The sequence below is a fragment of the Tamandua tetradactyla genome, chromosome 12, assembly GCF_023851605.1.
Source record: "Tamandua tetradactyla isolate mTamTet1 chromosome 12, mTamTet1.pri, whole genome shotgun sequence".
NCBI classification, from domain to species: domain Eukaryota; kingdom Metazoa; phylum Chordata; class Mammalia; order Pilosa; family Myrmecophagidae; genus Tamandua; species Tamandua tetradactyla.
Window position 1 is genome coordinate 13,955,837 of NC_135338.1, and position 288,358 is coordinate 14,244,194.

At 36.8% G+C, this 288,358-nt stretch overlaps 2 protein-coding genes, 1 long non-coding RNA gene and 1 pseudogene across 4 annotated transcripts; 2 read left to right on the forward strand and 2 right to left on the reverse strand.

Moving 5' to 3' along the window:
- Positions 1-2,748: 2,748 nt before the first annotated feature.
- On the reverse strand, positions 2,749-80,075 carry GPR137C (G protein-coupled receptor 137C). Its single transcript, XM_077122630.1, has 7 exons — positions 79,638-80,075; positions 28,184-28,227; positions 26,443-26,671; positions 7,771-7,920; positions 6,891-7,013; positions 6,592-6,710; positions 2,749-5,574 (listed from the first exon to the last, which is right to left on the reverse strand). The coding sequence occupies exons 1-7, from the start codon at positions 80,073-80,075 to the stop codon at positions 5,397-5,399; spliced, it is 1,281 nt and encodes a 426-aa protein (XP_076978745.1). The 3' UTR covers positions 2,749-5,396.
- Positions 80,076-80,732: 657 nt separating this feature from the next.
- TXNDC16 (thioredoxin domain containing 16) lies at positions 80,733-212,152 on the forward strand. Of its 2 annotated transcripts, none has more exons than XM_077122632.1 (21): positions 80,733-80,961; positions 88,914-89,020; positions 92,343-92,641; positions 93,611-93,693; positions 95,739-95,812; positions 96,619-96,693; positions 109,790-109,911; positions 114,586-114,676; positions 117,933-118,083; positions 154,033-154,199; positions 154,581-154,638; positions 159,214-159,313; positions 168,708-168,851; positions 169,392-169,451; positions 173,138-173,306; positions 173,654-173,790; positions 196,679-196,763; positions 198,874-199,012; positions 203,082-203,242; positions 204,446-204,636; positions 211,043-212,152. In XM_077122632.1, the coding sequence occupies exons 3-21, from the start codon at positions 92,464-92,466 to the stop codon at positions 211,306-211,308; spliced, it is 2,451 nt and encodes an 816-aa protein (XP_076978747.1). In that variant the 5' UTR covers positions 80,733-80,961; positions 88,914-89,020; positions 92,343-92,463; the 3' UTR covers positions 211,309-212,152. The 2 variants fall into 2 exon arrangements, with proteins under 2 accessions (XP_076978747.1, XP_076978746.1); XM_077122631.1 differs by having other exon boundaries at positions 80,735-80,961; positions 159,214-159,346.
- LOC143652634 (ralBP1-associated Eps domain-containing protein 2 pseudogene) lies at positions 163,264-166,729 on the reverse strand (annotated as a pseudogene).
- A 19,757-nt stretch (positions 212,153-231,909) lies between the features above and the next one.
- Positions 231,910-242,361, forward strand: LOC143651819 (uncharacterized). Its single transcript, XR_013160233.1, has 3 exons — positions 231,910-232,557; positions 234,317-234,375; positions 235,572-242,361. It is a non-coding gene; the product is annotated as an uncharacterized LOC143651819 (long non-coding RNA).
- The last annotated feature ends 45,997 nt before the right edge of the window (positions 242,362-288,358 follow it).

A 288,358-nucleotide genomic window follows, 5' to 3' on the forward strand; every position in this document is an offset into this window, starting at 1 on the left:
TGCTTTATCTTTTGTATTCTCTTTGTATAGAATGCACTCAGATACTATTTTATCCCCAATTATTTGAAAGTTATTTACAGGCATCATGCTCCTTTAGCCCTAAATTGCTTCAGCCCGTAATACTGAATAGTTTTAAAAAAATTATTTTCTCAAAAGAACAAAAAACCAAAAAAAGAAAACCCAAACAAAAAGAAAAACAGATGTGGGTACTATACTACTATATGCCTTAGAAGAAGGGATCATTTTGAATTCCAATCAAAAGTTCTTTTTGAGTTTTGTTGCTCTTTTTTGTGTTTGATCTGTATAGTCATAGGAATTTTTTGTTTTTTATACATGAACTTTGTTTCCTTTGTCTCCCTAAAACCGAAGGTAAGGTTTTCTTTAATGGAAGCTCTTCAGTGATAAAAATATTTGAAGAGGATTAGAAATGTATATTGTTTGGTAATTGTAGGGAAAAGAAACTGTATACCTCAAAATCCATGTACCCTTTTTAAATGTGTTTTAGCAGGTATAGCATGTTGAGGTGTTCACTCATTATTAATAAAGCCAGGTTCATTTATATGAAGGTTTAGAAAATATCACTTTACACTGCTGTAAATTTTTTCTTTTCTGTGTCCCTAATGACTCATACAGTGCCAAGCACACAGTGGGTATCCAGTATTTGTTGAATATATATCCAATATATTTCAAATGAATAATCACAGAGTTAAATTTAATAATGCATGTTCTATTTTCCTTTCCCCCCTCATTTTCTTGAATAGGGCAGAAGACAGATAGTAGGTCAGTAGTTAAGTCAATTCTCTTGGATACTCAAAGCACCATGAAGTGACCACCTTGTGTAAAAGTTTAAGGATGTTTGTCATACTCTGAGAATATGGTAGCTGGTTTCAGATGCTAATCATTTGTACACTTCTCTCTCTTCTTACGCCATTTTTTTTTCTAACAGCCAAACTTTTTGAAAGAATATTCCTGCCGTCTTCCTACCCTCCTTAATTAAAACCTGGCTTCTGTTCTTGTAGTTCTTAAGAATCTCTTCCTGTGAAGTTTAAAACCCTAATTCTAAATCCACAGATTAGTTCACAAGCCATTTCTTATTTGGCTTTTTGCTCCAATTGACACTGTTGACAGCTCCCACTTTAAAATTCTTTATTCCCTTAGTTCCTTATGTTTGATTGCCTCTTAGATCCCTCCTTTACAGAACTTTATTCCTTAAATATTATACCTCAGACTTTTATTCTCGCTGCTGTCAATTACTATACCAATTCTCACTCTTGGGTAACCCAATGATTCCTAAATCTTTGTATTAAACCCAGACCCCTTAATCCAGTTGCCTATTGTATATCTTCACTTGGCTGTCCCACAGACACCTGTGCATGTCTAAAACAATCATTCCTCCCCCAAATCTACTCTCATGCCTATTTTCCTTATTTAGGTTAATTACAGGACCATTATCTTCTAAGTTTCCTAGACTCACTCTTGTCTTCCATCTTTCTCCTATTCAATTAATGTCTAAGCTCCACTGCTTTCATCTCCGTATCTCTGATAAATCACTTTCTTTGCATTTTCATTGCTCTTATCTAAAGAACTCTATAACTTGACTTTTTGTACCCAAACTGTTTCTTCTCTGTTGCTCCACAATGCTAACAGAGTGGGCTTTTCAGAAGCACTCTGACAGTGTTACTCCCTGTTCAATACCTTTCAGTGACTTCATGAACCTTCACGAGAAAGCCAAGCTCCTTAATCTAGTGCTCTGATAAAACAGACTTGCTCACAGTTCGTCAAGGGCACCACAGGGTTGGGCCCCCACACCTTGGTTGTTCTCATTGCATCAAGAAGGCCCTCCTTCCTTAGCTGGAAAATTCCCCTGCATCCCTGCCAGACCCCTGTAAGCACCTCCTCTGTGAAGTCTCCTTTGCTGCATTCAAGGAGAGCCATCTAACATGCTTTTTTGTGCCACCATTGTAATTAGAACCTACCTCTTCTGCAACACTTACTGTACTGTATTGTTTTTGTTTTTTAAAGCCTCTATTACTAGAATGTGAGCCCCTTAAGGGCAGGAAAGAACTTGATTCATTTACGTATCTCCATAGTATAGTTTTTGGCATATGAACATTTAATAAATGTTTGTTGAATAAATTGTTTTTAAAGTGACATCTTTATTCTACTAGAGGCCATGTTTTCACTCTAAGTATTTTTTACAGCAAGGGACAGTAGACTTTCAGAGACTTGTGGATTTTAAGGGGTCAGCAAAACTCCTGAAATCATATTCCAAATTTGGTGTGGTTTTGGCGTGGCCTGAAAGGAGTTTATTCTGAAAAAAAAAACAGAACTCTTCTTTCAGGGGAAAAGGCAGCATCATTAAAGCATTTCTTGAATAATCCAGGAGTAGTTGCCCAGGACTATGGGCTAGTTAAAGAGATTTCTGTTTGAGACTTTAAGGGGAAGCGGTGAGATATTATAAATTACTACATACAAGGATTTTTCTTAGTTTTCTATCTATTCAAACATATCTAATGTTTTATTGGTATTTTAAAGTAAAGTATGTGGCACTTCATATGAAATTGTTGTAACATACTAAACGACATGATGTCCAGATGTAAGTAATTATGAGATAAGCAAAAGCAAGCTATCATTTCTTACTTCTGACATTTTCTTCTTTTTCTATAGTAGCACTAGTGTTTTTATCCTTATATGATAGAGAAACTCAACTGTAGTCCATTAAGAGATTGAGAAAATGGGACCTCCAAATAAAAGCACAAACACTTTTATTTTTAACAGTAGTGTCTTGTTACAATTTAGTGAAACAACAAATAAGTACATTCATTGGCCACAGCTATAGTTTTACAACCAGTGTGAAACTGATTATATAGCTGAGAAACACTGTTAAACAATAAAAAAGGCAGCTATGCATAAAAAAGCCACTTTAGCTATAAATTACATCTTCCATAAAACTACAACCAACCACAAATGAGTGGTAATAAGAGTTTCAAAATTAATGGCCACCCAAACGAAATAAAAAAAAAACAAATACTACTAATCACTGTAATGATTAAGCAATGAAATTTGCTTTTCTATTTAACGAACCAAAAAGGAAGATTTGAAATTGTCATCATGTGCTTCAGTGCAGTATGAACAGGGAATCAGTAGCCCTTTGATTATATCAACAACTCCTTCCTTGGAGACCAAACCTAAAGTGCTCCTAGTGCTTTAGAATTTTTTAGCAAAAACTGGGCCAGAAGCTTATTTTGTTTGTCTTTGGTGATGTATTGTGGGAGACATGTTTTAGGAGACAAATCCAAGAATTTAGGTACCTTAGTCGGTGATAAGAATAAACTCACAAAATCTCAGATTTGGAAGAGTCATTGCAGCTAAAAGAACCAAGTTATTTTATTTGAAATTTTTTTTTAAGAAACTTTTTTTTTGGTCAAATAAGAACATTATCTAGAGAAGCCTTATGAGAACAAATTCACTTTGATTACCTTGAGCCAGAAAGGATTATCAAAGACAACACAGACCTTTACAGATAAGCTCTGAATAATTAGATACTTAACATTATTAGCAAAAGAAATAGTTGGCATTCTGAAAAGAAATCTAATAATTGAAGTTATGATCAAAATATACTCAGTTAAACACATGTTATGTGTCATGTTAATAAGAAGTTAACTTCTGTACTATAAATTTTAAAATAATTTGGCTAAAATGAAAGTACTTGCTATAAACAAACCCCAAACCACATTTATAAGTTTATAGTCTGATTGAATTAAAAATCACTCGTACCATAAAAAGAAGACATTTCTTTGGCTGTGTACCAGCCTCACAAGATTGAAAGCATTAAAAATTTCATTTGCTTCTTAGGTTTTCACTGACGGCTAGACTTTTGTGAATTTACTGCATCAGTTATTAAAAAGTAGAAAGATTTTAATTAAAAGTAGAAATAAAACATAACTTTCTCATCAAAGTAGAAGACAGAAATAAGACAGGTGTATTAGTTCCAGTTCTGAAGAAACAGATCAGCAGACAATTGTATAGTTTGTCGTCTTTTAGTGGGTTATGACAACTTCCCAGTATTACCTGTTCCCATGGCATCTTGAGGTATTCAGTATCTATTTTTCTCTAGACACTGATAGAAAGTGCATTTTAAAATTCTTGATTAACTTAGCCTATCATATATTTCATAGATTTGGGATAGGACATTCAAGACAGTTTTGACATAATTCTAAAAGTATTCCAATATTGTCAACCACTTTTTTTAATGCATATCTAATTAGTACCTTTACTTAAATTTGCTCAGTCCAGTGCCTGAATAATTTGAATTCAGTTTAATTTGGCTTTGCCAATAGACAACATATAAATGTAAAAACTAAAGGAGGAATTATATGTCTTACTAAGTATTGCACTTGAGTTCACTGCAATAATACCATCATGATTTAATTTACCTGAGGCCTACCTAATCAATAGGTAAAATCAGCTATATCTTGCTTCAGCTAAATTGAATGCCTTTGAGAATGTATCCAAGTTTTAACTTAGAGCTGTACATTTTATGAATAATTCTTAAATGAATCTGCAAACTCATTTAGTCCCAAGAAATTTCTACCAAAATATCCCTATCCAGAAATCACTATTGCTTTCTTGAAGAATCATGCTTTAACTACTACAATATCTTAATCATACAAAATAATCACTTGACCAGTTCTACTCAAAGCAGCCACATAAATTTCACTAGTACGCTTTCCTTTTTCTAGAAATGACTGTGGCTTTTAAAGAACACTGCTGGTCATCATAAAGAATTACTAATAGTATTTGTTTAAAATAAAATTTTAAATAATTTCAGTTGGTATTTTAAAGTCATGCTTAAAGGAACTATCATCAATGATCAAATATTTTTAGATTTTTAAAATGAATGATACATTTTAATGCTTTAATTCTGTGCGCTTTTCACACTGTAAAATTTTATTGGGTAAGAATTCCACAGAGTACACCACTGAAAATACAGGCTTTGATTTTTGCCGGAATATTGCCTCCCAATATGGCGTACAATATAATACACCAGCATGAACACTGGAGTATGACTTTGGGGACTGCAGTTTACTCTTTCTGAACAAAGATAAAAGTGCAAATATGCAAACATACATTTTGATGTTCCAAAGTTAGGGTTTTTGAAGGCCAACAAGTGCCTTAATATCTAATCCCTTTTTTCTCCCACTTGAAATTTTTCCATCTTCTAGTTACCAGAAAGAGGTCTCAAGTAACTGTGTTCTCCCCTGAACACAGCCAACATTTCCAGGCTTTGTTTTCAATTGCAACAGATAATGGAATGTTTATGTAGATGGAACTTAAACACACTGAATATACACATTCATGAAAAACAATTCAAGAATCATAACTTGGTGATGCTGTCAATTTTGTGGTGTTGCATATAAGTTATGGTGACTGTTCATGTCTAAATTACTACAAGTAAAGAGCAAAGGTGCAGTATCTGTCATAGGTCCATTCAGATGGGGAGGGACGGTATAACTGTTGCTGCCACATCCAGTCATGGTGCCATACCAGCCCAAACCTTGCGAATTTGATAAACTGCAACAAAAAGGCACAGAAAGCCACAGGTTGGCAATTAGGATATTATAAATTGCATTGGTGTTTTAAAAGTTTTCATTAAATTGTATAATACAGTATCAAATATATGGAAATATGGTTTTTGCTGAATAACAATGACTTTCTACAAAGTTTAATGATTTTAATGTAATATCCTTCGATCTATACAACATTGTCTTACAAAAGAATGAATGAATACCATCCCGAACTGGTGGAACTTGATTATCAGATGATAGTAATCCACATGATGACCATTGTCATCAATAGTGTGTATTATGCGAGGCACTGCTCTAAGACGTGTTTGTATATGTGTGTATACACCTGTGTTTGTGGATACACACAATATACTTATTTAATTCTTACAACAACACTATGAGAGAGGTTCCATTCTAACTATTTTACAGGTGAGAAACTTAGGCTAAAAAATCTGAGGTTAAATAACTTGCAGTTGAAGGTGGAATTAAAGGAAATGCTGTATCAGGCTGAAAGCCTTAGGCAGGTGTACATAAGGCCTTCTCTTTGTTCTGATACTCAGCCGATGGTATGCTGGTTTAGGACTTGCGATGGTTTCGGACAAAAAGGACATGGGTAGATTTCCTATGGCACTTAAGCTTCCCAAGATTTTTAGCTAGCATTCCTCTGTAGATTTTGAATAGCACTAGAGATATGAAAAAAGATACATAATTACTGTCACTGTATTCCTTCCCTACCTATCCCCTAGCTCTGAACCAACAAGGGATGCTGAAATGAAATGGTACCATTTTACCACAAAGGCATTTCTTCAATGAAAATGATACATAGGCTTGGAGTCAGAAGGTCGTTCTTTATAATGCAGGTCCCACTATGGATTTACCCATGCATGGCTCTAGGCTCCAAATTCACATGATCTTATTTATTGACATTTACCACCAAACCATCATTTTCATATTGGGGCTAAAGCCTCGATTGTGCATTTCAATCTATTTCAGGACTAATTCAGGCTACATTTGTTACATCTACCTTCCTTCTCTTGAACTTCCCAGTCTTGGCAAGTCATCATCACTATCGTACCGTCTTGGATTGTCAAAAAAGTATGCTCTGGAGCTATAGCTGTGACTGTTTATCATGCCAGCAGGTGCCTGTGAACAAAGTATCAGATAGCACGTGAGGATTTACTTCTCAACTGAGAAAGGAAGCTGGGATCTACACTGACTTTTAGTCTTAAACTTTGCCAAAAATAGAGTATCAATAAGAAATGTTATATTGTTATTATTTTTAAATAAGGAGAACATGTATTACGGAATATGATGACACCGTACCAAATTCTGGTTCAATCTCTGTGCCCGGAAAAACAGAACCACCGACCATGCTGGCACATGTTCCCACAGAAAGAGGACCATTCCAAACACTATATAATCTCCACTTATGTCTTCTATATGAGCCTGTAAATAGAATATGGCAGAGCAATATTTAAATCTGCTTTATTTATAAAGAACCTCCCTCCACAATTAACTTGCTTTAGGGAGGGTAAGTTAAAACGTATCAACTGAAAGCACACGTAACTCTGGAACTTTCTATATTTTGTGCTTTCTCATATGGTGATACTTATCCCTTAAAGAGCATAAAATGCTTTGATGTTAAGTAGAATAAAAAGCTATTAACACTTTAAATGCATTAGTTTCTGAAAATTTTTTTAAATATATGGATACTATGGAGTGATCACATTTTAGATCCCATAGTCTGAAGAGGGTAGTTATAAAGAGACTACTGGCTCTAGCTTTGCCATAGGCAAACCTATAAAATAGTTAAAACCCTAAAACTGAGCCAAGTATTTAGGTTATTAGGATAGGGGAGAGTTAATTTTATCCTAACGAAGTCACAACCATATTCACTGGCTAATGACAGGCAATCAATTTATCTAGAAATATTACAACACCATCTTTAAAAAATAAGATTTATGATCAATATCCACCCATTAGTACTATTTACATAAAATAAATTCTGCTCTGGGAGAAGTCCTCTGAAGAATGATTTCAAGTGCACATGTAAAGGAGTATTTTTAAACATAGAGCTTTACTATGATTACTGATAGTAGAGATTCCATGAGAGTGTTTAAAAGTCAAGTACTTAAAATATTCTCCTTGTTAAGGCTAATTCATTATCCCATTATTATGTTGGCAGTATGTAGTAGGCACTTACCTTATCCGAAAGATTATCCCAGCCATAATTAAATGGACTTTCTAAGGTGTCCTGAGATAGGGTGATTACCACCAAATTATAACAAGCTCTTGAAGAGTACAGAAGAATGACCACAGAGCCCACAACGACAAGCTGGCATAGAGACATACCCTAAAAGAGACAAAAATCACCACGATGATATTCTGTGCATTTATCATGACAAGCTATTCATCCACATACAGCATAATCAACTGCAGTGTACCTCCAGAAAACACTGCGTGAACACCTTTTGAAATAAACTTGATTATCTTGCTTCGTAATTTCTATTCTTAGAATCACTTGTGTTTAAACTATCCTCTTATTATGTATAAGTTCTTTGCCAATCTTCCCAGTGGCAGCTGGAGGAAGATTCTGTTCTAACAAGGTTACCTTACTCCTGTAAGTAAATATGAATGGATAAGTTGGCAAAAGATCTGAATTTTAGTATTAATCAGAGAGATAGTTTAGTCATAATGAGAAAAAGATTGAAAATAGAAACATTAGTACGTATGATAAATTGAATTTCCAATAAGATGCAAAATTAGAATAGAAATACAGCTCTTATGCTGTTTGTTTTTTGTTAGGTTCTATTAGAGAGTTGATGTTAGTACTCTATTCATGCCATTACGCTGATGATAAAGTAATCTAGGCACCCAAATGCACTTTCAAATCCATAATATTTTAAATATTTTAATACTATGGTTTTTACCATTTAGAAAACTCTTGTAACAGTGGTTCTCAAGTGCAGTGTGTATGTTGGGTGGGGACGTGGTATCATCACTCCTTATTGGGATTATAATTTAGGGTCTCTATTGGATTTCTTTTTAATCCTGTATTTTATCTTAAGTATTAATAACATTATTCTGAGAAATGGCACCATTTCTAAAGAGATCCATTGCATAAAACACCCAGTAAGGTAGGTGTTTTGAAAGTTTGCATTTTGATTGTCACAATGATTACGAGGCAATGATGGCATTAAGTGCACAGGTCCCAAGGATGCTGGAGAGCTGTTCACAGAGAATGATCCTGTGACCTCCATAACTTCCAGATGGCCTCCTGCACACCCAAGTAGGTGAAAAACCTGCTTATGATGATCTGAGCAGAACCTAATTCTCTTTTTACATATAAACAAAGTATCTATTTGCATAGTTTAAATATGCCCCAATTTCCAGCAACATATGAACTGTAAATTGAAGAATTCTGTACTTGGTTTTGTTCAGAATTTTATCAAGAATTAGTCAAGTGTTTCAGAAAATTATGATACTAATAGCAATACTATTTGTGGTAGTTAAGTTACCAGCACAACATGCCTGTAACAGTTTGTGTCTGTAGCTGTGCCGTACATGGTTTGTATGTATATGTACAAGCATCTGACTATTGCCTCATGTCCAACATTTACATACTGAAATACTTATTTTATTTAGAAAGTACTTTCCTTTCATTTCCCCTTTATATTACAATTAGGGCAATACATTTAATTTTTGGAGTTATATGTATAGTTAGGACAAACGATCTATTATTTTCAGGATAGAAACAAGGTTATTAAAAAGTAGCTGTTACAAAAAGAGTGCCTTAGGTCTGGCAGGGTTAGGTACCATTACTATAACTGATTTCCTTATAAGAACAAAATATTTTAGAGGTATGAGAGAAAAAGGACTAAAAAGTGAAAGATACTTTAAAATATTTTGAAATAGCAATAGAGTATCTCCTCTGAGCTAGTCCACTACTGTAACAAAAAAAGTATGTGTGAAAATAAAGAAAAATCTAACAAAATTAAAACCTTTTTAAAAACAAGGCTAAAATTTTCTACAATAAACATTTTATTTTTGTGAATCCAAAAAACAAATGTTGATATAAAAAAGATAATCTAAAACGAATCCAGATCCAAATTTAAAAGTACAAAATTATCAGGTAAAGGTAAGGCAACAGGGACAAGAAAACAGTGAGAATACTGTAAGCATTCTCAAATAATCATAGTTGAGTTTATATTCACTGCTTTGAGAAATAAAACTGCTAAAAAGAAATATGTTAGAATACTGAAAGATTCTGCTTAAAATTATAATTTTATGAAAACAAAAAATTTGAGAGAAGATCAAAGAATAATACAAAATATTAATAAAAACTGAAATAAAATTAAATATATATATATAAAACAATGAAAGAAATTCACAGATTTAGAAAAATAAGATTCATCCTACAAAACAAGACTATGCAAGGAAAAATAAGGACCCAAAAACACTGGAAAGTTACCCCAAAGTTAAAGAAAACCTTCCTAATATAAATAGAATAAGAATGAACAATTCCAACAGTAGCAAGACTTAATGAATGATTCCCCTTCTCACATCACTGATGCCCACATACCACTTTTTTTTAAAGTCCACATCTGAGAGTAAAGAAGAGTTATGTCTCACTCTCAAACAATTTGTTTACAGGCATTTTTAGGATGCACATATGCAGAAACATTAAGTTACTACTCTATGAGTTTTGACAAACATGTACACCCGTGTAACCCAAATCCTTATTAAAATATAGAACAACATTCCCCCAGAAAATTTCCTCATACCCCTTCCCTGTGAATGCTCTCTAAGCCCTAAAGGCAAATACTGTCCTGATTTGTTTCTTTTATCACAACTTAATTGTCTACACTAGAACTTCATATAAATGGAATTAAAGAATATGAATTCCTGGATGTTACATTCCGTCAGCATGTTTTTGAGTACCATGCATGTTGTTGGATGTATCAGAACATTGGGCTTTCTATTGCTGACTTGGGTGACCCCCTCTTCCTGGTTTTCTGGATAGGAAATTCCTCAGTCTCAGGCAAACTAACTCCACTGTATGGTTACATGACAGTTTGTTTATCCATTTTTCTGTTGATGGACAGCCATGCTGTTTCCAGATTTGGGGTATCATGATCATTCTTGTAGAAACCTTTTTGTGGACATATGCTTTTATTTCTTTTGACTAAATACTGTAGAGTAGAATTGCTAGCTTATATGGAAGGCATAAATTTAGTTCTTGTTTTTAAAATTTTCAAACCAAGACAACATTCAAAAATGAAATTCTTAACATGCAAACATTCCCGGTATGGTGTTCAATCAATGGCTTACAATGTAAATTTAGTTTTGTAACAACTTGCCAGATCTCTTTCCAAAATGGATGTGAAATTTTATAACAGAGCATGAGTTCCAGTTACTCTACATCCTAATCCACATTGAGGGTTGTAAATTTTTTTAAATTTTAGCCATTTTGGTGGCTGTGTGTCTTATTTTTATTTTAATAAGCATTTCCCTGATGATTAATAATATTAGGTACTTTCTCATGGGCTTATTGGGCATATCTATATCTTTGTGAAGTCTATTCAAATACCTCGACCTCTTTTAAGTTGGGTTATTATTATTTATATGACCATTTCCATGCTCAAGTGAAAAGAAAATGTATTCTGCATTTGTTGGATGTCAATTATCTCAAGAGGTTGATGGTAAGGTTCAGCTTTTCTATGTCTAATGACTTGTTTTATTGTATGTCAACCGCCATGGTTGGGATATTAAAATCTCCAACCATGACAGTAGAATTGTCTGTTTTTCCTTTTATTTCTTATAATTTTCTTCATGCAAACATTATGTTTTCCTGAAATACCTCTCTTTATATCTAGTAATACTGTCCTGAACTCTGCTTTATCTACTATTAATATAACCATACCAGACTTCTTATGCTTACTGAGAGCATAGTATATTTATTTCCATCTTTTTTTTTCAGCCTCAATGTGTCTTATAAAGTACATTTCTTGAAGCCAGAATATGGGTCTTGCTTTATTTTATTCATTTTAACAGAATGTTTAGTTCACTCACATTTAATAGAATTAATAAGTGTAGATTTAGGTCTTATATTTTATTATTTGTTTTCTACTTGCTTGTCTTATGTTTTGGTGTTTTTGTTGTTCCTCTATCCATCATTTCTGGCCTTCTTTTGGGTTAATTTAGTATTTTTTAGAATTCCATTCTAATTCTATCTGCTGGGTTTTCAGCTATGCTATTCTGCATTTTTTTTAGTGGTTGCTGTAGGGCAGCAGTCTTTAAACTGTGGATTGGGGACTCTAAATGTCTCACAAACCTTTCAAAATCTAAATTATTTTTTAAAAATGCCAAGATCTTATTTGCCTTTTTTACTCTCGTTTTTTTTAATGAGTTATAGGAGAGTTTTCTAAAGGCTACAGGTTTTTGTGATGCTGTCATCGCTCTGCATATGTATGATTGTTCTTTTGAATTTCTGAGGTAAAAGAATTAGGGTATAAATATGTGCATTTTCAGATACAACCTCTGTTCTCTATACTTTTACTGGACTCTTTTCTTTGGCTATATCTGCTATACTCACTGAAACCTCATTATCATCCAATAAATCATTATGTGAAATTCTGAAAATTTCCTTGTACTTATGGGAAAACACAAGAATAACTACATCTTGTTGATTTATTTTGCAAGATTTAAGAATTTTTTCCAAAAACTTCTCTAAATTTTAAAATTTGATACAAAACTTATTTTAAATCTAACAATCTTTTGCTCTAAAATGAAATTATATTTTTTATATTTAAGAATGGATCATTGGCATAAAAAAGGGAAATTAAAAAGCTCTTCCTTTACACAAAGCTTCCCTGTTTACCTCTAAAGATGTTAAAGAGGAAAATGTCAGTTAACTCTCTGACTCAACAGAGAGAAAAATCTACTTCAAAGAAATTAGATGAAACTGTAAATAAGAAACAAAGATACAGTGAAAGCTATCTTTGATACGTTTTATTTATGTTGATAATTTACCTTATTATGTCTCTGCAACAGAACATTTTTGAGTAGCATTTGGTGTCAGTTAAGTTGCAGCATCATATTGAGAGCAATCATTCAGAGATTAAAGCAAAAGGAAATGAAAATTTTAATTTAGGTGTGGTGAACGTTTAAATACCAAAAATTGTTTGTTATAATTTTCCAAACTGGAAATGAAAAAGCCACTGAAGGACCTTACAGGCTAAGTTATGATGTTGCATTGGCAGGAAAAGCACATACAAAATTAGTAAAGTCTAAATAGTTGACATTGCTGAATGTCTGCTGGATGGAAAGTCAGTAAAAGAAATCCTGGCATTGCTATATTCCAATAATACAGAAATTCAGTGATTTAAAGATTTAACTGAAAAAAAAATGAAGGCTGATTTAATATCTTGCCTATAGTCTTGCATTTTTGCCTCACATATTAACGTATATATATGTATCAGGACTTGCTAGTTTGCTTGTATTTGTTTGGTGTCAATATCAACCAATCAACAAAGAAAATTATTTTTTTATTTCAATGCCTGACAAGAAACCACAAGTGGTACAGATATTCAAAGTGTTGAGTAAATTTTTTGAGTCTTAATGTTTATTATGGACAAACTGTGTTGACATTTTCATTAATAGTATGAAATTAATGGTGGGTAAAACTGCAGGGCCTTAGCACAAATCAGTGCAGTTGGCACCAAACTGTACTAGGAGTGATTATATTATTCACTGCCATGCTCCCAGTTAAAAAAGAAAGTCTGTTTACTGAAAAATACTCTTGATGAGGCATATAGACCTTAGAGTACATCTATTTGATATTCTGTGTGCTGCAATGAGAATTACACTTAAAGCAATTATACTACATACCGAAGAACAACGCTTATTCCGAAGAAAAGCACTTGTGTGATTGTTGGACTTGTGAGCTGAATTAGTCACTCTTTTCAAGGACACCATTTTCTAATTGAGAGAATAACCAACAGACAAACTATGGTTATTCAGTCTTTGTTATTGAGCAAACATTAAAAAAATAAAATCAAGAAAGTGTTGCTTTGAAGAAAATATAACTATTTATTGCCAATGATGAAATTTGGTCTTTCAAGTGAAAATTAGAATTTTTGAAAACTTGTACCATCATTGTCATTTGGCATATTCCCAAAACTTAAAGACTTGCACGATGAGATTGGTGGTGATGCTACAAAAGTGATTTTTGGATATTGTCTAATTAAATGTGTCAACATTTTGAAGATATAATAAGCCTGTGAACTACTATTTTCCAAATGACTGATGCATAATGTTACAAAATCATTCAAAGTTTGCAATAGACCAATGGAGAGTAAAAACTGTTCACTGATACGGTTTTAGATTCCACATGGTAACTAGTCTTAAAGAACCTCTGAATTTGGTATAGTATTGAAGAAGAATATTCACAACTATCTGAAAAGGTTATTAAAACTCTTCTCCATTTTCCAACTACATGTATGTATGAGGATGGGATTTCTTCAAATGCTTCAAGCTAAACAACATATTGCAACTGGCGAAATGCAGAAGTAGAAATGAGAATACAGCTTTCTAATAAGTCAGACATTAAAGAGATTTGCAAAATGCAAAACAATGCCAGACTTCTCACTAATTTTTTTTGACAATGATTATTTTATATAAAAACATTGTGTTAGTATATAATAGGCTCATTATTGTCATTTAAAGTGAATACATGAATATTATAATAATTTCTCAATTTTAATCCCTAATATAGCATATGTCAATAGATATAATCCATGTAAATTAAAACCTTTGAGGTTTCTCAGTACTTTTAGAAGTATAATGGGGCTTTAAGATCCAAAAGTTTGAGAACCACACTCTAGGGATAACAATATATAACCTTCACTTTTCATGGTCTAAGTAACTATATCATACCATTTAATGTAAAATTGAAAAGCTTCATAATTCTATACACCTATTTACATTCTGTCCTTTATGCTACATATTATTAAACAGAGAATTATAGATTATATTTACATATGTAAACCTCATATTATGTTAAAATTTTTGCTTTGCACAGTCATGTATTTTTAAAAAGTTAAGAAATTATATTTACATACAGATTTACTATTTCTGGTGTTCTTCATTCTTTCTTCAAGAGCTTAAAAAGTCAAGGTGGCTTGATTTTCGTTCAGCCTCAAGAATTTTCTTAGCATTTCTTGTAGCACAGACTTGTATGTTTCACAATTAACTCTCTTAGTTTTCTTTTATCTGAAAATGTTTTTATTTTAATGTTATTCTATAAGAATATTTTCACTAGATATAAACAGCTTTTTTATTTCAGCATTTCAAATGTTCCCATGTCTTCCGGCCTCAGCTGTTTCTGATGAGAAGTGAGAGATAACTTGAATAGTCCTGTCTGCTTTCAAGACTTTATCTTCAGTTTCAAGCACTTTGACTACGATGAACCTAGATGAGGTTTTATGTTAAATCTGATTGGGTTTGCTGAGTCTCTTGAAACTGTAGATTTATGTCTTTCACCAAATGTGGAAAATTTAGGTCTTTATTTGTTCAAATCTTTTTTCCAACCATATTTTCTTCCTCTTTTCCTTTGGGGATACCAATTACATAAAATTAGACCCTGAGTTTCTGTTTATTATAATACTTTTTCCACTCTCTGTTCTTCAGATTGGACAGTTTCTATTGATTTATCTTTAAGTTCACTGACTCCTTCTCTCATTTCCTACCTGCCATTAAGCCCAACTATTGATTTTTTAATTTTAGATACAGTATTTTTTGATTCTAGAATTTCAATCTGGTTTCTTTTTATAGTTTCTATTTCTCTTGAGATTTCCTATTTATTAATTCATCCAAGTATATTTTCCTTTATATCCTTGAGCATATTATAAAATCTTTGATAAACCTAACATGTAGGTCATCTAGGGAGATTTATCTTTGTTGGCTGTGTTTTGAGTTTTGTTTTTCCTGTTTCTTCATGTATCTAGTAACTTTGGATTGTGCTCTGGACTTTGTGAATGATATATTTTAAGGATTCTGGATTCTGTTATATTCCTCTGAAAAGTATTGACTTTTTGGTTTAGCAAACAATTAACTTGGCTGGACTCAAATCCCAAACTGTCTCCCTTGCATGGAGGGCAATTTTTTATTCCATTATCTTTAACGATGTTGCTTGGGAGCCTTTCCTGCATGTACGTAGTTCAGGTGTTAGGTAAAAATTTGGCAGAGTTTATAAATAGAATTTGAGACTTCCCCTATCTGGATCTTTCCTTCATGAGCCTTCCTACTCTTTTTCCATCTGTGGCAGTCACTCCGAATTTTATCTTCTGATTCTTCAAGACAGTAAGCAGTAGGTTTCTCGCCAAGTTTTTGGCTGCCTCAAGGATATGATCTTCCCTCAGTTTATAAGCTGTGAAGAACAGGGAACTGACTCAGTTTTAGTTCCTTCTTCTAAGTGGTTGCTCTCCAGTGCCGTCAGTGTTTTTAAATTTTGTCCAGAATTTATCATTGCTATCTATGGAAGGACTGTCCATTAGGAACTACTCAGTCATTACCAGAAGCAGAACCTAGCACGTATTTTTCAAACCATCTAAAAAACGCTATTTCCATTTTCAAATTAAAATACCAAAGTAAGCATTAAAATAAGAAAATAAAATAGTCCCAATTAGTAGACTTAACAATATATTTTGATAATCATAAGGCCAAATAAACAGTTTCCAAAACAATCTCATGCTGCTAATATAAAATAAGATTAAATTTCTGGCTCCTGTGACTCTAGCATTATGAGTAGATGGCTTTTACTGAGTAGAACTTTTGGCCATGGAAAAATAAAAAAATTCTGAAAATGCTGGCTGGTACACATAACAGTTTAGAATTATAGGAAAAAACCTACTTTAATTTAGGAATAGGTAATATATAAATCCAAGGTTGTAAGCAGGGATTACTTGCTGAAGGTTAGCTCAGCAACAGCATAAGAAATAGTACTTGGAGTATAAGAGCTGGAGTATCTAAGGCAGCAAACTAAAGAAACTTCACAAATTAAGATGGAGAAAGTAAACTCAGTTACTCAAGAGAGAGCTTAGATTATTAGGAAGGGGATGATCACACCTATGAAAGGTGATGTTGTGTCTATCTCTCAACCATCATCCTCTCCAAATTTTGGTTATGTCATATTTCAGGGTGGTGGAAGAGAAACACTAGTATTTTAACCTGTTTCTTTAATCGTGGCCTATATTACTATAAACACCCTTTTGTAGGATTAGCTGGGCTCCAGAGAAGACCAGAAATACAGTTTGGGTGAATGTTGCTATAAGCTATACAGAGTTAAGATGCAGATGCTGCCTTCCATCCCAATACATTAAATAATAAGGATCAAGGGTGAATAAACTTGGGATAGAAAGGCATATATAGATAGCAATTAAAACTGTTAGGAATTAAGGGGGGAGAGTTAAAATTCATTATTTATAAATGGATGACTAGTTTGGGAGACATAAATTTAAAACCATGCATACATAAAATTATGCCTGTTCCTGCCAGAAATGTATAGCTAAAGGCTTAATAGAAATGTATAGCTAAAGACTTAATTTTAATTTGCCCTGTCTTTGAGAGATCGTTCATCAAAGGACCCCAACTTTCCCTCACAGGGTCTATATATCTATCATTAGGTTTGAACTTTTTATGCTGATGAATTATTTTGTCCTTTAAAAATGATATGCCTCTATATCTTATAAATCCCTTATTTTTCTGAAGTAGAAAGGATTGTAGAATAAAAAGTTCTATTAGCATGCATTTTAGTATTGAAAGTTATAATTTGATAAAAATTTGAATTGAAAGTTTCCACAGAAATCATACAATGGAAGACAAAGCAAACAACAATTTAAAAAACCTTAGTGGGAGAAAAAGACTAATATTAACAACCAATCATGTCAATTTGAGCTGTTCTATAAAAAGGGGTGCTTACTAACAATTCAGAAAACAAACTCCATAATATTTGCCTAAGTTAATGAGACACCCAAAATGTTAGCAAGGTACAAAAAAAATTGTCTATTGTGCAAATAAAAGAAAACTAAGATTGTACTGAAACCTATAATATATTTTATAACCAAAAGCCCAAATTAGAAAGACCATTACAAAATTGTAACAGTATTTGCTCCTGAATTTTCTAGGAAAAACTAGTTAAATACTTGAAAAATATAATCTATTGGAGATTTCAACCCTCCTCAATAGAGTAAAGATTTAACCAACAAAATCAGAGTAGAATGGTACATAAATAAGCTAGAGACAAGTAAAATTAAAATAAAATTAAATATTCAAAAGAGAAATCCTATTCTTCAGTATTCTTCTTTTTGGGGATTCATTGATCCTTTTGAGAATTTGATTAAATATATAGGGCCTCTCCCCAGATATATGTGCGCCAACATTTTGCCAAAAACTTCAAGTATTCAATAATTCACTGAAGCTAGGTTACCATCCCCTTTGGGCCATAATAGCTAATATTTATAACCACTTTCCTAGTACTTATTATACAAAGTACTTTACATGCATTTTCATTTAATCCTTATAACCACCTTATAAACTAGGTACTACTAACAACCCAAGTCCTCATAACAACCCAAGACATCAAAACTGTCATTATCTCCACTTTATAGATCAGAGGAGGGAAGTTTAGGGATGCTAAGGTACTTGTCCAAAATCACACAGCCAATAAGCAGCAGAACTGGGATTTATATCCACTTCTCTCTAACCCCAGGTTTCCAGCTTTTAATCACTATGACACACTGCCTGTCACTAAGAATTTTTCCATATTCATTAAAAAAATCTATACAACTGAAAAAAAGAGATGTAAACATATTTAATTCTTTTTTCATTTGTACTGCTCTTACTGCAAAAGAGAATCTGAAGCAGTTACAGAGATATGCACAAAGAGGAATGTGTGGAGGGAAAAACGTAAGGAAATGAGACAGGGCCAGAAACTAAAGGTAGAGCCAGAACCAAAAATGCATTTCATAAGGTTATCAATGATGGACAGAGGCGAGTCACAGTGCCAGAGGAAAGGGTTTAATCAGCACTGTTTTTCCTGGAATGGAATCTGGAAAAAAGATCCTTTTATGGGGACATCGTATGGACAATATCCTCAAGAATGTTACAAAGTAGGGACGTTAAAGATAAATTTTTCTTAAATCATTTCTTGATGTGGGCCAAAGCATGATGTCAAAGTATACGGTGGAGAAGACAATTCTCCCCAGGGTATCATGCAGCCGCAAGGATTTGGGATTAATCTGAGGATTAGATGTAGAGTAGACAGGGAAACGGACAGATGGCATATCCTTCAGGCAATCTATCAATTAAGCTTTGAATTTGACAGTTTTGAATTTATTTTCTCTGACAAGAACATGTTAGATATCCTAAATTGTCTAGTAGGTCAGATAAATATGCATGGACAATCAATCAGGGGTAAAGGTGATGGCTTCTTACGGAAGCTGGGAGCTAAACAGGAAGGACTTCTGAATTTTAGACTGTCTTCCAAGGAGAGCTGAAGGAAGACCTGTGGATAGAGTTAATATCTAATTCACACCAGTATGTACGTACACAATACTTGAGACATAGCTGATAGTCAAAACAGAAAATATGTTTGTTGTTGTTAAATCAGGAATAGTGTCACAACATATGAAAGATTATGGAAAGTTGCCAAAGCAGTATTTAAGAAAACATATTGCTCTAAATACCTATATTAGTTTACAGAATAATGAATCAATGTTCTATGAGAACACACATGAAACAAAATAATAATGTTAAATATGTAAGAAAGTAAAAAAATGAAAGAGCAGAAATAAACTAAGTAAACTGGCAATAACTAGCATTTAAAAAGCAAGTAAATGTTGCTATTTTTGAAAAAGAGAACCAGATTACAGCACTATTCCAACTGCTAAACGAATAAATGGAAAAAAAGTAATGAAAAAATAATGTGAAAGTTATTTCTCTGTAAATAGAGACTGGGGTGGAGAGATCTAGATGTAATTACTAGATTCCTAACTCTTATTTTTTAAAACAGCAACACAAAACTGATTTTGAAGAAAATGAACAATATGATGGCTGGCATTCTTTTTAAAAACTATTCAAAGTTTTAAGTAACACAAGAGTTAAATATGGCATATATTCATAGATGGAATGTTATTCAGCCTTAAAAGAGTTTTTAATAGCATGAGAAAATGCTTTACTAGTCTAAGGGGAAAAGCAGGATATAAAACTAAGTTTGCATTGCATCCAAAATACAGTGTCAGAGGTGACATTATGGTTGATTTTTCATTTTTAAATCATATTCTTTCATGTTACAAAGTTCTTTTTAACAATCAGAAAGAGTATTTTTAATAATAAGGTTCATATGGATAACTGCCTATAAAACTATAGGACAGCAAATTTGATGGACATAAAACTAGCATATGAATAGAAATACAGCAGGAAAACAAGATAAAAACAAGAACATTTACCAAAGTACAGCATTCTGCTAAATGGACAATGGAAAAATTTGTTCGATTTTTTTAAGTGAGAACAAGCCTATTATATAAAATGGGTCAAAATATGATGATAAAGATAACTGCAGCAACATTCTGGTTTTCAGTGCCAGGCAATATACTACTGTTTCCCACATATTATTATTTTATTTGTGAAGCACTGCTGTGGAGATAGTTGCTATACTTATCTCCAGTTTAAAGATGGACAGAGAGGTTGAAATACCAAAGTCATATATTAATAAATAGTAGAGCTCTATGTCAATCCTAAGTAATCTAACTACTTTTCTGTATTGCACCGTGGAGGCTATTCATCTCAGTGTATGAGATAAATATGTTTACCAAAACCGAAAGAAAAAAAGATTGGTCAAGTCTAGTCTAACAATCTTAAATAATATCATCAGGAATATAAAACATTAAAAGAAATGATAAAATAGGGCTTATTCCAGGAACTCAAGGAACATAAGGAAATTTAGTCAAATAATTTACTATATGTGTACAATACATAGTAAAAACAAAATTGCAGCAATATCAATTAGTTGCTAAGAAGGATTTAATAAGATTAAACACCTTTTAATTAAACATACCCAAGACTATTAGTTATAAAGGCTATAATCCTTAATAAAGGTAATATATATATATATTTTTTGTTTTGTTTTTAAATTTTCAGAGTACTTTTCAAAAATTAGTTACAGGACAGATCCCAGAGTTTGTCATGGGCTACCATACCATCCTCTCAGATTTTTCCTTCTAGTTGCTCCAGAATATAGGAGGCTAGAAGGGATAAATTTTTTTTTTTATCATCACAACTGACATTTTTTTTTTTGTAAAAAATAACATATACACAAAAAAAGCAATAAATTTCAAAGCATGGCACAATAATTAGTTGTAGAACAGATTTCAGAGTATGGTATGGGTTACTATTCTACAATTTTAGGTTTTTACTTCTAGCTGCTCTAAGATACTGGAGACTAAAGGAAATATCAATTTAATGATTCAGCAGTCATATTCATTTGTTAAACCCGACCTTTTCTGTATAACTCTACCATAACCTTTGATCTTTCTACCTCACTTTTTAGGGGTAGTTGGGCTATGGCCATTCTAAATTTCTTATGTTGGAAGAGGCTGTCAATAATATGGGGTAGGGAGATGGAACCTAGACTGGACCCTCTAGGTTTCAGGACTTATCTGGTTCAAGGACCCACCTGGAGGTTGTAGGTTTCTTGAAGGTTACCCTAGTGCATGCAACTTTTGTAGGCTCTTATATATTGCCCTAGGTGTTCTTTAGGATTGGCTGGAATGGTACTGGTTGGGGTTTGGCCAGTTAGGATAGATAGCAATGTCAAACTGAAGCTTGCATAAGAGTGACCTCCAGAGTAGCCTTTCGACTCTATTTGAACTCTCTCAGTTACTGATACTTTATTAGTTACATTTCTTTTCTCCCTTTTGGTCAGGGTGGAATTGTTGCTCCCATGGTGCCAGGGCTGAACTCATCCCTGGGAGTCATCTCCCATGCCGCCAGGCAGACTTTCATACCTGGATGTCATGTCCCATGTAGAGGGGAGGGCAATGATTTCACTTACAGAGTTGGGCTTAGAGAGAGTAAGGCCACATCACAGCAACAAAAGAGGTCCTTGAGAAGTAACTCTTAGGCATATGTTAGGTTAAGCTTCTCTGCTAACTACATAAACTTCACAAGAGTAAGCCTCAAGATCAAGGGCCTGGCCTATTGGTTTGGGTGTCCCTAATGTTTGACACAGTATCAGGGGATTCCCTGGTGGTAAAGTTTATTAGTTCCATAATTTTTCTCCCATCCCTCAAGGGACCTTGCCAATACTTTTTGATTATCTGCTTAATATACTCTAGGATGTATCCAGGCATTACATTAAACTATATACGATTAAAAGCCTTCACTCTTATTGTGGGTTCCCTGTGTTTTAATCATTCAAATGAGCTATCCAGACAGGTTGAGTTAGATTATGTGCTATAGAAAATTTAGGTTCCAAATAGCCAAATAGAATAAACATTTCTTCAACAAAGGCAATATATTTTTATACAAACAAAACATACATGGCAAGTATATAAAGAAAAAATATCCAGATTCTGCTCTATAAATTGTTGAGAAGTAATCTATACACACAGAAGTTTGAATAGTAAATCTTTACATGGAAACATATATGCATATTGGTTAAATAAATTTAAATTAAAACTTTTGAGACACATTAATTAAAATAATCAAAACAAATTTGGTTCCAAATTCAGATGAAGCATTATAAAACAGTTTGTTCTTTTGGAGATTAAGCAATATGGCAAAATCTAGTAGGAATATATGTGGTATAATGCCATTAATAAGCAAAGAAATATATTCATCCAGATTACTATTTGAACATGCTATTCTTCCTCTTCCCTTAAAGAGGAAGAAGCATAATTTCAGCTACTGACAAATGTTATGAAGGTAACTAGAGAGTGATGGATAGAATAATCACATTAAGGGGATAATTTTAGTTGGTGGTTAGGGAAAACAGCTTTGAAAAAGTGACAACTGAGCTGAGACTTGAATGCAAAGATATCATCACATGTCTATCTGTAGGTAGTTCCATTTAGGCAAAGGGAATGATATATACAAAGGCTAGATGATTTGGTGTGCAGTTCATGGCATGGAACTTGGGAGAAAAAGGCCCATGTGAACAAAGGGTAAAATAAATTGGGTAGATGGAAATACCAGTGGTCAATTAGAGGGATAGATGAGGCGTATGGTATGTATAAGTTTTTTCTTTTTTTTTTTCTGGAGTGATGCAAATGTTCAAAAAAAATGACCATGGTGATGAATACATAGCTATGTGACGATACTGTGAATCCTAAAAGATTATGAGTAAATATAGAGTAAATGGAGTCAATGCATGTTTATAAAAAACATCAGAATGTTTATTCAATATTTATTGAACACCTACTATATGGCAGGCATTATATTAGACAAAAAGGACAGAATAATGAACAGAACAGACAAAGGAACTATTTCAAAGTTCACACTTAAAGAGGAAGAAGCATAATTTCAGCTACTGACAAATGTTATGAAGGTAACTAGAGAGTGATGGATAGAATAATCACATTAAGGGGATAATTTTAGTTGGTGGTTAGGGAAAACAGCTTTGAAAAAGTGACAACTGAGCTGAGACTTGAATGCAAAGATATCATCACATGTCTATCTGTAGGTAGTTCCATTTAGGCAAAGGGAATGATATATACAAAGGCTAGATGATTTGGTGTGCAGTTCATGGCATGGAACTTGGGAGAAAAAGGCCCATGTGAACAAAGGGTAAAATAAATTGGGTAGATGGAAATACCAGTGGTCAATTAGAGGGATAGATGAGGCGTATGGTATGTATAAGTTTTTTCTTTTTTTTTTTCTGGAGTGATGCAAATGTTCAAAAAAAATGACCATGGTGATGAATACATAGCTATGTGACGATACTGTGAGCCACTGCTTCTACACCATGTATGGCATGTTTATATATTAAGAATTTTTGTATGCTTGTATGTTGTTTTATCAATAAAAATATTTTAAAAAAAGAGGTAAACTACCCACTTGAAAGAAAAAAAAGCCCTCCCAAAAAAAGCCTATGTGGCTGGAACAGGGAAGAGGAGAGTGGTAAGAGGTGAGGTCTGAAATACATTGGGAGGAGCCAGGTAATATTAAGGCTACACTGCCTCTGCCTCTTAAGCTTCCTTTTTTTTTTTTCAAAGTAGGAATAAGACCCCATAGAATTGGTGCGCGATACTATGAAAATCAACTAGAATAGTGTCTGGTGTATAGTAGATACTGATAGTTATGCTCATTAGATTTCTCCTCCTGTGAAGTTGTTCAAATGTACAAAAATGGATAGAAGAAAAGTTTTGAATGAAAAGGATGAGGGGAGTTTGGTCGGGAAACAAGGAATGAAGAAAGACTCAGAGTACTTACATTTGAGTCAAAACCTACGGCACAATAATGACGATGACAAAACCAGAGCAGTAAAGTGAGGTGCAGGTGGGAACAGTATGAGGTATTTGGGCTGGTGAAAATGTACAACAGATAGTTTGGGCTACAGAACTAGATATAAATAAATATTTCTAGGTCATAATTTCTTGTCCCCCAAGTACGAGGCAGCAAGGGAGGTATAAATAATAAGTAGATATGTCTTCTAAGAGCTCAGAGAGAAACATTGTGTACACACAAATGCTACACAGTAAAACTGTTAGTACCCCAAGAGAGGACTAGGTAACATTTTAAGAGAACTCAGTTGCAGAACTATTTCCAGATTTTGGCTTGGAGATGGGTGAAAAGGGAGAAAATAAAGTAAAAAAAATGGGGAAATAGTTGAGTTAGGTCTTTAAAATTGAGTAATATATGGACAAATAGGTATAGAGCTCTGGGAAGGTAAAAGGCATTCCAGAAATCTGAAATAGCCTAGGGACATAGAGGCAGGAGGAGCATACTGTGCTGACAATTGGAAATAAGCAAAATTTAGTTTAGACAAATTATGGAGTAACACATTAGCAAAGAGTATGTGAAGGAAGGAAGAACAAAAAGGAAAAAGGAGAACCAAAGTTTGAGACTTAGGGAAATACTCTTAGGGATAGCAAGAAACAAGATCAGTTTGAAGGTAGAAGAGGTAGATGCTCAATAGACATTTGTTGATTGAATAAAAGAAACAGCCACTAATATATATATACCTTACAGAATTAAAAAAAAAGAGTCTAATTATTAGGAAGACTAAAAGCTACATAACAGTGTAACACAAATAACATATTATCTCATATTATATTTTACTTATCTTTATAGGAATGTATGTGAACATGTCTCTCTGTAGTGTTCCTAGAGAATTCTGAATCCATGTAGCTTTTAAATGTAAGCCTTTTAAAATAACAATAATAATAAGCAAATATTTTTCATATGATAGTTGGGGGAAGCTATTTGAAATAATTCTGGATAACTTATCAGATGAACTTTTCTTCTTAGATTGCCAACTTTACTATATTCAGAGAATTATCTATTTCAAAGCAAGTAAAACCAAACCTGCAAAGGTACTAAGTATCCAGAGAAGTGTTTTAACTTCAGTCACATCTATTTATGCTGTAAGACAGACAAGCAAAAGTATAAATTCTGTGGGTGAGTTGTTACACTTAGTAAAGATGCTCTCGCTACCAACTAAAAATTATGGGCCATAGCAGTGACTTTATTATTTTTTAACAATCCAGTATTTAAGTCAGATAGCTAAAATATTTAAATTTTAGGAATTAACTCTTTAGAAGAGAAGTTCAATAAAATAGTTTTCCAGGTAAGATGAATAGTTTTGAAAGTCTGATTCTTTATATAGTAATCTCTCTTCATATATATATATATGTAAAATCTATCTATAGACAGATCTATAGATAGATATTGCTGCATTCTACTGAATTTAGTTAAAAAGTAAAATTAAGTCCTCTACCTAAATTTAAGTACAAGTGATTACCATATGTTTGATTATAGTAGCTTACTTTACTAGGACTATTTTAAGGATAAGGACAATATAGAAATTTAAAAATGTTCTGGAGATCTGTTCTGTTTAAGATACTATTTTGCTTATTTTCAGGCAATAGGCAGTGATGCCAAGTTAAAGCAAGCTCTCCTTGGCAAGTGATTGTGAAAATGTGTGTATGTATACACCAGCATCCCAGTATCTGCATATCTACATCCCACACCCTATTATTACACATACACTGTAATAGCAAATTCATTACTCAGCCACACTGTCAGTCAACAACAGTAGAAACTTCTGTGGGTCATTGTTAATAGGTTGGTATCTGGCTTCTGTTTGCTGATCCAAAGTACAAGGAAAAGCAGAGCAAGGCATTTATGAACTTAGCTATATGACTAGCCATTTCAAGTATCATAGAGATGTCATAATACAGAGTGGTCATATTTTCTAAAACTGTGTACAAATGAACTCTGCTTTACCAATATGACATCTTAACATTGTTAACCCACTGTGTCCAGTAAATTTGTTTAATGGCAAAACAGTCACCATTACTGGGACAAAAGTCTTAAGCTGTTAGTGCAGCTTTACAAATTAGACTATTTTTGAGTCATTCATACAAATTCTGATTTATTTCATTTAATTAGCCTCCAATGTGGAGGATATAAGCATATACAGAAGACACAAGAAAATACAATTTGCCTAGAAGAATTTTTCTTTTAAAAACATTGTTTAATAAGAGCCAAGTTTCAAAAACTTAATTTTAATTGAAAGTAACATAAACGTTCAATTAAAATATGGTTCATTGGATTTGAAGTTAGATTCAAGTACAAATTTAGGAAAAATACTTACCTTTGATTCGAGGTAGACATTTGCTGATGACATTTTTGTAATTTTGCATATGTAACTAACTAAAGAGATGGCACAAAGAATAAACAGGCTATCATTAATTAGTGCTCGAACAAACACAGTCCATTTCAACTGATTTTCTGGGACATCTCCATGGACTAGCATTGCACAAGTCAAGTTCACCACTAAAAAGAGAAGGCTTGCCAATATAAAGCCTAAATGCAGTAGAATTCTGAAAGGGAAAAAATACAAATTTATTAGATGTTTATAAAACTAATGAGAAACTAAATTTAATTTTAAATTAGTGTGCTATTTTAGACACAATAATCCCTTCAGTCTAAAATGGTTATGTTTTCATTTAATGCAAGTTTCGAAATCATTCAGAGTTACTTGGGCTATTTTTACAGTTAGGAAATTAGTATCCAAACCATTTTAAATGGCATTAGATTATTAAGTATTAATTTAAAAAATAATCTCATGTGGGCTTGAATTCAGTTGCCTTTGCCAGGAGGAATAATATAGGGCTATTTTAACATATTTCACATAACTCTGAATCTTTTAGTTTTATAACTATTATAAGCATATTTTCATTGACCTTTCCATTCCAAGCATTACCAGGCTTCTATAATTTGTCTAGAAAAGTAATTTACTGTATCTACATTTAAACTGATCATATAATATTAATTTTAATAGGTAAGAGAAAATGTGTTGAAACAGTGTTCAATCTTAAGATTATCTATAGCAAACATTGCTTTCAACTTGACTAAAGAAGAACATAGAAACAGTGTATGTAGAGTTTCAGGTACTCATCAGTACCTCATATTGTTATAAATTTGCATTTTACTATGCATACAGCACAACTATGAAAATGAAATGCTTAACTGCTTCCCCTGAGGAAAATTAGACCACCTTATAAAAATTCTTCAGGTACGATGTGGCTATGTGTATCAAATAGGGGTAATAGCTATCTGTATGACGGTAGTCCCGGTTCAACTTTTTCGTACCAAATTAAATACATACAATTCAGAAATTTATTTATCATTGGAATATCTTCTATTTGGGTCAATTTCAATACTGTGAATCATAAAGAATTGTCTGCCTTTGGAAATAGTTTACATAGATAAATTGAAGGTAATATATAAAGTAAACTGTCACAAACTTGTGTACATACAAAGTAGAAAGACTTTAGTTTGAAAAGTTTAGATCTTAACATTCTCTAAGATTAAATAATCAAAACAATAATTACAAATTTTGAAATCCAAAAACGATCTTGAAATTATCTGCAAATCCAAACTATTAGAGTAGTTTAGGAAACCTAAGTCTAGAGAGCCTAAGTTAGTGGGAAACTTATGTCTGATACCTAGGTTTCTTTACTCCCCAGCTCAGCACTCTTATTTTGAGGTTAATCAGCACTGAAACATTACTTATTTCATGGAACTACCATATACATTCTCACACCAAATAGCCTAATCTAATTTTAGCATTTGGGGATCCTATGAAGCTATATCTGAAGTAGGGGAGAAGCAGAGCACCAAAAAATAAAAAATTAAAAAAAAATTTATAGAAGTATTAGGCAGCAGAATAGCTGAAGGGGAGAACTATGGGCTAGCTACTCAATGCCTTTCTTTGAACCAATCTAACTATTTGAGTTTTTATAAAACAGTTATGTACTCTCAACTACCACTCCCCTCTACCTCGAGAAGACTATTGTGAAAAACATTTGTCTTCCTACTTGTGAACTTACTTGTGTTTGTCAAGTTCATTGGCACATCTGACTTTACATATAACCTATAAAGAGAGTATAAAAGAAAGTTTTGAAAACATGTACAATATAGTATTCTTAAATTTATTTTGACTTTGTGTTTCAAAGTAGACATCATACAACCACAAATAATAATAGATAGCAAGAAAAGTTCAGTTTAACAGTTGAAGTTCCATAAAGCAAAAACAGGCAGGTTTCCAAAGGTTAGAACAATAAATTAACTTTCTTTGTTATAGTCTTTAACTTATATTTCTTAAACTTTAAACAGTATTAATTCAATTTAAACACTTATTGAACTTTTGCTATGAGCAGACATTGTGCTGGGTGGTTTGCCTTATATTCTAAACTTCATTAAATTAATCATGTTTTGTCTTAAAATGGGACTACTTAAATATGAATGAGGCTGAATGAATGTTCCTAGAGATTATTTTCCCCTTTGATGAGATGAAGTAGTAAAAGAAAATAGAGGACCAAAAACTGACCATAAAGATAAAGAGAATTTAGTACACATCCTTCCTTCACAAAGCCTTGCATAAGCCAGGGGCTCAAAAGCTTGCTGAAAAGTTTGGCAGGTAGGTAAGTAGGAACTGAAATAAACATGATATACAGTGCAGAAGTTTTCAAGTGCTACTGGTGAATTTGGACTTTATTCTTTAGACAATGAGAAGATATTGAAGGTTTTTATGCTGGCATGCCACAAAATGGAATTGCATTCATCTGGCATCATTGTATGGGCTACTTGTAGAGTAGCTACACACTAGAAGCAGGACAACTGGTTGCCAGACTACTGAAATAGGGTATGAAACTTTGGGGATCTGGTAAAAAAAAAAAGAGGCTAACACAAAACATGAAAAAATAATGTAAGTAGTTAGTAGCTTATTAGTATTGTTCCAAAATTTACTTGCAATTACTATAAGCCATACACCCTGAAAGATGCCACGGATTTGTAAACATGACTACCGCACCGCTTCTGCTCTGAGAAGCTCAGTGTCTGGGAGATGTAGGCAGACCATTTATTTTGACACATTGTGCTATAGATACCCAAGCTGCTATCACAAATTCTAGGAAGGAAGCTAGACCAGTTCAGTCCAGACAGAACGGGGAAGAGTATGTGCCAAAAAGGAGGATTTTTCAAAGGAGGCTGTTCTAGTTTGCTAGCTGCCGGAATGCAACACACCAGAGACAGATTGGCTTTTAATAAAAGGGGATTTATTTTGTTGGTTCTTCAGAGGAAAGGCAGCTGACTTTCCACTGAGGTTCTTTCTTACGTGGAAGGCACAGGATGGTCTCTGCTGGTCTTCTCTCCAGGCCCCTGGGTTCCAACAACTTTCCCTGGGGTGACTTCTTTCTGCATCTCCAAAGGCCTGAGCTGAGTTACGAGTGCTGAGATGAGGAATGCTGAGCTGCTTAGCTGTGCTACATTGCGTTCTCTCATTTAAGCACCAGCCAATTAAGTCAAATGTCACTCATGCAGCAGACACGCCTCCTAGCCGACTGCAGATGTAATTAGCAACAGATGAGGTTCATGTACCGTTGGCTTGTGTCCGCAGCAACAGAACTAGGTATGCTCACCTGGCCAAATTGACAACTGAATCTAACTAACACAGAGGCCATATTTGATTCAAGCCATGGAGGGAAAATGGGAGCTAGCTGGGTGGATGCTCAGGCAGATAGAGGCACATGTCAAATCTACCGTAACTTGGTTAACAGTACCATTATCTACCAGACGCTGGATGTGGTGGAGGAGGCTAAGATAGGTTATCCCGTTAGTCCCTAAATTCTACCACATATCATTTTCAGTTGCCTCCTTTTCTCTTTCTCCACTACGGCTGTGGATCACTACAACCATTTTCTTTTCTTTTAGTTAGAGAAGTTGTACATTTATAGAACAATTATGCTAAAATACAGGATTATCATACACTGCTCCATCACCAATACCTTGCATTGGTGTGGACCATGTGTTACAACTGATGACACCACATTGTTATAACTGTACCATTAATTAAAGTCCATGGTTGAACTTAGGTTTCCATGTTTCTGTAGTGTAGTTCACTGGATTTTTAAAACTTTTATTGTTTTACCATCTATACAACACAACATTTCCCCCTTTAATCTTATTTAGAGACAAAGTTCAGTCCTGTTATCGCATTCCCAATTTGAATGAGTCTCTCTGCCTCCATTCTTCACTCTTTCTAAATCTTTAAAAGGTAATTTTTTTTTCTTTTAGCTTTCATGTTGACTTACAGAAAAGATGCAAGATAATAACATGAATTCCCAATGTTAACCAATTACCACTTTTGCTTTATTCTTGTCTTTCTATATATGAATTTTTCATTAAAAACCTTTTTATTTTTAAATACTTTCAAACATACATGACAGTTACATAAATAATCACACACAGTGAACTCTAATATACTCCTACCCCCTCACCCCCTGGGTACTCAGATCCACTAATTTTAACATTTTGCCACATTTGCCATATCATTCTATCTGTCTGCATGCCTATCAATCCACTTTCTGAACACTTGAGCACAGGTTGTATACATCATGAACACTTAATACTTGAACACATAATATTGCCATGAACATCTCCAAAGAACATTTATTTACTGAGAAGATTTATCAAATGCACTATCAAGTTCAAGAAATTTAACAGTGATATAAAGCTTAGTCTATAGTCCAACTTTTTTTTTATATGTCCCAATAATATCTCTTTGAGCCTTTTCTCTTCTTCCCTTCCAAGATCCCACCCAGGATCATTTATTGGATCTATTGTCATTGCCTCTTTAGTTGCTCTTTCTTCTAATATTTCTTGATTGTGGGAACATACATCAACAAAAATTTTCCCATCTCACCCACTCTCAAGCATATGATTCAATGGGATTAATCACATTCACAATATTGTGGTACCCTCACCACTTTCCATCAATAAAACTTTCACATCTTTGCAAACAGAAACCCTACACCTTATGCATTAATTCTCCATTCTCCCTGTCCCCCACCCCTGGCAACATGTTTTCTAATTTCTGTGACTGTGCATAGTCTCCATTATTTTCTTTGTAGTTACTGTGGACCTAAATTAATTTAATAACCTAAATCTATAACAATCTCATTTAAATTTGATACCATCTTAACTTCAATAGTATATACAGGATGAGTCATGGTGGCTCAGCAGGCAGAGTTCTTGCCAGCCATGCTGGAGACCTGGGTTCAATTCCCAGTGCCTGCCCATGCAAAAAAAAACAAAAAAAAGTATATACAAACTATGTTCCTATACCCTCTGACCCCTCACCTTAATGTAGTTTCTTGTCACAAATTACATGTTTATACATTATGAGTCTAAAACCACGGATTTATTATTACATTTCATATATTTGTCTTTTAGATCCTATATGAGTAAAAAGTGGAGTTACAAATAAAAAATACAATAGATCTGGCATTTATGTTCATCCATATCATTACCCTCTCTAGAGATCTTTATTTCTTCATGTGGCTTTGATCTGATGTCTCTTGTCCTTTCAACTTGCAGAAGTCATCTTTAGCATCTCTTTTAGGGCTAGTATGGTGGTGATGAACTCCTTCAGCTTTTGTTTACTGGGAAGTGTCTCCATCACTCCATCATTAAAAAAAAATAGTTTTATTCACATACCACACAATTCATCCAAAGTGTAAACCCAGTGGCTCTGAGTATAATCACAAAGTTGTGCCTTCATCACCACAATCAATTTGAGAACATTTTCATTGCTCCAAAAAGAAAAATCCTATACCCCTGTCTAATACAGAATATTGTAGGATTAAAACTTAGCATTGGTATGGTACTTTTATTATAACTGATGAAAGGGTATTACAATATTACTTTTAACTACAGTCTAACATTTGCATTAGTTGTATTTTTTTCCAATATCATCCTATTACTAACAATTGTAATAGGGATGTACATTTGCTCTAGTTCATGAAAGAACATTCTTGTACTTACGCTATTAACCTGTCAGCATCCTGACAATTTATACTCTAACTTTCTTTCTTGTGATATATACAACCCTAAACTTACCCTTTCAGCCACAGTCACCCCCATAATTCAGCGCTGTCAATTACACTTACAATAATGTGTTACCATCATCTCTATTCATTTTTAAACATTGACAATCAACCTTTATTAAAAATTCTGCACAAATTAAGCATCAGCAATCTTTCTTTAACCTTACTTTATCTTCTGGTAACCTACATACTAGATTTTAACTCCATGAGTTTGTTCACTATAACTAATTCATATTAGTGAGATCATACAATTGTCCTTTTGTATCTGGCTTATTTCACTCAACATAATATCCTCCAGGTTTATCCATGTTGTTGCATACATCAGGACTTCATTCCTTCTTACAGCTGAATAATATTCCATTGTATACATATACCATGTTTTGTTTATCCATTCATCAGTTAATGGACATTTAGGTTGTTTCCATCTTTTGGCTATTATGAACAACATCGCTATGAACATCGGTGTGCAAATGTCTGAGTCCCTGTTCTCAGTTCCTCTGAGTATATATCTAATAGCGGGATTGCCGGAACATATGGCAATTCTATATTTAGCTTCCTGAGGACCAGCAAATTATCTTCCACAGTGGCTGCACCTTTCTATATTCCCACCAGCAGTGAATGAGTATTCCTATTTAGCCACATCCTCTCTAACACTTGTATTTTCTGTTTATTAATAGTGGCCATTCTAGTAGGTGTGAAATGATATTGTGGTTTTGACTTGAATTTCCCTAACAAATGTCTTTTCATGTGCTTTTTAGCCATTTTTATTTCTTTTTTTGGAAAAGCATCTATTCAAGTCTTTTGTCCATTTTTTTTTCTATAGAATTTCCTTCAAACTCTTTCTTTTGTGAAAAATAACCACAAATTTTTTCAAAAATTTCAAAGCACGTCACAACAATTAGTTGTAGAACAGATTTCAGAGTTTGGTATGGGTTACAGTTCCACAATTTTAGGTTTTTATATCTAGCTGCTCTAAGATACTGGAGACTAAAAGAAATATCAATTTAATGATTCAGCAATCATACTCATTTGTTAAATTCTACCTTCTCTGTATAACCCCACCATCACCTTTGATCTTTCTAACCCACTCTTTAGGGGTATTTGGGCTATAGTCTTTCTATCTTTTTCACATTGGAAGGGGCTGTAAGATAATATGGGATGGGGGATGGAACTGGTTGATGTTCTGGAGGGGCTGGCCACCCTCTGCATTTCAGGACTTATCTGGTCCAGGGATCCATCTGGAGTTTGTAAGTTTCTGGAAAGTTACCCTAGTGCACAAAACCTTTGTAGAACCATATATAACGCCTTAGGTGATCTTTAGAACTGGCAGGAGTGGCTTTGGTTGGGGTTTGGCAAGCTATGATAGGTAGCAATGTCTAACTGTAGCTTGCATTTAAGAGTGACCTGCAGAATAGCCTCTCAACTCTATTTGAACTCTCTCAGCCACTGATACTTTATATGTTACACTTCTTTTCCCTCTTTTGGTCAGGATGGCATTGCTGATTTCACTGATACCTTATTTGTTACATTTCTTTTCCCTCTTTTGGTCAGGATGGCATTGTTGATTGCACAGCTGATTTCACAGGGAGGGCCAGCTCATCCCTTCGAATCATCTCCCATGCTGCCAGGGAGACTTTCACCTCTGGATGTCATGTCCCATGTAGTGGGGAGGGCAGTGATTTCACTTACAGAGTTGGGCTTACAGAGAGAGTGGACAGATCTGAGGAACAAAAGAGGTCCTATGGAAGTAACTCTTAGGTATACCTATAGGTAGGCTAAACTTCTCAGCTATATACATTAAGCATCAAAGAGCAAGCCTCAAAATCAAGGATTTGGCCTATTGATTTGGGTGTCCCTAATGCTTGACACAGAATCTGGGGTTTCTCTGGTGGTAAAGTTTAAGAGTTCCATAAGTTTTCTCCCATCCCTCAAGGGACCTTGCCAATACATTTTGATTGTCTTCTTAATATACTCTGGGATGTATCCAGGCATTACATTAAACTATGTGGGATTAAAGGCCCTCATTCTTATTCTGGGCCCTATGTTTGGATTGTTTAAATGATCTGTCCCACAGGTTAAGTTAGAGTATGCGCTACAGAAAATTTAGGTTCTGGACAAAATAAATCTTTCTTGCTTTGGTCTCAAAGAGTAGATGAGGGTCTAAACCACAGACAATGTCTTCGTTATCCCTGTATTCTGAATTATCTTAATCCCGACCTGACCAGCTTCATTCTTATCTCTAAATACCAAGTTATACACACACAGCTTCTCAAAATCCAAAAATAACAATTACTGCTGTGTTCTAAATGAGACTGGTATAAGAGCTAGCAATCTAGGCTCCTATTTTCTTATAAGCATTTTCTAGATGAGACCATACACTATTTGCTCTTTTGTTTCTGGCTTATTGTGTCTCACCATATGTCCCACAGATTCATTCACAATGTTGCATGTCTCACAACTTCATTTCTTCTTGTAGCAGCACAATATTCAATCATATGTATACACCATCATTTCCCAATTTCCTTCTCAGTCAGTATTTTTGCCCATTTTTAAATTCAGTTATTTGTTTTTTAATTATTGAGATGTAGGACTTTATGTATTTGGATATCTAACCCTTATCAGATATATGGTTTCCAAGTATTTTCTCCCATTGAGTAAGCTACCTTTTCACATTATTGACAAAGTCTTACCAAACTCAAACATATTTAATTCTGAAGAGGACCCATTTATCTATTTTTTTTCTCTCATTGCATATGTTTAGGTTATAAAATCTAAGAAACCACCATGTACACAAGATCTTGAAGATGCTCCTCTACATTTTCTTCTAGGAGTTTTATGGACTTGGCTTTTATATTTAGGTACTGGATCCATTTTAAGTTAATTGTTGTACAAAATGTGAGCTATGGTTCCTCTTTCATTTTTTTTGCCAATACTTTTGGATATGGGTATCTAGTACTCCTAGCACCATTTGCTAAAGAGGCTCTTCTGTCCCAATTGAATTCTGTATATGTCTGTTAGGTCTGGTTCATTTATTATGTTATTCAAGTTCTCTGTTCTGATTGATCCTCTATCTAGATGTTCTATCTATAAATGACAGTGGTGTATTGAAGTCTCCAATTGCTGTAGAGACGCCAATTTCTTCCTTCAGATTTGCCAGTGTTTTTCTCATGTATTTTGAGTTACCCTGGTTAGGTATATAAATATTTATGACTGTTGTTTCTTCTTGGTGGATTACCCCTTTTCTTAATATATAATGTCCTTCTTTGTCTCTTTAACCAGTTTTTCATTTAAAGTCTGTTTTGTCTGATTTAATATAACTATCTCAGCTCATTTCTGGTTACTGTTTTTGTGAAGTATGTTTTCCCAACCTTTCAATTTCAACCAGTTTGTGTCCTGGGGTCTAAGGTGTACCTTTTGTAGATGGCATATACTGATTTTTAAAAAAAATCCATTCTGCCAATCTATTTCTTTTTTGTTTGTTTCTGTTTTCCCAAATGGGCAGCTCTTTATTGGCTTTTATATTCAAAATATAAAATAAGCGTTGAAAACCTCTCCTTCTTTCCAAATCCCTCTAATAAACATTTTTGTATGTTTTTGTTTCTATTTATTTATTTATTTACTTTTTTATTGTATAATATAACATACATACAAAGCAAAGAAAGAAAAAAGCAATACTTTTCAAAGCAGTCTTCAACAAGTAGTTACAGGACAGATCCCAGAGTTTGTCATGGGCTACCATACCATCACCAATCTTTGTCTTTTGATTGCGGAGTATGATGGTTGGGTTTATGTGTCAACTTGGCAAGGTAATCAGTTAGCCTGATTAAGTAAGCACTGGCCTACCAGTTACTGTGAGGATATTTCATGGACTTAAATCATCAGCAAGTTGATTGTATCTATGACTGATTACACCTACAATCAATTAAGGAGCATGTCTTCAGCAGTAAGAGACATTTAATTCAATCAGTTGAAGGCTTTAAGAGAAGTCAGAAGAGAGAATCTCTCTCTCCACATCAGTCAGCCAGCCTCTCCTGGAGAATTCACCAAAGAATTCATCAGAATTGCCAGCTTGCAGTCCCTGTGGAATTTGGACTTGTGCAACCCCACAGTTGTGCGAGACACTTTAATAAAATCTCATATTTACAGATATCTCCTGTTGGTTCTGTTTCCCTAGAGACCCCTAAATCAGGGAGTTTAATGGATTAACAGTCAATGTTGTTACTGTAAAGGCAGTGCTTACTGCAAGCATTTTATCCTTTGGCTTTTTTATGCCATATCTTATTTTTGTTGTTTTTATCTTTTCAGTTACCCTTACTGATAACCTTCATTTCTATACTCCTCTCCAAGCCACTCTCTCCCATCTTTTCCTTTCAGCCTGTAGAACTCCCTTGAATCATTCTTGTAGGACTCGTCTTTTGTTGAAGAACTCTGTTCCTGTTTTTCTGAGAATATTTTCAACTCTCCATCATTTTTGAAGGTAAGTGTTGCTGGATAAAGAATCTTGACTGGCAGTTTTCCTCTTTCAGTGACTTAAATATATCACATTACTGCTTTATAGCCTTCATAATTTCTGATGAGAAATTAGAACTTACTCTTACTGAGCATCCCTTGTTATGTGATGAATTGCTTTTCTCTTGCTGCTTTCAGAATAGTCTCTTTGTCTATGGCATTTGACATTCACATTAGTATGTGTCTTGGAGTAGGTTCTATTAGGAACTATTCTGTTTGGAGTCCATTGTGCTTCTCAGATACCAACATTTATGCCATTCATAAGAGTTGGGAAATTTTCAGATATTATTTCCTCAAATAGTCTTCCTTCCCTCTTTCCCTTTTCTTCTCACTCTGGACACCCCAGATGTATGTATTTGTGCATCTCACATTGACATTCAATTCCCTGAGATCCTGCTCATTTTTTCCTATTCTTTTCTCCATTTGTTTTTTTGTTTGTACGATTTTAGATACCTTGTTCACAGATACTTTCTTCTGCCTGTTTAAATATGCTCATGTATGCCTCCAGTGTATTTTAAATCTCTTCTATTATGCCTTTAATTTCTATAAATTCTGTTATTTTTTTCAGCTTTCAAACTCTTTATGCTTACCCAGTGTCTACTTAATATCCTTTATCTCTTTTGTCATATTTTCCTTCACCTCCCTGAATTGATTTAAAAGATTTGTTTGAATGTCATTGATTAGTTGTTTCAAATCAGCGTCTCATCAGAAGATTTAATTTGTTCTGACTAGGCCATATCTTTTTGTTTCCTAAAATGGCTTGTAATTTTTTGCTCATATCTAGGAATCTGATTTTCTTGGTAAATTCACTCTGGAGGTCAGTTTTTTCTCTTGCGTAGGGCTTTCTTGTTGTTTGGCTTTGTGCTAATGCTCTTCTTTGGCATTTGGCTCAAGTTTATCTAGACCTTTAGAATAGCTCAATTTAAATGATCAGATTTTTTTCAGCTCTATTTCATCTGATTTTTGCCCTGGGATAAACAGTACAATTTTTGAGATTGCACTGTTTGTGCAATTGTTTCATGCTCAGGAGAAAGCTTTCTTTTCTTTATTCCTCTATTCCTCCTCTGCTAGTTTTTTTTTTCTTCTTCTTCTCTACATTTTTAACACTCATATTACTTCTAGCTCCTTTTACCTGGAGGGCTAATTCTGGGATGAAGTTCCCTACTCCCCCACCGGACAGGACTTTCTAAGTCCATTCTTCCTGGGCACATGAAGGGGGTGTACATTGGTTCCGAATGGGGAGGAGACCTGGAAGGACACTGATCTTGTCTATGACAGCTCCCTGAATCTGTGCTTTCTATACCTCAGCAGATGGTGCTCCTCAGCGAACTGTTCCCTGCACTCTTAAGGTGACACTGTACCTCTGAATTCTCAACCAATCCCACCTGGGTCGGGGGCATGGTTGAGACAGAGGTTTTCAGCCCCTTTGACTATTGTGGGTTGAAATTTTTGCTCAGATCCCAGATCCTGTGATCTGAATTGTCTAATCAAAAGCCACAAACTGCACTAGACCATAACCCCTTCCATTTTCTTGGGCAAAAGCTGCCCTTTAGCAAACTGTTTCCCACTACCCTGAGAAGTTACTGTGTCTCAAAATTATCCGTTTCCTCCCATGCCAGGAACAGGGTTGAAATAGACTATTGGCTGCTTCCGTCCTGGGTGGGTTGAAACTTTAGCTGTCCTTGGAGCTGGAATTTAGCTATCTGAATTCACTAATCAAAAACTACTATTGGCAGCTGGCCATGGATCCTCCTTCCTCCATTCTTGGGAAAGGACTTCTATCTACATCCTGGGAGCAGCTTCTGAGGTGGCCTACCACACCAGTGGGGGAATGGGCACCAGCCTCCGCAGTGTGGAGAGATCTATTCACAGATCTTCACATTTTATCAGTCACTTATTTCTGCTCTTCTCTGGATGGTATACAGTGTTCTTTTGGTCTCTGCATCCCCAAAATAGTTCTTTCAGACAGTTCCTGGAGTCTTGGAGGATAAACTGAATCCTAGAGCTCCCTCTCAACCACCTTGCCTGGAAACCCCATCTCTCCATCACTTTTTAAAGACAGTTTTGCCAGATATAGAATTTTTGGTTCAGAGCTTTTTGCTTTCAGCACTTTAAATGTGGCATCCCACTGTTTTTTTTTTTTTTTTTTTTTTTTTGCCTCCATGGTTTCTAATGAGAAATTGGTACTTACTCAGGCTCCCTTGTATGTGCCATGTTGCTTCTCTCTTGTGACTTTCAGAATCATCTCTTTATCTTTGGCATTCAACAATTTGATTACAATATGCTGTCGTATGATCTATTTGGGTTTATCCTGTTTGGAATTTGTTGGGCATCTTGGATGTGTATATTCATTTCTTTTGAAATTTGGCAAGTTTTCAGCCACTATTTCTTTGAATATTCTTTCTGCCCATTTCTCTTCTCCTTCTAGGACTCCCACAATGCATATATTTTTCCATTTCATGGTGTTCCACAGCTTCCTCAGGCTCTGTTCACTTTTCTTCATTCTTTCTTCCTTCTGCTCCTCAGACTAGATTATTTCAATTGTCTTATCTTCAAGTTCACTGATTCTTTCTTCTGCCAGCTCCATCTGCTGTTGAACCCCTTTAAAGAATTTTTAATTTGTTGATGTGCTTTTCAGCTATGTTTGATTCCTTTTTGTAATTTCCATTTCTCTACTGATATTCTGTGTTCATGTACCATTTTCCTGATTTCCTTTAGTTTTTTTAATCCAATTTTTCCTTTAGCTCTCTTTCAGCATTTTTAAAGACCATTAAAAAAAAAACCCTTTCTCTGTTAATGTCCAAGTCTTTTCCTCCTCATTGATCATTTCTAATGCTTTAATCTTCTTTGCCTGAACCACTGCTTCCCGTTTTCTTTTTCTTTCTTTCTTTTTTATGTTTTGTACTTTTGTTGAAACCTGAGTGTTTTTAATATTTTAATTCATTCTGATTGGAATTTAAACTCTGAGGCACTGGTTCCTTAAGCTTGTATCTATCTAGCTAGTATCATGACAGGGCTCTTCTTGAATGCTCTGAGTTAATGGAAAAAAAGGAAAAAAAGGAAAACAACCCTTTTAGTCCTTGCAGATTGACCAGTGGTAGTGCTCTCCTTCAGTACTTATCCATACAATAAGCCCGGAGCATAGCTCCAGACCAAATCATAGGGGTCTCCCTGATACTTTCTGTACATGCAGGTGTGGTCCTGAGGACTCCCATTTATACAGTTCAAAATGCTCTGTCTTCCCTAGGAAACAGTTTCCTTATGTTCCCAAACACTGCACTGTGTGTCCTTCAACCAGCAATCCCTTGCCCAAGGCAGCAGGACAGCTGCCTTCTATAGGAGAGCTCTGTGAACTGTCTTCCCTACACAGGGCACATTTTGGGACAGCCAGTCCCTCAGACCACCACCAGATTAGGCCAGACATACATGGTCCTGGTATGTACATACTTTGCTCCTTCCAGAACTGGGAATAGGGATCCATATTGGAAGTATGTGCCAGTTCTGCTGAGCTGGTGAGGGGTGGGGGAGGGCCAATAAGGGCACAGGAGATCCTACCACTTCTAAGTAGCCTTTTTCTTGATTCAGCACACCCTGTTACTGCAGCTCCTTAACAGTTTCCTGGAGGTTTGAGAAAGATGTTTCTGCCAGTTCTTGCTTGTTACTCAAAGCTTCTGTGGGGGGAAAAAGCCCTAAAGCATCTCACGCCACCATCTTGATTGAGTATATAAGTATATAGGATTTAAAACAATTATTTGAGAGGAAGTTGAAGACGTTATGCCCCTACCTCCAAATACTTCAGTGTATACCTTCTTTAAACAGGAAATTCTCTTATCTAACCAGTATAGTTACCAAAATCAGAAAACTGGATTTTGATAAAATACTGTTATCTACTCTGAAGATATTATTCTGATTTTGCCAATTGCCTCAATAATGTATTTCATGGCAGCAAAAAAAAAAAAAAGGGAAAAAGAGAGTAGGATTTATTTATTGCATAAGGGGGCATGTATATTTAATCTCTTTTAATCTTCATTGTTTTTCTCCTTTGACTTGCACGATATTGACATTTGAATAGTACAGACTAGTGATTTTTTTTTTCTTTTGCATGGGCAGGCACCAGGAATCGAACGTGGATCTCCGGCCTGGCAGGCAAGAACTCTGCCACTGAGCCACCGTGGCCCACCCCAGATGAGTAATTTTATATAGCTTAGTCTGCTGAATGCTCCTTAACTGATGCTTCCCCATCATTAAATTCAGGTTATGCATTTTAGTAGGAATACCACAGGAGTAACACTGCTATGTTCTCAGAGCACATCAGAAAGCTGACCAAGTTCATGTGCCTTGTTACTGTGATGCTGACTTCAATCACTTGGTGAAGGTGGTGTCCACCAGATTTCTCCACTGCTCAAGTCCCACTTTCCCACTGTAACTAATCATTATTATGTGGACAGATACTTAAAGACAACGTAAATATCTCTTATTCCTCAAACTTTTATCAACTGGTTTTAACATTTACTGATGATTCTTACCTGAATAAGTTATTATGATGGAGAAACTGCTTTTCAAAAAGCAAAATCATACTATTCCAGGAAAATGTCCATATTTCTCTGATATGTAAAAGGTCTTTTATCATCTGACCCCATCTTTCCATCCTTGTATCCCTTTATCTCCATTTTCAATCTTATGGTGTGATCATTCTGAATTATTTACAGGGATTGGACTGCACATCTCTGTGAGTTAATACATTTTTTTTAACTTTACCTTGAATATGCTCTCATAGTTATAAAATAAATTCTAACTCATCCTTCAAGACTGCTTTCAAGTGTCGTCCTTTTTGTTGTCACCTTAATCGCCTTAGGGAGGGAGAAACTACTTTTGTATCCTTGCAATACTTATCACAGTCTATAGCATTTATTTACACATTTATTTCCTTCTTACAAGAGATCATACCCTATAGCCTCAGTACTTAGTATAGTGTTTGGTACATAGTAGTTTTTCAGAAAGTGTATGAATAAATGACTAAAGCAGGAAGAAATTACTTTAGTATAATTGTGTGGTTGAAACAGGAGGAGCAAGCAACTGTCAAGTCATGAAGACCTTATTAAAGTGTCCAGAGTTAGGATTTAACCCCTATAATCTCTGTATGTGATTTTATGTTTGAGTGATACTTTAGGCAATGAATTAGAAAATAAGTTAGAAGCGAGGCAAAGAATCCTAGGTAAAAGAATGCAGAATTTGAGTGAATTCTGTCAAACACATTCTCATGTTTTGAATCTAAAGAACTGATAGAATAAGGGCCCAAATGACAAAAATTTAAAAGTCAGGAAGTGAAATAAATTCTTAGTTTTAAACTTTATTACAGGAGGTGAAGAACAGGTAATACAGGCAGAAACGCTGAAAAAGCAGGCAAGGTTCAGAACGTAAGAAGGAAATTATAGTCATGTAGAGAGATGACAAATAAAACTCAGAGTATAAGACATCTCAGGAAATAAATGTAGAGTGAGAAATTAACCCAATGATATGTTCACATTTAAGAGTCAGAATGAAAACGCGTAAGAGTGAAGAAAAGAGAGATGGGCAGGGGAGAGAGACATATGAATTTACTAGTTATAGATAACAGTGGAGTAGTATAGAATTACAAGGAAGAACATCGAAACCTTGTTAAATTCTGCAAGAAGTCAAGAAGGACTACCATGTAATTAGTAATTAGGAGAGGATAGTTTTCAGCAGAATGGTAGACAGAAGTGCAAGGAGTTGCTATGAAGTTAAGAAAACAGAGGCAGCTGAGTACAGAATACAAGAAAGATTTGAAAAGAAGAGAAACCTGAGCAAGTCTGTGTTGGGAGATAATTCTCCATGAATATCTTACATTTCTTCATGGCCTCGGTCTTCTGAACAAAGGCGCTTGCATAGGGAACGTCCTTGGAAGCAAGAGATACCATGTCCCTCATGGTAAGAGGGCAGATTTGTTTCCCGCCCAGTACAATAAAGATAGGACAGTAAAGATAAGGGCAGTCTTTCTCTCTCTGGAGGGGAACAGGGACAGGTCACCAGCAGTCCTACATAAGATTAGTGTTCTAATTTCAAGATTCCTCTATTGTAACACATTCTACTGTATGTCTATTTTGTCTAGTCCTCATTATTTTGTCTTATGGGGATGGGCTCAGGGAACAGATGCAAGACACTGACGTGACTGCTCCTTCATCATGAGTAGTATGGGTCTTTTTTCTCTGAACATGACATGTGTTTGTCAGTATACATATATAAAACTGTAGCAGGCTAACTTGTTAGTCTCAAGTAGGGTAAAATCTCAGGTATTTTAGTTTTTGACTTAGCAATCTGTTAATAGGATCAATATATAGAGAGTGACCTGAAAAGTGGGGAAGAGAGGCTTAATTCTTAAGGAGATGCAGGTTAGTCCTGAAAAGACATACACTAAGAGTCAAGAGGGAAGAAAAGACAGTTGAAGAAAAACCTGGAGGTCTGTCTAGAAAATTTAAAATAATCTACGAATTTACTTTCTTAAAATAAGAAATATAGATGTAGTGTGGATACAGACATTTTAATATGGAGAAGAAGGGTGATAGACTGGCAGAGGGATTCTATTTTTCTCTAGTAAAGTAAGGGGCAATGTCATCTCCTGGGAAGAACTGAGATCTAAGCTTTTAGAATTTGGAAGAGAGTTGGAACACATGAATAGTAGAGTTATAAAAGAATATATCGAGACGCTGAGAAGGTCCAGTTAACATTAGGCAGCTGACAGTAAATATAGTCAGCAAAGTTTCCTGATTTTAAAATGGAACCAATCTAATAGGAAATGACAGGAAAAGTTCAAATAACTAGGTTAAATTTTTCATGTAACAATTTAAAACTCTAAAATGTGGGAACTACTGTAGAGAAAGAAAAACAAGGCAAACCAAATTGGCACAACAAAAAGTCAAGGGATGAGGAATACTGTACTGATCATCATTTGTAAGTGCAGCATAAGCAGAATGGGATAATGGAGTGGAGGAAACAGAAGCGATAAAGTAAGTCAAAGATAAGATGAGGGGAAAAGCTCATAAAAGGATGAATTCAAGACATAAAGAAAAACAGGCAGAAGACACAGGTCAGAAAGAATGGCTCCTACTTTAGTCTTCAATGACTGCCAGAATAAAGTACTCAAATTGGGGTGGCTTGATTCACAATCAAATGAAGTTCCAGGTCAATACTAAACATACATATCTAATTTTGTCCCCACCTGGAAACTTCACAAAAACAATATTAAAGAGTTTTTCTTAAGAGGTCCAACCAGTAAGTTGGCTGAGAATGGGAAATTAAACAATAAAATGTTGCAATCTAGAAAGCAGATGGATGTGTGTGCTGAAGGGAGTTAACACAGTAAGGTTGAGTTACTATTTTAGAAGAGTCTGCTTCTGAGGTTGGTCCTTTGGCTAGCGCTGGAAACTTAGTGTTCAGGAGGATTACCACCAGCTCTGAAATCGTAAGGGTGATTCACTGTGCCTAAACTTTCTTATAAACAACATGGTTCATGCTGAACACCTGCTTTCCTTCTGGGAGTCTGGAATTTTAGTACATGTGAGACTGAGGGGGCGGACCAGCATACCCCCAAAACAATGGACATTAACCTTCTAACAAATTTTGGTGGTAGACAACATTTCACATATGTTGTCACAATTTATTGCTGGAGGAATTAAACACATCCTGTGTGACCCCAATGGAAGAGGACTCTTGAAAGTTGCTCCTGGTTTTCTCTGAATTTGCTCCACCTGTCTTTGTGCTTTGGTGATTTTACTCTTTCTCCTTCACTGTAACAAACAGTAACCATGAGTATAACAACTTCTAGGCCCTGTGAATCTTCCTAGCAAGTCATCAAGCTTGAGAGTGGTTGAGGGGATTCCTAACACAATGTGTGATTACCCAAGAAAGATGAATCCATCCAGGAGGGTTGAGAGCTGAACTGATAATACAATTTCAGAATCTTCAACAAGTACAGGAATTGGTAGTACCAGGTACCACTGGAACTGAGAGGTGGGTTTAGCTAAAACAAGGAGTAGATGAAAGCTTTCTGAGAGCAGTTAAATTTCTAAATCTCCTTCCCTAGTCCATGTCCTGGGTAAATACCCATTCTTCATCCTGATAGATATCTGGGTGTGTAGTCCCTGGAGAGCCTATAAAAAGCATCTGTCCTGGAGTATGCCAATTAGATATCACACACAGTTAATGGCTTGGCATCATAAGAAAACAGGAAGATTAATGAAGTATACCACATATGGAGATTCCTCTCTGCCCCAGCCTCCTCCCCCGCTTACTAGGATGCTGGAAACAAGAACTTTATTCTCTAAAATATTAGAATGTTTTCCCCCCGAAAAATGTGATGATCCCAAGAGAAAAGACCCAAATATACCATCAACATGAGTAATTAACAGATGGTCCAGTCAGATCCCCTTACAGTGAAACTCAAAGCACACATGCCCAAGCCACATGCTCAGAGCTTCCGCTCTTAATTATGAGCAGATAGCCAAGGATTACCAGATATCTCAAAAGTCTTTAATGAAAGATAGAGATCAAAACAAGAAAACAGAAAAAATTACACAGGAAAAATTAAATAAACAAAAATTATTATTGGTAGACTCAAAGATAAGTGAGATACCGCATTCATGAAAAAAAAAAATTAGGGAAGTAAAAAGACTTCATGGGAATTAAACATGCAAATAGGAGTGAAAAAAACTCAAGAGAAGGACTGGGAGTTAAGGAAGTCTCCCCAAAAATTGCATCAAAAAACCAGATGTAAAATAGAAGAGATAAGAAAAGGATCTGTCTAGGAGATGCAACATCCAAATGTCAAAAGTTCTGGGAAAACAGAATAGAATCAAAGGAGGAGAGAAAATCAAATAATTCAAGAACGTTTTCCCAAACTAAAGGATACAAATTACCAAATGGAAAGGACCTGTTGAATATTATGAATGAAATGAAATGAATGAATGAATGGATGGATGAATGAAAAACAAAACAGATCCACATAAGGATACAACATTGTGAAGAACACTGGGGTCAAAGAAAATTAAAACAGTTCTGAGAAAAGAGAAAAACAAGTCACATATAAAGGATCAAGAATCATATCGGCTTTCCAACTTCATTAACAATACCTTGTTAAAGGAAGTGAAGCAATACCTTCAAAATTGTCAAGGAAAATGATCTCCAACCTAGAGTTTTACTTGCCCAACTGTAAGTTAAATAGGACAGAGGAGTAAAAGCATTAAAAAACATTAAAAGCCTGAAATACATGCCTGCCAAGCACACTTTCTCAAAAGCTACTAGAGAATGGATTTTATTGAAGCAAGGTGTGCAGTAAAGGATTTATGTAGCAGGCCTGAATTGTGCAAAACCTGCACATTCAGAAGAATGGTTTGGCCCTTTCCTGGCTCCTGGGAGAGAACCTTTAAGCCCCTGGAATATCCTACCTGGTAAGTGTCTTCGTTTACCTGAAGCTTTTGAGCTATCCAGATAGTTTATTCTAACAATGTAATTTATGGTGATCTTGGGCCATGTAGTGCCAGTTTGATTTCTGGAGAGGCTGGAGACTGAATAACTAAAGTCAGCCACATGGGCCTCTCTCTCTCAGCCAACATGAAAAGCAAACTCACTGTCCTCCCCCTCTCTACATGGGACATGACTCCCAGGGGTGTGGACCTTCCTGGTAACGTGGGACATAAATCCTAGAATGAGATGGAACTCAGAATCAAGGGATTGAGAAAACCTTCTCGACCAAAAGGGGTAAGAGCAAAATGAGACAAAATAAAGTGTCAGTGGCTGAGAGATTGCAAACAGAGTCGAGAGGTTATCCTGGGGGTTATTCTTACACATTAAATAGATATCACCTTTTTAGTTAAGGTATAATGGAGAGGCTGGAGGGAATTCCCTGAAAGTGTAGAGCTGTGTGCCAGTAGCCATGTCTCTTGAAGATGATTGTATAATGATATAGCTTTCTCAATGTGACTATGTGACTGAAAATCTTGTGTCTGATGCTCCTTTTATCTATGGTATGGACAGATGGGTAAAACATAGGGATTAAAAATAAATAAAAGGGGGAACAAATGTTAAAATTAAAAAATATATATATTGGGTAGATGAAAATACTAGTAGTCAAAGAGGGAGGAGTAAGGAGTATGGTATGTATGAGTTTTTTCTTTTATTTCTTTTTTCTGGAGTGGTACAAATGTTCTAAAAAATGATCATAGTGATAAACATACAGCTATGTGATGACATTGTGATTGTATATCATGTATGGATTGTTTGTATTTTAAGAATGTATGTGCTTGTACACTGTTTTATCAATAAAAATTTAAGAGCAAACAAACACTGGGGTTAAACCTAGAGGGCCCAACCTCTCCAGAACATCAGGTAGATCCATCTCCCTATCCCATATTAGCGACAGACCCCTCCAACATGAAAAAGTTAGAATGACCATAGTCCAAACACCCCAAAAGAGAGGGATAGAAAGATCAGAGGTGACGGTGGAGATATATGGAGATGGTATATAAATATGAATGCTGAATCATTAAACTGATATCTTTTTTTAGTCTCCAGTATCTTAGAGTGGCAAGCAGTAAAAACCTAAAATTGTGGGATTGTACCCCATGTCAAACTCTGAAATATGTTTTACAACTTAACTATGGTGCTGTGCTTTGAAATTTATTGCTTTTTTGTATGTATGTTGTTTTTCACCAAAAAGGAAAAAAAAAAGTCGATTGTGATGATAAAACAATATCGATTCCTTCTAGCCTCCTATATTCTAGAGCAGCTAGAAGGAAAAATCTGAGAGGATCATATGGTAGCTAGCCCATGACAAACTCTGGGATCTGCCCTGTAACTACGTGTTGAAGAGTGCTTTGAAAACTATTGCTTGTTTATTTCTTTTGCTTTGTATATATATTATATTACACAATAAAAAAGTTAAAAAAAATAAAGTCAGCCACATGGATGATTTATGTTTATATGACTGACCCTCAATAAAACCCTGGACACCACGGCTCAGGTGAGTGTCCCTAGTTGGCGATATTCCACGCCTGTTTCCACATACAGTTGTGGGAGAATTAAGCACTGTCCATAGGACTCCACTGGGAGAGGAAAACTTGAAGTTTGTTCCAGGTATCTCCTACGCTCTGCCCTATGACTTTGACTTTTGCTAATACTTTTTTTTATTAGAGAAGTTATGGGTTTACAGAAAACTTATGAAAATACAGAGAACCCACAGACCCTCCAGTCATACGTGCAGTTTTCCCTATAATATAACAATTTGCACTGATGAAGTGTATGTGACAATTGATGAACAGTATTAGAATAATTATACTATTAGCTATAGTCCATAGTTTATGCTAAGCGCTTACCATTTGCGTTGTAGAGTCCTATTTTAAAAAAGTTTTTAATTCTAGTAACACATATACAACATAAAATTTTCCCTTTTAAGCAAATATATAATTCAGTGGTGCTAATTACATTCACAGTGCTGTGCTTCTGTTATCACTATCCATCATGAAACTTTTCCATTACCTCAAATCCAAAGCCTGTACCAATGAAGCATTAATGCCCATTCCCACCCCCCCCGGCCCACCCCTGATAACCTATATTCTAGCTCCTGACTCTATGTATTTGTTTACTCTAAATATTTCATAACAGTGAGGTCATACAATATTTTTAGTGTCTGGCTTATTTCACGCAGGATGATGTCTACAAGGCTCGTCCATGTTGCAGCCTGCATCAGAACTTCATTCCTTCTTTCTTTTTAACTTTTAAAATTCTGCAACATATATACAAAGCAAAGAAAGGAAAAAGCAATAGTTTTCAAAGCACTCTTCAATCAGTAGTTACAGGGCAGATCCTAGAGTTTGTCATGGGTTACCATACCATCCTCTCAGATTCTTCCTTCTAGCTGCTCCAGGACATAGGAGGCTAGAAGGAATAAATATATAATTTTTATCATCACAATTGACTTTATTTTATTTTTTGTGAAAAATAACACATATGCAAAAAAAGCAATACATTTCAAAGCACAGCACAACAATGTGTTGTAATAGATTTCAGAGTTTGACATGGGTTACAATTCCACAATTTTAGATTTTTACTTCTAGCTACTCTAAGATACTGGAGACTAAAAGAAATATCAATATAATGATTCAGCAATTATATTCATTTGTTAAGCCCTACCTTCTCTGAATAACTCCACCATCACCTTTTGTTCTAGTCTGCTAACTGCCAGAATGCAATATACCAGAAATGGAATGGCTTTTTAAAAAGAGGAATTTTAATAAGCTACAAGTTTACAGTTCTAAGGCCATGAAAATGCCTCAATTAAGGCAAGTCTATAGAAATGTCGAATCTAAGGCATCCAGGGAAAGAAACCTTGATTAAAGAAGGCCGAGGAAGTTCATGGTTTCTCTCTCAAGTGGAAAACATGGCATTGTCTGCTAGCTTCTTCTCGAGACCTCATGAAGCTCCCCCAGGGGCATTCTCCTCATCTCCAAAGGTCACTGACTGGTGGACTCTGCTGCATGGCTCTCATTATTCTGTTGTCCTTCTCTGCTCTCTCAGAATCTCCAAAAGTCACTGGCTGATGGACTCTGTGGTTCTCTCAGCCTCGTGGCTTTGCGTGGCTTTCTTGTCGTTCTCAAAAGGCATTCTCTCCAAAAAATGTCTCCTCTTTTATAGGACTCAGTAAACTAATCAAGACCCACCTGGAAGTTTAATGAAATTTAATACCCACACTTAATTAATCATACCTCCATGCACATAATCTAATTAAAATTTTCAACATAGTGTACTGAATAGGGATTAGAAGAAACAATTGTTTTTACAAAATGAGAATAGGATTAAAACATGGCTTTTCTAGGGTACATAAATCATTTAAAACTAGCACACCTTTCATCTTTCTATACCACTCTTTAGGGATACTTGGGCTATGGGTATTCTAACTTTTTCACAGTGGAAGGGACTGCCAATAATATATGGGGTAGGGAGATGGAACAAGCTGATGTTCTGGAGAGGCTGGGCCGGCTGGACTCTTTAGGTTCCAGGACTTATCTGACCCAGGGACCCATTTGGAAATTACAGATTTCTGGAAAGTTCCCCTGGTGCATGGAACCTTTGTAGAACCTTATATATTGTCCTAGGTGTTCTTCAGGATTGGCTGGAATGGTTTTGGTTGGGGTTTGGCAAGTTATGACAGGTAGCAATGTCTAACTGAAGCTTGCATAAGAGTGACCTCCAGAGTAGCCTCTCGACTCCATTTGAACTCTCTCATCCACTGATACTTTATTAGTTATACATCTTTTCCTCCTTTTGGTCAGTATAGAATTGTTGATCCCATGGTGCCAGGGCGACTTTCACCCCTGGATGTCATGTCCCACGTAAAGGGGAGGGCAATGATTTCACTTACAGAGCAGGTGTTCCTTTAAGGTCTGTAAGGAATATAAGCTACAAGTTTACAGATGTAACTTGTAGTTGTAAGATGTGGCCTCACTCTGAGCCACAAAAGAGGTCCTCCAGAAGTAACGTAGGCATGCCTATAGGCAGGCTAAGCTTCTCCACTACTAAGCTTCGCAAGAGTAAGTTTCAAAATCAAGGGCTTGGCCTATACTTCATTCCTTTTTATGGCTGAAAAATATCCCATTATATGTATATACCACATTTTGTTTAACCATTTATCTGTGGGTAAACTCCTGTGTTGATTCCTTGTATCGGCAATTATGAATAATGGCACAATCAATGAACATTAGTATGAAAATATCTGTTTGAGTTCCTGCTTTCAATACATTTGGATATATACTTAGAAGTAGAATTGTTGGGTCACACTGTAATTGTATACTTCTTTCTGAAGAAACACCAAACTGTTTTCCAGAACCGCTACACCATTTTACATTTTCACGAACAATGAAAGGGCATTTCACTTTCTCCACATCCTCTCCAACACTGGTTATTTACCATTTTACCCAATAGCAGCCATCATAGTGGGTGTGAAATGGCATCTCATGGTGGTTTTAATTTGCGTTTCCCTAATGGTTAATGATGTTGAGCATCTTTTCATGTGCTCTCTAGCCATTTGTATATCATCTTTGGAGAAATACCTATTCAAGTCTTTTGTCTATGTTTAATTGGACTGTTTGTCTTTTTGTTGAGTTATAATAATCTGGATATTAAACCCTTACCATATATGTATGATTTTCATATATTTTCTCCTATTCTGTAGGTTGTGTTTTCATATTCTTGGTATGTTCCTTTGATACACAAAAGTTTTAAATTTTGCTGAAGTCCCATTTGTATATTTTTTCTTTTCTTGTTCATACTTAGTACAATCTAAGAAACCATTGACTAACACAAAGTCCTGAAGATGCATCTCTGTTTTCTTCCAGGGGTTTTATAGTTTTGGTTTTTATATTTAGGTCTTTGATCCATATTGAATTATTTTTTGTATGTGATGTGAGATAGGGGTCCTTCAGCTTTCCATATGTGGACATCTGGTTTTCGCAACACAAGTTGGGAAAGACCATTCTTTCCCAGTTGAGTAATCTTTGCCCGTTGTCAAAAATCAGTTAACCATAAATGTGAGGGTGGTTTCCTGAACTGTCAACTCATGTACATCAGTCTATATGTCTGTTTCTGTGCTGGAACCATGCTGTTTCGATTACTGTGGCTTTGCCATGAGTTCTAAGATCAGGAAGTGTGAGGTCTCCAACTTCCTTCTTTTTCCTGATGGCTTTGGCTAATTATGGTCCTTAACCTTCCATATAAATTTGATGACTGACTTTTCCATATCTGCAAAGAAGGGTGTTGGAATTTGGGTTGGGATTGTGTTGAATCTATAAATCACTTTGGATAGGACTGACATCTTAATGTTATTTAGCTTTCCAATCCATGAACAGGGAATGTCCATCCACTTATTTAAGTCTTCTGTGATGTCTTTTAGCAATGTTTTGTAGTTTTCCATGTACAAGTCCATTGCATCCCTGATTACGTTTATTCCTAGATATTTGATTCTTTTAGTTGCTATTGTGAATTTCCTCTTCAGATTGTTCATTACTAGCATATAGACACACTATTTTTTGCATGTGTTGCTCTTGTACCCTGCCACATTTCTGATTTGTTTTTTAGTTCCAGTATGTTTTTTGTGGATTTCTCAGGGATTTTCTATATATAGGATTAGGCCATCTGAAAATTGGGAAAGTTTTACTCCTTTCTTTCCAGTTTGGATGTCTTTTATTTCTCTCTCTAGCCTAAGTGCTCTCTATACAGAACTCCTTGTATAATGTTGCATAACAGTGGTGATGGTAAGTATTCTTGTGTTGTTCCTGACTTTAAAGGAAAAACTTTCTGTCTTTTACCATTGAGTATGATATTAGCTGTGGGTTTTTCATATATGCCCTTAACCACATTGAGGAACTTTCTTTCTGTTCCTAGTTCTCTAATTGTTTTATTAAGACGGGGTGCTGGATTTTGTCAAATGCCTTTTCTGCATCAATTGAGATGTTCACATGTGTTTTTTCCTTTGTTCTGCAAATGTGGTGTATTACATTTATTGATTTTCTTATATTGAACCACTCTTGCAAACCTGGGATAAATCACACTTGATCACGGTGTATGTGTGTGTATTCCTTTTTATGGCTGAAATATATATATGCTAGTTGATGTCCCACAGGTCTCAGGCTCTGTTCACTTTTGTCCATTTTTTGTTCTGCTTCTCAGTCTGAATCAGTTAAATTGTCCTATCACTGAAAAAAAACAGTGTTTTTTTTCCTTCTTCCAGCTCCAATCTGCTATTGAAACTATTTAGGGATTTTTTTTTTTCCGGAAGTGCATGGGCTGGCAATCGAACCTAGGTCTCTTGCATGGCAGGCGAGAATTCCCTCTTTGGGGAATTTTTCATTTCATTTCTTGTGGTCTTCAACTCCAGTGTTTCTGTTTTTTGTTCTTTTTTAAAATTTCTGTCTCTTCATTGAGATCCTCATATTGTTCATTCATTGTTCTCTTGACATCCTTTAGGTTTTTTCCCTGTATTTTCCTTTACGCCCTGAAGCATACTAAAGATCATTTTTTTAAAGTCTTTGTTTGGCATGCCCAAAGTCAGGTCTTTTTCACTGATGACTTTTGGATTTTTATATTATACCTTTGGATAAGACTTCATTGCCTGTTTATTTATCTTGTTATATTCTGTTGTACACTGTATATTTTAGTGTTTTACAGTCTTAACTCCGGGATTTAGTTCCTGAGATGTCTGTTCGTTAAGTTTGTATCTAACTACTGTTATGACAGAGATTTCTTGGAGTGTCACGAGTTAGCAAACACAAAAAAATCCAACACAAAACAATACCTTTTACAAATTGGCTCTGTGTCTGCTGGTGCTCTTCTTCACAGTCTGGCTCTCCTGTGGAGAAAATCAGCCTGAGGTGAATGTGAAGTACAGGATCCTCTCTGCCTTTTCTGAGCCTGCATCTTGTCCTGAGCTTGTGCTTTCTTGTGGCCTTGGGGGTTCTCCTGTTTACAGGTATTACAATGTTATCTCTCCTCCGTAGGAAATAGACTTTCTCCGCCAGGTTGCCCTAAATATGACCTAAAGCAGGTAATCCTTTGCCCAGAGTACTTGGACTTAATTGCTTCTTAAACTGCTTTAGCTGTCTACAAGCTACTTCTGTCTGCAAGGCAAGTTTTGGGAAGATGAGTCAGTCTTTTGGAACTACTGACACTGACATAAAAGCACACAGTATGTACACAGAGGTTTCTCTTTTACCTCAAGAACAGGGTCGGGGCCTCCAGTGGGAGCCAGGCTGGCTCTACACTATACTGGGGAAGGAAGAAAGGGAGAGGCCAACAGGGCATCATGAGCTTCTACTACAATTTTTTAAAGGTGCATCTTCTTCATTTGAAATTCACTCAGTTACTGCAACCCTTTTACTCTGCCAGCTTTTGCTAGCTGTTCAACGATTCTGGGGTGTATGGCACCCTGGAGTGTCTTATGCTGCCATCTTGGGCCGCCAGAATCCTACCTTTGCTGATTTTAATCTCTTTTTGGTGCAGTAAATCAAAACTATGAGTAAAACAGCTTTTCTGAATTCTGTCTTTCCAGAAAACTATTGAATCTGAGTATGGTCTTCAGGACTCATGAACAAAGAAGGGAATAAAAAAAGGAGGAGGAAGATATGGAATAAGAAACAAGAACAGGAAATGGAAGACATGGAATAATGAAACAAGATCAGGAAAAAGACTTGTCAAAGAAAGACAAGGGGGATCCCAGGGCAACTAGTCCAGATAAGTGCAATGAAACTCAAGAAACAGAATTATCGAGTGTACATATCACAAAGATTTTCACTGCCATTGCATCATCTTTTTGACCTGAGGAAAGAATGACTATATGAGTATGATGCATTCTCATCTGTAACTGGTTTGTCTTGACAATTGTAGGTACTGCTCTCTCCATGCCTTGCGGCTTGGACTCACTGAAGACATGCATCTCATCCTCCAGAAGACTAACTCCTGAGCCATGGTCATCTAGCTGAGAAACAGAGAATGCAGAGAAAACTACAGTCTCAGTCCATGTTCCTGTTATACCGAGGTCATGTTTTCTAGTTCTCACTTATGGTCTTGCCCACTGACTACCTCAGAAGGACTTCTATAGAAGTCCTTATAGAGGCTGAAGACATACCATGAGACTGTGTTTGGCACATCTTTATCTGGTAGCCTTCAACTAGTAGTGATACCATTACCCTTTCCTCACACAGACAGATTTGTGGTTGCTATTCTGTTTTCAAAACCAAACATACACATACCCTCCCTCCTCCACCTTTATCTATATTATATCTATCTATCTATATATATATTATGGCTTTATAAACAGTTAGTAAAGCTGTAAGAAAAATAATAGGATAACAAATACAAAAATCAGGATGATGGTTACATACAGGTTGGGAGGTGAGATTAAGGATTAAGGACGGGTGAAAGACATAATAGGTGCTTCTAAGGTACAAGTAACATTAAAATTTTACATCTTTAACCTCGGTGTTAAGGGATCTTTGTGTTTATTTTAATGTTTAAACTGCATGTGTATATGTTTTATACACATGTAGCTAGTAATAAAAATTTTGAAGTCTCATAACTATGGTTTAGTGGGGTCTTGGGAGGAGTGAAATTAGATGAGTATATTTTACTTGCCATCTTATTCACAAATCCTAGATGACATAATTTTCCTATAGTTATAATTTATAGACAGAGGAACCTTGGAGATTTAATTCAATAACTTAATTTTACAGATGACAAAGCTGAGTGTCAGAGATTAAGTGGATTATCCAGGAACACACAGGAAATTGATTCAGTATTAAAACCTGGGTGTCTTGACTCCTAATTTCTTAGACATTTTTTGTACCTAAATCTTTAGATAGCTTAGTTCAAGTTAATTCTATAATTCATAAATCCAAGGCAACAAACACCGCTTTATTAGAGTATCTTCTAATGTCATAGTAACTAGTTATTTGTTGCTCAAGATGTATGAATGAGCATGCCCAAGAAAAATATATTCAGAAACTGAATCACTTGTTTACTAAAATGTACTGATCCACAAGCAGTTTAACATGTGTGTGGTAGTTAGATTCAGTTGTCAACTTGGTCAGGTGAAAGCACCTAGTTCTGTTGCTGTGGACATGAGCCAATGGTAGGTGAATCTCATCTGTTGCTAATTACATCCGTAGTCGGCTAGGAGGCGTGTCTGCTGCAATGAGTGACGTTTAACTTAATTGGCTTGTGCTTAAATGAGAAAACGCAATGTAGCACAGTCTAGCAGCTTGGCATTCCTCATCTCAGCACTTGCAGCTCAGCCCGGGCCCTTGGAGATGGAGAAAGAAATCACCCCGGGGAAAGTTGTTGGAACCCAGGGGCCTGGAGAGAAGACCAGCAGAGACCATCCTGTGCCTTCCACGTAAGAAAGAACCTCAGTGGAAAGTTAGCTGCCTTTCCTCTGAAGAACCAACAAAATAAATCCCCTTTTATTAAAAGCCAATCCGTCTCTGGTGTGTTGCATTCCGGCAGCTAGCAAACTAGAACAATGTGCAATTTGTGTTGTTTTGTAGATTGTCAAATACCTTTACCATACCCTTAACTAGAAGTATAACAAAAGTGTAAATAAATTATTCAGGAATGAGATATTAATTTTATGACTGAGAAGGAGAATATGTGAGCTTTTATTGAGGATAATTACCCTGAAATATAACTGATTACTATGGACAGTTCATTAGTCTACTATGGATAGTTTCTTGAAAAATAATTTAACATATGTTATGGAATATACAGAACTTATTTCTGAATTGAGAATCTCATATATTAGAGATTTAGACTCTTCAAGAAACTGCCCTGGATTTAATTTGTGCTGAAACCATGATATCCTTAAATTTTCTTCAACTCTAAATTCCCCATTGTTTATTATTGATTTTTTTTTCATAAAACCCTTCATGTTTTTTGAACTATGACGACAGCAGAATTGTTATTTATAAAGACAGGGAAAAGGAGCCAGATTTGTTGGAGATTAAGTCTGATAATGGTAGAGAATAAAGGGCAGAATGTGTCAAAGGAGGTAAGAGAATACCCTAGCAGATAAAAAGGCAGAAGAAACACTGCTTACTTTGCCTTCACCTTGATTTTTAAATGAAAATAACAGCTTGACTGCAATCAGTGATGTGCATCACTCACATTTTCTTAAAACCTGCTAATTTCATGGTATGACAGAAAAAGACCAGATATCCTAATTCCTGGAGTGGTTAAGAAGTCCATGGCCTTAGTTCATCATCAGAAAACTTGGGAAAATACCTACCCACCTATCTTAATCATATTATACAGAAAACCTGCATCACAAATATTACCTTAGATTGGAAAAAGTGAACATTCTATATTGCCTAAAGTTCACATGTCAGAAAGAAGACAGAGGAAAATCTTAATTTTAGAGTTGTTCTCATTTTCCTTTTTTTTTTCTGACTAAAATAATAATAATGGCTAACATTTGAATCTTATTATATTCCAGGAACTGTTCTCAGTACTGTTAAAGTACAGTTTCATTTAACCTTCACAATCCTTTGAGGCAGGCACGATTATTTCCATTTTACAGGGGGGAAATTATGATACAGACAAGTTAACTTGCTCAAGGCCATACAATTAGCAATAGTCCAAGGAATGGGACTCTAGTATCCATGTTTTAAACATCACTTCTGCCTATTCAATATTCTACTACATCGTCAGTTTACAAAATGTGGAAAGTCCAGAATCCACTGAGAAATGTAAGTGCCATTCACTGTGACTAGCCTAGCCTGTTAACTCAAGAAATATGACTATGTGTAATACAGTCCTAGCAAGTAATAGTATCAACTTTGGGCAAAAGGATTTCCTGCTATTAAGCATATATGCTCTTTCTAAGTTACTGGTGTGTCAGTTTTACTGCTAAATGCTCTTCTAAGTCCCATCCATTCCAGAAGAGATTGTTTTTTTTAATGGGCCAGTTAGGTGTTCAATAGGCTCAACACTCACATTACATGTATGTTCCATGGAAGCCCTGGAAAGTGAGAGAAAGAATAAGAAATGTTCCTTGACCAATGAGAGAACCTGAAATTAAACCTGAAGTTTGTATCTTCCCCAGAGTAGTATACTATAGAACCTTATAACAACTCTAATGATTGATTGGATCAACAATTAGGCACTCCTACACAGTAGCTGAGAAAAAAGCAGAAACATTTAGGAAAAAATTACTTAAGTATGTTTATTCTCTGAGAGACTGAAGGCAGAGAAAACAATTTAAACACTATGATCAATATGCTAAAAAAAATGACAACTATGATTGAATTTTTGTAAAAATGTAGAAAATATAGGGTTGAAATATCTAGCTATATTTTATTTTATTTTAGGAAAGATGATGCCTACGTAATAAACAGCTAAATTTTTTTGAACTTTTTAATTGTATAACATATATATAAAGCAAAGAAATAAAAAAGCAATAGTTTTCAATCACTCTTCAACAAGTAGTTACAGGACAGATCCCAGAGTTTGTCATGGGCTATCATACCATCCCCTCAGATTTTTCCTTCTAGCTGCCACAGAATATAGGAGGCTAGAAGGCATAAATATTTTTTTTATCATCACAATTGGCTTTTTTTCCTTTTTTTTTCTTTTTGTGAAAAATAACATATATACAAAAAAAGCAATAAATTTCAAAAGACAGCACCACAATTAGTTGTAGAACAAATTTCAGAGTTTGACATGGGTTAAAGTTCTATAATTTTAGGTTTTTACTTCTAGCTGCTCTAAGATACTGGAGACGAAAGAGATATCAATTTAATGACTCAGTATTCATATTCATTTGTTAACTCCTATCTTCTCTGTATAACTCCACCATTGCTTTGATTTTTCCATCCCTCTCATTAGGGATGTTTGGGGTACAGCCATTCTAAATTTTTCATATTAGAAGGGTCTGTTACTAATATGGGGTAGGGAGATGGAACTATCTGATGTTCTGAGAGTCTGGGCCCTCTAGGTTTCAGGATTTATCTGACCAGGGACCCATCTGGAGGTTGTAGGTTTGTGGATAGTTATCCTAGTGCATGGAACCCTTGTGGAATCTTATATATTGCCCTAGATGTTCTTTAGGATCGGCTGGAATGGTCCTGGTTGGGGTTTGGCAGGTTATGATAGGTAGCAAGGTCTAACCGAAACTTTCAACTAAATTTTGATTAGTGCTAACATGCTATATATAGCTGTTTGATTGGCAGTCTCATTTCAGGGTTAGAATTCACAGTCACCATGTACTGGATCTTAAACTGGTTAATAAAGTAAGAAGAGTTAAAAAAAATTCCTTGAAATCTAGATTGTTTTATTAGTGTCAGGTTTGAGAATTCATGGGGTCTTTGATATCATTGAGACTAACCACTTCACAAATTAAACAACTAGCCCAAAAGTAATGATTTGGCCAATATAAATTAGCCAGGTAGAGTATAACTTGGACTAGAACTTAGGTTCCCGGACTCCTACCTCAGGGTTATTGATGAAATTATAGTACCTGAAACAGACCCTTCCATGAATTAAAAATGATAAGATTACGACACTTTTTTTTTGTTGTTTGTCTTTCTTTAAAATAAACTAGATGAAAAGTTCCACTTTGCTAAATTCTGATTTTGTTTGTGGAGAAGGAAACAATAAATAAATTCCCTTAATTTTACCACTAATTTGCTCAACCATCCAAATCATTGAGCATTGACTACATATATAACATTCTAGGCGTTGAAGGGCAGATAAAACTTCCTTCAAAACAAATGTAAAATAGTGGCTGACTAAAGCAATCGACAGGGTAGTAGGAGAAGGCAGGCACTGACAATATATCGATAGATGGTATTTTAGAAAGTACCATGGTCAGAGTTAGAACACTATAGTGTTCTCATAGTTGAGGTATAAATTACTCAGAGTTCATCCTAATTAACTTTGATGGGTACTAAATGTAAGTGAACTTTCTTATATGGAAATTATAAATACAAAATTATGTTCACTTGTGTTATTCCGTTAACGGAGATAATATAGAAGAAGCAGGAGAGGAGGAGAAGGAAGAGGAATAAAAGAAAATACAAATCCATAGTTGATGGGTTAGGTTTGGCTCATGCAAAGGTTTTGTTTGGTTTATCCAGTATTAGTCCGCGTGTTTTTAAAAAGCAGTAGATTTAAAATTTTAAATATCCAAATTTCTGACTTATCTTCAAAAATCATATGATCTGACAAGCCCTTCTCATAGCTGGAACTGAATTAAAATAGCTGTCCTCTTTAGACAGGACACACTCTCCATCCAGTTCACTACAATCACCACATTTCCTTATTACTCTCAGATGGTTGTATCCAGTCCCCTTTAGGCTTTTGAGTTCGTTTTAAAGCACTTTTTGCACTTTTTTTTTTTGAGGGTAGGTAGTAGATAAGTGGGAAAAAAGAAAGGAAGAAGAGTAGAGAAAGATATTGAGGATTCCTTCACGCCAGGATATGTGGAACGTGGTAGACAAGGAGTTCGTTCATTTAATAAATATTTACTTAACACCTAAAACATATCAGTATTAAATTAGGCACTACGAATACAGAAAGAACAAATTTATTCCCTATACATATAGCGCTTACAGTCTAGTAAGCACACAGAAACAAATCACACAAATAAATATAAAATTGCAAGTGTGCAAATGATGTGAAGAGGAACAAAATGCTCTGGGAGTCTATAATTTTGGAATCTGATTTGATTGGAAGAGATGGGTGAAGGCTTCTCTGAAGAACTACCACCCAGAATCTAAGAGTTAACTAAGCAAAGGATGAAAGAAGTAGGCAGATGGAAAACCTTATGAGAAAGCTCTGAGACAAATGGGAAAAGGTAAGTATTGAGGATGAAAGACCATTAAGTGTGGCTGGAGTGATAAGGAACAAGGAGGAGCACAGTATGAGATGAGGCTGGAAGAGGAAATATCTCGTAGTATGTGTGAAAAAGTTTGTCTTTATCCTAAGAGCAATTAGAGCCTTCAGACGAATCTCAAGGCTGGGGCTTTTACAATTAGACAACTGTATTTTTGTTTAAAAAGGATAAATGTGGAGTATGGACCTGTGAGGCCCAGTGAATTAAGGCACACCAATCAGCAAGCCACTGTAATGGACTAGGCAACAGGTGATAGTAATTGGACCAGGATGAGGAGAGGAAAGAGATGGACTGAAGGGATGCTAGATGGTAATACAGCAGCATTTAGTGATGGAGTGAATGTAAAGAATGAGGGAGAAAAAGAAGGCAGTATCAAAACAACTGACAGTTTTCTGAATTGTATAAATGGATGATTAGCATGCCATTCATTGAAAGGGGCAACAAAAAAGGAGGACTACATTTTGGGAAAGGAAAGATCATGAGCTCAGTTTGAGATATGCTGAAATCTGAGTGCTGCAGGTACTATGGAGGAGATATCAAATAAGGGTAGGAGATAGAAATCTAAAGCGTGGAGGAACAGTCTGTGTTAAGATCATAGATATGTGTCATTTGCTTTTAAATCATGAAACGAAGGATGTGGATGAGGTTACTTGGGAAGAAGAGAAGGCTAAAACCTGGGAAACTTCAACCCTAATAGCAAGCCAAAGGCAAATAAGCCTGGAAAGGTAGTAAAAAAACCCCAGGAGAACGGGCTATCATAGAGGCAACGGAAGAGTGTTAGGAGAAAAAATGGAGTCAAATGCTGCTAAAACATCAATCTGGGTGAGGATTGAAAAGTGTCTAATAAATCTGTTTTTATGAAGGTCACAGTAAGTCTTAGGCAACACTCTAAGATTAGAGTGGATGGCACAATGACAGACTGGTGAACATCTCCATTTCTGAAGTTTCATTACCAAGAAAGGTATAGGGTACCTTTTGGCTTTGTCAAGCTTCCATGTTTACTATTTTATCAATTTCTACATTAATCGTCATGTTTATTTCCTGTGTGTTTATCTTGTTCTTTTCCTAACAAAATTAAATGCTTAGCTTAATGAATTTCAGACTCTTCCTTTTCTAATCTAAGCATTTAAGTTTCTAATTTTGCTTTTGCATGCCAACTGAGCCACACCAATCAAGTTCTGATATGTAGTATTTTTATTATAAATATTCTAGCTATTTTCTAAATTCCTTTATGACTTCTTCCTTGGCCCATGTGTTTGAAAGTATTAAAAATTTCCAAATATATTTTCAGAAGTTATTTTTGTTACCGAAATGTAACTTAACACTTTGAAGAGAGAAAGTAGTTTATGAAATTCCTGTTCTTTGAAATTTTATAATAGCTAAACACTACATGCCATGCACCACACAGAAGAATTTACATGAATAAAAAATTTAATCCTCACAATAATTCTGAAGTAGGCGCTATTATTATGCTCATTTTTCTTTCTTTCTTTTTTTTTTTTTTTTGCATGGGCAGGCACCGGGAAATGAACCTGTGTCTCCGGCATGGCAGGCGAGAACTCTGCCTGCTGAGCCACGTGGCCCACCCTATTATGTTCATTTTTATACATAGGAAATTGGCATAGAGAGACTCAGTAATTACTTAAGGTTGCACAACTGGTAAGTGTAGCTTTGCATTTTTTACAATTTCTTCCCCAGATTGGGCTTTATTCTCGGAATAAATTAGAGCCCTGTACTTTTTTCCCAGCTCAATTTAATTTAGGTATAATTTATGTACAACAAACTGCATCCATTTTAATGAGGTTTGACAGATGTGTGCACTAGTGCATTCATCACTACAATCAATTACAGACTATTTCCACACCCCCTAATTTCCTCCTGCCCCTTTGTAGTATATACCCCAGTTTGCTCCAGGTCTCAGGCAACTGGTAATCTGCATTATGTCACTGCGGATTAGTATGCATTTTCTAAATTTTAATATAAATAGAATTATACAGTGCATGTCCATTTTTGGCTGACTTTTTTGACTCAATATACTGATTTTAGATAGTATGTTGATCAACAGTTTGCTCCATTTCTTTATTGTTGAGTAGTATTCTATTTTATGGATATACCTTTTTTTTTGCATGGGCAGGCACCCGGAATTGAACCCAGGTCTCTGGCATGGCAGGCAAGAAGTCTGCCTGCTGAGCCACCCTGGTCCACTGGATATACCATTTTTTTTTATTAATTAAAAAAAAATTAACAGCAAATGAACAAAACAATAAGATATCATTCCATTCTACATATATAATCAGTAATTCTTAATATCATCACATAGTTGCATATTCATCATTTCTTAGAACATTTGCATCAATTCAGAAAAAGAAATAAAAAGACAACAGAAAAAGAAATAAAACGATAATAGAGAAAAAAAGTTATACATACCATATCCCTTACCCCTCGCTTTCATTTACCACTAGCATTTCAAACTAAATTTATTTTAATGTTTGTTTCCCCTATTATTTATTTTTATTCCATATGTTCTACTCTTCTGTTGATATGGTAGATAAAAGGAGCATCAGACACAAGGTTTTCACATTCACAGAGTCTCATTGTGAAAGTTATATCATTGTTCAATCATCATCAAGAAACATGGCTACTGGAACACAGCTCTACATTTTCAGGCAGTTCCCTCCAGCCTCGCCACTACATCTTCAACAACAAGGTGATATCTACTTAATGTGTAAGAATAACCTCCAGGATAACCTCTCGACTCTGTTTGGAATCTCTCAGCCATTGACACTTAGTCTCATTTCACTCTTCCCCCTTTTGGTCGAGAAGGTTCTCTCAATCCCTTGATGTTAATTCTCAGCTCATTCTAGGGTTTTTCTCAGTCCCTTGATGCTGAGTCTCAGCTCATTCCAGGATCTCTGTCCCATGTTGCCAGGAAGGTCCACACCCCTGGGAGTCATGTCCCACGCAGAGAGGGGGAGGGTGGTGAGACTGCTCGTCGTGTTGGCTGGAGAGAGGGGCCACATCTGAGCAACGAAAGAGGCTCTCTTGGGAGTGACTCTTAGGCCTAAATTTTAAGTAGACTTGACCTATCCTTTGTGGGGTTAAGTTTCATATGACCAGACCCCAAGATTGGGGGCTCAGCCTATAGCTTTGGTTGTCCACACTGCTTGTGAGAATATCAAGAATTCGACTTGGGGAGGTTGAATTTCTCCCCACTCTGACCATTCCACGAAGGGGGCTTGCAAATACTTTTCCACTCACTGATTAAATCATTCTGGGATTCATCGGGGCATCACCTGGACAAACCAACAAAATCTCATGTCCTACCTGAGATTCTAAGTACTTATGACGTTCAGTCAAACTATCTACATAAGTTATATTAGGAAATGCTCTAGTCAAAATATAAATTTTGTAACAAATAAACATTTTTTTGCTTTAGTCTCACACATAAGGTGACATTTTAAAGTATTAATTACCATCTATTTTCAGCACCCTGCGATAATGACATTCCTTTATTCTTCCTCATGCAAAAACATTTTTAAAATTTGTACACTGTACATTTCACTATTGTTATACACTCTAGGTATTCCTAGATTATACCATCTCAATCTTTAACATCTATCTTTCTTTCTGATTTCATTTATGTCCCCAGCCCTTCTCCCTCTATCATTCTCACATGCAGCTTCATTCAGTGTTTTAACATAATTATATTACAGTTAGGTAGTATTGTTCTGTCCATTTCTGAGTTTTTGTATCCAGTCCTGTTGCACAGTCTGTATCCCTTCAGCTCCAATTACCCAATATCTTACCCTATTTCTATCTCCGGATGATCTCTGTTACCAATGACATATTCCAAGTTTATTCACTAATGTCAGTTCATATCAGTGAGACCATACAGTATTTGTCCTTTGTTTTTGGTTAGTCTCACTGAGCATAATGTTCTCAAGGTCCATCCATGCTGTTACATACTTCATAAGTTTATTCTGTCTTAAAGCTGCATAATATTCCATTGTATGTATATACCACAGTTTGTTTAGCCACTCGTCTGTTGATGGACATTTTGGCTGTTTCCATCTCTTTGCAATTGTAAATAATGCTGCTATAAACATTGGTGTGCAAGTGTCCGTTTGTGTCTTTGCCCTTAAGTCCTCTGAGTAGATACCTAGCAGTGGTATTGCTGGGTTATATGGCAAGTCTATATTCAGCTTTTTGAGGAACCGCCAAACTGCCTTCCACAGCGATTTCACCATTTGACATTCCCACCAACAGTGAATAAGTGTGCCTCTTTCTCCACATCCTCTCCAGCACTTGTCATTTTCTGTTTTGTTGATAATGGCCATTCTGGTGGATGTGAGATGACGGATATACCATTTTTAATTCATTCACTTTCGATGGACATTTGGGTTAACATCAATTATGGGATTGTCTGTCAAAAAACAGAAGCTTTTAATTTTGGTAACGTCTCATTTGTCAGTTCTTGTGTTTTTTTTTTTTTTTTATGATACACGCTTTTTGTTTCCACCCAAGAAGAAATCTTTGCCTTCTCCAAAGTTGCAAAGCTTTATTCTATTTGCTTCCAGAAATTTTAGCTTTTACATTTACATATATGACCCAAATCAAGCTAATTTTTAAGTATGGTGCGAGGTAAGAATCAATGTTCATTTTTTTCCCTCCTCTAGATACCCAATCATTCCAGCATATGTGGAAAAACGCTCCTTTGCCCACTAAATTACCTTAGCTCCATCGATCTATGTGCCTTTCTTTTCCCCATTAGTACACTGTCTTGATCATTATAACTTTACAGTAACTCCTCCAAATTTGTTCTTCTTCAAAATTGTTTCAGATGTTCTAAGTAATTTGCATTTCTACGCACGTTTTAATCATGTTGGCAACTGCTACCAAAAAATCCTGCTGAGACTTTTATAGGGATTGCATAGAATCTGCATGTCAGACTGGGGAGAAATGACACCTTAAAAATAACAAGTCGTCCAATCCTTGAACAAATGTATTTTTCTACTTATTTAGGTCTTCATTAATTTTTCACAGTAATGTATTGTAGTTTTCAGTGTAGAGCTCTTGCATGTCTTTTATTACAATTATTCCTAAGTATTTAAATATTTTGGCACTATGGGAAATGGAATTGTTTTAAACCTTTTTTATTGTACAGTATAACATGTATACAAAGCAAAGAAAGAAAAAAGCAAGTTTTCAAAGTACTCTTCAACAAGTAGTTACAGGGCAGATCCCAGAGTTTGTCATGGGCTGCCATATCAATATCTGAGATTTTTCCTTCTAGCTGCTCTACAATACAGGAGGCTAGAAGAAATAAATATTTTTTTATCATCACAACGACTTTTTTCCTCTTTTGTGAACAATAACATACATACAAATAAGCAATAAATTTCAAAGCACAGCACAACAAATAGTTGGAGAACAGATTTCAGAGTTTGGTATGGGTTACTGTTCCACTATTTTAGGTTTTTACTTCTAACTGCTCTAAGATACTGGAGACTAAAAGAAATATCAATTTAATGATTCAGCAATCATATTCGTTTGTTAAACCCTACATTCTCTGTACAAGTCCACCATCACCTGTGATCTTTCTATCTCACCCTTTAGGGGTAATTGGGCTATGGCTATTGTAAGTTTTTCAGGTTGGAAGAGGCTATCGATAATATGGGGTAGGGAGATGGAACTATCTGATGTTCTGGAGAGGCTGGGCCCTCTAGGTTTCAGGATTTGTCTGGTCCAGGGACCCATCTGGAGGTTGTAGGTTTCTGGAAAGTTACTCCAGTGCATGGAACTCTTGTGGAATGTTATATATTGCCCTAGGTGTTCTTTAGGATTGGCTGGAATGGTTTTGGTTCGGGTTTGGCAAGTTATGATAGTGTAATGTCTAACTGAAGCTTGCGTAAGAGTGACCTCTAGAGTAGCCTCTTGACTTTATTTGAACTCTCTCAGCCACTGATACTTCACTAGCTATACATATCTTTTCCCTCTTTTGGTCAGGATGGAATTGTTGATCCCACGGTGCCAGGGCCAGATTCATCCCTGGGAGTCATCTTCCACACCGCCAGGGAGACCTTCACCCCTGGATGTCATGTCCCACGTAGTGGGGAGGGCAACGATTTTCACTTACAGAGTTGGGATTAGAGAGTGAGGCCACATCTGAGCAACAAAAGAAGTCTTCCAGAAGCAACTCTTAGGCATACCTGTAGGTAAGTTAAGTTTCTCTGCTACCTACATAAGCTTCATATGAGCAAGCCTCAAGATCAAGGGCCTGTCCTATTAATTTGGGTGTCCCTAATGTTTGACACAGTATCAGGGGATTCCCTGATGGTAAGGTTTAGTAGTTCCATATTTTTTCTCCCATCCCTACAGGGACTTTGCCAATACTTTTTATTATTTGCTTAATATACTCTGGGATGTATCCAGACATTATATTAAGCTATATAGGATTAAAGGCCCTCATTCTTATTCTGAGTTCCCGGTGTTTGGATTGTTTAAATGATCTATCCAGACAGGTTGAGTTAGATTATGTGCTACAGAAAATTTAGGCTCAGTGAAAATAAGCCTTTCTTCCTTTGGTCTCAGAGAGTAGATGAGGTTCTAAAATATAGACAATGTCTTCCTTACCCCTGTGTTCTGAATTACCTTAATCCTGACCTAATTGGCTCTGTTCTTATCTCTAAATACAGGTTATACATATATAAAACAGCCTCTCAAAATCCAGAAATAATAATTACCATTCTGGACCAAAAGTGTCCGCTATAAGAGCTTACCTTCTATGCCCATGTTTATTACAAGCATTTTCTAAAGGAGAGCATACAATAATTGTTCTTTCATTACTGGCTTATTTTGCCTCACCAAATGACCCACAAGTTCATTCACATCATTGCATGCCTCATAACTTCGTATCTTTTTGTAGCAGCACAATACTCAATCATATGTATACACCATGGTTCACCAATCTACTTCTTAATCAGTGCATTCTTCAGCCACTTGTATTCATTAAGCAGCATGTATATGGCCCAAAGTCCAGAGTCCATCAACACTCTGAATTTTAGAGCATTTCATTGTTTCCAAGAGGAAGATAACCAATAAACACACCCTTACCAAATAGGAAATCTAAACCTTCCCTTAACTCTTATCTCTCCCCCCATTATTTGTCCCTGTTGTTTCTGCGGTACTGCTGTTTTCCTGCTAAACATAACCAATTGCAGCTTTCCCTCCGTACCCTGGACTAAAACATTCTTCGTACATGAGTCATACCTTTGAAGTAGTTTTGTAAGAACCTGAATTATATTTCTAGTGTTAATCAGTGCGACATGTAGGTCTATACAACCCCTTTCAATCACGTTCACCTTCAATGTGGTAATATTATTTATAGACCCGCTAGAGAACCACCTTCATGTCTATCTATTCCCTTACATTGGAGTTCAACCTCATTTGCTGATGGTTCACCCATCTATAGCTTCTATGTATCACTACGTCCCCTATATTCTGTATTATAAGCCTCTGATTATACCTTTATGCTGGTCGTAAAAGTGTAATCATACAGTATCCATCCTTTTGTGTGTGGCTTATTTCATTCAGCATCATGTCCTCAAGGCTCTGCCATCTTGTCATGTGTTTCAGGATGTTATTTCATCTTACTGCTGTATATTTCATTGTATGTATATACCACATTGTCAATCCACGTCTGTTGATGGGCATTTGGATTGTTTCCATCTTTTGGCGATTGTGAATAATGCTGCTATGAATATCAGTATGCAAATGTCTATTTGTGTCATTGCTTTCAGCTCTTCTGGGTATATACCAAGTAGTGCTATTGCTGGCTCATAGGACACCTCGTTATTTAGTTTCTTAAGGAACCGCCAAACTATCTTCCATAGTGGTTGCATCATCATACATTCCCACCAGTAGTGCATAAGTGTCCCAATTTCTTCATATTCTCTCCAACATTTATAGTTTCCTATTTGTTGAATAGCAGCCATTCTTATAGGTGTGAGGTGGTATCTCATTGTAGTCTTGAGCTATATTCCGTTATAGCCAATGAATATGAGATCTCTTCACGTACTTTTTAAAAAAAAAACTTCTTTATTGTATAGTATAACATTTATACAAAGCAAAGAAATAAAAAAGCAATAGTTTTCATAGCACTCTTCAAAAACTGATTACAGGATAGATCCCAGAGTTTGTCATGAGCTACTACCATACAATCCTCTCATATTTTTCCTTCTAGTTGCTCCAGAATATAGAAGGCTAGAGGGCTTAAGTACTTTTTTATTATCACAATCGACTTTTTTTTGTGAGCAATAACATATATACAAAAAAGCTATGAATTTCCAAGCACACCACCACAATTAGTTGCAGAAGATATTTCAGATTTTGACATGGGTTACAATTTCACAATCTTGGGTTTTTACTTCTAGCTGCTCTAAAATACTGGAGACTAAAAGAGATATCAATTTAATGATTCAGCATTCATATTCATTTGTAAAGTCCTAAATTTTTTATGTATAATTCCACCATCACCTTTGATCTTCCCATACCTCTCATTGGTGTTGTTTGGGCTATGGTAATTCTAAATTTTTGATATTGGAAGGGTCTGTCACTAATATGGGGTAGGGAGCTGGAATTATCTGATGTTCTGGAGAGGCTGAGGGACCCATCTGGAGGTTGTAGGTTTCTGGCAAGTCACTCTAGTGCCTGGAACCCTTGTGGAATCTTATAAATTGCCCTAGGTGTTCTTTAGGATTGGCTGGAATGGTCCTGGTTGGGGGTTGGCAGATTATGATAGGTAGAAAGGTTTACCTGAAGCTTGTGTAAGGGTAACCTCCAGAGCAGCCTCTCGGCTCCATTTGAACTCTCTCTGCCACTGATACTTTCTTATTTACACTTCTTTTCCCCCTTTCCCCCTGGATGTCATGTCCCATGTAGAGGAAGAGCAATGAATTCACTTGCAGAATTAGGCTTAGAGAGACTGAGGCCACATCTGAGCAACAACAGAGGTCCTCCAGAAGTAACTCTTGGCATGCCTCTAGGTAGTCTAAGTTTCTATGCTACCTACATAAGCTTCACAAGAGTAAGCTTCATATCGAGGGCATGGCCTATTGATTTGGGTGTCCCTAAAGTCTGACACAGTATCAGGAGATTCCCTGGTGGTAAGGTTTAATAGTTCCATAGTCTTTCTCCCCTACCTCAGGAGCCTTTGCCAATACTTTTTATTTGCTTAATATAGTCAAGGATGTTTCCAGGCATTACAATAATCTATACAGGATTAAAGGACCTCTTTCTCATTCTGTGCTCTCTGTTTCAGTTGTTCAAAGGAGCTACACAGATAGGTTAAATTAGATTATGTACTACAGAAAATTTCAGTTCCAGATCAAATAAATGGTTCTTCCACTGGTCTCAAAGAGTATGTGTGGTTCTAAAATATAGACCACTGTCTTCCTAACCTCTATGTTCTGAATTACTTTAACCCTAACCTGTTTGGTTTTATTCTTATCTCTAAATATCAGGTTATATATATAAAACAGCCTCTCAAAATCCAGAAATAATCACCACCACTCTGGACTTAACATGTCTGCTCTAAAAGCTTACAAATTTAGGCCCCTGTTTTCTTATAAGCATTTTTCTAAAGGTGACCATGCATTTGTTCTTTTTTTGTTTCTGGCTTATTTTGTCCCACCAAATGTCCCACATGTTCAATCATATTGTTGCATGACTCATGACATTGTTCCTTTTTGTGGTAGCACAGCCTTCATCCATAATTATACACCACCATTCGCCATTCTACTTTTCCGTCAGTGCATCCTTCAGCCACCTACATTCACTGGGCATTATGTAGAGGGCCCAAAGTTCACTCACAGTCCATCAACATTCTCAAGGTTAGATAATTTCATTGTTCCCAAGAGACAGAAAACCAATAAAGACACCCTCACCAAATAGGACATCTAAACCTCCTCTTAACTCGTGTCCCTCACCCCATTATTTACCTCTGCTGTTGCTGTGGTAGTTCTGATGGTTACCTTCTGAACTCATAGCATACAATAGCAGTTTCCCCCATACCCTGGACTTAAACACTCTTTATACAAGAATCATATCTTTGAAGTAATTCTTACAAGAACGCATTCATATTTCTAGTGTGAGTCAGTGGGACATATAGGGGTCTATAGAACTCCTTTTAATGTTGCTCATCTTCAATATGGTAATATTACTTCTAGACCCCTAGGGAATCACCTTCGCTCCTATCTATTCTCTTACATTGGAGTTCAACCTCACTAGCTAACGATTCACCCATCTCTAGCTTCTATGTCTTTCTATGTATTCCGTATTATTATAAGTCTCTGATTATACCTTTATGCTGGTCATAAAAGTGGAATCATACAGTGTCTGTCCTTTTGTGTCTGGCTAATTTTGCTCAGCATTATGTGCTCAAGGCTCATCCATCTTGTCATGTGCTTCAGGATGTCATTTTGTCCTACTGCTGCATAATATTCCATCGTTATGTATATACTTCATTTTGTTGATCCACTTGTCTGTTGATGGGCATTTGTTTTATTTCCATCTTTCAGTGACTGTGAATAATGCTGCTATGAACACTGGTGTGCAAATGTCTGTGTCGTGGCTTTCAGCTCTTCTGGGTATATACCAAATAGTGCCATTGCTGGGTCATAGGGCAGCTCAATATTTAGTTTCCTAAGGAAGTGCAAAACAGTCCTCCATGGTGGCTGCACCATTGTACATTCTCACCAGCAGTGTATAAGTGTCCCAGCTTCTCCACATCCTCTCCAACATTTATTGTTTCCTGATTGTTTAATAGCAGCCATTCTTATAGGTGTGAAATGGTATCTCATTGTAGTTTTTTTTTTACATGGCAGGCACCAGGAATCGAACCCGGGTCCTCTGGCATCGCAGGCAAGCATTCCTGCCTGCTGAGCCACCATGGCCTGCCCTCACTGTAGTCTTTTTTTTTTTTTTTTTTTTTTTAAAGGAAAGGCAGAGAGAAGGAAGGAAGGATAGAAGGAAGGAAGGAAGGAAGAAAGGGAAACATCTCCAAACATTTTCTTGCTTTATTGTATTTTGTTTTTCCGTTTTTTGTTACATGGGCTGGGGCCGGGAATCGAACCAAGGTCCTCCGGTATAGCAGGCAAGCACTTTGCCCGCTGAGCCACCTCGGCCCGCCCCATCACTGTAGTCTTGATCTGCATTTCCCTTATAGCCAGTGAAAATGAGCATCTCTTGATGTGCTTTTGAGTCATCTGTATTTGCTGTTCAGAAAAATGCCTATTCATATCTTTAGCCCATTTTATAATTAGATTGTTCTTTTGTTGTTGAGTTGTATAATTTCTATATGTATACAGGATATCAAACCTTTGTCCAAGGTGTGATTTCCAAATGTTTTCTCCCATTGCGTTGGCTGTATCATTGACTGATTTTTGAATGTTTAACCAATGTTGCATTCTTGGGATAAATCCTACTTGGTCATGTTTATCCTATATATTTTTTATTCGATTTGCCAAGAATTTTTGTCTCTATATTTGCAATTATTTTTCATTAATTTCTTTGTCCAATTTTGGTATTACTGAATACAATCCTGAGGTAGGTATTATTTTATCCACAGTTCTAGAAATGTGAAAAATTTAGTTATGTGCTCGTCCACACAGTTGGTATGTTTGGAATGCACTCTCAATCTTATTAATTTATTGAGTATTGCTTTATGTTCTATTATGTGAGTTTTTTTTTTTTTTACATGGGCAGGCACCAGCAAACGAATGTGGTTAATTTTTAAAAATGCTCCAAGCATTCATAAAAAGAAAGCATATCCTGTTGTTGGGTACAGTGTTCTAGAAATGACCATTAGATTTTAAAAATTTTCTTTTTGATCAACATCCTTTATGATTTTGTCTGCTTTATCTGTCAGTGCTTGTTTTAGTTTGCTAGCTGCCAGAATGCAACACCCTGGAGATGAATTGGCTTTTAATAAAAGGGGATTTATTTAGTTAATGTCTAGTTCTTCAGAGGAAAGGTAGCTAACTTTCAGCTGAGGTTCTTTCTTATATGGGAAGGCACAGGGTGATCTCTGCTGGCCTTCTCTCCAGGCCTCTGTGTTCCAACAGTTTTCCCCGGGGTGATGCCATTCTCCATCTCTGAAGGCCTAGGCTGAGCTGCAAGTGCTGAGATGAGGTATGCTGAGTTGCTTGGGCTGTGCTACGTTGACCTCTCTCATTTAATTTTCCAGCCAATTAAACTAAACATCATTCATTGCAGCAGACACACCTCCTAGCTGACTGCGGATGTAATCAGCAACAGAGGAGGTTCACATGCCATTGGCTCATGTCCAGAGCAATAGAACTAGGTACCTTCACCTGGCCAAGTTGATACCTGAAACTAACTACCACAGTGCTGTATGTTAAATATGTTCCCCAAAAACCCCATTAGATCTCCACATTTCTCTTTGAAATTCAGTTAATTTTTGCTTTCTTTTCTTTAGCATGGTATGGATATATCAATATCCCATGCTTTTACACTCATCCTTTGTCTTTGTTTTGAGAGTATCTCTTGTAAATAGCACCTAGTTGATTTTTTTTAAAATGCAGCATGACAAATTTTCTTTATGCTGGAGTATTACGTGATGACACTGGTTAAAACAGTTTTTTAATAGCTTGTTTTTACCTTTTGAATTTCAATTCCACTTTTCTCATGTTTTTCCTCCCTTTTTTGTTACCTTGTCCTAAAGAAGTTCTACCCTCATCTTACCACACTATTTTCATTCTCCTCCTCCAAACTAGTTTGAAAAGTTAAATACTTTGTTTTCTTGTTTGATTTTCTTTTGAAAGGCATATATTCAACCTAAAGTATAAAAGTAATATGTTTAACCTCCTCCAAACATAGACCCTTACAATGCTTTAATCCAATTATTCCCTACCCTCATTTATACACTATTGTCCAGGATTTTGTCAATCTTTTAGTCCTATAAATTAGAAATTGTTCCATACATTTGTTTAGATTTACCCACATATTACCATTTTTCTTTGTTCACCATTCCCTCCTGTATTTTAGACCTTATCCTGAGATAATGTTCCTTCTTTCTCATGTATATCTTTGAGAATTTCTTTTAGTGAGTCAGTAATACACCCCATTTTTTGTCTCAACATGCTTTTATTTCAGTGTTATTGCTGACTTTATCATCATAGGTAGCATTTTAGATTGCTGGCTATTTTCTCTCAGCATTTTGAAAATATTTCCCCAGTTTTTGAATTTTTTTGTTACTATTGAAACACCAACCCTCAAACTAATTTTCATCCCTTTGTTGGTAGTATCTTCTTTGTCTAGCTACTTTGAAAATATTCTTTTACCATTGGTATTTTGAAGCTTCACTATGAGGTGCTCATTTTCATTTAGCCTGCTTGGATTTATCAGGCTTTTAGAATCTGAGACTTGGTGTCCTTCATAAGTTTGGGCAAACTTTCAGTCATTATCCCTTTGAATAACGGCCTGTGAAATTTTAGTTAGATGTTGAGCCTGATCATTAATTAGCTCCTCATTCTCTATTATTCCTCATTCATATTTTCCATCCTTTATTTCTCTAGGCTATATTCTGGGTAATTTTTTTTTTCAGATCTTCTAGTTTACTGGTTTTTCTTTTTGACTGTTTCATCTGTTGTATAACCATCAAATTCAGTTTCCAATATTCTTTCTTTCTAGTAATTATTTGTTCTTTCTAAACCTCTGTAGTTAATTGAGTCATTTCTTTATCATGTTCTTAATAATCTTTAATTTCTTAATTCATATATTTTATACCATGTATTTGATAACTCACATAGCTATCATATTTATAGGTCATATTCCCTAGTGTGATTTTTTATTTTAAGCTTGTGTTTCGTGGACTCTTACCTGTCAGAATTCTGGGTTTAAAGTATATTCTATCAAAGAGGATTTGTATCTGTTTCTTCCAAGTGCTTGAGGTCACTACCAAGCCAAGATAACTTTAAACTACATTTTACAGGTTGGGTTTTTCTTTTCTCCTCAAGTTATACAATTGAGTCATACAACAATTAGCGTGGATTCAGGCTTCAAACTTGTGGGAGATCAGGCTTGCTATGTGTTCTCAGGGAAAAGTTTTCTTTTCTTTTTCCTCTCTAAACCCATTACCCACAGCCAGGACAGGGAAAAGCACAAATTCCACCATCAACTTCTGGGCATTTGCTTCTTTTTCCTCTAAGCTGTACACGTCAGTGATTCTGGAATTATGCTGTGGGGAATGAGGTCTCAGATCAGATCACTCTGCAAAATAGTCTCCAAGTCATAAAATTGGCTTTAGGCTGACAGGAAGCCACTGATAACAACCTCTCATTGCTATCTGTGGTATTTTATCATTCTGCATGCACTTTGTATGTGTGTGTGCTTTCTAGCCTCAGAGAAATTTCTTTGCTTACCAGCCCAATTGAAGAAGATGAATCTCTGTCTCTCTCTCTCTACTTTTCTAAACTAGGAGGTGCAGATCATATGCTAAGGATGAAGCTAGAAGAAAGGTTTTGCTGGAGAGTAGAAAAGGTTTGAAATAGTAGATAATGGGAAATAAATAGAAAAGTGATGGTATCCAGGAAAGTTCGAAGTATAGGGAGAGATTACTTTATCTCTCAAAGTATAGGGAGAGAAGACTTTATAGCAGCTGGGCTACACAGCTGTCTTACATTCTGATAAATATTGTCCATGTATTCGTGGGCAATTCACAATTCTATTTTTCACAGGGGTTGTGAAGATATGTGTTATAAAGTGCTCTGATATATTCAATCACATAAAATGCATGGCATATAATTATGTCATATGCCATAGATACATATCTGAAACACTGGCCCTAGAGATGGTCTCAGAGAAACAAAGAAACAAGTTAATGGAAAAAGTAGTTTAACACATTCAGATACAACTTATAGTCACAGCTCTAGGCTAAAAATCAAACACTGAACTAAACCACTATTTCGAGTGTAGTAACTGATTCATGATGTGAGACTTGTTTCATAGACTTTTCTATTAAACAGAATTTGTTGAAAGCAAATTAGCAAAGTCTTAATTACTATGGGCCGTCTGCCATGATATCAAAATAGTTTTGCTATGCAAAACTCTGTATTAAAGTAGTCTAATTAGTAAGCTTTTACCTGTAGTAATCAAAAGTAAATTCTTCTGATTAAACCAAAAGAAGAACATTTGGACATTCTTACTATTAGGGACTGAATGATGCCCCTACAAAAGGCATACTCCAGCTCCACCCCTGGTCCTCTGGATGTGGACCCACTATAAATAAGATCTCTCCAAAGTGTTACTTCAGTTAAGGTGAAGCCTAACTAAGGTGTGGGGTTTTAATTTGGATTACTAGAGTCATTCATAAGCAGAGGGAAAGATGGAGAGAGAAAACCAGAGGGAGCAGCCAGAAGCTGGAAGTCAACAGAACCAGGAAGAGGAAGAAGACGATGCCACCATGCGCACTGACGTGAAGAAAAGCTAAGGAACCCCAAAGATTGCTGGCCAGCCAGAAGATACCAACCCCTGGAGGAAGTAAGCCTTCTAGCTTCTGAAACTGTGATCCAGTAAATTCTTATAATGCCAACTCATTGTATGGCATTTGTTTTAGCCACTGGGATCCTAAAACATACCACAAGGAATTTTCTAGGCAGAAAATATAAAGGTATTACAATCTACATAAATGATTTACCTCAAATATTCAGAAAAATAAAGTGAATCCCAAAATATGAGAAGGGTCAATATTTTCTAGATTTTGGCCTTTATAGATCGCCATTCAATAACACTTTCACCATTGTTCCAGCTGTAATGAGATAAAAATATGATAAAATAACTTCTTATCCTCAAAGAGTTTCCATTTTTATTGGTAAGAATGCTTTTGTGAAAAATCACAGAATATTATATAACAAAACTAATGTATCTGTAGATTGAATCGCGTGTTACTTGACGTGCCATTAATATTCGGAAGAATGTATTCATTGGCACAGACAGTGACAGCTTCCATGTACATAAGAGTTAAGATCTTGAATTTAATTTTCCTAGCTATACTGGCATGGTGATTAGGTCACTGTACTTTGTTCTGATTAAGCAGTCATGTTACAGAATTGCAAGGAAAAATGTCAATATGAGCCTTGAAGATGAACTCATTGATTTTGGCATACATCACCATGCTCCAAAGATAGCATATTCTCAATTTGTCATTTTAAGACTTTTACATGTCCTAATGGTAGATAGCATCCATTTCATCAAATACTCTGCTTTAAAAACTCTGAAGTCTTTTCTGGTAAAGGTACATGTTTTACTGATCCTGCCAGGAAAAGTTCAATGGGTGTTTTTAGACTTGTGCAGAGTCTTTTTTTTTTTCCCCCAACTATCAGCTTCCAGGAAGTTAAGGATAATTGAAAAGCATAATTGTTTCAGAAAGGGCCACTAACACTTATCTTATTTCCATTCAAGTTAATCACCAAGAGAAAGAGAGGTTTAGGCAGTTTTAATTTTTTGAAGCCTATCAGCTTTAGAAGACTTACCTTTATGTGTTCAAATTTCAAATTAGTGATGGTTGCTTTACTAACTTTATTTTTATATAGATCCATGGTTGTCTATAACTAAGTCCTTAAAGTTAGAATGTTTCAATTAGATGTGGATAAAAAAATGGAATTGGTATTTTACACAGCAGATAGTAAAGACAGTAATTAGGTAATCAATAAACAGAACTTTTGAAAACAGGCATAGGAAGTTTTGTATTTGTTACCACGTAAACATTCCCTCCCACTTTTGTATACTATGTACTTAGGAAGCTTCATTAATTCAGAATGATTAATGGGAAGTTACCTAAGATTGAAAGAAAAATTTGAATTCAAATATTCTTTTAAATACAAGTTCTTCTGGATTTTCTCTAATGAACAGGAAAATGATTTCTGATTCTGATTTATTTTTAAACAGGTCCTCCATAAAGTTGAAAAATTTTCTCTGAAATGTAGTCATGTGTCTTAAAACTGTTAGCTTGATTATAAAAAGAAAGGCATAGATAAACAACCCATACCCTTTATAAGAGACACTGGTTAGTGTAATTATAAAAAGAAAAGCATAGATAAACAACCCACACCCTTTTTAAGAGACACTGGGGTAAAAATATTTTTCCAGGTTAATAATTTATTGCTGTTTTTTAAGTACACAATACAAAGGATTCATTTAATAGGAAGACTTTGAGATATTTAAATTTCTCATTAGTTTAGAATATCTTCAATCAAAAGTCTGAAAACCCAATCTATATATTCTATGGATTTTAAGTTGAAGAAGCATACATACTTTTAGGAATTCAAGATAGTATTTAAGCTTAAATACTATCCTATTGTGACAGTATTTAGCCACTTTGTCTTTCTTTACCTAGAGGTGAGAGGTACTGACTGGGTGAGGGCTCAAGGGAACCTTTTGGAGGCACCAGAAATGTTTTATATCTTAATCTGAGTGGTGGTAACATGGGTTAATACATATGTAAAACTTCATCTAACTGCACACTTGAAATCTGTGCACTTTATTGCATGTGTTTTATCCCAAGAAAAGAAATTAAAAGTGTTCAGCCACTTTATGAAATGTCCAACCATTTTACAGTGAACCATCAATATAATTTTATAAGTCACAATGCATAGAGGGAAAACAAGTTATCTGATACTCATGGCATAAGGACTGCTAGTCCCACTTTCAGGTAAACTAACTGCATTTGAAGCCAGAGTAAAGCTTCACTGATGAAAGGTCACTGGTATTCTTCTAACAGAAATGGTGACAAGAAGACAAGGTATCAGTGTAACTATAAGAGATGGGTGTCAAAACAGTATAAAGAGCAACGAGAAGATCAGAATACAGTCAAATCAGTGACAAGACTATGGCATGACCATCTTATTTATGAGTACCCATGTCTTTTATTTCTGCTACTTATTGTTTGTGTTTTTGTCATTGTACTGCCTGGACTTTCAAAGGATATGGAAGGGAAAAAAATTAAATAAGTTTCGTTACTTGTTTTTTATGTAGTTATTACTGCATGATTTTAAAATTATGTTTTCTACTTCGTATCTATTAAGGGAGAAAAGAGCTGGTTTATACGAGAGATATAAACACAATCAATAAAATGATTTTTATTTTTGTTGAAACTATGTTAATTCTTATCACCTCCAAAAGCCTTTGAGAGGATTAGCTGCATAGGCCAATATTGTTCTATATTAGTCAGTACTAAGCATATGATGTCACCTTGTTTTCTCCCCTCCTCAAGCTTTGTTTTGGGGGAGGGGACATTATTTGGGCAATTCGCAAAATACTGTAGCTTAAATACCCTTAGCTGACACACGACTGACAACCTTACACTCCCAAACCTGACTGAAATGGGTCAAATACGTAAAGCTGCAGAACAATGCAATCCAAGCAGCAATACCCCATAAAAGAGAAAGGGGGTGTGATTAGGTTCCAGCTATTAAGCAAGTTATTGCAAAAACAGTTTCTACTTTGTTTCTGCCAAGGCATAGGTTAGGCTAGTATTTTCTTTCCTAATTTGCTTCAAAAAAGAGAGACTTGGTTGTAAGAGGTTGGATAAATTGCCAGAGCATGAAGCAACTGGGACAAAAATTAGGGGCTTTACAGAGGTCCTCAAACTGACCCCCTCAGCCTTGGTTATTGATCATTCACCCCGCTGAAGAACTATCGAACGGAATTTGTGTGAGGCTTATGGAGCCACAGGAAAGGAGATGCAGGAGGGAACAGAAGCTTCTAATAAAAGAAACGCAGCAACAATAGCAGAGGAGCAGCTCTGCTGGTGACGTAATGGCTGGCAGCAGTCCAGCTTCAGCAGAGCCGCTGCTACCTCAGCACCCAGCCTCCCTTAGCACGGCGCAGCTTCGCAGAGCCGCTGCTCCTCGGCACCCAGCCTCCCTTCACTCAGTCCCAGCCTCGCAGAGCCGCTGCTCCTCGGCCCCCGGCCCCCCATTCACTCCGTCCAGCTTCAGCAGATCCGCTGCTCCTCGGCACCCAGCCTCCCTTCACTCAGTCCCAGCCTCGCAGAGCCGCGGCGCCTCGGCACCCAGCCCCCCCTTCGCACGCGCAGCTTCGCAGAGCTGCCGGGGCCACCACTTCTGGCCGCGCTACTTTGTCGAAGCCGCCGTAAGCGGGCCAGCACACGGAACAAAGGGCTGTTTTCGGGTGTCAGAACACACACTCTCGCTCCCTCGTCTCCCTCCACCCCGCCTTCGACAACAGCGTCTATCCGGGGCTCAAGTTTAGGGCGAAAACACCGACGGGCGCTTCAGGCATGCCTCAGTTTCCCCAGGATGGTCTCGAGGCCGCCTCCCCCACCCCCCACCCGCAGTCCGCGAGGATCGAGGCGCCCCTGCTCGCCCGCCCGGGCCCCGGAGGCCGGTCCTCCCGCCTTACCTCCGCCAGGTAGAGGTTGAGGAGACAGAGCGTGGAGAACTGGAGACAGGAGGGGAAGCAGTAGAGGAGCCAGTGGGGGAAGAAGTGCAGGCGAGCGGGCGGCCGCAGCAGGGGCAGGGAGCCGCTGAGCGAGAAGGCGGCGGAGAAGAGGGTGGTCCTGAGCGCTGCCCACAGGAGGCAGAGAAAGAGGCAGAGGCTCTGGTAACTCAGCCGCCGCTCGCGGAACAGGAGCAGCCGCCACAGCTGCAGGTAGGCGAAGGCGAAGAGCGCGGCGTAGAGCAGGGCGTGCAGGACGCTCAGCGCCAACTGCACCGAGCCGGGCACCGCGGCGCCCGCCACCGCGCCTCCGCCTCCTCCGCCCTCGCCGGGCGCCGACGACTCGCGGCCGGCCGCGGGGGAAGCGACGGCGGCCGCGGGACCCGGCACGGGCGCCCTCATGAGGGGGCTGGGAGTCGGGCGAGCGAGCGCGGGAAGGAAGGGGCCGGGCTCGGAGCCGCCGTCGAGGGGAGAAGGATCGTCCCCTTACCCCCCACCCACTCCACTCCCCAGTCCCGGGAAGCGCCGTGACAGGACCCGGGTCCCGCGCAGAACAGCCACGGCTCCCCCCGGCCCTGCTCCTCCCCCCGCCCCCCCGGGGGTCTCGGCTCCTCCTGCTGCGGCTCGGCTCGGCAGCGGCAAAAAACAACTCTCGGCTGGAGACAATCAGCTGAGAAACCCGAGCATTTGAGGCGCTCGCTCCGCACCGTGGGCTCGCGCGGATTGGCCCAAGCGGGCACGCCCCCTGCGCGCCGCGCTCGGAAGACCACGGGTCCCAGGGCCCGTCGCTCGAGAGCCCGAAGATCTAATTGGGAGGCCGGTTTCCATGCTTTCCCCGCCCCTTCACGCCCCACCCAAACTCCTGATTGGCCCAGCAACTGCACTCCCGGCTCGCGCCGCCGGGAGAACTCCGTAGACGTCTGTCCCTGGGGCGGCTCTTGCTCCGCCCCCTCCTCGTCCTTCGCCCCTCCCCCTCCCCGCCCATTGGCTGGAGAGCCCCTCCCGTAGGGAGCACGAGGAGCGGGAGGAGCTTGGAGGGTTGTTTTTGCCCAGGAGGCCGGTTCCGCCCGCCTGTTGGTTGTCGCGGGAGCTGAGGCCAGGGATTGGCGCCTTCTAGGGGAGGCGCACCTTCTCGCCGCTTGGGGCGACTGGGCCTAGCCCAACCTCGCCTATCCCGGGCGCGGCGGGAACTGGCTGTGGGCCGCGCGCCCTCGGGGACCGCCCGGGTCCTTGCGCGCGGGTCTCGGGCAGATGTTGCACGCGGGTCTTGCACGCAGGTCTTGGGCAGGTAGGTAGCAGCTTGGGTCCTTCGGGCGCGGGACTGTGGTTTCGGCCTGCCGGGTCCGGGGTCAGACCCGCAGTGATCGCACCAGCTGGGCTCAGGAATCTGCCTTAGCATGCCCGCCTACGGGGCACCCGAATTGCCGCACCTGGAAGCTCCTGAGGGGCACTTTGCTCCCTAGTACCCCCGATCGTGGACGGTGGGAAGAAGCTGCTGAGGTTGAAATGATGCAGCGCTTCGGCCACGGTGCTGCGGCGCGGACGTGAGCTCTCCGTGGGGAGGCGGAATGCGACGAGGGGCGAGCTGGGCGCTAAGTCAGAGTCCCTTTTGTCCTCGGGAAGTGCCGGTGTTTGGATGAAATGGAAATCGAAGCGTTCTATGGGCAGGGGGAAGGCGGTGGTTTGCAATTGAGAGTGGAGAAAACGCTGTCAGTATAGGATTAGGCAAAAAAAAAAAAAAAAAAAAAAAGCAGGAACGGAACTGGAATGATAAAGAGAAGAATCGTCTTCGCTCCTTAAATTCCACGTTTCCTTGACGCCTTAGTTTTATAGGGGCTGGATGGTGGTCCTGTTCCTGGGACTGAGAGAGACAAAATAAATACTGTTATGTTACTGTTGTAAATATAGGAAAAATAAAATAAGGTATATTGAGCTGACACATAGCATCTGTTGACTTTTTTGTATTTGGCAATAAAATGATGAAAGTAGTATAGAGTGAGGAGAAAATGGTCCCTCAGAATGAGGGACACATTACAAATTCGGTGTCCCTGTGAAAAAACACTACCACGTTTACTGCAGACACGAAGATGCACCGTCTCCTAACTCACTGTCTTTTGTCCTAATGCTTTTGTCCAGGACTGGTGTTGCTTCCCTCTTTCCCAGCTCAGTGTTCCACAGGGGACTTGGAAGCCTGTTTTTATACTCCATATTTTGGGGTGGTAGTTCACCCTGGCACGACACGTTGGTGTGGTTTGGATTTTTTTATCGGTTTGCTGACAAGCAGTGAAAAGTATAGGCCTGGCGCTGTTATGGGGACATCTATCAGATGAAATATCCAGCAGAGCCCGTTGTGTAGTGCAGCATAGAGGAGGGTACATTGTGCTGTTAAAAAATTACGGCTTAGTCCAGCGTCAAGGTATTAGAGACGAAGTTCACATTTATTGTAACTTGAGAACTTCACCTTATGGACTCAGAGAATGTGGTTAGGGTGGGACACAGTTTATCAATTAGGGGGCAGATAGCTCATGGCAGCAGTTGAGTTAATTGCAGTTATATGCTTAAGCACATCAATTAAACATAAAATTAGTTAAGTTACATGATTTTAGCACTTTTCTAAATCAGAGGAGGCTTCCATTTTCAAGCATGCCCTATTTTTTTAGGTGGGAGTTTTGAATCACAAATAGACTTTCACCATGAAGGGGTTTTTCTTTTTTCCCCTATAGTCTCTACTCAAAGTGATACTAAACAACATCTGCTTAGTACCCACATTAGTTTTTTGCTTGTGAGATTTTTTTCCCCCAAGTGTCAGAAGAAATCTGGATCACTTCCTCCTTGCTCCATGAAGTGTTTTTTATTTTTCTCCTATATTCTCTACTCAAAGTGATACTAAACAACATCTGCTTAGTACCCACACTAGTTTTTTGCTTGTGAGATTTTTTTTTTCCTAAGTGTCAGAGCAAGTCTGGATCACTACCTCCTTGCTCCTTTTTTTTCTTTTTTTTTCTTTTTTGGTGTTTGTGTGTGTTTGTGTGTGAGTGCAAGCACGATTTTGCTCCAGCTGCTTTAAAGGGGGAGAGATGACGCCTTTTATTGCTTCCCTTGGGTCTTAAATGATAAACTGTGTTGGTATCTAATCAACATTTTATTTGAGCCTGGTTCAATGAGCAGGTTTCTCATTGTTCTTCAGGGGCAGCATTAACCTGTAACTTTTGACAGAATGTTCTTGCAGGAATTTTGTAAGCATTATATGCCCCATTTGTTGCAAAATACAAAATGTGTCATTTCCTACTAGGGGTACCCACACATCTTGGTATAGCTTGTATAATGGTTACAGTTGTTAATTCCTCTTTTTCCTGAGAGAAAAAACCATTAATTATATGATTAATCATAAGGGAACTTTTGGTCTATAAGGGGGTAACCAACCAAGGGCCTCCTAGAACAGTTGCTGTAAAAAATTCTAAAATTTGGAATGTGTCCAAATGCACAATGACTAAATATTATTGTTCTGGAAGGCAGATACTCTAGCCTAGTGGTATTTCACACATTTTAAAGTAGAGGAATTTTTTGCTTAGACTTACTGTATTCAGGACCCAATTCCGAAATGGGATTGCTCTACCTGCTTGACACACCTAACAAACATATAGGGGCAGGATCCACCCTCATTCCCCTTGTCAGCAGAGATACCAGGGTTTTTTAATTTAAGTACTCCCTACTCTGCCCTACTCTCGATATTTTGGCCCTGAATAAAACAAAGTTTTGTTGCCCTTAGCATATTATTTGCAAACGTAAGCTGTTTTTGTACTGTAGCTTCACTTACAGTGTATGCGAGTATTCATTCTTTCTATCTTGGAAATTACGCGTGTACACATACTTGGTTAGAATTTAGGGATCAGACAGAAGTTTCATCTTATGTACCAGTTTTCATCAGTGCTGACAAGGAGCATTATACTGAAGAATCAAGGCCCAAGGGGAAAGAGTCTGCACATAGTGGAAGGTAGGATTTTCTGTAGTATTGGTAGACATGCTATGGCGAACATTTGCCTGAACTTCCTCCTGCTTGGCACCTGCTGTGGTATCGTCATTTCCGTTTTTTTGAATCTTCTTCCCTTTTAGAATCATACTACAATGGATTTGGTTTTATTTCCTGCAAATCTTTGAAATATCGAGCTTTCAGATCTACAATATGTGTTTATGTTCAAGCCGCTCTCCTTAGCTATTGCTAAGACCAGGTGTACTGATAGTACTATGGTGGGTTATGCTGCAGTAACAGCCCCAAAACTTCAAATGTTAAAAGCAACAAGGTTTATTTTATGTTCATGCTGCCAGTGCACTACAGATCAGCTAGGAGTTTTTCCCTGTGTTTTCTCTTTCTGGAACTTATGCTGATAGAGAAGGCCATGGTGCACGTTGTCAGTCATCATGGCAGAGGGAAAGGGTGTCATGTTTCATGATATGCCTATTCTGGCTCTTAAAATCTTCTAGAACTTACGTATATCACTTGGTGTATTTCATTGGCCAACTCAAGTCATGAATATAATAACTCAGGAAAGTGGAAAAGTATAATTTTAATATGTTCAGAGGACAACTAGAAGCATTTGGGCAGGTTCATCTTTCTTGTCAACAAATACTCTCCCATCTACATGTAGTTCATACTTGCCCCTTCCTGGTAGAGATAATCCTCAAATTCCATCCCGTTACCAAGTTAAACTCAAAGTCCAGGAACCCTGAGAAATGCCCAGTAGTGGGAATCTTATTGTTTGGATGTAAGTTGTGTGTCTCCCATTGTTGAACATACAGGGTGGGATAGGGAGAGATCACTGTAATACACTTTCCTGTTCGGAGAGGGAAAGAATGGAAGACATATATCAGACTTTAGTGTGTAGCAATTTTTGGTTTTTTTGGGGGGGGGGGGAGTGCATGGTCCGGGAGTTGAACTCGGGTCTCCCGCATGGAAGGCGAGCATTCTACTACTGAACCACCCGTGCACCCTTTAGCAATTTTTAAATGTTGCCAGGACTCCATTTCTGTTCCCTGGATTCTCTAGGTCAGTGCTTCTCAGGCTGTCTGCGGTGTCTATGGTAAAGAATTTGTTTTTTTTCCCCTCTTAAATTTTTAAACTATCTCCGGGGAAGGACCAATTTAAAAAATTCCAGTCTACTTTGAAATTTTTGTAAAACAAAATGAATTATGAGAAAAATGGAATGAAAAGACATCAAATTACAAGCCCAATTTAAAAATTATTATACAGATGTGAATTTACTCTGTCAAAATGCTATAAAAACTTTTAAACATTTCATTCAATTACTGTGTCTACCTCATTGTGGACCTGTAACGAGTAGTTTGGATTGTACCCTGTGGCATTGCTCTCCACCGTCCTTGGCTTTGCCTTGTGAGAGTTCCTTCCTTCTCGGTTATCAGTGGACACATCTGGAGTTGGTTCTGGAGAATATGGCCTCTTTCCACAGCTGAGCAGTTTTGTCAGCTTGCTCTCTGGCCATAGAAGGGTGGGAGCCAAATGGTTATTTTGCGTTTAGAACAGCTGGTCTCCTGGATGGTCATTGCTCTCTTGAGTCTGTTTTAATGCCTTACTAAACACAACCAGTAGCAACCATCACAATACTAGCTGTCTGTCTTAGAACTATAAGTTAATTGGCTATGGGAACATAATATTCATTATAAGCTTATTAAGTATATATTGGCTCCAAATTATTTTAGTGACTATTTTATCAAATATTTTGCTACTCCTTAACATGGACCATTTGCTGAGCTCCAGTCTCTGATGAAAGTTTCCTTGATACTCCACCGCTCAGTCAATATCTAGGGGTTTTTGTTAAGGCAGCACCTCACTTCCAGTTTGTAATACCAGTGAACATGTAATACCAAATCACAATGACTTAAAGCAACAAGGTTTGTTTCTTCCTTATGTTACATATTCATTTTACATCAGCTGGGGCTCCCTAGGTTGTGTTCCTTTTGGGATCTCTGCTGGCAGAACCACCACCATTTGCACATTTCTAGTAACCGTGATGGAAGAAAATAAAGCCTGGCGTATCAACACTAGCTTTTAAAACTGTTGCCTGGAAAGGAGACATATCCCACTTTTGCTCATGTTTTATTGGCTGGAGCAAGTCACTTCATTAATAACTTCACTGAAACTATTTGCGCCACACTAATAAACTAATAACATCAAGGTAACAAGGTCATATTTTTCCCAAGTTACCCATCACTTTGTTTTTTTTATTGGTATCTAGATTTTTGAAGCATTAGGTATTGTTTTTTATTCCCTTTTGAAATTGCTGGAGAAGGAAAGCATCAGTACCTAATGTATCTTTGTTTTTACTCTGTTCTTGCTGATATTCTCTTTCTCTAGCCTGCCCCCCACACACTTCCCTTCTGTTTAGTTTAAAGGTATTTTTTGTGAGGAAAGCATGTTCTCTGGGCAAACGCTTAATTTTTTTTTTTTTTTTTTTTTAGTTTTTTTGAGGTATAATTTGATGTACAATAAACCACACATATTTAAATGTACAATTTGAGTTTTGACATATGTGTACACCTATAAAAGCATCACCTCAATCAAGAAAATGAATATATCCTCATGCCTTTTTGTAATTTAACCTTCCCTCCATCCCATTCCCAGGCAACCATTTATCTTTATATCACTATAGATTAGTTTGCATTTCCTACAGTTTTTTAACGATGGAATCATATAGTATCTAGTTTTTTCTTGCATGACTTTCATTCAGCATCAGTATATTATTGTTGTATATATCAGCAGTTATATCTTTTTGTTGTTGGGTAGTATTTCATTGTTTGGATATACCACAATTTGTTTATCCATTCACCTGTTCATGGATATTTGGGATGTTTTCAACCTCTGTATATTATAGGTAAAGCTTCTGTTACCATTTGGTTATAAGTCTTTTTGTAGACGTATGCTTTTAATTCTCTTGGGTAAAATTACCTAGGAGTCGAAAGACTGGGTCACATAGTAGGTGTATGCTTAACTTTTTAAGAAACTGTGAAATGGTTTTTCAAAGTGATTGTACTGTTTTATATTCCCACTAGTATTATGTGAAAGTTCCAGTTATCTAGCACAATATATATATATTTTTATTGTGAAAAATAACATATATACAAAAAAGCAATAAATTTCAAAGCACACTACAACTATTAGTTATAGAATAGATTTCAGAGTTTGGTATGCATTACGTTTGCACCATTTTAGGTTTTTCCTTCTGGCTGCTCCAAGACGCTGGAGACTGAAAGAAATATCAATATAATGATTGAGGAGTTGTACTTATTTGTTAAATCCTATCTTTTCTATTTAACTCCACCTTCTCCTTAGATATTTTTTAATTATTTATTTTTTATTGCTATATATTATATATTCACATACCATGTAATCAAATATTATCATATAGCTGTAGCACAATATTTTGATGTAAAATATGTAGTCATTTAATTTACAAGAATTCATGTATATTGTGGAATATTTATGGGAAATAAGAAAGCAGCTTTGTGTGACGGGTCAAATGAATTTTATTTTCCATGCACATGTATAACCTAAGGGAGTATATTGGATAAATATGAGTAGAAGCTATGGAAGATTTGATTTCATACAAGTAATAACTTTTTTTTTTTTTTTATGTGGGTCAGCTCTGGGAATTGAACCCAGGTCTCTGGCATGGCAGGTGAGAACTCTGTCTGTTGAGCCACCATGGCCTGCCCACAAGTCATAACTTTTTAAAAAGCCAAAATGAAATGGTATATTATTTAAAGAGTCAGATGACTCTATAGGCTTCAAAAGCCCCTTTCTTATCTCTTTAGCTAACCTCCCCCCCCATTTCTATTTCTTTAGAGGCGCAATTACTTTCAATTGCTCAATGTTTCTTTGAACATTTACCATCATATTTTCAATAAACTTGATTTTTGATCTTGTGAAAGAAAACATTTTACTCTTTTTCATCCCTTTTCCCACTGTAATCACATGCTCCTTACTTTCTATCTCTCTATCTTCCTACCTGTGGTTATTCAGTGTTTTTTTTATTATGACCATGGAAAAACTCTTTTCCTAGTTGGCCCATGCAGTATTCTTTTTTAAGTAATTTTTTAAACAGTCAAATCTTATCAAAGACAGAACAAACTGCAGAGATCACTACTGAGTTCCTAACTTTAAAAGTAATAAAGAATAATTGTCAATATTCCTAATCGAACAAATGCATAGTTCTTCCACATATATAACCTCATCTGTCTAATAAGACAGAAGATGTGGAAAAATATTCAGACATTAGGTGGGTAGTTTGACCTTTTGGCACTATAAAACACTTACTAGAGGAGAGAATAGTGTGTTAAATTTAATGTTCGGTTTAGTATTAAAATAATTGAATTGTAACCACAAGTATTTTTCACTTGAATCTTTCAGCTGTGCTTTTAAATGTTGTTGAGTTTAATTAGGTTACAATTATTTCATACAGTAATGAATGTTAATGTAGTTATTCCCTTAGACCTCAGGAATGCATACATTTTCCCCCTAGAAAATAAAGAAAATAGTGAATGAACTATTCTAATCATACATTAGTGTATAATAATATACCACGTAATATAAAACACATAAAGTGGTTTTAATGTAGGCTGTTTTAAAATGCCTATAAGGTATAATCAATTTTAATGACAAAAATATCCCTTAATAATGTAATTAAAATTACATTTTTATATACTTTTCATAATCCTCACTCAACAGTCTACACTGAGATTTTGAACTCTTGACTCGTTATTAAAAATTGATGGAAAATTTTTTTCACTGTTTGATATAAACTAGCTTGATTGAGCAGAATTAAGAAGAAGTAATCAATGAGTTATTAGCTCCTCTTTTAGGAGCTTGCTAGAAAGAAGTAATATGTGCTTATTGATGGTATTAGATGAGCAGAGTAGATATCTGTTTTAATATGATTTTTTTCTCAAATTTCTCTTGTTTCTAATCTTATTCTTTACTCAGAGATTCTACTCGTATCCTTATAAGTATGTAAATAATTTTAAATAGTTTTTACCTGTTGCCTGTTTTGAGGTAGTGAGGTTGGGTTTGAAAGATAGGGACCTGTTTGAAAAAAAAAAAAAAACACCACCACCACCAAATTCTCTCCTATGCACGTGGGTATATCTTTACCTTTTAGAAGTATGATGAGATTTTTATATTATACTAATTTTTCCTAAAATATCTTCTTTTAAACCTTGATTATATAGATCATCAGTATAAATACTTCCCTAAAGAAGAAATTGTTCAAGAGAAATTTGAAAGTTGCAAAATAAAAATTAAGGAGAATTGACAGCATACAGAAGACTGCATTAAAGTAAGTATATAATGGAAAAAGATGAGAGGAGGATATATAGAACAAATTTGAGTCCAGAAAATATAATTGAATTAAAATAGTTGGAAAAAAAAGACCATGCAAATCAAAACCACAATGAGATATCATCTCACACCCACCAGAATGGCCATTATCAACAAAACAAAAAATGACAAGTGCTGGAGAGGATGCGGAGAAAGAGGTACACTCATCCACTGTTGGTGGGAACGTCAAATGGTGCAACCACTGTGGAAGGCAGTTTGGCGGTTCCTCAAAAAACTGAATATAGAATTGCCATACGACCCAGGAATACCATTGCTAGGTATCTACTCAGAGGACTTAAGGGCAAAGACACAAACGGACATTTGCACACCAATGTTTATAGCAGCATTATTTACAATTGCAAAGAGATGGAAACAGCCAAAATGTCCATCAACAGACGAGTGGCTAAACAAACTGTGGTATATACATATGATGGAATATTATGCAGCTTTAAGACAGAATAAACTTATGAAGCATGTAATAACATGGATGGACCTAGAGAACATTATGCTGAGTGAGACTAGCCAAAAACTAAAGGACAAATACTGGATGGTCCCAATGATGTGAACCTACATTAGAGAATAAACTTGGAATATGTCATTGGTAACAGAGACCATCAGGAGTTAGAAACAGGGTAAGACAATGGGTAATTGGAGCTGAAGGGATACAGACTGTGCAACAGGACTAGATACAAAAACTCAAACATGGACAGCACAATACTACCTAATTGTAATGTAATTATGTTAAAACACTGAATGAAGCTGCACCTGAGCTATGGTTTTGTTTGTTTGTTTGTTTTTTTATATATACTTTTTGTATTTTTTATTTTTATTTTTTTCTCTATATTATCATTTTATTCTTTTTCTGTTGTCTTACTATTTCTTTTTCTAAATCGATGCAAATGTACTAAGAAATGATGATCATACATCTATGTGATAATATTAAGAATTACTGATTGCATATGTAGAATGGAATGATTTCTAAAAAAAAAAATATATAGAGTCACAGAAATACATTTCACCTGGTTGTATTTTGGCCATTAGTATAATTATAAAATCTTAATTCATCTCAGCACTGGATTTTAGTTTCTTCTCTCATGTTTCTTTTATTAGAATAAAAGCCAATACAGTAAAATAATAAAAAAAAAAAAAGAGAGAATACTATTCCTATAATGAGGAGAGTTCAGCATCAGTCAATGCTATTTTTAAGGCAAGCACTGAGAAAATTTGTTCACATAAATACACAGATATGGATGGAAGAGTTTTGTTATAGGGAGAGGACTCAATTCTTTGATTTCTTTCCAAGGCATTTGACAAAAATCAATAATAATTTATCATGGAATACTGAATTTTGTTAAAATCAACCATTCTGAGTTGTGAAGGATTTGTTACCAAATGTTTGGCATCCTTCACTTCCTCAAGCTAACAATATGTCTCTAAAGAGACATATTTAAATTTGTCTATCATTTTCTTTTTTTACATTGGAGTAATTATCACAATAATAACAATGATAGGTGAGAGATAGACCTTTCTTTTGAAAAGCAGAAGGATGTCAGTGAGAGGGATGGGGAAAAGACAATCTGATTCAGAGGTGCCTTCTCAAGGAGATCCATTGTAGGAGGGGGTGTATATAAATGGAGCATTCTGGGCATTGATTTTCTGGAAACTATCCATGTGCCCATGAACCCCTTGGAGAGTCTTCATGAATCCTCAAGGACACAGGACACCCAGCTTGAGGGTCACAGCTTTAGACAGAGGCAGGCATCTGCCACATGTCAGAAGGTGAGGCAGGAGATGAATTGCTACTGGGCATTCTGGACTCTATAAATAAATCTCCTGTATGTTTTAATGGAATATAATTTAGAATAAAAATCAATCAGAAAATTTAAAATAGAAGGAAAAAGCCCAACAATAAACGAAGCCTAAGTATACATTAAAAACCTAACTACTGATAAATTCTTCCATTTAATGCACATATGGCATGTGAATATAATTCCAAGTCATACGTGTAGCTATCACTAACTTCGCAAAGCTGACATTATGTGCCATTTTATATGCACCTCTTTGTTCACACTTATGAGGCCGGACGACTCCAGGAGTTCTTGGAGAAATCAAGATCTCAATCAAGAGCTGGTGCTGTGAGGGTTGTTGACTCAGTTTCAGGAAAGAACTCAAGGACTAGTCAGTGTGTCCAGTCAAATAGGTTAATAAGCTTGATGCTGGAGAGCCTCAGGCATTTTTGGCTGGATGCCAGAAAGCCTCAGGAATTCTCAGAGAAGTCAAGTTCCTGACCAGGAGCTGGTGCCATGAAAGATCTTGACTCAGCTGTGGGAAAGAACTCAAGGACTAATGAGTGTGCACAGCCAAAGAATCCAAGAGTTAGTCAGTATGTACAGCCCCAAATTTTAATGTTTGACAAAACTACATGCTCGAAGGGAGTGAGTACAGGAAGAGAGGCCTTCTGAGGTTTGGATTCTTGAATTATGAGGATTTGGAGTGGCCTTTCCCCATCTGGCTAATAAGGAATTGATTAGCTGCATCTTTCATTGGTTCTTTTTGGGTGCTAAACTAAGTGAGGAGCTTTAAAAAAAAAAAAAAGACCATGGATTGTATAGGTTTTTAAAGATATTTGAATTTCTAAGCTGTATAATGAAATTTACATTATAATGTTAAGAAGGAATTTCTTACAGAGTTTTAATAGATGTGTTGTTGGGGATTTAAAGTAAAAAGAATGTAAATGTAATAAGCATATAAATCAGGTAACTAATAACATAGTGTTGCTCATATTAAATAACAATTTGAGTACTTATTATAAATCAACTCTAAAAAGAGAAAGATAAAATGCCAAATTTCGAAGGAATGTTCTTACAGAGTTTTAATAGATATGTTCTCAGGGATTTAAAGTAAGAAGAATGTAAATGTAGTAGGCATATATATATTGGATAACTAATAACACTCCATGTTATTGGTATTAAATAACTATTTGAGTACTTACAAATCAACTGAAAAAAAAAAGAAAGATAAAATGCCAAGTTTAAAAAATGGATTGGGTAATGTTTGAGAATTTAGAACCTTTAAGAATGATTGTTAGTGTAATATATTCTAGTAAATAGCTAAAAACGTAAGATTCTTAACATTGCATTTTCTAGATACCATTACAAGGATCAAAACTCAATAGTATTATCATATTAATGTCAGTATAGATCACTCCCTCAAATATTTAATAGAAAGAAATAGTAAAATACAAATAATATAACTAATGCCATAACTTTTTCTTTTTGCAGATTTTACTTCATTCATTCATTTAACTAATTCATCCACCAAAACTTTACTGAAAACCTCCTCTGTGGCAAGTATTGTCCTAGGCACTACAACACAGCAGTGAACAAAGCAGTCTCCTTCTAAATGCACCTTGAGCTCATGATGTCTTCCAGCTTCAGTATATTTAGAGTTGGGATCTCTCTTGTCATGTTGTGCATTTTTTATAAGTCAGCAGGAGACGTGCTACCAGAACTGAGTCCTCACAAATATTTCAGTACTTTGCAACCAGGAAAAGCCTCTTTAGCTTATTTTTGTCAAGCTGGTAAGCATTTTAACAATTCTAATGTGATTCTTGTGATGTTTGTTCAGCTGCTTAATCAGTATGCTCAGCGACAGCTTATTGACAGGATTAATAAAGTGTGCCATAAAGCTGCTGCTAGAATATGACTTCGGATCCTGACTTTTCCATTTCACCTGCTGTGTGATCTTGGTCAAGTTACTTAACTTCTCTATGTCTCTGTTTTGTCTATTATGAGGAAATGGTACTTGCTTTATAAGGTTGTTATGAGGACTCAATGAGGTTTACTCATATGCTTGGTAGAAAATACTTGGTAAGAATTAGTTACTACTAATAACATCTAAATTTCATATACTTGTTCCTCAGAGTGTGCTTCCTTATACTTTTAGCATATAAATATTAAAAAATAATTTTTTAACTTTAAATGTAATGTTAATTATGCATTAGTTTGATACTGCTTTAGCTGTACCGTTAATTACATTGAATTAACTGATATAACTATTGAATATAACTAATGATTGTAATGGTCTCATATCCTCATGCCATAAAAATTCTGTCCTTGGAATTAATAAGTGAAGTAAATCCACATTTCTGTTGGCTACCTTATTATAAATATAATTTGAAAGTGTAATTAAATAATTTTGAAAGCTCTGTGTGTGTGTGCACATGTGTTTGTATATTTAGTATTAAACTCAGAAAAGTAATGCCAAATGTTAAGTTTAAATTAAATATTTATACTGCTCATTTTAGAAGGCTGTTAAGGTAGCTTACAAAGTTAAAAGTCATGATAAAATCACTAAAAATAAGGGCGATGAGGCAATAGAAAATAAGGGTATGAAAATATTTAGCTAGTTGTGTTTAATTACTTGATTATTTTTTGTCATTGCCAACTAATTGGCAAGCAAATGTATTTCTTCTTCAGTTTTGGACTTTAATTAAAAAAAAAATTCTTCCTAAGGAGCAAGAAAATTCAATAATATTTTCTTATTTTAGATTCTCCAAGTACCTCTGTTTTACTTGAAGAACTGAATGAGGCTGTTAAACCTCTCCTGGACTATGGAATTTCAGTTGCAAAGGTAGAAAGATATTTATGCTAGTAAAATATTAGTGACAGTTTTACAATTCTATTACTTAAGACTGAGTACCTAAAATATTTAATAATTGTATGCAACATTTTTTTCCAAATTGGAAAGATATTATTTTGCACTATTTTCTCGTTAAGATAAAAAAGAAACACAGAAGATAAACCAGAAGAGATTCTTGTCTAAATTAGTGCAAATAGGGTAAAAAACTGTTAAAAAAACTCTTTGGTTTAGAATTTAATTTTGTTTCGTAGACTCTAGGATTATGGTGTCATTTTTCATGCCTATAGTTAATTGTTTTGTTTTGTGTAACATATATAAAATAGTTATCCACAATTCAACCGTTTAAGAAGTTTCTGTTAGCATAAACTGAGGTAACAGAGTTGAGATAATTAAAGTATTTTTCTTTCCTATTCTAAGTGTTTATAATTGCTTATGTTGCAGTTTCTCTCATGTATTTTTAGAACAAAGTTAAAACAATTCAACTTGAAGTTACGTAGTTATTTTTTCCTCAAAATAAGTTAAAATTCACTTTGGAGTATTAAGGAAAATTTCTATACATATTATGGGTTGGATAGCTACATGAGCCTTTCATTTAGTTTAAACTTAGAATTTGCACTTTAGAAAATTGAATGAGATATAACCCAGTGATATATTTTTTTAAATTTATGAAACATATCCACATAAAAACACAACATTCTTACCGTATGATCATTCCATTCTTGTTGTATAATCAATAACTCACAATATCATCACGTAGTTGTATATTCATCATCATGATCATTTCTTAGAACATTTGCATCAAATCAGAAAGAAAAAAATTCTTACATTATAGACCCTTTACCCTTCCCTTTCATTGACCAGTAGCATTTCAATCTACCAAATTTATTTTAACATTTGTTCCCTCTATTATTTATTTATTTTTAATCCATATGCTTTTCTTGTCTGTCAGTAGATAAAAGGAGCATCAGACTCAAGGTTTTCACAATCACACAGTCACATTGTGAAAGCTATATCATTATACAATCATCTTCAAGAAACATGGCTGCTGGAGCACAGCTCTACATTTTCAGGCAGTTCCCTCCAGCTTCTTCGTTATACCTTAACTAAAAAGGTGATATCTATGTAATGCGTAAAAATAACCTCCAGGATAACCTCTCAACTCTGTTTGGAATCTCTGAGCCATTGACACTTTATTTTGTCTCATTTCGCTCTTCCCCGTTTCGGTTGAGAAGGTTTTCTCAATCCCTTGATGCTGAGTCCCAGCTCATTCTAGGATTTCTGTCCCACATTGCCAGGAAGGTCCACACCCCTGGAAGTCATGTCCCATGTAGAGAGGGGGAGGGTGGTGAGTTTGCTTGTCGTGTTGGCTGAGAGAGAGAGGCCACATCTGAGCAACAAAAGAGGTTCTCTTGGGGGTGACTCTTAGGCCTGATTTTAAGTAGGCTTAGCCTATCATTTGTGGGGTTAAGTTTCATATGAACAAACCCCAGGATTGGGGGCTGAGCCTATTACTTTGGTTGTCCCCACTGCTTGTGAGAATATCAAGAATTCTCCACTTGGGGAAGTTGAATTTTCCCCCTTTCTCACCATTTCCCCAAGGGGACTTTGCAAATACTTTTTTATTCACTGTTCAGATCACTCTGGGATTTATTGAGGCATCACTGTGGACAAACCTACAAAATCTCATGCTCTACTCAAGGTTTCAAGTACTATGGTGTTAGATTAAGCTGTCCACATAAGTTATATTAGGAAATGCACTAGTTAAAATACAAATTTTGTACCAAATAAACATTTTTTGTTTTAGTCTCACAAAAGTTAAAGCTGTAAAATATTAATTACCATCTATTTTCGACACCCTGCATTATTGACATTCCTTTGTTCTTCTTCATGCAGAAACATTTTTAAAATTTATACATTTAGTCAGTGTCATTCTACATGCTATCAGAAGGAAAGATAGACAATAAAGACTGAGATGGTAAATCTAGGAACTTCACTTTTTAATATATGCTCTAAATCGTAAATGTGATCTTTTAAAGGTTAATTGTGTCAAAGAGGAAACATCAAAATACTGTGGAAAAGAAAAGGATGTGATGAAAGCCTATTTATTCAGGTAAATGGTTTTTTTTAGTGTGATGGAAAAATGTAAAACTACACTTCTAGAATATTTAAGTTTATAAAACATCCCTAATCCAGACTGAAATTGATTGTAGTGAGGATCATATGAATTTCAGCAAAAAGTTTGACTCATAGATGTGATATTTGTTACCCTCTCTCTCTGCATTTTAACTTCCTTGTCTATAAAAAAAAAAGAAATATAATACTTACCTCACAAGGTTGTTTTGAATATTAAGTGATACTCTTATATAAGCTCCTATTGCCAATGCATGGTAAGTGCTTAATGGATTTGGTATTAGGAGTAGTTACGTTAGGTGTGAAATAAGTGTGCTTTATTTTAGAGGGACCTATCAATGTCCAGATTACAGATTCCTGTGTACGTGGATCTGCTAATCTATCTGTAGTTTCTCAAATCCTTCCCTACCCTTGGGATTTGGCCTAGGAAGTGGAGAGAGGTCCTAATTCCTTAGGGACCTACTTCCAAAGAAACTTCTTTCTCTTTCCTCCTCCTCTCCATTCCAGTCCAATTTGGGGAAACTGTGCTGGTAGGAAGCCTTGAGAAGACTTAAGTTTTCCTTGTCTTTTTGCCAGGTCCACTTTTAAAGTGAATGTATTTATTGAGTGTGCATTCAATAAATATGGGAGTGTGTATTATGTGGCAGCTTTCTGGCAGGCACATGGGATATATATGGATAAGACACAGACTTTCACATGAAGGAACTTACAGGCAAGTATATTAGGTAGACAAATGCATGAAATTCTAAGGCGATATTTCTGAAATGTGTTTTGAATTTTTTATAGGGGCCACATATTACTCAGAGAATTCCCTACTGATGCCTTGTTTGATGTAAATGCCGTCGTTGCTCATGTGCTCTTGTAAGTACAGGGCTTCCTCCTTCCCTTATTTCCTTGTTATTTATCTATTGAGTTCACTTAGACCACCACAAACATTGAAATATTTTAGAATTTTAACATTATATTTGTAAGCATCAATTTCACACAAATTGCTGGTCTGTAAATTTCTTTAATGGATTTAACATAGAAAATGACACGACATGACCACAGAGTCACAGAGTTGCTTGTGATTTCTAGCTGTGGAGTGAGGATTTCACCAGATAAAAAGCTAATCTTTTCTGCTCTCACTGGGGCTTTTTAGGGACTTGGTGTTCTTCTCACCCCAGCCAGACCTTTTCTGGAGTCTTTAGCTCTGTGCTGCTTAGTAAGTGCAGAAATAGTTTAAATAGTCCCAGCACATGCCTAAGTGTTTACTGAGAGACAGAGTGAATCAGAGTTTGATTTCCCTTGCTTGGCATCTTTAGGGTCAAGCCTGCATGGGTCCATTTCCACAACCTACCTTGTGTGAGATGTGACAGCTAGAAAATATATGACTTCTTAAGGTCAAATGTTTGTATGGACTTTTCCAATTTAACACTATTATAGATTTCTTGCCCATGAAGACCTTTACTGGCATTGATTATCTTTTTTTTCTGCCTGGCTTCCTCTTTTTCCTTCTCCTTTCCCACTCAATTCCCTCAAAAGTTGGATGGAAATTAAATTACAGAAAAACTTAAAACTTACAGGTAAAGTTATTATCACTTTACAAATGAACACTTTAAAATGTTCCTGTCCTGATGCTATATTAAAGAAAGATCTTCAGAAGTTCTTGATTGCCATCGGCCCATTATAAGGAGTAGGGGTTGGCTTTTTTTTTAAAAAATTGATCATTAGGGTTGGCTTTTTAAAGAGGGAATTCCATAGAGCAATTGGGGACAGCCATGGAAGCCCTTTTCAAGGATGGAATAGGGGTGTCTGTTGAGGATGGGAGTCATATGAAGCTTAGCAAAAAGTCCAAGTGATAGATAACAATATTTGTTATCAGGAACATATTTGTTGTTAGGAAGCTTACTGATTTCTGCTGTTTTTCCTGTGGATAACTGGACTGTGTTCGACCCAGAAATGAGGACAAAGAAACAGAAAAAGAATCTTTAAGAAATAGGGGTTAAGGGGTATGGGATATATGAGATTTTCCTTTTATTTATTTTTCTGAAATTATGTAAATGTTCTAAAAATGATCATGGTGATGAATTTTAAAAGTATGTGATGATATAGTGAGCCATTGATTGTACATCATGTATAGACTGTATCTCAGGGAAGATTTGTCAATAAAAATATTTTTTTTAAAAAAGAAAAAAAGAAAGAAATAGGGGTATGATAAGACTGTCTTTTCATATAAAATGTGAATCTAAGTCCTCAAGCATCAGTTCTACGTTGGACTGACCAATGACAAGTTGGTTTTGAAACAGTTGGACCCTAGATGGGGAGAAGCTGTCAGTACTGCCACCCTGTTGTCCGAACTGGTTGGCTCATGGGGCTTGCGTCTTTCAGTCCTGCTGTGGTAGTGTCCTGTTCCTACCTGTTGTATTAATGCTGATTTATAGAGTATCAGTTCCACAAAGGCTATTCCCCACGTTCCAGCTATCTGCCAGGTACTTTAATTAGACACTGGATGTACAAAACAGAGCAGGGTGTTGCCTCTGTTCTCTTAGAGTTTAGTGTTTTGTTGGGGAGATTGTATATGAACAGAAAGTGTGTTGTAAGTAAAATAATAAAAGTATGCATGCATAGGGCCTATGGAACTACAGAGTAGGGAATAGTTATTTGTGTCTAGAATGAAAGAGGATATTTATCACGATGGCTTCCTGAAGGAGGTGATGCTTTGGATATGCCTTTAAGGATAAGCAGAAGTTTGCTTGGTGAAGAAGAGGAAGGTGAGGGAACCAGGGGGTACCATGGGAGCAAAAGTATGAAAGTTAGAAACAGCTTGGAGAGGTTGATTTTGCTGGAACATAAAATGTGAAGACGGAGTTGAGAACAGAGATGGAGGGTGGTGGTCAGATGAAGGGGTATGTTTGTTTACTGTGTAAACTGAGCTTTTGGGTTTGTCACTGAAGGGTCATAGGCAGACATTTGCATTTGAGAGATCTTTCTGGTGGAGGTGAGAAAGATTTGCAGGATCTAAGCTCTTGTAGAAGCCATTGTGTGGTTATTATATAATCCAGGGAGGTGTAGAGTAGAGATAGCAAGGAGGAAGTTTTTTTTTTTTTTTAATGTTTTGGAGGCGAAATTAACTGAACTTGGTAACAAGATGCTTTGCCAAATCAGCAAAACTACAGATTTGAGTTCATCCTTGATCCCTTTTTTGCCTTCTTTCCTGCTTTGCTCTTCCCCCAAACCAATCTAACCACCCTCTGATATGGGCAATCAAGAACATCAGATTTACAGAAAAAGATGAGTCTCCTTTATTTTACTATCCACCCTGCCTCTGTCAAGGAAGCAGCTGTAGGGATTTGAGCCCTACAAATTTAGGTATTGTTGACATTTAGGCCATACCCAGAGAGCACCCCAGGTCAACACTAAATCTGAGAATTCCAAAGAGGCAGTGACCAGTTTTATTTAAAATGTAAGGAAAATGTCTTATGGAATATGGTATTTTATAAAAATTTCCAATGATGATATTTGGAATGTTGAAGAAACTGTGCTAAATAATGTGCTGTATCTTAGCTTGTACCTTACAAATTGCCACAAGGAAAAAAAATGCCTTTCCATCTGTCATCCTTTTTTTCCCTGATAAAGCCATCAATTTGAAATATCCAATGCCTGATGAGCAGTTTCTTTCTCTTGTATTCTTTTACACTTGCATACTATTTGTAGAGTAGGAAATTAACTGTTGCTTGATAGCTTTTTGCCTATTTTTCTATTGAATTTTGAACTTTATTCTTACTAACTTCTAGTCTTTCTCTCTCACATAAAGGAGATTAACCTTTTATGACAGGACCTACAGAAATTTTTTTCAAGTTTGTTATTTAGCTTTTGAATTTCTGTATTATATCCTTTAAAAAAATTTTATGTGGTCACATTTGTCCTTCCTATTTCGACTTCTGGATTTTAAGTTGTAGTAAAGTCCTTTTGCATTGTTATAGAGGAATTCAGCAGGTTTCCTCCTTGTAGAATTATGGTTTCACTCTTACTTTTAAATTTTCAATCCATTTGGAGTTTAGCTTGGTGAATTGTATGAGGAATGGATTTAGCTGTATATTATGGAGGTGGCGCCTCAGATGTCCCAACATAACTGATACTGCATTTGAGATTCTATTTTTTATGTTCCATATATATTTGCTCTATTTCTGGACTTTTAAATTCTGCTTCATTGATCGACCTATTTGTATATCAGTCACACTGCTTAAAAAGATTGCTATGTTATATATGATAGGTTAGCTCCCTTTCTATTCTCTTTTCAAAGTTGCTTGTTTATTATGTTTATTTGTAATACATAAAATTAGTTTGTCCAGTTTCTTTCCCTCCTTACCTAAATCCTACTGGTATTAAATTTATAAATTATTTTGGACAGAATTGACATGTTTATGATAAATCTTCCTGTCCCAGAGCGACATCTTTCTATTTCTTCAAGTTTATTTTGTACCTTCTAGTTATGTTTTAAAGTTTTCTTCATCTATAACACAGACAATTTAAATTTATTACTAGGTATTTTATTTCTTTTGTTCCTACTGTAAATGGGATCTTTTTTGCATTATCTTCTAACATATGCAGACAAATATGTCTATATTTTATGTAACATATGTAGTTATGAATTATATATATACATACATATGTGAAAACTATTGATTTCTGTGTATTCGTTTTGTATCCTTCTGCCTTACTGATTTTTTTATTATTAAATAAAGATGGAATGGGTCATTTGGTGAGGCAAAATAAGCCAGAAACGAAAGAGCAATTATTGTATGGTTTCCTTTAGAAAATGCTGTTAAGAAAGCAGGGGCCTAGATTATAAGCTCTTATAGCAGACACATTTAGTCTAGAGTGGTGATTATTATTTCTGGATTTTGAGAGGATGTTTTATATATCTATAACCTGGTATTTGGAGATGAGAATGAAGCCGATCAGGTTGGGATTGAGGTAATTCAGAACATAGGGATGGGAAAGACATTTTCTGTATTTTAAAATTGCACCTATTCTTTGAGACCAAAGTAAGAAAAGTTTATTTTGTCCAGAACCTAAATTTTCAATAGCACATAATCTAGTTCAACCCATCTGGATAGCTCATTTGAACATCTGAAGCACAGAGAGCCCAGAATAAGAATGAGGGCCTTTAAACCTGTACAGTCTAATGTTTTGCCTGGATACATCCTATAATATACTGGGCAGATAACCAAAAAGTATTGGCAAAGTCCCTTGAGGGATGGGAGAAAAAAAATGAAACTATTAAACTTTATCACCAGGGAAACACCTGATACTGTGTCAAACTTAGGGACACCCAAATCAATAGGCCAAGCCCTTCATCTTGAGGCTTACTCTAGTGAAGCTTATGTATGTAGCAGAGAAGCTTAGGCTACCTGTCAGTATGCCTGAGTTACTTCTGGAGGACCTCTTTTGTTGCTCAGATGTGGCCTCTCTCTCTAAGCCCAACCCTGTAAGTGAAATCACTACCCTCCCCCCTATTCGGTACATGACATCCAAGGGATAAAATCTCCCTAGTGGTGTGGGAGAGGACTCCTGGAGATAAGTCTGGCCCTGGCACTGTGGAACCAACAATTCCATTCTGACCAGAAGGGGAAGGAAGTGTAACTAATAAAGTATCAGTGGCAGAGAAGGTTCAAATAGAGTCGAGAGGCTACTCTGGAGGTCACTCGTATGCAAGCTTCAGTTAGACATTGCGACCTACCATAACTTGCCAAATCCCATCCAGGACCATTCCAGCCAATCCTAAAGAACACCTAGGGCACTATATAAAGTTCTACAAAGGTTCCATGCACTAGGGTAACTTTCCAGAAACCTACAACCTCCGGATGGGTCCCCGGACGAGATAAGTCCTGAAACCTAGCCCAGCCTCTCCAGAACATCAACTAGTTCCATCTCCCTACCCCATATCATTGACAGCCTCTTCCAACATGAGAAACTTAGAATGGCCATAGCCTAAATACCCCTAAAGATTGGGATAGAAAGATCAAAGATGAAGATGGAGTTATACAGAGAAGATAGGATTTAACAAATGAATATGAATGCAGAATTATTGAATTGATATCTCTTTTAGTCTCCAGTATCTTAGAGCAGCTAGAAATATAAACCTAGAATTATGGTATTTTAACCCATACCAAACCCTGAAATCTGTTCTACAACTTATTGTTGTGCTGTGCTTTGAGATGTATTGCTTTTTTGTATATATGTTGTTTTTCACAAAAAAGGAAAACAAAGACGATTGTGATGATAAAAAATATTTCTTCCTTCTAGCCTCTTATATTTTGGAGCAGCTAGAAGGAGAAATTGGAGAGAATGGTATGGTAGCCCATGACAAACTCTGGGATCTGTCCTGTAACTACTTGTTGAAGAGTGCTTTGAAAACTATTGCTTTTTTCTTTCTTTGCTTTGTATGTATGTTATATTATACAGTAAAAAAAGTCAAAAAAAGTTTTAAAGAAATACTGGAAAAATGAACATTTTAGATTGCAGAAATAATATCCTTATTGTTATAAATATGAAAAGAATATACAAAGCCATGAATGAAACTTGAAAATGTTGTAATTCTGTTACTCAGCTAAGCAGTTATATTTTTTGGCTTTTATCCTTAAGTCTTTCTTCTAAGACTGTGTTACCTGAAAAATTATACCTATATGAGCTATATGTATATAAAAATTATACAATATGTGTATAGCCATGCATTAATAATTTTTGTTTGAATTTTTTAATTTACTAGTTAGTGGCATTTTTTCCATACAAAATTTATTAGCACACAAATTAAAATATGTCAGTTTCAACTAGCTTGTTGGTTATTTTTTAAACAAATCCATCATGTAGCCTTATAATCAAGGAGAAATATTTTAGATAATGTTGAATTGTTTTTATATTTCTCCAAGCACTTATGTATGAAGTGGAAGCTTGCATTTGAGAATATTTAAATTGTTTTGTTTTGTTTGCATTTTAAAAAAATAGGTAAGCCTTTCTCATTATTCTTTTTCCCAAACCATTTTAATCAATTGATTAATTTATTATTATTATTTTTAAATTTATTTTTCATGTATAGTGTGTTAATTGAGACCAGTGATCCACAAGTATACTTGAACTTTGCTTCCTTGTTAACAGGAATGATCAGGGTTTTAGATAATTCCTTATTTTCAGAATGTGGAAAAAAGCAATTGGTGAAAAAATTAAGTTAGTAGCCTCTGGACACAGAATAAGAAGTGTAAACTTAGGAAAACCTTTACAAATTAAAAAAAAATTGGTCTTTTCTGGGCTATTATGGCCTACCATGTAGCTTTTTTGGGTAGGCTATTTATAATATTGTTACATCATCCTTGATTCAAAATATACAGACCTCTTGTTCTATTAAAATTTTCTCACATTGATTTTCCAGGAACATTGATTTCTCAGTGCTTAGGAGACAGAACAGTACCATGTATATAAGAAAGGGGGCATTAGTTCAAAACTGTGAAGGGTCTGAGATGTTTTATATGTATATATATATATACCCAGTTCTTCATAGGACGATGAGATAAGAGCCAAATGGTTACACCTGTATGTACACCACAGAACTCTGAAATTATTAATCACTGAGTTTATATAGGAGCTGGCACATCTCCCTCCAGACAGAGAGTACTTATCATTTTCTCTGTAACATAAACAAATCCTTCCTTGAGAAATGAGGTTTCTACCCCTTATCCATTACCGTTTTGCTCTGGGGTGGGAAGCCCTGGGACATTTTCTGTCCTTATATCATGCCAATTTCCATGTTCTGGAGGCTCAGACTTTACAGGAGCACTGAGAAATCCAGAGAGGATTGTCTTCTTACAGAGGCATATAAAAATAAATGCGTAAGGCATAAATATCTCAGAGTTTTATGAGAAACTGAGAGTATTAGTTGACAGGAAAGGAATAGGGTGGCTAGGGAGTAGGAAATTGTAGGTAACTCTTTATTCTTCAACTTGTTTGGTACCTTTTGAGTTTTGAACCACATAAAAGTACTACTAATTAAAAAATAAATGAAATTTATATTAAAAATAAGAATTTGGTTTTGTAGTCTAAAAATTTTTAACACTATTTTCTAAAGTATATGTAGTCAAAACTGGTGGAATTGAGTGGTTAGTTAACTATGTGAAGAAAACTTTACTTGAAATCCAAATGGTATTAAGAGGGGTAATATTTTAGAAAAAAGAGGTGAGTAATAACCAGTCTGAGGCTAAATCACTTGGAGATATGGGAGATTGAGGTAGAGGTACTATAATCTTAGAATGCAGATTGGAAGGCTGTATGATACTTGAAGAAGCCAAGATTTACTGAGAATTTGAGTCCCCATTCAAGTGCATGTAAAATTACATTGTGGCTTATACTCCACGAATGCTAGGTTTTAATTTTATGGATATATCTCTGTGTCTGTAACATTATTATGTGTTAATTTTTAAATGGAAGGATAAACCAGAAATATGTTAAATTATTCTGTATAGGGGAAGGGAGGAATCAAGACTGAGTGAAAAGGAATAGGTTAGACTTTTCTGAATGTATTTTGGTTTGTAGATTTGATTTTGAAACCATGTAAATATTTTTCCATAATTATACAACAAAATGAAATAAAAAGTTACTAAAAGTCAGAAGCAAAATTTAAGAAATAAACCTGCTGTATATTGAGTTGCAGCGTAACCAGAAAGAAACTATTTGAAGTGTCTTTAGAACATTAATTTGACCATATGTTCTTAATAGGATGCACCCTGAGGAAAAAAAATACATACAAAAGAAAAAATCGCAACTTAACAGTTAACCACCATATTATTGGCTGTAAAGTTGGTATTGTTCCGAGATTTAAAAAATTTATTTATATATTTTTAGGAGAGGAATAAGAGAAGAAAAAGAGAAATAGATACAGAAAGTGAGAAAGAAAAAGAGAGGAAAGGAGAAGGGAGAGAGGAGAGAGAGAAGAAGGGGGGAGAAGGGAGGGTAATGTGAGCAGGGGAGCAACACATTCCCCACCTGTCCCCCAGGTCTTCATCCAGACCCTCAGAGCAAATATAAGAGAAAGTGGCATTGACTTTCCATCTGGGAGCTGATGACTTGGCCTGTTACTGAGAGCAGCTTGCTCGTCTGAGCCTTGACATTGTTGGTCACCAAATGAAGCAAAAGGGGAAGATTGTCCAGTGCTGTAAAAATAGTGCACTCTTATTAAGGTTGCAGTTAGATGTGGTACTTGATGTTCTTCTAAATTAACACTTTGTCAGAAAATGAAAGGTTTCTTTCCTTTTAAATTAACATGCTACTCATAATACATTCTTCAAATATTATAGGAATTGTTTTCAACTGTTATATTCTCTCCTAATATTTTATGGTTTAACACATTGTTGGAAGCATCTTCCTTTAAAACTGAACTGTACCTGTGCTGGCCTCTTCTTAATAGGTGTTATGCTGTGAATCATTCTTTTATCTAAACCAAAATTGTTCCTATACAGTATTAATCAGATGGGTTCTTGTTTGGAGTGACATACATTTTACTGGGAAATTAAAATTGAAAAAACTACTTGGTTTGGATTTGGATTCATCAGAGCTCTTTTCCAATTGGTAATAATGGTTATAGTCCCCAAACTGTGACCTTTGAGTGTTTCTGCCAGTGCATTGCAGCATGTTTGTCTTATATGAGATAATGAATACTGGATTTATGGATGAATGAATGTGGAAGCTTTGTTTTTTATGTATTAAAAATGGGAAGAGCAAAATATTTCTCTTATGTCATGAGCCTAAGAGATTTTTTCTGGCGGTAGGAATGCTATAAAAAGTAAGCTAGTAGGAGAATATGCAAGGTATGATGACAAAAGTAAGACTGATGTTTGTGGATTTAGTTAATATTCCTACTATCAATTCACATTTCAGAGGTAACTTCTCCTTTGTGTGATTTAGAAAACAATGAATTAAGAACACACTTGATGAAACTCTTGGATATCTTATACATGAACCTGCCCAGTAACAATGTAATTCATTTAGAGAGAAGCACTTTCTCTCTTTCTTATTCTCCCTCCTGCCCCCACCAGGGGTTTTGGTATGACAAAATAGAAAGTAACGTTTCCTTTTTGTTGGGTTTTATTTAGAATTTAAATAATGACAAATATTTATTATGAAAATGGCTTCTTTTCTGAATAAAGACTGAGGGCCCTACTATTCTCAGAGTAGGGGTCAGGTAGACCATTTGGTTCCTTTTCTTTCTGATGCCTGCTCAGTTCCTGACCATGCATCTTATCTACCTAATGGCTATGATAGGAGAGTCTCAGGAAAAGCCTCCTAGGAACAGGAAGGCTTTCTGGGGTAGAAGTTGCTCCCAAGGCCATCATTTTATCCCATGAATAGAGAAAAAAAATCCCAAGAGAGACTTTTCCTTTAACCCATTTCTGTCAATTTTTCTCCTCTTTGGGACTTCAGGGAAGGAGTTCAGGCTTGTGGAATAGATTCTAGAGATTCCCAGTTAAATATGGAAATGAACATATTTTTAAAATATATTAAAGTTAGGATGCCATTGGGAAAATCACAGAGATCATTAGATTGTTTGCCTCGTGGACAACGGTTACTTAACGAGCTTTGTGATGTTCGGCAAGGTGACCTCTCTGGGCCCATGTAAAATGGGGTTAATGATGGTACCGATCTTAGATGGTTTTCATGAAAACAAAACAAAGCAGAAGGCATTGCTGAGCATTCTTAGTTATAAGCCCCAGAACCTGGATCTGACTGGCTTTAGCGAAAAATATTTTGGTGAGGGTATAGAGTATCTCGGGCTCACTTAGAAGGGCTGGAGCATTGGATTCACAGGTAATACAGCCCTGAATTATAGTCAAAATCTTGATGCAGAACTAGTTTGGGGAGGACTGCTGCATTCCTTTTGAGCACTGGATGCCACATTCTGCATCCCCTACCCTGGGGACTGTCCTTAGCAGCACCATTGGTGCTGCTGCCTATGAAGCTGACAGATGCTATGACTGCGTCTCAAACTAATTCCCTACTGTCCTTGATTCTTTACATCACTAGCTCCTGGTTCAGAGTCTTAGGCAAGTGATTCTGGGTCATGCATCCACGCCTTGCCCCAGGGAGCCTGGGAAGGCAAGTTTATATTATCAGCTCCTGTAATGGTATTTGGGCTGTTTACCATCAAGACTTAGAAAACCTTCTTCATGTAGAAGAAGGATGGAGTTCAGAGCTGAGCAGCCCCCAACGTGACAACTGACCTCAACAGATGAACACTCAGTGCTGTGCCTGTCATGGGCTAAGAGCCTAATAAATTTTGGCTTTTTAAAATGTATTTTTACCAGTCTTTATTGAGGAAGGAGTTTAGGGAAATTTCCACTCTCAGATTTGACGTTTGTGGCAGATAAATGGAGTTACTAGAGAAAATAAAGTAAATGGGTAAATATAATTCCCATGCCTGGAATTTACATGGTAGTTCAATCGAGTTCACCAGGTGGTGCCTTCCCAATTGTTTTGAAAGAGTTCAGGGTAATTTTGAATTTGTTAGCTAAAATGTATAAGCAATTAAGAACCCAGATAGCCCCTATGACTTACTTGTCATTCTTAGTTACCTTCCTTTTCACTTGGTTTCCCATTTATAAGAGAGGTCAGTAGTAATGTAGTTTCAAAAGTCCTGGCCTAAGTGTTAGAAGACTGGATTAACATTTCAGCTCTACCAGTGACTAGCAGCATTATCTGAGGCAGATTTCTTTTTTATTTATTTATTTTTATGATCATTTCTTTCTACATATATAATCAGTAATTTATAATATCATCACATAGTTGCACATTCATCATCATGATCATTTCTTAGAACATTTACATCAATTCAGAAAAAGAAATAAAAAGACAACAGAAAAAAATTCACACATGCCATACCATTTACCCTTCCCCCCCACTGATCACCAGCACTTCAATCTAAATTTATTTTAACATTTGTTCCCCCTATTATTTATTTTTATCCCATTCATTTTACTTACCTGTTGATAAGGTAGATAAAAGGAGCATCAGACACAAGGTTTTCACAATCACACAGTTACATTGTGAAAGCTATATCATTATAGAATCATCTTCAAGAGACATGTCTACTGGAACACAGCTCTACATTTTCAGGTAGTTCCCTCCAGCCTCTCCATTACATCTTGACTAACATGGTGATAACTATTTAATCCAGGATAACCTCCAGGATAACCTCTTGACTCTGTTTGGAATCTCTCAGCCATTGACACTTTATTTTGTTTTATTTCACTCTTCCCCCTTTTGGTCAAGGAGGTTTTCTCAGTCCCTTGATGCTGAGTCTCAGCTCATTCCAGGATTTCTGTCCCATGTTGCCAGGAAGGTTCACACCCCTGGAAGTCATGTTCCATGTAGACAGGGGAGGGCAGTGAGTTTGCTTGTCGTGTTGGCTGGAGAGAGAGGTCACATGTGAGCAACAAAAGAGGTTCTCTTGGGGGTTACTCTTAGGCCTGATTTTAAGTAGGCTTGACCTATCCTTTGTGGGGTTAAGTTTCATATGAACAAACTTCAAGATTGGGAGCTCAGTGTATTGCTTTGGTTGTCCACAGTGCCTGTGAGAATATTAAGAACTCAACTTGGGGAAGTTGGATTTTCCCCCTTTCTCACCATTCCCCCAAGGGGACTTTGTAAATACTTTTTTATTTACTGTCCAGATCACTCTGGGATCTATCAGGGCATCGTTCTGGACAAACCAACAGAATCTCATTCTTAATAAGAAACTGTGCTTACGAATATATTGGAGATACTTGATTATACCTTTGCTTATTTAAGTATGTGGTAGTGTGTGGACTTGTAGGAACTTTCAAAAATCCTTGAAGTTTATCTTAATATATACATATGGGTTATGTTGTTAGGAATAGAGAATTTAAATAGAAGCAGAAAAGAAAAAAGGGAATCCCTTTTGGATGGATAAATATGATCAGTTAGTCTGGAGTATACGTTGAAAAGACGATGGCGAAGAATTACAGTGAAATATGAAAATCACTTCAACTGAAGAACAGGAATGAATAATTCCTGCCCTACCTTTTCGTTCATTCTTTCAATAAATATTTATTGATTTGCCTACAGTATGCTAGGCTCTATTTTAAGTTATTACAGATATAGTGATAAAATATACAAGGTCCCTGCCCCAAAGAGGTTATAGTTTAATGGGGGTGAGCAGGGATAAAGAGGTAGATGAATATATATAAAAAATTTAGATTGTGGTAGGTGCCGTGAGGGAATCAAATAGTAGAAATGAAAGAGGGATCTTCTGAATGTCTACTTAGGACTGATAGGGAAGGATTCTTTGAGGCAATGATGTTTAAGCTGAGACTAGACATGTGGAAAAGAGTAAGGAGAACAGCTGTCAGCAAAGAGAGCTGTGTGTACACAGGCCCTGAGGTCTGAAAGAGCTCTGCTTGTTCAGTTCTTACCTTTAGAAAGCTCACGTGCCTAGAGTGTGTTTGACACAAGGAATGGTGGAACAAATGAGGTTGGAGAGATAGCAAGGTCTGGGTCATCCAAAGTCTTATAGGCTATGGGGAGAAGTCTGCAGTTTAGATGTATGAGGAGCTCTAATGTGCTGAAGGCTAAGAGATCTCTATGTGATTATTAGGATATTAGTAGAAATCTGTGTTGTGTGTGATCAGATTAGTATATTAGTAGAAACAGCCTAAATCTCTCAAAGTTGTGGTGGAGAAAACACGCCATTTCTCACAACAGTTTCTGGCTTATACTCTCAGAGACAGACTGAAGATTTGGAGAGTGATTTTAATTCAATATAAAATGCTTAGGTTTTTACTACTGATCATTTGCTTCAAGGAATTATGTATCTTTTTTTGATTGCTTTTTTTAAAAACTTTCTCAGCAAATATGTATTAAATAACTAAATGCATATCATATTTTTATGGTAATTAAATCTCTATTTCAGTGCTCTTCTTTTTAATGAAGTAAAATATATTAGCACCTGGGAAGATGTTCAGAATGTAGAAAATGCTCTAAAAGGAAAAGCAAATATTGTATTCTCATATGTAAGAGCCATTGGAACATCAGGTATTTATTAACTTTTACTTTAATCTTTGTCATGCCTCTGTACTGGAGTGAGAATGTACTTTAAAAAGTAGTGTATTTGGATCACAATCTTTTATTTTAAAATAAAATAAATTTAAAGCGTTTTTACCATTATGTTATTTTTCTTTGAAAAGGCAGCATAGTAGAGTAGTTGAACAAGAGCTCTAGAACCAGACGTTACTCCTCTAATTACTGAACAGCGTGACCTTGGGCACCTTCCTTAACCTCAGTTCCCTCATCACTAAGGTGCTGCAAGTAATTGTACTGCCCTATTAGTGGGATTGTGCAGATTAAATGAGTTGAAGCTTGAAACAGCGCTTCCAAATTCTGTACTCAGCCAACTACGAATCAGTTATGAAAGTAGAAAAAGATAACTTTCAGAAATGCAAATTTACAAAAACTGTTTATAGGCATGCTGTGTTTTGTTGTGTTTTATAGATAGTGCATTCTTTACAAATTGAAGGTTTGTGAGAACCCTGTGTTGAGCAAATCTGTTGGCATCATTTCCCCCTACAGCATGTGGTCACTTCAAGTCTCTGGGTCACATTATGGCAATTCTCACAGTATTTCAAAGGTTTCCTTTATTATTATATCTGTTATGGTGATTTATGATCAGTGATCTTTGATGATACTATTGTAATTGTTTGGGGTCGTCATGAACCTTGCCCATATAAGACGGCAACCTTAATCAATGGCTGGTGTATATATTCTGACTGCTTTACCTACCAGCCTTTCTCCTGCCTCTCTCCCTCTCCTCAGGCCTCCCTTTTCCCTGAGACACAGTAGTACTGAAATTAGGCCAATTGATTGCCTTACAATGGCCTTTATGTTTTCAAATAAAAGAAGAGTTGTACGCCTCTCCCTTGAAATCAAAAGCTAGAAATGATTAAGCTTAGCAAGGAGGGCATGTCAAAAGCCAAGGAAGGCATGTTAAAAGCTAAGATAGGCTGAAAGACCTCTTGTGCCAAACAGCTAGCCAAGTTGTGAAGGCAAAGAAAAAAGTTTTTGAAGGAAATTAAAAGTGCTACTCCAGTGAATACGCCATTGTTCATCTCAGTCTGATATGCTGATATGGAGAAAGTTTCAGTGATAGATCAAACTAGCCACAACATTCTCTTAATCCAAAGCCTAATTCACAATAAGGCCCTAACTGTCTTCAGTTCTCTGAAGGCTGAGAGAGTTGAGGAATATTGCAGAAGAAAAGTTTTGAGATAGCAGAGGTTGGTTCATGAGGTTTAAGGAAAGAAACCATCTATATAACATCACAGTACAAGGTGAAACAACAGGTGTTGATGTAGAAGCTGCAGCAAATTATCCAGAAGATCTAGCTAAGATAACAGATGAAAGTAGCTATTCTAGACAACAGATTTTCAGTGTAGCCGTAACAGCCTTCTATTAGAAGAAGATGCTATCTAGAGATAGCTAGAGAGGAGAGTGCAAAGCCTGTCTTTAAAGCTTCAGAGGACAGGTTGACTCTCTTATTAGGGGCTAATGTAGCTAGTGACTTGAAGTTGAAGCCATTGCTCATTTACCTTTCTGAAAATCCTAAGTGTCTTAAGGATGATCCTAAATCTTTTCTACCTGTGCACTATAAGTGGAAAAATAAAGCCTAGATGACGGCATATCTGTTTACAACATGGTTTACTGCATATTTTAAGCCCACCGTTGAGCTCTACTGCTCAGAAAAAAAGATTTCTTTTAAAACATGACTGCTCATTTGACAATGCACCTGGTCACCCAAGACCTCTGGTGGAGATGTTCAGTGAAATGACTGTTGTTTTCATGGCTGCTAACACAACATCCATTCTGCAGCCTGTAGATCAAGGAGTAATTTAGACTTTCAAGTCTTATTATTTAAGAAATATGATTTGCAGGGCTGTGGCTGTCATAGATAGTGATTTCTCTGATGGATCCAGGCAAAGTAAGCTGAAAACCTTCTGGAAAGAATTCACCATTCTAGATGCCATTAAGAACATTTGTGAATCGTGGGAGGAGAATTAAGATATCAATATTAATAGGAGTTTAGAATACACTGATTCTAACCCTTGTTGATGTGTTTGAAGGTTCGACTACAATGGAGGAAGTAACTAGATGTAGTGGAAATAGCAAGAATACTAGCGTTAGAAGTGGAGCCTGAAGATATGACTGAATTGCTGCAATCTCAGGATAAAACTTTAACAGATGAGGAGTTGCTTCTTATGAATGAGCAAAAAAAGTGGCTTCTTGATATGGAATCCACTCCTGATGAAGATGCTGTGAACGTTGTTGAAATGATAACAAAGGATTTAGAATATTACATCAGCTTAGTTGATAAAGCAGTGGCAGGCTTTGAGAGAATTGACTCCAGTTTTGAAATAAGTTCTCCTGTGGGTAAAATGTTATCAAACAGCATCGCATACTATAGAGAAATCTTTCATGAAAGGAAGTCAATTGATGTAGCAAACTTCATTGTTATCTTATTTTAAGAAAGTGCCACAGCCACCCCAAGCTCCAGCCACACACTCGTGATCAGCCAGCAAGCAACAACCACGAGGTAGGACCCACCACTCACAAAAAGATGACAACTCACTGAAGGTTCAGATAATAGTTAGCATTTTTTTTTTTAGCAATAAGGTATTTTTAAATTAAGGTATGTACATTTTTAAGAAAAGACATAATGCTATTGCACAACTTAATAGACCACGGTATAAGTGGGAAACCAAAAAATTTGTATGACTTCCTTTATTGCAATATTTGCATTATTGTGTTGGTCTGGAACCAAACCTGCAGTATCTCTGAGGTATGCTTGTATTCCATATGTCCTCTTATAGGAAGGTGCTAGAGACTCAGAGCAAGGGAGCAAGTCATTAAAGAATTGTGGGTAACAGGCAAAAGAAGGATCCAAAGCAAGAGTGAGACTTAAGACCCTCCCCAGCTTGATGACGTGAGTTCCCAGGATCACAGCTGTGCAGCAGATCAAGTGGAGCTGTTCATAAGGAGCAAATCAGAAAGCTGTGTAAAAATGTCTCCAAGAAAATGGAATCAATCGAATACCTGAAAAATTTGAAGTATTTACAGTTTTAGATAATTGTGGAAGAGTTTAGGAATAAATTTAGAAGACATCTGAACAAAAATTGAAGAAATAGTTATTATAACTGCGATGTAAACAAAATCGTGCAAAAAAGGAAAGTGTTGATTCTGTCCTGGAAGTCTCATCTGTGAATGTGTTAGTTTGCTAAGTCATAGCAATGCAAATACTGAATATTGGTAGAAGAAACATGATAACTATATTGGGAATGTTGAGAGGATGGGCAATTTACATGTTTGTGGGGTCACAGTTCAGGAAAGAGCTGATTTAGCATCTTCCATTGTGAAATGTCAATAGATAATAGTAGAACCTAAAAAAAAAAAAAGGGCGTTAAGATGTAAGGATATAAGTATGTCATTTAGAGAGTTGGAGATAAATACCAAAAGAAGCATTAAAAGAGCTGAAAGCGGTAGTGTCCTTTGGGACCTGGAATTAGGATGAGGATAGGGGAACCACTGTTTTTCTTATTAGGTCTTATAGAATTTTTCTCTTTAAGCTATATATACGAACACGTTTGAAACTATATACACACATATACGCATGTGTAAAATATAAAGTTGTGTGGTGGACTCAGATGTTCTTCTTTAATATTAGAGAGAAGCTGTTATAGTTTGCTAGCTGCCAGAATGCAATATACCAGAAACAGAATGGCTTTAAAAAGGGAAATTTAATCAGATGCTAGTTTACAGTTCTAAGGCTAAGAAAATGTCCCAATTACAACAAGTCTATAGAAATGTCCAATCTAAGGCATCCAGGGAAAAGATACCTTGGTTCAAGAAGGCCGATGAAGTTCAGGGTTTCTCTCTTAAGTGAGAAGGCACATGGCGAACACAGTCACAATTTCTCTCTCATCTGGAAAGGCACATGGTGAACAGGGTCAGGGTTCCTCTCTCATCTGGAACGGCACATGGTGAACATGGCATCATCTGCTAGCTTCTCTTGGCTTCCTGTTTCATGAACTTCCCGGGAAACATTTTCCTTCTTCATCTCCAAAAGTTGCTGGCTCATGGACTCTCTGCTTTGTGGTGCTGCAGCATTCTCTGCTCTCTCCAAATCTCCCATTCTCCAAAATATTTCTTCTTTTATAGGACTCCAGAAATTTATCAAGACCCACCCAAAGGGGTGGAGACATGTCATCACCTAATCCAGTTTAACAACCGCTCTTGATTTAATTACATCTCCAGGGAGATGATCTGATTACAATTTCAAACATACAGTATTGAATAGGAATTATTCTGCCTTTACGAAAGGGGATTTTGATTAAAACGTGGCTTTTCTGGGGGGACATACATCCTTTCAAACCAGCACAGAAGCTATCAGAAATTTGTCATATTGTATTCTCAAATGTAACTCAATTTCTACTCGCTCTTAATTCTTCCCTTACTTTGAATAGAATAGATTTTTCTTACCTGCCCACATTTTCCTAAGTAGAATCACCACAAAAGTTTTTTTTTTAAGGGTTTACCTTTTTTCTCTTTGTAGCAGTTTAAATACAATACAGCATAAAAAGGTGTAAGGAAATAGTAAGAATAGATATTGTCAAAACACAAAATAACTTCTCTCTCCCAACTCCCGTATCTTTTTTTTAGAACACCGAGCAGTCATGGAAGCTGCTTTTGTGTATGGGACCACATACCAGTTTGTCTTAACCACAGAAATTGCCGTTTTGGAAAGAATTGGGTATGTATGAAAGGAATATATCCAGAATTAAAAGCATTTTATTGTTCATTTATTTCACATCTCCTTAATACTCTTACAGTATGGGCTTATATGAAAATCACAAATGGATATAAATAATCAATGAAATCTGAAGTCCCCTTCGTTTCTGTAATCTTCTATATAGTTTGAAAATGAGCTTAACTATATAGAAGTGGTGTTAGACCAAGATAAAGAAGGCAATGTGGGTAAGCCACAAGACGAGTTGTCAAGTGAGACATTTTAGGAATAGTCTCTGCAGTCATCAAGTAAGGGATAAGAAATGGCTTTCATAACTGAGCTCCAGAAGTATTCTGTCACAATTCTATAAAACTTTTATGAAATTTTTCTCATAATAATTTTAAATAGATTTAAGTAGAATTTTTGAACGGAGTGCTTACATTTTTTTTTCCTTGTCTAGTTTCTAGCTAGATAATTCTAGCTAGAAGCCTGCTTTATTCCTTAACTGCTTTTGACTAAGCAACTTAGGGTTAAAGTTTTTCTTTTTTTTAATATTCAAGGACACAAAGAATGACCAGGGCATTTTAAAGATCTTAAATTTGGCTTCAAATTGCTATTCAGGAAAATTAATCCAAAGAAAGGTAAAAGGTGATTGTATGATCTTTTAATGTCATGCAAAAGCTTTTTAAAAATCAGTCCTCTTTTTGACCTCTCAGAGAGTATTAATTCTATTTGATTTACCATATCTAATTGGGTAAAGCCCAGACATCTTACAGTGCTGTCAACTTAAAGGTTAATGAATATGAAACTGATAGGGGGAAGTGATTGTTTTGGAAGGGTAGGTAAAGAAGAAAATCCTTATAAAGAGAAGTCATGTTTTTTATTGCCTTTAGGAGATTAATCAGCATTCCTTTTTCCATTAGTCTCTCTATACTAAACTAGTCATCATTTTGCTGGTTTCCTCATTAGTAGGCTAAATAAACCTTTGATGACAGTTACTACTTATATGAGAATTACACATTTTTTTTATTACCAATTTGAGCGTTATGCTGCCAATATCATAAATGCTGGCAATATTCACTGTGAGTAATCTCTCAGTCCTTACAAATAATAAACAGGCCTAGTACTATTCAGCATTTTTTTTTGTTTTTAATCCCATTTTCTAAATTGGAATTTTAAAATGTACAGCTATCCTGTTTTTCATGTGCTCTTGAATATTCAGTGTATTGTGGGATGCTTGGATTATTTATCCGCAGGTAACAAAGTGGTGAAGAGTCACACCTAGACAGAAGAACTGTAGATTCTGAATGCAGTAGTCCTATGACAACACTTCTGGTTGGAGCAGCTGACTGTGATTTTGCTTTATCTCCCCATTAGGGACAGGCAAAAGAATTCTTCTCTTTCATGTGGTTGTTATTCATTCAAGAGAATTAAATGCCTTCTATCTGCTAGGCAGTCTTCCATGTGTTGGGGCTATAACATTGGGTAAAGCTAGTGTGTTCATTTTTGTGTCATGTTGGGTCTGAGTATATTTGAAATTAAATATTTGTTAGAAAGAATGTATACAATGGGCAATAAAAGAGATAACATACGTTAGAAATACCTGTACTTTCTGCTACGTCTCCATATTCCCTTCTTAAAGAATCTGTTTGCAGGCTAGGCAGGGTGATTTCCCTACCTTATACATATCACAGTTAGTTAAATCAGAGGTGGGCACTTGGAACCAGCCAGTCCATTGGCTTGCCTGAGCAAATGAGAATGTCTCTTCAGGAACTTGGAATTGGGCATGGAGAAGCAGGATCAGACAGTGTAGTGACTGTATGGCACTTGGGAATTGTTTTGGCCGTGCAGTAGTGAAGCAGAGATGAGGTGTCTTCACAGAAGATTTGGAAGCTAAAGTGTGTTAATGACAGTAAGAAGGCCTCTGAACTCTTGCTGTTCCTGTCTTTACGTTTATTCAAGGGTCTGCCCTTTTTCTGATCCAGTTATTTGTATTTTCCTTGTATTCTATGAGCTGCCACTCAAAATTTCCAGTAAAATAAGGTGGCACCCCTTTTTGTTTTGCTTTAGTTAGTTGGACAGCAATATGTGACTAGTCAGCGTTTTCCTCAAAAGGTGTAATTTTGTTGCATCTTGGCTGCATTGTTCCTTTTGTCTGAAATGCCCATTTGTCATATATTCTTGGGGAAATCATTTTCTCTTTCTATTTTTTTTTTAAACTCTATAATGATCTTCCTTTCCCATTCCTTCCTTCTCCCCCCCAACTTGAAACAGAATAAAATATTTCTAAGTTCTTCATAGATTTTGTATATGTTTCTATTATAGTATTTATAACAATTTTAATTATTTGTTTACTGAATATATTCCCTTTAGTCTGAGTTCCTCAAGGGTTTGAATTGTCTTATTCATTATTGTCTCTTGTATTCAACACCACCTTAACACATACTAGGCATTAAGTAAATTTTTGAATGAGTATTTTTTTAACCATTCAATCTATTACAGATTACTCTGTAATTAAACTTGAAAGCAACCAATCTCAGGCCCTCAGTTTAAGCATGTATCAAGAATGAAAATGACATTTAAAAAATAAAATTTTTGAGTACTTTGTCAAAGCCTTACTAATGCCATATGGAGATTTTTAAAATGCTATTTTAATTTTCACAAACCTTATACTCCCACTATACATTTTATCTTTGAATTCTCATATCAAAGGAAATGCCAAAACTCAAATTATAAGCCATATTTGCTGAGTTTTGTTATATTTCAGATACAAACTCACAAACTCCCACAAATTGTCACATGGTTTCTATCTTAAGGCATGTTTTGGCTGAAGTTTATTCAAAACAGCTTTGGGTTTAAATTAAACCAAGAATATTTATGTTACAAAGCTTTATTTAGCATAGCTCTAGAAAAGCAACTATATTTGAAGATAGTCATTGTCCATAAGGTGACAGCCTTTTATTAAAAAGAAAAGAAGCAGCCTGCCTATTACTTAATTTGGAAGCTATCATGAGAAAGAGTTCAGGAAAAAAAAATTGCTTATACAACTCAAGTAGTTTGTTCAAAATATTAAGGCTTATTTTCTTTAGTATAATATATTCTCTTTTTTGCATAAGTCCATCTTATTTGAATATTATACTCATGTGCTTTTTACCAAAACAGTAATTTGAAAAGCATGAGAATTAAGACCAAGAGATTTGTTGTTATACCTTTTTGGGTGGTAGTAGGATCACGCGTTGAACTTCATTAAGTGGATCTACCCCTTATTTTTAATTTTCAGCCCTGAGGACATAGAATATGCACATCTTTACTTTTTTCACTGTAAACCACTCTTGGACTTGACGCAGCAATGCCAAAGAACTCTAATGCAACAGCCACTGACTACGCTGAACATTCATCGATTTATAAAGATAATGGAAGCTCCTTTGCTGGTATGTGTCTTTTTTTTTTTTTTTCATTTCTTTTTCTTTTTTTTTTGTGAAAAATAACATGTATATATAAAAGCAATAAATCTCAAAGCACCACATTAGTTGTAGAACCTATTTCAGAGTTTGACATGGGTTACAATTCCACAATGTTAGGTTTTTACTTCTAAGAGATATCAATTTAATGATTCAGCAATCATATTCATTTGTTAAATCCTATCTTCTCTGTATAAGTCCACCATCACCTTTGATCATTCCCTCCTTCTCTTTAGGTATGTTTGGGCTATGGCAATTGCAAATTTTTCATATTGGAAGGGGCTGTCACTAATATGGGGTAGGGAGTTGGAACTATCTGATGTTCTGGAGAGGCTGGGCCCCCTAGGTTTCAGGACTTATCTGGTCCAGGGACCCATCTGGAAGTTGCAGGTTTCTGGAAAGTTACACTAGTTCATGCAGCCCTTGTGGAAACTTGTATATTACTCTAGGTGTTCTTTAGGATTGGCTGTAATTGTTTTGGTTGGAGTTTGGCAGGTTATGATAACTAGCAATGCCTAACTGAAGCTTGAGAAAGAGTAACCTCCACAGTAGCCTCTCAACTCTATTTGAGCTTTCTCAGCTGCTGATACTTTGTTATACATCTTTTCCCCCTTTTGGTCAGGATGGAATTGTTGATTCCATGGTGCCAGTGCCAGATTCATCCCTGGGAGGTATCTCCCATGCTGCCAAGGAGACTTTCGCCCCTGGGTGTCATGTCCCATGTTGTCTTATTTTAATATGTTAGATAATTTGTATATAAGATTTGTTAAGTTTTTGATTTTCAGATATGACTTTTACTTAGATGAGCTATACCTTTTCCCCTTCCCTTAGGCATATTTCTTTCATTTGATAGGGGTTTAAGAATAATTCCTTATTACAGATATATTAGAAATAGACTATTCATAAGATGATAGTTTAACACCTTGAGACATTATTGCACTGAAACCCAAATATAGCGTTGTGTAAGTGGAAATATGTTCTGTGGTAGTTATAATGAACTTGGGAACTGCTGTCAGACCATGTCATGAATAGTTGAGAAAGAGTACTTTTGTGAATGCTCTGGTCACTTTTTGAAAAGTTGGTACAGTTTGGAAACACAGGATTTCTGGTACTCCACTTTCCTCAGACTCAGCCTGAAAAAGATTTATGGAGACTTAATGAGTGATAGTGACCAGCAGACCTTCTTCTCTGAAACTTTGAAGGCTTGACTTGAAATTGTATGAAGTCTTTAATGACCTTCTCACCCAGTACAGTTTTTTCTTTTTAAATAAAAATGGTGCATATATATTACAAATAATCCAAACAGTGCAGCAAGATAAAAAAGAAAAAAGTAAAAAAACATAAGTCACTCTAATCCTGTAATTCAGAAATTAACTGTTAGATGGGCATCGCAGCAGTCATCTCTGTACATGTATAGATATATGCAGATAGAGGAATGAATGGATTAATAAAGAAAGCAACTCTGTGTGCTACTTTATAGTTGGGAACATGATATTTATTCTTATTCAATTTTTATAGAAGAAAAAGAAAGTGGGTGAAACTAGAGAGATTGCTGAGCTTTTGATAAATGTTACTTCATCAGAGGGCTCTTTAGGAAATATTTTCTATATATTGAAAGTGATTATGAAAAGGAGAAGAAATTAAAATCACTATGGTTTTTAAAAACTTCTTTCCATTTTAGTTAGTATTGACTTTACTTGTTGTGAAAGATGAGAACGTTGAACATCATTCATGTATTTCCATCTCAGATACTCTTATCCTCTTCATTTTTTGTTAGTTTGTGCTTTTTGTTTTTATTCTCCTCTGTAACCAGAATCCCCACTTTGTAAGAGCCTTAGATTCAGAACTTGTCAGCCATTATTCTGCTGCCTGCATTCTTTTTTTAAAAATATTTTTATTGAGAAATAGCCACACACATACAGTTCAACCATATTATTCAATCGGTGACTCGCAGTATCATCAAATAGTTGTGTATTCTTCACCATGATCAGTTTTAGAACATTTGCATCACTCCAGAAAAAGAAATAAAAATAATAAAGAAAAAGAACTCATACCTTCCATACCCCTACTCCTTCCTCTCATTGACCCATCCTATTTTAATCCACTTAGTTTTTACTCTTTATCTCTCCCTATTATTTATTAATATCTTATCCTTCTTGTTTTATTTTACTCATCTGTCTATACCTTGAATGAAAGGAGCATCAGACACGAGATTTTCACAATCACACAGTCACATGGTAAAAGCTATATAGTTATACAGTCTTCTTCAAGAACCAAGGCTAATGAAACACAGGTACTTCCCTCTAGCTAAGGTTCAGATACACTTCCCTCTAGCCACTCCAATACGTCGTAAACTAAAAAGGGATATCTATATAATGCGTAAGAATAACCTCCACAATAACATCCCGACTCTATTTGAAATCTCTCAGCCACTGAGGCTTTATTTTGTCTCATTTCTCTCCTCCCCCTTTTGTTCAAGGAGGCTTTCTCATTCCCCTGGTGCCAGGTCCTGGCTCATTCCTGGAAGTCAGGTCTTATGCTGCTAGGAAGGTTTACACCCCTGAGAGTCATGTCCAATGTAGGGGGCGGGGGCAGTGAGTTCACCTGCCAAGTTGGCTTAGAGAGGGAGAGGCTACATCTGAGCAACAAAAAAGCTTTCTGGGTGACTCTTAGGCATAATTATAAGTAAGCTTAGCCTCTCCTTTGCAGGAATAAGCTTCACAGGGGCAAGCCCCAAGATTGAGGGCTCAACCTATTGAATTGTTTGTCCCCACTACTTGTGAGAATATCAGGAATTTCCCAGTTGGGAAGTTTAACACTTCTTCCTTTATCTCCAGGGGACCTTTGCAAAAACTTTTTATTCTCTGCCCAAATTACTCTGGTATATATTAGGGTATCACACTAATTTGGACAAACCAACAAGATCTCACGCCCTAGTCAAGATTCCATGTAATTGGGGTATTCAAGTAAACTGACTATACAAGTTAAATTAGGTAATGTGCCACCCAAAATGTAAATTTAAAAATTTATATTTAAAAATAAACATCTCTCCCTTTGGTCTAGTACAGCAGTTGAAGTTTGAAAATATGGACCATATCATCCTTTGCCCAATATTCTGATTTACCTTAGTTCTATCTAGATCAGCTTCATTCATATCTCTAGATGAAGGCTGATCACTTTTTCAGCTTTTTAAAAAAGTTGCTGAACAGAAAAATGCTGACTTTCATAGCTTCAGGGCTGTAACTCTGAGTCTCAGGTGTCACATAAGTATCCAGAGTTTCAGTGAATGACCAGGTATTTACAAATAACTCAGGATTTCAGAATTTAGAAATATCAGTACAACTCCTAAACGTATGTGACTGCTGTAGGAGCTTACAATCTAGGACCCTTTACAATAGGACCTAGCCTGATACCCCATGCTCTCAACCTCAGTTTTCCGAGTTTGTATATTAAAGTTAGTTCATATGAGTGAGAGGCATGATAATATTTCTCTTTTTGTTTCTGACATTTTATTTAACATACTGTCCTCAAGGTTCATTCACATAGTTTCATGCCTCACAACTTCATTCCTTCTTGCAGCTGCTCAGTAGTCTGTTACATGCATACACCACCATCCCCCCTTCCATTCCTCAGGCATTTTATCCTTAGGCCATCTCTACCTATTGCAAATGGGGAACAGTGCTGCCATAAACAGCAGTGTGCAAATGTCCATTTGTGTCTCCACTCTCAGTCCTCCAAGTATACACCTAGCAACAGAGTTGCAAGATCCTCTGACAAACCCACGCAGCCTCCTGTTGAACCACCACACTGCGCTCCAGAGGGGCTGCACCTCTCAGCTTCCCTACTGACAGTGAATAGCTACATCTCTTTTCTCCACATTTTCTCTAGCACTTGTTTCTCTCTGTTCAGTGTTAAACAGTTTTATTCGTACATCATACAATCCAACCTAAGTAAATAGACATGCTTTTGCCACAATAATCTATATAAGAACATTTCCTTACCTTCTGCGTAGAATCCATACCCCTCCCCCATATCCCCCCTTGTTGATATTTAGTTTTGGCATAATGCCTTTGTTACATTTAGTAGAAGCTTGTTACAGTGTTACTGTTGACTATAGACCTAGTTTGCATTGATTGTGCCTTTTCCTGCATACCATCCATTTTCAACCCCTTGCAGTATTGACGTTCATTTATTCTCCCTCGTGCAAAAACATTTGTATATTTGTACATTTAAACATCATCATTGTCCACTCTAGGCATTCCTAAGTTATACTGTCTCAGTCTTACCCTCTCTCTTTCCTTCTGGTTCATGCATGCCCCCAGCCGTTCTCCCTCAGCCGTATTCACATTTAGCTTCATTCAGTGTACTTGTATTATTGTGCCACCATCCAGTAGTATTGTGCTATCCATTTCTGATTTTTACAGTCAGTCCTGTTGCTCAGTCTGTATTCCTTCAGCACCAAGTGCCAATCTCAACCCTCTTTCTGTCCCCTGATAACCTGAGTTCTTAACTTTACTTTTCACAGTTCACTCATTATTGTTAGTTTGTATTAGTGAGACCATACAGTATTTGTCCTTTTGTTTCTGGCTAATTTCACCCAGCATGATATCCTCAAAGTTCATCCCCGTTATCATGTGCTTCATGAGTTTATTCTGTCTTATAGCTGTATAACATTCCATCGTGTGTATATACTATAGCTTGATAAGTCACTCATCCATTGAAGGACATTGAAGCTGTTTCCATCTCTTGGCAATCGTAAATAATACTGCTATAGACATCGGTGTGCAAATGTCCATTTGTGTCCTTACCTTCAGTTCCTCTGAATATATACCTAGTCATGGGATTGCTGGATCATATGGCATTTTTATACTTAGCTTCCTAAGGAACCACCAAACTGCCTTCCAGAGCAGTTGTACCATATTACATTCTCACCAACAGTGAATAAGTGTGCCTCTTTCTCCACATCCTCTCCAGTACTTGTCATTTTCTGTATTTTTTTGATAATGGCCATTCCAGTGGATGTGAGATGATATCTCATTGTGGTTTTTTAACTTTTTTTATTGTATGATATAACATATATACAAAGCAAAGAAAGAAAAAAGCAATAGTTTTCAAAGCACTCTTCAAAAAGTAGTTACAGGAGTTTGTCATGAGCTTGTCATGACAGAGTTTGTCATGAACTACCATACTATCATCTCTGATTTTTCTTTCTAGTTGTTCCAGGATATAGGAGGCTAGAAGGAATAAATATTTTCTTATCATCGCAATTGACTTTTCTTTTTTGTGAAAAATAACATATATACAGAAAAAGCAACACAAAGCACAGCACAGCAATTAATTGTAGAATAAATTTCAGAGTTTGGTATGAGTTACAATTCCACGATTTTAGGTGTTTACTTCTAGCTGCTCTAAGATACTGGAGACTAAAGGAAATATCAGTTTAATGATTCAGCAATCATATTCATTTGTTAAACCCTACATTCTCTGTATAATTCCACCATCACCTTTGATCTTTCTGTTCCACTCTTTAGAGATATTTGGGCTATGGCCATTCTAAGTTTCTTATGTTGGAATGGGCTGTCATTAATATGGGGTAGGGAGATGGAACTGTCTGATGTTCTGGAGAGGTTGGGGCCACTAGGTTTCAGGACTTACCTGGTTCAGGGACCCATCTGGAAGTTGTAGGTTTCTGTAAGGTTACCCTAGTGCATGAAACCTTTGTAGAATCTTATATATTGCCCTAGGTGTTGGATTGGCTGGAATGGTTTTGTTGGGGTTTGACAAGTTATGATAGGCAGCAATGTCTAACTGAAGCTTGTGTAAAAGTGACCTCCAGAGTAGCCTCTTGACTGTATGTGAACTCTCTCTGCCACTGATACTTTATTAGTTACAATTCTTATCCCTGTTTTGGTCAGGATGGAATTGCTGATCCCACAGTGCCAGGGCCAGACTCATCCCTGGGAGTTACCTCCCACGCTGCCAGGGAAACTTTCATCCCTAGAAGTCATGTCCCATGTAGAAGGGCAGGCAATGATTTCACTTGCAGAGTTGGGGTTAGAGAGAGAGAGAGGCCACATCTGGGCAACAAAAGAAATCCTACAGAAGTAACTGTTAGGCATACCTATAGGTAGGCTATGCTTCTCCACTACCTACGTAAGTGTCATAAGAGTAAGCCTCAAGATTAGTGCTTGGCCTATTGATTTGTGTCCCTAAAGTTTGACACAGTATCAGGAGAGTCCCTGATGGTAAGGTTTAATAGTTCTATATTTTTTCTCCCATCCTTCAAGGGACTTTGCCAATACTTTTTTTTTTGCATGGACAGACACCGGAATCAAACCCGGGTCTCTGGCATGGCAGGTGAGAATTCTGCCACTGAGCCACTGTTGTTGCAGCACCCTGTCAATACTTTTTTTTTTTTACATGGGCAGGCACCGGGAATCGAACCCGGGTCCTCTGGCATGGCAGGCAATCATCCTTGCCTGCTGAGCCACCATGGCCCCCTGTCAATACTTTTTTATTATCTGCTTAATATACTTGAGGATGTATCCAGGCATTACATTAATCTATACAGGATTAAAGGACATCTTTCTTATTATGGGCTCCCTGTGTTTCAGTTGTTCAAGTGAGCTATATAGATAGATTGAGTCAGATTATGCACTACAGAAAATTTCAGTTCCAGACCAAATGAAACTTTCTTCCTATGGTCTCAAGGAGAATGTGAGGTTCTAAATATAGACTATGTCTTCCTAACCCCTGTGTTCTGAATTACTTTAATCCCAACCTAATCGGTTTCATTCTTATTTCCAAATATCAGGTTATATATATATATATATATATATATATATATATATATATACTCACACATATAGCCTTTTGAAATCCAGAAATAATAATTGCCAACCTAGACTTAATGTGTCTGCTATAAAAGCTTACAATCTAGGCCCCTGTTTTCTTATAAGCATTTTCTAAAGGTGACCATACCATTGTTGTTCTTTTGTTTCTGGCTTATTTTGCCTCACCAAATGTCCCACATTGTTCATTCACATTGTTGCATGCCTCACAACTTCATTTCTTCTTGTAGCAGCACAAACTTTGTTGATAAGTATACAGCTTCGTTTGCCAGTCTACTTCTCAGTCAATGCATTAGCCATCTGCATTCATCAGGCATCATGTATAGTGCCCAAAGTCCACAGTCCATCACATCCTCAATTTTTGATAATTTCATTGTTCCTAAGAGAAAGAAAACCAAGAAACATACCCTTGCCGAATAGGAAATCTAAACCTCCTCTTAACTCTTGTCCCTCACCCAATCCTCTGCTGTTGCTGTGATAGTGCTGTTTTCCTTTTGAAAATAGCCTATAGCATGCAATAGCAGTTTTCACCCTGTACCCTGGACTTAAACACTTTTTGTACATGAATCATACCGTTGAAATAATTCTTGTAAGAACTAATTTATATTTCTAGTGTTAATCAGTGGGACACATAGATCTATACAACCCTTTTCAATTTTGTTCATCTTCAATATGGTAATAATACTTATGGACCCATAGAGAACCACCTTCACTTGTATCTATTCCCTTTTCTATTGCATCAACCTCATTAGCTAACTGTTCACCCATCTGTAGCTTCTGTGTATCTCTAAGTACCCTATATTCTGTATTAAAAGCCTCTGATTATACCTTTATGATGGTTGTAAAAGTGGAACCACACGGTATCTATCCTTTTGTGTCTGGCTACTTTCATTCAGATTGTGTCCTCAAGGCTCATGCATTTTGTCATGTGCTTCAAGATGTCATTTCGTTGTGCTGCTGTATAATATTCCATCGTGTGTATGTATATGCCACATTTTGTTAATCCACTTGTCTGCGTTTGTTTTTTTTCCCATCTTTTGGCGATTGTGAATAATGCTACTATGAACATTAGTGTGCAAATGTCTGTCTGTGTCGTGGCTTTCAGCTCTTCTGGGTGTATACCAAGTAGAGCTATTGCAGGGTCATAGGGCAACTCGATTTTTAGTTTCCTAAGGAACTGCCAAATAGTCTTCCATAGTGGCTGCACCATTATATATTCCTACTAGCAGTGCATAAGTGTCTCAGTTTCTCCACATTCTCTCCAACACTTACAGTTTCCTGTTTGTTTAATAGCAGCTATTCTTATAGGTGTGAGGTGGAATCTTATTGTAGTCTTGATCTGCATTTCCCTTATAGCCAATGAAAATGAGCATCTCTTCATGTTCTTTATTCTCCTGTTACTGGGTCTTGAAGATGTTCCCCTACATTTTCTCCTAGAAGCTTTTTGGTGCTAGTTCTTATATTTAGGTGTTTGATCCACTTTGAGTTAATTGGTCATGGTGTATAAATCTTTTAATGTGCTGCTGGATTTGATTTCCAAGATTTTGTTGATTTTTCATCTATATTGATGAAAGAGATTGGTCTGTAATTTTCTTTTCTTATAATATCTTTTTCTGGCTTTAGTATTAGGGTGATGTTGGCTTCATAGAATGAGTTAGGTATCTTTCTGTCCTCTTCAATTTTTTTGAAGAGTTTGAGCAGGATTCTATTTTTTTATTTTAATTTTAATTAAATTTTAATACTGTTTTAATTAAAAGATTCTATTTTAATACTCTTCTGTTTTTAGAAGCTTCTTCATGGCTGATTCAATCTCTTTACATGTGATTGGTTTCTTAAGGCCATCTTTTTCTTCTGAAGTTAATGTTGGTTTCTAGGAAGTTGTCCATTTCATCTGTGTTGCTTAGTTTATTAGCATATAGTTGCTCATATTATCCCCTCATTACCTCATTTATTTCTTCAGGGTCAGTTGTTATACCCCTCTTGTATTTCTGATTTTATTTATTTGCGTCCTCTCTGTTTTTTTTTTTTTGTCAGCCTAGCTAAAGCTCCGTTGATCATATTGATTTTCTTAAAGAACCAAATTCTTGTTTTGTTGATTTTCTCAATTGTTTTCATATTGTCAATTTCATTTATTTCCGCTCTGATCTTTGTAATTTCTTTCCTTTTATTTGCTTTGGGGTTAGTTTGCTGCTGTTTCTCTAGTTCTTCCAAGTGAACAGTTAATTCCTGAATTTTTGCTTTCTTCTTTTTTAACATAGGCATTTAAGGTTATAAATTTCCTTCTCAGCACAACCTTTGCTGCATCCTATAATTTTTGACATGTTGTGTTTCATTTTCATTTGCCTCAAAATATTTACTGCTTTCTCTTGTAATTTCTTCCTGACTCACTATTTGTTTAAGACTGTGTTGCTTAGCTTCCATATGTTTGTACCTTTTCCTGCCTTCTGTGGGTTACTGATTTTCAACTTCATTATATTATGATCTAAGAAAATGTTCTGTATAATTTCAGTCTTTTTTAATTTATTGAGACTTGCTTTGTGACCTAGCATATGCTCTATTCTTGAGTCTGATCAATGAGCACTTGGGAAAGATACATTTTCCTGTTGTGGGGTATAATCTTCTGTAAATGTCTGTTAAGTCTAGTTCATTATTCAAAATCTATGTTCCCTTATTAATCCTCTCTCTAGGTGTTTTATCCATTGATGAGAGCAGCGAATTGAAGTCTCCAGCTATTATCATAGAGGTGTTTACTTCTTTCTGTGTGTCGGTGTTTGCCTCATGTATTTTGGAGCACTCTGGCTTGGTGCATAAATATTTATTATTGTTATGTTTTCTTGTTGAATTGTTCCTTTCATTAATACATAGTGACCTTCTCTGCCCCTTTTAATTGTTTTACACTTGAAGTCTAATTTGTCAGATATTAGTATAGTTATCTCTGCTCTTTTCTGGTTGTTGTCTGAATGAAATACCTGTTTTTAACCTGTCACTTTCAATCTTTTTTTTGTCCTTGTAGAGTCTCCTGTAGAAAGCATATAAGTGGGTCCTGCCTTTTAATCCATTTCTGCCAGTCTGTATCTCTTTATAGGGGAGTTTAATCCATTAACACTTAGTGTTATTACTGTAAAGGCAATAATTTCTTCTACCATTTCGTCTTTTGGTTTTTATATGTCATATCTCATTCTTTCCCTCTTTTTACCCTGAAGATAGTCTTCATTTCTACTCTCTTCTCTAGACTTTTCTCTCCTGCCTTTTCCTATCTGCCTGTAGTACTCCTTTTAATATTTCTTATGGAGCTGGTCTCTTAGGCACAAATTCTCTCAGTGATTGTTTGTCTGAAAACATTTTACCCACCCTTTGGTTTTTGAAGGACAGTTTTGTTGGATATAGAATTCTTGGTTGGCATTTTTTCTCTTTCAGAATCTTAAATATATCATACCACTGCCTTATTGCCTCCAGATTTTCTGCTGAGAAATCCACACATAGTCTTATTCAGCTTCCCTTGTATGTGATGGATTGCATTTCTCTTACTGCTTTCAAAATTCTCCCTTTGTTTTTCACATTTGACAGTCTGGTTGGTAAGTGTCTTAGAGTATATCTATTTGGATTTATTCTGCTTGGAGTATGCTGCACTTCTTGGATCTGTAATTTTGTCTTTCACAAGAGAATGGAGATTTTTAGTGATTATTTCCTCAATTCGTCTTTCTCCTCCTTTTCTCCTCTTCTCTTCTTCTCGGACACCCACAGAATGTGTATTCATGTGTTTCATGTTGCCATTCAATTTCCTGAGACCCTGCTCCTCTTTTTCCATTCTTTTCCCTTTATTTTCTTTTGTGTGTCAGATTTCAGATGTCCAGTCCTCTAGTTCACCAATCCTTTCTTCTGCCTCTTCAAATCAATTGTTGTAGGTTTCCATTGTTTTTTTATCTCTTCTTTTTTATTGTATTTTTTATTCCCATAAGTTCTGAGATTTGCTTTTTCACACTTTGAGTTCTTCTTTACGTTTGCCCAATGTCTTCTCTATGTCTTCCTTCAACTCATTGATTTGATTTTTGATGAGATTTTGCCTGTCTGTTCGAACATTCTGAGTTATTTGTTTCAACTCTGTATGTCATTTGAAGTGTTGGTTTGTTCCTTTGGGCCATATCTTTGGTTTTCTTAGTGTGACTCATTATTTTTTACCATTTTCTAGGCATTTGATTTCCTTAATTAGCTTATTCTTGATGGTTGTTTTCAGTCTTTTTACCTAGGGTTTTCCTGCTGGATGGCTTTGTTCTCTATCTGTTCTTTGACATTCAGTTCAACTTATTTTAGACCTCTAGCATAGGTTCTGTTTAATTGATCAGAATTTTTCAGTTCTTGTTTTTCTGTTTCTAGCCCTGCCTATATAGAGCCTTTTTTTCTTTTTTTTTTTTTTTTGAGGAGGGTCTCTTCAGATATTATAGACCCCAGTCAGATTTTCCCAAAACAGAGAGGCCTATGTCTCAGGAGGAGAGAGTAGCCAGCATCAGTTTTCCCTGAGAATGAGACCCAGCACCAGTTTGTCAGACTTTCCTATGAAGCCTCTAGACTCTGTGCTTTTCCTATCCTGCCTAGCTTCTGGTGCTTGTCTATTTGTGGCATTCTACCAGCTTAAGGTGATGTGGTGTCTTTAATTTCAACAGGCTTTCCCTACCAGTAGTGGTTGAGACAGAGTTGAGGCAGTAGGCTGCCTTTGATTGTTTCTGTTTCCAACCCTTGGGGCCTGAATTTCTTGAAGGAGGGATTCCAATTGAGGGGCCACCCCCCTTTTCTTGGGGAAGATAATTAGGGAATTAACTAACTCCTTTCACCTGACTAGGTACTTTGTCTCCCAGACATGCCTTAGTTCTGCTGTTTCCTAGGGCAGTGCTGGAGCCTGAGAGTGCTTGCAGGTTCATCTAGTGAACTGTCTAAGAAGTAAAAAAAAGCAAAAAATCCTTTTCAGAGCTAGGTCCCTGGTCCTTGAGTTTGCCAATCAAGAGCTTGAGTTGGTACATGGCTCTATGTGTCTCTAGGCTCTATGTCACCCCTTTTCTTGGGATCCAGCCCTTTTCCAGTATTTTGTGTTGTCCAACTGAAAATTCCTCTGATTTAAAATTTTTCTGTCAGCCATGCCCCCTTCTCTGTGGGTCAGAAACTCCTAGTTCCTTTAATTCTTATTCCAAGTTTATCTGTGCTGGGGACCTATTTTCACTAGTCAGAATTTGTTAATTAATTCTACAATTGGACCTTGGTTGAGCCAAACCCTTGATACTAGAAAGTCCGTTTCCTTTCCCTTGGGAGCCAGTTTGCCATGCCTGTGTGCAAGGGGTGCCGGCCTCCACGGCTTGGGCAATTTACAGTTTTGTGTGGGATCTCAGCCATTCCACCTGGTCCAGACTGGTGGAGGCTGTGTGCTGGTCACTTATGTGCCCCCAGCAATTGTTCTGTACCATTCCTGGTATTTACTAACTGCTCTGGAGGAGGAACTACATTCCACACCTCGCTGTGCCGCCATCCTGTCCTGCCACTGCCTGCATTCTTGAGTGTTTTATTTTAAGTCTCTTTTTGTTGATTTGATTTGGGCTTCAGATTGTTTTTAAAAGCAGTTTGTAGTTCTTTTTCCTTTCTTTCATACTGAGGGAGGTGTTTTTCTTATTTCCATGGGGAGAGTATCCTTTGGATTTGTTTTGATCCCCCATATCAACATAGAGCTCTGGTAGAGAAATGCCGGTCTATTCCACGGTTCTTCTTCATTTCTCCCCAGGCTCATTTTGCTTGTCTTCAAATATGGGGAAACTATTAAGAATTCTCAGGTTTTTGTGTATTCACCAGTACTGTTTTGCCATTGGGGATATGATCAAGAGTTGTACCAAGCTTTACTTAAGTCTTCTGTTCCTTCTTTGACTATCATATTTTAACTTGACGTTCTAATCCTCTCGTGAAGTTGTTGCTCGTGAATTTTTTTCTGCTGTTTTGTAAAAGAATTTTTTTTGGTTTTGTTTCAGATAAATAATGAGAAGGGAGATTCTCTGATTTTATTTCTTTATTATATTTACCAGGAATTATATAATCTTAATTTTGAAACTAAAACTTCGGAGACTTTATAATGACTTAGGATTCAATTAAGTGTGGATTCACTTGAGTGCATGGCATTGTAAGATCAAGGGCACCATTTATATTATTTTCTATGTGAATGGCTGCCTCCAAAATACACGTTTTATAAACTACAGTATGAATGGTGAGTCCTAGAATTATGCATCTCAGGTGACCCTGCGCGAAGCCACTCTTCATTCAAAAGGAATATTATTTTTGCCAATCAAACTCCCTTCTGCAGTGGATTTGTTTCAACACTGTCAAAAAATGATGACTATCTATACTATTGTCTTAACATCTTGTGTGTACTCCTTTTGTCGTAGATAACTAGGGAGCTGGGATGAGGGATTCATGCAGACATTACAGAAGGCTAGGCAGACACCAGCATAGGTAGCATGGAGCCAAGAAAGACAAAATTGAAGGTCAGTGCCAGTTTGGGGATCCACGCTGAGAATCCAAACCTGGGCATCAGCCTGGAAAGCTTGATAGAGATAGGTAGAGGAGCACAGATTTGTCGACTTCCACAGATCAGAACAGGGCAAATGAATGCACAGTGGAGAAGAGTAGACAGACGTAGAAAGATTCCCTGAGACTCTTGGAGGGCTGGCTAAGGTTTCACCCTTGTGAGAATAGGAAGATGTTAAAGGGTTGACTGATTTGGTCACTTATACATTTGACACTATATCATTTAGCTCTATTAGTATTTGAGGTTTTTCTGTGTTCTTTAAGAATAAAGTGGAGTTAAAAAATTGTAATGCCAAATGCTTTTATACGAGACATCTCTTAGACTAAAATTTGATGTAGCTGGGTTATGCCTTTTGATGGCGTAGTGAGCTAGAAGGAAATAAGAAGTCTTAGAAGTTAGTGTATAAATTTGCTCATTTGTTTCAGGTTCTTAACTGCAATGATTTGTACTAGTTGACTTTGAATTAGTATTTCTTATTTTGTTCTTATTCCCTTATAGCCCTTCTGAGGCTCTTCTTCCTCTTTTCATATCACTCTTAGCTATTCCTCCTTTGGTATCTTCCACGTCAATCTATAATAAGCCTTTGAGGCTCAATCAAGGTTGGGTTTTGTATGGTTAGTAAGATGCTTTGCAAATCAACCTTGGCTCATGGGTCCAGGATTAAGATAATTTAGTGTGTTTATATTAGCTTTAATGTATAAGCATTAATAAAAATAGAAAATGGGTTTCAGACTTTTTTTTAAAGGTATTGTTTGTGTCTGATCATTTGTAGTTGTTTATATCATTATTCTTTTACCTCTAAGCCTATGAAAATCAGGTGTACATTCTTTTTCATGTGTGTATGTTTACTTGTGTGTGTATTTTTTTAAGTATATAGGGTACTTGGACATTTAATTATTGTGGATATATAACACAGCTGTGCTTTATCATGATTAGGGGACCTGTCATTTTAATCCTGTCAAACTGAAAATGAATCTAAAGCATAAAATTTTCTAATTTACTAATACCAAGGGCGTTTTGAAACATTTGTCCATTTCATGTAACTTGACTCATTTATTGGTGTATCTTCTTATTGTCCTTTTTATTTCAGTGGGGTCTGTAGTAACACTCCCCCTTTCCTTTCTGATTTTTGTTATATGTATCATCGTTTTCTTTGTCGGTTTAGCTAAAGATGTCAATTTTATTGATCTTTTCAAAGAACCAGTTTTTTTTTTCGTTCCTTCTGTTGCTTTTTTTTTCATTTTCAATTTCATTTATCTTTGCTCTAATCTTTATTTTCTTCCTTTTGCTCCTTTGAGTTTAGCTTGTTCATCCTTTTCCAGTTCTTCCAATTTTGGGGTTAAGAGTCCAATTTGAAGGCTTTTTTCTTTTTTAATGTAAGCCTTTTGAGCTACAAATTTCCCTTTCAGCACTTTCTTCACTGCGTTCTATAAATTTTGGTGTGTTGTAGTTTCTTGCTTGCCTCAAGATATTTCTTAGTTTTGCTTTTGACTTCTTCTTTAACCCATTTGTTGTTTAAGAACATGTTTTGCTTCCACATACTAATGAATTTTCCATCTGTTATTGACTTCTAAGTTCATTCCATTGTTGTCAGGGAAAATACATTGTATGATTTCAATATTTTTGGATTTACTGAGAATTGCTTTGTGACCCAACTTATGGTATATCCTGGAGAATGATGCATGTGCACTCGAGAAGAATGTGTGTTCTATTTTTGTTGAGTGCAGTGTTCTAAATATATCTATTAGGACTGATTGGTTTAGTGTCTCATTCAATTGATATTCTGAGTGGATGTTCTATCCATTATTGAGAGTGATGTGTGAAGATGTCCTACTATTGATGTAGAACCATCAGTTTCTCCTGTCAAATATGTCAGTATTTGCTTTATGTATTTTGGAGCTCTGCTTTTAGTTGCATATATATTTATATTTTTACATATTTCCGTTGAATTGTCCCCTTTATCAGAATATAATGACCATCTTTGTCCCTCATAACTGCTTTTTTTTTTTTGGTTTTTAATATACCGCAGGACTTGTTTATTAGAATTTTGCTTAAATTTTTTGTTTCCATATACATTAGTGAACATCACTGTATTTTTCTCCTAAGGCTGTAATTACAAAGTGCCACACACATGGGGGCTTAAAACAACAGAATGTTGTTGATTTCACAGTTCTGGAGGTGAGCAGTTAGAAATCAAGGTGTCAGCTGGGCAGTGTTCCTCATGAAACCTTTTCTTGCCTCTTCCTAGCTTCTGGAAGTTACTGGCAATCCTTTTTGTCCCTTGGCTTGCAGCCTCAGAACTCCAGTTTCTTCCTCTGCCATCACCATAGCTAGCCACCTTCTCTCTGCCTTTCTTCTCCCCTTCATATAGGGACACCAGACGTATTGGATTAATGGTCCACCCTACTCCAGTAAAACCCCTTTTAACTTAACTGATTCCATCTGCAATGAGCCCATTTCCTGATAAGATCACATTCACAGGTTCCAGAAGTTAGGATTTAAGCATATTTATTTTATTTTATATTTTAGAATAAAAGGTGTGGGTTTAGAGAAAAATCATGCAGAAATTACTGTTCCCATATAACCCTTCACACAAAATTCTCCCTATTATTAACACTTTGTCCCTTTGGTACAATTGATGAAACAATATTATTAAGATGATGCTATTGACTGTAGTCCCCAGTTTACATTAAACATATTTTTGTTCCTTTGTTTTAACATGTCTGAATTAGCTTTATAAACTGAATTGTGATACATCCCTTGTCCTAGACAGCTGTCATAGGACTTATCTATTCCTTAAAGATCTTTTTTTTTTGCATGGGTAGGCACTAGGAATCGAACCTGGGTCTCTGGCATGATTGGCAAGAATTCTGCCACTAAGCCACTGAAGCATTGCCCAAGATCTTTTTAAAAGGAATTTTCTTTTCATTTAAGCCCAGTATTTCTTGTGGCAACAACCATCAACTTTTCTTTCATAGTTATTGCTCGGTTTAGGCAATTATTTCTTGATTCGGCTTTGACAATTTATGTTTTACTAGAAAATTGTAACCTTCATAAAGATTTTTGAATGTATTAGCACTGGGTTCATAACTGCTTTTTACTTAGTCTATTGTATCTGATATTTGTGTAGAAACCCCAGCTCTCTTTTGGTTACTACTTGCATGGTAAATTTTTTTTCCATCCTTTTACCCTCAACCTACTTTTATCTATACGAGAATACTATCAACAATTGTACACCAATAAATTACTTAACCTACATGAAATGGACAAATTCTTAGAAACATACAAATTACCTTTTAAAGTGAGTCTCTTACAGACAGTGTATCGTTGGATCATGCTCTTTCATCCAATTTGCCAATATCTGCCTTTTGACTGGAGAGTGTAATCTATTTACATTTAAAGTCGCTACTGATATGTAGGGGAGACCTGGTTGTATTCCTGACCCATGCACCCCCCCACAAATAAAAAAGATAAATAAACAAAAGATATAGAAGGGAGAGTTATTTCCCAAATTTGGGAGAGTAAAGGGAAGAAGTATAGGCGTAATCTCTAACTGTGACATGACATTTCATTTGAGAATGAAAAAGGCCAAAGCAAGTATGACAGAAATAGAGTTTGTGTTTTATCTGAGTGGTGGAAACTGTGATTTTTTTAAAACACATTGTCTGTATTTTTCTATGAGTGAAGTATTGCTTAATTTTATAATAAAAAACAAAGGGTGAAAAAAAATAAAGTCGCTACTGATAATGCAGGACCTTCTTTTGCCGTTTTGCTATATAGCCTCTGTAAGTCTTATAACTTTTTGTCCCTTTATTCTTCTGTTAATGCTTACTTTTATATTTACTTGATTTTTGGTACTATATTGAGTGCTTCTCATTTCTACCTGGATATATTTTTCATCTGTTTTCTTTGTGATTACCATGGGGTTAAAATTTAACATCCTGAATATATAACAATCATATTTGGTTTGATGACAGATTAACTTCAATAGTATGTACATATACTTTTCCTGTACCCTTCTGTCTCCACCAATTTTGGTCCTTGTTACCACTTATATCTTTGTATAGTATGTGTCTAAAAACATAGATTTATCATTAGATTTTTGCATTTGCATTTTGAGCATCTATAGAAAGTAAGACATGGAGTTACATATGAAATAACACACTGCGATAATACTGTCTTTTATAATTACCCAAATGGTTTACCTTTACCATAGGTCTTTATTTCTTAATGCTGCCCTGAAGCACTGTCTATTGGTCTTTCCTTTCAGTGTGAAGAGCTCCTTTTTTTTTTTTTAATTTTTTAATTTTTATTATTTATTTTTTTATTAATTAAAAAAATTAACAACAAACAAAACAAGATATTCCATTCTACATATATAATCAGTTATTCTTAATGTCATCACATAGTTGCATATCCATCATTTCTTAGAACATTTGCATCAATTTAGAAAAAGAAATAAAAAGACAAAGAAAAAGAAATAAAACAATAATAGAGAAAAAAAAAGTTATACATATCATACCTCTTACCCCTCACTTTCATTTACCACTAGCATTTCAAACTAAATTTATTTTAACATTTATTCCCCCTATTATTTATTTTTATTCCATATGTTCTACTCTTTTTGTTGATATGGTAGATAAAAGGAGCATCAGACACAAGGTTTTCATGTTCACAGAGTCACATTGTGAAAGTTATATCATTGTTCAGTCATCATCAAGAAACATGGCTACTGGAACACAGCTCTACATTTTCAGACAGTTCCCTCCAGCCTCTCCAAAGAGCTCCTTTTATCATTGCTTGTAGAGCCAGTCTAGTGGCGAAGAATACCCTTAGCTTTTGTTTATCTGGAAATCTCTTAATCTTTCCCTCATTTTTAATTAATTAATTTCTTTTTTGTTGATATATAAATTCACATACCATGTAATCATCCATTGTGTACAATTAATGGTTCACAATGTCATTATACAGCTGTGTGTTTATCATCATATCCACTTTTTATTTATTTTTTGTGAAAAATAACATATATACAAAAAAGCAATATATTTCAAAGCACATTGCAACAATTAGTTGTAGGAAAGATTTTCAGAATTTGGTATGGTTACAGTTCTACAATTTTAGGTTTTTACCTCTAGCTGCTCTAAAGTACTGGAGACTAAAAGAAATATCAATATGATTCAACAATCATACTCATTTGTTAAACCCTGTCTTCTCTGTATAATTCCACCATTACCTTTGATCTTTCTCCCACTCTTTAGGGATATTTGGGCTATGCCTATTCCAACTTTTTTCATATCGGAAGGGGCTGCCAATAATATGGGATAGGGGGATGGAACTGGTTCTAGACTGGTCCCTCTGTATTTCAGGACTTATCTGGTCCAGGGACCCATCTGGAGGTTGTAAGTTTCTGGAAAGTTACCTAGTGCATGGAACCTTTGTAAAATATTGTATAATGCCCTAGATGTTCTTTAGGGTTGGCATGAAGGATTTTGGTTGGGGTTTGGCAAGGTATGATAGGTAGCAATGTCTAACTGAAGCTTGCATAAGAGTGACCTCCAGAGTAGCCTCTCAATTCTATCTGAACTTTCTCAGCCACTGATACCTTATTTGTTACACTTCTTTACCCCCTTTTGGTCAGGATGGCATTGTTGATCCCATGGTGCCAGGGCCAGACTCATCCCTGGGAGTCATCTCCTATGACACCAGGGAGACTTTCTCCTCTGGATGTCATGACCCATGTAGGGGGGAGGGCAATTATTTCACTTGCAGAGTTGGGCTTAGAGAAGAAAGATCACATCTGAGCAAGAAAAGAGGTCCTCTGGAAGTAACTGTTAGGCATACCTATAGGTAGGCTAAGCTTCTCTGCTACCTACATAAACTTCACAAGAGCAAACCTCACGATCAAGGGCTTGGTCTATTGATTTTTGGTGTGCCTAATGTTTGACACAGTATCTGGGGTTTCCCCGGTGGTAAAGTTTGAGTTCCATATTTTTTGTCCCATCCCTCAAGTCTCCCTCATTTTTGAAAGAAAGTCTTGCTGGATTTAAATTTTAATTCTTGGCTGGAGTCCCGGTGTTTTCTTGCTTCCATGGTTTCTGATGAGAAATTGGAAATCCAATCCCTTATATGTAACTGCTTTTTTTTTTTTTTTTTTGCATCTTTCAGAACTCTCTTGTCTTTTGTATTTGACAGTGTGATTAATATATGATGGAGTATTATTTCCTCACGTTTTTCCTGTTTGGTATTCTCTACATGTCGTGCATGTACACATTTACATCCTTTGCTCAGTTTGGGAAGTTCTCTGTCATTATTTCTTACAGTATTCCTTCTGCCCCTTTCTCTATATCTTCTCTCTCTGGGACTCCCAAAGTGTGTATATTGGTGTACTTGATGGTGTTCATAGGTATCTTAGACTATTTTTGCTTTTAATACTTCTTTTACTTTTTTTTCTCTTCTGCTTGACTCTTTTCAAGTGTCTTGTTTTTGGCCATAATTTCTTGTTTGTTTGACCTGGACTATTTTGTTGAACATGTACATTTTAATATTTTGAAATATTAACTCTGGGCTTTACTCTCTGGCATGCGTATTATTTGGTTTTGTTACCAGCTGATGACAAGACAGATTTTCTTGAGCTTCAGCCCTCCTTATCAGGAAGTTGTTCCTAGGGCAAATGCAGTGTGCAGTTTTCTCTGTCTTGTCCTGGGCTTTTGGTTTTGTTTTTTGGTTTCCTTTGTTTACAGAGGTTTGGGTTCCCCTTTTCTTTCCCATGAGACAGAGCTCCATCTCCCAAGTATTTGAAGCTTGCAGCCCTTTGTCCCAAACTGTGTGCCTTTATTGTTTTTTACGCTCCTTTCATTGCATCAAGCTGCTTTTGCCTGGGGTGCTCATTGTGGGAGAAGGGTCACACCAGAGAGTCCATTCCCAAGTCAGTCTTTCTTAGCTGAAACAGGGCCAGAGACCCAGGTAGGGGGTGCAGACCGGCTCTGAAGTGCCTCAGGGAGGGTATCAGTAGGCGCACCAAAAGTTTCTCTGACAGCTCCCCACAGCTGAGCTTTCTTGGCCTGCCTAGCAGAAGTCCCCTTTAACTGTGTCCTGCAGCCCTGAGGAAGCACTGTGTCTTTAAATCACCACCACCCATCTGGGGTAGCATGAAACAGGGGCTGCCCTCAGAGCTGGGACCCCTGAGATCTGAATTTGCTAATCAGAAGTCATGATCAGTCATCAGCCTTGCCTGTCCCTATTCTTGGATAAATGGGTTTTATATCCCTTTCTGGTACCAGCATCTATCCGGGAACTGGACCACATGTGAGTGGGGGCTGGGTGCTGCTGGTCGTTCTACATGGAGAGAGCAATTTCCAGTTCTTTTCTATTATTTATCTGCCTCTTCCTCTGGCTCTTCCCTGTATGCTGTACAGTGTTTTTCTGGTCGTTGGCGTTTCAAATTTGTTGTTTTAGACAGTTCCTGCCTGTTTAATTTTTTTTTTTTTGTCCGGAAGACTGAGTCCTGGAGTTCCCTACTCTGCTATTTTCCATATAAGTCTGTTCCCTTTTATTATTTTTATATCCTTTTTTTCTTGAAAATTAATTTTAAGGTTATTTAAGCAATTTAATAGTAATAAATGGATTTTAGAAAATTGTATTTAATCCTAGTTCCAATGCAAAAGTGTTTGTTATTTTTGTGTATTCTCTTATTCTAATTTCTACTTCTGTTTACATTTTAGTATTCCAGCTGCCGAAAGGCAATATACCAGAAATAGAATGCCTTTTAAAAAGGGAAATTTAATAAGTTGCTGATTTACAGTCCCAAGGCTGAGAAAATGTCTCAATTAAAGCAAGGATATAGAAATGTCCAATTTAAGGCATCCAGGGAAAGATACCTTGGTTCAAGAAGGCCAGTGAAGTTCAGGGTTTTTCTCTCAACTGGGAAGGTGTGATGAACATGGCAGCATTTCTCTTGTAGCTTCCTGCTTCATGAAGCTCCCCCAGGGGCATTCTCCTTCTTCATCTCCAAAGGTTGCTGACTGGCAGGCACTTTGGTTCTCTTAGTCTCGTGGCTCTGCTCAGCTCTGCTGTAGCTTTCTCATGGCTCTGTCGTCATTCTCTGTTCTCTCAGAATCTCTTCTTTTATAGGATTCCAGTAAACTAATCAAGACCCATGTAGAATGGGTGGAGACACATCTCCATCTAATCAAGTTTAATACCCACAATTGACTGAGTCACATCTCTGTGGAGATAACCTAATAAAGTTTCCAACCTGTAGTACTGAATGGGGTTAGAAGAAACCGTTGCTCCCCTATGGTTGATTAGGATTCAAACTTGGCTTTTTATAGGGTACATAAATCCTTTCAAACTAGCATATAACTTTTAAGATACTACTCTGCTATTACTTTTTCTGTTTATCTGCCCTTCCTTTGTTAGATCTTTTTACTCGGTTGCATTTAATTTCCAAAGGCTATCCTAACAAACTACCACAATCTTGATGGTTTAACAACATAAATTTATTCTCTCACAGAAGTCCAAAATTCAAGTTGTTGGCAGCACCTTGGCTCTGTCTCTGAGAGCTCTTGGGGAGGATCTTAACCCGCGTCTTACCAACTTCTGGCAGTCCTCCTTGGTTTGTAGATGCACCACTCTTGTCCTTGCCTCTTTCATCACATGGTGTTCTATCTGTGTCTGTCTCTGTGGCAAGGTTTCCTTCTTCTTATGAAGACACCAGTGATTAAGTTTAGATGCCCTCCTAATACAGCATGATCTCACCTTAACTTGATTGATTATGTCACAAAGATCCTAAATAAGCTCACTTTCGCAGATAGTGCGGTTAGGACTCTTAATGTATCTTTTTGGTCAACCCCCAGTATACATACAGCTTATTTTAGTTTGCTGATGCTGCCAGAATGCCATAGACCAGACATGGATTGGCTTTTATAAATTGAATTTATTGAGTTACAAGTTTATGGTTCTAAGGCCTTAAAAATGCCCAAACTAAGACATCCAGAGAAAGATATCTTGACTCCGAAGAAAGGCTGAATGGCATCTGGGATTTCTCTGTCAGCTGGGAAGACACATGGCTGGCATCTACTGGTCCTTGTTCCCGGTTCTGTTGCTTCCAGCGTCTGATTCCAATGGTTTCCACTCTTAAGTGTCTGTTTCCTCACTTAGCTGCCCTGGGGCAAAGCTTTGTATTCCATCTCTTAGCTTAGTATCTCCTGAGGCCTGAGATTTCTTCTCTTCAGATTCTGGCTATTTTTGTAAGTCTTTGCTTAGCACCTGGGCTTCTTGTGTCTTCATCTCCTTGCATCTGAGGTTACTTCCAAATGTTTCTCCTTTTATAGAATTCCAGTAAACTAATTAAGGCCTACCTTAAATGGGGAGAGTCACATCTCCACCTAATCAAAAGGTCCCACCTACAATGGGGTGTGTTACACTCGATAGGAGCAACCTAATCAAGAGGTCCCACTGTACAATGTCAGATCAGGATTCAGAGAACATGGCTGCCCACAAGACTGGATTAGGATTAAAAAAACTTGGCTTGTTTGGGGTACATAACAGTTTCAAACCAGTACTTGAGTTCTTATGAGAGTTTCCTCCTTGAATTTTTTTTTTTTAACTATTAATATGCTCTGGAAAATTGTACTTTCCAAAGATGGCTACAGTGGCATCTACCAGTCATATGCTATTCTTAAAATGTGACCTAGATGCTCCTCCCATGTAGTGGTGGAATCAGTGTTGACTCTGAAACCTGGGTAAGTCATTGTGGCTGCCTCAATCAGTAGAGTATGGCTGTCTCACTTCTGAGGCAAGCTTATAAAAATGCCATTCAGTTCTGCTTTCCTTTCTTGGGCTGCTCATTCGTGGATTTGTAAGCTAGAAAGTAGGCAAGAAAAATAAGGAAAGAACACTTTGAATTCACGTATTTCTGTGGAGCTCCTGTTTAACATATCTAACCCATTAGATGTCTCTTTTCTGAAGCTCAACATGTTAAAAATTAAGGTTTTGTCTCTCGCCACCATCTTTTTTTTTTTCTCCTTTATCTTGGTTGATTTACTCTGTAGCCATTTATATCAGAAATCTAGAAATTAATCTTTAATTCCTGTATCTGCCCACCTCTAGTTTTACATCTTAAATATTATTTTAGTTTGTTAGCTTCCAGAATGCAATATACCAGAAATGGAACAGCTTTTAAAATGGGGAATTTAATAAGCTGCAAGTTTATAGTTCTAAGGCTAAGAAAATGTCCCAATTAAAACAAGTCTATAGAAATGTCCAATCTAAGGCATCTAGGGAAAGATACCTTGGTTCAAGAAGGCTGATGACGTTCAGTGTTTCTTAAGTGGAAAGGCACATCGTGAACATGGTCAGAGTTTCTCTCTCAGCTGGAAAAGTGCTGGAAAACTTTGGTAAACGTGGCATCATCTGCTAGCTTCCTCTCCTGGCTTCCAGTTTCATGAAACTCCCTGGGAGGCATTTTCCTTCTTCATCTCCAAAAGTTGCTGGCTGGTGGGCTCTCTGCTTCGTGGTGGCATTCATTCTCTGCTCTCTCAGATTCTCTCACTTTCTCTGAAATGTTTCCTTTTTTATAGGATTCCAATAAACTAATCAAGACCCACCTGAATTGGTGGAGACACATCTCTACCTAATCCAGTTTAACAACCACCCTTGATTGAGTCACATCTCCAGGGAGATGATCTAATTACAGTTTCAGACGTACGATACTGAATAGGGATTAGAAGAAATGGCTGCCTTTACGAAATGGGATTAGGATTAAAACATGGCTTTTCTAGGGTACATATATCCTTTCAAACCAGCACAAATATTTTTTAAAATTCAATTTTCTTGAGATATATTCACATGCCATATAATCATCCAAAGTATATAATCAGTGGTTCACAGTATCATCATATAGTTGTATATTCATCACTACAATTGGTTTTTGAACATTTTCATTACTCAAAAAAATTACATTTAAGAATAAAAATAAAGACGATAAAAAACACCTTAAAATCCCATACCCCTAATACCCCTTTTTATTTATTTATTTTTTGTCCTTAATTTTTTTATTCATCTGTCCATATACTGCATAAAGTGTGTGTCAGCCACAAGGTTCTCACAATTACAAGGTCACACTGTGAAAGCTATATAGTTATATAATCATCTTAAAGAATCGAGGCTACTGGAATGCAGTTCAACAGTTTCAGGTATTTCCTTTTAGCTATTCTAATATACTAAAAACTAAAAAGAGATATCCATATAATGCATAAGAATAAACTCCAGAATGATTTCTAGATTATATTTGAAACATCTCAGCCACTGAAACTTTATTTTGTTTCATTTCTTTTCCCTTTTTGGTCAAGAAGGGTTTCTCAGTTCACAGTGATGCTGGGTGCAGGCTCATCTCCGGGAGTTCTATCCCTTGTTGCCAGGGAGATTTACACCCCTGGAAGTCATAGCCCATGTAGTGGGAAGGACAGTGAGTTCACCTGCCAAACTGGCTTAGATTGAGCCACATCTGAATAACAAAAGATGTTCTCTGAGGGTGCCCCCTTGGCATCACTATAACTAGGCTTAGCTTCTCCTTTGCAGGAGTACATTTCATAAGGGCAAGCACCAAGATTGAAAGTTTGGCCTATTAAACTATTCCCCAGTGCTTGCAAAAATATCAGAAATTCCCCAGGTGGGGAAGATTAATATTTCCACATTTTTCCCCAAGTCCCTCAAGGGAGCTTTGCAAATACATTTTTTTTGTTCCCTACCCAAATTACTCTAGGATGTATTGAGGAATCACACCAACCTGTACAAACCACCAAGATCTTATTCCCTATTCAAGGTTCCATAGAATTACGATGTTTGAATAAACTGACCATACAAGTTAAATTAGATGGTATGCTACAGAAAATATAAATTTTGTACCAAATAAACATCTCTTCTTTTGGTCTCACACAGAAGTTGAAGTTATAAAATACAGTCAGTATCATCTGTTACCCTTTATTCTGATTTACCTTAATACTAGCTAGATCAGCTTCGTTCATATCTCTAATTGAAGTCTGATCTCTTTTTCAGCTTTTTAAAACAGTTGCTGTATGAGGTAATGCTCACTTTCATGGCTGCAGAACTCTAGCCCTGAGTCTCAGGTGTCACACAGATATCTGAAGTTCTGGAGACTGTCCAGATTATACACAAAGAGCCTAGCATCTCAGAATTTAGAAATAACTTACAGCCCAGGAATAGATGTGCCTGTTATAAGAGCTCACAGTCTAGAAACCTTTACAATAAGCCTTCCCATGATAACCTGTGCGCTTGGTTGTTTTCAGAGTTTGCACATCATAGTTAGTCCATATTAGTGAGACATTGTAATGTTTGTCTTTTCATTTCTGTTTCAGTTCACTCAACATACTGTTTTCAAGGTCTATTCACCTAGTTGCATGCCTCACAACTTCATTGCCTCTTGCAGCCACACAGTATTCCATTGTATATATATACCGCAGTTTGCCCTTCCATTCATCAGTTGTTGTGCCCTTAGGCCACCACCATTCATTGCAGTTTGTGAATACTGCTGCCATAAACACCAGTGTGCAAATGTCCATTTGTGTTCCTCCTTTCAGTTCTTCCAAGTATATAAATACCTAATATTTATATACTTGGATATTTATAAACTTGGGTTGCAGGGTGATGTAGCCGTCCTCTGTATAGCCTTCTGTGGAACCATCACACTGCCATCCAGATAGGCTGCACCTCCTACTTCTGTACCAGCAGTGAATAGGAAACAGTACTTCCCTCTCTCCAGATTTTTTCCAGCACTTGTATCTTTCTGTGTATTTTTTACACAGTTTATTCACACATCATACAATCCATCCTAAGTAAACAAGCAGTGGTTCCTGGTATAATCACATAGATAGGCACACACCACCACCATCTATATGAGGACATTTCCGTTTCTTTCTCAAAGGAAGAGGAAGAAGAAGAAAAAACTTTTTAATGAAATGAAATATATAAAATAAAAAACAAAGGAGAAACAACACCACCAATACCAAGAATCTTACACCCCTCTCTTATATCTCCATCTTATTGACATTTAGCTTTATTGCCTTGGTTACATTTAATGGAAGCATGTTACAATGCTACTGTTAACTATAGACTCTAGTTTGCATTGATTGTGTTTTTTCCATGTATCATCCCATTTTCAACTCCTTGCAATGCTGACATTCATTTGTTCTCCCTCATGTAAAAGCGTTCTTATATTTGTACATTTAAACACCATCACTGACCACTCTAAGTTTTGCTAAGTTGTACAGTCCCAGTCTTTATCTTCTGTCTTTCTTTCAGGTGTCATACACGTCCCTTGCCTTCCTCTTTAAGCCAAACTCACACTCATCTTTGTTCAGTGTACTTACAATATTGTGCTACCATCAGATAGTATTGTGCTATCCATTTCTGGATCTATACAATCAGTCCTGTACTCCTTCAGCACCAAATACCCAATCTCACCCCCTTTCTCCAATCTCTGCCTTCTTTCTATCTCCTGAGAACCTGTGTTCTCAACTTTAGCTCTCAAAATTTGCTTATTAATGTTATTTCATATTAGTGAGACCATACAGTATTTGTCCTTTTGATTTCACTCAACATGTCTTCAAGTTTCATGCACAGTGTTGTATGCTTCATGACTTTATTCTGTCTCACCTTTGCATAATATTCCCTTGTATGCATATATCACAATTTGTTTATCTACTCGTCTGTTGATAGACATTTGGACTGTTTCCATCTCTTGGCAATCATAAATAATGCCACTATAAATATTGGTGTGCAAATATCTGTTCGTTTCCCTGCCTTCAGTTCCTTTGAATATATACCTAGTAATGGGATTGCTGGATCATATAGAAATTCTATACTTAGCTTCCTGAGGAACTGCCAAACTGCCTTCCAGTGTGATTGCACATTTCTACATTCCCACCAACAGTAGATAAGTGTGTCTCTTTCTCCATATACTCTCCAGCACTTGTAACTTTCTTTTTTTTCTTTATAATTGCCATTCTAATAAGTGTGAGATGATATCGCATTGTGATTTTGATTTACATTTCCCTGATAGCCTGTGAAATTGAGCATCTTTTCATATGTTTTTTTTTTACATGGGCAGGCACCGGAAATCGAACCCGGGTCCTCTGGCATGGCAGGCACACATTCTTGCCTGCTGAGCCACTGTGGCCCGCCCTTTTCATATGTTTTTGAGCCATTTGTATTTCTTCTTTGGGAAAATGTCTGTTCATGTCTTTTGCTGATTTGTAATTAGATGTTGTTTGACTTTTTGTTGTTGTAGAATCTCTTTATATGTTCTGGATAGTAAACTCCTCTCTGATATGTGGCTTTCAAATATTGCCTTCCATTATGTAGACTTCTGACAAAAAAGTCCTTTGATGTACAAAAGTATTCAGTTTTAAGGAGATCCCATTTATCTATTTCTTCTTTCATTGCTTGGCTTTGGGTGTAAGGTCCATGAATCCACTTCCTGTCACAGAATCTTTAAGGTATTTCCCTACGTTTTCTTCTAAATGGTTTATGGTCTTAACTCTAATGTTTAGGGCTTTGATCCATTTTGAGTTAATTTTTGCATAAGGTGTGAGATAGGGGCCCTCTTTCATTCTTTTGGATATGGTTATCCATTTCTCCAAACATCTTTTATTTAAGAGGCTGCTCTGTCCCAGTTAAGTTGACTTGACTGCCTTATCAAAGATCAGTGGTCTGTAGTTGAGAGGGTCTATTTCTGAATGCTCAATTCAATTTCATTGGTTAGTGAATACCAGTACCATGCTATTTTGACCACTGTAGCTTTGTAATATGCTTTAAAGGCAGGTAATGTGAGACCTCCTACTTCTTTTCTCTTTTTCAAGATACTTTTTAGCAATTCAGGATATCCTGCCCTTCCAAATAAACTTGGTTATTGGTTTATTTCTGTTTCTGCAAAGTAAGTTGCTGGGATTTTAATTGGTATTGCATTGAATATATAAATTAATTTGGGTAGAATTGACATCTTAACTATATTTAGTTTTCCAATCTATGAACACATGATATACCCTTCCATTTATCTAGGTCTTTTTTAAAATTTATTTTAGCAATTTCTTGTGGTTTTCTGTATATAGGTCTTTTGTGACCTTGGTTAAATTTATTCCCAAATATTTGATTCTCTTGGTTGCTATTATAAATGCAATTTTTTTCCTTGATTTCCTCCTCAGATTGCTCATTACTAGTGTGTAGAAATTTTACCCATATTTGTGTGTAGGTCTTGTTCCCTGCCACTTTGCTATATTCATTTGTTAGCTCTATTAGCTTTGCTGTAGATTTTTTAGGTTTTTCTATATAGAGTATCATGTCATCTGCAACAGTGAAAGTTTTAATTCTTCCTTTCAAATTTGGATGCCTTTTATTTCTTTTTCTTGTCTAATTACTCTAAGTAGAACTTCCAGCACAGTGGTGAATAACAGTGGTGACAGTGAACATCCTTGTCTCGTTCCTGATCTTAGAGGGAAAGCTTTCAGTCTTTCCCCATTGAGGATGATGTTAGCTGTGGGTATTTCATATGTTCACTTTATCATGTTGAGGAAGCTCCTTTCTATTCTTATACTTTGAAGTGTTTTCATCCAGAAGGGCTGTTGAATTTTGTCAAATTCCTTTTCTGCATCAATTGAAATGATCATGTGTTTTTTTACACTTTGATTTATTGATGTGGTGTATTATACTATTGATTTTCTTGTGATGAACCAGACTTGCATACCTGGGAAAAATCCCACTTGATTATGGTGTATAATTCATTTAATGTGCTGTTAGATTCCATTTGTGAGTATTTTGATGAGCATCTTTGCATCTGTATTTTTTAGAGAGATTGTTCTGTATTTTCTTTTCTTGCAGTATATTTGTCTGGCTTTGGTATTAGGATTATGTTGACTTCCATGGAATGAGTTAGGTAGCCTACCCTCCTCTTCAATGTTTTTGAAGAGTTTGAGCAGGATTGGTGCTAATTGTTTCTTGAATGTTTGGTAGAATTCACATGTGAAGCCATCTGGTCCTGAACTTTTCTTTTTGGAATGCTTCTTGATGGCTAATTCAATCTCTTTACTTGTGATTGGTTTGTTGAGGTCGTCCATTTCTTCTCCAGTCAGCGTTGGTTGTTCATGCCTTTCTAGGAAGTTTTCCATTTCATCTATGTTGTCTAGTTTATTAACATATAGTTGGTCGTAATATCCTCTCATTACATCCTTTATTTCTCTGGAGTCAGTGGTTATGTCCCATCTTCTGTTTCTGATTTTACTTATTTGCATCTTCTCTCTTTTTTTTGGTCAGCCTAGTTAAGGGTTCATCAATTTTGTTGATTTTCTCAAAAAATCAACTTCTTGTTTTGATGATTTTCTCAATTGTTTTCATATTCTCAATTTCATTTATTTCTGCTCTGATCTTTGTAATTTCTCTCCTTTTGTTTGCTTTTGGGTTAGTTTGTTGTTGTTTCTCTAGTTCTCCCAAGTGAACATAATTCCTCAATTTTTGCTATTTCTTCTTTTTTAGTATAAGCATTTAGGGCAATAAATTTCCCTCTCAGCACTGCCTTTGCTGCATCCCATAAGTTTTGATATGTTGTATTTTCATTTTCATTTGCCTCAATATAGTCACTGTTTTCTCTTGCAATTTCTTTCTGACCCACTGGTTGTTTATGAATGTGTTGTTTAGCTTCCAGTATATTTGTGAATTTTCCAGCCTCCCACCTATTAATTGATTTCTAACTTCATTCCATTATGATCCTCAAAAGTGTTTTGTATAATTTCAATCTTTTAAAATGTATTGAGAATCACTTTGTCATGTGATCTGTACTGGAGGATGATCCATGGGCACATGAGAAAAATGTGTATCTTGCTGTTGTAGAGTGTAATGCTCTATAAATGCCTGTTAAGTCTAGTTCATTTATCATATTATTCAAAATCTCTATTTCCTTGTTAATCCTTTGTCTAGATGTTCTATCCATTGATGAGAGCAGGGAATTGAAATCTCCAATAATTATATTAGAGGTGTCTCCTTCTCCCTTCAGTGTCGTCAGTATGTGCCTCATATATTTTGGTGCACTCTGACTAGGTGCATAAATATTTGAGTGTTCTGTCTTCTTAATGAATTGTTCCTTTTATTAATACATAATGTTCTTTGTCCCCTTTAATTGTTTTGCACTTGGAGTCTAATTTGTCTGATATTTGTGTAGCTATCCCTGCTCTTTTCTGGTTGTTTGCATGAAATATCTTTTTTGAGTCTTTCTCTTTCAACCTATTTTTGTCCTTGGGTCTAAAGTGAGTCTCTTGTAGATAGCATATAACTGGGTCCTATTTTTTAATACATTCTGCCAGTCTACGTCTTTTTATTGGGGATTTAATTAATTAACATTTATTGTTATTACTGTAAAGGCAATACTTTCTTCTACTATTTTATATTTTTTATTTTACAAGTCATGTCTTTTTTTTTTCCCTCACTCTTTTTACTCTTCCTGATAGTCTTCATTTCTTCACTCTTTTCCAAACCTTCCTCTCCTGTCCTTTCCTATTTGCCTGGAGTGTTCCCTTTAGTATTTCTTGTAGAGCATGTCTCTTATTTACAGACTCTCTCAGTGTCTGTCTGAAAATATTTTAAACTCTCTCTCATTTTTGAAGGACAGTTTTGCTGGATATAGAGTTATTGGTTGGCAGTTTTTCTCTTTCTTAAATATATCATACCACTGCCTTTGCACCTCCATAGTTTCAGCTGAGAAATCTGCATATAGTGTTATCAGATTTCCCTTGGATGTAATGGATTGCTTTTCTCTTACTGCTGTCATAATTCTCTCTTTGATGGTCTGGAGTAGGTCTAGTTGGATCTCTACTGTGTGGGTTATACTCTGCTTCTTGCATCTATAATTTTATGTCTTTCATGAGAGGTGGGAAATTTTCAGTAATTATTTCCTCTATTATTCTTTCTGCCCTTTTCTCCTTCTGTTCTCCTTTTTGTATGCCTGTAACACATGTATTTGCACACTTCATATTGTCATTCAGTTCCCTAGGACCCTGCTAATATTTTTCCATTCTTTTCCTTATCTGTTCTTTGTGTATAGGATTTCAGATGTGCTGTCCTCTAGTTCACTAATCATTTTTCTGCCTCTTAAAAGATGCTGTTGTATGTCTCTATTGTGTTTTTCATCTCTTCTATTGTGCCTTTCATTCCCATAAGTTCTGCCGTTTGTTTTTCAAACTTTCACGTTCTTCTTTATGTTCATGCAATTTCACTAGATCCTTCATCTCTTTTGCCATATCTTTCCTTGAGTCTTTGATTTGATTTTTTATTTTGATTTTGCATGTTTATATGAACATCTTTAATTAGTTGTTTCAACTTCTGTATCTCATGCAATTTTTTTTTTCCTTTGAGTCATATCTTATTTTTTCCTCGTATGACTTTAACTTTTTGCTAGTTTCTAGGCATTGGATTTCCTTATTTAATTCATTCTGGAGGTCATTTTCCCTCCTTTACCTAGGGTTTTCTTGTTACCTAGGCTTTGTTCTCTATCTGTTCTTTGGCATTCATTTCAACTTATTTTAGACCTCTAGCATAGGTTCTGTTTAACTGATCAGAATTCTTTAGCTGTTGTTTTTCTGGTTCTTGCCCTGCCTAAATGGAACCTTTTTTTTGAGGCGGTTCTCCCCAGATATGATTGACCTCAATCAGATTTTCCCAGACCAGACAGGCCCAGTTCCCAGAAGGTGGGTGTAATCAATATCAAATTTCCTTGAGGGTGAGACCCAGCAAGTTGTCAGACTTTCCTGTGAATTCTGTAGACTCTGTGCTTTTCCTAGGCTGCTCTGCAGATGGCGCTTGTCAGCACACAGCTCCCCACGGGCATAAAGTGATGTGGTGCCTTTAATTCAAAGCAGATCCTTCCTTTCCAGGGGTGAGGTTGAGACAGAGACTGAGGTTGAAGACAAGCTTAAGCTGTTTCTGTTTTCCAGCTCCTGGGTCTCGGATTCTCTGAAGGAGGGCCACCAATTGAACTGGGCCCTGCCCCCTTTTCTTAGGGAAGATACACCCTTTAGGAAATTATCTCACCCACTTAACTCATTACTTTGTCTCTCAGATTTCTCTTAACTCAGCCCTTGCCTGGGTCTGCTGACAATTGAAAATGCCTGAGGCTTTCTCTACTGAGCTACTTAGAATAGTTCGAGAAAAAAAGGGAAAAAAAAGAAATCCCTTTTCAGAGCAGTCCCCAACCCTCAAGTTATGCCTATCAAGAGCTGGACTTTGTACTTGGCTCTTTGTGCTCCCCTCCTTGGGACACAGCCACTTTCAGTAGTCTAAGCTTGGCTGATTCCAAAACCTCCATCTTTTTATTTTAATTTTCCATCAGCCCCAGCTCCTCTCTGTGGGGACTTGGAGCTTGACTGAGCTACCTTCCCTTGCTCCTAGTAGAGAGTACTTAAAGATAGTTCTTTAGGCAGTTATCATCTTTACATGGGTAGTTACTTTGTCTCTCAGACCTAACTTCATTCTGCCCTTACCTGGGGCAGTGCTGTAGCCTGGGAAGGCCAGCAGCTCTGTCTAATGGACTTCTAAGAAGTTATAAAAAGAAAAAGCAGAAGAAAGGAAAAAAAAAAAACCCTTTTTGGAGCTGGACCCCAGACTTCCTAGGTTTGCCAATGAAGAACCAGAGTTAGTACCTGGCTCGATGTGCCCCTTTTCTTGGGGCCCAGCCCTTTTCCAGTATTTTGAGCTTGTCAAATGCCAAAAACCTCCTTTTTTTGCTTTTTTCTCCTCCATCAGTCCTGCCTACTCTCTGCTGGCACGAACCTCCTGGTTCCTTTCATGCTTGTGCCAGGTTTTTCTGTGCTCAGAGCTTGTATTCAGCAGTCAGAATCTGTTAATTAATTCTGCAGTTGGAGCTTGGTTGAGCTACCTTCCTTGCTCCACTAGAGAGGGCTTCTTTTCCCCTTGGGGAACCAACTCCAAGACATTCTGCTGTGTTGGTGGGGAGTGGCGCCAGCCTCCGTGGCTTGAGAGTCTTAACAGTTCTGCATGGGCTCTCAGCCATTCTGCCCATTCCAGATTAGTGTGCAATGTGTGTCTGGTCACAGAAATCACTCAGGCAGCTGTTCATGACAGTTCCTGGTCATTTACTTGCTGCCCTAGAGGTCTATCTAAATTCCACACCTCACTATGCTGACATCTTAAATCACGTAGTTATATTAACAATGAATACTATAATCCATGTCCTCGTGATTTCTCGTCTGGACTATTTTAGCAATAGCAACTCATATTGTCACTATTCCTTTAGCTTTGCTCCCCATCGCTGGCCGAATGGTATGTTAACATTTGCATATGACCTTGTCATAGTAATTCTTACATTTCATGAATGGCTTCACTTTATTTACAGAATAAAGCCCTAGTTTCTTCACAGAATGTACAGATTTTTAATGACCTGGTTCCCTGCCAGTTCTTTGTCATTATTTGCCTGTTCTTCCATTTCACTTTATCACTTATAGTTCTCCAAATGAAGAATAAATCAAGCTCTTCTCCTCCTTCAGAATGTTCACTCATTCAGGTTTTTGGCATAATTTAGTTCCTTTTTGATTGTGGTACTGGGCTCCCCATTTTCTTGCTAGCTGTTGGCCAGAGGTTGCTCTCAGATCCTCCGGGCCATGCTCAGGCCAGTACTCTCACAACATTGCAACTTCCTTCTTGAAAGCCAGCAGGGCAGTCTTCTTCCAATATGCTGCTACAAACACCCTGTCTTATGTAATGTAACCTAAAGGGATGTAAGCTAGCCAAGGGAATAATTGAACCCATATGTTAAGGGGAGGCATTTATACAAGCTGTGTACACCAGGAGGAAGGATCTTGTGGGCTCATCTAAGAGTACTGCCTACCACAGGTAAATGTAGGAGTCCTTGGAACTTTTTAGGATCTGTTTTTTTCCTTTTTATCTTTAATAATTGGAAAGTTTGTAAGAGTGCACCTTCCTATATATATCTGCTTTTATAAACTATATTGGTTATTCAGTAGGCCCTTTCAATCTGGCAACTCATGTCCTCCAGTTTTGGAAAGTTTTTTGTGTTTATGTCAGTGGTGATTTCTTCCGTTCTATTTTCCATCTTCTGTGTTTTCTGGAACTCCTATTATTTGAAAGTTAGACCTCTTGGACTAGTACTTAAATTTTATTATATATTTTCCATCTCTACTTCTTGCTCTGCTTTCTGGGTGATTTATTCACATTTATTTTTCATTTCTTCTAGATGTGTTATTTTCTTATCCCCTTAATGTTATCCGTGATTTTTTTTGACCTTTATTCTCCATGTATAGTCTGTGTTTCCTTTATATTATTATTATTTTTCTGTTTGTTTGTTTTGTTCTCTATCCTTCCTGTTTTGGACTTTCTTTAGATGGTTGTTAGAACCTGAATGTCTGTTTTATTGTTTAGAACATGGAGCTAAAAATTGGATTGAAAAGTCTGAGAACGTCCATGTTACTTGTTGACTTTGAACTCTATAGAATGATCAGGCCTAGCCTGGTTTGGGGAAACCCTAATGTCAGTGTCTTTAGGCTTTTCCTTGGGGTTACTCAAGATCTTCGGGAAAAAGCCCTTATTCTGGAGGAGAGGTCTGGCTGCTAACATTCTGTGAACTGAGTCGGGGAGGGTCTGGGGAAATGTCAGCATGTAGTTACTTAATATCTTGTTTTGGCATGGTAGTCAGCACTCAGCAGTTCCCCAAATCCCCCAGATTGTGGGGAGGAGGGACAGCTGCCTAAACTCACGGAACTGGGAAGGGGGACCTTTCCCAGTCAGTAGAGATCTGACCACTACTTAAAAGCTTTTATCTAATCCTTATTTTAACCTTCCTGCCACTTCTCAGTATTTCACTTCCAGTTCCAGGAAGCCAGGAACTCACAGTTCTTGAACAATTGTAGAATTCTGAAGTTTAAACTGAGTTATTTCTTAGCTTTCCCTCTCATGGCTTAGTGTTTTGTAATTATTATTCTGCCCTCCAGTTTCCAAAATTTTGCTGCCTTGTCTCTTCTCCTTCTTCCTATGTTTTTGTATTTATCTCATTTAAAAAATCCCTCTGCTGTAATTTTCTTGAGATTTCTGGAGGAATGACATTAGATTTATATATTTACGCTGTTGTCTTAGCTCAGATGTTCCTCATTGTTCTGTAATGTGTCATGTATTGTATATTAAATTATGGTTGTTTTTAATTATTGCTTTGTAATATGTTTATTCTTTTTAGTTATAATTCTGTGTTTAGCTCTACAAAATCTGTAAGTTTTATAATGTTTCTACTCTGTAGGTATATTGGGTACATCAATTTAGGAAATTATGAGACCATTTCTGTTAATGTTGGATTTATTTCACAGACCTTTTTTTTTTAAATGCATGATTTTATTAATAAGAACTAGCTGAGTTTAAAATCCAAATGCTGGGATATTATTTTCACACAGTGAAGATATTGTGTTCTTTTTTTCCTCAATGAAGACCGAAGTTGCTGAAGATCCTCAGCAAGTTTCAACTGTTCATCTCCAACTGGGATTGCCGCTGGTTTTTATTGTTAGTCAACGAGCTACATATGAAGCCGATAGACGAACTGCGGAATGGGCTGCTTGGCGCCTTCTGGGAAAAGCAGGAGTTCTGCTCTTGTTGAGGTATCATGGAAATGGCATATTTACTGTATTTAGCAAAACACTAATATTTTACTCATCTGTAAATATGCTAATCTGTTCACTTGTAAATAAGCTCAAATTTCTAATAGATCCCGATATAGTTAGAACCAGTTGCTGAGCTAAAGTCTAGACATTAATGATAAGCTTGATTAAAATTTAGACTTTTAAATCTTGCAGAAAAACGGAGGCTAGAAATTCTTGTCTGTATTTACGTGTGAAATTTCGCAGTCACTAAATTTTACGTGGTCTTTTTGCGTAAATTTTGTTTAGTATAAAAATTACAGTTCTAGTCTAGATTATCATCATAGATGGCTATTATTATCAGATTAGCAACATAACATGTTTCTTTCCATTTTGAAAAAGGGACCTTTTGGAAGTGAACATTCCTCAGCATGCTAATGTGGTCTTCAAAGGAGAAGAGGTTAGTTATTTTATTTAGTGGTCTGCAATGTCTGCATATTTAAAGAAGACAAATACATGTGATCCTAAAAGGAATACTTCTTGTGGAAAATAAAAAATTCATAAATTGCCACTTCTTAAAAAATAATTGCTGTTAACATTTTGGTGTAAGTGTTTATAAGTCTGTCTCTCTTCCCATGTTCATGTATATATACGTATATACACACCACACACGTATGTCTTCATGTATATAAATACATTTTTAAAGAAAATGGGGATCATGCTATATAACCAACTTTTACTTAAAATTATATGGTCTTTTTTCATGGTAACTTGTTCAGTTGATTATGTCATGATTTATTCAGTGATATCTGCACTGTTAGATATTTAGATTGTTTGATTACTTGCTGTTTTGCTATGCTGTCTTTGTATCCTGTTTTGAACATAATTGATTCTTTTCTTTGTTTTAGTTCCTGGAAGTGATGTTTGTTATAGGAGATGGAGATTTTTAAGGCTTTAAAATATACAGTATCAAATTGCCCTCCAGAAATGGTACACTTTTACCAGTAAAGTTGGAATTCCTTGTTTCTCATATATCTTTGCCAATACTACGCATTAACATCTTTAAAAAAAACACTTTTCTATAGGCAAAACAAAAATTTTTGTTTTACTTTGTATGTCTTTGATAACTAGTAAGGTTGGACATTTTTTACACATACAGGCCATTCTTATTTCTTTTGAATATGTCCTTTACCCATTTTTTTTTTTTACTGTTAAGGAGTCTTCCTTTTTTCTTAATTATTAAAAACTCTTTATTTTTAACGACTTCTAAATTTTATATTAATTTGCTAAATTGTTGGGTAATATGTTTAAGAACTGCCAGACAGTTTAGATTTAGATTTTCTTGCTTAAGGCCATGGCAATAGTGAGCAAAGAATTTTAAAAGGGCAAATTGGAAAAAGTTTTTGAGAAGCATAGCATTGTTCAGATATGTGTTAATATGTGGCATGTGTGGCCCAGCTTTTTACCCAGATAATGTTAAAAAGCATGGAACCTTCTGAAGCCATTTATAAAAATTAGAGAATTTTAAATAAGAAAGTATAAGGAATTAGGTTTTATAGAATTAAAGTCCACTCTGTTTTTTTCAGTTTCAGTGCCTTAAATTGTTAAAATATAGTAAGAATAATTTTTCATATTGTAAGGTAAGATAGATTGTATATTAGATACAATCTCTATAAAAATAACATGTTTTCTGTAAAGGGTACAATAGGATTTTCTCTGTCTCTTTGTTTGAAAACCATGCAAATATTGTTTATTTCCTTAATTAGAGTAATAATATTGATATTGGGAGGGTATAAACACCTGTTCTCTCTCCCTTCCCTGTAAACCTTCTGGCACAGAGTTTGAGGGTCCCTAGAGTACCAGTACTTAGTGCACAGGTAGTATTGCATACTCATATTGCTATATTATAAGCCTTATAATGTTTTGTAACAGTTATTACCATTTATGTTAGCATTACATTAGTTCTTCAGGTATTTTTTTCCTGTGGCAATGATTAGCGATATGTTTTTATATATATATATATATATATATATATATATATATATATATATATATATATATATATATATATATATATATATATATATATATATAAATGTATATATTGTTTTTTTTTGGGTGGGAGGGTGCATGGTCCAGGAATTGAACCTGATTGACAATAGGTTTTAGTTTGCTAGCTGCCAGAATGTAATATACCAGAAATGAATGGCTTTTAAAAGGGGAATTTAATGATACAAGTTTATAGTTCTAAGGCTGTAAGTACATCCTAACTAAGGCATCCAGAGAAAGATACCTGGGGAAGGCACGTGACCGGCATCTACTGGTCCTTGTTCCCGGTTTCGGTGCTTCCAGCTTCTGATGCCAGTGGTTTTCACTCTAAGCATCTTTGGCCTTCACTTAGCTGCTCCAGGACACAACTCTGGGTTTCATGGCTCAGCGTCTGCTGGGGCCAGAGATTTCTTCTCTTCAGGTTGAGACTATTTCTGTGAACCCTTGCTTGGCACCTGGGCTATTTGTCTCATTCTCCAAACATCTAAACCGGCTTTGCAGTGTCTCCAAAGTGTTTCCCCTTTTAAAGGACTAGCAAACTCATTAAGACCCACCTGGAATGGGTGAAATCAGCTCCATCTAATCTAAAGCTCACCCCCACAATTGGATGTGCCGCATCTTCCTGGAGATAATACCATCAAAATCTCAAACCCACAGGGAGCACAATACCTCCATGGAGATAGTTTAATCAAAAGGGTTTCCGCCCTACAATATTAAATCATGATTAAAGGACATGGCTTTTCTGGGGTATACAACGCGTTCATACCAGCACACAATATAAACCTGAGAGTCTATGCTGTAGAATTGTACTGTCTTGTTCAAATTTCGCGTTAACTCTGGGCAAATGACGTGACTTCTGTATGTCTCCATTTTTTTCCATTGTAAAGTGGATATAATATATGTACTTTAGAGTCTTGTTAGGTCAATATATTTAATATTTAATGAAATAATGTAAAGTGCTTACGTAGTACAGGGCCCAACACATTGTAAGCGCTTAACAAATATTAATGAGTATTCATTAATGCGATATGTACTATTAAATATCTGTTCTATTTGAAGCGCAATCCTAGGCCCTGGGTATATAGCACTGAACAAAACCCAAGGTGCTGCCCTTGTGGAGCTAATCTGCTGGTAGTGGGAGTCAGATAAAAGATAAGTATAGCTGTCGTGTCAGATGGTATTAATGGCAATAGAGAAAAAAAATTAAGGGGAGAGGGTAGTCATGGCAGACCTCATAAGTGAAAACAAAGCAGAAATCTTACAAAAGCAGGGGGCAAGTGAGCCTGTGGATTGGTGGAGAAAGTGTTCCAGGCAGAGAGAACATAACTGCAGAGGCCTTAAGTATGGAGTCTTTTGCATATTAGGATAGTATTATTAGGAATAGTACTAATGCCAAGGATTATTCTGTGTAGCTGAGGGTTTTTTTTTTGGGGGGGGTGCATGGTAGGGGGATCGAACCCAGGTCTCCCGCATGAAAGGCAGGCATTCTACAGAACACTGTACCACCCGTGCACCCTGTGTGTATCTAAGTTTTTAGAAGACCTTTATATTCCTTTCTTAAAAATTTTATTATAAAACGCTTCAAGCGTATAGAAAAGTAGAAATAGAATGAACACCCATTTACTTACTACCTAGATTCAGCAATTAACATTTTTTTAACTTTTTATTTTAACATACTTTCAAACGTATTGGACAGTGATAAAAATAATACAGACTCTATCCGGAGGCCTCCAGCCTATCCCTATCGCCCCAGTACCCGTACCCACCAACTTTCACACTTTTAACCGCATTTGCCATATCATTCTATTCGATGCATTTCTGTATCCGTCAGTCTATGTCTATTTATGAATCCATTTTCTGCATCCTTGAATGTGAGTTGCATACATCGTGCTCCTTGAGCACTTAATACTTTGTCACAACACAGATGTAACCCACAGATGATGTCGAAGAAGAGAAGAAATTACAAAAAGAGTACAAAGTATGGAATTCATTATGTAAATTCGAAACCGGCAGCACTGATAGATGGTGCTGACAGTCAGAATGGTGGTTACCTTTAAGGAGATTCGTAAGAAGGAGGGACAAGAAGAATCTCTGAGGGGCTGGTAGTGTTCTCTTTTAATCCGAATGGTGGGTATGCGGCTGTAGACTTAGAATATTTTTGGGGTACACGGCTATAGACTTAAAATATTCTTTTCTGTGTGATTGTCATACCTTAATAAAAAAGCTTACCACAACCATTCCCACCTATATTTTGAACAAGTTTAGATTAACTCCATGATATTTCTGCTGGGGTAAAACATTTCTTGTGTTAAAATTAATATTAAAGATGAAGATATGTGAGGTAAAAGAACAAACATACGTGGAGTTCTTTTATGGCTTTATTTTAATTATAGTCAGGGATTACATACTAAAATAATCCAGTTATTAAAAATTTCGTGTTGGGTGTTAGTGAAAGAAAGCTTAATAGAATTAAGTTGCATTCAATCGAATAGAATTTGATATTCCTAAGATCATCTGGGGACAGAGCATGGTTTTGTCTTTATGGCTAAGCAGGCAATTGATCTTTTTAGTATAATTATTTTAGAGGAAGTATTTATTTTGAATGATATTATTGTGGAATACCAAAATAATTTTGCATGGCTCTACTTGCAATAAAATTGTATGTACTTCCATTTTATATTGAGATAGATTTGCTGTTATATGTGAAATATTTCACAGACTTCTGTATAATGCAGTTGTGACAGGAAGTGAATGAAGCTTTTAATCCCTCTTTTTTGTCATCGTTTTCAATAGTGCATACCAATTTTTTTATAAATATTACTTGGATACTTTTCTTTTCATATTGATTGTGGGGTTAATTTCATTTAATTTTAAAATTGAAGCTCAAAGGTTTCGTTTCATTTTGGTGCCAAACATGAAACATATTTTTTTTTTATTACAATGCTTTGCATTTTTAGTCATGTTTTCTAAATAAATGTGTTTCTAGGGGGTGCCAGTGGAATTTTTGGTGCTGCATGACATTGATTTACTGATAGCCCGTGTGGAAAGTAATGCGCACATTGAGGAAACCGGGGAGGATGAAGGAGGTGAAGATGAGGACGTGGAGGTTGCAGACATGGGTAACACACTGGTCCTTCCCTCTGTCCCCACCCTGCCCAGCACCCATGGTCAGTGATCGTTTCAGTGGCTCCGCTTGCTTGTAGAAGGTATTCACAGTCAAGCCGTTGTGAAGGAATCTGAAGAAATTTATTCTTGAATCTTATTTTATCAGTTGGAGGAGGTGAGGAGATAGAAGAATGCCGTGGGTGTATATGTGTGGCGATGTGCGCGCTTTGTATGTGAGCCTAATTCTAGTATTTCTTTTGCAGCTTTATCACCTCCCTCCCCCTCACATCCCCTCCCCTCCCCCGCCTCATTTTTTGGACTGAACTTCCTATGTCAATAGCCCACACTGGCCCATAATTATTGTGTGATTTTGTGCCCACATCTATAAATTTTCTCTCTTTGTCTCATTTGTACTTGCATAGGAAAAAATAGGTCAAGATTTTGAGAAAAGAGTTGTGTTCTTACTTTCTGTAAGAGTAGAACACAAAGGAAACGGCTCCCGTAGGAAATGGCGTAGGATGAGTCCAAATGAAAAGGACTGTTTCCATAAAAGAGCCACATGAAAAAAAAACCAACACTTATGGTTAAAAAGAAGGGTGTGTAATGAGTAAGGGAAAAGGTAAAGCTGAGTGAATAAATTCGCGAGTGAGAAAGTAGAGGAAAGAGGTAAAGGACACGTTAGAACAAGATTAAGAGGAGAGAAAAACGAACGGCTCTTGGGAATAGAAAGGATTGGCAGACAAATAAAACTATTGGGAATAAGAAGGAAAAAACCATATAGTAAATAGAATAGATCTTTACTAATTTTGGTATTGAGGGCATAAATTTTTATTTTTTTGGAATATGGTGTTTAAAAGGACCTTAAAGTTAATATAGTGCAACCCTTAATATTTCACAGATTTGAATACTGAGACCCAGTGAGTTCTGTAACGTTGGAGTCACACAGCTAGAAAATGTCTGGGATGGTTCTGAAATCCAGATGTAGCATTCTGTTTTATGGTATGAGTGATCATCTGGAAAATAATACCTTAGTTCTCTGATAATATAAGTGATCGCCTGGAAAACCATACTTTAGTTCTCTGAATGCAGGGTTTTCCCTCCATCTCTCCCTTTCTTTTTAATGTGTTGTTACAGAGAATTTTGAATATAGCATAAAGTAGACAGGATAATAGAATGAATCTTGTACCCATCACCTGGCCCCAGCTGCCATAAACCCATGATGAATTCTGCCCCATCCACTTCCTATTCCTTATTATTTCATAGCAAATTCCAACCATGATATAATATTATCCATAAATATTTCACTATTTCAGAAATGTAAGGATCCTCCTTTTAAAATTAACGTAATTAATACTATTATCAAAAGTAAAAATTAACAATAATTCCTTAATATCAAATGGCCAGTCATTGTTCAAATTTCCAATTGCATTATGTTCTTTCGTGCCTCTGTGCCTGTGCACGCAGGTTCCCTTTGCTTTGTATGCCTCCACCGCCTCCCTTCTCTGCCTAGCTAAGTTTTACTTGTATTTTAATATTCAGCTAGTATGAACTCCTCTGGGAAGCTATTACTGTCTTTTTAATCAAGGTAGATGCCCCTTCTCTGTTCTTATACCATCTATACACAAAATGTTTACCATTGAAAATAAGTTTTTTATAACAGCTGGATGAACATGTATGTATGTATACACACATACATATGTACACATGCATATACGTGCATACATGTGTATATATCAATGAATGAAAAGTTTTTACATATTCGGAATCCATCCATAGCTCTATGCACTTAGGATAAAATCCAAAATTCTTTTTTTAAAAACTTTTTTATTGTATGTATAACACATATGCAAAGCAAAGAAATAAAAAAGCAATAGTTTTCAAAGCACTCTTCAACAAGTAGTTACAGGACAGATCCCAGAGTTTGTTATGGGCTACCATATGATCTCAGATTTTTCCTTCTAGCTTCAGAATATAGGAGGCTAGAGGAATAAATATTTTGTTTATCACCACAATCGATTTTTTTTCTTTCTTTTTTTGTGAAAAAATAACATATACAAGAAAGCAATAAATTTCAAAGCACAGCACCACAATTAATTGTAGAAAAGACTTCAGAGTTTGATGTGGGTTATAATTCCACAATTTTAGGGTTTTACTTTTAGCTGCTCTAAGATACGGGAGACTGAAAGAGATATCAATTTAATGATTCAGCAATCATTCATTTGTTAAATCCTAACTTCTCTGTATAACTCCACCATCACCTTTGATCTTTCTGTCCCTCTTTTTAGGGGTGTCTGGGCTATGGCCATTCTAAATTTTTCATGTTGGAAGAGTCTGTCACTAATATAGGGTAGGGAGATGGAACTATCTAATGTTCTGGAGAGGCTGGGCCCTCTAGGTTTCAGGACTTATCTGGTCCAGGGACCCATCTGGAGGTTGTAGTTTTCTGGAAAGTTACCCTAGTGCATGGAACCCTTGTAGAGTCTTACATTGTCCTAGGTGTTCTTTAGGATTGGCTGGAATGGTCCTGGTTGGGGGTTGGCAGGTTATGATAGGTAAAAAGGTCTACTTGAAGTTTGCATAAGAGCAACCTCCAGAGTAGCCTCTCGACTCTATTTGAACTCTCACTGCCACTGATACTTTATTAGTTACTTCTTTTCCCCCCTTTGATCAGGATAGAATTATTGACCCCACGATGGGTACCAGGGCTGAATTCATCCTTGGGAATCATCTCCCACGTCGTCAGGGAAAATCCAAAATTCATTATCTAGCCAACATTTAGCCTTGCCTTTTCTCATGCCATTTATTCCTTCTACTACTTGTTTTTATCAGATTACAGTTTCAGGCACTTCCCTCCAGCCTCTCCAATATACCTTAACTAAAAAGGTGATATCTAAATAATATATAAGAATAACCTCCAGGATAACCTCTTGACTCTGAAATCTCTCAGCCATTGACACTTTATTTTGTCTCATTTCTCTCTCCCCCTTTTTGGTCAGGAAGGTTTTCTCAATCCCTTGATGCTGAGTCCCAGTTCATTCTAGGATTTCTGTCCCACATTGCCAGGGAGGTTTATACCCCTGGGAGTCATGTCCCACATAGAGAGGGGGAGGGCGATAACTTGGGTTACCATGTTGGCTGTGAGATATAGGCCACACCTGAGCAACAAAAGAGGTTCTCTGGGGGTGACTCTTAGGCCTAATTTTGAGTAGGTTTAGTCTGTTCTTTGCAGGGACAAGTTTCATATGAACAAACCCCAAGACTGAGGGCTCAGCCTATTGATTTGGTTGTCCCCACTGTTAGCAAGAATATCAGAAATTCTCCAAATGGGGAAATTGAATTTTCCCCTTTTCTTACCATTCCCCCAAGGGGTCTTTGCAAATACTTCTTTATTCGTTGTTCAAATCACTCTGGGATTTATCGGAATGTTACTCTAAACAAACTTACAAAATCTCATGCCCTATTCAAGGTTCCATGTACTTATGGTGTTCAGTTAAACTGTTCGTATAAGTTATATTAGGAAATGCACTAGTCAAAATATAAATTTTGTACCAAATAAACATTTTTTGCTTTAGTCTCACACAGAAGTTAAAGTTTTAAAATATGAATTACCATCTATTTTCAATACCTTGCAATATTGGCATTCCTTTGTTCTTCCTCATGCAAAGACTTTTTTAATTTGTACATTTAGTCACTATCAATGTACACTCTAGGCATTCCTAGATTATACCATCTCAGTCTTTGTTGTCTATCTTTCCATCTGATTTCATTTGTGCCCCCAACCCTCCTCCCTCTATCATTCTTACATTCAGCTTCATTCAGTATACTAACATTATTGTATTACAGTTAGGTAATATTGTGCTATCCATTTCTGAATTTTTACAATCAGTCCTGTTGCACAATTTGTATCCCTTCAGCTCCGATTACCCAATATCTATCCTGTTTCTATCTCCTGATGACCTCTGTTCTTAACTGAAATTCTCCAAGTTCCTAGTGTAGTCCATTCTTGATGAGCCTTCTCGAGTTGCTGCTGGAGTTCACTGTTCAACCTGGCCAGCACAGCATTTGATAGTGTGTGTGTGTTTGTGTGTGTGTGTGTGAATAAGCAGTCTAAATAGCCTTCTGTTTGGAAGACTGTTTTGGACTGTTTTGGGATGGCGTTTCGCGACTGGTGCAGCAGCTGGCACACCTACAATGGTAAAAGGCAAAAGGCTCTTGGTTTTTGGAGTTTGATTTTCAGGCCTGAATTTCCTACAGATGGACTTTGATGGGGCATGAGAATATGGTATGTGCTGCAGCTTCTTTGCTGGACTACATTCTGCAGCCTCAGAAGGGACTCTGGGGCTCTGTTCAACTGTGGGTATGACTTGGCCTCGGATACTTGTTCAGACATCTCCTGTATTCTGAAATCTCCATCGTTCGGCGGTGGAGCTGGAGGCTTGGGCTGAGCTGTGGGCTCACTGCGCACATTGTGATGAGAAATCTGTGATGGGCACAGTCTTGAAGGACGTGTGGCAGGGGGCGGTCAGCAATCCTGACTGAGTAGCTGGGTCCGCAGTCACATCCTTTGGTAAGGCTTCATGCATGGTGCTTTTCAAAGCTTGTTTGTCATTGATAGTTACATCTTGGTTAGAGATAGGGAGGTTAGCCATGTCTTTAATGCTTATCTTGATATAAGTCAAGTCACAGGGTTGTTGGCTTCTGGCATTGCTCAGAATAAGAATCAAATAAAGTGCCCCCCCAGTTGGGCTGAGGGTAAGCTGCTTGCAGGTGCTCTGACTGCAGAGTTGGTGGCAGCCCCTCAGGCTGTGGGCAGCTGTTCTTGTGGGCCCCCGATGAGCTGGAACACAGCACAGAACTGAGGCAGGGTTGGGCTCCATTACAGTCAGCATTACTAAGTTCCCATCTGTAGGAGAGTTCTGGAATGGAATGCCTGGAATTGGTGAAGTTGTTGGTCACAGAACCTGAAATGAAGGAACTTGGGTCTGGCTGAAGGGATTTGAACTGATTTACATACTCCCTGTTTCTCCCTGTTCTTCTGTTATCCCAAGGTTCACCTGGGTAGCTACTGATGTCTTTTGGTTCTCCCCACTGAAAAGGGAACTCCTCCTAGAATTCCAGATGAGGTTTAGCGTCCACCAACCAAATATGCCCATGGAAGACGGATTCAGAACTGAGTTCCATGACCAGAGAGAGAGGCAGGGTGGAGCATCCATTTTGCTGGCATAGGTCACGCTTTGTGTGTGTCTGGAACTGAAAGCTGACAGCAGTGATTTCCCAATTCTGCAGCTTTCTGATTCGTGGCAGAGGCAGAGCTCCTGTCTTTACCCAGTTCTGCTGTGTGGTTTTGGGAATTGTCCTTGCAAGTAAGAACTAAGTCTATATGTTCATACGCTAAGCTCTTTTATAATTCAGAGCCTTCGCGTATGTTATTCTCTTTCTCCGTCTTCAAGAATCAGAGCTACGGGAACACAGTTCGACAGTTTCAGGTATTTCCCTCTAGCCTCTTTAATATACCGTCAACTAAAGAGGGATATCTATATAATGCATAAGAATAACCTCCAGGATAATCTCTTAACTCTGTTTGTAATCTCTCAGACACTGAGACCTTCATTTGTCTTCTATCTGTCTTCTCAGTCCTATGACGCTGGGTCTCAGCTCATCCCAGGAGTTCTGTCTCACATTGCCAGGGAGATTTACACTCCTTTGAGTCATGTCCCATGTTGGTGGGGCATGTGAGTTCACCTGCCCAGTTAGCTTAGAAGAGAGGCCACATCTGAGCAACGAAAGGGGCTTTCTAGGGTGACTTTTAGGCATAACTATAAGTAGGTTTAGCCTATCCTTTGCAGACATGTTTCATAGGGACAGACCCCAAGATTGAGGGCTCAGCCTGTTGAACTGGTTGTACCCACTGCTTGCGAGAATATCAGGAATCCCCGGATGGGGAAGTTTAATATTTCCTCTTTTCTCCCCATTCCCCCAAGGGAACTTTGCAAATACTTCTATATTCACTGCCCAAATTACCTTGGGATATGTTGGGAAATCACACTAATCTGGACAAACTAATAAGATCTCATGCCCTATTCAGGATTCCATGTTCAGATAAACTGACCATTCAAATTAAATTAGATAATGTGCTACCCAAAATATAAATTTTGCACCAAATAAACGTCTCTCCCTTTGGTCTCACACAGAAGTTAAAGTTTTAAGTTATGGACCATATTGTCCTTTATCCTGTATACTGATTTACCTTAGTCCTATCCAGATCAGCTTCATTAATATCTCTAGTCAAAGTCTGATGACTTTTTAAACTTTTTTTAAAAATTATTTATTTATTTATTTTTCACATGGCAGGCACCAGGAATCGAACCCGGGTCTCTGGCATGGCAGCGAGAATCCTGCCACTGAGCCACTGTTGCACCCCCCCCCCCTTTTTTTTTTTTTTTTAACTTTTTTAACAGTGCTACATGGGGCTGACTTTCATAGCTTCAGTTCTCAGACTCTCTCACATGAATCCCCGAAGTTTCAGGGAATGACCAGGTTATACACAAAAAACTCAGTATCTCAGAATTTAGAAATATCAGTTACACTTCCTGAATAGATATGACTGCTGTAAAAGCTTACAATCTAGAACCCTTTACAATAGGCTTCAACCTGATAACCCATGCTCTCAACTTCAGTTCTCTAAGTTTGTATATTTTAGTTAGTCCATATGCATGAGGCATGATAATATTTGTCTTTTTGTTTCTGACATTTCATTCAACATGTTGTCCTCAAGGTTCATTCACCTAGTTCCATGCCTCACAAGTTCATTCCTTCTTGCAGCTGCTCAGTAGTCCATTGTATGTATACACCACAGTTCCCCTTTCCATTCCTCAGTCATACCCTTAGGCCACCTCCATCCATTGTGAATTGGAAACACTACAGCCATAAACACCAGTGTGCAAATGTCCATTTGTGTCTGCACTCTCAGTCCTCCAGGTATATACTTAGCAACAGGGTTGCAGGATCATATAATCCCACCCTTAGCCTCCTGTGGAACCACCACACTGCCCTCCAAGGGCTGTACTTCTCAGCTTCCCTACTGACAGTGAATAGGTATATCTCTTTCTCCACATTTTCTCTACCACTTGTTTCTCGCTGTTCATTTTTAAACAATTTTGTTTGCACATCATACAATCCTACCTAAATAAACAGACATGACTTCGCCACCATAATCTGTATGAAGATATTTCCTTTTCTTCCACATAGAATCCATACCCCTCCCTCACACCCTGCACTTGTTGACATTTAGTTTTGGCATAATGTCTTTGTTACCTTCAGTGGAAGCTTGTTACAGTGTTACTGTTGACTATAGACCTAGGTTGCATTGATTGTACCTTTTCTTGTATAGCATCCATTTTCAACCCCTTGCAGTATTGGTATTCATTTGTTCACCCTCATGCAAAAACGATTTTATGTTTGTACATTTAATCACCATCCTTGTCCACTCCAGGCATTCCTAAGTTATACTGTCTCAGTCTTTACCCTCTCTCTTTCATTCTTTTTTCATACATGCCCCCAGCCCTTCCCTCTCAACCATTTTCACATTTCAGCTTCATTCAGTGTACTTATATTATTGTGCTACAATCAGGTAGTATTTTGCTATCCATTTCTGAATTTTTACGATCAGCCCTGTTGCTCAGTCTGTGTTCCTTCAGCACCAAAGGCCCAATTTTGGCCCTCTTTCTCTCTCCTGATAACCTGTGTTAACTTTACCTCTCAAAATTCACTCATAAATGTTAGTTCATATTAGTGAGACCATACAGTACTTGTCCTTTTGTTTCTGGCTAGTTTCACTCAGCATAATGTTTTCAAGATTCATCAACATTGTTACATGCTTCATGTCTTCATTCTATCTTACAGCTGTGTAACATTCCATCGTATGTATATACCACAGCTTGTTTAGCCACTTGTCCATTGATGGACTTTGGGCTGTTTCCATCTCTTGGCAATTGTAAATAATGCTGCTATAAACATCAGAGTGCAAAAGTCCATTTGTGTCCTTGCCTTCATTTCCTCTGAATATATACCTAGTCATGGGATTGCTGGATCATATGGCAGTTTTATATTTGGCTTCCCGAGGAACCACCAAACTGCCTTCCAGAGCAGTTGTACCATTTTACATTCTCTCTGACAGTGAATAAGTGTGCCTCTTTCGCCACATCCTCTCCAGCATTTGTTGTTTTCTGTTTTTTTGAGTAATAGCCACTTTCGTGGGTGTGAGATGATATCTCATTGTGCTTTTTATTTGCATTTCCTTACTAGCCAGTGATGTTGAGCATCTTTTCATGTACCTTTTAGCCATTTGTATTTCTATTTTTGAAAAGTGTTCATATCTTTTGCCCATTTTTAAATTGGATTGATTTTCTTTTATTTGTGAGTTGTAGAATCTCTTTATATGTTCTGGATAGTGAACCCTTATCTGATATGTGGTTTGCAGATGTTGTCTCCTATTGCTTAAGCTGCCTTTTTATTTTCCTGATAAGGTTCTTTGACACCTAAAAGTGTTTAATTTTGAGGAGATTCCATTCATGTATTTCTTTTTTTCATTGTTCCCTAATACTCTTCTTAACTCCCGACTTGGCAAACTTTAGATAGCTCTATCTTAATCGCCCTGTTATAATCTCTCCTTTCATTTTCATCATAAACCAATCACATTTTGGAATTATATATTTATTCAGTGAGTAATCTTTGACTTAGCCATAGATAGAAACAGCGTGTGGTCAGAACTAGCCAGTTTTCTTTACCACTTTCTCAGGTGTCTAACACAATGCTTGGCATTTAGTAGAGGGTAAATAAATACTGTCAAAATGTATGGTAGGACCTCTTTACTTATATGTTAATATGTTTGTTGCAAAAATAGTGCTATTCATATTTTTTTTTTTATATGTTGTATGGCAGGATCACATTTCATTATTTTTTCATTTGAGTATCCTGTTATTGCAGCACCATTTGTTGAATTTTTGCTTGTTTGTTTGTTTTTTGAGGAAGTGCATAGACCAGGAATTGAAGGTCTCCTGCATGGCAGGCGAGAATTCTACCACTGAACTACCCTTGCACACACCCCCCCCCAATCATATTTAAAGAACAAAACTAAATTATTGCTTTTGGAATTGACTAATATTTCACAATTTTTGGATCAGGAAAATTCTCAGAATCATTTAACATAGGAAGCTCAGCAACTGAAAAATTTGTAAAGCATCATGCAGTTTAGCTATTAGAATACCATGAATTCAAAAGTTTTTATAAACTGCCAAGATTTTCATATGCTTACCTGTAAGAGCTTAAATATTTTGAATAATACATTTGTATTTAATTTCTTTTAAAACATTTTAGATATTCAAGATGATGAAGTGGCTGAAACTGTTTACAGAGATAGGAAGAGACAATTACCCTTGGAAGTCACAGTGGAACTAACAGAAGAGACATTTAACATGACAGTAATGGCTTCTGACAGCGTAGTACTCTTCTATGCTGGTTGTGAGTATAAGCCATGAGAGAAAACTATATTACATCTTAAGACATTCAAAGTAGACAGATTTTGTTTACCCCATTCTGTTTACTGTCCTTATATTGTAAAATGGTAAAGCTTTTATAGTTCCCAGGTCGACTGCATATGCTGAAGCATTTATTTCTGATTTTAAGGTTGTAAAACTGATTATATATTTCAATTGGTGATTAATCTGTATGTTTGGCTAATTAATTTAGAAACGTTGTGATTCAGGGCAATAATTTTAATATAATAACAGTTTTTATAGATTTATAAGATGTATATTGCTTTTATTTTGAAATAAGTCACTCAGCTATAGTTCCTACAGTATGAATGCAGAAAATTATTACATCCGAAATTTTCTATAAGTGTTTGAACAAATATTAAGTACTATATGTGAGGATATTTCTTATTAAGAAGTAACAGCTTTGGAAAACCCATCCATATGTTTGCTATTTGTATTACATATAAGATATGCATGCTCTGGAAATATACATGTAATATCTGCTGATTTTTAAATTTTAATGTAGGGGAAGCAGTATCCATGGCATTTCTGCAGTCTTTTATTGATGTGGCAATCAAATTGAAAGGTATTGTACTGTATATGCAGTTCTTTTTGAGACTTTGGGTAGTGCTAAAGGTGTAGAAAATTACATAAAATTTTAGGTTGTTATGTTTGTGACTCCAGGATAAGTTAGGGAACTAAGAGTTTCAAAGATGCACAGAAGCATTCACTTGGTTGTTTTCACGTAACTGACTTTAGTGGAAAGTAGAGAGCCTGTGTGTTACATGGCTACACAGCTAATCCAATAGCTGTTTTCTGTTTTTGGCAAGCATTTATTGTTTACTCCATGCCAATTACTATTTGATGCTAGAGATAAAAAGACAGACAAGACCCAGTCGTTGCAATGTGGTGAAAGGTCGGAGACCTCAGTATACTTGAAGATACATGGTTAGTTCTTCACAGACTAGGATGTTTCTTAGTAGCCACGGTCTTTTTGTTTTAATTATTATATGAAACCTGATCCAGTGGTGACCATATAAGAGTAAAAGGAGTAGACTTAAGCACAGAATGTCTATGACATCATCCCAGCAAAGACATTACAAGTAGGGAGACCTGTTAGTAAGAGTAATAATTATGGGTGAGGTGGACATGATGTTTTGTAATCCTTTGAGTTAGGCAGACCTTTGAGTAAGACAGAATGTATCGTGCTTTGTATCCATAATATGATTTTTTTCCTACTCTATTTTTCTTGTAAAATAGAGGCTATTATGGTTAAATAGGCTTATTCTTGGCTGCTCTGGAGATGTGTCCCCCATTTAATTTCTATGAGTACTGGCTTACAGGCTGTAAGTTATTTATGGGCAGGTAGTATACCTTATACTAGTTTACAGGACTTGGCATATTTTCTTATATTACAGAATATATATTTTTAAATTAGTTTGTTGAATAAAGGTATAAACTAATAATATGTAAAAATTAGAGTTACATAATCTAAGGGAAGCTGTGTACTGGTTTTGAAGAACTGTTGTTTGGAATGCTACTTAATTTATACACTGGGGACTTTTTGTGAATTCTAGAAAGTGATTCCAGAAAGTCAACCCCAAATCATATACGTTTTATAGTAATAAGATATCAGAGATTCTAAAAAAATTATTTTGAGCCATTTCTCTTCCATTCATATACCCACCACATTTTATTAAACTTTTAATTATTTCATTACCGAGTGGCATATGATTATCTATAGAGACTATCCTTAATTTTTTTTAAAAAAACAAACCCTATTGCACCTTTTCAGATTTTCCTCTATCATTGTAAGATATGGACAGATTTAAGTTTTTTCTTTTAGGTTCTCCAGCCTTATTAGAAAAAGACTACCCCTTCAATGCAAGGACTCTGAGTTGTAGGTGTTTGTAGAGTTAAAAAGCAGATACCTAAAAAAAAAGCAGATACCTAACCTAGGACTTGCTTTCCTTTTCTTTCAGTATGTTCTTTATGAATAATAATCTTTTTAGCAATGAGATAAATAGACTATTTTGGAAGTTCAAGGGGCTTACCTTAGAAATGCATCTTATAGGTATCTGTAGTGTTTTGTGTATATGTTAAAGTCTATTCTATAACTGTGTAAATTAGGAAACTATTATAATACTTTGGGCGTTTAACTCTATCATCTGTCTTTCATGTTGACTTCTTGGGAAAAAGCCATTTTTTATCTTAGTCCAAGATGTTGAAGAATGTGTACTCAGTCACAAGGTGGCAGCAGATATCAAGTTTGTATACTTAAATAGTATCTGTACGTAAGAGAAGAATGTATTTTTTTTTCTGCTTTAAATTAGGCACCCTATTTGAAATTACTGCATTGCCTGCTATGGGCATCTTAGCATATTAAAGTGTTACAATTGAAATATGATTAAATACAGTAACTATTTTGCAAGAAAGAAAATAAAAATTTTAAATTGATTACTTCAACATAAGTAGCCTTATAACTTTAATGACATGTATCATTATTCTATTTCCAGTTTTAAAGGTAGCATTCAAATTTTCAACTCGGACCATAGAGATAAAGGAATAACAAACATTTTTAGCAGTGGTAAACATTTTTAGGGTGCTTGTTGAAGGGAAGGAACTGCACCAGATTCTATACTTAGATGGCAATATGTAATATTCTGTGTAAAAGCACCACTAAATATTTTTTGACTAAATGATTAAAATAATAGATGAGAACTCTACAGAGAAGTCAATCAACAGAACTGATTTTGGAAAGAAATAGGATTTTTCTTTTTTTGTATGTGCTCCAGTGATACTCAGAGGTTAATATACATTAAGATGCTTAATTTATTAGAAAATATCAGTGTGCATTCCATAAATCTTTATTGAGTACACACTATGTGACAGACATTATGCCAGGCACTGGGGATATGGTAGCAAATAAAACAGATTAGACCTTGCCTATATTATCAAATATGTAGTTAACAGTAAATTTAAAGTCATGATATTACATCTATGAGATATAATGTAAAATAATTCAAAATATAAAAAATGAATTTTCAGTATTAAAACATATAGTAATATACTATATTTTACAATTATAATTCATATGATTAGGTTACATTTAGCCTATGTCCTAAATTGTTATAAAAAGATTCCTTTTCTGATCTAATGTGATATCAAAGTTTATTTTTTTGTTATAATTTATTTCTTCCTGTCAGTAAGCTGAGTTGCATGTTTATTTTATTTGTTTTCTTAACTCTGTCCACCCAGTAATCTACCTAGAACCTTCCATAGTTTATTATGCAACAAGTAGGAATTTCTGTTGGAGATTTTACTACATGCTTTCTAAAGAAATTATAATTCAATAATATAATTATAATTTAATTTCAGATAGGATGGGGTACCTGAAGCCCCAAATGAGTTTCATACGTGTCAGTTATTTATTCACGTTTTTGAGGTGCTTTATATGCAAGAACTTCTGTAGATACTGGAAAATCCATGATGAATAAAACAGACACAGTGTGTTTATACTTGTGTCATACTGAATAGCACTTGTGGCCATCTAGTGCCCCTAGACTATGAAACTTTCAAGGGTAGAGTCTATGGAGTCGTTTTTTTTGTCTATCACTAACTCTTATAGCAGTTGATGAGTTGAATGAAATTTGTCTAAGCATTTTATATAAATGTACCTGCATTCTTATCTGTCCATAAACTCAGAATCTGGAAAGGCCAATTCTTATAATATAGTAATATAAAATGATTAAAGCTTTATATGTGTATATAGTCCTTTTTTAGAATATAAATGTTCAGTTGCAATCTTTTGAATTAGAAAGAATGATTTATGGATATTAGTAAAAATGTAATTACAAGCTGTATTTGCTTGATTCCTTTGTTTTCTACCAGTTTTAGGAGTTTATAGTAACTCTTTCATTGAATAATTTGAAATGAAAGCATTGTATTTTCAGAAGACTTGAAATTTAAGGAATATTTTATCACAAATATTCTGATTGCTTTTTCTAATTTAGTAGGTAGCACACAGTAGGTGTTTAATAACTATTTGTCGAATTTAATTTAAATTAATTGAAAATTTAATAATCTCATAGAATTTATAGTAGGGACATCTGGTATTTATATTTTCTTTTATATTAAGATTTTGACATTATACTGAAGGATATCCTCAAATTTTTTCTGATTATTGTTGTGTTATACTAGATATTTGAAACAATTCTAAACAACTGTTTTCTACATTCATATTTATAAAAGGCACATTTTCCTTTTATTTAGGTACATCTAGTATGCTACTTAGTAGAATAAACTGTGGAGATTGGTCTGACACATGTACTAAGCAAAATGTTACTGAGTTTCCTGTTGTGAAGATGTACAAGGGAGGCAAGAACCCAGTTTCTTATACTGGTATGTTAGGAACTGAAGATCTTATAAAATTTATTCAGCTGTAAGTATCTGAAGTTCATTATACGATCTTTAAAAAATGTTAACGTCTGTAAAACCTGTAATCCCCATACTTTGATGATACACTTTGAGTGGATTAAGGCTAGTACTAGAATTGAATTAACACAATAAAAATTGAGGACGAGAGCCTATTCATATTTCCTCACTTTGAGGGGTATTAATAATTTTATTTAATAAGGTTTATTTTAAAAAATAGTATTTAAATGCCTTTATTTAGTCGGATGTTTATCCTGAGGAATATATTATTTGCTAAATACATTGTTTAATTTTTTTAGAAATTGAAAAATCTCTTTAAAATTTAATTTTGAATGTAATTCTGTATTCATCTAGCAATAGGATTTCATGTCCAGTAAACATAACATCTGTCCAAGAAGCAGAAGAATATTTACTTGGGGTATTACATGAAGATCTGATTTCCTATTCTAGTGTGTCAGTCCTGGGAATATTTAGCCCAACTATGAAAACAGGTAAGTAGAGTTGAGCTTTTAATTATATAATATATAATTATATAATATATAATTAAAAACTCTTCACAGAGAAATCAATTTATAGGGAATGTTGAAAATACACAGATGTTTAAAGAAAAAAATAAATACTTTTAAGTTTTGATATATTTATTTTCATATTTCTCTATATTACATATTTATATAGATTTTAATGTAATTTGGATAATGTACATAAGTACCATGCTGTTTTCATTTAATATTCTGTCGGTGTATCTTTCCACATGATCAGTATTCTTCAAAAACATCATTTTAAGTGACTGCATAAATCTAACAAATGATATTTATATTGCTCTTTTTTTTGTATATCTGAAGAACATTTTTGAGTCTTTGTGTGATTTTAGACTAATAGGTACAGATTCCTATTAGATGTGTAAATATGTTTATGTATGATCTATAAATCATATATGTGCTTTATTTTTAAAATGGGTTTTAGTGCTTGCCTAATGAATTTGTATGAAATCTTTATATGTAAAGAATATAACCTTTTGTCTTTTTGTTTTAATAATTTTCTCCAATTGTTTTTTGCTTTTAAACTTTGCTTAATAAAATTTTTTTATGATAGTAGTTTAAAATTTGTTTCTGAATCTATTGATTTTGTGATCTTTCATTGCTTTCAGCTATAGAAAAATCTGTGTATTATTCTTATATCAGTTAATATTCACTTGTATTTTATTCATACTCCATATTTTCTTCCTTTATTTTATGTTGTCTTCTTGCTTTGAGTATATATATTTTTCTAAGTCCTTAACCATTTAGATGTTTTAGTGTATGGTATGAGGTTATATTTTTAAAAATAATTAATAGTTTTCCTTTTTTCTCCACTTATCAGTGATTCCATCACCGTTACATATTAAATGCGTATATTTATATATATGCATGTGCATATATGGTTACATTTTTCTATTATAAGTCTTTTATTTGCCTATTGTTATATTAGTTTTATAATACATGCTGAATATATGATTGGTTAAGTCACTTATTTAAAAAAATTTTTTAATTAGAGAAATTACAGGTTTATAGAAAAATCATGTAAAAAATTACTGCATTCCCATTGTTCTAGTTTACTAGCTGCTAGAATGCGATATACCAATGGAATGGCTTTTAAAAAGGGGAATTTAATAAGTTACAAGTTTACAGTTCTAAGGCTGAGAAAATGTCCCAATTAAAGCAAGTCTATACAAATGTCCAAATTAAGTCACCAATGAGAGGTTACCTTCACCAAAGGCTAACGAAATTCAGGGTTTCTCTCGCAACTGGAAAGGCACATGGCAAAGATGATAACATTTGCTAGCTTTCTCTCCAGGTTTCTTGTTTCGTGAAGCTCTCCCTGGGACATTTTCCTTCTTCATCTCCAAAGGTCTCTGGCTACATGAGCTTTCTACTCTCATGGATCTCTTGTGGGCTGTCTCGCTCTCTCATGACTCTGAGGCTCAATCTCCAAAACGTTTCCTTTTTTAAAGGATTCCAGTAAACTAATCAAGACCCACTTGGAATGGGTGGAGTCACATCTCCCTCTATTCAAAGGTTAACACCCACAGTCGGGTGTGCCACATCTCCACGGAGATAATCTAATCAGAAGATTCCAACCTACATTGTTGAATAGGGATTAAAGGAAATGGTTGCTCCCATACGATAGGATCACGATTAAAACATGGCCTTTTTAGGGCACATAATCCTTTCAAACCAGCATACCTATACATCCCCCTGTTGTTAACACTTTGCATTAGTGTGGTGCCTTTGTTACAAATGATTTAAGAATATTAAAGTCCATAGTTTACTTTAGGTTGTAAGCTTTTTCATATATGCCACCTTATTATTAGCATCTTGCATTAGTGTGTTACATTTATTACAATTTGTGAAAGAACATTTTTATAATTGTACTATTAACTATAGTATATTGTTTATAATAGGGGCGCACTGTGTTGTACAGTCCTGTGTTTTATCTTTAAATTTTTATACTAGTAACATATATATACGACCTAAAATTTCCCCTTTTAACCTCATTTGCATATAGAAGTCAGTGCTGTTAATTGCACTCAATGTTGTGTTGCCATCCATTTCTAAAGCTTTACAGTCAACCTAAATAGAAGTTCTGTACAAATTAAGCAGTAACTCCCCATTTGCTACCCTAACCCAGCCCCTGTAACCTATATCCTAGATTATAACTCTAAGAGTTCTCTTATTCTAAGTATTTCATATCAGTGAGCTCCTACAATGTTTGTCCTTTGCTGTCTGGTTTATATCACCCAGCATAATGTCTGTAAGGTTCATTCATGTTGTCGCTTGTATCAGGACTTCACTTCTTTATACAACCAAATAATATTTTGTTATATGTATGTACATTTCATTTATCCATTTATCTGTGGATGGACTTTGGGGTGCTTCCATGTATTGAAAATTGTGAAGAATGAAGCTATGAACATAGTGTGCAAATATCTGTTTGAATCCCTCCTTTCAATACTTTTGGGTATGTACCTAGGTGTGGGATTGCTAGGTCATATGTTAATTCTCCACTTAACCTTGTGAGGAACTGTCAGACTTTTTCACAGCAGGTGTACCTTTTTAAATTCCCACTAGCAATGAAAAAGTATTTCTATTTCTCTGCATCCTCTCCAACACTTATTTTCCCTTTTTTTAATAGGAGCTTTTCTAGTGGATGTGAAATGGTATCTCATTGTGGTTTTGATTTGCATTTTCCTAATGGCTAATGATGTTAAGTATCTTTTTTTTGTGCTTTTTGGCAACTTTATATCCTCTTTGGAAAAGTGTTGTCTTTTGTGCATTTTAACTTTGGGTTGTTTGTCTTTTTGAGTTGATTTCTTTATATGTTCTGGATGTTAAACCATGATAAAATATGTGGTTTCCGAATATTTTCTCCCATTCTATAGATTGTATTTTTTACTTTCATGATCAAGTCCTTTGTTACACAAAAGTTTTTAATTTTGATGAAATCCATTTATTCACTTTTTCTATTGTTCGTGATCTGGTATAAAAAGCTAAGAAACCATTGCCTAACACAAGGTTCTGAAGATGTTTCCCTATGTTTTCTTCTTAGAGTTTTATAGTTTTGGTTTTTACATTTAGGTCTTTGATGCATTTTGCGTAAATTTTTGTATATGGTGTGAACCAAGGGTCCACCTTTATGATTTTCCTAGTTCTAAATATTGGAGAGATTATTCTTTCCCCATTGCACTCAATTTTGCAGCCTTATCAAAAATCAATTGAATATAGATATGAAGGGTCTATTTCTGAACTCCCAATTCAATTCTGATCTTTGTGTCTGTCTTTGGGCCAGTAGCATGCAGTTTTGATTACTATAGCTTTGTAATACATTTTTAAATCAGAAAGTGTGATTCCTCCAACTTTATTGTTCTTTTTTCAAGATAGCTTTGCATATTCATAGAATACCATAGAAATTTATACTTCCATATACTTCCATAGAAATTTAGTGTTAGGCTTTACCATTTCTGAAAAGTAGACTGTTGGAAATCTGTTTGGGATTACATTGAATCTGTAAGTCATTTAGAATAGAACTGATATCTTAATATTTTTAAAAATAAAAAAATATTGAAAACAGTATTTCTCAAATTTATGAACATGAACTGTCCTATCATTTATTTAGGTCTTCGATAATTTCTTTTAGCAATTTCTCGTAGTTTTCTGAGTATAGATCTTTTGTATCCTTAGTTAAATTTATTCCCAAATATTTGATTATTTTGGTTGCTGTCATAAATGGAATTTTTTTCTTGATTTCAACCTCGGATTGTCCGTTACTAGTGTATAGAAACACTGCTGATTTTTGCTTGTTGATCTTGTATCCTGCCACTTTGCTGAATTCATTTATTAGTTCTAGTACATTTACTGTAGATTTTTCAGGGCTTCCTATATATAGGTTCATGTCATCTGCAAATAGGGAAAATTTTACTTTTTCCTTTCCAATATAGCTGCCTTTTATTTCTTTTTCTTGCCTTATTGCTCTGAGTAGAACTTCCAGTACAACGTTGAATAATAGAGATGACAGTGGGCATCCTTGTCCTGTTCCTGATCATAGGGGGAAAGCTTTTAGAACTTTCACCATTGAGTATGAAATTAACTGTGGTTCTTCATATATGCCCTTTATCATGTAGAGAAGTTTCCTTCTATACTTATTTTTTATCAACAAGAGGTGCTGGATTTTGTTAAATGCCTTTTCTGCATCAATTGAAATGATCGTGTGTTTTTTTTTCCTTAGTTGTGTTGATATGGTGGATTACACTAAATAATTTTCTTATGTTGTCTCACGCTTGTATAACTAGGATGAATCTCACTTGATCATGTTGTGTAATTCTTTTAATGTGTTGTTGAATTCAGTTCGATGATATTTTGTTGGGAATTTTTACCTTTATTTTCATGAGAAATATCAATATATAGTTTTCTTTTCTCTTGGTATCTTTATCTGGCTTTGGTATTGTGGTGAACATTGGCCTCATAGAATGAGTTAGGAAATGCTACCTTTTCTTCAGTTTTTTTTTTTTGGAAGATTAGAAGCAGTATTGGTGTTAATTCTTCTTGGAATGTTTGGTAAAATTCACAAGTCAAGCCATTTGGTTCTGGGCTTATCTTTTTTTTTTTTTTTAACTTTTTTATTGTATAGTATAACATATATACAAAGCAAAGAAATAAAAAAAACAAGTTTTCAAAGTACTCTTCAACAAGTAGTTACAGGACAGATCTCAGAGTTTATCATGGGCTACCATACCATCCTCCCAGATTTTTCCTTCCAGCTGCTCCACAATATAGGAGGCTAGAAGGCTTCAACATTTTTTATCACCACAATTGACGTTTCTTCTTCTTTTTTTTTTTTTTTTTATGAAAAATAACGTATATATAAAAAAGCAATAAATTTAAAAGCACAGTAACATGATTAGTTGTAGTACATCTTTCAGAGTTTGATGGATTTCCATAATTTTAAGTTTTTATTTCTAGCTGCTCTAAGGATACTGGAGGCTAAAAGAGATATCAGTTTAAAGATTCAGCATTCATATTCATTTGTTAAATCCTACCTTCCATGTATAACTCCACCAACCTTTGATCTTTCCATTCCTCTCTTTAGTGGTGTTTGGGCTATGGCCATTCTAAATTTTCCATATTGTAAGGGTCTGTCACTTGTATGGGATATGGAGATGGAACTATCTGATGTTCTGGAGAAGCTGGGACCTCTAGGTTTCAGGATTTATCTGGACCAAGGACCCATCTGGAGATTGTAGGTTTCTGGAGAGTTACTCTAGTGCATGGAACTCTTGTGATCTTATATATTGCCCTGGGTGTTCTTTAGAATTGGCTGGAATCGTCCTGGTTGGGGATTGACAGGCTATAATAGGTAGCAAGGTCTAACTGAAGTTTGCATAAGAGCAACCTCCCTAGTAGCCTCTTGACTATTTGAACTCTCTCTGCCACTGATACTTTATTGGTTACACTTCTTTTCCCCCTTTGGTCAAGATGGAATTGTTGATTCCATGGTCCCAGGGCTGGATGCATACCTGGAATTCCTCTCCCACATCACCAGGGAGACTTTCACCCCTGGGTGTCATATCCCGTGTAGTGGGGAATGCAATGATTTCACCTGCAGAGTTGGGCTTAGAGAGAGTGAGGCCACATCTGAGCAACAAAAGAGGTCCTCCAGAAGTAACTCTTAGGCATGCCTATAGGTAATCTAAGCTTCTCTGCTACCTACATAAGCTTCACAGAAGTAAGCCTCATGATTGTGTGCATAGCCTATTGATTTGGGTGTCCCTAAAGTTTGGTACAGTGTCAGGGAATTCCCTTATGGTAAGGTTTAATTCCATATTCTTTCTCCCATCCCTTGGGGGACTTTGCTTGTACTTTCTGATTATCTGCTTAATATACTCTAGCATGTATCTAGGCATTACAATAATTTATACAGGATTAAAGAACCTCTTTCTTATTCTGGGATCCCTGTGTTTCATTTGTTCCAATGATATACAGATAGGTTGAGTTAGATTGTGCCCTTCAGAAAATTTCAGTTCCAGACCAAATAAACCTTGTTGCCTTTGGTCTCAAAGAGTATGTGTGTTCTAAAATATAGACACTGTCTTCCTTACCCCTGTGTTCTGAATTACTTTAACCCCAACCTGACTGGCTTCGTTCTTACCTCTAAATATCAGGTTGTATGCATACAACCTCTCAAAATACAGAAATAATAATCGCCACTCCGGACTTAATGTGTCTGCTCTAAAAGCTTACAATTAAGGCCCCTACTTTCTTATAAGCATTTTCTAAAGGTGACCATACCGTTGTTGTTTTTTTTGTTCCTGGCTTATTTTGTCTCACCAAATGCCCCACATGTTCGTTCATATTGTTGCATGCCTCATGACTTTGTTCCTTTTTGTAGCAGCACAACCTTTATGATACTTGTTCTTATATTTAGGCATTCACTCCACTTTAAGTTAATGTTTGTGTAGGATATAAGATAGGGGTCCTCTTTCATTCTTTTGGCTATTGCTATCTAGTTCTTCCATGCCCAATTATTGAAAAAACTATTTTTTTCCAGTTCAGAGGATTTGGGGGCCTTGTCAAAAATCATTTGGCAAATGGAATGATTTCTAAATGTTGTGTTAGTTAATTTTTTTTAATTAATAATAAAAAAATCAGTTGGCGTATAGATTTGGTGGGCTATTTCTACACTCTCGATTCAGTTTCATTGCCAGTGTTTCTAGCTTTTGCCAGTACCATGCAGTTTTGACCACTGTGGCTTTATAGTAGGTTTTAAAGTTAGGGAGTGTATGTCCTCCCACTTCCTTCTCTTTTAGAATGCTTTTAGCTATTCAGAGTCTCTTTCCCTTCCAGATTGAATTTGATAATTAGCTTTTCTTGGTCTTCAAGGTAGGTTGTTGGAATTTAGATTGGTACTGTTTTGAATCTGTAGATCAGTTTGGGGAGAACTGACATCTTAACTATATTTAGCCTTCTTATCCGTGAACAGGGAATGTCTTTCCACCTATTTAGATCTCCTTTGATTTCTTTTGGCAATGTTATGTAGTTTTCTGTGTACAAGTCCTTTATTTCCCTAGTTAAGTTCATTCCTAAGTACTTGATTCTTTTACTTGCTATTTTGAATGGAATTTTTTTCCTTAACTGACTCCTCAGCTAGATCATTTCTTGGGTATGGAAACATTACTGATTTTTGTACATTAATTTTATATTCTGCCACCTTGCTGAATTTGTTTATTAGTTCAAGTAACTTTGCTATAGCTTTCTCAGGATCTTTAAGTATAGTATCATGTCCTCTGCAAATAATGAGAGTTTTACTTCTTCCTTTCTGATTAGGATGCCTTTTATTTCTTTGTCCTGCCTGATTGCTCTAACTAGAACTTCTAGCCCAATGTTGAATAATAGTGGTGACAGAGGGCATCCTTGTCTCGTTCCTGATCTTAGAGGGAAAGCTTTCAGTCTCTCTCCTTTGAGTACAATGCTGGCTATCAGTTTTTCATATATTCCCGTTATCATATTGAGAAAGTTACCAGTTGTTCCTATTATTTAGAGTATTTTTATCAGAAAAGTATGTTGAAATTTGTCAAATGCTTTTTCAGCATCAATCGAGTTGATCATGTGATTTTTCCTTTCAGTTTGTTAATGTGCTGTATTACGTTAATTGATTTTCTTGTGTTGAACCATCCTTACATTCCTGGTATAAACCCCACTTGGTTGTGCTCCTCTGTGTTATTTGCTATCCCACGTATTTTATTAAGTAGAGTTGTATGGACATCTTTGATTAGTTGTTACAACATCTGTGTCTCCTCTGGTATTTTAATTTCGTCGTTAGGCAGGGCTGTATCTGTCTGCATTTTGATATGCTTAGTGATCTTCTGTTGTTTTGTCATATGTATATATCGTGATTGATTTACTTTGGGAGTTGATTTCTTTCAGTAGTCTAAGGCCTTGTGTTTGTGGGATGGTTGTACAGCAGGGAGCAGGGTATGGGGTGGGGCACAACAGTACGGTGATTTGTTTCATAGCAGGTATAAGTGCCAGTTGGGGGTGTTACACTGATGCTTATGAACGTGGGTACCCAGCGGCCAGAGAGGATGTAGCTGTGGGTACATGCGTCTGGGAGGACTAACCCTGGCGTGCAGTGGGCTAGAGCATGGGGCCCTTTGTGCACATGTGCAGAGCTATGGCATCAGGTCAGCATTATGTCTTCATGGATTGGGGGCAGATGTGACCTGGCTGTGCAGGTCGGCACTTTCTCAGAGCTGAAGGACGTGATTGGGGGCCTGTGTGCATGCATGGGTCTAGGGGTGCCATAAACTGATGCGCAGAGCACAGGGTGAGCAGGTGAGGCTGTGTGACAGTATAGGAGGGGGGTAGCCTGGGTATGGTGGTTAGCGCCCGTGGCCTTTGTGCAGCAGCAACAGCTTGCAGGGAACCGGGAGGGGGAGTTAGTGCTCAGGAGGGGTGCAAGAGAGGTGGGTTGGGCTCTCCTGAGGGTGGGATGTGGTGCGGGTACACATGCTGGGGACTGGTGGGTTGGGGGCGCTTAGAGCACAGGGATGGGGGCAGGTGACGGGGTTCAGGTGCATGGAGTGTGGGGTGAGTCACTGGTCATGGGGCTGTGCAGGTGAGGGTAGCCCACCCAAGGAATGCAGCCTGGCTTACTTCCTAGTCCCTTGCTCCCGACTGTGCACTTCTGCCAGCTCCACGCCTTGGCACCAGGCTCCAGTTTTCTGCTTCTCAGTTCCTCAGCGCCTGCAACCAGGACCATCCTAGGTGGTGCAGAAGGCTCCCCCAGGTCAGTTGCACTTTTGAATTGCCATCTCAGTCGCCTTCCCATCCCTTTTCTAATTTTTCCGTGGAACAGGGCTGACCTCGATCTACCCTATTCGGGCATCTTCCCCCACATTCCCTGGGCTTTTCTTTGTTGGGAGATTTTGATGACTCTTATTAGTGGTCTGTTGAGATCTTCTGTCTCTTCTCGAGTCAGTGTAGGTAGTTTGTGTTTCCAAGGATTTTTCCATTTCGTATAGGTTATCTAATTTGATGGCATGGTATCCTCTTATGATCCTTTTTATTTTTGTGTACTACTGTATAATAATGTCCTCTCTTTCATTTCTGATTTTAATTATTTGTGTCCATTCTCTTTTTATTTGTCAGTCTAGCTAAAGTTTTGACGAGAAGTCAGAACTTAATCTTATTGGGACTCATGTATATCAAGTGTTGCTCTTCTCTTGCCTCTTTCAAAACTCTCTGCTTGTTCTTGGCATTCAACAGTTTGTCTGCTATGTGTGTGGGCATGGTTCCTTTTGAATTTATCCTGTTTGGGGTTCACTGGCTATCTGTAGTGTGCATATTTATGTCTTTTATTAAATTTTGGGAGTTTTCTGCCATTATTTCTTTAAATATTCTTTCTACACCTTTCAGTTTTCCCATAACGTGTACATCGGCGTGCTTAAAGGTTTCCCGCAGGTGTCTTAGGCTCTGTTCACCTGTTTTCATCTTTTTTTTTTTTTTTTTTTTTTGCTTTTCAGGCCAGATTATTTCAAGTGTTTCATTTTTCAGTTCATTAGTTATTTTTTTCTCCAATCTACTCTTGAAACCTCTAGAGAATGTTTCTTTTTCAGTTGTTGTAGTCTTTGACTCTTGTATTTGTTTGGTTCCTTTAAAAAATTTCTATTGATTTGAGATTCTCATAGTGTTAATTCATTATTTTTCTGATGTCCTTTAGTTGTTTCTCTGTTTCCTTTTATCTCTTCTCCATATTTTGGATTCTCTTTTGAATCTTTTTCACATATGTCCAAAGCCTGGTTTTCTTTGTTGATAGTTTTTGGATTTTTATCTAGTTCCTTTGGATGAGCCATCATCTCCTGTTTCTTTGTCTTGTGATTTTTTTGTTGCTCATTATATGTTTTAATATATTAAAGTGTTAACTCTGGGATTTATTTCCTGAGTTGTCTGGTCCTTAAGTTTATACCTAGCATGACAGATTTCTTTGCATGCCCGGAGTTGACCAATGCAAATCCACCTTTTGCAGTCTTTGTGAATTGGCTCTGCACTGGCTAGTACTCTCCGTTAGGTGGTGCTCTCCATCAGAGTATAATCCTCCTATTGAGAAGATCAGCCCGTGGGGAATATGAAGTTCAGCATCCTCTGTCTTTTCTGAGCCTGTGTTTGTCCTGGGCTTGTGCTTGCTTGCGACCCTAGGAATTCCCTAGCTTACCAGAATTTCAATGTTCATTCTAGTTCCTATGAAATTCTTTCTCTCCATGTTGGATGCTCAGTTGTGTGACCAACCTAAAGCAGATAATCCTTTGCCCCAGGCTGCTTTGCCTTCATTGTGTCCTACCTGCTTTAGCTGTCTGCAAGCTGCTTCTGTTTGCAGTGCAAGTTCTGGGAGGATGAGCCAGAAAGGAGTTTCCTATCTCAGCCTTGCAGTCTGCCACCAGATAGATTGACACTGCTTGGTCTGTTTCCTCCACAACAGTGCAAGGGACCCACAATGGACGTGTAGGCTGGCTGTACACCTTGGTGGAGGGGAGGGGTCAGCAAGGGTGCTATAACTTTCTCTTGCGTTTTTTTAGAAATCTGTGTCTTCTTGATTCAGTACTTGCCCAAGTACTGCAAACTTTAGCTATTTTCCAGAGTCTTAAGGAAGATGACTCTGTTAGATTTTGCTAGTTGTTCAAACATTCTGCAGGGGGAGTGCACACTGGAGCATCATATGATGCCATCTTTGGTGACCATTAGCTCTGAGGGCATAGCTGCTTAATGTGTGCTGTCTTTATGAAAAATAGGAAAGTGAGTGAGTTGTTTCTTACTCCTCCATCTGTAACTTTCTGATATTTTTTTCTCCCATTATTGGCTTTTACTTCCCTCTACGTCCAGTGCATGGTGCCCTGAAGTTAATTATTATTTACACTGGGCCTCCTGCCATATAAAGAGTCTTCAGATAATAAAAGGCGCAAATACTATAAAGTCATTAAAACCTGGACAGGAGTCAAGCAATAAAAGAGTAGATGATAATTACTTGATCGTAAAACTTAGCCCTGAGCTATCTGGTAGAAAGCACAAACAGAAAGCTAAAATGTTTGCCATCTTATTATCATTGTATAATAAATGGCGACATACATATGATGCTGCTCCATGCATAGAGAAGACTTCTCCTGATTGTAAATACTGAGAAGAATTTGTTTTTTTTGTTTGCATGGGTAGGCACGGGGAATGGAACCTGGGTCTCCAGCATGGCAGGCGAGCATGCTACCAGTGAGTGAGAGGAATTTTTAATGTAGTTTTTTTTAGGGGAAATCAAGATAAGGTCCAGTGTACTTGGTCACATCTCAGCAGAAATGAAGATTATGCTTACATGTAGTTATCGCTCAACAAAAGTCAAAATAGTGTTAGATTATATTTATGTATAAGACATCATTCTGGTATGTCAAAGTGATGTAGCCTGGATATGATGCTTTTTTGTTGTTTGACTGGATTGATCCCAACCTTTTCAGTCAGCTAGTAGTCCTTGTTTCTTTTTTTGTTTGTTTTCATTTTTGTTTTTTGTAGACTCAAAAGATAGTATCTGGACTCCCAATATCAATCAGTTGAGAAAATGTATAATGATAAAAGGCTGTTATGAATTCATTGACATTTTTATATAATCTTTTTAACAATAAAAACTCATTACTAACATTGGTACATGTTTGCTCGTTTTTATCACTGGTATATCCTCAGCCCCCAGAACTGTGGCTGTCACTTAGTAGGCATTCAGTTATTAACTGTTGAATGAGTGACTAGATATATTTGATCTAAAGAAATGAATGGTTAGTGGCTCCCCTTTGAATAGCAGTATCGCCAGGTTCTTAAGCACAGCAAGCCGAATTCCAGCCAAGTACCAGGAATACAAATTTCTATCTGATGTTTGGTAAGGGAACACTATAAACTGTAGATCGTTAATTCTCAGACTTAATTCTAGCATTCCATGACAGACGCTCCTGTTGTAGAGGATTCAAGATTGTATAATATCTCTTTCTTGTAACCTATAGCTTCATTATGTCTTTCTTTTCTTCTTCAGGAAAGCTTATCAGAATATGAGTGTACTCTTGTTTATATATTTAAAAAAAGAAAGAAAATAATTTGTAAACTACTTTTTTGTTAACATTCAGTTGATTTTGACTTTGTCTAGATATAAGACTGGGAAATTAATTTCTGTTTTAAATCTTAAATTTTCTATTTATCAGAATCCCTTCTGGGAAAAAACCTAAAAAACACATTGATTCATCTTTTCAAGTGTTAGATCTTAATAATTGCTCCCTAATAGGGAATTTGAAGTACCCTATGGGAGGAGTTTTTTTGAAGTCTGTGGAAACAACTTCTCTCTTATTACTATGTACTATAGCATCACATTGCTGAATGAAGAATTTTTTCAGAGTAATAAATTGCTTAAAAACATTTCCTAATAAATCAATACTACTAATAATTTCAAATTTTGTATTTTATTACAATTTGTATTTTAAAAGAAAACTTCCTTTTAATTTACTGATATTTCAAATGTTGAGGGAAAACGGCTCTTAATTACTAATTTTCTTCAATAAATTTGGTGATAAATGGTAGTCAGGTCTTTTGTTTTTTGGGGGGGACCCCTCCTTATATCATTAATTGACTGCTTTTTCTGGTCAAAGGAAAGTTATTTTTCATTTTAAAAATATATACAACTGGGGCACATTTATAAAATTAAAAAATTTGAGTGGATTTTAACTTAGGTTAGTGTAGGGAAGACTCAAAATGCTCTTAAGCATTTTTCTTAAGGAAAATTTTAACGTTAGCTTTTATTTATTAGTGTATTCATTTTTATTTCCTTCTTTTAAGGAAAAGTATCAAAGCATCAGTAAAATGATTCTCAGATTGCAAGTGAGTGAAATACAGAGTAATTTTGTTTCCCTAAGTAAAGACTGAGTTTTGGTGGGAGGGATATTATACTTCTCTGAAAATCTAGTGAATACTGTAGAAACTCTTTTCCCCAAAATGTTCACATGCACCTCCAAACAAATTTGAATACAATTTCAAAAAGTTACCAGACTGTCAGGTAAAGAATCTCTGGACTTTATGAACCTACATTGTTGTAATTAACTGAAAATTTTAGTTTTGTTATTTATGCTAACCAATTACTCTCTTTATTTAAAAAACTAACAGATTAAGAATTTTTAACTAAAGCTCTAAGGAAAAGAAGAAGAAAAGGTAGATTTTAAAGTTCATTTGTTTAATTTATAGCACTTAAAAGGCTGCTATATAAAGTTGGGCATCTCTGCCTTGGGAAGTAGCACTATAAAGATTTGAAGCAGAGATCATTTGAAAGCTGAGGCCCAATTAGACATAAAAACAAGTTGAAGCTAAAACATCTGCAGTCTTTGAGTCGGGCAACACACTATGAAATCTACATGTGCATTGGCCAGATGACATTAATTTTGTCACAGTGGTTTCTTATGAGGTGGAAGCTCACCTATCCCTGTTGTGACTTAAATACACAGTTAAAATTTTCTCTTTACTTTCTCATGTCCTATTTGAGACAAATGAACATAACTTTTACACGTTAAGACTATACTTTCAATTTCCTCCTGGCAGGAATTTAGGTACTTATAGTTTGTGTTTATCAGTTTGATAAAGGGTTTTCTTTGTTTTGTTTTGGTTGTGGCTAAAAATCTGAGGCCTGTGGGTCACATGTTGCATCTTTGGTTATAACAGCTAGAAGGAACTAGAAGAGACTCAACTACAAAACTATAAATCAAAAGCGGTTTGATGAATTTCAGATTTATAATGTTTTTCCATAACGTTAAACTACTTAACACCATATACAGTATTACTTCCTATTTTAATTTCATAATGCAATCACGATATAAAAGTACCTAGCTCATTATTTGCATACTCGTTTAAGGTCTGTCTCTGCCAACTAGAATGTATACTTTGTGGGAACAGGGTATACAGGGAACAGGGTTTCATCTCTCTTTCCTAGTGCTAAGAATAATACCTGGCACATAGTAAGAGCTAATATATTGAAAGAATATATTTAGCTTTTTAGCATGAATCCAGTTCTTTGACATCATACTCATAATTTAGAAATCCATAACTTTAAAATTAACATAAAAGCTGTTTTCTTCCACCTTTGTATTTTTCTTCTTATTTGCTATGCTTCTTTTCTTAGGCATCTTTCTTGGAGACATAATTCTGATAGCCTGATAGCTACCAGCACTGTGAGTTTTATGTGAATAATCATTTCCACATGTATTTTCATTATTCTCTCTCTCAGCCAAATAGATATGCATTTTACTGACAAAACTTTGGGACTTTCTTACAAATTAAAAATTACTTATGTTCAACACTCCAAGTATTTAAAATAAAATTTGTTTTTAAAAAATTTTATTGTAACATGGATACAACTCAGAATTTCCTATTTTCACCATAATTTTGTTTGCTTTGTTAGTCTTCTGCCTCATTCTTTTTCTTGCCTTTTCTCCCCCCTAAATTTTCAGGACCTCAGTGTAGTTATTTAAAATGTCTTATAAATAACACCAAAATGACCTCTCCCATTCACAGTCTACCCTGTTTTGAGCATGTTCTCTGTTTTGTTTTGAAATTCAGCTTCAAAGTATTTGGGGAGAGTCATTAACTTACCCAGTCAGTTCTGGCTTTGGTGCAGACAGAGGTCACTTTATGGAATCCAAGAAAAACGAGACAAAATTTTAAACATACTTAGTCATTTTTTTCCTTGGAGACATATCAAAATCATTATCAACAAACCATTTAAAGGTTATTTTTTTAGAAAGCAGTATACAGCAATGAATAAATAGAAAAACCAGCTGTCCTAATATATGGAAATGAATACATGTAGTTTGGGAGAACAGTTCCATTGACTGTCATATACGAGTTCAGAAATACTGTATCTGAAATACTATGTCAGATCTGGAAAAAAGATAGTTCAAAAGGTGAGTCTGGTGATAATGAGGATAGTGATATCAAAGGTACCTGTAAAGAATGTGTCACAGCTATTTTCTTTTTTAACGTCAATTGATTTTCTTTTAAGTTTTTACTTTGACATAATTTTAGATGTGCAGAAAAATTTCAGGATTCAAATAATTCCCATATACTCTTCACTCATATTCCCCATGTTAGCACATTTTGCTACATTTGCTTTATCTTTCTTTCTCTTTGTTCATGCATATTTTTTGAGCTATTCTGAAGTTAGTTGCAGACATGATGCCCCAACCCCTAAGTATTTAAGTGTTTGTTTTATACAAATGAGAACATTCTCTTATATAACAACACGACAATATTCAAACTCAGGAAACGGACATCAGTATAAAACTATCTAATCTATAGATGTTATTCATAGTTTGTTAGTTGTACTGATAGCAAAAGAAAATCCAGGATCGCACATTGCATTCAGTTATACCCTTTTGTCTCTTGTCACCTAGACTAATTCCTCAGTCTTTTAAGGCATTGACGTTTTAAGAGGGTACAGGCCAGTTATCATAGAATGTTCTTCAATGTGGGTTTGTCTGATATTTCCTCATGATTAGATTTAGGTTGAGCATTTTTGGTAGGAGCCACAGAAGTGATGTCTTTTAAGGACATCATATCAGGAGTACATGATACTGTTTTTTTCCATTAGTATTGATGTTAATTAACCTTGATCATTCGGCTAAGGTGTGTCCACTGGGTCTCTCTACTGGAAAGGTACTATCTTTTCCTTTGTAATTAATAATAAATATCTTGTGGAAGAGATATTAAACTCTTTAAATGTCCTGTTTCTCATCATACTTTTGCACTATAGATTTAGAATCCATTGCCTGAAACAATTACTATTATGGTTGCCAAATGGAAACTTTCCATTATTCCTTCTATATTTATTAGTTGGCATACTACTGTAGGAAAGAGCTTTCCCTACTCCTTGATTGTTCGTTTATCAGTATGGACTCACACATTCTTACTTTATTCAGTGGGTTATATAATCTGTTACTATCATTATTTAGTTTGTTTAAATTGTCCCAGATTTGGCCAGTGGTAGTGTCTTTATTCTGACTTGTATGTTCTTTTTTTTTAATTTATTTTTTATTATCAAACCAAAACAAGATACAAACATGAACATTCTTTTTTGGTTCTTGTTTCTTGCCCTACTTGTATGGTGCGTTTCCCCCCCCCCCCCCCCCCCCCCTTAGAAGGGTCTACGTAGATATCATAGACTCCAGCCGGGTTTTGCCTCCTATCAGGGGGAAGGAGTCACCTGCGTCAGTTTTCCCTGAGGGTGAGACCCAGCAGGTTAAAAGACTTTCCTGTGAAGTCTCTGGGCTCTGTTTTTCTTATCCTGCCCAGTATGTGGCGCATGTCTGCCTGCGAGTCCCACCAGCATAAGATGATGTGGTATCTTTAACTTTGGCAGACTCACTCTCCCTGCTGGGGGCATAGTGGAGACAGAGGAGAGGTTGTAGGCTGGTTTTAATGGCTTCAAATTGCCAAACCCTGAGGTCTGAATTCCTTGAGGCAGGGATTCCACCTACGTTGGGCTTCACCCCTCCCCTGGGGAAGGCACAGATTCAAGACAAGCCCTACCTGAAAGCAGCTTGTTTCTACCTATGCCTGGGGCATTAGCAGCCTGAAAAGTCCTGCCGCTGAATCCAGAAGCAGGCAAGCCTTTGTAGAAACACAGCCACAAAAACCTCTGTTTCTTTCCTTTTTTTTCTTTTTCCGTTAGCCCAATGAGCGACCTCTGCTTTAACCAGGTTCACCTGAGCTGGGGGCCTATTTTTAGTAGTCAGAATTTGTGAATTAATTCCACAGTTGGCATTTGGTTGGGCTCAGCACCTGGTGCTGTTAAAGTCTCTTTCCTTTCCCTCTGGGAAGCAGCCTGTGGGGGAGGGGCACAGGCCGCAGAGGCTTGGGAACTCACGGTTCTGGGGAGGCTTGTAGCTGGTCCAGCTGGTCCAGACTGGGGTACGCTGTGTGTCCGGTCACTGACGTGGCCCCAGGAGCTGTTCTGTACTGTTTCTGGTTATTTAGTAGTTGTTCTGGAGGATGAACTAAAATGTGCACATTGCTAAGGCGCCATCTTGGGCACACCTCAAACATGAACATTCTTAACACACACATGATCCATGCATGGTGTACAATCAGTGGCTCACAATATCTTCACATAGTAGTGTATTCATCACCATGATCATTTTTTAGAACATTTACGTCACTCCAGAAAAAGATAAAAAGTAAAAAGAACATACATACCATATCCCTTACTCCTCCCTCTCATTGACCACTAGTATTTCCATCTACTCAGTATATTTTAACCTTTGTTCCCCCTATTTTTTTCCCATACCCCTTACCACTGCCTTTCATCGTTCACCAGTATTTCAGTCTACTTAATTTATTTTAACATTTGTTCCCCCTATTATTTATTTTTAATCCATATTTTTTTACTCATCTGTCAGTATCATAAATAAAAGGAGCATCAGACACCAGGTTTTCACCATCATGTAGTCACATTGTGAAAGCTGTATCATTATACAATCATCTTCAAGAAACATGGCTACTGGAACACAGCTCTCCAGTTTCAGGCACTTCCCTCTAGCCTCTTTAATACACCTTAAACTAAAAAGGTGATATCTATAAAATGCCTAACAATAACCTCCAGAATAACTCTCAACTCTGTTTGAAATCTTTCAGCCACTGACACTTTATTTTGTCTCATTTCTCTCTTCCCTCTTCCGGTCAAGAAGGTTTTTTCAATCCCTTGATGTTGAATCCCAGCTCATTCTAGGATTTATGTCCCACGTTGCCAGGGAGGTCTACACCTCTGGGAGTCATGTCCCATATAGACAGGGGGAGGGTGGTGAGTTTGCTTGTCATGTTGGCTGAGAGATAGAGGCCACATCTGAGCAACAGAAGAGGTTCTCTGGGGGTGAGTCTTAGGCCTAATTTTAAGTAGGCTTAGTCTATCCTTTGGGAGGATAAGTTTCATATGAACAAACCCCAAGATTGAGGGCTCGGCCCATTGATTTGGTTTTCCCCACTGCTTGTGAGAATATCAGGAATTCTCCAAGTGGGGAAGTTGGATTTTCCTACTTTCTTGCCATTCCTGCAAGGGAACTTTCCAAATACTATTTTATTCACTATTCAGATTAATCATCTATCTTTCCTTCTGGTTTAATTTGTGCCCCCAGCCTTCCTCCCTCTATCATTTTCACATTCAGCTTCATTCACTGTTCTAACATTATTGTGCTACAAATAGGTAGTATTGTGATATCCATGTCTGAATTTTTACAATCAGTCCTGTTGCACAATCTGTATCCCTTCAGCTCCAAGTACCCAAAATCTACCCTATTTCTATCGCCTGAGCCTCTGTTCTTAACTGAAATTCTCCAAGTTCGCTCATTAATGTTACTTTATATGTGTGAGACCATATAGTATTTGTCCTTTTGTTTCTGGCTAATCTCACTCAGCATGGTGTCCTCAAGGTCCATCCATGTCACATGCTTCATGATTTTATTCTGTCTTACAGCTACATAATATTCCATCATGTGTATTTATCACGGCTTATTTAGCCACTCATCTGTTGGTGGACATTTTGGCTGTTTCCATCTCTTGGCAATTGTAAATCCTGCTGTAAACATCCATTTGTGTCCTTGCCCTGTGTTCTCTGAATAGATACCTAGCAATGGTATTGCCAGATCATATGGTAACTCTATACTTAGCTTCCTGAGGAACCACCACACTGCCTTCCAGCAGTTGTTCTGTACTGGTCCTGGCTATTTACTAGCTGCTCTAGAGGATGAACTAAATCCCACACCTCACTAAGCCGCCATCTTGCCTTCAATCCTTGATTTGATTTTTGATGAGGTTTTCCATGTCTGTTCGAAAATCCTAAATTAATTGTTTCAACTCCTGTATATAATTTGAATTGTTGGCTTGTTCCTTTGACTGGGCCATATCTTCAGTTTTCCTGGCATGATTTGTTATTTTTTGCTGGCATCTAGACATTTAATTTCCTTAATTAATTTATTCTGGAGATTATTTTCACTTTTTTTACCTAGGATTTTCTTGCTGGATGATTTTGTTGTCTGTCTGTTCTTTGACATTCAGTTCAGCTTATTCTAGACCTCTCACTTAGGTTTTGTTTAACAATCAGAATTTTTCAGTTCTTGGTTTCTTGTTTCTTGCCCTGCCTATATGGTGCTTTTTTCCCCTTTCCTTTGAGGGTCTAGTTAGGTATTATAAACCCCAGTCAGATTTTCCCAAACCAGACTGGCCTCTTCTCAGGTGGAAAGTTACCCATGTTGGTTTTCCCTGAGGGTGAGACCCAGCAGTTTGAAAGACTTTCCTGTGAAGCTTCTAGATGGTTTTTCCTATCGGGTCCCGTATGTGGCACTTTATATGGGTTCCACCAGCATAAAGTGATGTGGTGTCTTTAACTTCGGCAGACTCGGTTGAGACAGAGGAGAGGTTGTAGGCTGGCTTTAGTTGCTTCAGTTTTCCCGACACTGGGGTCTGAATTCCTTGAGGGAGGGATTCCATCTGAGCTGTGCCCCAGTCCTCTCCTGGGGAAGGCACAGTCTCCAGGGAATTACTTCCTTCCACCTGACCAGCCTCTTTGCATTCTTCGGGTTTCCCACTCAAGAGCTTAAGTTGGTACATTGCTCTGTGTATCTCCAGGTCCTATGTGCCCCCTCCTGGGGCCAGACCTTTTCAAGTATTTTGTGCTGTCCAGTCCAAAAAAACCTGTTTGTTTTTTTTTTCCCGTCAACCCTACCCCCTCTGTGCCGGGGCAAAACCCAGCAACCTCAGCTTTTAGTCGAGATTCAGCTGAGCTGGGGGTTCATTTTTAGTAGTCGGAATGTATTAATTAATTCCACAATTGGAGCTTGGTTGCGCTCAGCCCCTGCTACTAGTAAAGTCTTTCCTTTCCCCTCTGGGGAACCAGCCTGTGGGGGAGGGGTGCCGGCCACCACGGCTTGGGGCCTCATGGTTCTAGGGGGGCTCGCAGCCGGTCCAGCTGGTCCAGACTGTTGTACGCTGTGTGTCTAGTCACTGACGTGACCCCAGCAGCTGTTCTGTACTGTTCCTGGATATTTGCTAGCTGTTCTGGAGGACGAACTAAATCCCACACCTTGCTAAGCCGCCGTCTTGTAGCCCTCGTCTGTTTTTTTGACGTGTCTCCATCATTCTTTGAATGTGTCCTAATTTTTGCCACAAAATGTTCCCAGTACCATTCCTGGAATCAGCCATTTCTCCAAGGAGTATGGGTTCCTTTTAGTGGAGAATTGAATTTGGAAACCAGGATCTAAGAGTTAGGTGTGCTTATTGATACGGAGTGTTGCTTCTCGACCCTCTCAGCTGACAGAGTCGGGAGACAGATGTGTGTATATGTGTGTGTGTGTGTATAAATACACCTATTCAATAAAACATGATAGTGGAGAAAAGCAATTTTTTGCTAAATTAATATGAAATTTATAGTTTAGGCAATTAAAATGTATTTATAGTTAAACAACTAAGTATTATAACTATATCTACAATTATTTATACCTCCGACCCAAATATATAGTACCAAAAAACCTCTTTCAATATGTTTCATTAAAGATTTTATATTCCTATATTTAGGGTTGACTCATATTCTAACATTTATGCATTTTTCATCAAGGAGAAGAATATGCTGGTCTTAAAGCTTCAGAAGAAAATTTATACTCTGATGTAGTGGAAATGAAAACACATCTGAAGGCTACATACAGTCTTAAACTCTTTCTTCCCACAAGTGGCTTAGGACTTATGAACACGTGGGTTCATGAAGATCCTTTCAGCAACATCATGAATTGAGAGGCTTCTGTCTCAGGAAATTATGTGGGAATATTAATATATGTCCCACTGTTACTTATCAAAACAGAAAAGCAGCAATTGACATAGATTCCAATATGTCATTACTTTAAATAGTGGTCAGTTTTTTACTAGAATTTACTTCTGTTTTCTCTTAGAAATGAAAATGTAGGTACTCGGTCCTTTCTAGTTGCTCAGTAATCTTATGAATATTTCCCACTTTGGTATAACAGAGTGCTTTAGCTTCCTAGAGTCTGCTCAGAGCAGACACCGTGAAATGGGTTGGCTTTAAACAATGCGGACTTATTAGCTTACATCTTGAAGTAGTGAGAATGTCTAAATCAAGGGCATTTTTAATGAAGACGGGCTGCTGGTGACCTTTGGCTCCTCTGCCACATGGCAGCACACATGGTTTCTGCTGGTCTCTCCCTCCTCTTTTGGTTTCAGTTGTTTTTAGCTTCTTGTTCCCATGACTTTCTGTCTCTCTGTATTTATTCTGCTCATAAAGGACTCCAGTTAAAGGATTAAGACCCAACCTGGGCCATACCTTAATTGAAGTAACCTCATGAAAAGGTCATATCTACAATAGGTTTACACCCAGGGCAATGGATTAGCTTTGAGAGCATGATTTTTCTGGGGTACATACAATTCCAAACCACCAGACATAGGTTAAATAAAATATTTTAATTGTTGTGGGGTCTGATTAACTTCATGACTACGAATGAGATCTCCGTGCTGCCTGCTGGCTGATTGTGCTACCCTAAAAATTTGCTGTACCACAGAAAGGATTTCTCAATATTTGGAATCTTGTGGAAATACCCTTTTTAAAGAAAAAATTTCTGAAGAAGTTGATGCTGCCCCTGTTGATTCTCACATCATAAATAAAGTTCTGACTGCTAAGAACTTTTGGGTCAGTGTGCCTATGTACTAGGTGCTTTATGATTCAATTCTCCCTCAGCAGTTTTCTACTTGAACTGACATGAAACCTTTGCACAGCAAGATGAGCCCTCGTTTGACCTTAACTTGAATGTATCATTTACCTATAAGTCCACCTCTGCTCTGTTTTATTAGTATACAGTTGTTTAATTCAAGCTTGCTTCTTGATTGTAAGCTAATCATTTGCTTGATCTACAATATGTTCATATTTATGAAGATGTATCCAAAAATGTATAGTGATAATAGTTTTATTTTGAAAATGCATATTTTAATAAGTGAGAAAAGATTGATACACAAATTACTGTTCAAAAGTAATACAAAGCACATTATAGAAAATATAGGCAATAAAAATAGAAGATATAAGTTCATCACAATTGCCCAGCCCTAACACAGAAACTGTTAGAAGGACTAGAATTTTCCACTCTTCTGTGTTTTTATGCATATGGACACTTTTAGGTTTTGCAATTACGGTGTCTGTATTATTTCACATGCTTTTCTCTCCAGGTAACATATAGAACAGATAACTCCATTCTATTTTTTTATGCATATAGACACTTTTAGATTTTGCAATTATAGTATCTGTATTATTTCACATGCTTTTCTCTCCAGGTAACATATAGAACAGATAACTTCCATTTACTCTGTCTCCTTTTTTTTGAGGTGGGGGAGGTGCATGGGCCGAGAATTGAACCTGGGTCTCCAGCATGGCAGGGAAACATTTTGCCACTGAACCACTCATACACCCCTGATTTACTGTCTTAGTAGTAAATTTAAAAGCAACAGATATTTATTCAATAACTGTATGATTAGAGTGCCATATATCTTATAAATCACATTTAGAGAACATTTATTTAGGGAACCATCATTTTATTACATCAATTGACGTTTCTCTAGTAATCAAGAACTATCATTAAAAACACATAACATTTATTTTAGAACCGCTAAATTTGTAAAATGTCTGCACTTAAATGATTTATCTTTGTAAGGGATTAGTGATAAAGTATTACTATTTGTAAATCTTTCCAATAGTTGAATAGCATGCAAATTTTAAAGGATTCTATTTTTGTTCTTGTTTTTATAGCAAAAGAAGACTTCATTGAAGCAGGAAACTACCTAAAAGGATGGGTCATCACTGGAATTTATTCTGAAGATGATGTTTTGATACTGTAAGTTTTTTGCTCTTCTAACTTTAGTGAGGAAAAAGTTATGCAGAACAATAACTTTTTCTTTATATAGTTAATGAAGGAATACAAGGCCATATTCATAACATAAGATTTATTAAAATGATTAATTTCCTTGTAGGATAGGCTATATAGATTCTTTTTGGATTATGAATCCTTCTTTATCCTTCTCTAGAAATTTTCTTCTTTGGGCCCTGTCACCTGCCTTTTTGTTGTTTGGCGTTGTCATAGGTTTTTTGGTTTTTTTGAGGATTTTACTTCTAGAGAGTCTGGGTTTTTATTTGCCACCACGGTATATAAAATAAAACCAGATTTTTTTCATATTTCTCCTGGAGTTTCAGGGTAATAGAACTGTACTTATAATAACTACCTAATTTTAAGTTATGCAAATATACACTTAATCACTACTCTTTTAACCACTTAGTTGCTTTAGTTTTGGAAGATGGGGCCTGTTTGTACTACCAAAATATTTTAGGTATAGCAGATTGAAGGACTAACTTATGAGTTTGATGAGTATTACTAAAATATATCATATTTGTCATTAACCATTCATATCTGGGGATAGCTGGAGTTGTTAAGACTCAGTAGTTTGTCTTTCTTACTTTATGACTATAACATTCCTAATTGTGATTTCTAAACTTAGAACTTTCGTTATAAACACTGGTGGCGTGTGCACTTGATCAAACTCTCGTTCCGTCTGTAAAGCCAGAGATTTTTGATAAATCAATACTGAACTTCAGATCTTTAAGGATATTTGGGACATACCAACATGACCCATGAATAATCACCTACTATCTTTTATTCAGCTGTCATTGTTACCTAATGATAGTTAAAAGAGCTAGACCAGTAGTTTTCAGTGTATGTTTTGTTTATAACCAACTGTGGCTAACTACCAAGCATGTGTTGTAGTTTCCTCATTGCTAAAGGAAATACGACACAATGGGTTGGCTTAAACAATGGGATATCCTGGCTCACAGTAAGTGTGGCTGGGAGAAGTCCTCAGTCAAGGGACCGTCCAGTATTGCCTTCTCCCAGAAAACTGTGGCATCTGGGGCTGACTGCCTGTGCTCTGTGGTCCTTGGCTCCCCTGTCATGTGGGAATGCACATGATGGCCTCTCCCTTCTCTGCCACTTCTTTTGACATTCCGCTTCTGGCTTCCCCTTCAGCCCTTCTCTCTCCCTGCCACCTTCCTCTGAGGCTTTCAGTGATAGGATTAACATGCATGGTGATTCAGTTGGGACATACCTTCACTGAAGCAACCTCGTCAAAGGGCCTCTTGGAACAGTTACTTTGGGATTACATTTAAGGACATGGTTTTTTGAGGTACATAGCTTCAGACTGCTGCAGGATTCTTCAGGTGATCTGAAGTCTGGGTTCTTTACTAGTGCTTTTAACATTGCAATGTCTATGTTCTGACATGAAACACATTTTTACATATGATGGGAATATGTGATAGTTTCACACAAAACATTTTTTCTTATGTAATTGGAAGGTTTTGGTTTTTTTTCTTTTTTTTCTTTTAGGCTTAGTAAACAAAAGTAGAGAGTTACTTTGGGTTCTTGGTTCCATGGAGAGAGCACAGGCTTCATGTCTGGAGCAACCTCAGTTTGAATCCTGTGTCTGCTATTTATCACTCTCTTTGAGGCCTGGTTTTCTCATCTACATCATAGAGCCGACTGAGGGCTAAATGAGAACTTAACTAAAGCACCTAGAATAGTGCCTGACAAATAATACGTGTTTAGTAAATGCCTGTACCTTTACTCAGCAGTGTTGTGACCAGTCCTAAAAGGTTGAGAACCATTCTTTGTCTTCTACATCCTGTTTAGACATCTTGATGAGTAAATTGCTTGAAAAAAAAATCTGGCTAGATTACTGTCTGCTGATTTCTTTTAATCTAGGTCGGCAAAGGCTCCTAAAATTTCTCAGATAGCCTCATATGGAAGACTAATTTGCCTGGAATTGTGTTCAGATTTTCTTTAGCAATAGAGTCTCCCATTTGCTGCCTCCCACTGTGACCTCCTGGTATAGTTTTCAGTTTTTTTTAATGACTAGATATATTTTGGTTGTGAATTTTGATACAACTTTTCTCCATAGGTCAAAAAAATATGCTGCAACTCTTCCAGCCCTGCTGCTTGCCAGACACAAAGAAGGCAAAATAGACAGCATTCCATTAGCTAACACCCACACGCAAGACATAGTTCAAATAATAAGAAGTGCATTACTGGAAACATTTGTGAGTATATTTTTAAGTAAGCATATTATTTGAAATAAGAATATCTAGATCAGTTGAAGACTCACAACTTTCCAACTTTTGCTGGCACAGGACATGATGTTTTGTGAGATGAAGATTCACTGGTTTGCTCTGCTTTATTATTCACTCATTATTTGTATGGCTTATCTGATTACTGCCAAAAGCACACATGCCTTTGGATTATTTTATTACCAAGACTCGTATGGCTAACGTTCCATTGAAGTACTTGACCTGAGCAGAAGCTTGCTTAAAAAGCACAGGGATTCTAGAGAATCAGACTCCTGGCTTCATATCCTTGACTTCTGTGCCTTAGTTTCCACATGTGTCAAATGGAGGTGGAGCCCCTGCCCCGGAGAGTTATTGTGAGTGTGAGCACTAAGCGAGATAGAACATGTGTGGTACTTAGTGTACAGTGTCTGGCCTATGGAAAACATTCAGCAAATATTAGGTGTTATTCTAATTATTTATGCAGCTTTAGAACAAGAGACTGTCTTATGAAAGACCTTTTTATCGCTCTACTTTGTATAATAGTAATCCAGATATAACCTGGATTACTTGGTTCCAGTTGTGCATTTCTATTAAATAAAGTTAGAATATTATCAATTTACATCTTTATACATTTCTAAAGTGACAAGATTTTTAACTACAATGCGTATTCTTGTCAGCTGTAAATGCTGACTGGATATCCTCCTGTTATGATGTTTCTTGTTTGGATGACCTAATTACATCACATATTAGGCTCAAATAAATTACTGTAATCTTTATTAAGTCTGTGACATTGGTTCTGCCACCTCTCTCCATATTCCCCCATTAAAGTTATAGGTTATAATTAAATATTTGTGTTAATATTTTTAAGATGTAGTTTTCTAAATTATTAAAGTAACATTTTTGTCTTCACTGACTTATTTGATAAATATCCCCTTAGTATGTACATAATATGCTTTTTTTAGATTAGTAAGACTTTAATTTTTCAGATTATAAAGAAGCAAATTAAAATTAACCGTAACATTTCTGAATTTAATTTGGGGATATATGCCCCTATACTTTTTAAAGTTTTGTGTGTATGTGCATATTTGTCTTTCTATATTGAGAAACATTTTCATCAAGAAACAGTGATACACATTTTTAGTATCTACATTATACTGTTGTATTATTGTGCCTTAGTTTAACTAGTTTCCTATTGATGGGTATTTAAGTCATCCTAGCCTTTTTTTTGGTAGATAATCATGTATATCCGATACATTATATATTTAGGGTAGATACTTGAATTTGAATTGCTAGTCCAGAGAATAAGCATATTTTTAAGGCTTTTGAGAAATATTTCTGTATTGTGCTACAGAAGATTTGTAACATTTTACTCTTTCATCTAAGTTTTTTTAGATAATATTCTTTAAAGCTGAGAAACATTGAACAAACTTAACTATCAGAGTCTGTTTACAGTTAAGGCAAATGTGATAAGATTTGTGGCAGTTTCAGTTTATGTAGTTTGCCGTGTTCAACTAAGTACTGGATGGCTATAATGAAAAATAAATATTTTGCTTTTAGTTTGTGAACTTTCCATACATTCTAAAGCCATCAGGTGGAGTTATTAAAATTTCTGAAGCTGTCATGCATTGGAGTAACCTCCAATGAGGTCCTGAGTGTATCGTGGCTGCATGAAAGAGCCAGCTAGCAGCCAGCTCACTTCTTGGCCTGCAGTTAGGTGTTAGAAAGACCTTAATCTTCATCAGGATGGGGAAGAGGAGTGGATGGGGAGCATATTTTTTTTTCATTTTTCCCCCCTATCATTTGTTTACTTTTAAGCCATATGTTTTACCCATCTGTCCATACTGTAGATAAAAGGAGCATCAGACACAGGTTTTCACAATCACACAGTCACATTGTGAATGCTCTATCATTATACAATCATCTTCAAGAAACATGGCTACTGGAACACAGCTCTACATTTTCAGGCAGTTCCCTCCAGCCTTTCCATTACATCTTGACTAACAAGGTCATATCTACTTAATGCGTAAGAATAACCTCCAGGATAACCTCTCGATTCTGTTTGGAATCTCTCAGCCATTGACACTTATTTTGTCTCATTTCTCTCTTCCCCCTTTTGCTCGAGAAGGTTCCCTCAATCCCTTGATGCTGAGTCTCAGCTCATTCTAAGATTTCTGTCCCTAGTTGCCAGGAAGGTCCACACCCCTGAGAGTCACATCCCATGTAGACAGGGGGGAGGGCAGTGAGTTTGCTTGTCGTGTTGGCTGGAGAGAGAGGCCACATCTGAGCAACAGAAGAGGTTCTCTGGGGGTGACTCTTAGGCCTAATTTTAAGTAGGCTTAGCCTATCCTTTGCAGGGTTAAGTTTCATATAAACAACCCCCAAGATTGGGGACTCAGTGTATTGCTTTGATTGTCCCCACTGCTTGTGGGAATGTCAAGATTTCTTGGGGAGGATTTTTTTATGTGACATGAAATTTTTTATTTTAATGAATCTGATTATAATTAGGTCAGGTAAATAATTCCTGAATCTGAAATTCTATAAGCAAAGATATATCCAGGGCTGTCATGCTTAGACCTATTTATTAAGAAATAAGGTTAGCATTTTTCACAGATACGTAGTTCCTTTTTTATGCTTTTAATATGGGTAATAATACAGGGATCCAAAGAATTATAGTGTCTTTATAGTCAGATTGTCAAAGGTCACCTTTCAGTTACTCCAGTTACTGACTTTTTAACTGTTTCTTTTTCGTATCTTAGTAATATTCAACATTGTTGACTCCATCATATGGTCTTAAAATTCCCTCCACTTCTGGCTTTTGTAGTTCAATCCTTTCCAAATACTGCTACAACTCTGTGACTACCCACACTCGGTCTCATTTGTTTTCTAGACTTACATCCACAACCTTTTTTTTCTTCTTTTGCTACTGTTTTTCTTTGGGAAATTTTCCCCATACCTGTAACTTCTATTACTACCAGCTAATGATTGCTAAATTAGGTTTTCTAATTCTTACTTTCCTGTTAAACTTACAGACCTCTTTGTCTTTTTTTTCCTGACATAGGAAAGAGTGGTGTCCATCACCAATCCTCCTTTCCACAAATAGTTATTCCAGCTAATCGTCTTTCTAAAGACAGACCTAATCATGCCACTCGTTTGACCTAGAATCATCTCAGTATTCCTAGGAGACAGACAGCTTGTCAGGAGAACTTACCAAGGCCTTTCCTCACGTGGTCTCATAGCCACATTTGCCTTTTATATGCCTAAATCTAGCACAGTTGACTTTTACTCTTTCTCAGATATTTTGTACCACCTTAACAGCTCTCTGCCTCTCATGCTGTGCCTATGTCTGGAATTCCTGTTCAAGTACATGCTTCAATCTGTCATGATTTTATTCCTTATCCAAGCCAATGTGTGTCACATGGGAAGGCACATGCTGGTGTCTGCTGGTTCCTGTTCTTGTTTCCATTGTTTCCAGCTTCTGATGCCAGTGGTTTCCTCTCTCAACATCTGTGGGCTTTCACTTAACTCCTCTGGGTCACAACTCTGGGTTCTGCCTTGCTTAGCGTCTCATGGGAAGGCACATGGGCTCTGCCTCTCCAAACACCTGTCTAGGCATCCGTGCTCTCTGTTGGCACCCCAGGCATCTCCAAATTCTGTGTCTCTGTTGGCTCTGAGCTTTCTCCAAAAGGACCCCAGTAAACTAATCAAGACTGACCTTGAATGGGTGGAGTCACATCTCCATCTAATCAGAAGGTCACACCCACAATTGGGCATGTCACATCTCCATAGAAACAATCTAATAAAAAGGTTGGGCCCCACAGTGTTGAATCAGGATGAAAAGAAACATGGCTACCCCCACAAGATTGGATCAGGAAAAAGGACATGACTTTTCTGGGTACTTAACAGCTTCAAACTGGCAGTCAGTCTGGTAAAATCTCCACTTAAATGAAAATATGCTTGGATTATATTTTGCAAACTAAAATTACGCAGTGTTTGAACTTTATTATCTATTTTATGTACCATCATCCCCCATATTTTGTATTGTTTTGTTTTCCACTTTTAACAGCCAGAAATCACTGTGGAAAATCTTCCTGCTTATTTAAGACTTCAGAAACCATTACTTATTTTGTTCAGTGATGGCAACATAAATCATAACTATAAAAAAGCAATATTGGACCTGGTAAAACAGAAACACTTGGATTCACTTATTCCTTGTTGGTTAAATCTGTAAGTATATATATATATATTTTTTTACATGGGCAGGCACCGGGAATCAAACCCGGGTCCTCGGGCATGGCAGGCAAGCATTCTTACCTGCTGAGCCACCGTGGCCCGCCCTGTAAGTATATTTTTAATATATAAGAAATAAAGTATAATTTTACATTTTCATTTGGAAATGAAACTCTGACTCCACCTTTTGAAGTTATATTATGGGACCAAAGCCATCAGGATATTTTAGTAATAAAACTCCCTCAGATGGTCTAAGATGACCTTGTTTTCAACTGAGTTCTGTTCCACAATAAACTTTTTAAAAGAGGTTTTTCTGATTTTAAAAGCAATCGATATCCATTGAACCTAATTATCAAGGTAAATTACCATATTTACATATTGTGATATTTTGGCATTTTCCTTTAGTTTCTTTTTCTGTACTTCGATATTTTTAAAGTTCAGCCTATAGTGTTAGAGAAATGTTTATGGGCATTACCAGTGATATTTCCTGGTATGTTTTCTAGATTTAATCTTTGAGAACACAGCTCATACATGCATATAATCCCTTGTTCAGATTCAGATGAAAAACATTTATTTTTTCAACTTATTCAAAAAATTACAAAATTGGAGGTGGGTATACAGTTTTGCTGTGAAGAGCTTCATTCTGAATGAATGTACTGTACTTCTTGAGACAAAATGTTCCCAGGTAATTATTGTTATATAACATTGTATTACCGTGTGCTACTACTATGCTAAACTGTATAATTGCTTTTGATCTCTTTAACTTCAAGCTAATCTCCTGTTCATTTTCCTGAAGGGCACAGTTTTCTTTTGGAAAAGTAGTGTTTCTCAAACTAAGCATTTTTAATATTCATAAAATGAAAAGATCAAATCTTAGATAACCATTTAACTTTTGAGTTGAGATGTGATCAGATATTTGGCTGAGCTTTGGAAGAAACCTATTAATTATGTCAAACCTAAATAGACAGGCCTTTGGATTATGTCCATTTTTCACTTAAAAGAAACCACCCCATGTTAAAAAGAAACTTCTAAAAATTTGATTACTTATAACATAGTCATTGACCTCTTGATTTTCAGGATATCTTATTTTAAAATAAACTTACTGGTATATTTAAAATTTAATGGTATATTTTAAATGTAATGTTCTACAAACTTTTTAAAAATAGAAATATTAATATGTTCAATCATTCCATTTTGTAGAAAGAATACTCCTGCGGGGAGAGGAATCTTGCAGGTGTATTTTGACACTTTGCCTCCCCTTCCATGTCTTGTGTTGGTGAATCTTCATTCAGATGGCCAAGTATTTGCATTTCCTTCAGACCAATCTATAACTGAACAAAATCTTTTTCTGTGGCTTAAGAAATTAAAGGCAGGACTACAAAGTCATATCAGTAAGTTCTCTGTTTTGTTTAATCCACATGGCTTCACACTAACCCATACTGTTCCATGAATTCTAAACTTGAATCATAGATAATGAATGCTAGAGAGAGTTGACTTCTATTGATGGTTTTAAGTGTCCTAAATATTGATATGTTGATAACATTGATCAGGACAATCTCCAATTGTGAGACCAGAAATAAAAGGTCTCATTTTCAGTCAATTCACCTGAGGTTGCCTTTCTCTGGAATTTTAGTTCATGGGGTCCTTATTGATTGTACAGATGGTCAGTGTGTTTAAAAACATGATTTTTGTAATTTCTCCATTTTTTTCCTAATTGTCACAATAGGAACTTTGGCTTGCTGAAGCATAAGTTCTTCATGCTATTTTTATAAAACTGAAATTGTGCATTTGCAGTTCTTGTATAGCTTTTTTCATATGCATGCCAGTTTGTTTTCTTTCTGCAATGATAAGCAAATATGTGATTTTATAGAAAGCAAGAATGTTACTAGTAGCACATTATTATTATATAAAATTCTGCTTCTAAACATTCTAAGTATATGTCAAACTGAAACTTGTCTCAATTTCTCCCTCAACATTTATTATTGTTGCTTTTGATAATCACATGTATCGACCTTTATGGTTGTATCATCTTACTTCTACATCATCATAGGCCAAGTACATCAGAGAAATTAACAGTTGGAATAAAAGTAATGGTCATTATTTACTGAGTAATTGCTATTTTCCAGGGAGTATCAAATTTAATAATCATAATAACTCTCGAGTTTGGCGGGTCGTTGTTATACTCTTTTTCCAGATATAAAACTGAGACAGAGGTGACGTAACTTGTCAAAGCTTATTCACCTAATAAGTACCAGTGCGGGGTTTCAACATAGTCTATGTCTGGAGCTCCTACTTTTAACCAAATTGCCTAATGATTTGTCTCTAACAAACCATTTTGCTTATTTTATTGAATCTTCATCTCACCATATAATTCAACTAGTCTGTGGAGAGTTACCAAGATTGTAGATACTAAGTTTGCAGTGATTTTACCTAAATTTCATAGTTATTCTATATAATTCATAGACATAAATATAGGGGGAAGGAGTTCTGCTTAATGAGATAGAATTTTAAAAGTATCATTGTTTTATACGTAACTTAAATATTAATAGCTAAGTTATTAAATACCATGTTCTACATGGTGCTAGTATATTTCATGAATTAGTCTAATCCTCAGAAGAATATGTGGTTGATATTATTTAAAAAATAAATACTATTAAATTAAAATTTATTAATTTGAATAGCTAACAATTATTGTATATAGGTTATTATTGAATATAAGTGATTTACATGCATCATCTCATATAATTCTCACAAGAATCATATGAAGTCTTAATATAATCTTATGAGTTAAAAAATTAGTTCAAAGCCATATAGTAAATAATTGGGTAGGGTTCGATTCCAACCAAGAACTCCAATTCCAGAGCTAGAATTTAGAACCAGAAGAAAAGAGATTTTGATCTAGAATTTATTGACCCCTGCCATATTTTCTACTTTTCTAAAACATATGTGAATGTATATTTATGATATAAATGCATATGCTAATTTATATTTGAGTATTAACTATTTATATACAACTTCAGAAACAGTAGGCCGGTTATCATTTAAATAAGTTAAAGTGTGGCAACCTAAGACATTATTGTATCAAGAATATAATCCTAAAATAGTATCCAAGGATTTTGCTGTTGGATACCAGATGAAAATCTTACAATATTTTGACACTGTTTTGTGATAGAGTCTTGGAATAGACATATACATATATGTATATAAATATGTACACATACAGAGTTTGGTATACCCCCCAATCCAGTGCTATATTGTCTCTCTAATAGCATGCATGGTATGAATCTATCATTATGTATATTCTGTATACTTAATCAGATACTTGGATTTATTTAATTATCAATCACTGGCAGCACACTTGTTTTTCCCAGGTGGTCTGCTTCATCTTTGTCAGGTTAGGCAGAAATGAATTTAGTCTAACTAAACTTTTGTGCCTAACATATAGATGATATTTTTAAAAATTTAGATATAATTCACATATAAAGTTCACCATTTAAAGTGCAAATTCAGTGGTTTTTAGTACATTTATGCAACTATCACTATCTAATTCCAGAATGTTCTCATCACCCTAAAAAGAAATCCTGTACCCATTACTAGTTATTCCCCATTCTCTCTGCCCCTCAGCCCCTAGCCACCACTAATCTACTTTATTTCTATGGATTTGCCTATACTGGACATTTCCTATAAATGATGTCGTATAATACATGGCATTTCAGATTTGGCTTCTTTTACAGCATAATGTTTTCAAGGTCATACATGTTGTAGCATGAGTCTATACTTTATTCCTTTTTTGTGGCTGATAAAATATTGTGTTGTATAGATGTACCACACTTTGTTTACTCATCATTCCATGCCATTTGCATTGTTTTCACTATTTAGCTATTGTGGAGTGGGCAGCTGTGAACAGTCACGTACAGGTTTTTGTAGGAATGTATTTTTCATGTTCTCATGGGCATATACCTACATAGGAGTAGAATTACTGAGTCATATGGTAACTTTAATTTAGCTTTTTGAGAAGCTGCCAAACTGTTTTATACAGCAGTTGAGCTGTTTTACATTCCTACTGACAATATATGAGGTCCCAGTATTTCCCTATCACTGCCCTCTGTGTTAGTTACCTGTGGCTGCTGTAACAAATTACCACAAACTAGATGGTTTAAAACAATAGAAATTTATTCTCTCACAGTTCTGGAGACCAGAAGTCCAAGATGAAGGTGTTGTCAAGGCCACAGCCCCTCTGGAGACTCTAGAGAGGAATCATTCCTTGTGTCTTCCAGCTTTGCTGACTGTCACTGTTCCTTGGCTTGTGGCCATATCCTTCCAATCTCTTCATCTTCATATTGCCTTCTCTTCTGTCTCTTATAAGGACACTTGTCCTTGGATTATGGGCACACCTGGGTAATCCAGGATGATCTCACGATCATTATATCTGCAAAGACTCTGTTTTTCAAATAAGGTAACATTCACAGTGTCTAGGTATTAGGACCTCGTCATTTTTTGAGGGGTTAGGGGTCATTGTTCAACCCACTATGCCAGCACTTCCTTATTGTTTTTAAGCCATTCTGGTGGGTATGAGATGGAATCTCATTGAGATTTTGATTTGCATTTCCTTAAGGGCTAACAATGTTGAACAACCTTTCATGCATGTAATGGCCATTTGTCTATCTCCTTTGGAGAAATAGCTATTTAAATACTTTGTTCATTTTTTAACAAGGTTATTTGCCTTTTTATCATTGTATTGAATGAGTTTTTTTAAACATTCTGGATACTAGACCTTAATAGGTACGATTTGCAAATATTTTCTGCAATGTTGGAAACATATTTCATTCTGTGGGTTTTGTCTCTACTTTCTTGATAGTGTCCTTTGATGCACACAATATTTAATTTTGCTTGTGCTTTTGATGTCTTTTCTAAGAAACCATTGCCTGATCCAAGGTTCTGAACATTTTCATGTTTTCCTCAAGACTTCTGTAGTTTTAGCTCTTACACTTAGGTCTTTGATCCATTTCCAGTTGATTTTTTTGTGTGGTGTGAAGCGGGGTGGGGGGTATGTGTCCAAATTAATTCTTTTAGCGTATTTAGTTGTCCCAGCACCATTTGTTGAGAAGACTGTTCTTTCTTCATTGGATGGTCTTAGCAGCCTTGTTAACAATCAGTTGGCCATAAATGTATGAGTTTATTTCTGTACTTTTCTAGTCTACTGATATATATATGTCCATCCTTATGCCAGTACCTCCCTATCTTTATTACTCTTGCTTTGTAAGTAGGTTTTAAAATTGGGAATGTGGGCTCTCCAGCTATATTCTCCTTTTTCAGTATTTTAGCCATTCTGTGTCCCTGAGTCTTAATTTTCTGACATCATTTACTGGTTTTTATATTTTCCTAGGAAATAGGACAAAATTGACTCTTTGGGTAAGTGATAATCTGGAGGGAGGCCTTTTTTGTGACAATCACTCATGTTTGACTTCTTCATTCTAGCTTTGCGGTGTGGGGGTCCCTTCAGTTGTGGCTCTTGATCTGGTCACGTAGCCTGTGTCCACGCTTCTGTGAATCTAAAGTAGAATCATTACCCTTGTAAAGGTCCTTCCCTAAAAGGGGCCCCCCTGGGGGCTTTGACCCATCTCTCCAACTCACTCCTACCAAGGGAAAAGAATCAGAATTATCGTTCTTAGTTTCCCAAGAGACTGGTATGTCTTTAAGTACACTGTGTTAACGCCTCTGAGGGATTGCCATCGTTTTTCTGTATTGCTGCTCTAAGGCTTACCTTCTTCCTGTAGCCTCTGCAGCAGGTAAGAAAATGAAACCGCACTTCTCTGTGCGTGGGGTCCTGTGTGGGCAGCACCTGCTGTCACCACACGGAGGTGAGCAGGTCTGTACTGACTGCACACGCTGCGGTGAGGGTGTGGCAGTAGCCCTCTCGAAGTAGCCTCAGTCTGTAATCTGGGGCCACAGATGCTGCCTCATCCTGCTTACTGGGGGCCTCCACTTGCCGCATCCTGCTTACTGGGGGCTTCCACCTGCCTCCTCTTGCTTACTGGGGGCTTCCACCTGCCTCCTCTTGCTTACTGGGAACCTTCACCTGCCTCATCCTGCTTACTGGGGACTTTAATTTCTGTGAAACTGAAATTTGGAAATCGCCGCTTTGGACAAGTTTCTGACATTTCTATTCCTATGCCTAAGTTTTCTTATATATAAAATTAGGATAATAATTGTGCTTACCTCATGGGGTTGTGGTAAAGATTAAATGAATAATGTCTGGCCTACATTAAGGCTCAGTAAATGATAGCTATTTGTATGATTTCTTTCTATCATTTCTAATTATTGAAAAATATATGTATTACCCTTATATGATTAAAGTACAGTTTTTAGTTTGTAATTGAAAACATGAAGACCTTTATACAGTTCCCTCAGCAAGTAATTAGAATTGACATGTTAAGTTTCAGGCATTTTATCATAGTTTTAGGCTGCACTGTTTACCTTAAAAAATAAATATTGCTAAGTATTTTCTTAGCTTTAAGTGGTATCTTTTCTAAAAATATAGCTTAAAATGCATTTATAATACTACAAATAGTTATTCTTATCTTTCTGTTTATGCATTACATTAAATAAAAATATTTCATCTGTTTGTTACTTTTGAACTATTAGGCTGTATCTAGGCAATGCTAATCTGAAACATCAATTGCAGGGGCAGCCTAAAGTTAAATCCTGCTGATGTGCCAAGTATAAATGTGTGAGAAGAAATATATACTAAGAGGAATACAGATATACTGCATATATACATGCACAGTGTATTTGAGCTTTAATTCAATCTAGGAAATTGCAATTTATATCAATTTCTTAAGCTTTTAAAGATATTAATTTGATCTGTGAGAGAAGTTCAAGTTTTTATTTTATGAGAATTTACTGTTCTGTTTTTTTTTTCTTGTAGCAGTGTGGTTACTTTCATTGGAATGTACCTTAAAAAGGCTTACTTTGAGCATTTCCTTATATAGTTTATTTTTCAGAATAGTATGTTAAATGGGCTAATTCTGAAACTTTTGTAAAATCTTTCTTATAGCTGAAGGAAACTTAGCTAATTTACCTCATTTATGTTATCCTTTTAATTGGTTTTCATCTTCTGATGACCAATGTTTTAAAATAATGTTAAGATTGACTTCTGTGTACCTTACATGAGAGAAATAATCGCTGTTTTAGTATGGTAGATTCCATAGCAATTTTTAGTTATTCCTTGTCTATAATTATTTTTATAAAGTAAATTTGTTTTTGTAAACTATGTGGGAAAAATATTAATAAAAAGCTTCAAAAATAGAAATGCTCTAAAACATATGGAAAGACTTGTCTAAATAAAGACATATACGCCACAATTTTTTTCTGGAATGAATGATGAAGAAATAGTTCAGTTTCTTTGGCAAGACAGATAAGAGTAAGGATGGAAAGAGTCTTTTTCATTTTAACTTATACCTGGTCTATAGTGAATCTTATTACACACAGCTTTTTCTTATAACCTTCAACAGGGTTAACTGACAGAGATTATGAACTTTTTTGTTTTCCTATTGATACTTTATTTAAACAACAATAGCTTATAAATATATTATAAAAATGTAAATGGCTAGTAATGACAAACGTAACAAGCTTCTTACTGATAATGATTGTAAAAATATCTGTCTTTGCTTAGATATTTAATGCTGATAAAGCCTTCACCCCTACAAATGTATTTTTAAAGTAATAAATTTTCCAACATATTTGTGTAATTTTAAAGCTGTTAATCTTTAACTCTTGATTGTATCTTCTTTGCAGCAATTTTATCTGCTCAGGAATGGAAACCTCCTCTTCCAGCGTATGATTTTCTAAGTATGATGGATGCCTCAGCATCTCAATATTCCACCAGCGAAGCTCCTGAGAATAGTAAAGAAACTGATGTGCAGGAGAATGATAAGAAACAGCATGAAGATAAATCAGCAGTGAGAAAAGAACCAACTGAAACACTAAGAATAAAACGTTGGAACAGAAGTAATTGGTTTAAAGAAGCAGAAATATCATTTAAGCATGATAAAGAGTTATGAAGCTCAAAAGCAAATTTCATATCATAGCTCGGTGGGAAGCTTTCCAAAGTTTTTGGCTTATTTGATAGACTTAGTAATTTATTTCTTTAAAAACATTTTAATAAATCATTTCAAGTTTCCAGACTAGTTCTGTCCAATAGAAATACGTGAGCCACGTATGTAATTTGGAATTTTCTAGTAACCACATTAAAAAAGTAAAAAAAAACAGGTGAAATTAATTTTAATACTTTCATCCAGTAAATATATCCAAAATATCACCATGTAATCAATATAAAAATTAATGAGATATCTTACTTTCTTTTTGCAGACCAAGTCTTCGAGGTCCAGTGTGTGTTTTAGATTTCCCACACATCTGAATTCAAACCAGCCACATCGCAGGTGCTCAGTCCCCACACGTGGCTAGTGACTGCTGCATGGAATAGTGCAGCTCTAGACAAAAACTCATATAATTAATGTAATGTGGTTCTAGCCACTATATATATGTATTTGAATTAAAATAAAACTGTAGCTGCATTTCAATCCGTTAGTTCCACAGTGGAATCACAGCTAGCAAGCTGTATTCACTTTGTTGATTAACCAGGAGGCATTTGTGCACCTCAGGACATTTGGCAACGCCTGGAACCCTTTTTCATTGTTATGACTAGGGGTGTGCTACTGGCATTTAGTGGGTAGAAGCCAAGGATGCTGCTAAATATCCTACAACGCATAAGACAGATGCTCATAAAAAGATATATATGGCCCAGGTTGAGAAAGCTTGTGTTAAATTAACCTGTGGCAGACTAGGCTCTTTGTTTTCTGGATTCTGCTTAATTATGTTTGGAATAAATCTTGACTAGTAAAGAAATATGTGATCTTATCCTGATTATTATCTGGATACGGCTTTATCTTTTTGTAAAAATTCATTCTTTATATTTTCAAAAAGCAATGAGAAGTAACCCTAAAAAGGACTCTTAAAACCTGCCATTATTTCCATGTTGTATTGCTAAATTTCAGATTGAATAGGAAGTAAGCATTTTTCTATCCTCCTCACAAAAAGTGAGGATCCTACATCTGCACCGTGTCTGAAATACAGCCAGATATGGTACAGATGTAAATAGTAAAGTTTCGAGCAAATCAGTTGGTGTCCCTGGATAATACAGAATTATGTAGAAAATGAGAAGACTTTATTAGCCAACAAATTGTTTTAATTTAAAATGCACTTACTTGTCAGGCTGATCTGTTTCCAACAGTTGTCTCGTTTTTGCTATATGCATATTTTGACATTTCTTGAGTACTTCCTACCTGGTGCTTCAATATATTTCTTCTTATAATATCTACTTGGGGTATGTTGTTCTTGAAACTTTCTCCACATATGATTTATCTAGTTAACTGAATTTGGCAACTGAAATTTTAAAAATTATAAATGACTAAAGTTCAATAAATGCATGTAATTAATATATTTCATTGTAGTATAGAACATGTGCTACTCTTAGCACCCCCTGCTACTCTTTTTTTTTTCCTGTAACATACAGTACCTTATTTCAGTTCACTCTCATTTGTTTTTAACTCTTAACACATGGGAGATAGGAGAGTGAACTCTAAATATAGTTTATAATTATGAAACATCCTCAGCCTAATCATTAGAAAATGCTAATTAACTACAAACACATAAAAGTGAAATTGATTAGTACTGTACATTGATCAACAATTTTGACAGTCATCATATATGTTCTTTATTTTAAATTATTGAAAGTATCTTCCTTTGGTCTATCTTGTGCAATTGGACCACTTGCCCTGTAGCAGTTGAATTCTTTGGTTGCAAACAATAGAAATTCAACTTTGGTTAACTTAAGCAAAATGGGAATATCAGATAATTCAGTTAGAGGAAAATTTAAACCAGTTTTAAAAAGTTAAGAACCGCAGTTGTTCTGGGATCCAAGTAGCAGGAACTAAAGACCCAGTTACTAACTAGCTCCAACTGTTTTTATGTCTTGTATCTCAGAGAGTACAGGGAAAGTTAGTTTGGCAAAGACTAGGTACCTTAACTGGCATCCCTGGCAAAACTTCCACAATGCAGAATTAAACCTCATAAAAGAAATATATATCCTGTTTACCAGAAAAATGAATGTAGAGAGGTTAAAAAAAAATACAAAGAAATAGAAAACCCATGTGTTCTAGAGACAGCACTTGCTGTTCTTCTGTCTGTCCTTGGCTCCTCTTCAGGCCTTTCCACCACGTCCTCCCATGCATTTTTTTTTTTCACATGGGCAGGCACTGGGAGTCGAACCCGGGTCCTCTGGCATGGCAGGCGAGCATTCTTGCCTGCTGAGCCACCGTGGCCCGCCCTGTCCCATGCATTTTTGAGAATATTCCAGTGCCCTCTTCCTCCAAGTGTTTGTAACTTTCCTATATGTTCCGCCGAACCTCTACAAAAGTTGGTGGCCAGTGCACATGTACAGTATACATGGTATCCCATCCCGCATTAACTAGACTCTCACCCTCTCCTTCATTCACCTATGCTATAAACATTCTTGGTCCATTGCTTCTGACCCTTGTGATGAAATATTCCATTGTCAAAATTCCTGGAGTTCTTCACTTAAGCTTGAGCTTCTTTTAAAAAACTAAATGTGGATAAGCTGAATGATACGAGTTGTAGATCAGTGTTTATTTTTAGTAATCAAAGTAATCAAATAGTTATACCATGAAAGTTGTGCTTTCATTCAAGATGTGGAAAGCTGTGAGAGAATGCTACTCTCATCTTAACAGGAAAATAATTATAACTTTTTAAAACCCATCAGAGAAGGCAACCAAGGAAACTGAATTCCAAAGAAGTGACAAGCCCCTTCAAGGAGAAGCAAGACACATGAACTGTTTCACCTTTGGCAGAGCTTGGGAAACCGCCATTAAAATAAGAAAGAAGTTATCAAGTACATCAAAGAGTCTGAGATTTTATATTACTTGGAAGTTAATAAATTAGCTTTTCATAGTTTCTTAAGTCAGAGACAAAGGACTTTATCTTGCCCAGCAATAACATTAGCCAGAATGCCAGTGTTTGTACTGGTTCCCTGAGCCCCAGTCCCACTGTGTGAAGAGAAGAGGTGATAACTGCACATGAAGTTGGTTGTATTACAGAGGAGGAAAGTGAAGCCTATGTGTCACGGTCAGCTTCATGTGTCAACTTGGCCAAGTGGTGGTATCTGTCTGGTTGGGCAAGTGCTGGCCTGTCTGTTGCAATGAGGACATTTCATAGAATTAAATCATGATCACATCGGCTGCATCCACAGCTAATTCCATTTGTAATCAGCCAAGGGGAGTGTCTTCTGCAGTGAGTGATGCTTGATCTAATCACTAGAAGTCTTTTAAAGAAGATTCAGAAGAGACAGGCTGTCTTCCTGCTTTGGCCGGCGATCCTCTCCTGTAGAGTTTGTCCAGACCCTCCATCGGAATTGTTGGCTTCACAGCCTGCCCTGTGGATTTTGGACTCTGCGTTCCCGTGGTCACGTGAGACACTTTTATAAATTTTATATTTGCGAGTGTTACCTGTTGATTCTGTTTCTCTAGAGGACCCTAACTAATACACTATGGAACCCATATATTTTATGTGTATTAATCATGCCTCCACTTTAATCTGGAACGATTTCAGTGGACATAAGCAAGCCTGCACATGCTGTGTCTATTTTACCATGCTGTTATATAACATCCTTGAAAAGGTATTCCAGAACAAAGGCAAGTCAGTTCCTCTACTCACAAATCAGACAGGAAAGTGAGAGACCCATGGAACCAGTTAAAATTTTAAAGAATTCTCTTAGGCAAAGTGTGGGCTGGAATATTAGTTTAGAATAAGTGGAAATCACTGACATGGCAATAGTTGACACTCAGTTTATAAGCCTTCAGTGGGTGCTCATGAGGATATTTGGAATAGGAGACTGGAAGGAAAGAACCCTCAGTGACATGGGCATTCTAGGTGGTGATTGATGAAATGATACTGGGAGACAGGCATGAAGCAATGCCCCTTTCCTCTGACCTTTTTCTCATATGAAGCAAAAGTCATTAGCCACAGGGGGAGCAATAGGCTACATCCCTGCCCCTAGGGCCTGGGCAAAGTGACTACTGCTGGGGAACAATTGCTTTGTCCCTGAGGAAAGGTAAAAGCCTCTTGGGTCTAGGATCTTACACCAATACTGTGCTGGTTTCAAACTACTATGTACCCTAGAAAAGCCATGTTCTTTTTTTATTTTTTGGTATGAGCAGGCACTGGGAATTGAAGCCAGGTCTCCAGTATGGCAGATAAGAACTCTTCCTGCTGAGCCACCATGGCCCCCCCCCAAGCCATGTTCTTTTTACCCTCCTCAAATCTTGTGGGGGCAGACCAGTTGTTCACAGTGGAACCTTTTGATTAGGTTATTTCCATGGAGACGTGACGAACTCAAATGTGGGTGCAACCTTTTCATTAGATTATTTCCATAGTGGTATGGCCTGGTCCATTCAAGGTGGGTCTTGATTAGTTTACCAGAGTCTTTTAAAAGGGGAGAGTCTTTTTTGGAGAAAGCTTGGATGCAGACATTTGGAGATACTTGGAGAACCAACATAGACAGAGGTGCTTGGAGATACAGAAGAAAATGCCAGGACCCATAGTATCTGCAAGAGCCATTTGAAACCAGGAGCCTGGAGAGGAGCCCAGCAAACATTGCCATGTGCCTTCCCAGGAGATGCTGAGCAAGGACCCACAGTACTGGAAAATCCAGTACCTGGGGAGAGTCAAGGGAAGCTAAGAGAAGTAATCCAGCATTTGCCACAGAGAAGGTAAGAAAGGACTAGCAGATTCTGGACATGTGCCTTCCTATGTGACAGAGGAAACATGGACATCATCTGGCCCTTTCTTCAGAGTCAAGGTATCTTTCTCTGGATAACTTATGTATTAGTTTGTTATGCTGCCAGAAAGCAATATACCAGAAGTGGAATGGCTTTTAAAAAGGTAATTTAATAAGCTGCAAGTTTATAGTTGTAAGCCTAGGAAAATGTCCAAACTAAGGCATCCAGGAAAATATAACCTTATTTCAAGAAAGGTTGATGAGTCTGGAACTCCTTTGTCAGCTAGGAGGGCACATAGCTAGCATCTGCTAGGGTCCTTGGCTTCTAGTTGCAATCAGCTTCTCCTGGGGCATTTTCTTTTTTCATCTCCAGAGATCTCTGGCTGTGTGAGCTCTGTCACTTCTGCTCTTCAAGTGTCTGCATTGGCTCTCTCTGTCTGCTCTAAACTTTCTCCACAATGTTTCCTCATTTAAAGGATCCCAGTAGACTAGTCAAGACCAACTGTGAATGGTGGAGTCACATCTAATTAAAAGGTCACACGCACATCTCTGTGGGCACATCACATCTCTGTGGAGATAATCTAATCAAAATTTTCTGCCCTACAATATTGAATCAGGATTAAAAGAAATGGCTGCCTCCCACAAGATTGAATCAGGATTAAAACATGGCTTTTTGGGGTATATAATAATCTCCAAAGCAGCACATGTTAGCATGGACATTTTTATGGCCTTAGAACTGTAACTTGTAACTTAGTAAATTCTCATTATAAAAGCCAGTCCATTTTGGTATATTGCCTTCCGGCAGCATTAGTAAACTAAAATACCAAGCATAGAACTGCTATCACTGGAAAAGGCACTGGAAAAATCTCTTCTGTTTAAGTACTGTGAAAGATACCCTTACCATAGAAGGGAGGGGGACAGAGATTCTGAGAAGGCCCCACCCCAAGACCCCACCTAAGTCTGAGACAGGAATGGAAGAACCAGGAACTCCCACCACCACCCACCATGAATCAATATTAAATAAAAAGCAACAGTATTTACTATCTAGAAAGAGCAAAGTTGTGGAACGACTTGCCTCAGTGATATAAGTAAGCAGGGGCTTCTGAGAGCTGAGGGTGGAACAGGAATACTAAGAAAAACCCTCTGGTGCTCAGATACTATTCTAAGCACAGGGTGACAGCAGCCTATCACTGGAGAAACATATAACTGTAATGCACCTATTTGGACAGACTTGATTCTATCTCCCAAACTAATGGCTAGATGTAAACACTATTTACCTTGATTTCTAAAGCTCTTTTACACAAGATGCCTGGCGTTGAATGAAAAATTGCAAGACCTATAAGATGCAAGAGGGAACAATCAATTTTCAAGAGATGAGACAGATACAGATAAATAGTAAAAGGATGGAAAGAAAATAATATACAAACAGTAATTCAAAGAGAACTGCAGTGGTGGTTATATTATTATCAGACAAAATAGACACCTGAACAAGGACTGTTGGCAGGGATGAAGAGGGAGATTATATAATGATAAAGAGGTCAGTCACAAGAGGATTTAACAGCCCTAACTGCATGAGATCTTTAAAATCTGATATAACAGCAAGGAGAAATAGAAGAATCTGTAATTGTGGGAGACATTAATATTCCGCTCAGTAATTAAGAGAACAGGAAAACAAAAAGTTTATAAGAATATAAAAAGCTGAGCAGCAATTAACTCCACCAATTGATACAGGACACTCCACTTAAGAACAAGAGAGTTCACATCCTTTTCGAGTGCACATGGAATATTCACGAAGGTAGATCATATTCTGTCAAAAAGCAAATCTAAACCTATTGAAGAGAATTGAAGTCATGCAAAGTTTATTCTCTGTAATCACAATGGAATTAAGTTAGAAGCTGATAACAGAAAGATACTTGGAAGATTCCCAAATAATTGGACATTTATCCATGTACTTCTAAAATAATCCATGGGTCAAAGAAGGAATCACGAGAGGAAATTAGAAAACTTTAGAAAAGAACGAAAATGAAAATCAAATATATAAAACTTTGTGTGACATTGATAGGCAGGGTTGAGAGGGAAATACATACTGATAAATACTTATTAGAAAACAAAAATCTGAAATCAATCATTTTTGAATCTCTTACTTTAAGAAACTAGAGAAAGATTAATTTAAGCCCCCAAAACAAGATAAAAAAGAAAGTTAGATCTATACTTCCTAATTTCAAAACTTATTACAAAGATACAGTAATAAAAATACTGGCACAAGGACAAATAGACCAATTGAATGGAATTGAGGGTTTGGAAATAAACCCACGTATTGATGGCCAACTAATTTTTAAAAAGAGTGCCAAGTCTACTGAATGGGGAAAGAACAATATCTTCAACAAATGGTTCCCAAAAACTGGATATCCATATGCAAAAGAATGAAAGTGGACCCCTACCTCAAGTCATATATAAAAATTCACTCATAATGGATCAAGACGTAAATATAAGAACTATAACTGTGAAACTCTTAGGAGAAAACATAGGGGAGTATCTTCCAAACCTTGATTTAGGCCAAGCATTCTTAGACTATATGCCAAAAACACAAGCAACAAAAGCAAAAATAAAATGGACTTCACCAAAATTTAAAACTTTTGTGCATCTAAGGATATTATCAAGAAAGTGAAAAACTGACCCAAAGAATGGGAGAATGTATTTGGAAACCATATGTCTGACAAGGGGTTAATATCCAAAATATATAAAGAATAGCTGCAACCCAACAATCAAAGACAGCCCAATTAAACTAGCAAAGGATTCAAATAGACATTTCTCCAAATACGATATGAAAATAGTCAATAAGCAGATGAAAAAATGATCAAAATCATTAGCCATTAGAAAAATGCAAATTGAAACCACAATGAAATACTGTTTCACATCCACTAGAATGGCTATTATTGAAAAATGGAAAATAATAAGTGCTAGTGAACGTGTGAATGTTTTTGGTAGGCAGGTGAAATGGTGCAGCCACCGTGGAAAACAATTTGGCCATTACTCAAAAGGTTAAACGTAGAACTACCTTAATATCTGACAAACCCACTTCTGGGTATGTATCCCAAAGAACTGAAAGCAGGGATTCAGACGGATATTTGTACAACAATGTTCAAAGCAACATTATTCACAATAGCTCAAAGGTGGAACCTAAATGTCCATGACCAGATGAATGGATAAATAAAATGTGGTATATCCATGCAATGGAATATTACTCAGTCTTAAAATGCAATAAAGTTCTGATACTTGTGACAACATGGAGGACACTTGAAGATATGTTGGATGAAATGAGTCAGACACAAAGGGAGATATATGATTCCATTTATGTAAAATAGCTAGAATATGCAAATACATAGAAACAGAAAGTAGAACGCAGGTTATCAGGGTCAGGGAGAAAGTGGGTATGGGGGTTTATGCTGAATGGGTACAGGATTTCTGCCTTGGGTGATGGGACAGTTCTGGTAATTGATGGTAGGGAGGGTAGCCCAACAGAGTGAATGTTTAATCCCACTGAATGGCATGTTTGGGAGTGGATGAGAAGGGGAAAGTATGCTGCACATGCTTCTGCAATTACAAGAAACAGCAAGAGCAACAGTGGCTCAGCGGCAGAGTTTTCCCCTGCCGTGGCAGAGACCCGGTGCCTGCCCATGCAAAAACAAACAGAGAAGACAGAGAGGAACTAAAGAGATAGTAATTAAATACAATGCATGATCCCAGACTAGATCTAATAATGGAGGAGAAAAGGTCCCAAAGGACATTACTGGGATGTATGAAAAAAAGAACAAACTGGAATATAGACTGAAAGTTTTATATCAATGTTAAGGTTCTTGAACTTGATAATTGTACTTAAAGTGTGCTAAGCAAGTGAATATCCTTGTTGTCAGAAATCTACATGGAAGTATTATGTGTTTAAGGTATGTGATGTATACAGCCTACTCTTAAACGCTTTGAAAATTGGTGGATAAATAGATACAGACAGAGAGATAGGTAGATTGACTGGTGGATCTGCATTTGGGAGGGAAGTATTGAGAGTTCTCTGTATAGGTTTTTGTATTATTTTTGCAACTGTCCTCTAAGTTTGAAATTATTTCAAAATAAAGTTTTTTTAAAAAATCTTTGAAAAGCAGAAGAAAGGAAATAAAGATTAAAAAAGCACAAATCAATGTGAATCTGAAAAAAGAGAAAAATGAAACAAAATCTGATTTTTTTGAGATAATCAATGAAAATAATAAGCATCTAGCCAGACTGATGAAGAAAAAAGAGAGAAGACACAAATGACCAATATCAGGAACAAGAGAGGCCACAGCACTATAGATCCTACAGCCATTAAAATAATGAGGGTATAGTGAGAACAACTTATGCCCTGTCTGATAAATTAGAGATAGGCATTATCTATTTTGTAAATAATGTCTTATTGCAGCACAGCTGCGCCCATTTGTTTACATACTGTCCATGGCTGAGTATTTGCAACAGAAACTACGCCTGGCAAATTTACCATCTGGTCCTTTAAGAACAAGTTTGCCAACCCTTAACTTAGTTAAACTGAACAAATGCATTTAAAGACACAATACCAAGTGTTACTCAAGAAGAAAAAGGTAATCTGAATGGCCCTGTATCTTTAGAAGAAATTGAATTTGGAGTTAGAAATTTCTATACAAAGAAAACTCTGAGCCTAGATGTTTGTACTAGTAAATTTTGATAAACATTTATTTAAATAACCAACAATGCCAACTCGACACAAGCTCCCCCTAACAATAGATGAGGAGTAAACATTTTTCAACTAATTTTATGAGGCCTGAATTAATCTGATACCCAAACCAGAAAAGACATTATAAGACATGAAAACTACCATATTCTTTGTGGATTTTGCCCACAAAATCTTTAATAAATATTAGCAAATATAAGCCAATAATAAATGAAAAAGTTAATACATTCGTGACTAAATGAGGTTTATAATAGGGAGGCAAGGTTTATTTAACACCATCAGGTTTACTTCGTTAATATTTTAGAAAATATCTGACAAATACTAAAATCTGAAAAAAACGTATTTGTCCTTGTTTTAAAGTAAAAATGTTTTAAGAAAAAAAAACTACTTGTTTAGCTCTCAAACAATCATACAATTGCTTTTCCTTAAGACAAATACCTTACTTTGGGATGCAGCAGCAGTGATGTGTACTTTTGTTTTAACATTTAATATAAAAAGACATATATTCAAAGTCTGAGGTTGGATAAAATTAAACGAAATGAATAGTTTTCAAAGATATCCTTCAGTGAAACTGGCTTTTCTTTTAATTGCAAGTGTGTGGTGATGAAGAATATAATGACTACTAAATGTGCTGAATTGGGGTATATATATATATCACATATATATCTCATACACCCCAAATATCACATATATCGGTGAAGTTAAGTAGCTATGGGAGGAACCACACATGGCAAGGAACTGCAGGCAACTCCTGGAACTGTGACTGACCTCTAGGACCTGAAAGTGGCCTCCAGTCAACAGCCAGCAAAAAGCCGGGACCTCAGTCACACAACTTGGGGGGTGGGGGGGTGGTGGTTTACCAGCAACTTGAACAAGCATGGAAGCAGATTCTTCCCACTCAAGCAGTTTGGCCAATACAGTGATTGCAGCCTTGTGAAACCCTGATCAGAGAACACAGCAGCATGGGGTGGGCTAAACAAGAGGGTAGGATGGTGTATGTTTAGTCGGACATGTTCAGCCTTTTTGAAACATTTTGGACTCCTGTATTGTGCAGTGATGACCCAGGAGTTCCCAAATGCTCTTGGGGGATGCAGAAGGTAGAGAGGCCTGAGGGATTGCTGGAGCAGGTGTGTATGAGTGATGGGTGAGGTTGCAGGATGGGCTTCTTGGACCAGAGGCCAATGGGAGTCACAGCCAGACTGAGATTGTTTGTTGTCCACTGTGCCAGCAAGATCCCAGGTGAGGCCCAGATAGCCAGGGCTGTGGCTGATAATCCAGAGCCACCTGGGCAAAAAAAAGGAAACATGAGTTATACCAGCTGCAGATCTAAGCCATAAATGTCAATTGGAAGTACCAGCAAATGCGTGCTAAGACCAGACCATGGACCCACCCCTGGGCTCCATATACTATGAGATCCACCAACTTTCCTCTTTGTCCATTTTCCCACCAAGTTAGAGAGGAGGCGGGACAGGGAGAAACAATCCTGGCAGGGGGTTAATTTTAGACTCAATATTTATTTGATAGGAAGGGAAAACAAAAGAGATTACATAAATCAAGCCACTGAGATGCCATTAACTGAGAATTGTAAATAAAATTTCTCCTGACTTTCCTACCACCAAGTGGGTAGAGAAATGAAGTCATACTTTTCCTGCACATATCAAGGTAGTATGCTAAAATGTGTGCACTGGAACTCTGAAAAATAATTCAACAAAAGAGGTAAGCATCTTATTGAACTGTGAAATTCTGATACTTCTCATGCTAACCACAGTAGAAGTTTGAAAATGTTCAAGAATAATTGTTTCAAGTTATTTATACTTTAAACTATTTTAAAGCTTAAAAAAGAGAAATTTAATTTTAAAATGACCACAGTACAAGACAAGTGTAAGCAAAACAAACCATTGTGAAATTTTTGTACTTAAGTGATGCTAATTAGACACAATGTAGTGAATTATCAGCATAACTCCAGCTTCTCATGATTCAGGGACATAGTCTGATAGAGATAATGGAAGAATTTTGAGTTAAAATGGGAAGATATGACTCTTTCCAAGAAAGTCATACAACTTGGGATTATGACAATACAGGAAAAAAATGGACAGTTTACAAAGAAAGAAACTTATTTTTTTATCTTAAATGGTAGAAGCACACGATTAAGTGTTCGCAGAGATGATAAAGTTATGTACAACCATGCTACTCCGAGTGTGCTCTGCAAGCCAGCAGCATCAACATCCCTGGGAGACTGTCAGAAATTGAGTCTTGGACCCCATCCCAGGTACTGTATCAGACTCTGCATTTGATAAGATCCTCCAGATGATTCATATGTACTAGGCTATGTGTCTTGAAAGTTTGAGAAGCACTAGGCTAAGAGTCTTAAAAGCGCTAATTCTTCAGGGAATATGTAGAAGCTGAGTGGAAGGTCAGTATGCCAGAGGAAAGAGAAATTTGTGGGAATTGGCTTCCTCAGCCACTAAGAACAGGACATTTGTGGCTAATAATTTGTGTCCTAATGTTTTAATATTGTTTTCTGTTAACACAAATTTTCTTAAAGAAGGCTGCCCCAAGAAAGTTGTGAGTTGATATATCAGATAGTCCCAGCAAAACAGGTAATGGGCGAGAAAAGGGGACTATGTCAGCAAAGCTAGTCATGCAGGAAACTGTTAAGTGAAGAATGCATTGACATGATCAGAATACCATTACAAAAATGTCATCAAGCGCATCCCAAAGTCACCCAAAATAGGCATAAATCCAATGTATAAAGGACATGCAGCTGAAAACAACTCTATTAACTGGTTCCAGGAACGTGGCAGCCTAAATCATTAGACCAACCCTGTTACAGAAAGCATCTAAAATGCTACGTAAGTTTTAGAAAAATCTTTCCTAAAAGCATTGCAGAGCTGACAAGATACCAAGAAATTAGAGGTCCAAAATCCAAATGAGGGCAGGAAACTAGAGAGGTAAAGGAAATACCATCAGTGCTTTTCCTAAGAGCATTTCTCCATATTGGCTAAAAACAAAAAGCAAATCCTTCCCAGAGCTACATCCAACCCTTGCAACAAGCAAATTTGCAAGCCAAGTTGAATAACCCATATGGTCAAAAAAATACATAAAGTGAAGAATTTAGTTTAAAATGGTCCCAATCAGGTTCTCAACCAGGAATCTGGCAGAAGCAAACACATCCTCTTCAGGGAACGTTATCTTTATCCTAGGCTTCAAAGTATTCCAAAAAATAATTTTTCAAGGACAGTAATCTACGTGTAGTAAAAAATAAGTAGCACACAAAGAAAAACCAACCATACTATGAATGAGAAAGTGTGAATTAACAGCAGAAACAAAACAATAAAGACTTCAGAGTAGAATTATTAGAAACATTATAAAACAATGACAGTGTAGTTCAGGGAGTAAAAAGCAAGCTTGTATCTGCAGGAAATAGGTAGTTATAAAACAACAGAATTGATTTGGAAAAGAGCCAAATAGAACCTCTGCAAATGAAAAATGTACTAAAAATTCAAATTAGACTCAATTGAAAAGAGGTTAACTGTACATGCTTACAGTATGTATATCTCTGCTAATAAGTCATCTGTGGCACTGTTCAAACTTCCGGCACTGCCCCACCCAAGACTAACATGTGGAAATGGGAGGGTAAGAGCCAAGGAGCCAACTACACACAGACCATACTTGTTCTGCCTAGCACAGAGAGACAAGAAGTTGAAAAATACAGAAGAGAGGTTTAAAGTCCTGGGGAATGGAATGAAGAAGATTAACACATAATTGGAATTCTAGAAGGAAAGAAAACAGAAAGGATGCGGGTAGAGACAATATGAAGAGATACTAATTACTGAGAAGTTTCTGAGAATAATAAGAAATGCCAGATTTAGGAAACTCATAAATTCCTAAGAAGATAAAATGAAGAGAAATCCACACCTAACACACAGTGAAATGACAGAACACCAAAGACAAAAAAAGTTTTAAAGATGCCAGAGAAGATGACAAACTACATTCAAAGAAGTGGCAGTTAGACAACAGCTTATCCAGCAAAGAGTGAAATGGTACCTTCAATAAGAGAGAAAGATAATTGCTAGCCTAGAATTTCTTTTCATGAACTATGTGTGACTCCATCAGTTTATTGAATACCAGTCATCATATTTAAAAATAGCAAACAATATACACATACATAAGTATGTACACACACAGCACATGTTTTATATGTATAAAGAAAGCCTGGTCTATTTCATTTTGAAAGTTTCATCATCATTGTTATTTCTTTCTGTATTTATATAATAGACACATTTCATTAAAAGTCCCTGAGCTTTCTTTTTTTTTTTTGAAAGTTCTTCAATACAGATTTTATATCTCATCTCACAAACAAATATGTTAAATTCTGTTCATAGAATTTTAGTAATATAGCAATTGAATGAAAACCGTTATTCCTTAGGGAGAGTGCTTTTGTTTTCTTCATAATACTTGGTTGCTGATATGGTAACTGATGCTGTTCTTTTTTTTAACTTTTTTTTATTGTATAGTATAACATATATACAAAGCAAAGAAATGAAAAAACAATAGTTTTCAAAGCACTCTGCAACAAGTAGTTACAGGACAGATGCCAGAGTTTGTCATGGGCTACCATATGATCCTCTCAGATTTTTCCTTCTAGCTGCTCCAGAATATAGAAGGCTAGAGGGCTTAATTATTTTTTTATCATCACAATCGACTTTTTTTTCCTTTTTTTTTTTTTTGCGTGAGAAATAATATATATACAAGAAAGCAATAAATTTCAAAGCACAGCACCACAATTAGTTGTAGAACATATTTCAGAGTTTGACATGGATAACAATTTCACAATTTTAGGTTTTTACTTCTACCTGCTCTAAAATACTGGAGTCTAAAAGAAATATCAAGCTAATGATTCAGTATTCATATTCATTTATTAAATCCTAGCTTTGCTGCATGACTCCACCATCACCTTTCATCTTTCCATCCCTCTCTTTAAGGGTGTTTGGGCTATGGCAATTCTAAATTTTTCATACTGGAAGAGTCTGTCACTAATATGGGGTAGAGAGATGAAACTATCTGATGTTCTGGAGAGGCTGGGCTAGGTTTCAGGACTTATCTGGACCAGGGACCCATCTGGAAGTTGTAGGTTTCTGGAAAGTTACTCTAGTGCATGGGACCCTTGTGGAATCTTATATATTGCCCAAGGTTTTCTTGAGGATTGGCTGGAATTGTCCTGGTTGGGGGTTGGCAGCTTATGATAGGTAGCAAGATCTAACTGCAGCTTGCATAAAAGCAACCTCCAGAGTAGCCTCTCAACTCTATTCGAACTCTCTCTGCCACTGATACTTTATTAATTACACTTCTTTTACCCCTTTTGTTCAGGATGGAATTGTTGATCCCATGGTGTCAAGTCTGCATTCATCCCTGGGAGTCATCTTCCACGTTACCAGGGAGACTTTCACTCTGGATGTCATGTCCCATATAGCAGGGAAGGCAATGATTTCACTTGCAGAGTTGGGCTTAAAGAGACTGAGGTCACATCTGAGCAACAAAAGAGGTCCTCCAGAAGTAACTCTCAGGCATGCCTATAGGTTGTCTAAGCTTCGCTGCTACCTACATAAGCTTCACAAGAGTAAGCTTCATGATTGAGTGCATGGCCTATTGATTTGGGTGTCCCTAAAGTTTGGTACAGTGTCAGGGGATTCCCTGATGGTAAGGTTTAATAGTTCCATTTTTTCCTTCCATCCCTCAGGGGACTTTGCCAATACTTTTTTTTTATTTGCTTAATATACTCTCGGATGTTTCTGGGCATTACAATAATCTACACAAGATTAAAGGACCTCTTTCTTGTTCTGTGCTCCCTGTCTTTCAGTTGTTTAAATGAGTCATACGGATAGGTTGAATTAGATTATGCACTACAGAAAATTTCAGCTCCAGACCAAATGAACCTTTCTTCCATTGGTCTCAGAGAGTATGTGTGGTTCTAAAATATAGACACTCTCTTCCTTTCCCCTATCTTCTGAATTACTTTCACCCCAAGATGTTTGCCTTCATTCTTGTCTCTAAATATCAGGTTATATATATATATGTAACAGCCTCTCAAAATCCAGAAATAATAATCACCACTCCAGACTTAATGCATCTGCTTTAAAAACTTACAATCTAGGCCCCTGTTTTCTTATAAGCATTTTCTAAAGGTGACCATACCATTCTTTTTCTTTTGTTTCTGGCTTATTTTATCTCACAAAATGTCCCACATGTTCATTCACACCATTGCATGCTTCACGACTTTGCTACTTTTTGTAGCAGCACTCCCTTTGTTCATAAGGATACACCATCATTTGCCAATCTACTTCTCCATCAGTGCATCCTTTAGCCACCTGCATTTCAACCCACCGGCAGTGGGTTGAAATGCTTAAAGTGGGGGAAGAAAATAGCATTCAACCAAGAATATTGTATCCAGCAAGACTTTCTTTCAAAAATGAGGGAGTGTTTAAGACATTCCCAGATAAACAAGAGCTCATCTTGGCTACTGAAGGAGTTCAGTAGCATCTCCTTGTCTATGGAAGGAGTTCTTCACCAGTAGGCCTGCCCTACAAGTATTGCTAAAGGAAGTTCCCCAAACTAAAAGGAAAGGACACTAAGCAGTGGTCAAAGTATCATGAAGAAATAAAGACCTCAGGTAAAGGTAATCATTTTGGTAATTATAAATACTAGTATTATTGTACTGTATTATTTAGTATATAACTCCATTTCTTACTTCCTACAGGTGCTAAAATGCAAATACATAAAAAGTGATGATAAATCTATGATGTATAACGCACAAAGTTCAGAGAGATGGTGGTAACAAGTACAAAAGAGGTGGGGGTATGGAGGGGTATAGGATCAGTCTATGTGTCTGCTATTGAAGTCAACTTGTTATCAAACAAAATATGATTGTTATATATTTGGAATGTTAAATTTTAACCTCATTTCCACAAGGAAAGTGGATGAAACCACATGGTGACCACAAGGAAAATAGATGGAAAATGAGCACAGATAGAAAAGAGAAGGCACTCAGTATAGCATAACACAAAAAATCAAATAAATATAAAAGTAGGCATTAATGGAAGAATGGGAGGAGAAAAAGTATAAGACTAACAAAAGATAAATAACAAAATGGCAAAAAAAAAAGTCCTGCATATTCAATAGTGACTTTAAATAGAAATGGATTAGACTTTCCTTTCAAAAGGCAGAGATTGTCAGAATGGATAAAAAATGCCTGACCCAAATATATGCTGTCTGCAAGAGACTCACCTTAAGTTCAAAGACACAAGTAGGTTGAAAGTGAAAGGATGGAAAAATGTACCATGTTAGTAGTAAGCAAAAGAGAGCTGGGATAGCTATAATAATATTAAATAAAATTGATGTTAAGTCCAAAAAAATTATGAGGCATAAATAAGGTCATTATATATGGGTGAAGGGTTCAATTCAATAAGCAGATATGAATATATATATATAAATATATATATTTATATAGATATAAATATATATGCACCTGACAGTGGAACTCCAAATGTATGAAGCAAATACTGACAAATTTGAAGGGAGAAATGGACAGTTCTACATCAACAGTAGGAAACCTTAATACACCACTTTCAATAATGGATAAATATCTAGTCAGAAGGTCAATAAGGAAATACGAAACTAGACCTAACATACACGTAAAGACTAACTAGACCTAACAGACATATATAGAACACATATACAAAAGGACACAGCAACAGAATACACATTCTTCTTAAATGTACATGGATCATTTTCCAGAATAGACCATAAAATATGTCTCACTAAATAAAAAATATTGAAATCATTCAATGTATCTTCTTTGACAACTTTGGAATGAAGCTAGAAACCAATAACAGGGAGAAATGGAAAATTCCAAATATGTGGAAAGTAAGCAACATACTCTTAAACAACAAATAGGTTAAAGAGAAAATCACAGGGAAAATTAGAAACTATTCTGAGATGAATGAAAATGAAACTATAACATGCTGAAATTTATGGGATGCAGGAAAGGCAGTACTGAGAGGCAAATTTATAGTACTAATGTTTTCATTATAAAAGAATAAAGATTTCAAATTAGAAGTCTAAATCCAAACTAGAAGGAAGGACTAGAATCAGAAGAGAAAACTAAATCCAAAGTAAGCAGAAAGAAGGAAATAAAGGTTAGGATGGAGATGTGAAATAGAAAGCAGCAACAACAAAAATACAGAGAATCAACAAAGTCAAAAGATGTCTTTTTTTTTGAAGAGATCAGTAAAATTGACAAATGTGTAGCTAGACTGACAAAGAAAAAAGAATAAATAATGAAAATCAGAAATGAAAAGGGGGGTATTACTACTGATTCCGCCAAAATAAAAAGGACCATAAGAGGAGTCTGAGGAAATTGTGTGCTAATAAATTAGGCAACCTAGATAAAATGGAAAAATTCCTAGAAACACACAAACAGCATGCACTGACTTATGGAGAAATGGAAGATCTCAAGAAATCAATGACTAGTAATGAGATTGAATCAGTAAATAAAACCCTAACAACAAAGAAAAGTTCAGGGCCATATGGCTTCACAGAAGGATTTTACCAAACAATCCAAGAACATTTAAGTCCAATTTGCTCAAACTCTTCCAAAAAGCTGAAGAGGAGTGAGCAGTCCCTAATTCATTATATGAGGCTAACATCACCCTCTTGCCAGTGCCAAATAAAGATACCACAAGAAAAGAAAATTACAGACCAATGTCTCGTGAATATAGATGCAAAAGTCCTCAACAAAATACCAGCAAACTGAATCAACAGAACATTAAAAGAATTAGTGGGGTTTATCCCTGGTATGCAATGGTGGTTCAACAGAAGAAAATCAATTAATGCAATAATCACATAAATAGAATGGAGGTAAAAACCCATGATCATCTCAATTGATACAGAAAAGGAATTTGACAAAATACAGCTCCTTTCTTAATAAAAACACTCAGAAAACTAGTTATAATAGGAAACCTCCTCAGCATTATAAAGGGGATATGTGAAAAGTGCACAGCTAACATCCTACTTACTGGGGAAAGACTGAAAGCTTTCCCCTTAAGATCAGGACCAAGTCAAGGATGTCCATTGTCACCACTGTTATTCAACGTTGTCCTAGAAGTTCTAGCCAGAGCACTTAGGCTAGAGAGAGAAATAAGCCCTCATGACTAGGGCTTACCTAGTCATGAGGACCCATCTGGAGGCTGTAGGTTTCTGGAAAGTTATCCTAGTGCATGGAACATTTATAGAATCTTGTATAATGCTCTAGGTGTTCTTTAGGATTGGCAGGAATGCTTTTGGTTGGGGTTTGGCAAGTTATAATAGGTAGCAATGTCTAACTAAAGCTTGCATAGGAGTGACCTCCAGAATAGCCTCTCGATTCTATTTGAACTTTCTCAGCCACTGATACTTTATTAGTTACACTTCTTTTCCCCCTTTGGTCAGGATGGAATTGTTGATCCCACAGTGCCAGGGCCAGGCTCATCCCTGGGGGTCATGTCCAATGTCACCAGGGAGACTTTCACCCCTGGATGTCATGTCTCACATAGTGGGGAGGGCAATGGTTTCATTTGCAGAATTGCACTAAAAGGTCATTTTTATAATTGTACCATTAACTATAGTACACGGTTTAATTTAGGGTTCACTGTTTGGTAATGCAGTTCTACGGATTTTTTAAAAAACTTTATTCTCTTACCACATATGCAACAGAACATTTCTTCTTTAACCACATTGAAATACAGACTTCAGAGTTGTTAATTACATTCACAATGTTGTGCTACCGTCATCACCATTCATTAAAAAATATTTCCGTTGTTCCAAATAGGAACCCCATACATTTTAGCCTTAACTTCCCATTCCCTGTCCCCATCCAATCTGTGGTTACCTATAATTTTGTTTCTGACTCTGAGTTGGCATACTCTACGTATTTCATGTCAGTGAAATTATGCAATATTTATCCATTTGTGTCTGACTGATTTCATTCAACACGATGTCTTCAAAGCTCATCCATATTATCTCGTGCATCAGGACTTCATTCCTTTTTGTGGCTGAATAACATTCCATGGTGTGTATATACCACATTTTGTTCATTCATCGGTCGATGGACACTAGTATGAATGCTTGTTTGAATCTGTTGTGGACCCCAGAAAAGCCATGTCCTTTAATCCTCATTCAGTGTTGCTGGGTGGTATCTTTCTATTGTTTCCAAACTAAAACAGGTGGTAGATGTGTCTCTACCCATTCAAGGTAAGGTTGCTTACTGGAGCCTTCTAAGAGGGAACCATTTTGGAAAACGCTATAGGGCCCACCCAGACGTTTGGAGATGAAGAAGGAAAATGCCCCGGGGGAGCGCCATGAAACTAGAAATCAGGAGAGAAAGGTAGCAGACATCACCATGTGTCCTTCTAGCTGAGAGAAACCCTGAACTTCATCGGCCTTTCTTCATCGAGTGAAGGTAACCTCTTGTTGGTGCCTTAATTTGGACATTTTTATGGCCTTAGAACTGCAACTTATAAATTCCCCTTTTTAAAAGTCATTCTGTTCCTGGTATGTTGCATTTTGGCAGCTTGCAAACTAAAACAGGTGGCTTCTGATTTTTACAATTGTGGACAGTGCCACTATGAACACTGGTGTGCAAATATGTGTTTGAGTCCTGCTTTCCATTCTTTTGGGTATATACCTAGTAGTGGGATTGCTGGGTTATAAGATAAGTCTATACTTAACTTTTTGAAGAACTGTCAAACTTCTACCACAGCTGCTCCACCATTTTATATTACCACCAGCAATGAATGAGTGTTCCATCCCCCATCCCAGATTATTGACAACTCCTTGAAATGCTGAAACATGAAAAAAGTTAGAATGGGCATTGCCCAAATACCCCTAAAGAGTGAGAGTAATATCAAAGGTCATGATAGAGTTATACAGAGAAGATAGGGTTTAACAAATGAATATGATTGCTGAATCATTATATTGATATGTTTTAGTCTCCAGTTTCTTAGAGCAGCTAGAAGTAAAAATCTAAAATTGTGAAATTATAACCCATACCAAACTCTGAACTCTGTTCTACAACTAATTGTTGCGATGTGCTTTGAAATTTATTGCTTTTTTGTATATATGTTATTTTTCACAAAAAAAGAAAAATAAAGTTAGGATGGGAAAAGGCCAAGTACCCCTAAAAATTGGGAGAAGGATCAAAGCAGAAGGAGGAGTTAAAAGAGAAGATAGGATTTAATACATGAGAATCAGTGCTGAGTCATTAAATTGATATTTCTTTTAGTCTCCAGTGTCTTAGAGCAGCTAGAAGGAAAAACATAAAATCGTGGAACAGTAACCCATACCAGACTAAAATCTGTTCTATAACTATTTGTTACAATGTACTTTGAAATTTATTGCTTTTTTGTACACATGTTATATTTCATAATAAAAAATGTTTAGAAGAATGTGCTTTCATCAGTTGTGAGCAAGGCAAGATGGTAACTATTAATAGGATGGTAATGGGAATCCTGAATTAATCTTATGCGTGATTGTTCTGTAAACCCACAGCTTCTCTAATAAAGAGTAAAAATCAGCAACAACAGAGTTACCACAACAAAAATAAGTTCAGGACATGCAGTTCACGTTGAAAGAACGAGGTCTCAAATGGATATGAAGAGAAGCAAAACAAAATGCATAACAACAAAGAAAGTAAGAAATATGTGGGTAAATCTGAATGAGTATTGAATGCTTAAAACAATAATACCTTGTGGGTTTTTATAAAACAAGCAGGAAACTAAAATATACAAAAACATTATTTAAACAAGGAGAAGAGCCAGTGGAGTTAATGTGTTCCAAATTCCCTGGGAAAAGGATAAATTTATTGATTAATTTCAGTGAGTATGTGTCTTGTAGTTTCTAGGGTACTCCTCCTAGAAGAAAATGAAACTATCAATTACTGGAGAAAAAGGATATTAAAAAGTGACAAAAATCATGAAAACTAACCAAAAGCAAACAAGAAAGAATAATATGTGAAACATGGACTAGTTGAGATAAAGAACACAAAACATAACAGCAATTTAATCTGAAATGTCAGTCAATAAATGCAAATTGAGCCAATTTTCCAATTCAAAGACAAAGAATCAGGATAACAAAATAAATTACATGACGTTTACAAGTGATGTACATGTTAAACTTAGATCTACAAAGAGGTTAACAGTAAAAGGATGGGGAAAATGTATACCGCACAGTTTCTAAGAGAAAGCTGGTCAGATGAAAGACTTATTGTTACATAAGATAGGCAGAAAACATCATTAATGATAGTGGGTCACTTCATAGTGGTAAAATATTCACTTCGCCAGCAAGTTATAACAGTAATCTAATAACACAGTGTGAAATATGAAACAAAGATTAATAGAAACAAATTCACCATTGTATTAGATTTTAAAGTACCTAAGTAATTTATAGAGCTAGCAGAAAAAATGTCACGGAGGTTACAGAAGATTTAAACAAGGTCCTTATAAATTTGACCAACCTTACATAACAACTACAGAATATAGTAGAAGACACTTTTTTCAAGCACATATAGCACATTTATAAAAAAAAACACATACTAGTCCATAAACAAGGCTCAATAATTTTTAAAGGATTGAAATTATATAGAACAAGTTCTAAGGTCACAGTGCAATGAATCTAGAAATCAACAACAAAATGATAGCTAGAGATGCTGAATTGAGGACCTGGTATGCAAGCCTGCAGCTTGAGGCAAAAATCTGGGAGTAATATTGCTTTATAAGAAAAAACTTTTAATTAAACCTGAGTCTTAGCATGACACCGTATGAAGTCTTTTCTTTTTCTTTCATCTTTGAAATACAAATATATGTGTATATCTATTTTTACATAATAAAAATATATATATAATAAAAATAATGCTAAATGCCCATTACTGGTTTATTCAATGAGCAGAGAATTCAAACATCAAAAATTCAAACATCTCACTCACTGAGAGTTGATTAATGTTCAATACTTCATGGTTATAGATTATAATTTCATATTTCCTTAAAATCATCCTTTTTAAAAGATAAGATAATGTTAATAGAAGTTTATTCAAGATTTAGTTTGGATAACCCAGGGTCAAGTCCTTATATAGGCCCTAAGAGCTATAAATAAACAAGTGCAGAGTCTCCAGTCTTGTGAAATATTCCAGACAGTCCTTCTGACTTATAATGTGCAAAACTTCACGTAAGCCTTTCAATCAAATAAGAATCCATTTCCTTTGTCATTAAATGCAGCCTGGATTTTTGGTTTCTCCTGCGGATATTTTATATAGTCAGGAAAACTATATTTGATGAATTAATTTTTTCCTACATTTAAACTTGTTTTCTTGTTAGACATTCAACCTAATGTGCCATTAAACTCCTTCTGAATGTCTTATTTATTGCCCTAAGGTGTTTAAATCTCTTCTCCACAGTTACCAGGAGAGGACTGCAAACACACACCAGCCCTAGATGATCTTGACAAGTGTGAACGGTAAGTAAATCCACAATTAGACATTAAGACAAGGTAGAATCATTCTTCCTAAAGATACTCTAGGGAAAATAAAAGCCAGTGAAAGACATTTTCCTTAAAAATAGTCTAGCAAAAGAATCATTCAAAAAGACTCTCTTGCTTGATAAACAGAATGAAGCATGCTTGCCTATCCAGAAATACCTGGGAGAGGTTCTGTAGTACAGTGGTTAGAAAATAGACTTTGGATTCAGACTGAGAAACATCTGAGTCATAGGTGTTCCAATCATTTTCTGTGTGATATTATAAAATTATTTAATATCTTTAGATTTCAGTTTATCAGTAAAACTTATCACCTCACAAAGGTGAAGAGCAAATGGGAAAATGCATAGTAAACATTTGATAAATATCTTAAATATGGGGACATTTATTAGAATTGATAAATATCTTAAACATGGGGACATTTATTAGAATATTTTTTCTTATCGAATCAATACATTTTTGTAGTAAAAATTCAAAGAATACAGAAATGTAGAAAATGAACCGCTATCCTTACTTCCTTCCAAGTCCACTTACAGAATCAAGTGGTAACCACGGTTATTAATTTGTTCTGCATTTGACTTAAATATTTCACTTCTTATTGTTAGGACACAGTTTTTATTCAATTTACTTCTTCTTTCCATATAACGTTTACATTTTTTTCTCCCACTGTGTGGTGTTAAATATTTCATTCACATTTAATGTTCACACTGAGATCCAGAGAAAGAGGTAGAAGAATGTGTCCCATTTGATCATTAATGTGATCCATGCCTGCCTCTTTGAACAGGGGTTTGCTCTTCAAACTTGAACTTTAAAAAGCAACATACTTATACCAGGAGTGTCTTTGTTAGGCTGAAAACATTATCCCCACAGCATCCTAGAGTGTAAGGCTTGAGACCACTGTTTGTGCCCAGTGACCATCCACCAGGTGTCCTGCTAAAAGTGCCTCCCCCATATGCCCAGGTGTCTCTGTAGTTACCAGTGTCTGATGAGTGTGACTGGGGGTGTGACAGTTAAGAATGCTTCACTGCATGTAACAGATAATTTACCAGTAGTTTAAAATAATAGGATTTTATTTTTCGTAAGTGACAAGAAGTTTGCAGAAACAGCAGCTCCAAGAAGTTATCCATGTCATAGGCTCTTTTTGCTTTGCCATCCAGACCATAATGCTTGGGTTTTAGTTTCCTAGGTTGTCAAGCAAACACCATGAAGCGAGGCTTGTTAAGCAGTGGGAATTTATTTGCCCACGATTTTGTGGCTAAACCAAAGTCCAAATCAAGGCAACAAGGCAACGGTTTCTTCCTGAAAACTTGGTGTCCTAGAGCTGACCATTGGAAATCCTCGGCTCCTCAGTCACACGGGAGGGCACACATCATCAGTGTCTCCTGGCTTCTCCCTTCTCTTCCACGTTCTGTCATTATCAGTCTCTCATTTCCTGTAGCTTTTTCTCTCTCTTTCACTCTGCTTACCAAGAAATCCAGTAATAGGATTAAGACCCATCTTGATTGGACTAACCTCACCAAAAGTTTCTACTTACAATGGGTTCACACTCACAGGAATGGATTAAATTTAATAACATGTTTTTCTGGGGAACATATGGGTTCAAACAACCACAACTTGTTTCCTCTTGAGTACAAGATGCTTGCTTAATCTCAAGCACACAGTTGGTATTCAAGGCTGGAAGGAGAAGGGAGGGAAGTGCCAGGTATGTCTTTCTCCATATTATGAAAAAAAGTGAAGGCTTAACCAGAAGTTCACTTGGGAGATAACTTCTTATAATTAATGCTTGGGTCAGAGCTGGGCCACATAGCCACTTTTATCTGTGAAGGATTGGGAAGCAAACAACTTCTACAGTGGGAAATAGCAATGGGAAATGGCGTAACTTCACAGCCTTTGGCACAGGAAGGTCAGTGGGAGTGAGCGCATGGGCCATGACTACTCTGCTTTGTTATCTTCTCATTGGTGCTGGTATGAGGACAAGTTCCAGTCACAGCTCAACGATGGTCCACCAGCTTTCCATCAAGAAGTTCCATGCCAAAAGGTCTATGTGCCCCTACTTGTTACAGCTTTTAGTGACCACTTCCTGTAGTTCTTACATAGCCACTTAGCCAGGGTACAAGTGTGCCCTAAGGCTGTTCTGAGACAGTTCTAGCAACTGCTAGCTCTTGATCCAGGACCCCTGTTGCTCTCCTCTCTATATGCTCTCTGAGTCCACCCAACAATTCTAGAACCTTTAAATCCCCAAGGTTTATTTTAGGGACTTGTCCTTCCCTACCTTGATCAGAAGCACTTGGAAGTTATCCCAAAGCCCAGAAATCCTTACTGCAAATCAGCCCCTTCTTGGGATTTTGCATAACAAAGAGGAGTGGGCCCTTCTGCCTTTTGCCCTGGGCAGATGCTCTTGACTTACATTTGTTTAACATAAAAGGATGAGTCAAATGGCGATTCAAAGAACAAGGTACATCTAAGACGACTTCCTGTATAACCTACCAGAAAAGTGAAGGCCAACTTCTTCACCTAAAAGAAATCTGGTGACACAAAAATTAGAAAATTTGCAGTTATAGCAGTACTTGCAGGTGTCATAATTGAGTTTTATATACACATCTTCAGATCATATCTTTCACTCATTTGTCCATTTATTCAACCAAAAAACATCTACAGAAGGCCGAATAAATACCAGACTCTGAGCTTAGTAATGTGAATATTAAGTTAAATTGGGTACAGTCCTTTCCTTAAAGGACCTTAGCATCCAGCGTGTGTGAGAAATGAGGAAATATTTTTGCCTATTTGTGTTGTGAGTGGACAGAAGGTTGCCTAGGATTGTAGGGAATCTCAGAGTAGGGGCAGCTAAGTCAAGCTAAAGGCCAGTACGCTTTCCAGGGGCTACTATGTTTGAGTTGAGTTTTGAAGTTTAAGTAGAAGTTAGTTCAAAGAATAAAGTGGAGAGGGATTTCCATGGTGAGAAAAGAGCATGACCTGAAACAAGTTGGTGCATGTAGAAACAAGAATAGTAGTTCCATATAGGGGGAAGATTGTTTTGCAGCAAAGAAGTCCAGGAGGCCAGACAGAAATAAGAGCTTTGTAAAATTTGTTAAATTAATGAGCTTGAACTCTTGATTGTAGGTTATGAATTTATGTTGCAAGATGATGTCACATTTCCCCAAGAGTGAAAAAGTAAATGTGAAATTTCTGTAATTTTGATGAAAGAGGAAAATTAAACATCTATGATAGATCAAGCATAAAGCCCATGTCTCCAGGAAATTATTTTTATAGTAACTTTAGAGTAATAGTCTCTTTCTACAAGCCCCTCTACCTGCATTAGCTAAAGTGAATTAAACCCTCTGGGAATGGTAAAGTTATGGGTGGATATTTTATCCTGGAAATTATAATTAATCAGATACTCTCAAGGGTCACAGTCATTTCCTACAGTAATTTTCTAAGGTGTTAGGGTACCATTTATTCCTCTGGAACATAAAATGCATAAAATGGGGACTGAATTGTCCCCGCAAATTATACAGCCCCCCTTTACATCTCAATTACTATAGTTCCAGGAAACAGTTTAACTATGGGAAGGACAGAGACCAATATTTGCACATGAGTTTTTCTCTTTAGCTTAACTTCAAAGTATTCCAACATTTCTATATATTTCCTGGAAGACTGGGACTTTCAGAAAAGGATTCCCACAATGAAGTCTTAATGAAATTCAAGATGTCAGGGTGAAATTTGTTTTTAGATGTGTTTTAAAGCACAGTAAAAACATTTTCTCTTTTGGTTTTAAGTCCCCTTTGTGTTTTTTCTTTTTTTAAATGTGTTTTTAAAGTTGTGTTTGGTATTTTTTTTGTTATTTTGTACTGTGAGCATTTTAGAAGTTATCAGTATTGTGTTTGTTTCTAATTCTCTTTGTGTGATGGTTACTGTGGAAATGATTGACACAACTTATTTTGCTCTAAACCCCGCAAAATATTGATTTGTAGTATCCTGTATTGAGCTTTCCCATTTATATAGTCCTTTCCTATACATTACCTTGTTTTGCCTTCACAATATTACTATAGAATAGTCTGTACTTCACAAATGAGGAAAGTAACAGAGAAATTATGGCAAATATGTCAGAAACCTAAGTCTTTGCATCACCTAGGAGAGCTCTCAAAGAAAAAAGATTCCTGTCTTCACTCTCCGCCTAACCTCCAAGATTCTGCTTTAGTAGATTAAAAGCTTTCCAGATGACTCTGATAATGAATGAAGTTGGGAAATTTTAGGGGTTTTTGAATAAAGCCTTGAAAGAGTAGAACCAAAACTCGAGCCAGGAATGTTGACTGCAAATCCAGTTTTCCTATAGATCACAGGTTAGGTCAGAGCAGTGGATAAGGGTCTAGGGAATGGATGTAGATGAATGTGGCTTAATGGTAAAATGATAAATTTTAGAGCAATATTCTTTCAAAAGAGAATCTCTAAAAGTGAAGATGGATTGACAGTATGTAGTCAGAAATTTCCATATTGGTAACATTTTATGGGAATGAATGATGGTGAAAGTTCATGTTATGTTAGTATATGTTCATGATTGAGTATAACTTTTTTGTTCCCATGTGTTAAGAGCGGAAAATGTAGGAAAACAAGGCAGAGGAAATGGTAGGATTTCCCCTTGAATATTTTCAGGAGCCAAGGTGGAAAAATATCCAGGGTAAATTGGAAAGTTGATGTGGTAGATTGAATTTTGTACGCTATATACAGGCATGTTCTCAGTCTTCATCAGCAATTCCTGTGAGTGTGAACCCATTTGTATGTGGCACTCATTGGAGATGTTTTATCAGTTCAGGACTCATCTTTGAATAGGATCTTCTAAATTCCTATCTAGTTATGACCCAACTGAGTTAGGGTAGGTCTTAATCTGTATCACTGAAGGCTTTATTTTATAGAGATTTCAGAAGCCACAAGAGCCATTGATAGGCTGAAGTGTGATGGAACCCAGTAGAAGAACAGACACATGGAAGAAACCAAGGACATTGTCATGAGAAGGAGAGCAGAGATGTGAGACAAGGAACCCCAAGGATTGCAGCAAGCCAGCACCAGAACTCTACACACTTCAGGGAGAAAGTATGACCTTGCTGATGCCTTGATTACAAACTTCTAGCTTCCCAAACCTAGAGACAAATTCTTGTTAAGTCAACCCATGATGTGGTACTTGCAGCAGTTCTGGCAGGCTGAGACAGTTGAAGACAAATCATTGAAAAAATAGTTGCCAAACTAAAATAATTTCCCAAACAAATGGGAAGAGATATTGCATGTTTTACAAGATGCAGTATATTGTAAGCTCTACAAAGGAAGGTCAGAGTGATAGTTATTTCTGATTTTGTATGACAAATGATGAAACTAAGGCTCAATTGCTTCCCATAGCAATGGTAGGAACTTTTCCAAAGATGCTTAAAAATATGTGAGAAAAAGTGAATTGAACCTGTAACTTCAAATTTTCTATCAAACCATGACTATGATAAATGACTGAATAAAGGAAGAGCACATATGATAGGAAAATAAACTCTATGAGACCATGAAAGCAGGCCTAGGTAATGCAACCTATAATCCATTTTGTGTGGTAGATGAAGAGTAGCACTGCTTTACACTGACTGTTTGTGTCACCAAAACCCCACTAAGTTATGGTTGTGAAATTTCTTCAGCATTTGAAACAGGGACTTTCCAAATCCTTATTATTCAGAAATCTTATTGTCAATGAAAAATTTCAGCTTTAGGCAGGGTTTTTTAAAAAAAGATTTGGGAGAAAACACATTTTAGATAATTGCCTTGAGTCACCACTTAACACCTGTGGGTTGAGAATTTTTTTTTGCATTACTTTTCTCTTTAATTGTATTAACATATATACAATATAAAATTTGCCTCCAGTCTTAGAAGTCCTGGGAAATTTACAGAAAAATGACTGAGGAAAAGAGGTACAGAATTAACTCACATGTGTGGAATTAAACTCTCCAGCAAACTCTCCTACCCAGGAGAATTCAGAACCAAAAAGGAAACAAAGAATGAATAAGACCATAACTCCCTTCCCCCCAAACTTCTCTGAGAATAGTTTTAAGAGTAAAATGTATGTTCAAACTTTTAATCTTTATGCAAAGTGATATCTTCATTTAGAATTCATTTGCTCTATTTTTATACATCATTTTAACAGCTGTTGTGCTCTGGTTTCTAAGCCCCCATACGATGAGTAGTGGTATACCAACAACAGTGAATGGCAAGTATGAAAACTAAGGGGACTGAACAATGAGAATTAACATGACCTCAAGATTTATTTATTTATTTATTTTATCAACAGGATGCATGCCCATAAATAATTACAATTTCAAATAAAACATCACATGCTTCTTCCTGTAGAACTTATATTGACATATGACCTACCAGCATATTTATAAACCTATAGATGACGGCATTTTAAGTAGTATACTGCAGATACTTTCTGCTTTCAAGTGTTTGTAGCTCTCAGAATTATAGTGTATTTTCTGAGACGTATTTTTTCCAGGTTATAAAGGACTTCTAAAAGTTTATTTTGATATTTTTAATCACTGATAATCTATATGATGGATTTTGTTTCCAATAATCTCTTTTTTCTACATCATCACAATTATACCTGTCACCAGGCCACGGTTGTCCAAGTTTTCTCAGAAGCTATTCTCTTTTCCAAAGGACTTTCCAAACTCTAGGATTCGAGACAGTCCTCTCATCTCTCTTGCGTCCTACATAAATGTGAATTTGGCTGCAGAAAAACTTGAAGACACAGCCAATACCTGAAATTTCTTTAGTCTGAGTGTTCTGATTCATCTTCAATCACCTCCAATAGTCTGTGGACAGAATTTCTGTTAGAGCTCTACATTTCTGAATCAAAGAATTTCTGACCATGATATATTTTTCCTAAGAATTGTTGTATTTCATGAGCTTGAAGTCAAGAATTCACAATAGTCTTTTTCTTATAGGAACCCATGAGATGATATACTTTTGGAAAGTAAAGGCAAAACTATAATCATACTTTTCTAGAAAGAAATCTCCCCAATGCAATTATAAACAATAAGGTCACATCTAACACTGAAAACATTAAATTTGAAAAAATACTTGTTCATAATGGAACCCGTAAACATGATACCTAGCACACAATACTTTTCCTTTTTGTTTTACCCTTCTTTCTTCTCATACTCATCGGCAAACATGCATTGTAAAAAGCCTGTAAATTCAGGATTGGTGGGAAAGAATTTCAAAGTTATTTCTAGCAACTCCCTTGATCCCTTAATAGACTGATATCAGATTTTTTTTTTAAGTGTAGCAGACCTTATTTTGTTAACACTTGCTCCAATCTTAATGTCATAAAATGCAGGCTTTCCGTCACTATTAATACTATAGGAGATCTGAGGGTTCAGGCTCTGTTCCCTGCTGTAGGCTCCCCTGAGAATGGTCTTTAGCTTTTCCTCTACTAGAGAAAATGATTTTATGGTCCCAAAATGTCTCTTTAAAACAGCAATTCATTTTCCTTTGACAATATATTTCAATCCACATTTTATGTCTTCTGAATGACTAACCTTATGGGTGAAAGCCCTTTCACATGTATATACGCAGTGGGATAGGCAAACTTAGTTTGAGGAACCATTTTTTACCTTCCTTTTTTTAAAAAAAAATTTGACTTGCTTTCTAAATGTCATGGTTTAACAGAAGCTTGAAGTTACAGGCTCAATTCCCTTTCTTGTTTTATATTTTTAGATTTTCAAATATTAATGTCATTTCAAGAATGGTATACTCTTAATAAACAACATCCAAAAATACATATGAACCTAAATTCTTTGTATGTTCATGCATTTCAGAGCTTGCTTATGTACATCTTTATGTGTGTCTGTATGTATGTGGGCATGTTTATATGTATGTTTGTATGTATATTTTTGGTTCAAATTGATCTAATAAGCTATTTTAAGAGAATGATACCTTGGATTAGCTCATTGATATTTTCACCGTATAAAATTTTGCACATTGAGTAGTGTGTTTTGTGGTATATTTTTTTTTTTTTTTTTACATGGGCAGGCACCGGGAATTGAACCCAGGTCCTCTGGCATCCCCGGCAAGCATTCCTGCCTGCTGAGCCACCATGGCCCGCCCTGTGGTATATGTTTTTAACTTGTTTTGGTTGTCATTAGTGCTAAGAGTTAGTAAAATGGATAACTGTAAATATTTGTAACATCATGAACCTTGTCTTACCTTTGGTTTAGTGGTATAAAATTCTTTGATCCTGATTAGAAATCATGTACATATATGCACTTTTCTGCCATTTAGATTGTGGCTTTCTTTAAATTGTGAAGGGGTTTTATGATCCCTAAAAAGGCAAAAAACAAAACAAAAACCCTACTAGATTAAAAGCTTACAAATGACTGGGGCCAATAAGCTGTATATTTCATCTTTTCTAAACATCACAATAGCCTGAAACATAAATTTATTTTTACTTGCTCTTTTGCCCCTTAACACCCCAATGCTAGTTAATAAATTAAAATAAACTTTATTGACATGAATAATATAAGCATATCACTGAAGCAAAGAATCCCACAATTTCATTTTATGAGAGTGATATGTTCCTTAAGATTTGGCAAAATTCAAAACTTACATAATTCATGTCTAATTGCTCCCACAGGGCTAACAAGAATGTTTACTAGCAAAAGTGGCCAAGAAATATGTCAGTAGTATAAACATAGTTGGTGATTCATTTATACATCCAGGTTAAAATTATAGTTATTCAAGCTTTTTAAAAATTGGTTATATTACTTCTAATTTTGTGCTAAAAGTAAAAAATTGTTATTTTTAGGGCCAGCCTTTTCAAGTTGTCAGTTTAATTTGTAGAAATTTGCATTAGAGAGGTGATCTTGTATGTGGTAAATTGAAAATTCATTCTTCTTTGTTATCAGGCTGCTCAAATTTTTTATTTAATTTCATATTTTGCAAGATATCATTCACAAATATCTTTTCACAGTTGGTAGTGCTACTAGGTTAAGCATTACTGTTGACCAATATGCTAGTTTGAATTTGTGGACTCCAGAAAAGCCATGTCCTTCAATCCTCATTCAGTATTGCTGGGTGGGTTTTTTTTTAATTATCCATGGAGATGTGACCCACCCAAATGTGGGCAGTAATTTTTGATTAGATGGTTTCCATGGAGACGTGTCTCCACCCATTCAAGGTGGTGTTGGTTACTGGAGCCTTTTAAGAGGGAACTATTTCAGAAAGAGCTTCAGAGCCACAAGAGCCCACACAGCTAGAGACCTTTGGAGATGCAGAATGAAAACACCCTGGGGGGAGCTTCATGAAACAAGAAGCCAGGAGAGAAAGCTAGCAGATGCTGCCATGTTTGTCATGTGCCTTTCCACTTGAGAGGGAAACCCTGAACATCACTGGCCTTCTTGAACCAAGTTATCTTTCCCTGGATACTTTAAATTGGACATTTCTATAGCCTTGCTTTAGCTGGGACATTTTCATGGCCTTAGAACTGTGGACTTGCAACTTAATAAATTTCCCCTTTTTAAAGCCATTCTGTTTCTGGTATATTGCATTCCAGGAGCAATATTGCTAGAACAGCCCAGTTAATGAAGTTAATGGTTCAATTAAATTATAAATGGAAATAAATTTCACTTCATCCTTTACTCGTTGTCTAAGTGGTGTTGCTTTGATATCTTCTAGGCAGACAAGCAAAGAAACCTAACTGGATGCAGAGAGTGAACTAAATGAAATACCTGTTAAGAGCGAGCAGATTTTGAAAATATATAGATTTAATTCTAATTTTCGTAAACCTCACCTGTGTATATGTGTCAACAATTTTCATTTTGAGTTAGTATTCTGTGATAAAGTTTAGCTTAAATTTGAAGCTAGTTTGAGTACCAGCAAACTGAAACATTTATTCTAGTTCTTTTGATTCTTGACTCATGCTTCCATTCCCTAACTGGAAAGTATGAGAGTATAAAGTCCCCTAGGTTTGCTTTCTATACATCAGTTATAATACCTATAATTAAAATATTGTGGGAGGTACAAGAATTAGACGGAATAAATCTATTTTGCATTTGAGAAATTTGAGTTTGAAAGCCACCAACGTATCCTGAATTAAAATTTTGACTTTTTTGGTTAATTTGGCCTCAACTTGTTATAAAGCTTCTTTATACAACAGGTAGTTAATCAAAACTGGCATGTTTGGTTTTCAGATTACAACCACATTGATTCTCTTGATTGACAAATAATGGGGTCTTATTACACATAAACACAGAAAAAATAAGGGTCTCATGGGAACCAGACAACAACAATGGAAATAGAAGTCATATAAAGACAACCACTGACACATATCTAAACGATGTGGCAGTTGCAATGCAATTTGAGAGCTAGAAGATTTCTCAAGGCCCAGTTTTAGCTTTGGGGAGCCATCATGTCCCTCCTTCATAGTGGAACTTTGTGGAGTCCTATTCCAATGCTCCACCATAATTTTCTCAGCTATATGCACTGTTTCCTACAGAAAAGCCTTACTTGGGCACCTTCCTTGGGTATATTAAATACCCCTTCTTTCTGTTCCTATAGTGTCCCATGTGTCCCACTACTATGACATTTATCACAGTGAACTGTAATTCTCCTTGTTGTACTCCTCTACCAGACTGCGAACTCATGTGCCTTGTTGGTAATCTCTGCATTCCTATCCTCTGGCTTCTCTTTCAGTTTTTGATCCCGCTACCAGCTGCTTTTAATTTACATTTTAGAACTCAAATAATAAGAACTTCCTCAAAGGGAGAATTAGGTTTGGTCAGTTAGTCACCATCTTATCTATGGGGCAGAACTTTTGCCCTGGACTACTTCGTAGGCTGTTGATACCTAAAATGGTTACCCTGATCTAACCTCTGTATCCGAGTTGATGAGAATGGTACCAGCATAGCATTTTATGTAGCCCAGGATGGCAGTGTTTAGAGGGGACCCCAGTCACTCCTTACTCCACTGCTTTCTTTAGATTGAAGAACTACTCTTTCTTTTGGAAAAAAAGCATGAACTTAAATTTCGATAAGTAAGACTTTTATTTCCCTCGTGTACATCCCTGTTAAGAAGAACCAGTTGCTGGGAAGTGGGTCACAGGTATGACTCTCTGATCTGCTGGTATATTAACCTTTAAATGTTAATAGATTTTTAATAACCAGGTTTTCAGCTTTTGGCAGACTCGGGTGATTAAGTTCTACCAGATCAAGTCATCAATATGAGGTCTGCTTTCCCCTGCCGTCCTCATCAGACCCTCGCTAGACCTCTAGTTCCATTTCAGAGAAGCATCTTGGGACCACATTGGCACTTTGGGTTGCTTGTTTTTGATCTCTGATCACCCAGCTTTTTTAGTGCCCTTTTTATTACTGCAGTAGTTAGCAAACTCAGCACAAGCAATGTTTACTGTCAACCTTATCAGTGGGGTGGGATGATTCATTCTTAATAGGGATAAATTAGATTAATGATTCTAAAGCAATGAGTTCATGGGAATGATCTGGGACTACCAAGGGGGACAAACAAGGTGCTGAGAGGAGGTGCCCCTCTCCTCTTCCCTGAGATTCAACCAGTGTGCCCCCCATTTTATTTATGTATTGAAAGTTGATGTAAATGGTGCTTTTAAAAGCATTTGTCTGCTAAATGTAAAGTTTGACCTATCCTTTGTGGGGTTAAGTTTCATATGAACAAACCCCAAGATTGGAGGCTCAGCCTATCTCTTTGGTTGTCTGCACTGCTTGTCAGAATATGAAGGACTCAACTTGGGGAAGTTAAATTTTCCCCCTTTCTCACCATTCCCTAAAGGGGACTCTGCAAATACTTTTTTATTCACTGTTCAAATCACTCTGGGATTTATCAGGGCATCACTCTGGACAAACCAACAAAATCTCATATCCTACTCAAGGTTCCATGTACTTATGGTGTTCAATTAAGCTGTCTACATAAGTTATATTAGGAAATGCACTAGCAAAAATATAAATTTTGTACCAAATAAACATTTTTTGGTTTAGTCTCACACATAAGTTAAAATTTTTAAATACTAATTACATCTATTTCAGCACCCTGCAGTAATGACATTCCTTTGTTCTTCCTCATGCAAAAAACATTTTTTAAATGTGTACATCTAGTCACTATAATGATATACTCTAGGCATTCCTAGATTATACCATCTCAGTCTTTATCATCTATCTTTCTTTCTGATTTCATTTGTGCCCCCAGCCCTCCTACCTCTATCATTCTCACATTCAGCTTCATTCAGTATTTTAACATAATTGTATTATAGTTAGGTAGTATTGTGCTGTCCATTTCTGAGTTTTTACATTCAGTCCTGTTGCACAATCTGTATCTCTTCAACTCCAATTACCAATATCTTACCTATTTTTATCTCCTGATAGTCTTTATTACCAATGAAATTCTCCAAGTTTATTCATGAATGTCAGTTCATATCAGTGAGACCATACTGTATTTGTCCTTTTGTTTCTGGCTAATCTCACTCAGCATAATGTCCCTAAGGTCCATCCATGTTGTTACATACTTCATAACTTTATTCTGTATTACAGCTACATAATATTCCATCGTATGTACATACCACAGTTTGTTTAGGCACTCGTCTGTTGATGGACATTTTGGCTGTTTCCCTCTCTTCGCAATTGTAAATAATGCTGCCATAAACATTGGTGTGCAAATTTCTGTGTCCTTGCCCTCATGTCCTTTGAGTAGATACCTAGCCATAGTATTGCTGGGTCATATGGCAATTCTATATTTAGCTTTTTGAGGAACAACCAAACTGCCTTCCACAGTGGTTGTACCATTTGACATTCCCACCAACAGTGGATAAGTGTGCTTCTTTCTCCACATCCTCTCCAGTACTTCTCATTTTCTGTTTTATTGATATTGGCTATTTTGGTGGGTGTGAGATGATATCTCATTGTGGTTTTGATTTGCATTTCTCTAATAGCCAGGGAAGTTGAGCATCTCTTCATGTGCCTTTTGACCATGTGTGTTTTCTCTTCTGAGAAGTGTCTCTTCAAGTCTTTTGCCCATTTTGTAATTGGGTTGTCTGTCTTTTTGTTGTTGAGTTGAACAATCTCTTTATAAATTCTGGATACTAGACCTTTATCTGATATATTATTTCCAAATATTGTCTCCCATTGCATAGGCTGTCTTTTTACTTTCTTGACGAAGGTCTTTGATGCAAAAAAGTGTTTAATTTTGAGGAGTTTCCATTTATTTCTTTCTTCAATGCTTTTGCTTTAGGTGCAAGATCTAGGAAATCGCCTCCTAGTATAAGATTTATAAGATATTTCCCTACATTTTCTTCTAAAAGTTTTATGGTCTTAGATCTAATGTTTAGGTCTTTGATCCATTTTGAATTAATTTTTGTATAGGGTGTGAGATATGGGTCCTCTTTCATTCTTTTGCATATGTATATCCAGTTCTCTAGGCACCATTTATTGAAGAGACTGTTCTGTCCCAGGTGAGTTGGCTTGACTGCCTTATCAAAGATCAGTTGTCCACAGATGAGAGGGTCTATATCTGAACACTCTATTCTATTCCCTTGGTCAGTATATCTATCTTTATGCCAGTACCATGCTGTTTTGACCACTGTAGCTTCATAATACACCATAAATATGTCTTAAAGTCAGGTAAGGTGAGACCTCTGACTTCATTATTTTTTCTCAGGATATTTTAGCTATTCAGGGCACCCTGCCCTTCCAGATAAATTTGGTTATTGGTTTCTCTATTTCTGAAAAGTGAGTTTTGGGGATTTTAATTGGTATTGCATTGAATCTGTAAATCAATTTAGGTAGAACTGACATCTTAATTGTATTTAGTCTTCCAATCCATGAACACGGAATGCCCTTCCATCTATTTAGGTCTTCTTTGATTTCTTTTAACAATTTCTTGTAGTTTTCTCTGTATAGGTCTTTTGTTTCTTTAGTTAAATTTATTCCTAAATATTTTATTCTTTTGGTTGCAATTGTAAATGGAATCCTTTTCTTGATTTCCCCCTCAGATTGTTCATTACTAATGTATAGAAACACTACAGAGTTTTGAGTGTTGATCTTGCAACCTGCCACTTTGCTGTACTCATTTATTAGCTCTAGTAGTTTGCTGTGGATTTTTCAGGGTTTTTGACATATAGTATCATATCATCTGCAAACAATGAGAGTTTTACTTCTTCCTTTCCAAATTTGATGCCATGTATTTCTTTTTCTTGTCTAATTGCTCTGGCTAGAACTTCCAACACAATGTTGAATAACAATGGTGATAGTGGACATCTTTGTCTTGTTCCTGATCTTAGGGGGAAAGTTTTCAGTTTTTCCCCGTTGAGGATGATGTTAGCTGTGGGTTTTTCATATACTCCCTTTATCATTTTGAGGAAGTTCCCTTCTATTTCTATCCTTCAAAGTGTTTTCAACATGAAAGGATGTTGAATTTTGTCAAATGCCTTTTCTGCATCCATCGAGATGATCGTGTGTTTTTTCTGCCTTGATTTGTTGATATGGTGTATTACCTCTTTTGTTGCTCAGACGTGGCCTCTCTCTCCAGCCAACACAACAAGCAAACTCATTGCCCTCCCCCTGTCTACATGGGACATGATTCCCAAGGGTGTGGACCTTCCTGGCAATGTGGGACAGAAATCCTAGAATAAGCTGAGACTCAGCATCAAGGGATTGAGAAAACCTTCTCAACCAAAAGGGGGAAGAGTGAAATGAGATAAGAGAATGTGTCAATGGCTGAGAGATTCCAAACAGAGTCGAGAGGTTATCCTGGAGGTTATTCTTACACATTAAATAGATATCACCCTGTTAGTCAAGATGTAATGGAGAGGATGGAGGGAACTGCCTGAAAATGTAGAGCGGTGTTCCAGTAGCCATGGTTCTTGAAGATGATTGTATAATGATATAGCCTTCACAATGTGACTGTGAAAACCTTGTGTCTGATGCTCCTTTTATCTACCTTATCAACAGATGAGTAAAACACATGGAATAAAAATAAATAATAAGGGAAATAAATGTTAAAATAAATTTAAATTTAAATGGTAGTGATCAATGAAAGGGAAGGGTAAGGGGTATGGTATGTTTGAATTTTTTTTCTGTTTTTTTAATTTCTTTTTCTGAATTGATGCAAATGTTCCAAGAAATGATCATGATGATGAATATGTAACTATGTGATGATACTGTGAATTACTGATAATATATGTAGAATGGAATGATCAAAAATCAAGAATGTTTGCATTTGTTTGGTGTTTTTTGGTATTTAAAAAAATTAAAAATTAATAAAATAAAGTAAAGTTTGAAAATCACTGGGTTATAGTTGGACCAAAATTACAGGATGGATCAAGCTCTCAAAGTCTATATATATGTATATATATATATATATATATATATAATATATATATATATATATATATATACGGTGTCTAATTTTCTACATTTTTTAGTATAATTTTTCATTGAGGAGAAGGTAATATCCCCAAATATATACTTTTCGAATCTTACAAAGACATCATACCTATGACGAGGGTTTTTCAGGACACATCCCTTCCTGACATCTTGATGCTCCCCAGCTCTGTAATTGTATAAATATGTAGGAAAACATAATTCACTTTGCCTACCAAATACAAGTCTGCATCTTCTTAAGTGGCTTTTCATTAGAGTAACAATCTGTAAAATCATGAGAAGGCAGAGAAATAAAGGTGACGCATATCAGATATTGCTGCACAAATCACATACCTTCCCACATTGCAGGCCTGCACTTTGGGAAGTGATCCCAGCCTGACAGAACAGAAAACTGACAGCTGTGTGGCCCTGCTGGGTTGGTTATTTGATTTGCACTGAAATTTGGTAGATGGATTACATGCTCATGAGCAGGTAGAATTAAAAGAATCCTTTTTCTGCTAGATGACCACCCGAAATGTTTAGCCAGAACCACATGCTTTCTGTGCATCAGATGGATGGTCCCTCTGATGAAAGACACAAGGTTTATTCCCCCCTTCACTCCTTCTCCCTTCCATTCCTATTCCCCAAATTATCAAGTGATTCTAGTGTGAATGCACTACTCAAATGAAGAATAAGATGCAGTCATCTATTCACTGTCCTAGAAGAATTCAGTGTCCTTGAAGAAACAGACACATAAATGGATGGTTACAATGTAGAAATGTTCAAAGATGTATGGAGAATTATGGGGGCCAGTGGGGTTATTAAATGACAGACAAGATTATTGAGGGACGCTGCCTAAACTGATCCTTGGAAGTTAAATAGGATTTAGCCAGGCAAATAAAGTGACTCAGGAGGGGATGAGCCTTCTAAGAAGAGGATAGAGCCTGGACATAGGCTTAGAGGCAAGAAACAGCATGATTATCTGATGAACCATAAGTGGTTCCTGAATCATAAGATCCAGGGCAGGAGTAGGAAAGATAGGTTGGAGAGGTAGATGCCAACTGAACTAAAAGACCCATTTGTGTCAAGCTAAGCAACCTGTACTAGTGACTATGGAAGTGTGATCTGTGGAGCAGCAGCAGCAGCTGGGAACTCCATTGGACATGCAAATGCTCAGGTCCTGTCCTAGCACTGATCAATCAGAAACTCTGGAAGTGGAGTCCAGCAATCAATGTTTTCACAGGTGATTCTGATGCACACTTTAGTTTGAAAAACACTGTCTGTGTCATGTAGTTGGAGGAAAAGCTTTGTAGATTATCAGAAAAGTGGCATGGTCAGATTTGTATTTGGTTGCTACTTGCCCACCAAATCCCTAACCCTGTTTATACCAAAGCCAACATAATGACCTTCTAGCTTAGAGTAATAGTCATGATCTCCAAGGTGAGGCAATATTAGATGGAAGGTCCACCTTAGCCATTTTTGGAATGCTATTTCCATGACAGTGTACATCTTTTCATGTTAATTCCAACCCAACAGTGCTCCCAAATGATGGGAGGATTCTGACACAGTACTTGCTAATTCTAGCTAGAAAATCAAATTCCCTGTGTTCTGCCACTGAGTTCTACTACCACAATGTGGCCAATACCTCACCCCATAGTTCCCCAAACTTCTACCCAGTGACACTCCTCCCACCTGGTCTTCAGAACTCTAAGAACCCCAGTCCTTCCCAAGTTCCTGAATGCGACAGCCAAAAAGAGAATCTCTTTGGCCACTGATTCTCAGTCCACATTTTGGCTTAGTTTTTTCACTAATTCTGTAAAAACAAATCTAGAAGCTGATATCAAGTATATCCACTTAAGCATCTGTTTCTTCAAGGACACTGAATGACTCAAAACCAGGGACTGCAGCTTATTCTTTTTATTCACAGTACATGCAGACTAGAAGTATCTGATAATTTGGGAGATAGGAGTAGAGGGGAGAAGGAAGGAAGGGAGAGGAGAAATAAACCTTGTGTCTCTAGTGGGACCATCCATCTGAGGCATTGAAAGCAGGTAGTTCTGGCTTAATGTTTTAGGTGGTCATCTGGCATAAAAGCGTCCTTTTAATTCTATCTGCTCACAATCATGTAATCCATCTACTGAATTTCCACACAAAATCAAATAACCAAGGCAGTGGAGGTCATAGAGCAGTCAGCTTTCCGTTCTGTTAGGCTGTATCACTTCCCATAGCATGCAGGCCTGTGGTGAGGGACTGCATGCGATTTGTATGGCAATAGCTGGTATGTGTCACCTTTACTTTGCCTCAGTTGAACAAGGAATGTCATTACTAGAGTTTAGGGTAAGTTTAATAATTTACCTTTGGAAGATGTGGTTATTTCCGCTTTGAATGCAGCTCACAAAGACCTTTAATTGTACAGTGAAGCTTGCAAAGGAGGGACTGATTCAGACTACTTTAAATAGTCTTCTGTGTTTAGGCTTTTTGGTTTTCCCATTCCTTCCATCTGTCCTCATGATTTATTATTCTTTTCCATTCATGGCTCCATTTAGGATGAAAGGATTTTAGCCAGGAGGGAGCTCAGAGATCACTCAGTGCAACCCTCTCATTTTATGGATGCAGAGGACAAAGGAAATGTCCACAGTCACAGACCTGGTCAGTAACGAGGGCTGGAATCCAGTCTCTTTCTTTCACCCCAACATCATGCTGCCTTTTGTTATCTGTTTAAGAAACCCCACTCTATCTTCTCAAATCACCCTTCTTTAAGCAAAACCAAATCAGGTGCTCAATCCTGGAAGCAGGATAGAATAAAAGTTGACGGGTAAAATTTATGAGCTTCGTTGAAAATGAGGCTATAGATCATCACCACTAATAATATAATAACAGGTCACATTTACTCGGGCCTAGGTTGTGAGCAAAGCACTAAGTGCTCTACCTGCAGGGTTGCATCTGAACCACACAACCAACCACCTTAACGACAACGAGAGGTGGGTTCTTGCCATTCCCAGTTTACAGATGGGAAACTGAACGCCTGAAGTAATATGCTCCAAATCTACACTGATATGACCAACATGCAATCTGCCTGGCTCCAGAGCTCACGCTCCTAACCACATCACTAAAAGAGTAAAAGCAGGCAGAAATTCCAGTCTGGTTACAGTAGTGCCTAAGGCAAAACCATCGCTACAAAAAAATAAGTAATGGCACCCAGGGGCACCTCCTGCCTTGCCTCACATTTGTAGAATAAGTATACTGTAAGAAACGGGTAGGCTATATGATTTAACTTCCTGGTTCAGTAATTTGTAAGTAAAGTTTGCAAACTTTGGTTTGGAAGGAACCACAAAGGTCATCTAATCCAGCTTTACCAGATGAACAAATTCTTTCATCTCCAAAATCCCTAATAAGAGTGATACATGCAGTCTTTGCTCAAAGACCAGCCTGTGATCGAGGGTTTGCGTGCTGAGACAATCAGCCCTTTGGCTGCTGGTTCTTTCTAACCATGAGCCTGGGTCTGCTTTACCTGTCCCCTTTGCCTCCTGATCTCAAGTAGAGGGAACAGAAACAGCAAGGACATGAAGACCAGATCTCATTAAATGTTGCTCTTCAACAGAAAAACTGTCAAACTCTTTCAACCTCAATGTTTTCCAGATCCGTCACCAGCTTGCCACTTCTGGGACATAGTCTAGTTTTTCCAAAATCCCTCTTAATATATTGTGCCCAGAAAATAGCACAAGATATTATCTCATCAGTGCTGAATGAAGTGGTTTTTAGTAATTTATTACTTCCCCATGTTGTGGGTATTATACTCCTATTAATACCAAGGAAAAGCTGTTATCGGAAAAGCAACCTTACTTTTCCCCAACTAATATTTTTTTACTTGTAATTAACTCTACACTCAGTTCTATTGAATAAAATTGTTTTGAAGCCCAGAATTTGTTATCCTGTGGCTCCGTATGAGTTTAAATAGATTATTACTTCAAAATTTCTGACAGCACTTCCTGTCAGGATCATAAGACTCTCTTGTTTTTGATAATCATGTATATGTAATTTTCAGGTACGACACCTTTTTCTATATTACTAATAGAAAATGTTGCACCAGACAGTACCAAAGACATCCTGGTAGCATACTGCTTATTAAACTTTTCAGAATCAATAATCAAAACTCTGAATTACTCAATTAGCTGCAACTCCACCCGGACAACATTGTACTCTTAAATTTAATCACTTTAACTCTCAAGATGCCTTAGAAAACTTTGTAAAAAAAAATCAAGGCATGGTATATTTAAGATAGTCCATTCATTTCCAAGTTGTTTGAAAATATGGTTACAACTGACTGTTTTAAAAATGTTTTCATATTTCTTAAAACTGATTAGATGCTGACTCACAGAGATAATTTCTCAAGGAGATGGGCGTTATCTCAACACTAGGTTGGTCCTTAGTAGAAAGGGTTGGAAAAGGTTGAAAATGAAAGCCTACAAGTTTGGGATATAATGTGCAGGCCTATTTTTCAGATGTGGAAATGGAAATTAAGAGAATTGAATTGTCTTGCTTTAAGTCACCATCAAGTAGCTACACCAGATTCCAATTTCAGCTCTTCTGCTTCCAAGTTCATTTTTCACACCAGCACATATTCTCTTGACCTTAAGTTCCTTTATTAAATTCTGATAGGAATGACTTCTAGCTTTTTTAGGATCATGAGCAAATCTCAAAGTGGGTAAACAGAGTCACAGATGAAACATGGTACATTTTCATGAATGCAGTAATTTTTGTTTGAAGATGGAAGGCATTTTTTGATTACCATGAAACAGATATTTTGGAAAGTAATGTAAAATTCACATTAAATTTTAGGATGAAATATGAAAAATTTAAAGAAATCTTAGGCATTTTTTTGGCCATCTCCAGACCATATATATACACTTGTTTTCTTCTGCCATTAGAGGTAGTTCAGTGGAAAAGCTTGAGAAGTACTATTTATCAGTAGGGATTTTACTGGTTCCAAGGGACAGAAATCCCAATTCAAATTGGCGTAAATAAAACAGGGGTTTAATGTTTTATAAAATTGAAACACTGAAGAGCAGGATTCAAGCTTGACTAAATGCAAGGGCCCAAACTCTGATAGCAAGACCTAATCTTCCACTGTGAAGTGCTGTGCTTCCTTCCGAGTCCTGATCCCTCTTCTAGGTTTTGTGTTTGTGGTGGCAAGATGGGTGTGGTGGCGAGACGGGTGTCAGATCAAGATCTGATCTCCTCAGCAAACTGGCAGAAAAGACAGAACCTCTCAATAGTCCCAGCAAAAATGTCACGGGTCCTAACTGCTTCGTCTTCCGACCAAGCAATTGGTTAGGCAGGGGTTGTGGTACTTGAAATCTTAAACTCACTCCTGGGGATGGAATTGACCCCTCTGGAACTCCACGACTGAGAGTGTGTGAGGGCTGGTTCCCAAGGGAAAATAGGACAGTGGAGCTTTCACCAGAAGAAGGGTGAAAGGAAAACTAGCAGGCAAATGCAGCAGATGTCCCTGCAAACCCAAATTTCCATTTCATGTTGTCATAGTCTCCTGGATGCTCAACAAAATCATACAATGGGTTGGCTTAATAACAGGAAATTATTGGATCTTGGTTTCAGAGGTTAGAAGGCTTGCTTCCTCTCAGCATCAGTATCTTCTGGTTGGCCAGCAATCTTTGGGTTCCATGGCTTTCTTTACTCACCTGGAAATATACATGGTGGCATCTTTCCCTTTCTCTTCCAGGTCGTCAACTTCTAAATTCCAGCTTCTCATGGTTCTATGCCTGAATTTGCTTATAAAGGACTCTAGTAATCTGGATTAAAACCCAAACTGATTCTGTTGGCTACACCTTAACTATAAATAATATCTTCAAAAGGTCATATTTACAATGGGTTCAAACCCACAGGAATTGAATAAGATTAAGAATGTTTCAGAGGGAAAATAATTCAATCCCAAACAGGACAATAAGATGTCCAGTAGACATCTTAAACTTTGTAGGTTCAAAATGGAACTCTTTGTTTTCTCTCTGTCAATTTCTCAGTTGCTCAGTGACCATTAGTCACTAAGGAAATGCAAATTCAAGTCACAATGAGATGCCACTACACATGTACTAAAATGGCTAAAATGAAAAGTAAAACCAAAATATGAAGGACTGGAGGAAATGCAGAACAACTAGAACTCTCATACACATCTGGTAAATGCAAAGTGGTATAGATGCTTTGGAAAACAATTTGGCCAATTCTAATAAAGTTAAAAATATGCCTATCATATGACCTAGTGATCCCACACCTAGGTATTTCCCCAAGAGAAATGAAAACATATGTCCACACATAGACCTGTATACCTGAGAGTTTTAGCAGCTTTACTCAAATAGCCCAAAACTGTAAACAATCTAAATGCTTATCAATTAAATAAATCAATTGTGGTACATTCATAATGTAATACTACTCAGAATAAAAAAAAATAAACGACTTCTTCTACTCTGTTTGCATATGCTGTTCCAGCTACACTGGCTTATGTCTATTCTCAACCTTTCCAAGTTCAGGGAATATTTGCTGTTTGCCCTTCTCTCTAGATTTGTAAATTACACATTACTTAACTTCCTTCATTTTCACTTAAGTGTCCTCTCCTCAGAGAGACCATCTCTAATTATTCTTTCTAAAATAGCTATTTCTGCCCAGTTTAATCTCCTTGCCCTACTTTACCTTTATTTTCATTGTAACTACCTGATTTTATGGTTTGTCCTTGTTTATTTGGCTTTTGTGTGTGCCCCCTACTAGACTACAAGAATCTCACCTATGTTTTACCCTGTTCTTTTTCCTAGTGCCTAGAACAGTGTCTGTTCAACAGTAGGCACTCAGTAAAAATTAGTTGAATGAGTGAGTGAACGATTGAGCTCTTCATGTGGGAAGGTGTTTTGCCTTGGGCTATATGGATGCCCTGCTATGGAGCTTGGATATGACCCTGCCAATATCTGGGAGTCATTGAAGGGTATTAAACAGAGGAACGACATGGTAAAGCAATTTTTAGATGGATCATTCTGACCACAGTGTGCAGGAACTGGAGGGAGGCCAGAACAGAGTAGGGAGAAGTACTTGGGCAGTTTTACACTAATTTATGTGAGAGAAAAACGAAGGCCCAAATTGGTATTGCAGTGATATAAATGTAGAGGAAGGAATGAATGTCAAGAAGAGACAGGCGACAAAAATCTAGGGAATTGATGGCATCTGGGGAGGATGGAGAATGCAATTTGGGTGAACTTTGAGTCCCTCATAGGACTGATTGACAAGTGGTAATAAAGGAAGGGGAATAAGTATCCAGCAGCAAAACAGTGAGTTCAGTTTTAAACAAGCCATATTTAGTAGAGCTATCCAATTTTAATTTAAACCAATAAATCTTGAGGCTAAGAAAAGAGGTTACGATGCCAGGTATGGATTTGGAGTTAGAATGCAGGAAGTGAAAAAACCATGAGAGAGGGAGAGATTCCTTAACAGATTAATATATACTCCTTTACTGATTTATAATATATATTTTGTTGTAGATGCTTTCTTTCCATGACTATATATATGTATACATATATATGTATATACATACACACACACACACCTTTAAGGGCTAAGGACTGTATCTGATATTTTGTATCTTTCAAAATAAATGCTTTTATTGAATAAACATGATTTTAGCAGGTGCGAAGGTAGTTCAGTGGTAGAATTCTCGCCTGCCATGCGGGAGACCTGGGTTCAATTCTTGACCCATACACTTCCCAAACAAACAAAACAAAGGAACCAACAAAACAAACCAACCAACAAAATTCAACAAATGGTGCCAAAATAACGAGCTACTCACATGGAAAAAGAATGAAATGTGACCCCGCCATACAGCATACAAAAAAATATATATATATGATTTTATATTAAGCCTTATAATTATAAATGGAGCCCCTCTACCTCTTACCTGGGTGGCAGCGTCCAACTGAAAGTAAAGCATCCTTGATGAAGAAAACTTTTAACTCCAGAAAGTGCCATCTCAAAGTCACAAATTTCTATCAAAAATTGCAGTGGGATTTGTTCCAGTGATGTGAATGAGTTGATAATAGGTTTGTTACAACAAATAGCACAGTTTAACAAGTCACGCACTTCAATTCCTTAACTCCATTTTTATAAGCAATCACTCATATAACTTACGAAAGAATAATGATAATAGCTAAAATTTGATGAGTATTTACTGTGGGCTACACAGTATCTAATTTTATCTTCTCATGACTAAATGAGTTATAGCTTTGTTCCCGACTCTTCTTCTAACAGACGAGAGACTGAGGCTCAGAGGCCAGGTAGCTTGACAAAGGTCATGCTGCCAGTGAAGATTTAGAGCTAGAATGGGACCCCAGGTCTGTCTCAAGAGCACGGAGTGCTATTAGTTATTCCGTACCGCCTTATGAGATCTCTAGTGCTGCTATGTTGCTTAACTCTTTACATATTTTGCCTTGTTTTTCCAACCAGATTGGAACCTGTATAACATCAAGTATTGTGATTTATTCATCTTGATAATTTAAAAAAACACTTGAAATGCTGCAGCTTCAGAATAAGAGTTTGATTGAATTGAGCATTTTCCCCTCAAGCTTACACATCCCATCTCCTTTTGTCCTCCTAGGAAGACCTAAGATTGGGTACATATTGTTTTTAATGAAGGAAGGAGTAAGTTAAGATGTTTCTTACTCCACAGACATTTTTTTCAGAAGAAAAGGCCCATTCCTGACTTGAGTTATTTAAATACAGCCTCATTTAAGGTTGAATATAAATATATCAACGGTTCATTTGCATGTTACTATATTCAATTATCTCTTGGTCATCTCCAAATACCTAGTTGAAAAGCATGAGTTATTTATACCCTGTTTTTATTTCTCATTGGGGATCTCCTATAAACCATATCTAACCCCATGAACTCCTTTAAGTACCTCCAAATACTGAAGGAAAAACATGACCTTCTGTGCTGATCAGATCTGTACAATATTTCCTTTCTCTGAATCTGCACCATGTGGCTTTATCACTTGTGTAGTCTGAAGGTCAAAAGAAGCTCATTGGTACCAAATATCTTTAGGTAAAAATAATATATCAAACCTCTCATAACCTAAGAAATTTTATTTTTAAATGCATAGTTGATTAATGACTAGAGAAGCACAGTCAATGGAATAAAAGGGGGTTATTGTAAAATGTAAGTTCACTGGCTAATGGTCATTTATTGGCTTAAGTTCAAATTCAATGTTCAAGGAGTTTTACCATTCTTAGATGATGATACGGAATATGTGAACAATTCTAAACATTAACTTTGTACATGGAGCATTCATTCAACATTCAGATAGTTATTGAGTGCCTACAATAATATGTCAGACACAGTGTTAAAGGTCCTGGGGGGTACTCTGGTGATTAAAAAAATCATAGTCCCTGCTCTTAAATTCTAGAAAGACAAAACACACCCATACAAGTAAACAAAATGACAAGAAACTGCAAGTTGAAATAAGTGCTAAGAAGGAAGCTGGGATAGAGAATCCGGTTAAGGGGAAATCGGATGACAAGGTGAACATACTTTAGGTAGTGAGATTTGGTGTTGGCCTTTCTGAGGAGATGACATTGAATCTGAAAACTAAAGAACGGGTGGTAAATATGTGAAGCACAAAAAGGGAGTAGTGAATATAAAGCTACTGAAGCAGGAAACAGTTTGGTTAAGGTACTGAGAGAAGTGCAATAGGGTTGGAGGAAGGTTGAAGCAGGTTCAGAGAAAGGGCAGTGGTAGCAGGTGAGGTTGGAAAGGTGGGCAGGAGGCTTATGAATCATGAAAAGGAGTTGGGATCTTATTTCCAAGTAAATGGGAAGCCATTGAAAGTAAATGGGAAGTAAATGGGAAGCCATTGAAAGGGGAGTGAGGTGAAGTGTTTAGGTCACTTTCATGTTGATGAGGAAATTAGATCCATGGAAGAACACAGGTAGAGGCAGAGAGGCCACTGGGAAGCAGCTGTGGTTTTGCAGGTGAGGCATGATGGTGACTTGGACCAGTGAGTTGTTAGCGAAGACAGGGGAAAATGTGATCGGATTCACTGCTGCTGGGATGAACGTGGAGATTCAGGGAATCTCCTTCCCTGAGCCTGAATCGGTTTTTTGACTGGAAGCAAATGTGACTGAAAGCGGAGGTGAGGACCAGGTTTGTGCTAGGAATGGATGGTTTCGAATGTGTTAGGTTTGGAATGCTTGTGAGCTATCCAAATAAGGATGTTAAATGTTTGTCAGTGGAGCTCAGAGGAGGTATCCCGATAAGAGAGATTGTTTTGGGAGTTATCTGTTTATAAATGTTTTTTAAAACTCTGGGAATGGATGAGATCATCTAGGGTTACAAAGCAACGAGAAAGAGAAGAGTATCTCTGGCAAAATCCCCAAGCAACACTAACATAGAAATTGAGTAGTTGAAGAACTTTCCAGGAGCCTGAGAAAAAGTAGCCAGAGAGGTGAGAGTAAAAGTAGGAAGCCTACAAGAGAGCACAATGTTAAATCATCACATTTTGGGAAAGTAGCTTTATCTCTGTGCCTTAGTTTCCGTATCTCTTGTATTAGCTTCCTATTGCTGCCGTAACAAATTACCACAAACTTAGTGGCTTAAAACACCACACATGTATCCTATAGTTCTAGAGGTAAGAAGTCCAAAATTGGTCTCATTGGAGTTAAAAAAAAAATTAAGGTGTCTGCAGGGCTGCATTCCTTTGAGGTCCTTGGAGAATATCCATTTCCTGGTCTTTACCATTTTTTAGTGGCCCCCTGCTATCCTCAAAGCTAGTAATGGCAGGCTGAGTCCTCACATCGTGTCACCCCTAACTCGCTTCCACTACCACATCTCTTTCTGCCCCCCACCCCCCACCTCCCTCTTCTGCTTTTAAAGAACTTTGTGATTACCTTGAGCCCACCTGGACAATCCAGGCTAAGTCCTTATTTTTAAGGTCGGCTGGTTTAGTAACTTTAATTCCATTTGCAACCTTAATTTCCCTTTGCCATATAAAGTAACATTCACATTCTGGAGTTTGAAGCCTAGACATCTTTGGGGGGCTATTAGGACCCCCCTTTGAGGGAGCTACTACTGTAGATAGTAGTAGCAGATACCACATATGGTTGTTATGAGGATAAAAAAAGTCAATATGCATAAAGAACTTTGCCTGGCATATAGTAACTTAATAAATGGTTACTGTTATCACTCTATCTTGACCTCAGTCACTTGTTACATTCATCTTTGTAGCACAGGATATCATGAAATATTTGTTGAATCAATAAATGGCACAGAAAATGCTTAAAATGGCAAATAAATGAATGCAACCAAGTATACTCAAATAGAGCTACAGAAGCACTGTGTTCACCTCCTTTGATTTTATCTTTGTCAGAATCTTGGACGCTTCTTGGCAGTCCTCCAAACCAGTTTCTCTTCTTGACTTCCCTATTTAAGGGCATGGCTTGACCATTCACTCACACGTGAAACCTCAGAGTTCTTTTTTTGGTATTTTCTGAAATTATTAATGCCCAGAAAGGATTTGAAGAATTCCTCACCCGTCGTTGGTTCTTTCTGACGCTTTCTTCCCTTTATTCATTCAACAAAAATTAGAGTTGTACTGTGTGCCAGCACGAGGCACTCCAAATACAAAGTTCAATTAGACGCAGCCATAAAGAGGGGTGAAGTCCTCAGCATTCTTCCTTAATGTTTCTTTTCTACTTTATCTTCCTTTGACTAGCAATTAGTTCAGACCTTTACTGCTTCTCTAGGCCTCTGTGGGCCTGTCTGCATGCACTCTTCCACACCCCTTTACATGGCAGTGATATTCTCCCACTCTACAGATGCTGCAGGCTCAGTTCCAGATACCACAATAATGCAAATATTGCAATAAAGCGAGTCACACAAAGTTCTGGTTTCCCAGTAATTATAAGGGCTATGTTTATACTATACTATGGTCTATTAAGTGTGCAATGGCATTATGTCTAAAACAACCAAAGAGACATGAAGGGAAGCACATGCTGTTGGAAAAATGGCGCTGAAAAACTTGATGCAGGGTTGCCTCAGACCTTCAGTTTGTTAAAAAACAAACAACACTTGCAAAGCACAATAAAACTAAGTGCAATAAAGCGAGGTGTGAATGTGCGCTTGACATCTGCCTTCATGTTCACACTTGTTTTCTCTACCCGGAGCTGCTTCTCACTCTTTGCCTATTGAAATCCTGAGCATTCTTCTTTCAGCCCAATTTCCAACACCCACCCTCCCCAGCAGCCTTTTCCACCCTGCCAGCAATGTCTTCTCTCCCTCCTCCTCCTCTTCCTTGTAATTTCCTGCAGATACACCTTGTGTTGTGAAATGTTTGTACAGGCTCTTTCTCTCCACTGCACTTTGTTTGTTCAGGGCAGTGACTGCCTTTTATTGTAGCAGCACAGTCTCTAGATTCTGCGGTTGATTCCTGGCCCTGCCACTTTTTTTTTTTACCTCTGTGGTTTTTGGCAAATGACTTAGCCTTTTTATGCTGTCGTGTCCTTATCTGCAAAATGGGGTTAATGATATTACCTAATTGATAGGGTTAGGGTGAAGACTTAAGAAGATAATGTGAATAAAATACAGGGACCAGTACATAGTTAGCACTCTAGCATTGGTGGAACCTTTGCACAACTGAATAAGAATTTATCATCTATAGGCTACCTGGTGTTATAGATTCTGTTTTTCATGGATGAGACATGATATGGGCAAAAGCCTCACAGCCTGCAAAAAGTTTCAAGTCTTACCTCTTGTATATAATCATATCTGGCCAAGCCCCAAATCTCCATTTTAAACTCCTTAACCCTAACCCAGGAGCTCCTTGAGAGGGACTTAGTGAGTACCTGGAGGACCTCAGCTGCTCCTGGACCACCCAGTTACCTTGTCCTCTTGCTTTCATTGGGGTCTTGTTAGGGGATTGGAATGTAAGTTTCCAATAGGCCTTACATGACACAAATATCTGTTATAGACTTAAGGGAAAAATAAAATCACCCCAGGATGGGCTGTACATGGGAACTTCAAGGTCTTACCCCCGTTCCCCCCACCCCCACCACACCCCCCAACACCTGTCATCCTCTCAGGGTAGAAGCGAAAATGATAGTGGTTTGAAAGTCCTTTTATTTTTTGGCCTCAGGAGAACCAGAAATACAAATCCCATGGTGGTATCATATGGTAGAAGTAGGGTAGAGAAATACTGCAACCCCCCAAAGAGGCGAGATACTTGCAACAACTCTGCACTGGCTTATTTTAAAACAGAATTGAATCATCCTTTGGCTCAAAAATTTTAGATGCGTCTCCAGTGCCAGCAGTACCCATTCACATAGAAGGCCCCCCTCCAACCAGGCTTTATTTAGCTTTTTGGTTTTGTTTTTTTTTTTTTTTTTTTGTTCTTCTGAATATTAATGTTTTACTTTATTTTTTTTTAATTTTTTTAATTAATCAAAAAAAAGAAAAGAAATTAACGCAACATTTAGAAATCATTCCATTCTACAAATGCACTCAGTAATTCTTAGTATCATCACATAGATGTATGATCATCATTTCTTAGTACATTTGCATCGCTTTAGGAAAAGAACTAGCAAAACAGCAGAAAAAGATATAGAATGTTAATATAGAGAAGAGAATTAAAATAATAATACTAATAAGATACATATATATATATAAAAAGGAAAAAGAAAAAAACAAAAACAAAAGATACAAACACACAAACAAACAAACAAAAAACCATATTTCAGGTGCAGCTTCATTCAGTGTTCCAACCTAGTTACATTACACTTAGGTATTATTGTGCTGTCCATTTTTGAGTTTTTGTATCTAGTCCTGTTGCACAGTCTGTATCCCTTCAGCTCCAATTACCCATTATCTTACCCTGTTTCTAACTCCTGCTGGTCTCTGTTACCAATGATATATTCCAAGCTGATTCTCGAATGTCGGTTCACATCAGTGGGACCTTACAGTATTTGTCCTTTAGTTTTGGGCTAGACTCACTCAGCATAATGTTCTCTAGGTCCATCCATGTTACTACATGTTTCATAAGTTTAGTCTGTCTTAAAGCTGCATAATATTCCATCGTAGGTATACGCCACAGTTTGTTTAGCCACTCGTCTGTTGATGAACATTTTGGCTGTTTCCATCTCTTTGCAATTGTAGATAATGCTGCTATAAACACTGGTGTGCAAATGTCCGTCTGTGTCTTTGCCCTTAAGTCCCTTGAGTAGATACCTAGCAGTGGTATTGCTGGGTCGTAATCCATTCTGCCATTCTATGTCTTTTGATTGGGAAATTCAGTCCATTAACTTTTAGTATTATTACTGTTTGGATAATATTTTCCTCTACCATTTTGGCTTTTGTATTATATATATCATATCTGATTTTCCTTCTTTCTACACTTTACTCCACACCTCTCTTTTCTGTCTTTTCGTATCTGACTTTAGTGCTCCCTTTAGTATTTCTTGCAGAGCTGGTCTCTTGGTCACAAATTCTCTCAGTGACTTTTTGTCTATAAATGTTTTAATTTCTCCTTCATTTTTGAAGGACAATTTTGCTGGATATAGGAGTCTTGGTTGGCAGTTTTTCTCTTTTAGTAATTTAAATATATCATCCCACTGTCTTCTAGCTTCCATGGTTTCTGCTGAGAAATCTACACATAGTCTTATTGGGTTTCCCTTGTATGTGACAGATTGTTTTTCTCTTGCTGCTTTCAAGATCCTCTCTTTCTCTTTGACCTCTGACATTCTAACTAGTAAGTGTCTTGGAGAACGCCTATTTGGGTCTATTCTCTTTGGGGTGCGCTGCACTTCTTGGATCTGTAAATTTAGGTCTTTCATAAGAGTTGGGAAATTTTCAGTGATAATTTCTTCCATTAGTTTTTCTCCTCCTTTTCCCTTCTCTTCTCCTTCTGGGACGCCCACAACACGTATATTTGTGCGCTTCATATTGTCATTCAGTTCCCTGATCCTCTGCTCAAGTTTTTCCATTCTTTTCCCTATAGTTTCTGTTTCTTTTTGGAATTCAGATGTTCCATCCTCCAGTTCACTAATTGTAGCTTCTGTCTCTTTAGATCTACCATTGTAGGTATCCATTGTTTTTTCCATTTTTTCTTCTTTGTCCTTCACTCCCATAAGTTCTGTGATTTGTTTTTTCAGATTTTCTATTTCTTCTTTTTGTTCAGCCCATGTCTTCTTCATGTCCTCCCTCAATTTATTGATTTGGTTTTTGAAGAATTTTTCCATTTCTGTTCGTATATTCAGCATTAGTTGTCTCAGCTCCTGTATCTCATTTGAACTATTGGTTTGTTCCTTTGACTGGGCCATATCTTCAATTTTCCGAGCGTCATCCATTATTTTCTGCTGGTGTCTGGGCATTTGATCAGATTTCCCTGGGTGTGTTACGCAGTTGAAAGCTTTTTCTGTGAAATCTCTGGGCTCTGTTTTTCTTTTCCTGCCCAGTAGGTGGCGCTCGTGGCGCTCGTCTGTCTGCACTGCAGTCGGCCCGGGAAACCGCGCGTGGAGGTGGGGGTCGCTGGCCACCGCGGCTTGGGAGAGTGCCGGTCCTAATTGCCCAGCTGGCCCGAAACGCCAAGCGTGACGGGAGGGCCCCGCTATCCAACGTTCCCAGTCAGACCGGGGAGCCACGTGCGTGGAGGGGACCCCAGTCGCCAGCCGCCCCGGCCGGGAAAACGCGCGCCCCTCGGGTAGCTCACCGCAGCAGATTCTCCCTGCCCGTTCAGCTGTTCCAGAATGGGGTACGCTGTCTTTTTGGTCTCTGTCGTGACTCCGGGAGCTGTTTCGTATTGTTTCTGTTTCTTTAGTTGCTTTTCTGGAGGAGGAACTAAGACCCGCGCGTCTTACTAAGCCGCCATCTTCTCCGGAAGTTCTAGTCCTTTTGCTTTTTGGTTTTAAGACTGCCCCAGTCCTGCCTGTAGCCACACTGCATTTCATCATTCTATAAACCAATACACATCACCTCTATGTTGCTGAGGCAATGCAAAGGTGTAATTTTAAAAAGGACAATAGTAATATTCCACTTCTATAATGTTATGGAATAGCTGATAATAGTAACTACACACTTCATTCAAAGCACTTGAAACCCTTTAACTCGCTTTAATCTTCCTAACAACAAATGACATAGTTGTATCCTAATCACCGATTTACTGGTAAGGACACTCAAGTGTTAAGAAAATTGCCCAAGGTCATATAATTAGGAAATGTTGTAGCCGGAATTCATCCCAGACAGTTTGTCCTCACAGTCTGCTCTTAACCACTGTGACAGACTGGAGACACTCATTCTGGAAAGGGTTTGCTCTGCTGACATTTGAACTTCCAGGAACTTCTGCTGGCTTCTTGCAGCTTTTTAAGACTTTGCTGGCTAAATATGCGCCTTGCCAAGAAGAAAGTTGACATAATCTCTTCAAACCAGTATGCTCGCTATAGCCCTACAGCCACAGTGTGCTTTATAACTTGAAAATTTTTTAAAATTTTATTTTAAAAAAGCACCAAAGGAGAGAATACTCTGTATCATCTCCCTTGCTGAGAACCCTTATCCAATTACAAGTTCACAGGAGACATGTTTATATGAATTGTATTACTTAACTAAGCTTTCCAAGAGAGTGCACTGAGTTAATGGATAATAGCTGTGGGTAGTATTAAAAACAATTTGGTCATACCTGGAATGCCTTTCTAGTTGGAAAGACCAGCTTTCAGAGTTGACTGCATGCTAGAATTACAAGGGAAGCTTTTAAGAAACACTGATTATCAGGTGTTCTAGTTTGCTAGCTGCCGGAATGCAATATACCAGATATAGAACAGCTTTTAAAAATGGAAATTTATTACATTGCTAGTTTACAGTTCTAAGGCCATAAAAAAATCCCAATAAAAGCAAGTCTATAAAAATGTCCAAATTAAGGCACCAACAAGAGGTTACCTTCACTCAAGAAAGGCTGATGACGTTCAGGTTTCCTCTCCCAACTGGAGAGGCACATGGGAAACATGGCAACATCTGCTAGCTTTCTCTCCAGGCTTCCTGTTTCATGAATCTCCTCCGGGGCCATTTTCTTTCTTTATCTCCAAAGGTGTCTGGTTGGTGGACTCAGCAGTTCACGTAGCTCTGTCATGGTTTTAAAGCGGACTTTCTCAAAAATGCATCCTCTTTAAGGATTCCAGTAAACTAATCAAGACCCACCTGGAATGGATGGAGTCACATATCCATGGAAGCCATCTAATCAAAAGTTACCACCCACAATTGGGTGGGTCACATCTCCATGGGAACAATCAAAAAGGTCCCATCCAGCAATATTGAATGAGGATTAAAGGACATGGCTTTTCTGGGGTCCACCACAAATTTAAATCATCACACCAGTCACAACCCCAGACCAATTAGATTGTATTCAGGTGTTAGATGATTGTGTGAGTGTGAGTATGTGTGTGTGTGTGTATTGAAAGCACCCCAGCTGATTTAATTGTGCAGTCAGAGTTAGAACCGCTAGACTAAATAAAAAGGTGAGCTATATTTCTTTATAGTGCTCTGCAATCCCTAATTTGTTTAAAACTTGACCAATATGGGTTCCTCATGGAAAAATTAACTGTCTAAAATGTATTTTCAAAATGTGGACTATTGCAGTACCATGAGCACATACATGAGTAACTGAAACACATTTTTAGAGCCTTGTTACTCAAAGTACAGTTCCTGGATACCATTGGCCTCCCCTGGAGCTGTTTGGAGAGCAGTATATAGGCCCTCCTAATCTACTGAAACAGCATGGATATTTTAACAGGATCACACATTAAAGTGTGAGAAATACCGCTTTAGGGATCATCTCTATCAAAACTCTCATTAATAAATGGGAGAAGTGGAAAGATGTTGCCAAAAAAGTTTATGGGACCCCCACTGGGGACTAGACTCCATCTCTGGGAGCCTAGAAACCATGTGTGCTGATTCTTGGGCCTGTGGCCATCTCTACAGAATGCTGCTGGGCCCATCAACATAAGTTATTGTGCTTTCTGCCCATGCCATGCCCTTCCCTTCCCCACCAACGGAATTAAGATTGCTATCTTCCAACTCTGTCAAGGATTTTTCAAGGCTGTGGGGTGGGAGATGGAGCTTTTAATGATCCACTCATGTCTGAAAAAGGGGAAAAGATTTATTATAAAATGTATATATTAAAAATAGAATGGGCTTATCTATAAAATTTAATTTTACCTTGGCCCCTAGAGAGAAAGTAGGATTACTAATCAATATTTCTCCAACTTTTTTATTGTATAGTATAACATATATACAAAGCAGAGAAAGAAAAAAGTAATGGTTTTCAAAGCACTCTTCAACAAGTGGTTACAGGACAGATCCCAGAGTTTGTCATGGGCTACCATACAATCCTCTCAGATTTTTCCTTCTAGTTTCTCCAGAACATTGGAGGCTAGAGGGCTTAAATATTTTATTGTCATCATAATCAACTTTCTTTCTCTCTCTTCTTGTGAAAAAATAATATATATACAAAAAAGCAATGCATTTCATAGCACAGCATGACAATTAGTTGTAGAACATATTTCAGAGTTTGACATGGGTTACAATTCCACAATTTTAGGTTTTTACTTCTAGCTGCTCTAAGATACTGGAGACTATAAGAAATGTCAATTTGATGATTCAGTATTCATGTTCATTTGTTAAATCTTATCAAATTGTTTTAAGAAAGAAAAAAAGTGGTTTAAAAATGAAGGCATAGAGTGGGCAACAGTGGCTCAGTGGCAGAGTTCTCATCTGCCATGCCGGAGACCCGGGCTCAATTCCCAGAGCCTGCCCATGTATAAAAAACTTAAGAAAAAAAAACAATTAAATAAAGAGTAATGCGTGCAAGGGTAGCTCAGTGGTAAAATTTTCGCCTGCCATGCAGGAGACCCGGGTTCAGTTCCTGGTCCATGCACTTTCAAAAAACAAGCAAGCAAGACAAACAAAAATTCAACAAATGGTGCTGCAATAACAGAATGCTCACATGGAAAACTAATGAAATGTGACCCTGCCATATAGCATACAAAAAAAAAAAAGAAAGAAAGAAATGAGGGCATAAGATGGAATTATTTTCTTTGAACTATAGTGCATATAAACATCTTATATGACAAAGATTGGGTTTTACTCCAATAAAGTTTCCATTTTGGTTCTGCTTAAAGTTATTTGTTGGTATAAATTTTTATTAGGGTGAACATTTTTGATGTAAGGAGCTGTAATTATTTCTCTCCATAACAGAAATTACTTCACTCTCAAACCCTCAATTCCACTAATGGTGGGAAGACCTAATACAATCAAATCCAGGTATCTTGGTCAAACATTTTCTTTTGGAAAGCAAAATCAGGGTGCTCCTGTTTGTGCAGTGAGATTTCAGCTCCCAGGGAAAGGGTGCTTCTAATAATACTTGGCATTGGGATGGGGTGTGGGCACCACATGTCTTCAGGTCTGGCTGGCATCAGCTGAGGATTAACTACCCCCTGCCTGGTCCCTGGCACCTTGGTGACTGCAGCTTCACCTGCTGCTATCTGGGCCACATTACCTGTGTCCACTTTGTCCCAATTGCCTGAGCAGCGAACGGTGCTTTCTGCTCCAGGATCTCCCCCACACACTGGAGGTTCTGGCTGTGGCTGGGCCAGAGCAGCTCACTGACACTGAAACTGAGCGGTAGAGTCTGGAAATCTCTTCTTGCCTTCCTGTTTGTGGAATGCCTCACTTTTGCATGAGAATTGCTCTTACCTAATCACACATTCCTTCTACTCCACATCTCATAGTAGAAACTCTGTGCTCTAGTTTGGCCAGGTTGTGGCTCTTGATATTGAAAAGCCTGGATCTCATATAATGAGATCCCCAGTTCTTTCCCCAGTTCTCAAAAGCCAGGTGCTAAATGGGCTCAGTCACTCATTCCCTGAGAACAAGGTGCAAAGAAAGCCCTCACTCCTACATGAGAAGCGGGGAGAAGAGAGAGGGAAAACATCTGCAAAGTGTATTTTAAATCCAAAATACAACCCTGCTAGATCCTACAGATTAATTCACATTTTAAGTCCAGTATGCTAATTGTCTTTCGATTTCTTAGGATTCTGCTTATGAGAGGCAGAGAAGTCAATCACATAAGCACATTTTTAAGCATTCTGAGCAAGACACTTCATAAGGTCCTGTGTGGTCCAAGTCGTCAGGAGGTGTACGAGTGTGCTATTGCTATGGTAACAATGTGAGACATTAAGTGGCTTAAAACAACACAAACATACTATCTTACAGTTCTGGAGGCCAGAAATCCAAAATCAGTCTCACTGGAATAAAAGCAAGATGTCAGCAGACCTCCATTCCTCCTGGAGGAGTTCTGGAGAATGTCTCCTTGCCTTTTCTAGCTTTAGAGGCCACTTATATTCCATGGTTTGTGTCCCCTTCCTTCGTCCATCAAAGATAGCAGCTTAGAATCCCTCCTCTTTGACTTCTGCATATATCTTTATGTCTCTTCTCTCTGACTCTCTGCCACTCTCATATAAGGACCCTTGTGATTATATCAGGCCCATCTAGCTACTCTCCCCATCTCAAGACCATTAACTTAATTTCACCTGCAGAGTTCCTTTACATAGTCATAAATTTCAGGGACTAGGATATAAGCATCTTTGGGGAGCCATTACTCAACATAGAGGTGCCAAAAGGAGAGGACAAGGATAAGATATACATGGCTGGGAAACTTTCTGAGATATTAATTTATGGTTTTTATCCTATATTTTATTCTTTTCTTTCTGCCTTTGAGGCAGGGAGTCAGGCTCTGGCCTTGTCTCAGAGAAGCCAGAAAGCAGAAGTTAAACGCAAGGCACTTCCCTTTCTCACTTTTGATTTTTAACAGTCTACATGCCATGAGGAAGTTGTACTCAGTGTCCTGCAGCTGGAAATGAGAGGGAAACATTGAGAGAGAGTGAGGGGTTTTCCCTGGCTTTTGGGGGGAATGGGTGGGTTTGAAAGCGGTATGGAGAGCTCTTGCTCCTTGGCAGTACCCTGGGAAGCGGCAAGACCTCAGAGAAACAGGAGAGCTGCTGTAACTCAGAGACCAATGGGTGGACAGATGTGTCCTGGTGACTGGGTCCCAGAAGAAACTTCCTGTGGTCTTGATGCCACATGAAACCTTTGTTCTGCTCTGCGGGGAGGGCCAAGGATGTCAGAGACCGAAGTTCATCCTAACATTGTGGGATGGGGACTCGGAATCAAAAGTAAATTGATTTCAGGAAAATAAGGGAAAGCAATATTTTTACCCAACTGGCTAAACAAGTATAAAATGAAATAAGGCAAATGTCATAAGAGGCATGTAAGCAAGAGAGATAAATTTCATCACCCCTGGTTCTCACTAAGCCTAGTGGGAGATTTCGTCAAATAATAGGGGAGTATAATATGGTGCGCTGAGTATAATAGAAGGGAAGTTCAGAGTACTGAGAGGAACTTAATTCTAACTCCAAGGGTCAGCAAAGACTTTTTGGAGAATTGATATCTAAGCTGATTGGGAGGGCCAAGGCTTGTTGATGGGGAAAATAGCTACAGAAAAAGGAAGATGGGAGGAAGAGTTTCCGTAGGAGAATGACCAGCCCAGGGTTATCAAGCTAAGCCCCTGACCTGGAACTCCATCCTCTTTTCCCCTGGAAGAAGGGGCAGGTGTCTTCACATTTTCAGCCCCAGGAAAGCGCCCTTGTGAAAATTCTTACAAGGCCCTATGTGTGAATCTATTCTCTGACCTGGGGCAGATGTGAAAGGAAGATACCTGAGCTCAGTTTGCACCTTGTCAAGTTGGGAAACCTTCCAGATTGTTCAGATTTTTGAAAGTGTATGTCTGTTGTTCCGAGGAGAAGTCAGATTTGAAGTCTAGGCTTTGACTTATCTGTGTAGAGGTGTGAATTGAAGCTGTGAGAAACCACAGGCTTAGTAAGGGAGAAAAAGAGATGGAGGAGGGAGAGGTAAAGCAGAATCCTCAAATTTGATTGTACTTTAGTGGCCAAACTGTACTACCCATAGCACTGCAAAAACAAATTGTTCTTCATTACTTTCTTTTTTGCTCTAGGTTCCAACTGAGGATTCACAGGAACTTATTTTTTCCTCAACCCCATCCCTGCCTCTCTCTCCCAACTCCTCATCTCTGGTCTTTCACAGGTGCCCTGGTGAGAGCGGTGGAATACAGGGCAGGAGGATTTCCTGGCATAGGCTGGAGGAGAAGAGGCAGAGGCTCCAAGAGCATCTCTGGGTTTGGTGGAAAGGGAGACAGAGTGGGAGCTCTGAGGTGGTTATGTGGAGTAAGAGAGTACCCCAGGGATGTGCAGCTGTGGTTCTTAAGGAAAAGCTGGTGAAAGTATCTTTACCTTCAAGGATTACAAAAAATAATCTATAGTATCAATGATTCTCAGTCCATACCCAAGTTATTGAATGAGAACTTTCTTTTTTTAAAAATTTTTAGATAGGCGGGCCGCGGTGGCTCAGCGGGCAAAGTGCTTGCCTGCTATGCCGGAGGACCTCGGTTCGATTCCCGGCCCCAGCCCATGTAACAAAAACGGAGAAACAGAATACAATAAAACAAGAAAATGTTTAAAAATGTTTCCCTTTCTTCCTTCCTTCCTTCCTTCTATCCTTCCTTCCTTCTCTCTGTCTTTCCTTTAAAAAAAAAAAAAAAAAAATTTTTAGATAATAAATATTTTTAAAAAACTTTTTATTGTATAATAATATACAAAATATATACATATATATATGAAATATGACATATATACAAAGCAAAGACATAAAAAAACAACAGTTTCCAAAGCACTCTTCAACAAGTAGTTACAAGACAGATCCCAGAGTTTATCATGGGTTACCGTATGATCCTCTCATATTTTTCCTTCTAGCTGCTCCAGAATATTGAAGTTAGAGGAATAAATGTTTTTTTATCACCACAATCGAATTTTTTTCTTCTTTTTTTTTTTGAAAAATAACATATATACAAAAAAGCAATAAATTTCAAAACATTCGCAACAATTAGTTGTAGAACAGATTTCAGAGTTTCATCTGGGTTACAATTCCACATTGTTAGTTTCACATAGCTAGTTTTTAATTCTAGCTGCTCTAAGATACTGGAAACTAAAAGAAGTATCAGTATAATGATTCAGCAATCATATTCATTTATTAAACCCTACCTTCTCTGTATAACTACACCATCAGCTTTGATCGCTCTATTCCACTCTTTAGGGGTATTTGGGCTATGGCCTTTCTAATTTTTTCGTGTTGGAAGAGACTGTCACCAATATGGGGTAGGGAGATGGAACTATCTGATGTTCTGGAGAAGCTGGGCCCTCTAGGTTTCAGGACTTATCTGGTCCAGGGACCCATCTGGAGCTTGTAGGTTTCTGGAAAGTTACTCTAGTGCATGGAACCCTTGTGGAATCTTATATATTGTCCTAGGTGTTCTTTAGGATTGGCTAGAATGGTACTGGTTGGGGTTTGGCAATTTATGATAGGTAGCAATGTCTAACAGAAGCTTGCATGAGAGTGATCTCCAGAGTAGCTTCTCGACTTTATTTGAACTCTTTCAGCCACTGATACTTAATTAGTTACACTTCTTTTCCCCCTTTTGGTCAGAATGGAATTGTTGATCCCATGGTGCCAGGTCTGAATTCATTCCGGGGGGGGTCACCTCCCATGTCACCAGGGAGACTTTGACCCCTGGATGTCATGTCCCACATAGAGAGGAGGGCAATGATTTCACTTGTAGAGTTGGGCATAGAAAGAGTGAGGCCAATCTGAGCAGCAAAAGAGGTCCTCCAGAAGTAACTATTAGGCATACCTATAAGTAGCCCAAGCTTCTCTGCTACCTACATAAGCTTTACAAGAGTAAACTTCAAGATCAGGGGCTTGGCCTATTGATTTGGGTTTGACACAGTATCAGGGGATTCCCTGATGTTAAAATTTAATAGTTCCATATTTTTTTTATCCTATCCCTCAAGGGACCTTGCCAATATTTTTTGATTATCTGCTTACTATATTCTAGGATATATCCAGGCATTACATTAAGCTATATAGCATTAAAGGCCCTCATTCTTATTCTGGGGTCCCTGTGTTTCAGTTGTTCAAGTGAAGTATAAAGACAGGTTGAGTTAGATTACGTGCTACAGAAAATTTGGGTTCCAAACAAAATAAACCTTTCTTCCTTTGGTCTCAAAGGGTAGGTGTGGTTCTAAAATATAGACAATGTCAACCTCTGTGGTAACTTTCTTTTTATTGCTCAATTTCATTTTTGACTCTGTGTCTTCTTTCACCTGTCCTAGCAGAAAAGGCTTAACATCAGGACTTTTTGGGTAGGAAAGAGGCTCTGGTCCTAGTTCACACCAGTGCTTGTGGAGACAGATTTCCATTGTGCTTCCTATTGTTCCATGCTTGGAGCCCAGGAATTCTTGTGAGGTTGCCTCTTCTTCCTCTATTAATTCTCATGTCTTCCTCTATGAATTCACACGTGTAGTCTGTAAGCCAGATTTAACCCGTAGATACATTTAGTTTGATCTGAACAATTGAGTCAACATTTTAAAATTAAGAGTGTGTAAATTGAACTTTGGATTTGAAGATTCCTTAGGTCCCCCATTCCTGTGTTCCTGTTGGATGGGAGGAGGGTGAAGCCGAGTGACAGCTGTACCTCGAGGTGGGACAGGTCACTCCAGGATGCCACCGCCCCAGCTCTGTGGATAATTTTTTGCTCCACTCTTTTGTGTTGTCTCTGTAGCCCTGTTGACATCTGAGTTGTAATTCCGGGCCTACTTTCAGGTGTTTCTTCTCTGGAATCTTGACCATTCCCTGCCGCCCCACCTCCACCCCCGGCCCCTGAGAAACAGTATGCAGGTCATTTCTGTTCTAGGAACTCGAAAGATCTGATCTCTCTCTCTTACGGCCTCTCACGTTCTCTCTTCCTTCCTTGCCATTCCACACCTCAGTCAGATAGAATCCTTTCCTCATCTGGAGGAGACTTACTTCCCTCTTACCCTTGAATATGATTTGTCTCTACACATCATAATCCCCTTGCCCAAAGAGCTTGTGCTTTTAGGAGACAGAAGCCAGAAAGACTCAAAGGTTATTTTATTTTATTTTACTTTATTTTATTTACATGGGCAGGCATCGGGAATCAAACCCGGGTCCTCGGGCATGGCAGGCAAGCACTCTTACCTGCTGAGCCACCGTGGCCCTCAAAGGGTATTTTAAATTTCTGCTGCCTGACTTGAAGAATTGAGGAAGATAATCGACTCAAATAAAAGAACGGGAACAGGAGGGGGAAAAATCTACTGTAAATTAATATATAAAATTATATGTTATTGGCCAGGTTTCTATCTATCATCTATCTATCTACCTATCTATCTATCACAGCAAAACACACTCACTGTCAAAGTCCAAATATTGTATACATGCTGCATCCATAAATGAATGTTCTTCAATAATCCAACACCCAGAGATGGCCATTGTTTACATATTCTTCCAGAATTGTTATTTGTGGTTTTTTTTCCTTGAGTAAGATGAATCTTTAATAATTCTCTATAACCTAATCCACCCCTCCCCCCATTTAACAGCAACTTGTGAACAACTTTCTGTATCAGTCTGTGCTGATTTATCTCGTTCTTTTCATTGGCATCAAGTATGTCCATATATTGATGAACCATTGTATATTTCTCCAATCCCCTAATAATGGACATTTTCGTTGTTTTATACTTTTCTTTATTATAACAAAAGCAATGAATATTCTTCTCTGTATACCTTTGCACAACTTGTGCAAGTATATCCTGGAAAAGGATTTGTTGGGCCAAAGAGTATGTACATTTAAAATTTTGGTAGATAATGCCAATAGATCCTTCAAAATGTGCAATGTCATTTGCATTGGATTATAATTTCTATTTATTTACACTCTTGACAACATTAAGCTTTATCCAATAAAACTGATTTGAATCATCTCTTGCTATTGAAAACTGTGGATAAAAAACACTTTTCTGCTGTAGGGAGAACATTTCAGTACATAGACCCAACGGAAACTTTCTTGGATGACCGAGATTCTTGATATATTTTAGGGTAGTTGCTATAAATATTAATAATAACACTTTACATTCATTTAATGCTTTCTAGAAAAAAATATTTTACATACCTTTTCATTTGTGATCCCTTTAATACCTTTGTTAATTAGACATGTTACGCATTTTATAAAAGGTAAGGTATAGCATTCAGAAGGTTTGAGTATCATGCAACTAGTTAAGAGGCTGAGTCAGGACTTTAATGCAGGATTTCTGACTCTTGTTCCAAGAGTTCAACATGTATTAGATTAATAAGTTTTTACAAAAAGAAATTGAATCTGGATTTGCACCATTTTCATATGCTTACTTTTTTAGGGTTCAGTGTTGAAAGAAGAAGGACAGGGTGGACACATATTCGATGGGGTACCTGTCTGTGGGGCAAAGCCAAGGTCAGTTTTGCATTGATACTATTCTCCTGGTTTCAGGATATATAGGATGCACTTACTGATTATTGGGCAAATGCTAGCCTAGCTCAAGAGAGAGGGTATAAATATATGCTGTAGGACCCCAGGTGCTAGCAGCTGGCAGATACTAACTAGTTTCCTAGGGCTGATGTAACAAATTACCACAAACCAGGTGGCTTAAAGCAATGGAAAGTTATTCTCTTATGATTCTAGATACCAGAAGTCTGAAATCAAGGTTTGACAGGGCCATGCTCCCTTTGAAATCTCTAGAGGAAGATCCTTTCTTGCCTCTTCTAGCTTCTGGTATCCTCATTTGTTCCTTGGCTTGTGGCAGCATTATTCCAATCTTTGCCTCCGTCTTCACATGGCCATAACCCTCTGTGTCTGTGTCTCTTCTCTTCGTGTAAGAACACCGGTCACATTGGATTAGGACCCACCACGATGTTTTTTTAATTGAGGAATCTTCACACACATACTTTCTATACATAGTGCAACACTCATGGCTCACAATATCATCGCATAGTTGCGCATTCATCACCATGATCATTTTTTAGAACATTTGCATCACTCCAGAAAAAGAAATAAAAAGAAAAAACTCACATATACATACAACTTACCCCTCCCTCTCATTGACCACTAGTATTTCCACCTACCCAATTTATTTTACTCTTCGTCTCCCCTATTACTTATTTATTTATATCCATATTTTTTTATTCATCTGTCTACACTCTGGGTATAAGGAGCATCAGACACAAAGTTCTCACAAGCACATTACATTTACATGTAGTTACATGTAATTACATTTTACATATAATTTACATGTAACTACAGTTACATTGTAAACATGATTTCTTTATACAATCATCCTCAAGAATCAAGGCTACTGGAACACAGCTCAACAATTTCAGGTACTTCCCTCTAGCCACTCCCATACACCATAAACTAAAAAGGAATATCTATATAATGCATAAGAATAACCTCCAGGATAACCTCTTGACTTTGTAATCTCTCAGCCACTGAAACTTCATTTTTTCTCATTTCTCTCTTCCTCTTCTTGGTCAAGTAGGCTTTCTCAATCTCTTGGTGCTGGGTCCTGGCTTATCCTAGGCTTTCTGTTCCACATTGCCAGGGAAATTTACACCCCTGGGAGTCATGTTCCATGGAGGGAAGGCAGTGAGTTCACATGCTGAGTTGGCTTAGAGAGAGAGGCCACATCTGGGCAACAAAATAGGTTCTCTGGGGGTGACACTTAGACCTAATTTTAAAGTAGGCTTAGCATATCCTTTGCAGGAATAAATTCACAGGGGCAACCTGCAAGATTAAGGGCTTGGCCTATTGATTTGGTTGTGCCCACTCCTTGCGAGAGTATTAGAAATTCTCCAAATGGAGAAGTTGAATATTTCCTCCTTTCTCCAAATTCCCCCAAGGGGACTTTGTAGACACTTCTTTATTCACTGCCCAAATCATTCTGGGATTTATCTGGGCATCACACTAACCTGGAAAAACCAACAAAAGCTCACTCCCTATTCAAGATTTCATGTACTTCTGGTGATCAACTAAACTGATATAAAAGTTAAATTAGGAAATGCATTTCTCAAAATATAAATTTCATGCCAGATAAACATCTCTCCCTTTAATCTCACCCAGAAGTTGAGGTTTTAAATATGGGTGATATCATCCTTTACCCAGTCTTCCAGTATACCTTAGTCCTATCCAGACCTACTTCATTCATATTTCTAGTTGAAATCTGATCCGTTTTTCAACTTTCTCAACAGTTCCTGTATGGGGTGCTGCTGACTTATAGCTTCAGAGCTCTAACTCTGAGTCTCAGGTGTCACATAAAGTACCCACAGTTTCTAGGAAAAACCATGTTATATACAAACAGCTCAGTATTTCAGAATGTAAAATTAACAGTTATACCCCAGGCTCACCACAATTTAGAATGACTTAATCTTAACTTGGTTACATCTTCAAAGATCTACTTCCAGACAAGGTCACATTCACAGGTACTGTGGGGTAGTACTTCAACATATCTTATTTTGGGGGAACATAATTCAACCTATAACATTGGCATTTCTCAATCAAAAGTGGAACAGAAAGAAGGAGAAAAGTGGAATAAGGTAGCAAATTCGTATTTAGATTTAGATATAAGTTTAACATTAAAGATGTGCTCTCAAACCCTCTGATTGAACCAGGCCTCTGTAACCTGCTCTCCCATCTCTCTGTTCCTTAACCTTTATAGAATTCACCACAAGTTGTGATCATTTTATTAATATCTACTTCTCAATTCAATTGTAAATTCCAACATTGTTTCCCCCTTGCCTGCCACAGGGCTCCACTTATAGTAGATTCTAATAAATATTTGAGGAATAAAATCAAGGAAAAGAGAGAAAGAAGAAAAGACATGGTAGGACCAAGCTGATGGCTGGTGCACACAGCAGAGTGTAGAGTCCCATTGACTCTCAGTACCCTGGGGACATGGCCGAACTGGGTGTTATAGATCTGGGAAGAAGGGATCAGTAGACATCCTAGTTTCTTTATGTGAATACTTTTAGAAAGTCTTGCTCTTAACAGTATTGCTAAGCCAGAAGTTCTTAGCAACTCCCATATTTGTAAATTCTGCAAATTAACAGTAGGGGTACTCTCTATAAAATGTCCCACTTGCCTTGCACTGCTTAGAGTAGAGAGGCTAGGAAAAAAGTTAAAGATTATTTCAATCATTAAAAAATCATGTTTGAAAAATCAAATGTGTGCAATAGAAAGTTTGTCCTTTCTAGCTTTTTATTACCTGTTCTTTTTGTGGCCCTCTGATAATTTCTAAATACAATGAAAGTATCAATAAACAAATATTTGTAAGTAAAGAATAGTCACATTCTCTGAATGCAGAATACCAAATATTTCCTGCAATTTCTGAGGGAAAAAACCATTTGAACTTGCTCATGAATCAATTAACAAATTTATTGAGATATTGGTTTCAAAATATTAGGATTTAAGTGTGGTGGGAGATATAAAGAAACAATGGTTTCTGTATTTACAGTTTGATATCTAGATGGAAGATAGGATTTAAAAAAACAAGAAAGTTGAATAATTTTACAAGATTATGGGACTTTATCAACATCATTATTAATCATAAGAAGGTAAGAAAGGTAACCTCCATGATGGATATTTTTAAGACAGTGGGAAAAAGGGGCAATTATTGGCATGGACAGAATTGTGGGGGCTGCGTGTTGTGAATTGGGGATGATGTTGGCCTGGAAATCTGTGTGCTGTCTTGTGAGAAGTGGTCTTTGCTTGGTATCATTCACTTTGAAAGTTGGAATAGTAAGACAGAAAGTAGACCATGTTATTATCAAATTACGGTTGAAAGTTGTTTGATTTGCTTGGATTTCTGCATATGGTAAGCATTTGGAAATTGCTGTCTTGCTGCTTCCAGAACCTCTTAACTAAAAGCAATAAAATGGACTCAGAGTTTGGACTTTTGACTACATCATTCTCTGTACACATTTCTGCTTCATATTGAGAGGTTTAGCAAGCATTTTTAGGAAATTTGCATGAGAGTGAGGTTAAAGCCAAAAGAAACTTGGACAATGTAAATCTGTGTCCAAAGTTCAGGCAAAATAAAACATAGTTCTATGTCAGCATGTGTTGCCAATAATAATGTTATAAAAAAATGTTTTCCGGAAGCTGACAGTCATTTCTTTTTCTTTCTTTCTTTTTTTTTTCTGTCTGCATGAAATAACTCAAACCACACTTAGTAAACAGAAGTTCTGGAAGCAATTTAAAGCAATGGATCTGTGTAGCACGCCACTTACAAATAGAAAGCTAAAGATTGAGAAGTTACTCATGCAGAGATCACTTAAAGAGTTTCCCAGAATAACGAGACTTGAATAAATAAGTATTCATTGAATACTTATAATATGGTCAGCTTAATAAAAGAATGGGGGTTGGGGGTGGGGGTGGAAAAGGGGACCTAGAAATGACCATACCTAAGAGTGTGACTTTCAGGAGCCTTCACTGATTTGGCATCCAAGCAGAAAATATAAAGCTGCTAAATAATAATAAAACTCAGTATGTTGTTGCTTATTCAAATGAGTGAGATGCCTGTAAGGTGGTGGGTAGTCATGGAACTTGAAGTTAATGAAAACTGGAGAGGGTTTTCCAAGCCTGGGCAGGGTGTGATGAGGGAAATTGGACAGGATGGGCATTCCAGGAGGAGATTAGTAGGAAACAAGAAGGACAGCATGTTAGGGAGCAGGAAGGGGACTTGCCTGGCAGAAGGAACACTAGTGACAGGGGCTGTTTTAGATGGAAGTCTTTGTTTCCTTGCCTCATACCTGCCTTACTGCTTCTGTCTTCCTTTGCATTTACAACTCTATTTCTTAGCCTTGCCCGGCCACATGCCTCCTCTGACTACTGTGTTCCTCTTCTCTCAACCCAGGTTCCTTTTGTACTATGCCAGGAGTTTAGATTGTTGGATTGAATCTTGGTTCCTCCATTTACCAACTTGACATGTAACCTCGTTGTGACTTTGTTTCCTCATCTATAAAGAGGAATTAATAATAACACTGATCTTATAAGGTTGTTATGAAGATTAACCTGGTTAATGCATGGATAGGGCTTAACAGTGACTGGCACACAGTAAACGATTGATGAATGTTAATTATAAAATTAGCTATTCCTTGATTAGTTTTGAAGATCCCTATCAAACATTATACTAGTGACATTTGGTGGATCATCTTTGAGAAGCACTCATGATAACCCAGTGTCTGGACAAGAAAGAGACCGAGGGTGAGACCCTGGGCATGGTGGCTTAGCTAAGGTGCTGGCCTCTAGAGACGCTGCCAGGACTGCGCTAGACGCTGGCCCTGTTCTGAGCACCCACACTTTCAGGGAATGCTCCCACAGATGGCGATGGTTGGGAAGGCTGGTGTTATTTGTGGGCCAAAGAAAGACACTAAGCCGAGATCTGATAAGATGAAAACAACTTCTGAAAATGGTTTAAGCAAGTGATTCTGTAGATAGAAGAGTTAAGAACCAGAATCAGGGAGACATGTCGATGACCATGGAACTAAAGGAATGGCAAGAAAAAGACAAGCCAAAAACCAAGCAATCAAAGAGAAAGGAGACAAACTAAAGAAGGTGTCCTTAGGAGCCACGAGAAGAACAATTTCAAGGAGAAGGAATTTTATCTGTGACCTAGCTGCCTATTCAATTGCCACCTCAGAGCCTGTAATTCCTCAGCCTGTTGTTTGCCAAACATTTCTCACATAGCTTTAAGATTCTGTGGCTCTGACAACTCTTTCAGAAGGCTCTTGTGGTTTTACTCATTATTGGTAAGCTCTTCTGCCAGCTAACCACCTTTCAAAACTGTAGAGCTGACCACTAACTTGGGACAGTCCCAGTTCATTGAGTATCCACCACTGTGTTTCCCAAAGCAGGAAATCATGATGATTTTGAAATTGCATACATGGATTTTAAACTTTTTGCATTTTAACATGATAGTCTTTCTATGTCATTTGTAGTCTTTCAGTTTTCTTTCCTTTTTCAGCTTCTGCATTTCCAGTTGCATCTCATGTGTGGTGGACTGCTGTGTAGCTGCTGATTCATGATAGTTCTCTGCACAAGTCATTTGACCCTCTGACCCAAGCTTCTCATCCAGGAAATTACCAATTAATTTTTAATAACATATCTCAGAACGGTCCTGTGAAACAAACCCATCCCGAGGACTTCTAAAATAGATTATTTAAGGATCTCCTCCTTCCTCTCTGGCACCATCATCTTTTTTCTTTCCCTAACTCTTTGTCTTGCTGCTCTTTAATTGGAGCCACCCCCAGGACCCAAGCCATAGCTCTCCACTCTTCTCTTATTGTCCTAATCTACTCTAAGGACCTTTTCCCCTCTATGTTGTTGTCACCCCAGTCTATCTCTCTGCTTTTCTCAGATGAACTCTGGTTGTAGATCTTGTACTGCCCCCATTCACATGTTCTGTGTCAGCCCTAGCTTGGCACCATCTGCCAGTTACTGAATTTTTTTTCCTTTCCCTCACCCTCATGTACATTCAGTTGATGAGCCCTAAAAATTTTGGCCACTTCTACATATGCTACTCTCTAAAACGGTATCTATTAGTCTATATCTTCCTTTTGGTTGAAAGCTTTATGAGGATAAAGACATCACTTATTCATCTTTAAACCCCTATAATTCTACATGTTTGAAGATAGCACACATACAAACACAAACAATAAGTACTTGTTTGAACTTAATTAGTTGAGTTGCAAAGAGAATATTCCACACTCAAATACATTTATAAAGCATTGAGTTAAACTTAATCGGGATCCCTTATTCCTTTTTAGACTGCTAATGGCTATTAATTCCTAAAAGAGGTATCAAAGTATGTGAGTCTACCCAAATAAACTTACTTGATATTAGGACCCAGGTTTTCAGTGCACCAATTTGCAGCTCCCTGAACAAAGTTCCTCAGAATGAAGTTTGTGAAGTGCTGTGCTTGGGTAATTAGTTAGCTAATCACATACAAAAATACAAACATGAAATCCATGGAAAAAAATGTTGAATACAAAATACACACACAAGCACGTATATACGTACATATATGACCCCTAAAGCCTATAAGTTACTATAGGTGGATATTTATCAATCTCATTGTGGGGAGGACTTGTCTAAGCATGACATGCATGGCAGAAACCATAAAAGATCCACATATTTGACTAAATTCATTTGACTTTTTAAAATGCTCTAAACGTTAATAAACTGAAAATTTAAGTCAAACACCAGAATATAGGAAATTGCGAATAAAGCATTTGCAATGTAAGTGACTGATAAAGAATGAATATATTACAATGTATTAAAGGTAAGGTGAACATCGCTCCCCCCCCAAAAAAAATGGGAAAAGACATAGATAAGTCCTTTGCAAAAGAAGAAATATCAATGACCAATAGCTTTTGGGAAAAAATTCAACCTAGTCATATGTTTAGTGAAATATAAATTAATATTAAAAGTTTGATGAAAATATGAGGGAAATGGACACTCTGGTATTTATTGTTTGTGGGGGATTAAATCTGTGTAATTGTTTGAAGAGCAATTTGACAGTGTTTATCAAAGCCTTAAAAAATGTGCCTATCCTATCACCTAACAATTCCACTTACAGGAATTTGTGCTAGAAAATATTCAGAAAGTATTCAAAAGTGAATGTACAGGAGTGTTCATCATATTATTTATAGCAGTAAAAGATTGGAAATAGCCTAATTATTCAATTCCAGGGTGCCATTTTATGCATTAATTTAACAAGGTAATGTCTGGATTGTGGAATTAGAGGTAACATGATTTTTTCTTTGTACTTTTCTGTGTTTCCATGCTTTCTAGGTTCAGTAAGTGACTTTTAGTTACAAGTTTAGGCAAATTTCATATAATGCAACATGAAATTTTATGAACGAGGGATTGGAGTCTACTAACTTGAATGTCTGAAAACATGACTGTTTCTATTCCTTGATTCCCCTTCCAATTTTCATTTCCAATCCGTGACCTTCTAATGAAGGCAAAGAGAAAAATTTCTTCAGGATGTATTTTTTCCTTTCTCTATCACAAAATCCTCCTTTTCTTTAAATAATCCACACCTACAATCTGTCTCTATGTGAACCTCCTTCCTTTAAATATAAAGTTTATAATGTTTTCTTTGCTGTATTTCCTTCAAATCCCACCCTCGTCTCTACCCTCTGCCTACCCAGCACCGTGAACCCCAAAGCAGCTCAGACCCCAGACTCTGCTGAGCTTGAGAAGCGGTGTTGAGACCTGCTTTCTTCGTGAGACAGGGAAATTTTTACTTGAACTCATTTGGCAAATGTACTTCCAGACAAGAGAGCCAAATCTTGCTTAATTGGAAGCACATTTTGCGTGCAAATCTTTTCTCTGCCTTAGATCTCCTGTGAGTTGAGTAAGTGTAAAATATGTTTTGAATTTGCCACAGGGTAACTGTTGCACTGAAATCCTATTTATGAACATGAGAGGCTTGTCTAGATTACTCTTTGGCTTCCAGCACAACCACATTTTCTCTCTTTTCTACTTTATGACCTCTCCCCAGACTCCTACTCTCACTTTTCCAATTCTTAAATGAGTTTCCGAAGGTTCTGGTCTCTGCCCAGAAATGTCTTCTGCTACCACATTTTCAGAACTTACCTACCAGCTAATGATGCACGGAGGTTTGTCTCCTGCCCTGATGGCTTTCCTGGTTCCAATTCCCCATGCCCAATCCCCTGCTTAAAATCGGGTATCTCAAACCCAATAAACTAAATTTAAACCAACTATGTTTTCTCCAAATTGCCAAACACTTTTTGTTTCTGCAAGCAAGACTGTCTTTCTTCTTTTTGTTAGGCTCAAAAAATCTCATTCATTTTTTACTTTTTTCTTTTTCCTTTTTCCCCTGAACCTCTGTTCTAGTTTGCTAGCTGCCGGAATGCAATATACCAGAAACCGAATGGCTTTTAACAAGGGGAATTTAATAAGTTGCAAGTTTACAGTTCTAAGGCCTAGAAAATGTCCCAATTAAAACAAGTCTATAGAAATGTCCAATCAAAGGCATCCAGGGAAAGATACCTTGGTTCAAGAAGGCCGATGAAGTTCAGGCTCTCTCTCTCAAGTGAGATGGCACATGGCGAACACAGTCAGGGCCTCTCTCTCGGCTGGAAGGGCACATGGCGAATACGGTGTCATCTGCTAGCTTTGTCTCCTGGCTTCCTATTTCATGAAGCCCCCTGGGAGGCGTTTTCCTTCTTCATCTCCAAAGGTCGCTGGCTGGTGGACTCTCTGCTTCGTGGTGCTGCAGCATTCTCTGCTCTCTCTGAATCTCTCTGAGTGTCCAAAATATTTCCTCTTTTATAGGACTCCAGTAAACCAATCAAGACCCACTCAAATGGGTGGAGACATGTCATCCCCTAATCCAGTTTAACAACCGTTCTTAACTAAATCACATCAACTAGGGAGATGATCTCATTACAGTTTCAAATATACAGTACTGAGTAGGGATTATTCTACCTTTAAGTAATGAGATTTATATTAAAACATGGCTTTCTTAGGGGGCATATATCCTTTCAAACCAGCACAACCTCCTTCCCACTTCCACCCTCCAGCCAGTCAAACATCTCTTCTTACCCAGTCTTCTATCCGTTCTTTGTTCTCTAGTACTACTGTATTCTCCCTAGTTCAGAATCAATTACTCAAGCTCAGATGGTGTGGTGGCCCCTTGACCCTTCCCATCACCCCATTTCTAATGCTCCCCATCTCACTACCAAGTCAATCTTCCTAAGTCACTGCTTAGATCCCCGATGTGAGTCCTCCTGGCAATCAAATCCAGCCCCTCAGTGCTGGCAGCCAGGTCCTCCATTTGGCCCAACCTGCCTTTCAACCCTCTATATCCTACTAACTTGTGACACAAATTTAGAATCCAGCCAACTGATGTTTTAGCCACCCTCTAATCCCACAATGGCCTTCCTCTCTATATAATCTGGAAAACCCTCTCTCATATCTTTCTTTTCTTCTACATCAGTACCACCTTCTCATTAAATTTGTCATACCAGGTTCCTAGAGAGGATGTTGCTTTCAAATGGCATATAACTCCTTCTCTCTTGTACTATTGTTTGTTTTCATGCTCAATCTTCCCCATAGGAGTAAAGGCACTATTTTATACTTCTGTATGTACTCCACATCTCCTACCACATATGAAGTAGACATAGTAGGGAGCAAGATAAACTTGTTTTCTGTTTGTTTGTCTTTTTAACTTTTATGCTGTATAATACAATATATATACAAAGCAAAGAAAGAAAAAAGCAATAGTTTTCAAAGCACTCTTCAACAAGTAGTTACAGGGCAGATCCCAGAGTTTATCATGGGCTACCATACTATCATCTCAGATTTTAACTTCTAGCTGCTCATGAACATTGGAGGCTAGGCTAAAAGGAATATATATATATATATATATACATATATATATATATATGTATATATATATCTTATCATCACTTTTTTCTTTTTCTTTTGAAAAATAACATATATACTAAAAAAATGATAAATGTCAAAGCACAGCACAACAATTGTTGTAGAACAGATTTCAGAGTTTGAGTGGATTACAATTTCACAATTTTAGGTATTTGCTCCTAGCTGCTCTAAGATACTGGAGACTAAAGAAAAGAGATACACTTGTTTATGAGGAAATGAATGAACACTTAGGTCAAGTAGCCAACTTACTTTTCAACCTTCCTGTCTTTAAGTAGGAATCACTTAGGGTTGACCAACTGTCTGTATCAGCAAAGCCAGCCCTGTTATAGCAAAAAAGGTGACCACATTTTCTATCATTTTGCAGTATGACTTTTATCTCTAATACAACAAAATACAGGTCATCCTAACATCTTAGCAGAGAAGACTTTAGAAAGAAAATTGCCCTATGGGAAAGAGCAAGGCCAACACTACCGCCTGTAGTTTCTCTTGTTGTCTGCTTGGCACAGCCTTCCACCTTTTTCCTGGTTATGTAATGTGCATAACTTCTCTGGACTCCACTGTTCACCAGCCACTAGAACGGGAATGTGACATGGTGAGATCCAGTGGTGGGAGTAATTTGCATATTAATATCCCAGGGCTGGGCTTTGGATCCTTTTTAGAGACTTCCAGTTAGAGCCAAAAGGAAGCTGCTGTATCTGTCACAGAACTACCATGGACCACATCTTCCACTGGTAACCAGTGGCCTCCTTATTGTCAAAATCAATAGCCTTTTGGAAATACCAGTAATGTATTCACCTAGGCATCTTAAACTTAATTGTGTTTCTCTATCAGTCTTTCATGTCAAAATAAATGGCAGCATCATCCACCTGATTCATCAAGAAGAGAACCTAAGAATCATCCTTTGTTCCCCCTTTCCTTCATTTCCTATATTTTTAATCTATCAGCAAATTCTAGTGATTCTGATTCCAAATCTGGTCCTTTTCTTATCTTCTCTATCACCATTGAGGACAAGACATAACTTCTCTCTGCTGAACCACTAGAAGTTTGCTTTTCCAACCTCATTTTATACCAGCCTTCTACCTGCTCAACAGCCTCCAGTCACACTAGCCTCCTTTCTGTTCCTCTAATGAGCTTTTCTGACCTCTGTGCTATTGCTGTTCTTTCAGCCTGGAAAACTCTTTCCACTGCTCTAGAATAGGTCTCAGTTGAAATTTCACTTCTTTAATTAGCCTCACCTGACAACACTATATAAGCCCTAAACCTATCCCCAGCTTTGCCTTATGGCTTCATCTATTTATTTCCTGATGGTACTTAGGACCATGCATAGTTGTCTTATTTAATTTGCTTATTTTTGCTCTGTTCTACTGGAATGTAAGTTCCCTCAGGGTAGATCCTTTTTCTAGTCTTCTGTTGCATCCCCAAGTCTAACAGGTTCAAGGCACTTAATACATGTTCATGGAATAAATATAACTAATTCTCTCTGCATTATTTCTAGTTTTACTTGACATTTCTTCTCCTTTGGTACCCAAGGCACAGTTTTCTGTTTCCTGTCTTGCTTTTCTTCCTTTTCCATTTTCTAATAGTAGTTGTTCCAAAAAGTCTGCCTTTGACTTTCTTCTCTTTGGCCCCATTCTAGAAAGTAAATTCTTGAAGGCATAGTGGAGAAAACAAAAACAGACGTGGTATAAGACAAAAAGAGGTATAGGAAATGGCAGTCCAGCTTCTGCCCTTGAGGAGCCTACCATTTCTTTGAGGAATTATGGCAAACCCACCTAAAAAAGTTCAATGTAAATTATGCAAGTCTATGTAATGGGTCATTTCCAATCTTAAAACAGGCTGTAATATATTTGCAGAATTTCAGATCTTAAAAGAGGGTTAATGATTGTCTTTTCCAATACTCCCTTTTTATATTTGAGAAAACTAAAGCCAAAGAAACCCAGCCAAGGTCACAAAATTATCCTCCTTTCCGTTGTGCAGATTTTTCATGATGTAACAACACATTTAGGTCATCACTGTAACCATCTAGAGAAAAGTCCTCATGTATTTCTTATGAGA

Excerpts from the sequence above, each read along its gene's own strand:
- TXNDC16 (XM_077122631.1), top strand. The coding sequence starts at position 92,464 with ATGCACCTTGAGCTCATGATGTCTTCCAGCTTCAGTATATTTAGAGTT. Across the intron at positions 92,642-93,610 it reads AGCTTATTTTTGTCAAGCTG|ATTCTCCAAGTACCTCTGTT; the intron begins GTAAGCATTTTA and ends TTCTTATTTTAG. Across the intron at positions 204,637-211,042 it reads AGGACTACAAAGTCATATCA|CAATTTTATCTGCTCAGGAA; the intron begins GTAAGTTCTCTG and ends TCTTCTTTGCAG.
- GPR137C (XM_077122630.1), bottom strand. The coding sequence starts at position 80,075 with ATGAGGGCGCCCGTGCCGGGTCCCGCGGCCGCCGTCGCTTCCCCCGCG. Across the intron at positions 7,014-7,770 it reads GGGATAATCTTTCGGATAAG|GCTCATATAGAAGACATAAG; the intron begins GTAAGTGCCTAC and ends TTCTATTTACAG. Across the intron at positions 6,711-6,890 it reads AGAGATTGAACCAGAATTTG|GCACCTGCTGGCATGATAAA; the intron begins GTACGGTGTCAT and ends CTTTGTTCACAG.